Source organism: Delphinus delphis, chromosome 11, assembly GCF_949987515.2.
Source record: "Delphinus delphis chromosome 11, mDelDel1.2, whole genome shotgun sequence".
Classification (NCBI taxonomy): domain Eukaryota; kingdom Metazoa; phylum Chordata; class Mammalia; order Artiodactyla; family Delphinidae; genus Delphinus; species Delphinus delphis.
The window spans coordinates 18,003,646-18,253,276 of record NC_082693.1 but is presented as its reverse complement, the minus strand read 5'-3'; the positions used below and the strand labels follow the sequence as shown (position 1 = coordinate 18,253,276).

The 249,631-nt window shown below is 39.2% G+C and overlaps 2 protein-coding genes across 6 annotated transcripts; one reads left to right on the top strand and one right to left on the bottom strand.

Annotated features, from left to right (window-relative positions):
- Nucleotides 1-70,597: 70,597 nt before the first annotated feature.
- Nucleotides 70,598-71,284, bottom strand: LOC138414214 (WAS/WASL-interacting protein family member 2-like). The gene has a single exon (XM_069541226.1). The coding sequence runs from the start codon at nt 71,282-71,284 to the stop codon at nt 70,598-70,600; it is 687 nt and encodes a 228-aa protein (XP_069397327.1).
- ST8SIA1 (ST8 alpha-N-acetyl-neuraminide alpha-2,8-sialyltransferase 1) lies at nt 71,092-222,064 on the top strand. Of its 5 annotated transcripts, none has more exons than XM_060024422.1 (6): nt 71,092-71,709; nt 129,374-129,518; nt 161,045-161,154; nt 167,597-167,689; nt 195,551-195,627; nt 198,961-199,063. In XM_060024422.1, exons 1-5 carry the CDS (start codon nt 71,474-71,476, stop codon nt 195,609-195,611), a joined length of 645 nt encoding a protein of 214 aa, XP_059880405.1. In that variant the 5' UTR covers nt 71,092-71,473; the 3' UTR covers nt 195,612-195,627; nt 198,961-199,063. The 5 variants fall into 5 exon arrangements, with proteins under 5 accessions (XP_059880405.1, XP_059880404.1, XP_059880408.1 ...); XM_060024421.1 differs by lacking the exons at nt 195,551-195,627; nt 198,961-199,063 and adding exons at nt 171,441-171,533; nt 193,839-193,890; XM_060024425.1 differs by lacking the exons at nt 195,551-195,627; nt 198,961-199,063 and adding an exon at nt 218,414-222,064.
- The last annotated feature ends 27,567 nt before the right edge of the window (nt 222,065-249,631 follow it).

The window sequence follows — 249,631 nt, the reverse complement described above, 5'->3', positions numbered from 1 at the left end:
TCCAGCAGCTATTTTGGGATTCCTGAGTATGTTTCTGAGTCCTTTCTTGGCAGGGGATTCATAATGTAATTATCACTAATTGAGTACCTGTTTTGTGCCACATCCTGTGCATATGCGTTGTTACTAATTCTTAAAACATAAAACTAGCTGGGTGACGTTATCTCCATTTTGGTCTGAGTATTTGGATACTAAACAGAGGCACAGGCTGATTTCTAGAAAAGCCAGAGTTACAGAACTCAGGCTTGCTGTCTGCAGACCCAGGCCGTTTGCTCAGTGTGGGTTACCTGTGAAGTACAGTCAGCCCATGCCAAGATTGGCTCCTTCCAGAAAAGCTGATGTTACCTGATGCCCCAAGAGTTGCTGCTGTTCCCTGTATGTGGATTCCCTCAGAAACATCATTTTAGACGTGCTGGGACTTAATCTTTTGGAAATATTGAGGCCAGTTATGGGATCTAACAGCACACCTCATAGTTTCTCTCATTCTTTATTACTGCTCCAAAGCTGAACTACACAATTTAACCAATACTTTGTTAGTTTGCTAGACTCACTGTCCCACTTCCTCCACCTCCTACTCTGCTGTAATCCATCACCATCTGGCTTCCATCACCTGATCTACCCCTAAATTTGAACATGCCAAGGATGCAAGTGTTGGATTTCAATATTGCAGCGTCAGATAGCTGACAGGCTTCTTCATGCACACACATATAATTTTTCATAAATGCATAAATTGGATCATGTACATAATTTTTAAAAAGTTTTATTTTTTACCTTTACACCTAGCTTTCTCTTCCCCCATATCATCCCTCCCAATCCATGTTAATAACCTAGTATGTATCCTTCTTACATATTAAAGTATGCTAATGAGGTATAATTTACATTCAATAAAATGTAAGTGTACAAGTTTTGACAAATAGGTTCAGTTGCGTAACCAAGATAACATTTCGTCCCCCGAAGAGCACACCCTGTTCCCTTTTGCAGTCAGTTCACTTCCCCTTCCATGTAAATAGGATCTTGTGCTTGGTAAATTTCACTTAGTATAATACTTTCTAGATGCATCCCCATTTGGACATTTTTGCCTATTATGAATAAAACCTTTTTATTTAAGTTCACACTTTCCTGTGAAAATAGGATTTCTGTTCTATGGGGTTGACTTCTTATTGATAGATCATCTGCCATATGTGTGACAAAACTTCCCCTGATTTTGCTGTCCATCCATGTAGCTTATGGCAACTTTGATCATATCCAAACTTGTAATTTGATTATAGATAGTATGACTTTCCTTCCTTAGATTCCCTGAGTTAAGATGACCTCCCCTCGAGTTTTTGGCTGTCTTGCAGGTTCATCCAACTTGTCCTGAATTGCTTTCGTCTTGGTGGCTCCCCATCAGACTTGCTACCTTCATTATTTGTTATTAGATAAGTGCCATCACCACTTGACCAGCTTTAGCTTGAGTCAGACGCCTGAGAGATTCACAGTCTTCCCACGATAGCCCCCAGCCGCACTGAACGAGATGCAGAAAAACGTGGAAGCATGAAAATGTACGTTATGCGAAAGCAACATATTTACCTGTGAGATTTAATTACCTCAATTAGCAAAAAGTATACTGCCACAGCAAAAAATATTATATAGTTGAAGATTCTCCTCCAATATATCAGTGTAGCGCTTTCATTGTGATGTTTTTTGAAGTAACTTTACGTATACAAGGTTAATTGGAAACCTTGATACTCCTAGCAGCAATGTTTTCTTGACAGGAGATTATCTGAGATTAAGGGAATTGATTAGATCTGTAAAGAAGATGACAGATGAAGCTTAGAATGAATGATGACCCAGACAGTGATTAGAACACTTTTTCTCCATTTACATTGCAGTCAGTCACACATAGCATTTTATTCTCACAGGTAAGATTTTCAAGGAAACTGCTAGGCTTCAGATTGAGGGAACAAGAAGGATTCTTTTTGGCATAAGGATGAAGGTAACTATTTCATACCTTGTAAGACAAAGGCACACATATATGTTTTAACAACAGAGTCATCTAGTTGAATTATTCTTGTCTGCCTTGGGTGGTATTTGCTAGGTGTATTTAGAGAAACGGATCTATTTACAGACACTCCCATCTCTTTCTCACTCTCTGAAATCGAGGAAATTGAGGAAAAATCCTTTCTGTGTTTGCTTGGACACAGTTATGTTTGATGGGCCTTCATCAGAATATAAATTGATCAGTCTCCTAATCCTCCACTTTGAAATAAAGTACTCAGCCATTATTGACTCCCAGAAATATTTATTGGCCTGTAAGGTTGTCCTCCACACATTGGCACAAATATCTCGTTCACCAAAGTGGTTATAATGATGGAAATAAAAGCTGAAGCATCAATTTGTAATGGGTGGAAGGAGGTGGGGAGCAGCTGTGTTCAGTGGATTGATTGCTGTTTGTACCCTTGGGCATTTTCCAGAAAGCCCTTTCATATTTATTCTTATCATGTTTCAGAGGCATGAACCTAAGGGACTGCCACTTAATGTCTGTAGTTGGGAAACTCGAGACCAATTTTCTTGGATGCTCAATGGGAAGGACATAGGTACCACTTTATCCCTCAGATTTTAGGTCTTAAATTATTAATAACCTGTTTGTAATTGCTTTTATTTTGTGTCAGCTGAACTTGGCATATTACAAAGAGTTCTACAACCAACCAAGAGTTCTTGGCATATTACAAAGAGTTCTTAGTACATAATAAAGGCAGAGTAAATATTTATTACAGGTAAAATGAATGAAACTTTTGTTTTTACTTTAAAAAAATTGAAATGCCATTGTTTAGAGTTCAAGATAAACTTTTAAGCATAAAGCTGTTTAAGATAAAAACCAGTTAATTCTCTTAGTGCTTACGTATCTCTAATAGCTTTTGCCATTTTAGTGTCATGCTGTCTGAATTTTAATCTATCCGAGGAGTTACCTTGTTTGTCTTTTTTATTAACATTTTATTATTTTGTAATCCCAATGTTTCAGGAGCTTTTATTTTATCACTTCTTTTTTGTAGGCTTGTTTTTGGGATTTCAGATTTTGGAATCTCTGATATTTTAAAACTAAATTACTGGCCAAGAACCTTTCAGTCATTCTTTTATAAACATTCTGGTTTTAAATACCTACCATCTAAACAGCAATCAATCAAGAAAAGAATAAAAAGCCAATGAGGTCAATTATTCTTCTGTCCAAACTCCAAATTGATAGTCTTCAATTCTGATATCGGTTTTGTCTAATTATTTAAAGCTTTGGCAAACGTTTTGACAGGACATTTGATGTTAAGTGTGTTATTCTCCCTTCCTCCCTCCCTCCCTCTTTTTCTTTCCTTCTCTTTCTCTCTCCATCTCCCACCATTCTTCCTTCCTTCTTTCCTTCCCTCCTTTCTTCCTGCATTTCACAGGGATTTTCAAGATTCATCCTCCTAAGGTCACTTATTACATTAAAAGTTCAATGTGTTTATTTTATTATTATTTTAAAAAGATTTATTTATTTATTTGGCTGTGCCAGGTCTTAGTTGCGGCATGCGGCTCCTTTAGTTGTGGCATGCATGTGGGATCTAGTTCCCCGACCAGGGATCGAACCTGGGCCCCCTGCATTGGGAGTATGGAGTCTTAACCCCTGGACCACCAGGGAAGTTCCCAATGTATTTTAATGCATAAAACACCAGCCATCTAGGACAGTTCCATTTAAAATGACGAGAAGAAGGAGTAGTTTGCTCTAAAGTCCACATTCACTTTGAAATAAGAATTGTGCCTCCAGAGTGAAAAAGAACTGTGAATAGGCTTTGTCACAGTAATTATACTATCGGCCTGCAGAGCTATGTTGGCAAAGGTGCTGGTGTTCAGGAGACTCTTCTAGTCCTGGATCTTCCACCCACCTAGTATCATTACTTCTTCTGCTTAAAGTCACCTCCATGGGGTGAGAAACTTGATCACTTAAAGAAGCCACCCAGTCTCTCTCTTGAACATCACCTAATGCTAATTCTCCACATAGCCCTTACTACTCACTACTTGATATTTTCCTTGTTTGTTTCTTTTGATTATCCTCCTGGAATTTAAGCTTCAGAAGCTTTATGTCTTTTTTTCTTTGCTGAATATCTGGCATGTAGAAGAGAGCCGGGAATATACCATATCTCATTGACTAGCATGACATCAACTGTAAGATACACCATCATTTTACATACGTATGAAAAAAAATGCCACCATTTATGCTGTGGGACAATGCCTTCTTGTCACTTTAGGCTTTTAATTTTAATATATTGAAGAGCTCTTTTAGATTTGTTTAGAAAGAACATAAATTTATCATACAGCAAAAATAAATGGGTTGAGCTATTCCTGAAACAACTTCTCACTCAGAATCCAAACCTCCAGTATAAATTTTCAGTGAAAGTTGCCAGTACATACATTTTTCCACACAATATCATGGTCTGTGTCATCAAGTGCATCAGTGAAGCCGTATTTCTTAAAAGATTGCTCCATTATTGTCTTCGTGATTTTTTTCCCAGATGGTGACACTCGCTCTGCAAGTTTTGATGCTTGTGGAAAGTCAACGCCTGGCAGACAGCAACTCTAAGACTCACCCAGATTTCAGAGAGGTCAAAATGTGAGAAACTGTACATCCATGCATTGCAAGAATAGGGTTGTAGATACTCAGTAAATAAATGATTTTTGAATACTTAAAGAAATGACTCTTGTCAACTCTCTCTGTCCTTGGGCAAGCCAGTTTATTCCTTGAGCCTTATTTTTCTCATTTAGAAAATTAAGGTGTTAGACTAGAAGCCCCCTAAGATCCTTTTTGCTAAAAGAAAAATTGTTAAGTGCTTTGTAAGGGGCTGTAGTTGTATAAGACAGTATAGTGTTGGTGAACCATTAAAAAATACTCTGTCCAACATGGTCTTCAAAGGTTCAAGGTTTCAGTTCAAACAGTAAGAATTCCACCCATCTGTCCTTTCAGATAATTGATGGGAGATGCAAGAGCTCAGCTCAGAAGGTATAAGGTATGTGGAGTGTGGGCATTCTCACCACACTTAGCTGGCCCCTTTCTTTTTTTTTTTCTTTCTTCCTTCCCTGTGGTACGTGGGCCTCTCACTGCTGCCTCCTCTCCCGTTGCGGAGCACAGGCTCTGGACGTGCAGGCCCAGCGGCTGTGGCTCACAGGCCCAGCCGCTCCGCGGCATGTGGGATCCTCCCGGACCAGGGCACGAACCCGTGTCCCCTGCATCGGCAGGCGGACCCCCAACCACTGCGCCACCAGGGAAGCCCTGGCCCCTTTCTTTATGTGCCTGGTTGTGGCTGGTGAGTGAGTATACAGCACACAGAGTACTGCCATTAGAGAGAAAAACTAATCATTGAGAGGATTTACAGACAGGAAGAAATGTATGCTTAACCTCTATATGGCTCAGGATGTAAGGAAGGGATGACCTCTGGACCCTTTGCCAAGGTTAGAAAGTACTTGGAGGGGCCAAGCAGAGAGCAGGACTCAGGTTGCAGCTGTGGTAAGAGGACAATCTGGCCCGACTGCAGGTGACCCAATTGGGCAGAATTTAAAGAATCTTGGTTGTCAAGTTTTGTCTTGGTTCTCTCTATACACAGCCCTCAGAGTCTTGTATCTCCAGATGTGGCTGAATGGACACTTTGTGAATACAGAATTGTTCCTTTATAAGCCTGAAGTCAATGCCTACAAATTTGGGGAGCAACTCCATGAACCACCAGATAACCCATGTAGGTATGCACAACATCCAGCTTAAAAATGTCTATAGGCGCTGCCTGACATGACTACCTACATCAATTAATCTCTATGGCCTTGAACTTGCTGTATACCTCGCTATGTTTCAAGAGGCCCTATGTTAGACACAGTGACCTCCTGCACATCAGTGAGAGGATTGAAACTAGAATAAGGAAAGCTGGGATTGGTTTCTCCTTTGTTTCTTCTATTACTGAAAGTATCCGACTATTGTAATTAATTGCTTCCTGCCTGTTTCTTTCCTTAGGTTATGAGATACTCCCCAGAGAACTGAGGAACAACAAAGAAGTACATTATTAACTAAAATCAGCACATTCCTTTTTTTTTATTTTTTTACCGTCCTGGAATAGATAATTTATCGTAGTTTTATGCCTCAGGAAACATTCCATTTTGGTTACAAGACACAGAAAGAGGCTGTCTTAAACTTGCCTCACAGACACCTTCATATACTTGGCATGGTGCTAACGCCTCCTACTGCCGTGGGATTTGTTCTTTCTCAGCGTAATTGGAAATTCTCCTTCCAGGTCAGAATCAAAGAAGGATTAGAAAGAAGTCCATTTCAACATTTAAAGACCACTTCAAGAATACTTATAATATCCTGCCAGTTATGAATATATTACATTTACTAAAATTTTCTAAGTACCCTGCCAAATTTTTTCTTAATATTATAATCAAAAGTATTTAGTTATTGGTATTTTTGTAGCCACTGAAAATGCCAAGTAATTATATACAGAATATATTTTCTCCTTTGAAACTTCAAAGCCCCAGAGGTTCAGACTATAATGGCCACACTCTTCCAGATATATTATTCATTATAGACTAGCTCTCAAGAATCCTACATTATAGAAAACTAATTACCTGCTACATTTTAAACCACACGTATGCTAATTTACATTATGAGCATTTTGAACAATCTTTCACTCCAGGTCAACTATTTATTTATTTATTTTTTTAATAATAAAGGCACTGAACATTTTTTGGTAAAGCTTAAAAAAAATTAGGGAAATTTGACTAGTGAAGAATTTGACAGAATTCATTATTAGATGCATGATAAACAAGTATAATGGAAGATGGGTAAGAAATTTATGTTCTGGGCCAACTGTTTAAATATAAGTCTTTATTGCTTTATGATTCTGTACAGATGCTAAGGCCTGAAATGGAGGTGATAAGAGATGTGTCTACCTATTGAGGATGTGAAAGACACCACTTGTCCGTTTGCAGGCAACACCTTGGAGAGGATGAGGTAGGATGCTTTTTCTAGGTGCCCTTCTGCCCGTACAAGGAAGCTTCCCAAAGGATAGTATATGGAATTATATGCATGGTAAATTTGGGTTTACAGTAAGTCCCCTACATACGCACCTTCAAGTTTCGAACTTTCAAAGATGCGAACGTGCGTTCAACATGTCCAATCACGTTAAGTTAGCTCACGTGTCTGGCGTGCATTTTCACATGCGTGTATCCTCTACAAATGGTTGTGCTTTTGTGTACTTTACAGTACTGTATAGAGCACAGTAGTACAGTATCTTTATTTCAAGGCCAGGATGTCTGGAAGCAAGCGTAAAAGCAGCCGTGATGTAGCTGGTGCTGCTAAGAAGCGCCAAGTGATAACAATGGAAACAAAAGTGGAAATAATCGAGAGAGTGGGGCGAGGCTAAAAGAGGTGGACGTTGCTTATAGCAAGAATTGTTCAACCATCAGCACGATTCTAAAGACAAAATCATGGAACATGTGAAGTCTCCTGTGCCAATGATGTCGACAGTAATATTGAAGAAGCACGGAAAAGTGATGGAAGAGATGGAGAAACTTCTCAGTATGTGGATGCAGGGTCAGCATCAGCATCGAGTCCCGCTCAGCTTAGTGCTGATTCAAGAGAAAGCTAAAGGCCTTTATGAAGACTTGAAGAAGGAACATGGCAAAGAATCAGAGGGCTCATCTTTTAATGCCAGCCATGGCTGGTTTCATTGGTTCAAGGCTAGAGCCAACCTTCACAATGTAAAAGTGAGTGGTGAGGCAGAGAGTGCAGATATGGTAGCTGCCTGGGAATTTCTTGAAATGCTTTGAGAAATTATTGGTGAAGGCACGTATTTACCTGAGCAGGTTTTTTTTTTTTTTCCGGTACGCAGGCCTCTCACTGCTGTGGCCTGTCCCGTTGCGGAGCACAGGCTCTGGACGCACAGGCTCAGCGGCCATGGCTCACGGGCCCAGCCGCTCCGCGGCATGTGGGATCTTCCTGGACCGGGGCACGAACCTGTGTCCCCTGAATCGGCAGGCGGACTCTCAACCACTGCGCCACCAGGGAAGCCCCTAAGCAGGTTTTTAATGTGGTTGAGACAGGACTATACTGGAAGAGGATGCCAAACCGAAGTTACATCAGTAAGGAGGAAAAGTTGATGCCAGGCTATAAAGCAACAAAGGATAGGCTAACTCTTGCTTGGTGGCAATGCTTCCGGGGATATGAAGCTGAGGCCTCTCTTAGTTTTTCAGAGAACACAAGAACCCTTAAAATCATAGCCAAGGGCTCTCTTCCTGCCGAGTGGAAGAGTAACCCCAAAACCTGAGTTACACAGACCAGTTTCCAGTACTGGTTTTTCCACCACTTTATCCCAGAGGTAGAGAAATATTGCTTGGAGAAGGACATCCCATTCAACATTCTTTTGCTGCTCGACAGTGCTCTGGACCACTCCCCGCTCAAGGACGACTTTCATCCCAATATCAAAGTAGTGCATCTGCCACCGAATACTATGTCCCTCATCCAACCTATGGACCAGGGAATTATAGCAACTTTCAAGAAATATCTATGTCACACTTTTCATCAGGCAGTAAACGTGTGTGATGAATCAGGAACAACCTTTTGACAGTTTTGGAAGGACTATAACATCTACAGTGCATAAAAAACATTGACTTTGCTTGGCATGAGGTTATGGCCATCACCGTGAATGGGGTTTGGAAGAACCTTTCCTTGCTGTTTGTTCACGATTTTTGTGGATTTGAGAAGGTGGATGAGGAGTCCAAAGAGGTCTTCAGCAACTCAGTGACCCTCAGCGAGTAGCTGGAGCTAGATCTGCAAGAGGACGACTTCACTGAATTCCTTGTGTGCAACACGAGGAGATAACTAATGAAGACCTGATGGAACTGGAGGCCCAGAGAAAGGATGAAGAGAGACAAGAGGAAGAAGTAACTGAAGAACTGAAGAGATTCACAGTGCAGGAAATGGCAAGGGGATTTTCTTTATTTGAGGAGGCACTGTTAGTATTTGAGGCGCAGGACCGGAACACAGAACTGTACATGAAGGTTGCAGCAGCCGTTCAGAATGCAATCCAGTGCTACCATGTCATCTATGACGAGAAAAAAAAGAGCTACTACCCAGACATCACTGGATCATTTTTTCAAGAGGGTAGATAGAATTGATTCCAGCGAGGAACCAGACCCTGTGCCATCAGCGTCAGGCGTGAGTGAAAGTGCAGCCTGCCCTCCGTCTCCTGTTGCTGACGATCCCTCAGCTCTACCATCTCCCCCCTCCTCTCCCTCCTCCAGTCAGTAACTCTTCCTGCCTGTTCACTCGATGCCAGCCCCTGTATGCCAGCTGTTGGACTGTACTGCTGTACTTTTCAAGGTACTGTACTGTAAGATTAAAAATGTTTTCTTTATTTTTTGTGTTTGTTTGTTTTTTATGTATTGTTTGTGTGAAAAGTATTATAAACCTACTACGGTACAGTACTATATAGCTGATTGTGTTAGTTGGGTACCTAGGCTAACTTTGTTGGACTTAAACAAATTGGACTTACGAACCTGCTCTCAGAATGGGACTTGTTCCTATGTAGGGGACTTACTGTACCCAGACCAGTCTGCTGTCCATAAAGTTTATTCTTTGCTACAGCTTTTAGGGAAGGATATTCAAAACTCGTCTCATGTGTAAGTGTTCAAAAACCCTGGGAAGGCCTGACATATTATCACATACAGAATGACCATAGAGAAAACTTCAACAATAATAGCAAACCAGGCACGACTGTATTAGTGACACCTAGAACACAGAGCATTTCAAGTCAAGCTCTCTCCATTAACCCCATCACTCTGCACTGAAGTCTCATTCATTTAGAATGCAATTAAATTCCTGCAAGAGTCTTTATGAATTGTCCCCTTCCACCCTCTCAGATGGCAGTTCTTACCGCTGTCTCCCAGACATCCCAGCTTCCTCTGCTTTAAGGTGGCTACAATGTCTCTTGTTCAGTGTTTCATAAGTATTTATACAGGTCTACAAAAAATATATATATAGGTGTACATATATATATGTAATTATTTAAATAGCAGTGCTTTATAGTTTTCAAAGTACCTTTACCTTTTTTTTTTGATTTCTATCTTGTTTCCAGAAACTTTCTATCAGTTTCTACCAGTTTTCTAAAAACTCTCCTATACTTGATATTAGATTATTAAGGTATTGATATATAAAGTATATCAATTACTTTCAGTAGAATTAATTGATAATGTAAATGAGTGAATCAGTGTGGCATGTTGGTGCCACTGAAAAAGTACAGCAAAAGATGGGAAAAGCATGTTTATTTGCTGTCAGGAAATACATGAAAAAGTCAGTGGCACTTCAGACCCAGGGACACACACAGAATGAAAGTGAGGGGATGGAAAATGATATTCCATGCAAATGGAAATCAAAGGAAAGCTGGAGTAGTAGCAATACTCATATCAGACAAAATAGACTTTAAAATAAAGACTGTCATAAGTGACAAGGAAGGACACTACATAGTGATCAAGGGATCAATCCAAGAAGAAGATATAACAATTGTAAATATATATGCACCCAACAGAGGAGCACCTCAATACATAAGGCAAATGCTAACAGTCATAAAAGGGGAGATTGACAGTAACACAATAATAGTGGGGGACCTTAGCACTCCACTTACACCAATGGACAGGTCATCTGGGCAGAAAATTAATTAGGAAACACAAGCCTTAAATGATACATTAGAGCAGATAGACTTAAATGATATTTATAGGACATTTGATCTGAAAGCAGCAGAATACATTTTCTTCTCAAGTGCACATGGAACATTCTCCAGGATAGATCACATCTTGGGTCACAAATCAAGCCTTGGTAAATTTAAGAAAATTGAAATAGTATCAAACATTTTTTCCAACCACAATGCTGTGGTTTACAGGAAAAAAACTGTAAAAAACACAAACACATGGAGGCTAAACAATATACTACTAAATAACCAAGAGATCACTGAAGAAATCAAAGAGGCAAAAAGGCACATGAACCCCAATGCTCATTGCAGCACTGTTTACAATAACCAGGACATGGAAGCAACCTAAATGTTCATCAAGAGGAATGGATAAAGAAGATGTGGTACATATACACAATGGAATATTACTCAGCCATAAAAAGAAATGAAATTTGGTCATTTGTAGAGATATGGATGGACCTAGAGACTGTCATACAGAGTGAAGTAAATCAGAAAGAGAAAAGCAAATATCATATATTAATGAACATATGTGGAATTTGAAAAAAATTGGTCTAGGCAATCTTATTTACAAAGCAGAAATAGAGACACAGACGTAGAGAACAGACGTATGGATACCAAGGGGGAAAGGGGTGGGTGAGATGAATTGGGAGGTTGAGATTGACATATATACACTATTGATACTATGTATAAAATAGATAACTGGGACTTCCCTGGTGGTCTAGTGGTTAAGAATCCGTCTTCCAATGAAAGGGATGGGGGTTTGATCCCTGGTGGGGAAACTAAGATCCCACATGCCACGGGGCAGCTAAGCCCGAGCACTGCAACTATTGAGCCTGCACACCACAAATAGAGAGCCCATACACCACAACTACTGAGCCCACGCACTCTGGAGCCCATGTGCCACAACCAGAGAGAAGCCCATGTGCTGCAACAAAGAGCCCATGTGCTGCAATGAAAGATCCCACGTGCTGCAACTAAGACCCAATGCAACCAAATAAATAAATATTAAAAAATAAAATTAAATTAAAAATAAAATAGATAACTAATGAAAACCTACTGTATAGCACAGAGAATTCTACTCAGTGCTCTGTGGTGACCTAAATGAGAAGGGGATATATGTATACGTATAGCTGATTCACTTTGCTGTACAGTATAAAGTAACACAATATTGTAAAGCAACTATACTCCAATGAAAATTTTTTAAAGTCAGTGGCTGCAGTGAGAGAAGGCAGACTGGAAGAAAGAATTTTATCCCAGTCCTTCTGGAATCAAGGTAGCATAAGGTGTACAGATGCAGAACAGAGTGACTCAGTGAGCTAGGATTCAATTAGTGGAAGGTAAAGAAGCTGCTTTTAGGGGAAAACTTGTGAATCATTAGACAACAGCATCAAACCAGGGTGAAAAGTCACGCATCCTTAGATTGGAAAATCTGTCCTGTTTTTATGCCTCTCTTGTATGAAGGTGATAATAGCTCGCTCCATCATGGTGCCACTTAATGAGAGTAGAAAACCTGGGCTCACATGCTCTCAACAGCAAGAATAATTAATATGTGTGTTCAGATTCTATTTATGCTTCTGCTGTGAATGGAAGTCATCTTCTAGGTTGAATGAAAACAATATTTTTAAAAAATTGGAGTATAGTTGCTCTGCAATATTATCCAAGTTACAGGTGTACAATATAGTGATTCACTATTTTCAAAGGTTATACTCCATTTATAGTTATTATAAAATATTGGCTACATTCCCTGTGTTGTACAATATATCCTTGTAACTTATTTTTATACCTAATAGTTTGTACCTCTTCCTCCCCTAACCCTATATTGCCCTTCCCTCCCTTCCCTCTCCCCACTGGTAACTACTAGTTTTTTCTCTATATCTGTGAGTCTGCTTCTTTTTCCTTATAGTCATTAGTTTGTTGTATTTTTTAGATTCCATGTGCGGGTTATATCATATGGTATTTGTCTTTCTTGTCTGACTTACTTCACATAGCATAATGCCCTCCAAGTCCATCCATGTTGCTGCAAATAGCAAAATGTCATTCTTTTTTATGACTGAGTACTATTCCATTGTGTATATGTACCACATCTTTATCCATTCATCTGTTGATGAACACTTAGGTTGGTTCCATATCTTGGCAACTGTAAATGATGCTGCTAAGAACATTGGGGTGCATGTATCTTTTTGAATTAGTGTTTTTGTTTTTTCCATTTGAATGAAAACACTCTTACCTGCCTCATCCTAGCTCCAATTCCAGCCACTGAGAACTGGGTATTGACGGAATGGGCTGTGCTCACTTGCTCAGCTCTCAGCTTTCCGCTCCTTTATTCAGGATATGACAGAAGATCGACAGAAACTACTCATGTGTATTTGACACATCTCCGAGGTTTTGAGGTGTGAAGCTAAATGGTTTGGTTTAAAAGCCAGACCACTGAAGAATGTTGAATAAAGGTGCTGTAAGCAAAAGGGAGGATGAGGGCTTCCCTGGTGGTGCAGTGGTTGAGAGTCCGCCTGCCAGTGCAGGGGATACAGGTTCGTCCCTCGGTCCGGGAAGATCCCACATGCCGCGGAGTGGCTGTGCCCGTAAGCCATGGCCACTGAGCCTGTGCATCCAGAGCCTATGCTCCACAATGCGAAAGGCCGCAACAGTGAGAGGCCCGCGTACCGCAAAAAAAAAAAAAAAAAAAAAAGGGTGATACACCCTTCTCCCTCCCCCAGTAAACTTTTCAAAGAGACACTGGCCTGGCTCACAATGGGAGCGTCCTGCCATGAGCTATTTTATGGCAGACTGTATCTCCAGTTCCACATGCTTTTCAGAACTTTGCCTTTCCCCACCAAGAAATGGGGTAATTCTTTTCTGCTTGAAATTGGAAATAGAATCCAAGGAATAAAGTAGAAGAGATGTTGGCCAACTTCTGAAGCTACATTATAAAAAGGTGATACAGTCAGTCCCTCCCGCCCCCACCCCATCTCTCTCTCAATACTAGGCCTTGGAATCTAGCCACCATGTTTTTTTTTTAATTGAAGTGTAGTTGATTTACAATGTTGTGTTAATTTCTGCTGTACAGAAAAGTGACTCAGTTATAGATACATACACACAAGGTTTATCTCAGGATATTGAATATAGTTCCCTGTGCTATACAGTAGGACCTTATTTTTTATTCATTTTGTAAATATTAGTTTGCATCTACTAACCCCAAACTCACATCTATGCCTTTCCCCCCCACCCTTGGCAACCACAAGTCTGTTCTCTATGTCTGTGAGTCTGTTTCTATTTTGTAGATAGGTTCATTTTTGTCATATTTTAGATTCTACATATAAGTGATATCATGGTATTTGTCTTTCTCTTTCTGACTTATTTCACTTAGTATGGTAAACTCTAGTTGCATCCATGTTGCTGCAAATGGCATTATTTCGTTCTTTTTTATGGCTGAGTAGTATTCCATTGTATACATGTACCACATCTTCTTTTTTTTTTTTTTTTTTTTGGTACGTGGACCTCTCAGTGTTGTGGCCTCTCCCACTGTGGAGAACAGGCTCCAGATGTGCAGGCTCAGTGGCCATGGCTCACGGGACCAGCTGCTCCGTGGCATGTGGGATCTTCCCAGACCGGGGCACAAACCCGTGTCCCCTGCATCAGCAGGCGGACTCTCAACTACTGTGCCACCAGGGAAGCCCCCACATCTTCTTTATCCATTCATCTGTCAACCTAGCCACCATAGTTTGAAGATTAAATGTGGGGAGACCACATAAAGAAGCCATCAACCCCAACAGCCAGCATTACTGCCAGACATATGAGTGAGTTTTAAGCTGATTCCAGCCCTCACTTTGTTATGCAGCAGTTGATAAGGAATAACAGATTTCAAGTTCTTTGCTCACTGACTTTCATTTTGGAGGCTCACCATGTTCAAATTCTACGTGGTTTTCTTTGGCTTCTGCACGTGTCATACACTTCACTTGGAGTGCTCTTCTTCTGAGGAAATACGCATTCTTCATTTTTGTTCCCTAACGTAACTCAAAATCTCTTTTGAGACTATAGGGTCTATTGCTATTCTCTTTATTCCGCATATCCCTACACACAATGATCTCCTATAGACTGTATTTTCATTCATGTTTGTTTTGTTTTTCTTTCTCTTTGCTTTCTCCCACAGAGTCAAGTCCTGAATATTGTGAATATTCAATTAGACTGCTAATGACTGGAATTTACCGGAGGGGCTGTGTGGTGTTGTAGGTTAAGAGCATTGGTTCCAGACCCAAACCACCCAGGTCAGGATAGTGGCTCTACCACTTGCCAGCAGTGTGCCTAGAATAAGCTACCTACTATCTGTATCAGTCAGGGTTCTACTAGAGAAACAGAACCACTAGGAGATATACACCCACACCCCCACACACAGAGATTTCTTTCAAGGAATTACACAACTGTGTGGTTTTGGCTGGGCAAGCCCAAAGTCTGTTTTCTTGCCACACCAGCTGACCAGATCCCAATCCTAGGCCACTCTAGCCATTTACCCTTTTCTTGCAAATTGGTGCCGGAACAATCTCTGTTTGACAGTAAGCCATGTGTAGGAGGCCTCATCCAGTCTCGGGTCTGCTGTCTCTCCCCTTCCTCCCAGTAGCTATTTTCAACCTTGTCTCCTCCTCTCTACTTTGTCAGAGGAAGGGAAATCCTGTCTCTTTTTCTCAGGCTAGTTTCTGTAACACAGTTTTAAGTCACATCTGTGCAGTTTCCCCCTAAAACTTCTCCAAATTCTAGTCCATCTCTTATTTTCAAGCTCTTCACTCTGCTTGTGCTTAAAATATAAACGTGTTCCTACTCTTCCCTACATCGGACTTTAGCTACTGGGCCTTCCTTTGTCAAACAAAGTTCTTTTTTCTCCCAGCTTTATTGAGCTACAACTGACATATAACATTAACATGAGGTAAGTTTAAGGTATACACATGTTGACTTGATACATTGAAAAATGATTACCACCAGGGGTTAGCCTACACTTTCATCATGTTACCTAATTACTATTCTTTCTTCCAGTGAGAACATTTAAGATTTCCTCTCTTAGCAGCTTTCAAGTATTTAATACAGTATTGACTATAATCACTATGCTGTACTTCAATCCCCAGAAATTATTCATCTTATAATTCAAAGTTCTTGAGAAAGGCATATGATTTGCTCTTTTTGCATCCTCACTTGTCATTCACTCTTCCATGCACTAAAATCTGACTTCTACCTCAACCTTTCCATTGAAACTGCAGTCACAAGGTTGATGACCTAAAGCGTGGCTCCAAGAGATGACTAGAAAGCATCTTCAGCAATTTTGTTCAAATCTCTGTAGCTCTAGACAATGCTCACCACTCTACTCTGCTCGAACCCCTCTCTTCTCTTGGCGTCCATGACACTCTTCTTATAGCGCATATCCCGTTAATATTTATAATTTCTCAGTCATCCATTTGCTCATATCAATACGACTTTATGTATTTTGCTCATATTCTCCAATCAAATGTGGAAGAACCTGCACTTAGTCCAAAGGGGCCAGTCCCATGAAGTGTCAGGTGAAAAAGGAACTAAAGACTCTGATCAACCCATTGGGAAACCAGTTTTTCAGCTGCTATTATGTCTGTCACTTCCTCTCAGCGTTAGTGTGGAAAACCCATGAGATGTGAAGCCTTCAGTTCTCTTCTGTGAACAAAGAAAATGCTGACCTAGTTGAACAGGTGGGTTTACCTAGGCATAAAAGAGGTTGGGAACTTATATATGGCCAATTAAAAAAAAATCTTGCCTAACTAGGCATCATCACATTTCATGTAGAAGTTATTTTTCAATTACATGAAAATATAAATATTTCTCAGAATTTAGTCACTTCATGTAGGTTGGACATATAAAATCTATGTTATTTTGTATATTTTGGGGGGCAAACTAATTCTATTAGCATTAACTCCTTTGTTTATTATTTATTGACTGTGATTTCAACAGTTCCTGGCTTATACAGTGTTATTGGTGTTAAATTTGTGGGCTGTAAGCTTAGGGGATACATTTTGTAATCCACCATCTGCTATGAAAATGTGTGATAGTTTAGGGATGTCAAACTCTCAAGTATAGAGGAAGCTAAGGGGCTATATAACCACTGCCTCAACTGGCTAATGGGTAGCTGTAAAGAAAATGCGATCAACAAAAGGGGGTGTGAATGCCTCGAGGTAAATAGGATGAGCCAGTGGATTTCCTGAAGACCAAACAGGAAGAAATACACTGAAATCATAAGAGAAGGTAGGACACCAGCTCCATCTGTGTTGTTCTTCATTTCCACTTGAACAAACCACAATAAAAACAGCTGACATTTCTATCATGCTTCTTATATACAGATACTACTTCGAAAGCTTTACATCTATTAACTTTTTAATCTTCATGCAACAATCCTGTGAAGGACAAATTTTACTCTCCTCATTTTTTATTTTGTGGACTCCATGAAACACAGAATAATGAACTCTTTTCCCCAAAGTCACACAGCTAGCAGTGGCAAAACTGTCATTTCAATTTAAACTCTCTGAGCACAACATTGCAATAAACCTGGACAAAACTCTCTGAATCCATTTCACCAATATGAGCGACGACCGCTGTTTCTGTTTTTCTTTTAATATATTTTTTATATCACTTCTTCTTTTGCCACAAGGGAAGAACAAAAAGGGCAAGTGATACTCTAGAACAAGGAAGTGCTTCTCCCCTGGGTACTTCTTATAATCCCAAAGACAATAAAAACAAGAAATTACTGCTGCTACTCCAGGGGCATCAAGGAGGTGCTGGAGGGCAGTGGGGTGGTGGGGCTGGGAGCCAGGGGAGGGGCATGTGAGAGGGTCGGAGTGTTTTGAGGGCTTCTCCCAAGTCAGTGGTATTTTGGGTATTTATAATCCTTAGAAAAAGAAAGATGCACGTCTTCTTCTATTCCACTCTAGATTATTGGAAGCTGCTAAAATAGAAATAACTGCAAATGCTCAGCAAATGTTGAAAAAGAATCTTCTGATGGCCTTTTACTGGCTACATATAAAGTCATGTCTTGCTGATACTCCTTGTGGAGACTGAGGTGCTTTGATATTTATGTTGTTGAGGTTATAAAAATAAAGAAGTGGAAGAACTGTAGAAGTGAATCAACAAGACCACTTCCTAATATGGAACATATTCCCATTCTTACGGACAAAACTGTTTTTTCTTTTCGGTACGCGGCCCTCTCACTGTTGTGGCCTCTCCCCTTGCGGAGCACAGGCTCCGGACGCACAGGCTCAGCGGCCATGGCTCACGGGCCCAGCCGCCCCGCGGCATGTGGGATCTTCCCGGACCGGGGCAGGAACCCGTGTCCCCTGCATCGGCAGGCGGACTCTCAACCATTCCGCCACCAGGGAAGCCCCAAAACTGTTTTTTGAATGACGTGATTTTTCTTCCGCAGATCCAAAAGACTTATTTTTGTCTTTTTGCTCTTTGGACTGTAGATCTTGGAAAAGGGGAATCTATTTTCACATTTCAATCTATTTTCACATTTCAATAATAAGCCTCAACAGCCTCTTTTTAAATACTTCCTGTGACAAGAATGGTACTACTCACAAGACAGCTTATTCTATTTTAAGAAATACAACTCAAAGTATGAGAACATTGATATTGACAATCGGTAATTGTCAGAAAATGTTTTCATGATGTGTAAGTACAAAATATTCCTCATGGTCTGTGGCTGAGAAAAAGTCCATCTGACAGAGGTGTAGTCAGAACGTTGTTTGGGGTCTTTAGCAGTTTAAAAGACTCCTCAACTCTTCCTTATCTCCCCAATCCGTGTCTGGCCCCGTGGTTGCCCCCGAATGCTAGTGTTCATTCTCCATGCTCACCCCAAACTGGGACCTGAATCTAGGGACACGTTTTACTGCAGTCCCGTACTCGGCGACACCACCCGGCTGAGTTCTGGCACAGAGCAATCCTCCCAGTAGAATTTTTAGAATAGCAAACCTCTGTGATTCTATTTCCTAATTTTCAACTTGAGACAGCTTTTAATTTTTCTGACTTGAAGAGCCAGACCTCTAGCACAAAGAGCAACGTTGTTTCAAAATAGCATTGAAAAACTGTACTGGTAAACAAGAAAATTTCCCCTTTTAATTATATACTGACATGAACAAGTTAAAACTCGAATGAGAAAAGAGTTATCTTTTTAAAAATAAAATAGCCACATGGGAGTTCCCAGTGTGGCTCCATGACAATGGATACTACTCAACACTCGTCTGGGAAAAAGAGTCAGAGAAGTAATTACTAGAAGTTGATTGTGTAATATTGGATTTGAAAATCATCCAAGATGTGAGTGTTGTCCTGGAATAGAAAGTTATGATAGCCCCAAACACCACAAGGTAATATTTGTTACAAGTGGTCCTGAAAGAATATGTATTGGAAGGAAACATTATCAATATTTTTAGCTGTTTTCCTTCAAGAGTGAGAGTGTAACAGATACACACTTGAAACAGTAAAGTGATGTATTTTTCTTCCCTTTAAATTGTGGTGTCCTGGGACTTTCCACCCAATGAACCACTGGGTTTCAGTGCTTTGGAGAAAGGACAGAACACACTATTTATTGCTCAGATGCATTTAGGACTCAGGATCTTTAGAAGCAAGTTTTGAAGAGAGAGAGAGACAGAGAGCCTTTCTACATTTGCAAACTCCTTAAAGTTTGGTCGTCTGAACTTCAACTTTTACTAGGAATTGCAGAAAGAGGGAGCAAACAGACTGTGATATAGGAAGGATGTTGATCTCATAGGGAAGAATGGGGGATCTCCAGGGGTGAACAGAGAAGAGGAAACAAAGAGTACATGGTCAGATCTATAACTTCTTCCTCCCTGCTTCACATCAAGGCTTGAGAGTGAGGCGTTAAAAACAACCAGACAAGGTTTGGGCATATGGGAGGAGGGAGGCTTTCTCTCCATTTTCCTGGGCACAGGCTGGAATTTCAAGTCCCCTTACGGAAGGAGAGCAACTAGAAATGTACATCCAGGTGACAGGTTAGAACAGTTGAGGGGAGCTCTGTTGACTTCTCTTCTGTCCAACCAAGGCCAAGTTCAGTCATCGTGGAGACAGCAGCACAAGGATCTGGTCAGGAAAGAGAAAAGAGAAAATAAAGAGAAAAGAGAAAAGAGAAAATACTGCAAGTTTTCCTCCCTGTGACTTTTAACAGAAGATACCAGAAAAATGCCCAGTGTCCAGGCAGGATGAGAAACAGCCTCACAGAAGTCAAAGAGGGCCAGGGGCACAGTGCAGGACCCACTCCCAGACCCCAGGATCCTTTTCTCCTCACCTCCACACCCATGCATCCTCTGATAGGGGAGACACTCTGAATGCCTGAGCAATTACCTGAAATAAAAGAAGTTAAACCCAAGTAGACTTTTAAAAATTAGGGGATCCCAAGTTATCTTTAACTGGCAAGTTTAATTGTCCTTTGGTTTCAAGGCTTTGCAGATCAAGATGGGAAAGCCTTCTTCATTCTCTAGAAAAATAGTGAATGCTACACCTTTCTTGTTTCTTTCCCTCATTTGACAGTAATGTAGAAATGCTGATTCCTCCACACACAAAATACAAAGCTCTAGATGTAATTGTTAACCTTATATGGTCCAGGCACTAACTCCAATTGAGTAAATTCTAAAATTCCAAAAATGATTTCTATTTTTCATTATCACACCAGACTGGTGGACTCTGACAAGCAGATCCCTATATCCTTTCCAAGACCTGTTTCCTTTTTCTCCTGAGCACACAGTTAAATAATTCTCAGCTTCCTGTTAATAAGGTGGGGTCATACGACTACATCTGAGTCAATGGAATGTGGATGGAAGTGATTTATGCTGCTTCCAGGCCTGGGCCCTAGAACCTCCTATGCAGTCCCTCTTGGTCCTTCCCTCACCTGTCAGTTAGATGCTGAATAGGTGGGTGAGGACTCTGGCTGGAAGAGCTGATAGCTAGTATATGCCTGGATCCCTGAATGATTTTGTGGAACAGAGCCCCAACTTCCACCTGTCAAGAATTATGAAGGATCTGGGATTTTACTCTACTCATAAGATAACATGTGTACCTGTTACGGTTTCATGGACCTTGGAAGAAGACACAAAACTCCTGAGTCAGAAACAGAAGACTTTATTATTCCTGACAAAAGTGGTAGCCAGAGCTTCATGTTGGTTTGCATCTATTCGTCTTGTCTCCCAAGTTCCATTCCGTCAACTCAGGACACAGGAGAGATGTCTCCACAGGCAGTGGGCTATATTACAGGAGAGGACCACTGAGCTTGGGGAATTCACCACTTTTATTGTAAGCAGAAGCAAGCCTGTCCTTGCCCATGGGGAAGACGTTACTTCATCCTTCAAGGCTGATCACAGTAACTATAACCCTGGGAATGGCCCTGGTAAAGAATGTCAGGGTCTTGACATGACTAGCTGAAACTTGCAATGATTCTCACAGTCCAGGCAGGACTGGGTAGTAAACAAACTTCTGCAAGGTTAAGCCACTGAGATCTTGGGTTGCTGTTGCAGTTAGCCTATTCTACTTGATACATGGATTCACTTGGAAAGAACCTTCCTTGCTCATCCCAGAAATTTAGCAGTAATTCCTCTTTTTCTGCCTCTTTCCATATGCTTCATTTTCTCTATCTACATTTGATAAGCAGCCAGGGGCTATATTTTTTAGACTAAAGAAAGTACCCATTTTTTCTAAGGTAATTTTTTTTTCTCAAAAATTATGACTAGAATACAAGCATCAAGGTTTCAGTTTAATTAGATTCAGTGTTCATTTTTTAATTTAAACATCTACATTTGAAAAATTTGATTAGTAGCAATTTGGACAAATTGGCAAAGGTCTTCAAGGTATCCCAGTTAATGAGCCATCACTAAAGATAATAAATAAATACTATTACTTTTATTATACTGATATTTATATACTAGTGGTAATAGTATTTACACTATTACTATTATTATTAAATTTTTTGTTATTCACTTTTTAATAGTTATTTCTTTAACTCACAAAGGAAAAGTCAAATGCTAAAAGTATTGTAATGACAAGAGTTATGGAAAAGTACAGACAGAATGACATTTTGTAATATCAAGGGCAAAATCATTAGAATATATTTCTTCTCCATGAGCTACTATGGTGAGTTCCTTTAATGTTTAATGTTGAGCTAGGGAAATTCCAAAGAATACACAGTTTTCGGTGTGAGTTAAATTGTTACTAGTTTCCACATGACATATTGGGTTGGCCAAAGCCTTCAATCGTTTTTTTTTTTTTCCCATAACATGGCTCTAGTAGCACTTAGTTGTCTTTAACCTCATTTGAAACAATTTTGTTAGATTGTATTGTGACAGTTGTCATATCAGCATTAATTTTAAAAAACATCAAAATTGGTGAATTTTTGTGTAGCCATTTTAATATTGAAGATAGAAGAAAAAAGCAACATTTTCAGCATATTATGCTTTATTATTTCAAGAAAGGTAAAAACCCAAATGAAATGCAAAAGATTTGTTCAGTATATGGAGAAGGTGCTGTGACTGATCAAACGTGACAAAAGTGGATTGCGAAGTTTTGTGGTGGAGATTTCTTGCTGGACGATGCTCCACAATTGGGTAGACCAGTTCAAGTTGATAGTGATCAAATTGACACATTAACTGAGAACAGTCAATGTTATATCACACAAGAGATAGCCGACATACTCAAAATATCCAAATCAAGTGTTGAAATCATTTGCACCTGCTTGATTATGTTAATCGCTTTGATGTTTAGGTTCCACATAAGTTAAGCAAAAAAACCTTCTTGACCATGTTTCCACATGAGATTCTCTACTTAAACATAACAAAAACGTTCCCTTTTTAAAACAAATTGTGATGGGTGATGAAAAATGGATACTGTACAATAATGTGGAATGAAAGAGATCATGGGACAAGTGAAATGAACCACCACCAACTACACAAAAAGCCAGTCTTTATCCAAAGAACGTGATGTGTAAATGGTGGGATTGGAAGGGAGTCCTCTATTATGAGCTCTTTCCGGAAAACCAAATGATTCATTCCAACAAGTACTGCTCCCAATTAGACCAACTGAAACAGCACTAGACAAAAAGCATCTGGAATTAGTCAACTGAAAATGCATAATCTTCCATTGGGAAAATGCAAGACTGCATGCTTCTTTGATGACCAGGCAAAAAATGTGACAGCTTGGCTGGGAAGTACCTTTTGTACAGCTTGGCTGGGAAGTACCTTTTGTACAAACAAATGTTTGTTTCCCCAGAAGATTTATGTTGTCTATTAAGTCTTCCACCACCATCTGGTATAATTAACGATTTGTGAAACTTGCCTCTTTTAGCACAAAATCCATTGCTTGGCAGATAAGGCAGGTGGGCATTCCATGAGATGAGCCAAGGTTTTGAACATAAAGTCTTCCTCAGCCAGCTGAGAGCAGATATATGAAGAGCCCTTGCCACCTGGAATTTATTCTTCTCCATTCATTGTCCTGGAACACGGGGCAACAGCTAGAATTTGACTATAACTGAAACTGAAACTTAGCAGCAGTATAAGCCCAGCCCAACCTATGTCATCATCCAAATGTTGACGTCAGACTTTATTGTTATTTGGTAGAACCTTTGTTTTCTTGTTCTTTATTCATAGCTCTTTCCATTGCTCTGTGCTCTATTCCTTTTATCTCTTCCCTGACCTGACAAATCACCATTTTCTTCTTTCCATCTCATTTTTTTTCAGAAATAATACATGCTCATGATAAAAAACATTCAAACATTAGAAAAGTATTATAAAGCAAAAGCCTGATATTATGCAAAAGAAGTAAATATTGATAATAATTTCTTTTGTTTCCTTGGATAAATTTTCTATGCATATTACAGTGTAAATAATACATATGTGTTTTGTTTTCTACAAACAGAATCATACTCTATGTACTATTTTGTATTATTTCCCTACTTAAAATATGTTTCATGATCTCTTTGAATTAATATATATAATATTACCCCATTTTTATACAATGAGGGACGTTTATTATGTTAGGCAAACCAGAAATCCTGAGATAAGAAATCTCCAAGGCTTTACTCAGCTATCATTGGCAAGTTGGCTTTCCCCTCCAGGTTACACAATGGCAGTAGTAGTAGCTGGAAATGTATTCTGATATAGCAAAGCAGAGAATTAGAAGAGGGACTGTCTTTTCTTGTCTTTTTTAAGAGTGAAGAAATTATCTGTACTTCAGTTAAAAAAAAAAGAGTGAAGAAACTTTTCACCCAAAGCCTGTAGTAGGTTCCCCCTCATACATCTTTGTCCAGATCACACCAAATGCCCACATCTAAGCAAAGAGAGTGGGACCACAGTGATTGCCTAAGACCATTTACCATGTGCCCTAGGAATGACATGAGAATGGGGCATTCCTTCAGTCACATAGAAGGAGGTGAACACAATTGGAGCTCTGCTAATAAGAAAGAATGGGGAAATGGTTGCTGTGTAGGCAACTAAATATGTCAGTTATATTTTTACCCTCCTTTTTTCAAAATTGTGTCAGTTATCCTTAAACGTTTATTCTTTCACTTAAATTTGAGAATCTGTTTGTCATATTTTCTCAAAGTCCTCCTGAATTTTATTTGGGACCACGAGGAATTTATGGATTATTTTTCTTTATGTGTTTGTGTGTAAGGAAAAATATCTTTGCAATCTCATGTTTTTCAAGACGAACTTGGTTACCTCTTCATTTATTTAGTTCCTTTTCTAAGTCCTTAATAGAGTTTAAAGTTGTTCTTCATGTAATTCTATATATTCTTTGTTAGATTTATTCTTTGCTAGACATCTTATAGTTTTATTGTTATTGTTTAGGGTATCATATTTCCTCTTACATTTTCTAGTTGTTTATTGCTGCTGTAGAGGAATGTTGTTGATTCTTATTTGTTGACCTTGTATTGAGCAAACTGGCTTCCTTATTCTAATGAGATTCTCTGTATCAATATTGGTTATTTTGTCTCTTTCCTTCCAATTCTTATACCTACTATTTATTTTTCTTGTCTCATTATGTTGGCCAGGACTTCTAATACCATTTTAACGAATAGATGGGATAGTAGATGGTGTCTTAGTCACAATTTTAAACAGAATGTATCTAAAGTTTCTTCATGAAATCATATGATTGCTGTGGCATTGCAGTAGGCAGATTCTGTTAAATTAAGGAAGTTCCTTTTCTTAGTTTTCTAAGAGAAGCACACTTATTAATGGCTGCATACCATTCTTTTGCAAAAATACATCATAATCCATTTAAGCAATCTCTTACTGAGAAACGTTTGGATTATTTTCAGAATTTTATTTTTTCTATTACAAAAAAAAAGCCACATCAAAAATATTTGTACATATTTCTTTCCAGAATTGTATATGTGTAGAAAAAATTTCTAGAGGCATAATTGCTGAGTAGAAAGATATGTTCCTTAAACTTTTTGATAAATGTTATCAAAGAGAGAAAGAGTTAAGCATTTATTCATCTTGTTCTGTGCACCATTTCAAGCTAACTAAAGAGCCCTAGTTGATGAGAGTGTAACAGAGAAAAACAAACCTGACTCATATTGTATCTATTCCTTTATCTCTAACCTTTGAGCTCTGCTGCCTGTGCTTAGTCATGCTGGCTTTGCACCTTCTGCAAAAGAATGTTGTCTATAGCCTGAAATATACATGATAGCCCATTCTCAAGACTCTGACATTTAAATGTAAACACTTTTCCATTCATATAGTGATAAAAAGTTGCAGAACAGAAAATAACAATTATCTTGTTGGAGGTTTACAGGAACATTGTGACCAAACCTACGTGGACAGCTGCAAGAACAACACCAAAGAGTTTACAGCAACCAGCCACACCCACTCACTCTTCAGTACAAAAGACGCCTGAATTCTAACTTGGGTAAGATGGGTATTTGGGACGCTAGTCCATCATCTTCTCAGTCTGCTGGCTTTCCAAATAAAGTCACTATTCCTTGCCCCAACAACTTGTCTCTCAATTTATTGGCCTGTTGTGCAGTGAGCAGTACAAGTTTGGACTCGGTAACAAAAGTAGTTGGTTTTACAGAAGAATTCCAGATGAAAACATAGGAAGGATGATAGCATTATAAATGCACCATTATATGACTTCTAAAGTAATAACTGATTCAAACAGTAATCATTAATGGATGTCAAAACATCAAGAGGAATGTTGATGATTATAATAGAAGGATCAGACAGCCACTCTTGAATTTACTTGTTAGTCTTAACAGCAACACAGCTAAACAAGCAGACATTATGAAGTATTGTACACAGCCCAAAATATGAAGTATTCTTGCAAAAAAGCTTGAACCTGACTGTAACCGAGGTTATCAATCTAACTTCCAGTTTAATGGAAGGAGAAGAATAGGGGAAAAGTTAAATGGCACCAGGGGGAAGCAATTAGGCACATTCAGAAGGGGGGCATTCTACAGAAGAACCATCTTATTTCATCCATAAGTCAATGAGATGAATATAAAAGGGAAGGGTGACTGTTCTAAACTAACAGAGACCTAAGAGATGTAATGTAACCATCAAATGCCATGTGTGGACTTTGTTTTGTTCCTGTTTCAAATGAATCTGCAAAAGATATTTTTAAGAAAATTGAGGAAATATTATTACAAACAAGGTATTAGATAATACCAAAGAGTTATTATTAATTCTGTTACAAAAGAAAATAGGATTGTGGTTATGTAAGACAATGCTCCTATATTTTAGTGACACCTATGGACGTACTTGTGATTTTAAATAAAGTAATACCAGGGATTTTCTCAAAAATACTAAAGCACCAACTCCATCCCCCCCAGCCCCTGGCCAAACCAAAACAAAATGTTTGGTTTGGCCAAACCAAACCAAAACAAAAGAAAACAAAGAGGAAGGAAAGAAAGAAGAAAAGAAAGATCAGTTGAAAAGAATATCTTTTAAAATGTTGATAATTGTTTAGTCTGAGGAATATGCAGGTCAGTTATACTATTATCTGTACTTTTGTGTATGCTTGAGAACTTTCATCTTAACAGGTTTTTCTTTTAATTGTTGCAAGTTACTTAAGTCCAAGGGATTTAAAATCTGAAACCAAATTATTTTGCTTTTGTGAGTTATAAATTAAAAAAAATTAAGTCCTAATCAAATTTTCTTGATCTTTGAAAGTCCAAAGAAATTATAATCCAAATTTCTTAAATTAAACCCCCAAATTTCCCAGTCGTTTTTCTGCTTAGTCTCAGCCAGGTGAATCTCACTCCAATTGCTTAAGTAGATATAGCATTTTTTTTTTTTTTTTAATACAGTGGTCCTTAATCTGATGTTCAGGTTTCTCCTCCAGAATTTCTAATTTCATTTGCTTGAGATGAGCTAGGGCAGTGGTTCTCAAACCTTTGTGTGCCTTAGAATCCCCTGGAAGGCTTAGTAAAACAGAGATTGCTGCACCCTACCCCCTCGTTTTCTTTTCTAGCAAGTTCCCAGGTGATGTTGATGATTCTGGTAGTGGTCTGGGAACCACACTCTGATAATCACTGGGCTGCGGAACTAGCAGTTTTTAAAAGCTCTGAGTTGATTTTAATGCCAGCCAAGGCTGAGAACCACTGAAAAATCTTCAGCAGGTACTGTCTTTAGCGGATATGGGTGTGGTTCTTTCAGGATCTCAGAAAGTTACATATGCCTCATGTTTAAATAACAGGCTACACAAGATAATCACAGTTTCAGCCCCCCACACTTACCACGCCATAAAATTTTTTAAAAATCCCAAGTTCCTAGAGAAGAGCTATCCCAAGCAAAATGATGTTCCCCAAACCTAGTACTTGGTAAACTCCCAAAATGGGACCTCTGTGGTAACTGAATGAAAGACATCAGTGGAGAAGAGAAAACCTTGATTTCGGGCTCATCAGGATGCCGGTCCATCCAAGTAAGTTGTTTGTATTCCATGGTTTGTCAATGTCAAGTCACCAGAGGTTATCATTGCTAATGTGTGTTTGCACCTGAGGGGAAAAAAATCCACCTGTGTATATTATGTTCTCTCTCAAGAATGCAGGCATTTCAATGGTTGCAAACCCAGTTACCAGGTCTTTTGTGGATCTCTATTTTTGCCTCAACAAGAATATCAAAAACCTCTTCATTTCCACTGACCCTTTGAATGTGGGCATTTTGCACTGCCTGGGCTTTTTAGGGCTACCCTTAAGGATGTGATTTCCAGGAGCTTAACTATCCTAAATTATTTGTTTGGAGCTCGTAATTATTAGTTTCTTGTTTTGCACGTAAATAGCACATGTCTGCAGATAGAGTAACATTACATAAGGTTTAAGTGATCTCATCTCTAAGCCTCATCCTATCAATTTCAGGAGGGCCACTTTGTCTTTCTAGGTGAATGAGGAAGACCCCTGGTCTTACTGTCCATCTACCTGCAGGAGAGATGATCTGTTTTTCCATGAGGCTAATCACAATTACTCGTTCTAGCCTGCATCTGCCTCTCTCACTCTTGGGCACTGCTTTGTTTCTTCAGTTTTTCTCTGACGCTCTCTTTTTAAATTGGTTCTCCCAGCTTGGCTGTGTACAGGCTCTGTATGTGCAGGGATGTGGGAACCTCACAGTTTTGCTGGAGTTTGGGTATCACGCATCAACTTTCAGTTTGAAGATCACTCTCTCACCCCTCACTTCTTCCAGACTCCTGGTATCTGAGCTTCTGATGCATGTTGACTAACTCTGAAAATATATATTTTTCTTTGATTAGTATCACTCATTTAATATCCCTCTCTCCTTTTATGAATGAATGTAGGAGAGGAGAATTCAAACTTCAGTGTTTTGCTAAACAATTCAGAAGCTACAGAAGGTGTGGCCTCAAGCCAAACTACCTAAGCCATATTATTTTTCCTCATTGCTTGAAATGTCAGTGAGGTCTGGGTATGATGCCAGATTATTTCTGTTTTTTAATTTTTAATTTAATTTTTATTTTATATTGGAGTATAGATGATTTACAATGTTGTGTTAGTTTCAGGTATACAGCAAATGGATTCAATTACACATATACATATATCCATTCTTTTTCAGATTCTTTTCCTGTATAGATTATTACAGAATATTGAGTAGAGTTCCCTGTGCTATATGGTACATCCTTGTTGATTACCTATTTTATATATAGTAGTGTGTATGTGTTAATCTCAAACTCCTAATTAATCCCCCCCCCTCACCTTTCCCCTTTGGTAACCATAAATTTGTTTTCAAAGTCTGAGTCTGTTTTTGTTTTGTAAATAAGTTCATTCAGATGGTTTCTGTTATAGTTTATGAAGACCATCCTTACATAACCAGATTTATACCTGAAATAGAAAAGCAATAAAATAGAAATATTTGAAATAATAAAAGAGTAAAATAATAGAAAAATTTAACACTTTAGTGTCTCAGTATCATTTTTTAATTTAGTAAGATGGATCTCCCTGCAAATGATGAAGCTTATAAATGTCTCAAAGACATTTAATCAGATAATATACTATTTTGCTTGGCCCAGATAATGTAAAAGCAAAGTATTAAAAGGAAATGATGTTCTGTACACGATGGCAATGAAAGTTTCAGGGATCTATTTAATATCTAGTTCAAAGAGAGAAATATTTCTAAGGCTCTGTGTTTAAGCAACAGATTTTTCTTTGAATCTAATTTGGTTGTTTAAATCTTAGTGACTCAAGCCAAGATTGCCAGTAAGGAGAACAATTTTAGTACACATTTGAAAGAAGTTAGTTGAAAATATGAATTTATGAACCAGCATTTGAACTAAACTATTTTCCCCATAACTAGCCTTTTTTCATTATTTTCAGATATATAATATGTATTTATCATTTAACATTTTAAAGTAGAAAGACTACTTTTTTCATAGTAAGAGGCAGTATTCCTCTTGGAGGCAGATTTCTGGTGTGACCTGACCCTTTTCTTCTCCCTGACATGTATACACCTTGGGAAGTCACTTAGCTTTCTTTGTGCCTGGGTTTCCTCATCTACAAATTGGGTTAAATAACAGTAATCCATTTCCTAGTGTTGTGAATGCTAAGAGAGCTAACATACGTAAAGCATTTGGAACAACTCTTGGTATAGTAAGCATTGTGTTACCTGCTACAATTATTAACATAAAAAAGCATTTTATTAACCTTATTGTTTCATATAAGCAAGTTATTATTACTGTAATAAAAGTAATTTTAAAAATGTTATATTCTATGGCTACCACAGGGGATAGTGAGGTGAGGTGAGGAGATAAATTAGGAGTTTGGGATTAACATATACACACTACTATACATAAAACAGATAACCAACAGGGACCTGCTGTATAGCACAGGGAACTATATTCAATAACTTGTAATAAACTGTAATGGAAATGAATCTGAAAAAAGAATATATATATGTATAACTGAATCACTTTGCTGTATACTTGAAACTAACACAACATTGTAAATTAACTGTACTTTAATAAAAAATATATGTTATACACTCAGAGCCACAGGTCTCAGCCTTTTTGGTGACGTCTCTGTCACTGTCCTGGGAAAGCTTCTCAACTTCCCAGTGTGTAGCTTCTTCATTCACAAAAATGGAAATCACACTAGTGCCCACTTACAAGGATGTTCTGAGGACCAGTTGAGTGAACATGAGTGAACAAATACCCAAAAGAGGGTGTGGTGTACAGTAAGCACCCAACAAATGAGAACCATCCCCACATCTTTGCCACCATCACTGTGAATGTCCGTATGTCTCCTTTCATTCTAAATTTTATCTCATTCTGATCCAGTCAGTTATTAAACAGAACTCATTGATATATCTTATGTTCTATTTTCAACCCTGTACATTTTGTATTTGTGAAATGCACTATTAGAACATTTTACTAAAAGTAACAGTATGTTTCTTTCACAGTTCGGTGAAGTTAAATAAATATTTCGAAAATTTTTTGGCCAGTTTCCCTCCTGATTTTTGGGATTGGGTCTCAAATGTAAAAATAATCAAACAGCAACAGCAACAACAAACCCCTGCCAATTCTAGGAGACAGGGAGAAAGTTTACAGTGTTTCGAGTAATATAATAATGCTATCCATCTTTCATGTATTATGCCCAGTCCTTAAAAATGTTATCTCATTCTATCCTCATAGCAACCCTATAGGGTAGCTTCTATTGTTATTCCCATTTACAAATGAATAAACTGAGTCAGAGAATGGTTGAATAAGTTAAATAATTTGTCCAAGGTGACACCGCTGTTAAATGGCTGAGCCACAGGAGTTGAATCCATGAAGTCTGGTTCTCAAACATGGACTCTTAAACGTACTGTTATGATTTGGAGGAGGGATTTTATAATGGGGTAATTTAATCTTTCCTGACTGGTGCTTTCTCTCAGTGGGTTTTCTCTTCTTATGACATTATAATCAGAGAGACCTAAAGTAAGGGCAGACAGATACCAAGTGATAATTTGGGAAGTGAGCAGTTTTCGGGAGGGCTTTTCATGTATGTAGAGGAAACTTCACTTTTATTTGTATGTCATTTAATGTTTGTTTAATCCTTAACACAAAATTTTCCAAATATTCACAAACTTTTTTTACAACCAAAAATAGAAACTTATTTATGTAGTCAATTAAAATTTCCAAATACTTAAACATAGATTGTAATTGTAATGTTTTCATAAGTCTAACACAGCAAATTTTCTTAAATCTTTTAAAGTCTTTTAAAAATGCACTTAAAACAACAAAATGATTACAAATTTTTTTCTTTGTTTTCATACCCAAATCAGTTTTTAAATATCAATATCGTGGCTCAAAATGTAGCTTTATCTTTTGACTCTTACAGAGAGGATTTGCTACATGCAAACTAGAGAATTTTTCAGCTTTAACTCCCTCCCCCATACTATAGCTCTTTTGTTAGAGTAAAAGTTTTATTTATTTAGACTTTCTCAGTTTAAAAAAATGAAGATTTTTCTCTGATTTATTTCATATATAAATCATCTGTCCACTTGTCAGGGTGAACCTAAGTTTTATACTTTCAGTGCCTCTCAGAGATGAACAGTATTACCTGAGTCTGGAGATCCATTTAAGAGTAAATTGAATTTGCTAACTTACTATCATTCCTGGTAAAGAAGTACCCATTTTCCAAGCATTTGAAAATATGCTGGTATTTCACACCTAAAGCTAGTGTCTATTTTTTCTCCCTTTTGCTATTATTTTTAAGAAGCGCCACAGGAATATTATTCCTTCCCGAGTGGAGGCCAGCTGCGCAGTCTTCAGAACTGTGGGAGTTTCCATTCCCAGCCACAGGATCTGTTCCTCTTCAGAATTTATGTGGCTACATAAATCAGGGCTCTGCCGCTCGAGTCAGAAACTGACTGCCAATGGTCAATAGTACTGAAAACATCTTTTCTTAAGGTCTCTGAAAAGTCTGCTAATGGATCCTGTGGTCTCTTATCCAGAACAAGCGATGCTTATCAGAAAACCCCAAACATCCAAAGCTACAAAAGCCACCAGAAACCCAAACAAGTACTCGGTCTAAAAATAAATAAGGATGTAGATGTTGATAGATATAGATGAGAGTTTTCCAGCCTTGGAACTCTTGATATTTTGGACTGGATAATTTTTTATTGTGGAAGGTGGTCCTGTGCATTGTAGAATATTTAGCAGCATCCCTGTTCCTGGCCTCCACCACTAGATGTTAGTAGCCCCCTTCTCTCAATTATCATAGCCAAAAATGTCTCCATCCGGACATCGCCCAGTGTCACCTGGAGAATAAAATCTCCTTGGTTGAAGACTACTGATATACATATGTCATAATCCAATGTAGGCTGCTGAAGGGAGAATCAGATCCAAGTAGAAGCTTTTTAAAAATCTTCTCTCAGCTTGATATTGCTGATTGGAGGTGAGGAACAGAGGCTCTCCGTACTCTTCTTGTCTCTTTCCCTACTCACTTTTGCAATTAGCTGCCCTATCTACTGGCCCTTCACTCTTCCTGCTGGTTTTACTTCCTGTTGGTTTTTCAGGAATTTGAATGATAAATGGAGAGAAAAACTAGTTTATAAACTTTATTAGCCTGGGTGCTTTCCATGAGACTTGGCAGATCATTAACTCAAACGGTCTAATAAACATAGTACATTTATTCTCTCAAAAACTGAAAGGTTCAAAGGTAGAGCTACAGAAATAGATCCAGAGCCATACGTGATACCGTCAGGGCCTCAGTTTCCACATATTATATATCTGGAATCTCTGCTTTCTCTGTGTTGGCTTCTCTCTCAACCCTCTCCATATGGTAGTCAGATGGATACCAGTATCTTAAGATGTATACTCTACTAGTTCCACTTTAGTAGAAAAAGAGCTTCACTTTCCCAACAATTTTTTTTAAAGTCCTAAAATACAGTCTTGTTTCCTCTGGTTGGCCCGGGTTGGGTCAGGTGCCCATTCTTGAACCAATCCCCATAGTAAGGGGAGCCTCAGAGTTCCTACTGTCCATACTTACTTCACAAGCCTAATCCTGAACCTGGGAGAGTCAGCTTCATTGCAGTTACATGGACAGATATTAAAGAATGTTTGGCTCTCACTGTGCTAGGACCAGAAGAAGGGGAATTAGAGGCTGGCAAGGCAAAAAACCTAAGATGTCCATTCTAATTGTGCTCATTGGAAATGCCAGGAAGAAGGTTCTGGTGTGTTTGGGTCCAAGGTTCAAGACTTTTAATAATTCATCCTGATAGACAATGTATTTAGTAGAACTTCTCAGAATTTGATATATGTCTTCTCTTAGCTTTAATTTATAGTGCTCTTGGCAGTCTCTCTGTATACATTTTCATTGGCATTTTAATGAATGAATACAATTTGATTGCTTTGTAAGGGCTTGATGTTTTATTTTAAGGAAAGGGGTTATTCCCTTATGCCATGAAGATATTCATGCCACATTGCACTACTGTAAATGTTAAAACACCACATAGTTTATTGATAACTTTGGCAGTCTTATAAGTTGATTTTAATGTTGTTTTCAACTTAACATCTATGGAGAAAGCAGTTTTCCTATGTTTAAAGAATATGAGAACGGCAACAGAGATACTCATAAGAGAACAGTAAGACAATTTCATTTTCTGAGAAACACAGTGATATTTTATACACCAACTCTAAGGCAGAATAATTGACAATATTTTTTATAAAAAAGAAGACTTTAGCAATTTCTTTTAGTGTGTGAGAAGCTTAATTCAAAGCCAAAAATCGGTAACACTTTGTACCCAATTGATGTTTTTGCTTTTGTATCTACATTATGGGAAATGTATTCTGCATAAGAAAGATATAAAGATCTCATACACTCCCTATTCCATTTTATTTTCCCCCCTTATCTTCTCTTCCCTTTCCAACTCTACCTCTTCTCCCTTTTTACACTGTATTCTTCTTTTACCCTGCCTTGTACTTTTCATTTCCTTTCTGCCTATTTCCTTTGGCTTAGTTTCTTCATCTCTTAATAGTTTATTGAACAGCCTGCAATGGCTTTACTGAGTTTCTATATGGATGAGAGAAAGGCAGCAATTGTTCAATTCTACTGTCTGCAAATTTTTAATCCTCTCATCATTTCTTTTTAGGGTCTGTACAAAAAGGTTTTTCACTAGCGAAGAATTCCATGCAGAATTAAACTTTCTATGGTGGACACTACTGATTGTGCACATAAGTCTGTTCTCCCCTTATAACAATTATTGCTAGAAACAAGCACCCAGGCATAATAAAAAATACTTGGAGATGGGATCTAACAAGGTTTTATTTTAAAATTTATTTTTATTGTAATTTTTTGATTTTACATACAGCAAAATTTACACTTCTTTGTGTACAGTTCTATGTGTTGTGAAACATGCATGAAGTTGTATAATCATCACAATCAAGAAACATAACAGTTTCATCACCTAAAAAAAGGTTTCTCATGCTACCCCTTTGTAATCAAGCACTCTCCAGTCCCCAAACCTGCAACCACTGATTTGTTCTCTACCCCTACGGCTCTGCCTTTCCTACAGTATCATATATTTGGCATTGTACAGTGTGCAGCCTCTTGAGTATGGTGTTTTAAACCTAGCATGATGCATTTGAGGTTCACTCCTGTTTTTGTGTATCAATAGCCCTTTTTAAAAAATTGCTGAGTAATATTCCTTTTTATAGATGTAACAGAGTTTATCACTCACCAGTTAAAGGACTTCTGGATTCTTTCCAGCTCTTGGCAGTTATAAATTAAACTGCTATAAACATACTGTACAGATTTTGAGTGAACATAAGTTTTTATATTTCTTGGATAAATATCTAGGAATGGGATTGCTGAATCATACAGTAACTATATATTTAGCATTATAAGAAACTGCAAGCTGTTTTCCCAAGGAACAGTATCATTCTGCATTCCCATCAGTCATGTATGAAACTTTTCATTGCTGTGCATCCTCAAAAGCATTTAGTATTGTTAATGGCTATTAATTAAATTTCATTAGTTAATTAATCAATTAACATATTTTAATAGATGTGTAGTGATATTTACAATAGTTTTAAATAGTTACTCATTATTCATAATACACGACAGACACCTATTCACGTGTTTATTGTCCATTTGTATATTTATTTTTCTTCTTAACATTTTACGGGAGTATACTTGCTTTACAATGTTGTGTTAACGTCTGCTGTATAACAAAGTGAACCAGCTATATGTATACATATATCACCATATCCCCTCCCTCTTGCGTCTCCCTCCCACCCTCCCTATCCCATCCCACTAGGTCATCGCAAAGCACCGAGCTCATCTCCCTGTGCTGTGCAGCTGCTTCTCACTAGCTATCTACTTTACATTTGGTAGGGTATATATTTCCATGCCACTCTCTCACTTCATCCCAGCTTACCCTTCCCCCTGCCCATGTCCTCAAGTCCATATTCTACATCTGCATCTTTATTCCTGTCCTGAACCTACTTTGTTAGAAGCTTTTTTTAAATTTTAGATTCCATATATATGTGCTAGCATATGGTATTTGTTTTTCTCTTTCTGACTTACTTCACTCTGTATGACAGACTCTAGGTCCATCAGCCTCACTATAAATAACTCAATTTCATTTCTTTTCATGGCTGAGTAGTATTCCATTGTATATATGGGCCACATCTTCTTTATCCATTCATCTGTCCATGGACACTTAGGTTGCTTCCATGTCCTGGTTATTGTAAACAGTACTGCAATGAACATTGTGGTGGTACATGTCTCTTTTAGAATTATGGTTTTCTCAGGGTATATGCCCAGTAGTGGGATTGCTGGGTCGTTTGGTAGTTCTATTTTTAGTTTTTTAAGGAACATCCATAATGTCCTCCATAGTGGCTGTAGTAATTTACATTCCCACCAACAGTGCAGGGGGGTTCTTTTTTCTCCACACCCTCTCCAGCATTTATTGTTTCTAGATTTTTTGATGATGGCCATTCTGACTGGTGTGAGGTGATACCTCATTGTGGTTTTGATTTGCACTTCTCTAATGATTAGTGATGTTGAGCATCCTTTCATGTGTTTGTTGGCAATCTGTATATCTTCTTTGGAGAAATGTCTATTTAGGTCTTCTGCCCATTTTGGGATTGGATTGTTTGTTTTTTTGATATTGAGCTGTATGAGCTGCGTGTGTATTTTGGAGATTAATCCTTTCTCTGTTGCTTCGCTTCCAAATATTTTCTCCCATCCTGAGGATTGTCTTTTCATCTTGTTTATGGTTTCCTTTGCTGTGCAAAAGCTTTTAAGTTTCATTAGGTCCCATTTGTTTATTTTTGTTTTTATTTCCATTTCTGTAGGAGGTGGGTCAAAAAGGATCTTGCTGTGACTTATGTCAGAACATAGCCTATGTTCTGGAGCTGTCCAGTTTTCCCAGCACAACTTATTGAAGAGGCTGTCTTTTCTCCATTGTATATTCTTGCCTCCTTTATCAAAGGTAAGGTGACCATAGATGCATGGGTTTATCTCTGGGCTTTCTATCCTGTTCCATTGATCTATATTTCTGTTTTTGTGCAAGTACTATACTGCCTTGATTACTGTAGCTTTGTAGTATAGTCTGAAATACGGGAGCCTGATTCCTCCAGCTCCGTTTTTCTTTCTCAAGATAGCTTTGGCCATTTGGGGTCTTTTGTGTTTCCATACAAATTCTGAAATCTTTTGTTCTAGTTCTGTGAAAAATGCCAGTGGTAGTTTGATGAGGATTGAATTGAATCTGTAGATTGCTTTGTGTAGTAGAGTCATTTTCACAATGTTGATCCTCCCAATCCAAGAACATGGTATATCTCTCCATCTGTTTGTATCATCTTTAATTTCTTTCATCAGTGTCTTCTGCATACAGGTTTTTTGTCTCCTTAAGTAGGTTTATTCCTAGGTGTATTATTCTTTTTGCAGCAATGGTAAATGGGACAGTTTCCTTAATTTCTCTTTCAGATTTTTCATCATTAGTGTATAGCAAGGCAAGAGATTTCTGTGCATTAATTTTGTATCCTGCTACTTTACCAGATTCATTGATTAGCTCTAGTAGTTTTCTGGTAGCATCTTTAGGATTCTCTGTGTATAGTATCATGTCATCTGCAAACAGTGACAGCTTTAGTTCTTCTTTTCTGATTTAGATTCCTTTCATTTCTTTTTCTTCTCTGATTGCCATGGCTAAAACTTCCAAAACTATGTTGAATAATAGTGGTGAGAGTGGGCAACCTTGTCTTGTTCCTGATCTTAGAGGAAATGGTTTCAGTTTTTCACCATTGAGAATGAAGTTGGCTGTGGGTTTGTCATATATGGCCTTTATTATGTTGAGGAAAGTTCCCTCTATGCCTACTCTCTGGAGACTTTTTATTTTTATCATAAATAGGTGTTGAATTTTGTCAAAAGCTTTTTCTGCATCTATTGAGATGATCATATGGTTTTTCTCCTTCAATTTGTTAATATGGTTTATCACATTGATTGATTTGTGTATATTGATGAATCCTTGCATTCCTGGGATGAAACCCACTTGGTCATGGTGTATGATCCTTTTAATGTGCTGTTGGATTCTGTTTGCTGGTATTTTGTTGAGGATTTTTGCATCTCTGTTTATCAGAGATATTGGCCTGTAGTTTTCTTTCTTTGTGACATCTTTGTCTGGTTTTGGTATCAGGGTGATGGTGGCCTTGTAGAATGCATTTGGGAGTGTTCCTCCCTCTGCTATATTTTGGAAGAGTTTGTGAAGGATAGGCGTTGGCTCTTCTCTAAATGTTTGATAGAATTCACCTGTGAAGCCATCTGGTCCTGGGCTTTTGTTTGTTGGAAGATTTTAAATCACAGTTTCAATTTCAGTGCTTGTGATTGGTCTGTTCATATTTTATATTTCTTCCTGGTTCAGTCTAGGAAGGTTGTGTTTTTCTAAGAATTCGTCCATTTCTTCCAGGTTGTCCATTTTATTGGCATATAATTGCTTGCAGTACTCTCTCATGATCCCTGTGTTTCTGCAGTGTCAGTTGTTACTACTCCTTTTTCATTTCTAATTCTCTTGATTTGAGTTTTCTCCCTTGTTTTCTTGATGAGTCTGGCTAATGGTTTATCAATTTTGTTCATCTTCTCAAAGAACTAGCTTTTAGTTGTATTGATGTTTGCTATCATTTCCTTCATTTCTCTTTCATTTATTCCCGATCTGATCTTTATGATTTCTTTCCTTCTGCTAGCTTTGGAGTTTTTGTTCTTCTTTCTCTAATTGCTTTTGGCGTAAGGTTAGGTCGTTTATTTGAGATTTTTCTTGTTTCCTGACATAGGATAGTATTGTTATAAACTTCCCTCTTAGAACTGCTTTTGTTGCATCCCATAGATTTTGGGTCATCGTGTTTTCACTGTCATTTGTTTCTAGGTTTTTTTAATTTCCCCTTTGATTTATTCAGTGATGTCTTGGTTTTTAAGTAGTGTATTGTTTAGCCTCCATGTGATTGTATTTTTTACAGTTTTTTTTTTCCTGCAATTGATATCTAGTCTCATAGCATTGTGGTTGGAGAAGATACTTGATATGATTTCAATTTTCTTAAATTTACCAAGGCTTGATTTTTGACTCAAGCTTTGATCTATCCTGGAAATGTTCCATGGGCACTTGAGAAGAAAGTGTATACTGTTGTTTATGGTTGGAATGTCCTATAAATATCAATTAAGTCCATCTTGTTTAATATGTCATTTAAAGCTTGTGTTTCCGTATTTATTTTCATTTTGGATGATCTGTCCATTGGTGAAAGCAGGGTGTTAAAGTCCCCTACTATTATTGTGTTACTGTAGATTTTCCCTTTTATGGCTCTTAGCATTCGCCTTATGTATTGAGGTGTTCATATGCTGGGTGTGTAATTATTTACAATTATTATATCTTCTTCTTGGATTGATCCCTTGATCATTATGTAGTGTCCTTCTTTGTCTCTTGTTATAGTCTTTATTTTAAAGTCTATTTTGTCTGATATGAGAATTGCTATTCCAGCTTTCTTTTGATTTCCATTTGCATGGAATACCTTTTTTCATCTCCTCACTTTCAGTCTGTATGTGTCCCTAGGTCTGAAGTGGGTCTCTTGGACACAGCATATATACAGGTCTTGTTTTTGTATCCATTCAGCCAGTCTGTGTCTTTTGGTTGGAGCATTTAATCCATTTACATTTAAGGTAGTTATCGATATGTATGTTCCTATTGCCTTTTTCTTGATTGTTTAGGGTTTGTTATTGTAGGTCTTTTCCTTCTTTTATGTTTCCTGTCTAGAGAAGTTCCTTTAGCATTTGTTGTAAAGCTGGTTTGGTGGTGCTGAATTCTGTTAGTTTTTGCTTGTCTGTAAAATTTTTAATTTCTCCATCAAATATGAATGAGATCCTTGCTGGGTAGAGTAATGTTGGTTGTAGTTTTTTCCCTTTCATCACTTTAAATATGTCTTGCCACTCCCTTCTGGCTTGCAGAGTTTCTGCTGAAGGATCAGCTGTTAACCTTAAGGGGATTCCCTTGTATGTTATTTGTTGTTTTTCCCTTGCTGCTTTTAATATTTTTTCTTTGTATTTAATTTTTGATAGTTTGATTAACATGTGTCTTGGCGTGTTTCTCCTTGGAGTTATCCTGTATGGTACTCTCTTCACTTCCTGGACTTGATTGACTATTTCCTTTCCCATGTTAGGGAAGTTTTCAAGTATAATCTCTTCAAATATTTTCTCAGTTCCTTTCTTTTTCTCTACTTCTTCTGGGACCCCTATAATTCGAATGTTGGTGCATTTAATGTTGTCCCAGAGGCCTCTGAGACTGTCCTCAATTCTTTCATTCTTTTTTCTTTATTCTGCTCTGTGGCAGTTAATTCCACTATTTTATCTTCCAGGTCACTTATCCGTTCTTCTGCCTCAGTTGTTCTGCTATTGATTTCTCCTAGATAATTTTTAATTTCATTTATGGTGTTCATCACGGTTTGTTTGCTCTTTAGTTTTTCTAGGTCCTTATTAAACGTTTCTTGTATTTTCTCCATTCTGTTTCCAAGATTTTGGATCATACTTACTATCATTACTCTGAATTCTTTTTCAGGCAGACTGCCTATTTCCTCTTCATTTGTTTGGTCTGGTGGGTTTTTGCCTTTCTCCTTCATCTGCTGTGTGTTTCTCTGTCTTCTCATTTTGCTTAACTTACTGTGTTTAGGGTCTCCTTTTTGCAGGCTGCAGGTTCGTAGTTCCTGTTGTTTTTGGTGTCTGCGCCCAGTGGCTAAGTTTGGTCCAGTGGGTTGTGTAGGCCTCCTGGTGCAGGGGACTGGTACCTGAGTTCTGGTGGTTGAGGCTGTATCTTGTCTTTCTGGTGAGCAGGACCACGTACAGTGGTGTGTTTTGGGGTGTCTGTGACCTCATTATGATTTTAGGCAGCCTCTCTGCTAATGGCTGGGGCTATGTTCCTGTCTTGCTATTTGCTTGACATAGGGTGTCTAGGACTGTAGCTTGCTGGTCATTGAGTGGAGCTGGGTCTTAGCGTTGAGATGGAGATCTCCTGGAGAGCTTTCCCTTTTGATAGTATGTGGAGTCGGGAGGTCTCTTGTGGACCAATGTCCTGAACTTGGCTCTCCCACCTCAGAGGCACAGGGCTGATACCCGGCTGGAGCACCAAGACCCTGTCAGCCACACGGCTCAGAAGAAAAGGGAGAGAGAAAGAAAGAAAGAAAGAATAAAATAAAATTATTAAAATAAAAAATTGCAAAAATTATTAAAAATAAAAAAATTTAAAAGTAATAAAAAAAGAAAGAAAGAAGAGAGCAACCAAACCAAAAAACAAATCTACCAATGATAACAAGTGCTAAATCTCTACTAAAAAAAAAGAGACAGAACCCTGGGACAAATGGTAAAAGCAAAACTATACAGACAAAATCACACGAAGAAGCATACACATACATGCTCACAAAAAGAGAAAAAGAAAAAGATATATATCTATCTATATATAAATAAAAAAGGAAGAGAGCAACCAAATCACTGAACAAATCTACCAATGATAAGAAACTCTAAATACTAGACTAAGATAAACATAAAACCATAAACAAATTAGATGTAGAGAGCAGACCCAGAGTCTACAGTTGCTCCCAACGTCCACCACCTCAATTTTGGGATGATTCATTGTCTATTCAGGTATTCCAGAGATGCAGGGTACATCAAGTTGATTGTGGAGATTTAATCTGCTGCTCCTGAGGCTGCTAGGAGAAATTTCCCTTTCTCTTCTTTGTTCACAAATCTCCTGGGGTTCATCTTTGGATATGGCCCTGCCTCTGTGTGTAGGTCGCCTGAAGGCATCTGTTCCCCATCCAGACAGGACGGGGTTAAAGTAGCAGCTGATTGGGGGCTCTGGCTCACTCAGGCTGGGGGGAGGGAGGGGTATGGAATGCAGGGCGAGTCTGTGGTGGCAGAGGCTGGTGTGACTCTGCAACAGCCTGAGGCACACCGTGTGTTGTCCCAGGGAACTTGTCCCTGGATCATGGGACCCCGGAAGTGGAGTGGCGGGCTGCACAGGCTCCCGGGAGGGGAGGTGTGGATAGTGACCTGTGCTTACACACAGGCTTCTTGGTGGCGGCAGCAGCAGCCTTAGCATCTCATGCCCATCTCTGGTGTCTGCGCTGATAGCCATGGCTCGCATCCATTGCTTCAGCTTGTTTAGACAGTGCTCTGAATCCCCTCTCCTGTGCACCCCGAAACAGTGGTACCTTACCTCTTAGGCAGTTCCAGACTTTTTCCTGGACTCCTTCTCAGCTAGCTGTGGCGCAGAAGACCCCTTCGGTCTGTGTTCATGCAGCCAGCCCCAGTCCTCTCCCTGGAATCTGACCTCCGAAGCCCGAGCCTCAGCACCCAGTCCCCACCCACCCCAGCATGTGAGCAGACAAGCCTCTCAGGCTGGTGAGTGCTGGTCTGCACTGATCCTCTGTGCGGGAATCTCTCCACTTTGCCCTCTGCACCCCTGTTGCTGCACTCTCCTCCATGGCTCCAAAGCTTCCCCCCCTGCCCAACCCCCGCCCCCCCCACCCCCGTCTCCACCAGTGAAGGGGCTTCCTAGTGTGTGGAAACTTTTCCTCCTTCACAGCTCCCTCCCAGATGTGCAGGCCCTGCCCCTGTTCTTTTGTCTCTGTTTTTTCCTTTTTCTTTTGCCCTACCCATGTACGTGGAGAGTTTCTTGCCTTTTGGGAAATCTGAGGTCTTCTGCCAGCGTTCAGTAGGTGTTCTGTAAGAGTTGTTCCACATGTAGATGTATTTCTGATGTATTTGTGAGGAGGAAGGTGATCTCCACGTTTTCCTCCTCCGCCATCTTGAAGGTCTCCTTGGTAGTGTTTTCTTATTACCTTTTTAGTGTCTACATGGTCTGTAGTGATATCCCTTTTTCTTTCCTTATGTTAGCAATGTGTATCTTCTCTCTTTTTTTTCCTGACCAGACTCGTGAGAAGTCTATCAATTTTATTATTCTGTTGAAGTAACTGGCTTTGGTTTCATTTATTTTCTCTTAGAAAAACCCGAAACAACTATGTCATCGATTTCTGCTTTTTGTTGTTGTTGCTGTTATTTTCTTTGTTTTGAATTCAGTTTGCTCTTCTTTTTTTAGTTTCTTAAAGTGGAATCTTAAATGACTGATTTGAGTCCTTTCTTCTTTTCTAATACAAATTTTAAATTAATTAATTAATTATATATACATCAAATGTTAATAATATAAGCAAATTGTGTATGTATATATTTTCCCCTAATCCCTGATTTAGCAGCCCGCTACAGATTTACATATGTTGCATTTTCATTTTTATTCAGTTTAAATGACTTTTAAACTTTCCCACAACTTCTTATTTGACCCATTTGGCATTTAGAAGCAAGTTGTTTAATTTCCAAATATATGAGGAAATTTTCCATATATCTTTCTATTATTGACTTACAATTTAATTCTGTTATGTCAGAGAACATATTTTGTATAATGTAACTTCTTTCAAGTATGTTAATGTTTGTTTTATGACCAAATATATGGTCTTTCTTGGTGAATGCACAGGTAAACTTGAAATGAATGTGTTGTGTAGAATATTCTATATTCTTTTGTTGGGCAGAATATTCTATAGTCTGTAAATGTCTATAAATGTAAATTAGGTCAAGTGGTTGGTAGTTTGTTTAAGTCTTTTATATTCTTGCTGTTTGTCTGTCTTCTTGTTATATCAGTTACTAAAAGAGGACTTTTAAAGTCTCCAAGTATAATTGTGGATTTGTTTACTTCTCCTTTAAGTTTTATAAGTGTTCATATATTTTGAAGCTCTATTAATAGGTGCAAAACAATTTAGGATTGCTATATATTTTTGAAGAACTGACCTTTTATCTTTATGTAATGGCCCTCTTTATCCACACTTTCCTTCTTTATATGAAATATACTTTGTCTCATATTAATATAATAATTCCAGTTTTCTGTTGATTAATATTTGCATGGTATATAATTTTTCATCCTTTCACTTTTAAAATATCTATATCATTATGGTTAAAGTGAATTTCTTGTAAACAACCTTATAGTTGGGCCTCATTTTCTTAATCCAATATGAAATTTTTTATATTTTAACTGATATGCTTATATTATTTATGTTTGATGTACATATTAATATGCTTGGGGTTTTATTTTTTTTCCTCTGTTTCCCATTTTCTGCCTTCTTTTGGATTGTTTCATTTTTTTAACATTCCATTAATTTTATTTTATTATTTGATATGTATCTTGAATGCCATATTGTTATTGGATATATATCGTGTGTGTGTGTGTGTGTGTGTGTGTGTGTGTGTGTGTGCGTGCACTCTAGGGATTACAGTATACCTACCTACCCTGTCACAGTCTACTTAGAGTTAATATTTTAGCACTTCAAGCAAAGAAACTCTCTCTTCCTTTTATGTTATAGTTGTCATACGTTTTACATTTAATTAAGTGAAAGCCCACCACTAGAAAATGTAACAATTTTTTTTTTTGCTTTCAATGGCTATATATATTTTAAAAACTTAGGATGAGAAAATATTTTTAAAATATTTATCTAGATATATACCTATTTATGTTTCTCTTCCTTTATTCCAGTAGTCCCAAATATTTCTCTGGTGTTATTTTCCTTCATCCAGAAGAACATCTTTTACTATTTATTTTAAGCAAGTCTGCTAACAACAGATTCTCTTAGCTTTCCTTCATTTGAGAATAGATTTATTTTGCCATCATTTCTGGAGGATATTTTCACTGGACATTGAATTGTGGATTGACAGTTCTTTTCTTTCAGGACTTTAAAGATATTGTTCCACTGCCTTCTGGCCTCTGTAGTTTCTGATGAGAAATCCATAGTCATTCAAATTGTTGTTTCCTTATATGCAATGTGTCCTTTTTTTAATGGCTCCTTTTAAAGCTTTTCTTAATTTTTGGTTTTCAGCAGTTTTATTACGATGCATTTGGGCTTGGTTTTTCTTTGAGTTTACTTGTGTGTTGTTTGCTGAGGTACTTAAATATATAGATTCAGGCCTTCAAATTTGGGAAGTTTTCAGTGTAATTTATTTAGATATTTTTTCCTTTAATAATTGTTTCTTGTCTTCCTCTGTGACACCAATGATATGAATACTAGACCATTTAATACTGTTTCACAAGTCCCTAAGATTCTGTTAATGTACTTTCCATCCCTTTTTCCTTCTGTTTTCTTCAAATTAGATAATTTCCCTAAATTTATCTTCTAATTCACTCTTCCTTCTGTCATCTCCATTCTGCTATTGAGCACATCCACTGATATTTTTATTCCCAATATTGTGGTTTTTGGTTACAAAATTTTTATTTGGTTTGTTCTTATAGTTTCTATTTCTCTGCTGAAAACTTCTGTCTTTCCATTTATTTCAAGAATTTTTACCTTAACCTCATAGAGCATAGTTATAATGGTTACATTAATGTATTTTTCTGATAATTCCAATATCTAAGTTATCTCAGGGTTGTCATATGTTGATTGTCTTTCCCCTCAGTAATTAGGCACATTTTCCTGGATTTTGGTACTTTGAGTAATTATAGATTGTACCCTGGACATTTTGAAAATTATGTTATGGAATCCTGAGTCCTGTTAAAATTCTCCAGAGAAACTTGATTGTTCTGTTTTAAAAGACAACTAGGCTTCCTCTGGTTGTAAGATAATATGGAGTGGACAAACTTCACCCTAGTCTTTCTAATAAGTACAGCTAAAAATCCTAGACAGTATATCTAAATCAAACATAGAAGACTTTGAAAGATAGACAGAAAAAAGAAAAACTAGGGAGTTGGCAGAGTCCCTGGCAGAGTTCCCTTTTGTTATTGTTATTGTCATTGTTGATTTATACACCCTGGACTGGGCGCTGAAAGAGGCAACCTGGAAACATCAATTGGCATAGCCAAAAACATCCCAAGAAAAACTGACTCTCTCTAGCTACAGGACCAGGAAAGTGGAAGACTAGCAAGAAGGAAGTCTTTTAGACACTAACCACCCTAATGCAACCACTGGAACTCATAATAAATAGTGGCCATATCCCCTTTCTCAAAGGCTGAGGAGGCTAGTCTTCACCCTTATCCAGATGTAATGACACTCCCTCTTCCCTCCACTCCCAGTGGTATCAGTAGAGAACATGGGGAATGTGGACTTCAATGCCCACCTGGGAGTAATGGGAAAGTTCCCCCTCTCTCCAACTGGCATGGTGTAAGATAATGTCTGCTAAATAAGATTTAAATAAGAGTCTCATGACAACACTCAAAAGGTCCAGGATACTATCAGAATCACCCATCATCCTAAGAATCAGGAAAATCTTAACTTGAATGAAAAAAGACAATTAACCAATGCCAACACCGAGCTGATACAGATATTGGGATTATCTGACAAGGAACTTGAAGCAGCCATCATACAAAGTCTTCAACAAACAATTACAAACATGTTTGAAATAAATGAAAAAATAGAAAGTCTGAGAAAGAAATAGGTGGTATAAGTAAAGGTCTATTTTTCTGGTCCTCTGGCAAGAAAAAGAGGATTTCTCTTTGAGTTTCTGTTATCTTCCCTGATGTGCTGTGGGCCAGCCTTGGGTCAAAGTATGGTGATAAAGGAGAGGAAAAAATCAGAAAATTCACTACCACACTGATTATTTGATTTCTCTTCCCAATCTCCCCGCTACTTTTTAATTTTCAAAGCTCTCAGGTGCTTTTGTATCTTGTCCAGAGTTGTAATTAGGCTAAAGTAGACTTACACCCTCCTGGCCAGAATGGAAATCTAACAACATTTTGAAGCTAGGGTGTTAGTCAACCCACCCTAGGTTTGAAGTTGTGAAAGATCTGTGACAAATTACCAGGGACAAATGTTATCAATGGAATTTGGATGCTAAAACTTTGACTTTTGAGGAATTGGCAAAATGCATTGAGAAGGAGAGGTAAAGTGAGGAAGACGTGGACAGAAATACAATCCTCTGGTTACAGCAAACTGCTTTCATAAAAATTAAATCACTGATGGGGCTAAGGAAAAATAATATCAGACCACATAAAGTTAAAGTAGGTATCTGAAAACAAAAGAAAAATGTGTCGACTTTGCACGTTACCAGATTGCACATTATTGCTAGTTGGGAGGAAGAAAAACTCCTTCAGTACAGGTGACCACCTTGCCTAAACGGTCTTGTCAAATTTTACTTTATTTATTCCAGCTTGGATGAATTTAAATCCAGTAGTACTGATGGGGAGTAGAAGAAGGATGTGTGAGGAGGGTGCTGAGTTTACTCCATCTGTTAAGGTGGTGAAAGAAAAGATGATTGACTTGAATCCCACGGGTGGGGGGATTGAAGGCTATATGCTATGTCTAAACTGAATAGCCTTGGGGTGATGGAGTTATAGCATACTGGTGATCAATGTACTGCAACACCTGCCATAGAGTGGTAGGAAAACTCAGGCGACCTAAAGCAAATCTTTAGGGGTATGGTGATGTTATGATGTGAAGTACTAGCGTTATGGCAAAACCATTATTTGGAAAGCGAGAAGGTAAAGAACAATATCAAAAAAAACCCCAATAAAGCCTCCCAAATGCAAAAAACTTGTAGTGGCATTACCTATAATACCTGAGTGCATAGTTGGAATACATGTGATTGTGAATGGAGTGCTTTGCCATTGTGGGCAATATCTTTTGCTTGATTTTAATTGGTCATATCAGTTAGGAATTTTTAGAATTGCCTGCCCCCTCCTCCCTACCGAATACTAAACAGTACCAAGTCCCAAGAAAATAACAAGAAATTTTAGTTTTAATTTTTTTTAATGTAATTTAAATATTTAAAAGGATACTAATTCCCAGCAGCTTGCTCTGCAACTCTCCTCTCTGGCCTGTGGGGAAAAGTAGGTGATTCATGGAAATGAAATGCTATTTATTGTGCTTAAATCAAGTAGTTCCACTGATCACTGCTACCACGTCACACATGGGGACAGCTGTTCAGAAGATCCAGTAAGCTAAGATGACTGAGATGCTGTGATAGTCTTGGCTAATACTTTCTATACTGTCCCAATCTTAGAAGGAAGTCAGGCAAAATTTTCCTTTTTCGTGGGAATGACTGGTAAACATTCACCATCCTCTCCTAAGGGTAGTTGAGTTTTCCAGTGTCTTTTGACAACCTGGTGAGGTTTAGACCGGATCACAGTCAAATGCAAAGTTAACATATGCGTTAATGATAGTATGAAAGTTTCCCTCTCAGAGGAGGAAGCCCCCAAGATTTGAAAGCAACACTGGTCCATATGACTAGTTGATGATGGTTTATATGTATGGCTAAGATAAAGAGCTGAGTTCAGTCAGCTAAATGCTTGGGAATTACTTGGGTTGGGGACCATGAGAGACAGGCCACCCAAAGCAGGGAATAAACTGATGTATTTGCCACGCCCTTTTAATAAGAGAGATACAACTTGTGGGGCATTTTGGGTTTAGGAGACACCATACACTATTCCTGGGCATCTTGCAAGCACTAATATATTGAGTGACAAGAAAAAAATCTGAACTTGAATGAGATCCAAAACAAAAACGGGCTTTGAGAGACTTGTTGTAGCTTCAAATAGTACCATTTAGGTTGGCCTAATGCATAAATTATTGTGAAGGCTTTTGCTAACTGGACACACAGACTGGAGTCTCTTGCAGAAGTGTTTAACACTATCCTTCCCTCCCCAAGGAGCAGCTGTTGGAATATTGGATTCAAAGTTCCCTGATGTTGAGAAGAGATATGACCCCTTTGAAAAACAATTACTGGCCTTTTACTGGGCTTCAGTAGATACTGCTCCCACTGCTCAGGGATTTAAAATAATTCTGAGATCCATAATACCTTTATGTCTTGGGCAATGTCAGATTCATTCATTCCCATAAGGAAGGAGCAGCTCAGAAGACCTCAGTGTAAAAGTGGAAATTATACATATATATGAATATACCACAGGCTGTGGCCCTGGAGATGTATATTGTATCCATAGTTATAGCTCCACCCTGCCCTTAGGGCCAACCACAGGAACCCCCCAGACTGGCAGCTCTTAGTGCTAAATGGTTTGAATCATAGATTCCTCTCCTTATTAAAGCAAAGTGAGTTTCCTGGTTTACTGATAGAAGTTCCCAAACTGAGAATGCTTTGCAGTCTAGAAGTTTACCCCATTTGATCCGTGGGTCATAAAACCTTGGCTGAAGAAGCAAGGGTGAGTTTGAACAATGGTCAATATTGAGGGCAGTGTATCTATAGTACAACAAGAACTTGACCTTACTAAGTTCTTAATGCAAGGTCAGGCAACGCTTCACAGAGAATGCAATTATAGAAAAACCTGTAGGAATTCCAAGGATGAATTGAAGTGAGCTATGTAATGCCAACCAGAAAAGCCCAGTGGGTGGCTCAGAAGGGGACTGGGAATGTAGAGACTGTCCTTGTCCAGCCACTGGAAATAGTTACCCAGGTACTTGAACTGAGCTGCATGAAGATGCTCAAATTATGAAATGCTGGTGAAAAAATGACAGATTCCTTTGCCTCCTGCTGAAGCTGCTAATGAGGTAAAAGACTGTAGACAATGTCAAGAAGAAAAGAATCACTAAAGATGGCTTTGCATAAGGGTCTTCAAGTTTAAGAGCCAGCATTTAGCCGGCAAGTGGATAATATGAGTAGCCCTAGCTGGCTTCCAATGAGTCCTGCCTGGAGTAGACATGTAATTTACTTTGGTCTGTGCTTCCCCAGTGACCTCAACAATGGCTGAGAAGATCATTTAAGGTATGAGGCACGAGTTGTCCATTAATTGGTCCCCCAGATTTCACTGGACCAAGGTATGCATTTAGCTGCTGGTTAGGTACAAAACTGGACTAAAGAGAGTAATAACATATGGACAAATATCCCTGACCACATGCAGAGGAGAAGTTTGGTTACTAGCTACAATGAGCAATTAAAGTACCTATCAGTAAGCCTGGGGGATGATAAGGCAGGAGATGATGGCTGACTCACTTGGGTGAATGCAAGTTTCATCTGATTATATGGGTAGTAGAGGGGACACATCTTTGGACAGGTTTCTGGAATGGGGATTGCGAAGAAAGGAGTGGGGTTTGATGCAATCACAGCAATTCTGTATTCTTCCTATCTCCCATAATTTTTCTTTTGTTTTCCCACGTTCAGATGTGCTGGTTCTGGGGCTGCCCTTGTGTGTCTGGAAGAGGAAAACAGTGTTCAGAACACTATTTTAATTCTTCTGAATTTGACTCAGTGTATTCTTAAGGGAACAGTGAGTTGGATGGCATGTCATGTGCCTAAACTAGGTTTGACGGTCAGTGCTGTCTCACTGCCTAGTGGTGGAAACAGTCTCATCGTCCTTAATCTTTCAAAATGCTAGTCTTGTCTCCTGGGCAGGGACAGAAGAGGAAACTCTGGCAAGGCTGGGCCTGAAGCTTGCTCTGTGGTTAGGCAGAGACTCTCAGCCTGGAAGTCTGAAACAAGGTAATAAATGGAAGCAAGTGGAAACTGTGGGAGATGGGAAGGGAGTATGTAACTGGGTGATGGTGCTAGGAAAGGGCACCATCCCATTTTCCCGAGAGAACATCTCAGAACAAGAGAATCAATACTTTAGGCTGTTTCAGACGTGATGTTGAGTTATAGCCAATGCTAGGCAAAGCCCCCAGATTTGTTTTCCCCTGAGAAGGAGAACTGGATTGAAGCCCTACTATAAGATTCATCTGAAAAATGTACTTGGGAAACTTAGAGAAAAGATATTAATCAACAGCATTTCATGATGACTCACTTGAATAAGAGCAGGTTGCAATTGCCATTTGGGTAATGTTTTGTTGGTTGTGCTTATCGTATTGATTCTTCTGCAGTTTCTAGAAGAATCCTAGCTTTGAACTGGAGGGGAGATTGCAGATTTGGCATCTGTAGCTGATACTGTGCCTTGCTGTGAACCAAGATGACAGCCTGCTAAGGCAACTGGGTGTGATGGGAGATGATTTGCTGCAATGCTGCCTGCCTTGGATGTCAGGATCTACTTTGCTCTTTTGACAATGCCAGATGTGAATGAGATCAAGTGCCTTACAAGCCCATCTTGATGGAATCAGGATGGTGCTCCAGAGGTTGAATACTGGCTTGATATGATTATCATATATGATTGGTAATTCATGTCTGGAACTTCAAAAAGAAAAATTATGGGAAGTTTTACAGCTTATTCAAAATGAACTGCATCTAGGAGTTTCATAGGCTCAACTAGCACAACTTCTGAATTTCACTCAAGCCACAAATACACAGTGAGAACATCTGTTGTGCCTTGATCAACATTGGCCACAATATACTAAGAGGGACTTGGCGCGTCTGGGGAGTTGGACTTGGTATATGAAGACAAGCGGAGATAGATAGCTTTTTTGGAGTCTCACCATCATGGTGGAAAAGACCTGTTAAACCAGAAAAGGACAACTAGTGAGATAGCTGCAGACTTGTTGGTGTGTCTGGAAAGATGATGAAGCAATAGGAGAATGAACTTAACCTATTACTAAACTGATAGAGGATTGGGCTTGCTAACATCTCTGGGGAAAGGCATGAGCCCTGACATATTGCTTGCAACAGAATCTGATATACTTAAAAGGGCAGTGCCCAGGTACAATGGAGGCTCAGGCTTGGAGGGTGCATTTGTGGAAAAACTGAAACCAGCCTAAAATATGGCTGAAGCCAGACTATGGCAAAATGTCGCTGGTAAGTGGGTTCTTTGTTTTGGTTCCATAACACCCACAGTGCCATAAATTAAAAAGGTATTTATAGGGCTTCCCTGGTGGTGCAGTGGTTGAGAGTCCGCCTGCTGATGCAGGAGACACGGGTTCGTGCCCCGGTATGGGAGGATCCCACATGCCGTGGAGCAGCTGGGCCCATGAGCCATGGCTGCTGAGCCTGCGCATCCGGAGCCTGTGCTCCACAACAGGAGAGGCCACAACAGTGAGAGGCCCGCATACCACAAAAAAAAAAAAAAAAAAGAAAAAAAAAAGGTATTTATATTCCCTATGGCACAAATTGGTTAGGTTTTGACACGTCAAGGATCATTGCTTGCCATACAGAACAGCAGGCCCCGACTTCAAATCTTCTGAATCAGAATCTGCATTTTAATGAGATTGCCAAGTGAGTCGTATGTACAATAAAGTTTGGGAAACACTGGAATAGGCTTTCTTTATCCTTCTCATGGTGCAGGATTGCCTCTATTTCTGTCAGTAGATCTGAAAGAATAACTAGGGACTTTGCCTGGTTTTGATATTTACAAATATATTATCTTGCATAAAAGACATTTGTCAAATGCCAAATGTTTACCCACAACCCCCAGGTTAAGTTTTTGTTGCTTCATTTGCACCCAAACATTTCTATCAGTAGGTGGCTGGGGGCAGCTCCAGTAAGGATAATAGGAGCTACATCTAAATCCCCCTCTTGGCCCCCTTGACCTCATCTTCCCGCGTTTCATTTTCATTTTACAACCTGTATTAGTTAGAGCTCTCCAGAGACATGGAACCAGTAGGAAATACATGCATACATATATAAATATATATAAAATGAGGAATTGGCTCACGTGATTATGGAGGCTGAGACGTCCCGCGATCTGCCATCTGCAAGCTGGGGATACAGGAAAGTTGGTGGTGTAATTCCAGTTCAAATCTGAAGGCTTGAGAACCAGGGGAGCTGATGGTATAAATACCACTGCAAGGGCAGGAGAAGACGAATGTTTCAGTTCGAGCAAGTAGGCAGGAAGAAAAAGGGACAAATTCCTCTTTTTCCTGCTTCCTGTTCTATTCAGTCCCTCAGTGGATTGCACGATGCTTACCCATACGGGGGAGGGCAATATATACACTTCTGCTGATTCAAATGCTAATCTCATGGAGAAAAACCCTGACAGACACACTCAGAAATAAAGTTTAACCTGGGCACCCTGTTGGCAACAGTCAGGTTGACAAGGAAAATGAACCGTCACACAACTAAAGAAATTTTTTTGTTTCCCATCCTTTTTTACATTCATCACTCTGATTCTAACTCTAGGTGGTGTGTATGTAAGAATAATTGTAGAATTTTATAATTGGAGGGAACTTCAAGATTATCAAGCATAATTCTCTAATTTTAGGAGAGAGAAGTACGTGGCCTAGAAAAATTAAGTGACTTTGTAGTCTACTGTGGGTGGAATTTCGTACAGTATACATATTGACATTTGGGAAAAATAAATATATTATGCCAGATGGAGTGGGCTTTTAGTCTCCCCTGGGTCTCATAAAATAGATTATTTTACAAAGTACACAAAGAATTTATTTGAACATGGCTCTATGATAAAAATCACCCTGGGCCACTGAAACCGGATTCAATACAGGTTTGCTTCTGGATATTTTTACTGACAGGAGCAAAGGTGTTTGACTGTGGAAGGCAGCTATGCTCACTACTATACCACCAACGCTGTAAGGTATTTGACTGTGAAAGACAGGAAATTTCTTTGCTTTAGGCTGTGAATTTGGGAATACAGGCTTGTTTTGATAAGCTTTTTATTTCATGTTCCATGGGCACTTTGTACGACATAAAAGTCTGTTTTGTGATATGCTAGAGGAATTATGGGTAGGCATAGTCATTAAATACAGTTTTATCTCCATTAATACACAAAAGACGATTAGTGCAAAAAAGGATGGGCTTTAAGCAATGTGTGAACTGGGACTGCGTCTGTCTCGCCCATAGTTGTATTTTTATACCTACATAGTGGTTTGGCTTTAAAAGATGGCCTTTTAGTTGTATTTGATGGTGCCTACTCTAAGTAGTTTAAAATCTAACTTAGAAGGCAAATCATGTAAATTCAATATACAGAGAGGAAAACAAAGTAAAAGTTCAAACCCTGTTGCAATCATTCTATAAGCTCTGCTAAAAGAGGTCTATAGATACTGGCATAAAATCAACGAGGGGAGATATGACCATGGCTTGGAATGTTGTGGGGAAAAATAAGCATTCACAAAAAGGACGGGATTTGAAGATGGGTGAGATCAGTACAGGCAGAGTGTCAAACGAAGGCTTATATAAATGAAGCAAGCACGAGAAAGGTAGGGTCATGAACTAGAATGACTTGGTTGGAGGCATGGCTTGTATGGGGATATAAGCTTGAGAAGAAGGATTGGTGAGACTGTGGTACATCCTGCCTGACAGACTACGGATTTAGTCACACATATGTGGGAAACTGGGAGTCCTTGTTTAACTGCAAGATGATGCAATTAAAAGAGTTTCTTAGAAAGGTAAATATGTCAGTGGTACACAAAATGGATGAGCAAAAGGATTTCAGGCAAGGAGTATGTTCGGAGATAAAAGAAAATCAGAAGCAGACTTGAGATGGTAGCAACACAGGAAGATTGCATTCTAAAGACACAAAAAGAATTGGCTGAACTTAGCACTCATTAGATGGGATACATTCACTAATGCTTCATGCTTTCTTCCCATAACCTATGGACTTAGGATTTTCTTCATTTAAAGTAAAGATGGATATTTACCGTACGTAAAGTTAAACAATAATATAGTCTTTTCAGTGTGAACAGATTAACACGTTTTATTAAGCAATCTCTGAATATATGTAGGAAGAATAATACCCCAAGACACTTCAGTTCTGCTGCTTAGGGTTACTCCACGAGGGAACGACCCATTCTTTTTTTTTTTTTTTTGCGGTACGCGGGCCTCTCACTGTTGTGGCCTCTCCGGCTGCGGAGCACAGGCTCCGGACGCGCAGGCCCAGCGGCCATGGCTCACGGGCCCAGCCGCTCCGCGGCATGTGGGATCTTCCCGGACCGGGGCACGAACCCGTGTCCCCTGCATTGGCAGGCGGACTCTCAACCACTGCACCACCAGGGAAGCCCACGACCCATTCTTTAAAAGTTTTTCTCAAGATATTTCTAGGCAGACCTTGAAAAAGAATAAAATGTTGTAAATCGTTGACCCTCTACACGCGTCAGATTGCTCCTTTGAAAAATGGGGATAACAACACACAGGGGCTGTCGAGTATTAAATGAGTTAAAACATGTGAAGTGTCACACAAAGTGTCTCAGGAAGTCTTAGCTCCCCTCCCATGCTCTTCCTCCTTATTATGTTTAATGCATCTGAAATAGCCATTTTTGAAACCACGCAACTGTTGCTGTACACCAAAGTGGACATTTCCTCCCAAATATAATTTGCTAAAATTGTATAGTTTCAAAAGGATTAACTATCAATACACAAAATATTGATATTCCATGACCAGATTTCTTGGACCACCTCAAAAGGACTTACCACGTGAAGGAAAATGTATTCTTTTTTTGTACACTACTGATCAGGTCTTCCTCTATTCGCATACTTTATTCTCCTATACCAGACTCTCTGGGGTTTCATTGCACCTCTCTGGCGGCTCCTTTTCTAACTCTTACACACTCACTCTCTTCTATCGGCCGCCTGAATGCAGAGTATTCATCACTCAATCCTGGACACAGTTCTCTCCTTCCTGTGTTTTCCTTCACTAAACAGTTTCATCTATGTCAGCGTCTACAGGTCCATGATTCCCAAGTATATATCATGCCCAAACCTGTCTTCTGAATTCCAGATACAAATGGGTCCCTGCCTAGATGATATTTCTCCTTGGATTTCTCAAAGGCACCACAAATCCACATGTCCAAAACAAAACATATCCTCAGACTCAACTTGCTCCTCTTCTAGTATCTGCTGTCTTTAAAAATAGCACCTTTTATTATTTAGCCAGAAACCTAGGAGCTGCCCTCAACACTTACATCGCTTTCATGTCTGTTTTCAAATTCATTGCCAACTGCCATCGATTTTATCTCCTAAATGTTTCTCTAATCAGCTCTCTTAATCTCTGCTGCACGCATCCCAGACTCAATGATCTCCCTGAACATCCTTTGGCTCCTCTACTATTTATCTTCTTTCTTTCAAAAATTTATTTTCCACTTTACAAAATGAATAAAAACATACTTTAAAACATCAGGTAGTAGCTTAAAACAGTAAATAAATTTAAAAAACAAACAAACAACCAAATAAATAAATAGTGCTCCGTGCTCAATCTGTTATTCCTTACTCCACAGAGTAAGTCACTTTCAACTTTTTTTGGTTGTGTCTTTAGATAGTTACTCCATAATTCTAAATAACGTACTTATGTTGCCTTTTCTTGATCTTAAAAAAAATGGTATATGTTGTATTCTCTCTAAGAAAGATGAGGATTTTGTTATCTTACATCCCCCATTTTACCTCAACCTTAATATCATTGTACCACTTTTTGGGTTAAATTAGTATTTAGTATTTATTTTATTAAGATTATGGATTGAATGTATCAAAATGTTTCTTTTCCTGTGTAACTTTTTGTTTTCATCAGGAGTTAGTTATTGCCTTATTTTCACATTGATTTAGTTTTTTACATACCTGTTAGTATTTCAGTCCCAAACTAGTTAACACAAGTGTCTAATCTCAACACATTCAAACATAACAGAAGGTCTCTCAGTTTCTTTTTCTCTTTCTTTCTTTCTTTTTTTTTTTTTTGAGAACTCCTTTCTCAGGCCCTCTGTCTTCCTACTCCAGTATAGATTGACTGCTCTCTTTCCTTCTCTTTCCCAGCCCTCTGTGGTTATAATTGAGCATTTTCTCTCCTCTCTTGGCATGTCAGTTATATTTCCTTCTAAAAATTCTTTAGTTGTTACCCCAGAGACACAATATACATTTTTGGTTAGTCTCAGTCCACCTTTAAATAATGCTATGATGCTTCATGTGTAGTGCAGGTACCCTATACCAATTCCTCCCTCCTGATCCTTCTTATGACATTGCTGTCATTCATTTTGCATATCTATTGGCTATAATTACCTTATGTATTGTTACTGCTCTTACTTTTACAATTATCTTTTAGATAAATTAAGAATAAGAAAATAAAAGATTTTTACTGTACCTTCATTTATTCCTTCTCTGATGCTCTTCCTTTCTTTATGTAGCTCTGAGTTTCTGACTTATACCATTTCCTTCTCTCAAAGAACTCTTTTTAATATTTTTTGCAGGGTAGATCGGCAAAAAATATTATGAATTTTCTCAGTTTTTGTCTGGGAAAGTCTCTCCTTTTTTTACTTTTCAAGAATACTTTCACTGGATATGCAATCCTAGGTGAGTGATTTTTTTTTCTCTCAACACTTTAAATATTTCACTACATTATCTTCTTGCTTTCATAGTCTCTGATGAGGAATTGGTTGTAATTCTTATCCTTTTACCTCTTTGGATAAGGTGATTTTCCCCCTCACTGGCTTCTTTCAAGATTTTATAAGAAAATGTCTTTGATTTCTGTAGTTTGATTATGATAAGCTTATGTGCAGTTTTTTTTTTTGTATTTATCTTGCTTGGTGTTCGCTGAGCTTTCTGGATCTGTGGTTTGGTGTCTATTATTACTTTGGAAAATTCTAAGCTATTATTATTGCAAATATTTCTCCTGTTCCTTTCTCTCTTAATTTTCTTTTTGATATTCCAATTAAACATACTTAACATCTTTTTAAAAGTTGTTTTTGGTTGTTTGTTTTTTCTTCTGTTTTTATTGAGATACAATTGACATACAGCACTGTATAAGTTTAAGGTGTACAGCCTAATGATTTGACTTACATGCATCATGAAATGATTATCACGGTAAGCTTAGTGAACATCCATCATCTTGTACAGAAACAAAATTAAAGATATAGAAAAAAAACTTTTCCTTGTGATAAGAACTCAGGATTTATTCTTTAAACAACTTTCATATATAACTTACAGAAGTGTTAATTATATTTATCATGTTGTACATTATATCCCTAGTATACTTACTCATCTTACAACTAGAAGTTTGTACATTTTTGACCACCTTCATCTAATTATTCTCCCCCCTACCCCCTCATCTGGTAACCACAAATCTGATCTCTTTTTCTATGAGTTTGTTTGTTTTTGAGGTATAGTTGACCCACAACAATGTTAGTTCCTGTTATACAACATAGTGGTTTGATATTTCTATACATTTCTATACAAAATGATCATCTTGATAAATCTAGTTACAATATGTCTCCATACAAAGATAACATAATTATTGACTATAATTGCCACACTGTACATTTCATACTGGTGACTCATATACTTTGCAACTGGAAGTTTATACCTCTTAATCTCCCTCACCTATTTCTTTCCTCCCCCACCCACCTCCCCTCTGGCAATGACCTGTTTGTTCTCCTTATCTATAAGTCTGTTTCTGTTTTGTTACATTTGTTCATTTATTTCGTTTTATAGATTCCACATGCAAGTGAAATAATACAGTATTTGTATTTCTTTTCTGATTGTTTTCACTTAGCATAATACTCTCTAGGTTCATCCATGTTGTTGTAAATGGCAAGATTTCCTTCTTTTTTATGTCTATATGGTATTCCATTGTGTATATGCATATTTTATATATATATATATATATATATATATATATATATATATATATATATATATATATATATATATATATGACATCTTCTTTATCCTTTCATCTATCAGTAGACACTTAGGTTGCTTCCATATCTTGGCTCTTGTAAATAACGTTGCAATGAACATAGGTAAGCATGTATCTTATCTAATTACTGTTTTGGTTTTCTTCGGATATATACCCAGATGTGGATTTGCTGGATCAGATGGTAGTTATATTTTTAATATTTTGAGGAATCTCCATAGTGTTTTCCATTGTGACTGCATCAATTTACAGTTCCACCAATGGTACACGAGGGTTTTCTTTTCTCCACATCCTTGCCAACACTTGTTATTTGTAGACTTTTTGATAATAGCCATTTTGACAGGTGTGAGTTGATATCTCATTGTGGTTTTGGTTTGCATTTCCCTGATGATTAGTGATACTGAGCATCTTTTCATATACTTGTGGGTCATCTCTATGTCGTCTTTGGAAGAAAGTCTATTCAGATCCTCTGCCCATTTTTTTAACTGAGTTTTTTATTTTTTTGTTGTTGGGTTGTATGGGTCCTTTGTATATTTTGGATATTAACCCATTGTCAGATACATTGTTTGCAAATATCTTCTCCTATTCAGTAGACTGCCTTTTCATTTTGTTGATAGTTTCCTTTGCTGTGTAAAGCTTTCTAGTTCGATGTAGTCCATTTGCTTATTTTTGCTTTTGTTTCCCTTGCATGAGGAAACATATCCAAAATATATTGCTTAAGACTGATGTCAAAGACTGTACTGCTTATGTTTTATTCTAGAAGTTTTATGTTTGTGTCTTACATTTTAGGTCTTTAATACATTTTGAGTTTACTTTTGTATATGGTGTGAGAAGGTAGTGCAGTCTGATTCTTTTGCATGTAGTGGTCCAGTTTTCCTAGTCTCACTTATTGAAGATACTGTCTTTTCCTCATTTTGTAGTCTTTGCCTCCTTTGCCGTAGATTAATTGCCCATATTAGTGTAGGCTCATTTCTGGGCTTTCTATTCTGTTCCATTGGTCTATGTGTGTGTTTTTGTGCCAGTACTATACTGTTTTGATTACTGTAGCTTTGTAGGACTGTTTGAAATCAGGGAGCACGATACTTCCAGCTTTCTCAAGATTGTTTTGACTGTTTGGGGTCTTTGTGCTTCCATACAAATTTTAGAATTATTTCTTCTAGTTTTGTGAAAAATGTCATTGGTATTTTGATAAGGATTGCATTGAATCTGTATATTGCCTTAGGGAGTATGGCCATTTTAACAGAATTAATTCTTCCAATCCAAAAACACAGTATATCTTTCCATCTGTTTGTCCATTTCTTCTAGGTTGTCAATTTTATTGGCATATAATTGTTTGTAGTAATCTCTTATGATCCTTTGTATTTCTGTGGTGTTGGCTGTAACTTCTTTCATTTCTGATTTTATTGATTCAGGCCTTCTCTCTCTTTTTCTTGATGAGTCTGGCTAAAAGTTTATCAATTTTGTTTACCTTTTCAAAGAAGAAGCTCTTAGTTTCATTGATTTTTTTCTAATTTTTTTGTCTCTGTTTCACTTATTTCTTCTCTGATCTTTATGCTTTCTTTCCCTTTACTAACTTTGGGTTTTGTTTGTTCCTCCTTTTCTAGTTCCTCTAGGTATATGGTTAGGCTTTTATTTGAGATTTTTCTTGTTTCCTGAGGTAAGCTTGTATTGCTATAAACTTCCCTGTTAGAACTGCTTTTGCTGCATCCTTTAGATTTTGCATCATTATGTTTTTGTTTTCATTTGCTTCCAGGAATTTTTAAATTTTTCTTTGATTTCTTCAGTGATCCATTTGTTGTTTAGTTGTGTACTGTTTAGCCTCCACTTTCTTGTGTTTTTTACAGTGTTTTTCTTGTAGGTGATTTCTTGTGCCATAAGGTTGTCAGAAAAGATTCTTCTTTTTTTTTTTGGCCGTGTGGCATGTGGGATCTTAGTTCCCTGACCAGGGATTGAACCTGTGCCCCCTGCATTGGAAGCATGGAGTCTTAACCACTGGACCACTAGGGAAGTCCCAAGATTCTTGATATGATTTCAATTTCCTTAAATTTACTGAGACTTGTTCAGTGTCCTAGCATATGATCTATCCTGGAGAATGTTCCGTGTGCCCATGAAAATGTTGTGTATTCTGCTGCTTTGGGATGGAATAATATATATATGTGATATATATATAAAATTATATATATATCATATATATCATATAAATTATATATATAAAGTTCTTCTGGTCTAATGTGTCATTTAAGACCAGTGTTTCCTTGTTGATTTTCTGTTTGATGATCTGTCCATTAATGGGATGTTAAAGTCCTGTATTATTGTTGTGTTACTCTTAATTTCTCCTTTTATGCTTGTTAATATTTGCTTTATATATTTAGGTACTCCTATGTTGGGTGCCTATATATTTATAATTCTTATATCTTCTTGGATTGATCCTTTGATCATTACACAATGTCCTTCTTTGTCTCTTATAACAGTCTTTGTTTTATAGTCTATTTTGTCTTATGTAAGTACTGCTATGCTACCCTACGTTTCTTTTGATTTCCATTTGCATGGAATAACTTTTCCCAACCCCTCACTTTCAGTCTGTGCTGTGTCTTTAGATCTGAAGGGAGTCTCTTTTATGGGTCTTGTCTTGGTATCCATTCAGCCAGTCTATGTCTTTTTATTGGAACATCTAATCTATTTAAACTTAGAGTTATTATTGAAAGGTATGTACTTATTGCCATTTTTGTTAATTGTTTTTGGCTTGTTTTTGTAGCTCTTTTTTATTCCTTTCTTGTTCTTTTGCTCTCTTCCTTTGTGACTTGATGACTATCTTTAGAGTTATGTTCAATTTCTGTTCTTTTTTTTGTGTGTTATCTAATATGGATTTTTGGTTTGTGGTTACCATGAGGTTTATGTATAGCAATCTCTACATATGCGTGATTATTTTAAGTTCTTGATCTTTTTTGTTTGTTTGTTTGTTTTTTGCGGTACGTGGGCCTCTCACTGTTGTGGCCTCTCCTGTTGCGGAGCAACAGGCTCCGGACGCCGAGGCTCGGAGGCCATGGCCCACGGGCCCAGCTGCTCCACGGCATGTGGGATCTTCCCAGACCGGGGCACAAACCCGTGTCCCCTGCATCGGCAGGCGGACTCTCAACCACTGCGCCACCAGGGAAGCCCTAAGTTCTTGATCTTTTAAGTTCAAATGCATTTTAAAAATTCTGTATTTTTACTTCCTCACCCATGTTTACTGTTTTTGACGACATATTTTACATCCTGTTGTTTTGTGTATTCCTTAACTACTTGTTGTGGGTATAGATGCTTTTACTACTTTTGTCTTTTGACCTTCCTACCAGCTATATAGGTGTTTGACTTACTACCTTTTCTGTATATTTGCCTTTACCAGTGAGTTTTTCTTCATGTAATTTTCATATTTCTAATTTTGGCCTTTTCTTTTTTTTTTGCTTAGGGAAGTCCCTTTTAACATTTCTTGTAAAGCTGGTTTGGTGGTGCTGAACTCTTTTAACTTTTGCCTGTCTGTAAAACTTGTGATTTCTCCATCAAATCTGAATGGAAGCCTTGCCAAGTATTCTTAGCTGTAGGCTTTTCCCTTTCATCATTTTCAATATATCCTACCACTCCCTTCTTGCCTGCAGGGTTCTGCTGAGAAGTCCGCTGATAGCCTTATGGGAGTTCCTTTGTATATAACTTATTGTCTTTACCTGGTTGCTTTTAATACTCTCTCTTATCTTTAATTTTTGCCATTTTAATTACAATGTGTCTTGGTGCAGTCCTCTTTGGGTTGATCCTGTTTGGGACTCTCTGTGCTTATTGGACCTGGATATTGCTTTCCCAAGTTAAGGAAATTTTCAGTTACTACTTCTTCAAATATATTCTCAGCCCCTTTCTCCCATCTTTTCCTTCTGGTACTACTATAATATGAATGTTAGCCTGCTTGATGTTGTCTTTGAGATCTACTAAACCATCCTCATTTCTTTTTTCTGTTCAGCTTCAGTGATTTCCACTACTCTCTCTTCCAGTTTGTTGATCCATTCCTCTGTATCATCTAATCTACTGTTGATTCCTTCTAGTGTACTTTATATTTCAGTGATTATATTCTTTATCTCTTGTGTTTCCTCTTTATATTTTCTAACTCTTTGTTAAAAACTTTTAACTTCTCACTCTGTTCATCTAATCTTCTTCTGAGTTCTTTGAATATCTTTATGATAATTACCTTGAACGCTTTATTGGGTAGATTGCTTATCTCCACTTCACTGTAGTTCTTCTGGGATTTTATCTTGTTCCTTGTTTTGGAATATATTCCTCTGTTGCCTCATTTTGCCTAATTTGCTGTTTTTATTTTTATGTATCTGATAGGTTGGCTATGTTTCCCAACCTTGGAGAAGTGGTTTTTTTGTGGGAGACATCCTATGCACCCCAGCAGTGTACTCCCCTCTGGTCATCAAAAGTATATGCTCTAGAGGTGCTCTCTGTGTGGTCTGTGTGTGTGTGTCCCTCTTTTTTGGTGGGCTGACTACCATGGGCTGTCTGATACATGTGGCTGGCTCTGGTTCAGTTGATTGCCAGGTCCCATCTTGTGCAGAGACTGCTGGACCCTGGTGGGTGGTGCTGGGGCACAAGGTGGCTTGCTGCAGAGCCCTATAGCATCTCAGGGCTAGTGCTGGCTCACTGGTGGTTGGAGCCAGGTTCTGCAGTAAGTAGCTGTGGGGTCAGGAGTTCTGGATTTAATTTTGTCCTGCTGGTGGATGGGTCAAGCTCATGATATATATAAATATATATATGTGGCATCTGGGGTATCCCAAAGCTTGTGTTCCTCTCCTGGTGGTTGGGGTCAGATCCCAAGGTGGGTGGTTGAGGGACCCAAGGTATCCCAGAGCTGGTGTTGACCTATTAGTAGGTGGACTGGATCCTAACATGGCAGGCTGCAGGGCTGCCGTAGTCCTGGGGCTGATGTCTGCCTGGTGGTGGTGATGTCTGCCTGTTGGTGGTGGGGCTATGTCCCCACCTACCTAGTTGCTTGGCCATAGGAGGTTCAGTGCTGGTGCCAATAGGGCAGTGGGTGGGACCATGTCTTAGCAGAAAAAAGCTAGAGGGAAGATTCCAAAATGGTGGTTCACGGCAACATTTTTCTCATGGTAGAACAAGCTGCCCAAAATTGCTGTCACCAGTGTCCTTGTCCCCAGGGTGAGCTTCAGTATCTTCTTGCCTCTCTGGGAGACTCTCCAAAATCATCATGTGGGTCTGACCCAGGCTCCTTTCAAATGACTACTTCTGACTTGGGTCCTGGACCATGTGAGACTTTGTGTGTGCTTTTTAAAAGTGGAGTCTGTATTTCCCACAGCCCTCTGGGTCTCCCCTCCCAGGAGTAAGAACTATTAACTTTCAAAGCAAAATGTGCTGGTGGCTCATCTTCCCAGTGCAGGAGCCACAGGCTAGGGAGCCTGATGTGGGGCTTGGGCCCCTCTTTCCTTGGGAGGAACCTCTGCAATTGTAATCATCCTCCTGTTTTTGGGTCACCCATCTGGGGTATGTGTCTTGGCTATATTGTGTCTCCACTCCTTCTACCCATCTTGTCGTGGTTCCCTCATTATACCTTTAGTTATAGAAGATCTTTTCTGCTAGTCTTCTAGTCTTTATTATCAATAGAATATTGTGTATACTTTTAATATATGTATATATATGTATATAATATTGTATATAGTTGTAAATTTGGTATGAGTATGGGAGGAGCTGAGCTCAGTCTTCCTACTCCTCAGTCTTGGCCATCCTCTAGGAAGCTCTGTTAACACCTTTTGAATTAACTATTTACTGCCCCACATTTTAGCTTGGGAATTTTCTATTGACCTGTTTTCCAGCTTGCTGATTCTCTCCTCAGCCATATGCAGTACTGATGAGTTCATCAAATACATTATTTATTTTCATTATGGTTTCTGTTTTCCAGCATTTCCATTTGATTCTTTATTAGAGTTTCTATTGCTCTTCTTACATTAGCAATCTGTTCTTGCATGTTGTCTACCTTTTTCATTAAAGCCTTTAACATATTAATCACAGTGATTTTAAATTCTGTCTGATAATTCCTACACTTGGGTCATATGTTCTTTGCTGTGTCTGGTTCTGATCCTTGCTTCGTCAATTCACACAGTTTTTTTTTCTTGTCTTACAATTTTTTGTTGAAAGCCAGACATGATGTATTGAGTAATAGAAATAAAGATAATTAGGCCTTTAGTGTAAAGTTTTATGTTAATTTGGCTGGGTGTTTGCCTGTGTTTAATGCTCATAGTAGCTCCAAATTTCCATAAGCTTCAAATTTCTCTAATATCACTTGTTTTGACTCATCTATTGACTTTGGGCTTCCTAAGTGCTTTCCTCAGAGAGAATATGCATCTTGTAACTTTTCAGCTGTAATCCTCTGTTATTACATTGGAAACTTATTAGCCTGGAGGTAATGTATGTAAGAAGAGAAGTGTTCCATGATACTATGGTTAAATTTCAGACTTTTAGAAGGCCTGTGTCCCTGGGCTGTGAACTTCATAGGTGTTTCATAGTTTTATTTTCTCAAATTAATTGAGGCAGGAAGACACCTGTGGGTTAAAATAGGAGAAATGCCCTTCCTCCAGATGGGATAAGGTTATTATAAGGTCTTTTTCCTTAGAAAGTAGGACTTTGCTATGCAGGATCTTCTGAGCATATCTTACAATGATTACTCTTCTTTACCCTAACCAGAGCCCTAAGAGGATCTTTCTCAGTTTGTCACCCTGAGAACCTGGTGGGACTCCAGGTTACTCTGAACTGTTCCTACCAGTTTATGGCTCCACATCTTCTGCTCCAAATAAACAGATCTCAGCTCTGGCTCTGGATCGGACTATGTTTCAAGATTGGTGGTTTACCTTGTGACCTCAGTTCTCTGATGGTGCAAGAAAAGTTGTTGATTTACAGCTTGCTCAGTTTTCCTGGAAGGATGGGAGTTACAATTTTCAGTTAATATTGACCTAAAATCAGCAGTTATTGATTATTCTTTTGATCTGAGTCTAAGCTGTTTCCTTAGGAATTTCCTTTGTCCCTCTCCTGCAATGAGAGCCTTGAATTCCTGGATCCTTCATTCATTTTTTCTTGGTAAACTTCTTATTTTAGTGAAGTCTTTCCAGTATTTTCCCAGGAAAAAGTGCATGGGAGTAAAGTTTTTAAGACTTTGCTTTTGAAAAGTCTATTCTACCTTCAGGTTTGAGTCATATTTTGACTGGACATAGAATTTTTTTTTAACATCTTTATTGGAGTATAATTGCTTTACAATGGTATGTTAGTTTCTGCTTTATAATAAAGTGAATCAGCTATATGTATACATATATCCCCATATCTCCTCCCTCTTGTGTCTCCTCCCACCGTCCCTAGCCCACCCCTCTAGGTGGTCACAAAGCACTGAGCTGATCTCCCTGTGCTATGCAGCTCCTTCCCACTAGCTATCTATTTTACATTTGGTAGTATATATAAGTCCATGCCGCTCTCTCACTTTGTCCCAGCTTACCCTTGCCCCTCCCTGTGTCCTCAAGTCCATTCTCTGCATCTGCGTCTTTATTCCTGTCCTGCCCCTAGGTTCTTCATAACTTTTTTTTTTTTTAGATTCCATATATATGTGTTAGCATATGGTATATGTTTTTCTCTTTCTGACTTACTTCACTCTGTATGACAGACTCTAGGTCCATCCACCTCACTACAAATAACTCAATTTCATTTCTTTTTCTGGCTGAGTAATATTCCATTGTATATATGTGCCACATCTTCTTTTCCATTCATCTGTCGTTGGACACTTAGGTTGCTTCCATGTCCTGGTTATTGTAAACAGTGCTGCAATGAACATTGTGGTACATGGCTCTTTTTGAATTATGGTTTTCTCAGGGTATATTCCCAGTAGTGGGATTGCTGGGTCGTTTGGTAGTTCTATTTTTGGTTTTTTTAAGGAAGCTCCGTACTCTTCTCCATAGTGGCTGTATCAATTTACATTGCCATCAACAGTGCAAGAGGGTTCCCTTTTCTCCACACCTCGCCAACATTTATTGTTTGTAGATTTTTTTTGTTGATGGCCATTCTGACTGGTGTGAGGTGATGCCTCACTGTAGTTTTGATTTGCACTTTTCTAATGATTAGTGATGTTGAGCATCCTTTCATGTGTTTGTTGCCAATCTGTATTTCTTCTTTGGAGAAATGTCTATTTAGGTCTTCTGCCCATTTTGGGATTGGGTTGTTTGTTTTTTTAATATTGAGCTGCATGAACTGTTTATATATTTTGTAAATTAATCCTTTGTCCGTTGATTTGTTTGCAAATATTTTCTCCCATTCTGAGGGTTGTCTTTTCATCTTGTTTATGGTTTCCTTTGCTGTGAAAAAGCTTTGAAGTTTCATTAGGTCCCATTTGTTCATTTTTGTTTTTATTTCCATTACTCTAGGGGGTGGATCAAAAAAGGTCTTGCTGTAATTTATGTCAAAGACTGTTCTTCCTATGTTTTCCTCTAAGAGTTTTATAGTGTCTGGCCTTACATTTAGGCCTTTAATCCATTTTGAGTTTATTTTTGTGTATGGTGTCAGGGAGTGTTCTAATTTCATTCTTCTACATGTAGCTGTCCAGTTTTCCCAGCATCACTTACTGAAGAGACTGTCTTTTCTCCATTGTATATCCTTGCCTCCTTTGTCATAGATTAGCTGACCATAAGTGCATAGGTTTATCTCACTGTGGCTTCTGCTTTGTCTTTGGATGTGGGGTACCTTCTGTGGTGAGCTCCAGTTTCTTTCTGTCCATGATTGTTCAGCAGTTAGTTGTGACTGCGGTGCTCTCGCAAGAGGGAGTGAGAGCCCATCCTTGTACTCTGCCATGTTGAACCAATCTCCTCATTATAATTTTTATTCAAGATACCTTATGTTTTCTGCATTATTCTTCCCCCGTCTGGGTTTATTTTTTTTTGCAATTTTTTGTTTGCTTGTTTTTTCTTTGCTTTCATGTTGAAGACTCTTCAACTGTCTGGGATCCTTGACTCCCCACTCTTATTTAAGACTGAGGCCTAACAAACAGGCCAGTGGGCCTGTGTGAGTAGAACTTATCACTGATGGGCTTCACCATAGGGTGTGACGCAGGGATTTGGCTGTTTGGATGGAGACCTCCTGCATATATCACAATCTGCAGGTTTTCTCCTTTGTGCTGGTCAGTCTCTCTAGAGAGGTAATCTCATATGTTAAGCCAGGCTAGAGGATAACACTGTTCTTAGAGATATCACTGTTCCTTCTAAAGACTTTCAGACAAACCTCTTATTTTCTTTCATCCATCACCTCCATCTTCAGAGGAACCAGATACTTCTAAATTCTGAGCCTTTCGAGAGCTCCATAGTGCAAATTAGCTTGATTCTTGTTGGCTTCAATTTATACTCCCCCATCCTGTGCGAGTGCGCGCACACACACACGCACAAACACACAATATCACCTGAAGGCCCAGGGGTTTCTCCATTCTGATCAATCAGTTATCACTCTTCAGTTACTTACCTGCTTGTGCACTTTTTGACATAACTTGCCTGCTTATGCGTGCTTTCCTTTTCTCTTGTTCTTTTGAGTTTTTGCCTCTTTTTTCCTTTACTGTCCTTTAAGTGGGGTCATAAGAGGGAGTGGAGATAAGCAAATGCATTTATTCAGATAATCTATATTCAGAGTGTTTCTCATTTTACAACCCTATTGCTTTAGTATTGTAACTGGTTGTGAAAAGGGCATGGTTTTTTCCTTCACCTCTCAATTCCAAGTCATTCTGACAACAAGAACTTGAGAGGAGACTGAAGAAAGGGTGATATTTTTGAATTTTGTAATCTCAGCTCATTGACAATTCTCTTTAGTCTTCTAAGGAGAAACTTCTACGTGACTATTAATATTTGTCTACACTGTCAGCATCCTAGCTAGCTTATAAATTGCGTGTGATCCATTCACTCTGATCATCTCCCTGCATCTTGGTTTCTCTCAACTTTTCAGTGTGAGGGGCTCCTTTTCCTTTCTTTTCCAAAGCTTCAGTTCTGTGGTGGCTTCATCTCTTAGATGAGCTTTCCCCACAACTCTGATGTCACAAAAGTGCTGCCCATCGAATTTACTTATGGTATCAAGTAGTTTTGCACATCATGTTGACTGGTCCGGCAAAAGACATTTATAGAGCAAACCCTGCTTGTGTACTCAGATGCAGAACTATAAAACAATACCTAAACTACCTACTAAAAGTCGTATAAACCAGAGAGCTAAATATCAGGTAACATATTTTATTTAAAACATTAAACATGGGGGTTTATACATGTCCTTAGCAGTGCTGCCTGAGCAACAGCCCAAATAAATTTGAGACGCTCAAATTCTCAAGCAAACAACCAAGCAACAATTGTTTGTTGAGTACGTATGTACTCTAGCCTGAGACGGTACCTGGAGGAATATGAAAAAAACATAAAATATTGTTCCTGCTCTTCCCCCAGGCATGGAGGCATGTCATGTGGAGTCCTCCATTGGATCAAAAGCACAGGCTTGTCATTTGACATATGGGACCAAATATCTTACTGCCCCATTGCTGAGGCAAAGCTACATGTAAAAAATGCTAGCAACACAGCACTGCACATCTAAATGTTTAATCATCTGTCAGAGCCAGCAAATACTATAGATAGACATTCAGATCAGGAGGTCAAAGGGAATAGAAGCAGAAACCAGAAACATTTACTGAGTTCCTACCTATGAAGCCTATGTTTTAGGTGGTCTGGGAACACATGGAGGGAGAAATTCCTAGCCACTTGGTTTGGCCTTGAATCATGTGCTGGATTTGAATGGAGGGAGAAAAAAGGTATCTCATGAAAGAAGAACGTGGACCACAAAACACAGTGACAAAAGTGATGCCTGTGTGACTTGGAAGGGGAAGGGCAATGGTCTGACTGGAGAAGCAGGGAATGAAGTTGGATTGTAGGGTAGGGCAGGAGTCAACAAGGGTAAGAGAATCTTAGTTTTCAGAAGAAGGAAAAACAGCACATTGCATCACAGAAAACCCTTGGTTTAAGGCCCAACTTTGCTGCATTTTTTTATGACATTAAATGGGGAAACATTTATGTAACCCTTCCTAACTGCAATATGTTTGGTTGTTGTCTTATTTATTTGTATCTCTTGGACTGGGACAGGAGTACCCCTTGGACTAGGGGAATAAAAGAGAAATTAGATAGTTTGTGTTCTATTTAAATGACTGGAACAAAGGAGACAGATGATTTATCCACAGCCTGGCAACTATGGGAAAGATTTCCCTGGCCTCTTGCACCCCTCCCCCCCCACTCCCCCACCCCCCGTCCCTAACAATCCTCTTCCCAGAACAGAAGAAGTTGGTTTGGGTACTTTGCAGGACTACTTTGCAGGTAATCATTATTTCAAAGAATCTCAATTAAGCTCCACTGTATAGGATGTAACTTTGGGATTTTATGCTTTCTCATCTCCCCTGATTCACCCAAGTAGGAGGGATTCCAGGGGCATGCTTGCAGGCCGGAGGGCAGTGGGCCGTTCTCCTAAGAGGGAGGAATGAGACTTTGGTGGTCTTTTTCGGTAAATAACTTTCCATCAACTTCTCAAGTCCCATCTCTCAGTGGAGAAAGATGCACCAGGCCACATAAAACTCAGTGTAGGTCCGAGGGAGCTGCAGCTTGGTCGGCTGAGCAATTGAAGTTATGGCCCTAAATTTTGGTTTCGTGATGATGAAGGCGACCTGGTTAGTAGGCTGCTGGATTTCTTTGTCCCTGCACACATCATGCTTGACGAGACGCTTAAGCAAATAGACTAGGCAACCGCTAGGAGGTAGCCGAGCTATTCGCCGGCCGCCGGGGTAGCAGAAATGGCTAACTGTGTGTCCCTGGGCTCGGCCGGTCCAGGCGGGTGGCGCTTTTCCAAGGTCGGGGTTGCGATAAGCTGGTCGGTGGAGAGAGAAGGACGTCGAAGAACAAGCGGCCCTTGCATCTAAAAGGCAGAGGAGGCGACAGCGCCTCCAAGGCATTGTCACGTCCCGAGGTCTGTTTGCTGGGCCACCAGCTGCCTGCACATCTGGATGCAGCAGCGCCTTTCCCTGCAGGGCGGAGGCGAGGCGGAGGACCCCGGTGTGCACGCACCTCCTCGTGCGCGCGCGTGCGGGCCCGCGAGCGTGTGTACCCGTGTGTGTCTGCGTGTGTGCCCGCGAGCGCGCGCGCGCACGGGTGTCGCTGGAGCCGCGGCTCCGGGACCGGGGAATGGGGGTGGGGGCCCAGGAAGGAATCAATCTCCGCCGGCCTCCTCGCGCCTCACTGCGGGTTAATAACCAACCAGTTAGAGAGAGCCGAGGGTGACGGCGGCAGGGTGACAGCCCCGGCGCGCCGGCTGCGTGTCGGAGGGTCAGGCTTTCAGCCAGTCTCGGCCACACTCAGGGATTTGTGTATACACATTTTAGGGGAGGGTTATTATCATTATTGTATTGTTTGCCTCTGTCTCCGGGGGACCAGGGCGGGAGAGAGGGGCGCGCTCTCCAGCCGAGCGTCGCGCATCTGAACGGGTCGAAGGAGGCAATTTCGCGGGTGGGGGAGGGAGGGGAGACCTTGATTTCCACCAATCCCCGGGCGTTTGTCTGCGAAGTCCCGGGCGCCGCGGAAGGCTGCGGCGCATCGCTGAATTAACTGATGAAAGCGAGTTCTTTTCTTCTCCGGGAGGGGTGGGAAGCAGGGGTCCTGGCGGGGGAGGCGGAGAAGCCCGGGGCGGGCTAGCGGTCCCGGGCCGCCGTGGAAATTTCCAAGGACTTGGCGCGGCGCGGGGAGCGCGTCTGGCGGGGGGGGGGGGGGGGGGGGGTGCCTGGCAGCGCAGTAGCGCGGGAGGCGGGGAGAGGCGGCGAAGGGCGCAGGAGCATCGCTCAGAAGGGGGCGCCGCGGACCAGATGTCTGCGAGGGAGCTGAGACTCTCCCCGGCCCCACGCCGAGGGCGACGGTAACGCTGCAGAACCGGCGGGAGCGACTCGCCGCCGCCGCTCCCCGCGCTCTCGGAGACCCCGGCGCCCGCCTTCAGGGGGAGCGACCATGGCTGTAGCTTGTGACTTGCTCCCGGGGCACTTCCCCTAGAAAGAAATCCTCGAAAAAGTTGCATTGGAAAAAATCCTTGCGCCGACCTTTGAAGCTGTGGGCGCCGAAGGAGCGTGCGTGCGAGTGCGAGCACGAAAGCGAAAGGTGTGTGTGCATGGGGGGCCGGCGGTGGGGGGATCCTCCGCTGCCCCTGCGCCTAGCCTAGTGCTGAGGCTCCGGCCCTCGACCGCCACCCTGGGCCCCGGGGGCTGCGATGAGCCCCTGCGGGCGGGCCCGGCGACACACGTCTAGAGGGGCCATGGCCGTCTTGGCGTGGAAGTTCCCGCGGACCCGGCTGCCCGTGGGAGCCAGTGCCCTCTGCGTCGTGGTCCTCTGTTGGCTCTACATCTTTCCCGTCTACCGACTGCCCAACGAGAAGGAGATTGTGCAGGGGGTGCTGCAACAAGGCACGGCGTGGAGGAGGAACCAGACGGCGGCCAGAGTCTTCAGGTACTCCTGCTCTCGCGGCTCCACCCAGCTCTCGTGTCCTTTCTTCCCGGGACGCCGAGGACAGGGTCACCGGCGAGGACCGCCTTGCAGAGGCCCTTTCATCCCGTCCTTCTTGTCCTATTCCCTTTCTTTGTCGTTCCCAACCTGGAGACATTAGTCAGGGGCCTTTCCCCAGCCCTTACCCCGGGAGATGTGCAGACACCTGCTTTGGCCGTGGAAAGTCTGTACGCATTTCTTCCCAAGCCTGAGTTGTATTCAACGATTTGCCGATAACCGGTGGGAAGAAGAATCTAGGCTAACTTTGTCCCTTGAACTTAATGAGAATTTATCTCGGGCTCTGCAGACAGTCGAAGCTGTAGAGAACTAGAAGCAGGTACCAGGCGTCTTCCTGGGGTTTGGTGCATGGTTGGTAACATAAGTCACTAATGAGGGAGTCATGGGCAGTGAAAACATGGACATCCAGCCTGGCTGCCGCTGCTCTGTGCAGTATGCCCATAACAAACGCAAGGCACTTACTGATGCCCTCCTAAAGAGCCGGGGACTGAGTGATTTTTACTGGAGTTTCACCGACTTTCTAATAACAGACATTAATATCCCCATCTTACCAACCACAAACTGAATCTTCAGAGAAGTTACTTCCCCAAGGTCATGTACCTTTGCAGGGTCGGAGCTGGGATTTTGGTCACATAAAGCTCTAAAGCTCCCAGCTCTTTTGCTGGGCTTACAGTGGATGCCTTCTGGAGGCTGGGAGATGTACTTTAGGTGGGGACTTGAAATCAGAAAACAAACAATAAAACCAAAACCAGGTTGGAAATCAACCTCTGAGCATCACTCAGAGGTTGTAGTTTCCCTTCTTTTCTGGGAATTTCAGTTTAAGGGTCTAAAGATGAGTTCTTGGCAGGGGTTGTGCGGTGAGATTGGAGGTGAGGCAAAGCTGCTTCCGCTTCTTCTCTGCCTTCCTGATCGTGCGGAAGGGGCGCCCTGGTGCTTCTCCCGCTGTCAGGAGCCCCTTTCACCTTCAGTCCCTTCAGCTGAAGATGCTGCGGTTGGCGCTTCCTGTGATGGTTGTGGTCTGGAGGTGCAGAGGGGGTACGGAGTGCTTTCCTTTGCTCTGCATAGGATCTTTCCAAGCCGTATATGGCCAAGTGAGAGCCAACTTCACTACTGTTAGTTACAAATGTTCAGAAATATCTGTAAATTAAAAAAACAAACTTTTAAAACATATGGTTTCCTTCCCTTTCTCAGGCCTGCTCTTGGAAAGGTCAAAGAGATAATAGCCAAACCTTGCAGGGAAAGGCAGCTGAATTCGCCTTTAAACTGCGAGGGAAGACGTTCCTTCTGTCTCTCTGTTTAGAATTCTGCTATCATTAAGTTTAAAAATAACCCCACTCCACTTAAAAGTATATAAGAGCTAATTTTCTCTTACCTTCATGGTATTGATTGTTCTACTCAAAAGGCATAGCGTGCAGCCATTCTTTTCTCTAGAGACAGAAGGTACTTTCATTTCAAGTAGTGTAAGGAAATGAGTTAAGAGCTTCCCATTGGTTTGCAATGAAAGAGTACATTTTTTTTTTTATAGGAGGAGCAATAATGAAGCTCTTTTAGAGAATAGATTTCTTTTGGAGGACATAATTGAGTGGAAAATGCTTCACATTCTGAGAAGCCCAGGCTGGTTGTTTCTGAGACACACTTGCCTCTTGTTGTCTATAGCCTGGGGGTAATCTTCAGTGTGCTTGGCTGGCATTTGGTCTAGTCTCTCCGTGCAGAGAAATACTTATGAAAATCCCCAAACTGCCTAAACACATACCCCTCAAAGTCAGTGTCCGTAAGACTGTGTGAGTGGCACCATTGAGCATGGAAAAGAGTTTGGGCTTTGGAGGAGAATCCTGAATTTTTAGACTGACCGTGCCATGACTACGGAACAGCAGAGGATCTTTGGCAAGTTACTCTATCTCTTTGAGTCTGAGTTTCCTTACGTATAGATAGAGATAATAGCATCTACCTTGTAGGGTTGGTGCAAAGTTTAAATAAAAAAACTGATGCCAAGTGTCTGGCACATACAACTAGTCAGTGGTGTCATTCTAATTGTTAGACAGTGTAAATGATAAGTTAATATATGTTACAACTTTAATAAGGACATTTGACCAGGCCATAGGAATTTGGAATGTTTCACTTGCCAGGTTTGCAGCGAATCATTAGTGGTTCAAATTTGCCCGTCCGCACGCCTCCCCACTGAAGCTAATGAACAGGGACGAGGATTTTAAAAGATAGTCAAAGTATCATGGTTTGTTGAGGATTTTAAAAGATAGTCAAAGTATCATGGTTTGTTAAGTCAAAAATTTTTTTTTACTCTGCATGCTTAATTGTTTTTTAACATCTAGATTGTTAGTATGTGGGTAACAGAGTATGATTGTTAGCTATTAGGTCAGCCAGAGGCCTTTATTGTGTTAAGGAGACACAACTTTGGCAAACAGGTATTTGTGTTTGCCAGTCTGAAATATCTTCTTCACAAATACAAACACACATACATAAATGTACAATGTGCACTTACGTGTGGGGATGTATACACACTTATCCATAAACCACGGAATGATGTATGTATATGTATACATATATGTATATTCATACATACATACATACAAATAATTGCAGCCAGTCAGTCAACCCATATTTAATGAGTGACTACAATGTACCAGGTATGAGTTAGGCCCTGGGGGATAGCAGTAAACAGGATGCATGGATTGCTTCCCCTGAGACAGCTTACCTTCTCCTAGGGCGCGACTGATAAAAACCTATGAGTAAGGAAATGTGATGGTTTAAAGTCTTGTAAAATCCTGTGAGGACAAAAGAAAGTGTTTCACTAGGTTTATAAGCATCAGAATTTCAGATTCCGTTTTGCCGTCAGTGCTTCCTTTTACTTTTGTGATTTTCTTCTTCTCCAACCTTAGAACTGAAGTGCTGACTTCTCAGAGGGGAATTTTGACAGATTGCTTGGGGTGGGGGGGGCAGCAAGAAAGTAACAAAGTTGCAAGGGTTTTGCTAAATAGGAAGTTTCCCTATCACCCACATAGTCTAAGAAAGATAAAGAAGTCAATTCACCCTATCATAGAAACTTAAAATTATTATAAAACTCTTGCTGCTTCTGATTGAGTAATCAAGTAGTACAAGGAAATGCCAAACCAAAGTGGCATTTGTCTCTTCCGTCAGGTCCTTCCCCATTTTGGTTGTTCCTCAGAAATAAACTCCTGTTCACAGTTTATGTGCAAGGCACCTGACATGGTAGCAACAACAAAACCAACAAATTATTAGGCTCTTGTTATGTGCATGGCACTATGCTAAGTGTTTTAAATGTACTGTCTGATTTAATTCTTCTAAGAACGTTGTATGGGTACCTTGTTATCCGCGTTTACAAAGATGACTATGCCCTGGTCCCTGTGACAAGTGTATACGTATGTAATCAACTAACCACCTGGCAATAGGGTCGTTAAATAGAGGCAGCACAACAGAGTGAAAAACTTAGGAATTGGAGACCTGTCAGTACATGGTTGGAGTTCCCTTTCTAGTTGTGTGACCATTGGCAAGTTCGACTCTCAGAGCTTCACCTTCCCCATTTGTAAAATGGGGTTTGTTATCATTTTTTACAGGTTTATAGTGAAAATCATATGGTAGCGTACAGATAGCATTTAAAAGGGTGCTTGCTTCGTACCTCTGTTTCATATGTGGCCCTTACACAATTGAACCACAAACAGAGGGCTGGGGAGATTCATAGAACGTGGCACTTGATTCTGGGGAAGGAGGGAAGTTGGAGAGGAGGTGGCATTTGTACTCAGCCTTGAAGGATGGTAAGATGGGGGAGTAGTGAGAGGGGAGTGCAAAGGATGTTCTAGGCAGACAGGACAGCAACAGCCAAGACAGGGAGGTGGGCAAGGGTCTGGTGTGCTTCCTGTGGGAAGGTTCTTAAGTCGCCCACAGCGAGCACAGCAGTAAGCAGACTGGGAGGCAGGGGGGAGCCAGGTCACAAGCTCTGAATGGGCTTAAGGTGCAGCTCATGAGAAATGAACAGACGTCAAGTATCCAAGGGCACTGGCCATGTGTCGACATCAGCAGAGGTGGTACATCACTGTTCCTGGTGGATCTGGAGAAAGGGGATAACACCGGAGTGCTGTGAGCATCCTGTCTGTTCACTGGCTGGGGCCCATCAGTCTAAGTAGTCCTGTTTCTCTTTCCCTTTCTAAATTCTGAACGAAAAACACTCCTCTAAGCAGTTCTAGTTTTATGTAGCTTCCTTTCTGTCCCTATTTTAAATCTGTGGTTACCAGAAGCTTCGGGTGTTTCCACAGCTGCCCTGGTGGCTGCAGAAGGGCGCTGGGTGCGGGGGGGAGGGGGAGCGGTGCAGCCATCTGTGTATATGGGATGTAAGTTTTATGTTTGTTAAGTGGGGAATTTGTGGAATTCACTGTAAAAGTAGTTTAGGAAAAAGCTGGTTTAATGTGGTGCTTACGAAAATAAGCTACCATTATGCTGCAGATTTACACATGTGAAAAAACTCCACCAGCAATAATGCAGTAAAAAAAGTAAGTCATTAACATTGCTTGGACTCATGACATGTACCAGGTCCAGTTCTTAGTGCTTGTATTAGTTACGTTTGTTCCCATAGCTATTTTATAAAGTAGATATTTGTATGTTCTTTGTCTTACAGTTGAGGAAATGGAGGTTCAGAGAGAACCACTAACAAAGTGATTGGGTTGAGTTTCCACCCACAGCTGTTAGACTCGAAGCCTTACGCTCATTCCCTGACCATCTCGGGGAAATGAGGCATTGCTGATGTCTCTTATGATCTGGCCATGATTACTTTTCCACCATCATCTTTCATCAGTGTTCCTCCTTATGCTTTAGTCGTATTGGTAAAAGTTACCTGAAATAAGTTACCTGAAAATAGTCCCTGAAATAAGCCACGCTGTGTTGGCTCTGCTTGCGCCATTCCCTCTGCCCGAATGCTTTTCCTTCAAGGCCACAGGGCCCGCCCTTCACGGGGTCAATCCTTGCTCATCTCTCCACAGTGCAGTTGCAGTGGTTAAGAACAAAGGTTCCAAAGTTAGCTGTCCTCAAACCCTACTACCACTATTTGTTGTGTTCTGGAGAAAATCAGACTTCATATCCTCGTATGTAAAATGTGGCTTCTTCTAGGAGTGTTGTGAGCATTAGAATAGGTAATACGTTGAAAATGCTGAGAACCGTTTCTGGCACATAGAGTCGGCCCTCCGAATCTGTGGTTTCCGCATCCGCGGATTCAACTAGCCTAGGATGGAAATTCGAGATCCGCAGCTGGTTGACTCCTCGGAGGCAGAACCCACGGATATGGAGGGCATCCTATACTAGCCATTTTATATAAGGGACTTGAGCATCCGGGAATTTTGGTGTCTGTGCGGGGTGGGAGGGTGGGGAGATGGGGTGGAGTCCTGCAACCATTCCCTCACGGACACCGAGGGCCAAGTGTAATTAGTGCTTAATCCGCATTAGCTTTCCTCAAGGCAGCTTTCCTTCCTTCCTCCCCAGGATGTGTTAGAATCTCCTCCTTCAGGGAAAAAAAAAAAAAAAAAAGCCTTGTGCATATTATTTCATTTTTTCATTGATCCAAAATATCTACTACTGTATCTACCACTATTATCGTAAAAGGGGCTGGAACCATAACAGTGAACTTAACAAAACCCTTACTTTCTTGAAATTTATAGGCTAACGAGGGGAGACATAATAAACAGGTAAATATAGAAATAGCTGGTAATGACAGGTGTGTTAAAAGTACCGGTTTACTTGTCTGCCTTTCATGCCGACTCATTCATATTTGCATCCCCGGAGCTGAGCTGTGGTTCCTGGCACACTCATTTTTGTTGAGTTACTGCGTGACTGCACGTTTTAGAATGGAGTGGGACCAGTTAGCTAGTCAGCCAGCAAGGATTTATCGAGGTCCAGCACTCTGCTTGGCTGTTTGGGGACCGAAGGAGTAAATGGCATCCTCTCCAAGAGTTCCTACTCTAGGACAGAGTTTCCTCACCTCAGCACCACTGACATCCTGGGCTGGATAATTCTTTGTTGTGGAGGGTTGTCCTGTTCATTGTAGAATATTCAGCAACACCCATGGCCTTTGTCCAGTGACCATCCACAGAATGAAACAACCATATATGTCCCCAGATATAGCTCCCAGGGGGCAAAGTAGCTGCTGGTTGAGAATCACTGCTTTAGAGAAACAAAATCAGTCCAATTGACAGGATTTAAAACACCCAGAAAATATCATGCCATTAACAGCTACATTTGGAAACGACAAACTGTAAATGCTTTGATGACTGGAAGAGGAGTGAATGAATTGACTTTGATAGATGGCCAGGTCTTGGTTCTAGGGAAGGGTAGGGAGAGGGGATGCATTTGGAGAGATTTATGATAAGTTTCTATTGAAAGCTTGTGTGTGAGCTGATCAGTGCCCCCCCTTAGACCTTGGCAAGAGAAGCCCATGCTTTGTGTCCTGTGTTTTAGGGGGGAGCTCACTTTGCTCCTCCTCTGGTCTCACCCCTTGTCAATCAGGCAAGGCTCAATGGGGCCTTTGTAGACCCTGGACTTCCCAGCCCAGATGACTCAAGCCCACTCCGTAGCCTGCCTGCCTTTATGTAGTGTTCCCCCAATTCCTCCTCCTGGGGGTGGCTTGTCCCACGCTGTGTGCACTCCTAGGCCCAAGGGTTGGCCAAGGAACAGCTCTTTGCGAGAATGGGAGGCAGTGAGAGGAGATTGGGTGTGGGATTGGGTGGATTTCACGTGTACACATGGGGAGGGGTGGCTCTTTCTGCGTTGCCATGTTCTAGTACCAAACTTGCTGGAGTTGGAGAAGCCTCAGTTTGAATCAGGCATTCCAGATTGTTATACAGGTCTGTTTGTCCAGGGAGAAGGATAGGAGGAGAGAACATATATTTTATCTGTTTGTTAATTTGCACTTTTGTCTTCTGCCTTGCCAGTAGGGATTTTTTTTTTTTTTTTTTACCATGTGGGAGCCTATTTGTCTTTGTTTTGTAAAGGAGTGTTAAGGCAGCTGGTTGGATCAACTGAATAATTATATATGTTAGTGTAGAGTATGGCCACTTTGTCTTTTGACAAAGTTCTGTTAGGAAGCCAGAGCTGTTATATCAAACTAAAAACATGCTGAATCAGGAGACCCAAGCTCCCCACTGTGGGGATAGGTACCTCCCTCAGCGTCCAGCGTCCACTTTGGGGAGGTGAAACCCATGGTCGTATTGATTGAAGACTCGGTTTTAATACGCTCATACAAAAGAAGTGGAGTCTAGGATTTGTTACTTACAGATCCCAGAAGCAAGGGGGAACAGTGAGTTTGGGGAGGGGCAGCCCTCCGTCCCAGGCCAGGAGCTCAAGAGTGGGAGACAGAAAGTAAGGTAACAAACACCTATTACTTATAAGGTGGTTGGGGCAGAGGTCTGGAACTTTTTGTTGGCTTAACTCTAAGTTGTTATTTTAAAAGGTGCCTGGGGAAAAGCAAAGAGGGAACTTAGGGCGGGCGTCCTGAATGCGAGTCCTCAGCAAAATGTCCGGACTCTGGGTGTGAGCAGGGTTATCATACTGTAAAATGCCTAGGCAGCAACTCAGGAAAGCAAGCTTTTTTCTCAAAGCTTGTTTTTTCTCATCGTAGTTGTGAATCATTTCGGAAGTGATGCTGACTGTGTATCTTAATGCAGTCCCTTATGATGAAGTTGATAGATTTCTAGTCAAATACTTTCTAGCTTTTCATTCTATTTTGGCTCTTTTGGGAGCTCTGTGACCTTGGGCAAGCTGCTTAACCTCTCTGTTCCTTTGTTTTGTCATCTGAAACATGGTATAATATGCCAACTCACTTCCTAGGTTTATGATGATGATTAAGGGAGATGATTAGTGTGCAAGCCATCGTCATTCTCAGGCTGGATTGGTGAGATGACAAGATGATTGTTCCCACCTAGGAAGAGCCTGGACTTCAGGGCCCCATAGAATCAGGTGTTAATACGGGTTCTGTCATTTATTAAGTTCGTGACCTTGAAAAATTTACCTGGCTTTTCTGAGCCTTAGCTATGGGTGGCATTTCTTACCTTGGGAGGATTAGGTGCTGAATAATTGCTAATTATTAAGCCATAATGATGAGAAAAGCTGCTTCCTGGGACACATCCTATGCCTATTATTGTACTTTTAGTAATGGAATGTATGACAATGAAATGTGACCTTATGACACACTTCTTCCTCCACAGTGTTAGTACTAAGGATGCTGTAAAATGGCCAGCAGAATTTTAAGGAAGAGAGCAGACCCCAGTCATAAATCACCCATTCATTCATTCATTCATTCAATCATTCATTTACCTACATTTAGTAAATGCCTCTTGTGTGCCAGTTAGGTGCTGGGATACAGTGATGAAAGTTAGACATGGTTCATGATTTTATAGAATTTATTGTCGAGTCTAGTGTGATTAGTTGAGTCAATAAGAAACTGAGTTCTGTGTTCCAAGGGTGAGAGTTTGTTTTAGATAATCATGCTGAGTTTCGAAGCAACCGATTTTCCCCCTTTCTGTTGGACCGTCTCCTAGCAATGGCACTGCATGAGAGGGAAGCTGCCAAAGCCATAAGAGTTGTGCCACTCCTTTAATTAGGTGCCAGAAGGAAGCTGAAATGAATTCAGAGTTCCACGGTCTCCATTATTCAGGGCTTGAGTAACAGACCAAAAACCAGAGATTTATTTCCAAGTGAGTGTGATGAGAAAGGGCTTGTTTTGAACAAAGTGCTTGTTTCGATTATTGATAAAACAAATATGTACATGATTTTATGTCCCTCACGCTTATTTAAAAAATATATAGTGTTTATTATTTGTCTGATTTTGGAAGTAATAGATACCTATTATAGGAAAATTTTAAATGTAGGAAAAAGGAGAAAAAAAATATCACTCATAATTCCGCTCCTCAGAAGTGCTCATTGTAACTGTTTCTTTTTGTGTATTTGTTTGCATGTGTATTATTACTAAATTTTATGTATTTTGTGTATTTAGTTTTATATCCTTTTTAATCATTCAACATTATAGCTTTAACATTTTCTCATATAATTCATTTTTAACTTACAAGCTTGTGATAAAATAGATTTATGATTTTCATTTTGGAAAAAAAATTATTTACCATGAGTTTCTTTTTTAAAAAAAAATGTTACCCCATTGGAACAAATTACTTTCTTCAAAAGGATCCTTAAAAAGGATATTGAAAAGATATGTTGGCCAAAAGGTTCATTCGTTTTTTCCCATAAGATGGCTCTAGTAGCACTTAGTTGCCTTTAACCTCATTCAAAGCAATTTTATTAGACTGTATATGACAGCTGTCATATCAGCATGCATTTTAAAAAAGACTTATAAAAACCGGTGAATTTTTGTGTAGCCATTTTAATATTGAAAATGGAAGAAAAAAAGCAACACTTTCGGCATATTATGCTTCATTATTTCAAGAAAGGTAAAAATCCAACCGAAACGCAAAAAAAGATTTGTGCCATGCATGGAGAAGGTGCTGTGACTGATTGAACGTGTCTTAAGTGGTTTGCGGGGTTTCGTGCTGGAGATTTCTCACGGGACGATGCTCCACGATCGGGTGCACCAGTTGAAGTTGATAGTGATCAAATCGAGACATTAATTGAGAACCGTCAACGTTATACCACATTGGGAGATAGCTGGCATACTCAGAATACCCAGATCAAGAGCTGAAAATCATTTGCACCAGCTTGGTTATGTTCATTGCTTTGATGTTTGGGTTCCACATAAGTTAAGCAGAAGAAACCTTTTTGACCATATTTCTGCCTGCGATCCTCTACTTAAATGCAATGAAATTATTCCGTTTTTAAAACATATTGTGACGGGCGATGAAAAATGGATACTGTACAATAATCTGAAAGGGAAGAGATCGTGGGGCAAGCGATATGAACCACCACCAACCACACCTAAGGCCGGTCTTCATCCAAAGAAGGTGGTGATGTGTATATGGTAGGATTGGAATGGAGTCCTCTATCATGAGCTGCTTCCGGAAAACCAAATGATTCATTCCAACAAGTACTGCTTCCAATTAGACCAACTGAAAGCAGCACTCCATGAAAAGCGTCCAGAATTAGTCAACAGAAAACGCATAATCTTCCATCAGGATAATGCAAGACTGCATGTTTCTTTGATGACCAGGCAAAAACTGTTACAGCTTGGCTGGAAAGTTCTGATTCACCCACTGTATTCACCAGACATTGCACCTTCGGATTTCCATTTATTTCAGTCTTTACAAAATTCCCTTAATGGAACAAAGTTCAATTCCCTGGAAGATTGTAAAAGGCACCTGGAACAGTTCTTTGCTCAAAAAGATAAAAAGTTTTGGGAAGATGGAATTATGAAGTTGCCTAAAAAATGGCAGAAGGTAGTGGAACAAAAGGGTGAATACGTTGTTCAAAGAAGTTCTTGGTGAAAATGAAAAAATGTGTCTTTTATTTTTACTTAAAAACCGAAGGCACTTTTTGGCCAACCCAATATTTGGCAAATACTGAATAAGAGAAATCAAAGAGCTTCTTTAAAGAGTTCTTTTCTCAAAGTTGGCATTTAATATAAGACCAATACTGTTTTCATTTGTAAAAGTGACTGACATTTATTCACCCAGAGAGAAACATTGCTAATATTTTGGTATATATTCTTCCAGACCATTCAACGCCTCCGTGTTTGTATATAATGAATTTGACAGTATGTCGTGAATATTTTTGTAGTAACAATATATGTAGATCTACATCATCGCTTTTTTTTTTAACATCTTTATTGGAGTATAATTGCTTTACAATGGTGTGTTAGTTTCTGCTTTATAACAAAGTGAATCAGTTATACATATACATATATCCCCGTATCTCTTCCCTCTTGCGGCTCCCTCCCTCCCACCCTCCCTATCCCAGCCCTCTAGGTGGTCACCAAGCACGGAGCTGATCTCCCTGTGCTATGCGGCTGCTTCCCACTAGCTATCTACCTTACGTTTGGTAGTGTATATATGTCCATGCCTCTCTCTCGCTTTGACACAGCTTATCCTTCCCCCTCCCCATATCCTCAAGTCCATTCTCTAGTAGGTCTGTGTCTTTATTCCTGTTTTACTCCTAGGTTCTTCATGACATTTTTTTTTTCTTAAATTCCATATATATGTGTTAGCACACGGTATTTGTCTTTCTCTTTCTGACTTACTTCACTCTGTATGACAGACTTTAGGTCTATCCACCTCACTACAAATAGCTCAATTTTGTTTCTTTTTATGGCTGAGTAATATTCCATTGTATATATGTGCCACATCTTCTTTATCTATTCATCTGTTGATGGACACTTAGGTTGCTTCCATGTCCTGGCTATTGTAAATAGAGCTGCAATGAACATTGTGGTACATGACTCTTTTTGAATTATGGTTTTCTCAGGGTATATTCCCAGTAGTGGGATTGCTGGGTTGTTTGGTAGTTCTATTTTTAGTTTTTTAAGGAACCTCCATGCTGTTCTCCATAGTGGCTGTATCAAGTTACATTCCCACCAACAGTGCAAGAGGGTTCCCTTTTCTCCACACCCTCTCCAGCATTTATTGTTTGTAGTTTTTTTGATGATGGCCATTCTGACTGGTATGAGGTGATATCTCATTGTAGTTTTGACCTGCATTTCTCTAATGATTAGTGATGTTGAGCATCCTTTCATGTGTTGTTGGCAATCTGTATATCTTCTTTGGAGAAATGTCTATTTAGGTCATCTGCCCATTTTGGGATTGGGTTGTTTGTTTTTTTGATATTGAGCTGCATGAGCTGTTTGTAAATTTTGGAGATTAATCCTTTATCAGTTGCTTCATTTGCAAATATTTTCTCCCATTCTGAGGGTTGTCTTTTTGCCTTGTTTATGGTCTCCTTTGCTGTGCAAAAGCTTTTAAGTTTCATTAGGTCCCATTTGTTTATTTTTGTTTTTATTTCCACTTCTCTAGGAGGTGGGTCAAAAATGATCTTGCTGTACATCATCGCTTTTTAATGGCTATAAGATTTTCCTTTTTCAGGATAGTTAATAATTTATTTAAGTAAAATCCACTGTTATTGGATATTCACGTTGCAGTTTCTTACCTTTAGAAATAATGCTTTTATGAACATACTTGTGTATACATCTTAAGCATTTGTCCATTTATTTTCTTAGTATAAATTTCCAAAAGTAGTTTCTTGATGGTTTTTTTTTCCCCCCACCATCAGTTCTTTATAACTGGTTTCTTTGGTTGTTCATAGAAAATCTTTGACTTTGGCTGAGGGCAGATTTGAGGTTTCCTCCATTTCAGTGCGGATAGCGGTTGCGTAAATAGTCAGACATGCAGTGATTGTTAGCATTAAATGATGAAATTGTTCAAGAAGCCAGAACAACTAAGAAAGATTCCCATAAAACTGGATATGTACAGTGGCAGTCTCCCCTCAATTGCAGAGACCTAGCTATGAGGAATTTACTTAGTGCTATGTAACATGTACCTTTATCTGTCACGGTTATCCTCCCCATTAGCATGGTCTGTCATCTACATTTAAAAGGCAGTGCCGGGCTTCCCTGGTGGCGCAGTGGTTGGGAGTCCGCCTGCCGATGCAGGGGACACGGGTTCGTGCCCTGGTCTGGGAAGATCCCACATGCCGCGGAGCGGCTGGGCCCGTGAGCCATGGCTGCTGAGCCTGCGCGTCCGGAGCCTGTGCTCCGCAGCGGAAGAGGCCACAGCAGTGAGAGGCCTGCGTACCGCAAAAAAAAAAAAAAAAAAAAAAAAAAGGCAGTGTCTTATTTTGTAAATAAGTTCATTTGGGTTATTTTTTTCAGATTCCCTAGATAAGTGATATAATATAATATTTGTCTTTCTCTGTGTGACTTCACTTAGTATGATAATCTCTGGGTCCATCCATGTTGCTGAAAATGGCAGTATTTCATCCTTTTTATGGCTAAGTAATATTCCTGTATATATGTGCCACATCTTCTTTATCCGTTCATCTGTCGATGGGCACTTAGGTTGTTTCCACATCTTGGGTAGTGTAGATAGTGCTACTGTGAACATTGGGGTTCATGTATCTTTTTCAGTTAGAGTTTTCGTATTTTCAACTAAATGGACTCACAGACATAGAAAACAAACTTATGGTTACCAAAGGGGGAAGGTGGGAGGAGGGATAAATTAGGAGTATGGGATTAACAGATGCATGCTACTGTGTGTAAAATAGATAACCAACAAGAACTTATTGTACAGCATAGGGAACTATATTCAATATCTTGTAATAACCTATAATGGAAAAGAATCTGAAAAAGAATATATCTATATATTTATATATATCTGAATCACTTTGCTGTACACCTGAAACTAACACAAGATCATAAATCAACTATACTTCAGTTTTTTAAAAAAAAGCAGTGCCTTTATGGAACCATTTGCATCATTTTCCCAGGACTTAAGCAATTAAATAAAACTGTAATTTAAAAGGGAAAATGAACTATGCTTCACTATAAGGTAGGGATTTCAAGGAAAACTACAACTGTCCTAAATTTAAAAATTGTGTTTTCTGACTCCGTTAAGAGTCTTTTTCGGGCTTCCCTGGTGGCGCAGTGGTTGGGAGTCCGCCTGCCGATGCAGGGGACATGGGTTCATGCCCCGGTCCGGGAAGATTCCACATGCCGCGGAGCAGCTGGGCCTGTGAGCCATGGCCACTGAGCCTGCGCGTCCGGAACCTGTGCTCTGCAGCGGAAGAGGCCACAACAGTGAGAGGCCCACGTACCACAAAAAAAAAAAAAAGAGTCTTTTTCCTGTTTACTGAAATTAAAACTCTTGAGCTTGACTCTGGAACAGATTGTACCCACTGAGTGGGGGGTGAAGGTGCAGTAAAAAGGCACAAAAATCCCATGATGATATTTTGTTGGGTTGGGTTTTTGGAGGTTGAGTGTTGGTGATTGTGTTGACATTGGCCTATGTCATTTCTTCCTATGTTCTTCTCCCCTTGTAGCTGTTTGAAGCAGCTTATACATACTGTTGCTTTGGTGCTTTAGGGTCAAAGATTCAGTCTTGTTTTTGTCTGTTTTAGATCTCTCATCACAGTCTTATTACTAAGTGTCTAAGGAGTATTTGTTGTCTGAATAAAGACACTGGATTATCTGAAAGGCCTGTCCACAGCTGTTGGAATACCTTTCAGGGGTAGTTTCTTTTGTTGCCTAATATTAAGACTCCGTGCCATAAATATTCACTCCCAATTCATTCATTCCCTCTTCCACTCATTCCTTCATTCAGCAAATATCTCTTCAGTGCCTTCTATGTGCCAGACACTGTTGCTAGGCCCTGGGAATAAAGCGGGTAGCCAGGAGGACACGGGCCTTCCTGCAGAGAACATAGAAGCACACAGTATTTATAGGAACAGTTATGTGCTCCAAAAAGCCTCTCAGCTCCTTTTTATGGAGGAAAACCAAGCACAGGTTGACCTTCACTTTCAGAACTGAGCTGTGTGTGTCTGTATTTGGTGGAGTCCGGAGAGGGCCCAGGTCCCTCCTTTGGTCCATTGAGGTTTTGGCCTGCACGGGGACTCCACGCAGCTCAGTGGTATAATATCTTTCGACTCTGGGTAACCTGTGCAATATGTGAGATATTAGAGAGAAAAAGCCCTTTAAAGCATTGCTAAAAGATACATGAGTCCTTGGGGGAAAGCAAAACTCAATTACCAGTGGAATAAAAGAGACGGAGAAGCCAGCCCGGTTTGGAGGGGGATCTCTCACTTGGTGAGCTACTGCTCTGCACTCCCCCAGCCAGGCTGCCATAGTGAGAGGGAGCTCAACAGGAAGCACAGAGGCGGGAAATAGGATGCATCCACCGGGAATTGGGGAGCCTCAATTTTGGGGTAAAAATGCAGTCATTTTATTTCTTCCTGGTAACTACTCCAACTATGCCTTGTCAAACCTACCTCCTGACCCTCACCCCTTACTCCCCTTTATTGATACTCATGGGTCTGTGACCAACTTGGCCAGATTTTATCGCTTTACCTCCACCTTGATTATTGGGATAGTCTTATCTTGGTACTTAGCTCAGTTGTGTTGATTTTAAAGCACAGTGAAAACTCTCGTGTGTGACCCCGCATGCGTCTCCAGCACCTGGGCTGGAAGTGTGAAGGGCGCCTGCTCCTTCCCCACTGGGCAGGGAGGACGGAGACCACTCACAGTCTTTCCCTTGGTGACTACTGCTTCTCAGGTGAACCCTGACAGCCTGCCCACATTTTTTAAGAGCAAATTGTCCTGGTTCCTTGGCCTGCTGGGCAGCCTTCTCAGGTGGAGGAAAGATGCTGTCCTTGCCTCACCAAAGGGAATTTCACTGCCCATCGCCTCAGCCTCACCATCTCTTTCCACGTCTGTTTCTTCTTCCCAGACAGTGCAGGGCCAGCACAGCAAAGCACCGGAGGATTCAATAACTGTTTCTCTTTAACGCAGACCCTCAGCGCTTTTATAAGTGGGTTCTTTTGGAACTTCCCCCATCCCCCTTCTTCCCTAGTTGGCAGGGAGGGAGAGCACTGTCTCCTCTCTCCGCAGGATGGAGAAGCAATAGTATCTCCCAGGGATGCTCATTCCTCCCAGGCCTTCTTAGTATGGATCAGCTGTATGGTGGCGGGGGACTGTTCCTCAGGTCGTGTACCACCACTTAGAAGACTTGCAGAGAGGTGGCTGGCTCCAACTTCTGGCAGCTTTCTGAACTTAAAAGATGGGGTACTTAGCACATATTGGTCTCAGTTTGGGGCTATGACCACAGTTCCCAGATGTAAGAAAAAAACCCCTCATATTTTGTTATACTTATCCCCTGGAAGAGTTTTTGTATCCTTCTAAGACTGTCATTGTGCACTGTTTCTTAAAGGATCCCTATGGGCCCTAGGATCAGTGAAATGCTCAACTGAGTCAGTTCACTTTCATCTTGAGCAGGTGATCAAGGTCTTACATCCCCAAAAGTCATCCATGCTCCCCACAACCCCATTTTGGGGGTTTACCATGAGTGTCTGCAACTGTTGCCTCATCATTTAGGGTCACTTTCCTACCGCTGATTCATTCTCATTTCCTTTTCTTTCCACTTAGGAAGCTTGGGGGACAGACCGACAAGGGTGGTGCCTTAAGCCAACCCTATGGAAGGATACCCTGCTGGCCAGGTACCCCCCGTCTTAATTCTGTTGGGTTCTCCCTCTTCTTTGGGGAAGGGGAGAATCCCCACTCCTCAACAGACTTCTCCAGCTCCCAGTTTTCTCTCTCTCTCGTTTTTTTCTTTTTTTTTTTTTGTTTTTTGGTTTTTTTTTTGGCAGTACGCGGGCCTCTCACTGTTGTGGCTTCTCCCGTTGCGGAGCACAGGCTTTGGACGCGCAGGCTCAGTGGCCATGGCTCATGGGCCCAGCCGCTCCGCGGCATGTGGGATCTTCCCGAACCGGGGCATGAACCCATGTCCCCTGCATCGGCAGGCGGACTCTCAACCACTGCGCCACCAGGGAAGCCCTCTTTTTTTTCTTGAAGTACAGTTGATTTACAATGTTGTGTTAGTTTCAGGTGCACAGCAAAATGATTCAGTTATATATACATATATACATATATATATATATATATATATATATTCTTTTTTCAGATTCTTTTCCCTTATAGGTCATTATAAAATATCAAATAGAGTTCCCTGTGCTATACAGTACACAGTATACAACAAGTACAGGTCCTTGTTGGTTATCTATTTTATATATAGTAGTGTGTATATGTTAATCCCAAACTCCTAATTTATTCCCCCCCCACCAGTTTTCTCTTTTTATGACCATGATTGGGGGATAATAGTGGTGGTGGGGTCTCGATCGCTAATGAACCCCCCTCAAGCCCTCCTGGGGGACTGACCGCATATCCAGTGCCTCTCTCAACTCAGAATATGATGTACTTAGCATCTTTGTCTCCAACTTTGGACTTCAACCGTAATTCCAGCATATAATCCCACTGAAAATCCTGTTACGAAAGGAAAGGACCTGTAGAGAAGCCAGAAGATTGCTCCTGGCATATCAGATTTCAGGATTTATAACTTTTAAGCATTCTGAAAAATGTTCTTTACATTTTGAAAATAGAGATGCAATACGGAAAATTAAGTTTATATTTAATTAGCATTTATTGAGCACCAGTTACATGCAGGCACTGTGCTAGATGGTCTCCATGTGCAATATATCCATCTAACCCTGGATTTTAACATCAGCTCCATTTTTCAAACAATAATGATGATATTTTTAGTAGTATAGTTATTTATTTTGTGTCTGCCATATGCCAAGCCCTGTTTTAAGCACTTTACGCAGTGTTATGATTTAACATTCACAAGTGCTCTGTGAGGGAGATATTATTATCCTTATTTTATAAAGAAACGGGCTGTGAGTAATTATTTGCCTAAGGCCGCTTAGGTTGTAGGTGGTTCTGAGAGCTAGCGTTTAATGAATGCTTACTATGTGTCAGATCCTCTTTTAAATACTTTGATGTATGTTACCATCATCACAGGAGTTTTGTAAGATAGTCCTTCCCCACCCCCAAACAACACCAATGTATTATTTTACATTTCTGCAGAATAGAAGTCTAACGTGGCTTCATCTCAGTGGGCTGAAATCAAAGTGTCTGCGGGCTGCATGCCTTTCTGGAGGTTCTAGAGGAGGGTCCGTTTCTTTCCTCATCCGTGTTGTTGGCAGCATTCACTCCCGTGTGGCTGAAGGATGGAGGTCACCGTTTCTTTGCTGGCTGCCAACTGAAGGCTGTCCTCAGCTTCCGGAGGCCACCCTCATTCCTTCGCTCATGTTTCCTGTCTTCCTTCTTAAAAGCTCCCAAGGGCCGGTTAGGCCCCTCACTGGACCTCTGCCTCCCTGTGCCTTTTTTAAGACTTTATTTTTAAGAGCAGTTTTAGGTTCACAGCAAAACGGAGCGGAAGGTTACAGAGATTTCCTATATACCCTCTGCCCCACACATATGCAGAGCCTCCCTCATTGTCAACATCGCCCCCTAGAGTGGTACATTTGTTGCAATTGATGAACCTACCTTGACATAATTACCCAAAGTCCATAGTTTATCTTATTAGGGTTCACTCTTGGTGTTGTACATCCTATGGGTTTGAATAAATGTATAATCGCACATACCCGTCATTATAGTGTTATACAACGTGTTTTCAGTACCCTTAAAATCCTCTGCCTGTTCATCCCTGCCCTTTTCCCTAACCCTGGCAAGCGCTGATCCTTTACTGAATCCATAGTTCTGCCTTTCCCAGAATGTCCTATAGGTGGAATCCTACAGTATATAGCCTTTTCGGATTGGCTTGTTTCCCTTAGTAATATGCATTTAAGGTTCCTCCGTGTCTTTTCACAGCTTGATAGCTCATTTCTTTTTAGCACTGAGTAATAGTCCGTTGTGAGCATCTACCACAGTTTATCCATTCACCTATTGAAGGACATCGTGGTTGCTTTAAGTTTTGGCAGTTATGAGTAAAACTGCTGTAAACATGTGCATGCAGGTTTTTTATGTGGACATAGGTTTTAAACTTTCAGGGATTAAATACTAAGGAGTGTGATTGCTGGATTGTATGGTAAGAGCATGTTTAGTTTCGTAAGAAACTATCAAATTATCTTACAAGGTGGCTGCACCGTTCTGCTTTCCCATCAGCCATGAATGAGAGTTCCTGTTGCTCCACATCCTCACCAGCATTTGGTGTTGTCCGTGTTCCAGATTTTGGCCATTCTAATAGGTGTGTAATGATATCTCATTGTCGTTTTGATTTGCATTTCCCCTATGACATGATGTAGAGCATCTTTTCATATGCTTATTTGCCATCTGCTGAGGTGTCTGTTAAGGTCTTTGGCCCATTTTTTTTAACGTGCAATCTAATTGACATATACCATTATATTAGTTTTAAGTATATAAAATAATGATTCAATATTTATGTATATTGTGAAATGATCACCACAGTAAGTCTAGTTAACACCCAACACCATACATAGTGACAAAGATTTTTTTCTTGTGGTGAGAACTTTTAAGCTCTACTCTCTTAGCAACTTTCAGATGTACAATACAGTATTACTGACTGTAGTCACCATGCTGTCCCTTACATCCCCAGGCCTTATTTATTTTAAAACTGGGCATTTGTACCTTTTGACCACGTTCACCCATTTGACCCACCTCCACCCCCCAGCCTTTGGCAAACACCAATCAGTTCTCTGTATCTATGAGTTGATTTTTATTTTTATTTTTTTTAGTTAAAAGTTGGGTTATTATTTTCTTATTGTTGAGTTTTAAGAGTTCTTGGTATATTTTGGACAATAGTCCTTTATCAACTGTGTCTTTGCAGATATTTCCTCCCAGTCTGTGGCTTATCTTCTCATTCTCTTGACATTGTCTTTCACAGAGCAGAAATTTTTAATTTTAATGGAGTCCAGTCAATTAGTTGATAATGTCTATCAGTTATTTCTTTCATGGATTGTGCCTTTGGTGTTGTATGTAAAACATCATTGCCATATCCAGGGTCATCTGTGTTTTCTCCTGTGCTATCTTCTAGGAGTTTTATAGTTTTGCATTTTACATTTAGGTTTGTGATCCATTTTGAGTTATTTTTTGTGAAAGGTATAAGGTTTGTGCCTAGATTAATTTTTTTGCAGGTGTATTGTCCAGTTGTTTCAGCACCATTTGTTGAATAGACTAAGATAGTCCAGTTTTCTGATGGAGAAACTGAAACAAAGAGAGCTTACGGACCTCGCTCAGGCTTATGAAGTTAGTAAAAAATCTGTCCGGCTCTAGGGTTCATGGGATCTAGGGCTCTAAGCCTCCTTATTATGGTGGACTGCTCCCTTTGCTGTAGGACCAACATTGACTTTCAGGGCTTCAAGTTAAAGCCTGCTACCTTTTTTAACACAAAGGAAAGAATCTCAAATGGTAAAATTTCAGTCTGTGAAGGTGAATTAACACTTGCTGTATTTTTAGTTATCCAAGTATCCAAGGCTGTTTTTACCACCCACCCCTCAAAGATCCTGCAAATCAAGCAAAGATCTTGGGTTCAAGTCAGTGGGAAGGTGTCTCCATCCTTTCTGTCTCTGCCTTACATCTCTTATTCACCCCAGGGGCTTAGCTTTAGGGTTGTTTGTTTTTTTTTCCTCTCCTATCTAGCTGTCGTAACACACTTTCTTAATTCTCATTTATACCTGCGAGATGGATGCTAAGAAATGATACCAACTGTGGGGTATCAGGAGACTGAAGTCTGTAAAACTGCAAGAAACCAGAGTGGAACAGCTAGCTGCATGGTGACCTTTCCTGTGTCACCTGAAAAAGGAAGTTATTCTCTCTCTTCTCTCCATAGCTGAAATCCCCAGAGGCTTTTCTTTCGGCGTCAGTCTCTGTGCCTGAAATGGAAGCCATGTGATAATATTTTGTGTTATTCCAAAAGATCATATAGAGATCTAATGTGTAATTTCTGTTTCTTGAAAAGTCTTCATCAAGGTAATGCATTTTTAGTGTAAAAGTTAAAACTTACAAGTGTGTATTAAGCAAACATAGACGTCTTCTCAATTTCATTCCCTCTAAGAGGTAAACAGTGTTAATGTTTTGATGTGTATCCTTTCAGATGTTTCTTCTATTCAGAGTATAATTTAGTGTTCAAACTGGGATACTTGAAGTAAAATACTATCATTACTCCAAGGCAGCAGCAATAAAATAGGACTATTTCAAACGAACTGGATGTATTGATACAATCCCCCTACTTTATAAGTGTTTTTATCCATATCTATATAAACATCTAGATATACTTCATATATATATATATATATATATATATATATATATATATATATATATATATATATATATAGTGTAGTGATGGCTTCTAAGATGGCCCCCAATGGTCCCCACCTCCTGGTATTCATGTGCCATCCCCTCCGTTTGAGTGTAGGCTGGGTTTAGTGACTCACTTCTAGAATAGAATCAATTACTGCAGGAGTGATGGTATATCATTTCAGAGATTGAGTTATAAAGACCATGGCTTTCATTTTGGGTGTTCTTTTTCTCTCTCCACTGGGTCACTTGCTCTGGGAGAAACCAGATGCCATGTTATAAGGAACTTGGGCAGTTCATGGAACTGAGGTAAGAAAGTGGTAAAGGACACATGGCAAGGAACCAAGGTGCTTTGTCAACAGCGAGTGAGGAACCAAGGCCCCTGACAACCACAGAAGTGAGCTAGGAAGTGGATCCTCCAGCTTTAGGTGACAGTAGCTGACAGCTTGACTGCAAGTTCATCCGAGACCCTGAGCCAGACCAATCCAGTTCAGACACTCCTGACCCTCAGAAACTGTGTGAGAAGCATGTCTTTGTTGTTTGAAGCTGCTGAGTTTTGGAGTAATTTGTTAATATAGTAATAAATAGCTAACATTTATCAAGTAATTATCAAATCACATAAAAAATATTCTTAACAACATCCGTCTTTTCCTACTCACAACGTATCTGTCAGTAGATACCTCATTTAGTGTGTGTAGCACAAAGCAGTATTATCTCATTAAACAAAAAAGATGGAGAGAATATAAAATTGCATTTTAGAATTGACCATGGTGAGTTTTTTCCTTTGCTTTTTAAACCAAAACTGCCTTAACAAACATCCTGGAAATAGAGGTTTCTGCTTCAGCAATTATCTCCACAGGATAGCTTCTTACACTGAAAATTTCAGGGTCATGAAGCAACACATTTGATTTTAGACAGATTGATATTTACAAATTATCTTCCAATGGAAGTCATCTGTTTTGTGACTAAAAGGAGACTGTTGGTCTGTCCAAAACTGAATAGTATTAACTTTAAAACATTTTGCGATATGTGGGTGAAAAATTATAATTTTAATGACTAGTGAGACTGAGCTTCATTTTACTGTTTTTTTTAAATTTTAAAGTTTATTCCTGAGGATTTCCTTTCCAGGGAAGGGTACTTCATGTATTTTGCCTACTTTCTTCTTGAGGTGGTCATTTTTTCTTTTTTGACTTTGTCATATCTACGGCAAATATTTTTCCCAATTTGTCTTTTGACTTTGCTTATGTTAATGTTTTAAAAAGGTTTTAAAGTCTGCTGTAATAAATGTCTACCTTTTGCAAAAAAAGAAATAGGTAAAAGTTTTTTTTTCTGTAAAGACTTAAAGAATAATCAGGCAATCAGCTTCATCAGTTTTTTCTTTTATGGCTTTTGAACCTTTGTGTCATGAATCCTGCAGCCCAAGATATTTTCATTTGGTATTTTCTTTTAATTATTCCTGAGATATATATTTTAAAGTAATAACTAGAATTAAGACTTATAACATATACCAGAACATATAAGATTTTTAGAAATTTCATGTAATGTCTGAAACATTTTTATTAACATATTTCCATACAAATAACCCAAAGAAAGTTTACTATTAGTTGTTTTTTTTGTTTGTTTGTTTATACAGCAGGTTCTTATTAGTCATCAATTTTATACACATCAGTGTATACATGTCAATCCCAATTGCCTAATTCAGCACACCACCATCCCCACCCCACCGCGGTTTTCCCCCCTTGGTGTCCATACGTTTGTTCTCTACATCTGTGTCTCAACTTTGGCCTTACAAACCAGTTCATCTGTACCATTTTTCTAGGTTCCACATACATGGGATAATATACGATATTTGTTTTTCTCTTTCTGACTTACTTCACTCTGTATGACAGTCTCTAGATCCATCCACATCTCAACAAATGACTCAATTTCATTCCTTTTTATGGCTGAGTAATATTCCATTGTATATATGTACCACAAGTTCTTTATCCATTTGTCTGTCAATGGGCATTTAGGTTGCTTCCATGACCTGGCTATTGTAAACAGTGCTGCAGTGAACATTGTGGTACATGTATCTTTTTGAATTATTGTTTGCTCGGGGTATATGCCCAGTAGTGGGATTGCTGGATCATATGGTAATTCTATTTTTAGTTTTTTAAGGAACCTCCATACTGTTCTCCATAGTGGCTGTATCAATTTACATTCCCACCAACAATGCAAGAGGGTTCCCTTTTTTCCACACCCTCTCCAGCATTTGTTGTTTGTAGATTTTCTGATGATGCCCATTCTAACTGGTGTGAGGTGATACCTCATTGTAGTTTTGATTTGCATTTCTCTAATGATTAGTGATGTTGAGCACCTTTTCATGGCTTCTTGGCCATCTGTATGTCTTCTCTGGAGAAATGTCTATTTAGGTCTTCTGCCCATTTTGGGATTGGGTTGTTTGTTTCTTTAATATTGAGCTGCATGAGCTGTTTATATATTTTGGAGATTAATCGTTTGTCCGTTGATTCATTTGCAAATATTTTCTCCCATTCTGAGGGTTGTCTTTTCGTCTTGTTTATGGTCTCCTCTGCTGTGCAAAAGTTCTGAAGTTTCATTAGGTCCCATTTGTTTATTTTTGTTTTTATTTCCATTACTCTAGGAGGTGTATCAAAAAAGATCTTGCTGTGATTTATGTCAAACAGTATTCTTCCTATGTTTTCCTCTAAGAGTTTTATAGTGTCCTGTCTTACATTTAGGTCTTGGATCCATTTTCAGTTTATTTTTGTGTATGGTGTTAGGGAGTGTTCTAATTTCATTCTTTTACATGTAGCTGTCCAGTTTTCCCAGCACCACTTATTGAAGAGACTGTCTTTTCTCCATTGTATATCTGTGCCTCCTTTGTCATAGATTAGTTGACAGTAGGTGCGTGGGTTTATCTCTGGGCTTTCTATCTTGTTCCTTTGATCTAAGTGTCTGTTTTTGTGCGAGTACCATATTGTCTTGATCACTGTAGCTTTGTAGTATAGTCTGAAGTCAGGGAGCCTGATTCCTCCAGCTCCGATTTTTTCCCTCAAGACTGCTTTGGCTATTTGGGGTCCTTTGTGTCTCCATACAAATTTTAAGATGATTTGTTCTAGTTCTGTAAAAAATGCCATTGGTAATTTGATAGGGATTGCATTGAATCTGTAGATTGCTTTGGGTAGTATAGTCATTTTCACAATATTGATTCTTCCAATCCAAGAACATGGTATATCTCTCCATCTGTTGGTATCATCTTTAATTTCTTTCATCAGTGTCATATAGTTTTCTGCATACAGGTCTTTTGTCTCCCTAGGTAGGTTTATTCCTAGGTATTTTATTCTTTTTGTTGCAGTGGTACATGGGAGTGTTTCCATAATTTCTCTTTCAGATTTTTCATCATTAGTGTATAGGAATGCAAGAGATTTCTGTGCATTAATTTTGTATCCTGCAACATTACCAAATTCATTCATTAGCTCTAGTAGTTTTCTGGTGGCATTTTTAGGATTCTCTATGTATAGTATCATGTCATCTGCAAACAGTGACAGTTTTACCTCTTTTCCAATTTGTATTCCTTTTACTTTTTTTCTTTTCTGATTGCCACGGCAAGGACTTCCAAACCTACTTCCAAACCTATGTTGAATAATAGTGGTGAGAGTGGACATCCTTGTCTTCTTCGTGATCTTGGAGGAAATGCTTTCAGTTTTTCACTATTTGAGAATGATGTTTGCTGTGGGTTTGTCGTATATGGCCTTTATTATGTTGAGGTAGTTTCCCTCTATGCACACTTTCTGGAGAGTTTTTATCATAAATGGGTGTTGAATTTTTCAAAAGCTTTTTCTGCATCTATTGAGATGATCATATGGTTTTTATTCTTCAATTTGTCAATATGGTGTATCACATTGATTGATTTGCGTATATTGAAGAATCCTTCCATCCCTGGGATAAATCCCACTTGATTGTGGTGTATGATCCTTTTAATGTGTTGTTGGATTCTGTTTACTAGTATTTTGTTGAGGATTTCTGCATCTATATTCATCAGTGATATTGGTCTATAATTTTTTTTTTGTAGTATCTTTGTCTGGTTTTGGTATCAGGGTGATGGTGGCCTCATAGAATGAGTTTAGGAGTGTTCCTTCCTCTGCAATTTTTTGGAGGAGTTTGAGAAGGATGGGTGTTAGCTCTTCTCTAAATGTTTGATAGAATTCAGCTGTGAAGCCATCTGGTCCTGGACTTTTGTTTGTTGGAAGATTTTTAATCACAGTTTCAATTTCAGTGCTTGTGATTTGTCTGTTTATATTTTCTTTTCTTCCTAGTTCAGTCTTGGAAGATTATACCTTTTTAAGAATTTGTCCATTTCTTCCAGGTTGTCCATTTTATCGGCATAAAGTTGCTTGTAGTAGTCTCTTAGGATGCTTTGTATTTCTGCATGTCTGTTGTAACTTCTCCTTTTTCATTTCTAATTTTATTTATTTGAGTCCTCTCCCTCTTTTTCTTGATGAGTCTGGCTAATGGTTTATCAATTTTGTTTATCTTCTCAAAGAACCAGCTTTTAGTTTTATTGATCTTTGCTGTTTTTTTCTTTGTTTCTATTTCATTTATTTCTGCTCTGATCTTTATGTTTTCTTTCCTTCTGCTAACTTTCGGTTTTGTTTGTTCTTCTTTCGCTAGTTCCTTTAGGTGTAAGGTTAGATTGTTTACTTGAGGTTTTTCTTGTTTCTTGAGGTAGGCTTGTATAGCTATAAACTTCCCTCTTAGAACTGCTTTTGCTTCATCCCATAGGTTTTAGATTGTCGTGTTTTCATTGTCATTTGTCTCTAGGTAGTTTTTGATTTCCTCTTTGATTTCTTCAGTGATCTCTCGGTTATTTAGTACCGTACTGTTTAGCCTCCATGTGTTTGTGTTTTTTACATTTTTTTCCCGTAATTCATTTCTAATCTCATAGCGTTGTGATCAGAAAAGATGCTTGAGATGATTTCAGTTTTCTTAAATTTACTGAGACTTGATTTGTGACCAAAGCTGTCATCTATCCTGGAGAATGTTCCATGTGCACTTGAGAAGAAAGTGTCATCTGCTGTTTTTGGATGGAATGTCCTATAAATATCAATTAAATCTATCTGGTCTCTTGTGTCATTTAAAGCTTCTGTTTCCTTATTTATTTTCATTTTGGATGATCTGTCCATTGGTGTAAGTGAGGTGTTAAAGTCCCCCACTATTATTGTGTTACTGTCGATTTCCTCTTTTAGAGCTGTTAGCAGTTGCATTATGTATTGAGGTGCTCCTATGTTGGGTGCATATATATTTATAATTGTTATATCTTCTTCTTGGATCAATCCCTTGATCATTATGTAGTGTCCTTCCTTGTCTCTTGTACTGTTCTTTATTTTAAAGTCTATTTTATCTGCTATGAGTATAGCTACTCCAGCCTTCTTTTGGTTTTCATTTGCATGGAATATCTTTTTCCATCCCCTCACTCTTAGTCTGTATGTGTCCCTAGGTCTGAAGTGGGTCTCTTGTAGACAGTGTATATATGGGTCTTGTTTTTGTATCCATTCAGCAAGCCTCTGTCTTTTGGTTGGAGCATTTAATCCATTTACATTTAAGGTAATTATCAATATGTATGTTCCTATGACCATTTTCTTAATTGTTTTGGGTTTGTTTTTGTAGGTCCTTTTCTTCTCTTGTGTTTCCCACTTAGAGAAGTTCCTTTAGCATTTGTTGTAGAGCTGGTTTGGTGGTGCTGAATTCTCTTAGCTTTTGCTTGTCTGTAAAGCTTTTGATTTCTCCATCGAATCTGAATGAGATCCTTACCGGGTAGAGTAATCTTGGTTGTAGGTTCTTCCCTTTCATCACTTTAAGTATATCATGCCACTCCCTTCTGGCTTGTAGAGTTTCTGCTGAGAAATCAGCTGTTAACCTTATGGGAGTTCCCTTGTATGTTATTTGTTTTCTTTCCCTTGCTGCTTTCAATAATTTGTCTTTGTGTTTAATTTTTGCCAGTTTGATTACTTGTGTCTTGTTGTGTTTCTCCTCGGGTTTATCCTGTATGGGACTTGCTGTGCTTCCTGGACTTGGGTGGCTATTTCATTTCCCATGTTAGGGAAGTTTTCGACTGTAACCTCTCCAAATATTTCTCTGGTCCTTTCTCTCTCTCTTCTCCTTCTGGCACCCCTATAATATGAATGTTGTTGCATTCAATGTTGTCCCAGAGGTATCTTAGGCTGTCTTCATTTCTTTTCATTCTTTTTTCTTTAGTCTGTTCCTCACCAGTGAATTCCACCATTCTGTCTTCCAGGTCACTTATCCATTCTTCTGCCTCAGTTATTCTGTTGTTGATTCCTTGTAGTGTAGTTTTCATTTCAATTATTGGATTGTTCATCTCTGTTTGTTTGTTCTTTAATTCTTCTAGGTCTTTGTTAAACATTTCTTGCATCTTCTTGAGATTTGCCTCCATTCTTTTTCCGAGGTCCTAGAACATCTTCACTATCATTATTCTGAAATCTTTTTCTGGAAGGTTGCCTATCTCCACTTCATTTAGTTGTTTTTCTGGGGTTTTATCTTGTTCCTTCATCGGTATATATCCCTCTGCCTTTTCATCTTGTCTATCTTTCTGTGAATGTGGTTTTTGTTCCACAGGCTGCAGGATTGTAGTTCTTCTTGCTTCTGCTGTCTGCCCTCTGGTGGATGAAGCTATCTAAGAGGCTTGATGGGAGGGACTGGTGGTGGGTAGAGCTGACTGTTGCTCTGGTGGGCAGAGCTCAGTAAAACTTTAATCCACTTGACTGTTGATGGGTGGGCCTGGGTTCCCTCCCTGTTGCTTGTTTGGCCTGAGGCAACCCAACACTGGAGCCTACCTGGGCTCTTTGGTGGGGCTAATGACAGACTCTGGGAGGGCTCACGCCAAGGAGTACTTCCCAGAACTTCTGCTGCCACTGTCCTTGTCCCCAGGATGAAACAGAACCACCCCCCGCCTCTGTAGGAGACCCTCCAACACTAGCAGGTAGGTCTGGTTCAGTCACCCCCCGGGGTCACTGATCCTTCCCCTGGGTCCCGATACGCACACTACTTTGTGTGTGCCCTCCAAGAATGGAGTCTCTGTTTCCCCCAGTCCTGTCGAAGTCCTGCAGTCAATTCCCACTAGGCTTCAAAGTCCGATTCTCTAAGAATTCCTCCTCCCGTTGCTGGACCCCCAGGTTGGGAAACGTGATGTGGGACTCAGAACCTTCACTCTAGTGGGTGGACTTCTGTGGTATAAGTGTTCCCCAGTCTGTGAGTCACCCATCCACCAGTGATGGGATTTGATTTTATTGTGATTGCGCCCCTCCTACCGTCTCATTGTGGCTTCTCCTTTGTCTTTGGATGTGGGGTATTTTTTCAGTGAGTTCCAGTGTCTTCCTGTCAATAATTGTCCAACAGCCAGTTGTGATTCTGTTGTTCTTGCAAGAGGGAGTGAGAGCACGTCCTTCTACTCCGCCATCTTGGTTCCTCCTCCTAATCTGGTTTTTTCTGATTTAACTTTTTGTTTTAAATTTTAGATCTGTCTTTGACTTATTTTAGTATAATGAGGTAGAGAGCCTGTATTTTCCCCATATGTTCTAGCATCATTACTTAAAAACAAAACAAAAAACTTACCTCACTGCATGGATTTGAAATGTCAAGTTTATCCATGCTAGATAATTCTGTATATTCAGGTCTATTTTGGAAGTTCCACTTTCTTTGCATAGCTTTGTCTCAGTAGTTCTGTTCTATAAACATACTGTCCCAAATACTGTAGCTTTTTAGTAAATTTTAGTATCTCGAAAGGCTAGTCACCATTTCTGTGTCAGAATTTTCTTTGCAGTTCTTTCATATTTTTCTCTTAGGTGCAATTGAGATTGCTTTTCAAGTTCAAGTGATTCCTGTTGATATTTTCATTTGAATTTCATTTATTGATATATTGTTACAAAACTGACATTTTCTATCCAAGAATAAGATATATTTACTTATAAATTCAATCCTCATTTTATTTCCCAAAACAGAGTATTTAGTTGTTTTCTCTTAGATTCTATACATTTCGTATTGAGATTGCTCCTAGTTATTTTATGTTTTTGATGCCTAGTAGTATTTTCTTTTCATAATTATTTCTGTGATTATTGTTCATATATAGGAAAGTTATTAATTTTTATTTATAATAATCCACCTTATTTAAATTTCTTAGTGTGTGTTATTTATTTATTTTTTTGGTTTATCCTCTTGGGTTTTCCATATATGCACTTGCATTTTTATATATCTTATAAATAATGATAGTTTTGCTCTCATTTTTTATATTTACTTCTTGTGATTGGTGTTCTTTAATGGGCCTGCTTTCGGTGTTTATTTAATGAGTTCAGGGCTGGACTTCTTTATCGTTCCTCTCCTCTTTCTCTCTCTCTCTCTTCATTTCAATCTTACCCCCCATCAGTTTCAAGCTCTGTGACCTTGGGCAAGTTTCTGATGTGTGAAGACAGTGGGGCTCAGAGGGGTAGTGAGTGGCTGAGCCAGGATGCAGACTCAGGAATCTGACTTCAGGACTACTCTCTAAGACTATCCCTATACATGGCCTCAGAAATGATTTTGGAAGCTTGTTTGCTGCCTGTCTGTCTCTTCTCTTCCCCTTCCCTCTCCCCTCCCCCACCGCCCCTCCCCCCACCGCCCCTCCCCCCTCCCCTTCCCTTCCCTCCCCTCCCCTCTCCCTCCTCCTTGTCATCCTCCTTCTTCCTTTTTTTTTTTTTTTTTTGTGGTACGCGGGCCTCTCACTGTTGTGGCCTCTCCCGTTGTGGAGCACAGGCTCCAGACACGCAGGCTCAGCGGCCATGGCTCACGGGCCCAGCAACTCCACGGCATGTGGGATCTTCCTGGACAGGGGCACGAACCTATGTCCCCTGCATCGGCAGGCGGACTCTCAACCACTGCGCCACCAGGGAAACCTCTTCTTCCTTCTTTTTTTCCTCTCCTCCTCCTTCTTCTTCCCCCTCCTCCTCCTTCTCCTCCTCTCATTCCTCCCTCTCCCTCTCTCTCTCTCCCTTTCTCCCTCTCACTCTTCCACTGTCCCTCCCTCCCCCCTGCTTATTTGCTTATAGATCCTCTAAATATAGTCACCAAACCTCATCCCAGATTGCATTCTGTTGGAATAATTGTGGTGGAAATCTGCATTTGATATAATAAATCTGCATTTGCTATAATAAATCTGCATTTGATAAACCATTATGGTGACTGGAAACAAGGTAAGATGGACCTCCGGCTTGAAGAAACAGCAGATTTCATCATATACCATTGCCTCTCTGTGAAGGTCTCTTTGGAGGGGGGTTCTGAGTTGGTTTGTTTGTTTGCCATAACCAGTTTCATCTTTTCCAGATTATTCAAAGTCCTTATTTCTTCACTCCTTCAAGGACTCTTGCTGCATATTCTCCTCTTAGCCTTCACTACAGTAAGGTCCTCAGTCTGAGAGGGAAACACAGCTCACTGTGAGAGGCTTAAATGAATCTGGTTTCTGGAAATGTCATTATTTTAGGAGGGCACATAGGAGGGCGGGCAGGAAAATAGTTTAGATTTTTGTGGGGAAATGGAAAGCAAGAGCCAAAACAGAAGTTCTGTTCAGAAGAGAGGAAATTGATGATAGGTTTTAAAAACTGGTGTGTGTTAATTTTGCTATATTTTCTCTGCCTGTATCTTACTTCAGAGACAGATTGTCTGCTCTAAACCAAGTTTTTTGTTAGTGGAGCTCAGGTCTATCATGGGTGGTTAGGATGGGGCTGGGGTAGGAAAAATGGCAAAAATAGAAACTTCTTGCTTTCAAGTGAGAGAATTTCAACTCTGCTTAGTCCCTCTTCTTTTATCCATTTAAATCATTGTGGAGCTCTTACTATAATGACGGCTTTGAGGCGGGATACAGAGAAAGGGAATGGCATAGTCCCAGACCTCCAGGTGCTTGTAGGCAGTGGGTCAGACAACTAAGTAATGATGTTTAGGAGAAGAGAAGAGTGCTGAACTTATGCCTGAAGGATGAGTGGGATTTGAAGTGCCAGAGAAATAGTAATGGCACATTCTGAGGCTGAGAAATGGTTTCTGGTTGTGAGCTAGTGCTGAATGGTTGGTTTCAGCAGAATTATGTGAGCGTGAGAATGGAAGAAAATCTCAAGCAGTTCGGACGAGGTTCAGTAGGAGTTTGAGAGCCACTGTAAGCTCCTGGGTGTGGAAGTAACTCGGTAACTGTGAGTAGGAGCCGGCGTCTGGTAGAGGGGTGGGGGCGGATTGTCAGAGGCAGGGATGTGAGTTAAGAGACCGCCGTGCCAAGAGCCCAACGTCGAGTGCAGAGGATGGGGCTGGAGTAGAAGAGGCAGATCTAAGAGACCTAGCAGAAAACCCCCCAGTGAAAAAATGATGTAGTAGAGCTAATGGAAGAGGGGGAAGATACACGATAAATCAGGTCGGAGCCTCAGGTGCTGCTGTTTGAAACTGGACCGACAGGCCAATTTGACATTAGCTACACACTCTCATCCTGAGTCATGGAGTCTGTGCTGAAATCGAGTTTTCTTCTGCCCATTGAGCCAGTTATCATTTCATTTTTCTTCTTTAACTCTTTGCCCCATTCATTGTTCGATGGGATTCTCAATGTATTCCCTTAGCTCTTTCATGGGTTATGTGTTGACTTGTCCTCAAGTGATCCTCCAGAAGATGCCCCAGGGAGTGAAAAGTCAGAGCTCTCACTCTGATGGAATAACAGAGGGGGAGTTAGGAACTTCTGTTAGGAGACACACGGGCTGGTTTCCTTTTCTTCTTTGATACTATGGGGTAACTGCGTTTGAGAGCTCTTTGATGACTGAAAATCTACAATGAATGCTGATACCTCAGTGATCACGGAGGAGGGAAGGGAAGAGTGTAAGGCTAGACCAGTTCCACATTAGTCACTTGGTCAGTTGCTTGCTTCTGGTCCGTGTGCAGTGGGTGTTTGTGCACCAGGTGGGACCGAGCTAGCAGGGGTCTGGATGGATGGCAGAGGCAGACATCCTGACATATTTATTCCCTTCTTTTATCTCTCTTCAGATAAACCAACTCAGTGCTTGAAGGATCACAAAGCACTTATTCCAAATGCACCCCTCGCCTTGCAGCGTACCCAGACATAGGCGGGTGCGCGCACACACACACACACACACACACACACGAAGCAAATACAGCAAAAATATCTTTTCACTAGACAAACATTTAATAAAAATGAAAATCTTTAGATTTGCATTGTGAGCAAATACCAAGGCATAAATAGAGCATGTCTGCTGGTGCCAGGTATCTGACCATTAATTGGTCAGCCCATATGGCCTAGGACCTTCCTGCTGGCAACACATGCCCTTGGCTTCATGGACATCCCTAGCATATTCTGGATATAAAAGCACCTGTGTGAGAAGTTTAAAGTATTTTCCATAAAAATTGAGAATTTGCGCTTAGATATACATTCATCAATTTTGGTACAATTTAGTGTACATTTCAGTAATTCTATTTTGTTGTTGATCATCAGGGGTATCTGGCTTAGTTGTCTATATTCACTGGAATAGGGTGACATTTGTGGACAAGTGTTTACCCAAGCCCTTTGGCACAGGCTGGAATTCTCTTGCTTCTCATTTTCTCCTCCCTTGGATATTATCCCATTTTCTATTCCTGATGGTTTCTGTGTGGAAATAACTCCTCCATCATTTGTTCTGCATTTTTCCTGTTTTCTTTGTTGGCAAAACTCAAGTGTGTTTATTTGGTCGCTTTAATGCATGAAATCTTCTTGTCCTTCTTTATAACCTAGTTTTACTTTATGTAGAAAAGTGAATTAAAATAGTAATAATAATAATGGCTAACTTTGAGCAATGTGACAGGTTCCATGCAAAGGAATTTCTATGATTGATCTTATTTCATTTTCTCTACTAAGCTATCAGGTAGATACTGTTTTACTCCTATTTCCAGTTGAGAAAAATGAAACTGAGAGAGTTTACGAATATAGCCAAGGTCTCATATGTATTAAGAGGTAGGACCAGAATTCAAATTCAGGTTAGCTTGCTCCCAAAGCTTACTAACCACGAGCTATGCCTATACCAGGACATTGATGGATGGTTCATATTTGAACTGTAAATAATACAGATATGTCTCAAATTAAAGTTACTCGAAAATTATGCAACATTCTCAATGTAAATACTCATCACTTACCTGCCAAAGAGTTAGTCTAATAATGCATAAGAAACTAAAATTGTTTGTGAAATTAATCAAAAGTTCTGCTTAAAACTTTTAGAGGCTGTAACCATTGAAAAGAATATGGGATACTTGGTTTAGCAAAGTTTTTTGAATTTGCCCATGATGATTATTTCAATGCTTTATAGGAATTCAAGTATCAAGTTATTAAAAAAAATTTTTTTCCATTTCTGTGATGCCCTTACTTGGTTGTCACACCATATACAAATATATCTGCCTTTTGGTGAATCCAGCAATGACTAAAGTAATTTATATGTACAAACAAGAGCAGTAGCGGTTGAAAATCACAACCAGTTCCCCACAACACTGACGATGCGCTGATACAACACGTCTTTTCTAACAATTGTGGGAATTTCAAAACTGCATGTGTCAGGCACAAAGGAAGCATTGTCCTGTAGCCAAGTGTGACACAGCAGCCAGGCTTCTTTGTAGAATGTTGAGTGGGAATTCTTGGTAAACTCTAAAAATGTTGTAATTCTAGTATTTGAATACTAAATTTTTCATAACTCTAAAAAATTAACTTGGTAGATTGTTAAGAGGTGGTCCTTTGTCACACATAAAAATCAGAGTCCGTGCAGAGACGTGTCATCCGTCAGTTAGAACTCAAGAAGTGTCTTACTGCTTTTGACACTTCATGTCCTATCAGTAAGACCTGTTGGTTCAAAACCTCGGCCAAAAGTGATGGGGGTAGGGGTGGGAGTTTAAAACTGGTTAGTTTAAATATTTATTTAGAGAAGAGGGTGGATCTTATTAATATTAACCCTTTACCTTTGGAATATACCCTAGAATTTATGGAGTATTTCATCAACTTGTCTTATTTTGATTTAAGCACCCATGAATCTGGTAGGTGTGGTGTGGTTACCAGCATCAGCATTTTCCAAATAAGCAACAGAGAAGGAGAGTAAGTGACTTGTCCAGCATCACACTTGCTAATTCCTTTCTCTTTTGAATGTCACTCCCCTCCTTTTTGCCTATGGGATAACGTCTAAACTTATTAACCAGCTGTATAAAGCCCTTCATAATCTGGTCCTCGCCTACGTTTTGAATTCAAATCTCCTCTGGAAACAAATTCATGCTTATTTGCCATGTATGTTTTGCCTCCTCATCATGCCAAGTACTTGTGGCTCTGTTCATCGTGTTCCTGCTTTCCCAAATTTAGGATCTAACGGGCTAGAAAATTACCAAAGAAATTAAGAAATGGACATTAATAAATGGATAATTTTGTATTGTGGCAAGAAAGGAAATTATAAGATACCACCATTTCATTAAAGACTTTACACGTTACCATCAAAATGTAGGAAGGACATAATCTCAGGAAAAAAGGCTACTAATGAAAATAAAATATGAAAGCCTCACTCATTGCCTGCATTCTCCTCATTTTACCAGAGATGGTTGAAAAAAATTGTTCTGGACTGGCCCTGGCCTGTGGGATTTGGGAACTTGGTGCCTTTGTACTCGCTGTTTTCTTGGTCAGGAATTCTTTATTTTTCTCATGCCTCTAGCTTTTGGCCTGTCTGGCTAAATCCTCTTAGTCCTTCCATTCTCAGTTTACATGTTGACTTTAGAAAATCTTTTCCCATCTCCCTCCACCTGTTCTCTCCCACCCGAGCCAGCCCTCCAATTATCTCCCCTCGGTGGCGTTCTGTGCCTCTTCCTCCAGACACTGATAAATGGTGACAAGGTTGTTTATTTGCTGCTCTCTCTTACCACAAGACCATGAGATTTTAGAAGACAGAGACCCTTCTTATTCACCCGCATTCCTAAGGTTTAGCATAGAGTCTTTTGCACAGTGTGTAATACGCATTTAATCGATGAATGAATGTATGAATGAATAAATATCTGGGTCCCCTTCATGACCTTGGCTTGTGTCTTGTTCGTCTTCTGTGGCCTGCAGTTTCAAGCACAGAGGATTTATTCAAACAAACACAAGCGCTCATTGAATTGAATTAATTTATGGATTTTTGACCTCATTGGTTCTTCTATTTTTCTTTGTCAAGGAAAACTAATTATGTTCTCCATTATCAGAGTGTCTGGGAACAGTCTGCAGCTGCTGTCTGAAATACTTCCATGGGCTATAATGCTTCTCTCAGCTTTTGTGGTCAGTTTGTCTTTTTCTTGTAGTCTGTTCACTTTTGGTTTACCAGGTTGATCATCACATTTTTATGTATTTTTATGGCAAAGGAATGTTAAGGCATGCTATAAAGGAGGTATGGAGAATATTCAGCATTTATTGTAGTCTGATATTTCTAACTCCACAGGGGCTTATGATGCTTTTCCTTTTTGTTATTGTTCCTTTAAAAAATACATACCTTTTTTTTTTTAAATTTTGTCAAAACGATTTATCCAGAAAGGATAGCCACAGCTTGTCGTAAGATTTATTAGTGATGCGAGCACTCTCTTGGGGGCATATGATCTCTAGTCAGTAGGAGATCCTAGGTCGAGCATTTTTCCAGCTCACAAAATGACTTTGACTCGTGTTATTTCACTGATTCTTGCTCAGTCACAGTGGGACCCACTTCTTGGCGCTGCTCACAGAGACGCTCTCTGTTGATGGCGAATTGCTGAGATCTCTTCTCTAAAACTGTGCAGCCATGAGAAACCTAGAGTTCCGTCTGGGCTTGGGTCTATGCTTTAGAAAAAACATTACCTCTTCTTCTTGAAACTCTCTTCCTTTGCTTCCCATTGCATTCTCTTTTGTTATAAAAATATCCCGTCTTTATAATAGAGTCAGAATAATAATAACCACAACTACTTACGAGCACTTCCTATGTACTAAGTACCTTATACATCTTATTTACAATCCTTTCATTAGTCATCAACTAAGTTTGTCCCCATTTTGTAAATGAGAAACCTGAAAGCCAGAGTGTTAAGTGGTTTGGGTAAAACCACATGGCAGTAAGCGGTGGAGTTAAAGCCATGTGACCCCAGAGTCTCTGTTCTTTACATTACACTGTGCTTCTTTCCTCATCAGACGACCTGGATCATAGCTATGTGGTTTTTGTGCCCCTGCTTAATTCTTGTAAAGGGAAATAAAGTACGTGACTCACGGGATTGTGTCAAGAACTAAATGGGGCAGCATATATTTGAAAGGACCTGGCATAATGTCTTGTGCATTGCAAGAACTGAGTGTTTTTCTTAATTCCTTCTTTTTTCTCCGTATCCTCCTTTTTCCATTAGCCCAACCCTGGCCACTCAGTTTTAGATATCTCCTGATGGTCTGTTCTAGGTTTTCTCTCTTTTGTATCTCTATACGAGATATTATTAGTTTTTTTTGGTTGAGCGTAAGGAATGTGACTGTGACTCAATGTTTCATTACTATTAGCATGAGAAAAAAATACTGCAAACCAAAGTTGAGCCTCGGGACATAACCACATTTAGGTGACGGGAGGAAGAACTGCTGTTTTGTCAGGAAAGAGAGAAAAAGCAAATAGGAGGTGGTTAGGTGGGTTGATACACTGCCATGGATATCCAGGGCAGAGAAGCTTATAAGAAGGAAACAGTTGGTCAACAATGCCGAAGGCCAGAGTGGTCATTTGGATGAGTAAGAAATGAGGAAAGACCATCTGATTTGATTTGGTCATTTGGATGTATTTGAAGCCCTTGGAGAGGGCTGTTTCAGTGAAGGTGATGAATTGGAAGCAAGTAGAAAAGTTAATGAGGAAATAGAAGCAATAAGTGCTTTGAGATGTTTTGTTTGTAAAAGTCCTCAGAGAGATTTTAGCATATCTTAAAGAAGGTGGCATTTTTGAGGAAATTTTTCTTTGGCTTAGGATAAATATAAGTATTTTTATGGTCAGAAATTAAGGATTTAGATAAAAAGGAGACTTTCAGGATGCTGGAGAGAAGGGGTGTTTAGTAAGTGTAAATTAATTTTAAAGAAAGCCCGAGATGATGGCATTAAGATCACTGGGAGAAAAAAAGATTAATTGTACTTTTCTCAGTGTGGTTGTATTGCTTTTTAACTTTTAATTTCTCCTCTGTCCTTTTAAATATTTACCAGATTTTCTATAACAAGCATTTATTACATTAAGTTTTTAATAGTTCTAAAAAATTTATCAAATTTAATATGATAAAGTAATAAAATGGTAAATATAAATACATAATATGAATGAATGAATAAAAATAAATATGACAAGTGATAAATTGATAAAATAATAAAAATGATAACTTTCACAGCACTAAAAAGATATAGAAACATATAAGATGAATATTAAAATCCCTACATATCCTAATACCCTCCATTTCCATTTCTTTAAAGCAGCCATCATCAGAATCGTTTTTCCTGGCAGCCTTTTAGTTTTACACACATATGTTTTCAAATCAGAAAACATTATTGAAAATCACCAGTAAAGAAGTTAAACTGGAAAAGGATAATACCACCTGGCTTCTGGTTTTCTGACTCCTCTTGAAAGACTAATAAATAATAATAGAGGAATATAAATAAGAATGAACTTGTAACAACGAAGAAAATGGAAGAGGCTACAATAGCAGACAAAAGGCATCAACAGAATTTTAGGAGATGAAAAGCAGATGGCTCAGTCACGTCTGACAACATGTAGAGTACAGAAGTTGGAAACTTGAGTGTTTGCAACAGGGTAAGCCAGCAAGAAGGAAGCCAGTTTATGTTGCAGAATTCCCAAAAGACGCAGCAATTAGAGGTGAGTGCTGATGACACTAAAAGCAGGAAGATTGGTTGGAAGTGTTCCCGATCTCCCCTTACCCACAGACACAAGGAGTTGTCTTTGTCCACGTGTTAGAAGACTGGAGATGACACAGAGTGACTCTGGACTTGGGACATCAACTGAAAACAGGGAAATTAAGAGAAAGGTTATATTCTGAAGAGTGAGACCTCAGCCTTCTCTTTTCACTTAGCTCCCAGAATGTTATCAACCAGGCTTATACCTTATCAAGAAATTGGAAGATTCCTCAATGGGAAAACTGACTAGTACAAGAGAAAAAGATGTGGATACTGACATTTGGGGATCCTGTCATGAAATGGCTGTTGGATTACACTCTGATGAGGCCCAGCAGTTGGTAATTACTACCCAAGCACAGAGCTTTTATTCATCTGTTTAGTACCGCATTCTTAAACATAAACAGAGAGCTATAGAACTTTATTTAGAAATAAAAATATTTCTAAAATATTTTTAGAAAGCCTCTAACGTGAAAGACAGAGACCAAAGTAAACCAATAGAAAAAACACACATGAAATGGACAATAAGAAAGCAGAAAAATATATAACAAATTATATGGCTACGATTCTCACAAAAAATTATATTGCATTCACAAAGGTTAGGAAGCTATGAATATAAAACTTTTTGAAAATAAGATAATCAGAAATAGAGACACAGACGTAGAGAACAAACGTATGGACACCAAGAGGGGAAGGGGGGAGTGGGATGAATTGAGAGATTGGGATCGACATATATACACTATTGATACTATGTATAAAATAGATAACTAATGAGAACCTACTGTATAGCTCAGGGAACTCTACTCAGTGCTCTGTGGTGACCTAAATGGGAAGGAAATCCAAAAAAAGAGAGGATATATATATATGTATAGCTGATTCACTCTGCTGTGCAGTAGAAACCAACACAAAATTGTAAACCAACTATACTCCAATAAAAATTAATAAAAAGATTTTTTTGAAGATCAGAAAGAACTTTTTGATGTTAAAAATATGGTAGTGGAAATTAAAAGTTCAATAGGTGGATTTGTAAAATAATGTTTAGGAAATCATTCCTCCCAAAATAGAAAAGAAAAATAAAACAGTGAAAAAATGGAAAAAAAAGGTGAGAAGTTTGGATAATAAGAATTTCAGAAAGAGAAATATAGAAGAAAAGGAAGTTATTAAAGAAATAATAGAAGGTTGTTTCCAGAACTGAAGGACCTGTTTCCTGGTTACAAGGGACCACCAAGTGTCTAGCACAGTGAATGCAAAAGACCTATTCAAGCCATATGATTGTGAAATTTCAGAATCCTTAATTTAAGATCTTAAAAACCTTTTATGATGAAAAATGATTAAAATCAAATGATTAGAAATAAGAATGATGCCAGATTTCTCAACAAAACACTGGCAGCTAGAAAGCAATGGATAATGCCTTCAAAATCTGAGAAAATTTATCTTTTTTTTGAGAAAAATCATTTTTAAATTAGAATTTTATACCCAGCCAAACTGAGAGTATTTTCAACATTCAAAGACTCAAAAAATGTACTTTGCTTGCACCCTTTCTCGAGAAGAAAATAGAGTATATGCTGTACCCAAATGAGAATACTAAGAAAGAGACAATATGGATAAAGGAAACTGAGTAATACAATACAGAAAAGAGGTGAAGGCAGTTCCCAAGATGACAGGTGTTCATCAAGGCTAGAGAGAAGGCAGCCCAGATTACAGCCAGAGGACAAAGGCTCCAGAAGAGATGTTTCCAAGAAAAAAAATCAAACTGATTAATCTCTTGATGTGTTTGACCACACTGAGAAAATTTTACAGTTCTTTGAAGAATTAGAAGGGGAATTATTGGAAGGCACATGATAAATGAAGCAAATGAAAATAGGCAATAGTTAACTCCAGGAAGAGCAAATTTTAGAAAGCCTACAAGAAAGGAAATACAGTGATAGTACTCAGCTATGAAATCATACTTAGGACTCATAATACTAAAATAATGTTGGTTCAACTAAAATTTTTTATGTAATTCTTTGGGGAATGTGGAATGAAGAAAAGTCTGTGCGTGTCTGTTTGGGGTAGGATTGGATAGTGATATCTTCATCTTCCTTAGTAGTAAGTCAATTGATAGTACAAATAGTTGGAAAATAAAAATAGCGCTATTTGAATGAATGAAACCATTGCCTTTTGGTCTAGACGTGGGTGTGGGGAATATGAAAGGAAACACTTAGTAGTTTAAACTCTGTTTGTATTTTGTATAACATACTTTTTTGAAGCAAGAGGAACCTCATTAGTATATACCCTTTAATTCAGGAAATACTTCTAAAACTTTATCCCAGGAAAACAATCATGAATATGTTCACAAATCTAAGCATGAGAATGTTTACCACAGTGTTGTTTGTAGCATCAACAAATTGTAAACAGACTAAATTCCCATTTCAAGAGGGCAAGCACTGAGCTCATTTTGTTTACTGCTGTGTCTTCAGTCTCTGACACATACTAGGTACTCAATAAATATTTACTGAATATTTACTGACTAAGGGAATAATTGAATTAATGCATAGGAAAAATACACACCAAACAATCTATTAACAATGGTTATCTCTGTGTGGAGGGATTATCTGTGATATTTATTTTTGCCTATTTTTCTAGTTTGTATTTTTGAAAATTTCTAAGATTAACATTTTTAAATTATAAATTTCTATAATTTAAAAATATAGTACATTTTAAAAAACAACCATTAATATTTTAAAAACAACCACCAATCAAGAGAGCAGTTCATAGGCTTGAGGCTGAAATGGTCTTATAACTGCACTGTATTTGCTTCTGAACTTCCTGATGACTCAGTCCAAAGGACCACTTGATGGGTCAAAGTAATTCTTACTGTTTGATAAGTAGAAACATAACATTTTTATGTAATTAGAAAAAAAATTTCCTGACACTAAATTCAAGGAGAAAGTTATCACATAAATAAATGAGACCATGAATATGTAACAGGCATTACCTTCAACTTCAGTTTTAAAGAAAGTTGGATGCTATTCTTTTTTTTTTAATTAATTAATTTATTTTTGGCTACTTTGGTTCTTTGTTGCTGTACATGGCTTTCTCTAGTTGCAGAGAGCAGGGGCTACTCTTTGTTGTGGTACGTGGGCTTCTCATTGCGGTGGCTTCTCTTGTTGTGGAGCACGGGCTTCAGGTGCACGGGCTCAGTAGTTGTGGCTCGAGGGCTCTAGAGCACAGGCTCAGTAGTTGTGGCGCACAGGCTTAGTTGCCCTGTGGCATGTGGGATCTTCCCGGACCAGGGCTCGAACCCGTGTCCCCTGCACTGGCAGGCGGATTCTTAACCACTGCGCCACCAGGGAAGTCCTGGATGCTATTCTTGATGTAACTGTTTCTTATACTGACCCTCAATAAAGGCATAGCTTTGTAATGTAACTTGGTTGAAGGCGTTTCTACAGGATGGTTAGTTTATTCAGAGACCTCTCTACTTTTCACAGGTTACTGTTCCAAAAGTTGTTTTCAAGTCCAAAATGACCAAGAGAATTTTTGACCTTGCATTCCTCAATACATTTCTACCAAGTAGAGTGTGAGTCTGTCCTTTGAAAGTATGTTATTCTGCTTTTTGGTTTTATAGCCAATTAAGTTACAGTTTCCCCAAATGGTTAGGTTTTGTCTGCACTGAAGGGTTTTGAGGTAACTAAGCATTTTCCTTGATCTCTTCTGATGTTGTGAGGGATTCCTTAGCAGGTAACCCATAAACACTTGCCTTTGTCCCCTTTAATGGGCAGATTCAGAGTGGCCTTGAACATCAGGAAACATACATTTTTGTATTTCCCCCAGTTGAATGCAGTCTTGTTTATCTCTAAGCACTGAAGACATCATAGTAGGCTTATCAGGTCTCTAGTTTTCAGCTTCTGTTTATCCTTTATTGACAAACTAAAAACAAAAAAAAATTCCCTTTCATCTGTTATTTTCTTCTCTTTTTTCAATTGTTGTTTCTTTATTCACTCTTTGTCAAATGACTCATTCCATCTACACTTGTAATATCCTTTATTTTCTCAATGCTTTCAGTTTTTAAAATTCATCTCCACTTTTGTTTCCTTTTTAAGCCTACTCTTCTCCTTAATTGTTGCTGTCAACTGTCTCAATACTTTTCTATCTGGATGGGATCAGTGATATTCACAAAACAATTCAAAATTAAGTACAAATGTAGCGAACATAACAAACAGGGTGAGGGATGATAGATGGATGAACTGAGAATACCTGCCTGATTGTTTTCACAACATGTTGGGGGTAAACTGAATTGACACATTTGACCTGGAGAATAAGCTGTGTTCTCATCTATGGAAGTTTATAGGATGGGCATTTTAAAATAGCTACTAGTTATGCGAATAGCTGAGTTGTTCCTGGATTTGATACAGAGAAAGAAAATAAAGAGTCGAACTCCTAGGAGAAAATCCACTAAGACATCCCTTTGTCTCTCCCAAATACCCGTTCCTTTAACCACACATTTAATGGGAACTAGATGACAGTAAATTAAAGGTTATTGACAACCTGAATGGCTGATACTCTGCTGAGTAAAGAGAGACCCATATGTTTTAGACAAGCAGGTGGCACAGTTAATATTCTGGTAAGAAAATTGAGAATCCCTGGTTTGTTTTGTTGCACAGAATTCTATCCTGTGAAAATGGGTCATAACGAAAAGCCAAAATTTTTCCCAGAAAATAATTTTGAGTATGTTGAAATACTGGAATGGTTACTCACATAAATACCAGAAGTGTGTGCCATACATCATGGAAGAGACAAAAAAATTTCAGGACTAATGCTCCAGTCCTGCATTGAGTAGGCAGTAGAGCTGAGTTGAATCCAACAAACTTGACTCCTGGGTTTGAACCTCTAAAATTTACCACTTAGGTCATCTTATGTTTGTTGGTTCAGTTTCCTAGTTTAGAGAAATCTGTATAGTTTGGAAAACCCATGTGGTTTCTATCACATTTGTCTCCTTTTTGTTTGTTTTGCTTTCCACTAACTTTTCATCTTCCACAGAAATAATCTCACACCTAGGTGTTATTAGAACAAGAAAAGAAAAAATCGTTCTAAAGAGAGTTCTTTTTTTCTTAATTTTTTTCAGCATAGTGACTTACATACATCATGAAATGATTATCACAAGAAGTTTAGTGAGCGGGCTTCCCTGGTGGCGCAGTGGTTGAGAGTCTGCCTGCCGATGCAGGGGACACGGGTTCGTGCCCCGGTCCGGGAAGATCCCACATGCCATGGAGCGGCTGGGCCCGTGAGCCATGGCCGCTGAGCCTGCGCGTCCGGAGCCTGTGCTCTGCAATGGGAGAGGCCACAACAGTGAGAGGCCCACGTACCAAAAAAAAAAAAAAAAAAAAAAAAAGAAGTTTAGTGAGCATCTGTCCTCTCATAGAGACACAACATTAAAGAAACAGAAAAAATATTTTTCCTTGTGATGAGAACTCAGGATTTACTCTCTTAAAAGCTTTTATATGTAACATACATCAGTGTTAATTATCATGTTGTACATTACATCCCTAGTACTTATTTATCTTATAACTGGAGCTTTGTACATTTTGACAACTTTCATCCAGTTCCCCCCGCCCCCTACTCCATCACCTATGGAAACTACAAATCTTATCTCTTCTTATATGACTTTGTTTGTTTGCTTGTTTTTGAAGTATAATTGACCTACAATGCTATGTTAGTTCCTGTTACACAGCATAGTGATGTGATATTTCTATACATTTAAAAATGATCACCGTGGTAAGTCTTGTTACCATCTGTCACTATACAAAGATATTACATAATTATTGACTATATTCTCCACACTGTACATTATTTTAAAATTTTTTTTAATTGAAGTATAGTTGATTTACAATGTTGTTTTAGTTTCAGGTGTACAGCAAACTGATTCAGATATATATATATATTCTTTTTCAAATTCTTTTCCCTCATACGTTATTACAAAATATTGAGTATAGTTCCCTGTGCTGTACAGTAGGTCCTTGTTGGTTATCTATTTTATGTATAGTAGCCCCACACTGTACATTTCATACCTGTGACATTTATTTTGTAACTGAAAGTGTGTACACCTTAATCTCCCTCACCTATTTCTCTCTTCTGCTGACCCCCTTTCCCCTCTGGCAACCACCTGTTTGTTCTCCATATCTATGAGTCTGTTTCTATTTAGTTATGTTTGTTCATTTGTTTTGTTTTTTATATTCCATATATAATTGAAATAATACAGTATGTCTTTCTCTGTCTGGCTGGTTTCACTTAGCATAATACCCTCTAGGTTCATCCATGTTCTCACTAATGGCAAGATTTCATTCTCTTTTATGGCTGAGTAATATTCCATTGTATAAATACAGCATATCTTCTTCATCCATTTATCCATCAATGGGAACTTAGTTGCTTCCATATCTTGGCAACTGTAAATAAGACTGCAGTGAACATAAGGGTGCATATATCTTTTAGAATTAGTGTTTTCATTTTCTTCGAATAAATGCCCAGGAGTGGAATTGCTGGATCATATGGTAGTTCTATTTTTAATTTTTTGAGGAATCTCCATACTGTTTTCCATAGTGGCTGCACCAATTTATTTCCCCATCAACAGTGCACGAGGGTTCCATTTTCTTCATATCCTTGCCAGCACTTGCTATTTGTTGTATCTTTGATGATAGCCATCCTGACGGGTTTGAGGTGATATCACATTGTGGTTTTGATTTGCATTTCCCTGACAATTAGTGATGTTGAGCATCTTTTCATGTGCCTGTTGGCCATCTGTATGTCTTCTTTGTCAAAATGTCTATTTGGGTCCTTTGCCCATTTTTTTTTTTTTAAAATATATTTATTTATTTATTTGGCTGTGCCAGGTCTTTTTTTTTTATAACAACACCTTTTATTAATTAATTAATTAATTTTTGCTGTGTTGGGTCTTGGTTTCTGTGCGAGGGCTTTCTCTAGTTGTGGCGAGTGGGGGCCCCTCTTCATCGCGGTGCGCGGGCCTCTCACTGTCGCGGCCTCTCTTGTTACAGAGCACAAGCTCCAGACGCGCAGGCTCAGTAGTTGTGGCTCACGGGCCTAGTTGCTCCGCGGCATGTGGGATCCTCCCAGACCAGGGCCCGAACCCGTGTCCCCTGCATTAGCAGGCGGATTCTCAACCACCGCGCCACCAGGGAAGCCCCTTTGCCCATTTTTTAATTGGGTTTTTTTTTTTTTTGATGTTGAGTTGTATGTGTTCTTTGTGTACTTTGGATATCAACCCCTTATTAAATATATTGTTTGAAAATATCTTCTACCATTCAATAGGCTGACTTTTTGTTTCACTGATAGTTTCCTTTGCTATGCAAAGCTTTTTTTTTTTTTTTTTTTTTAGTGTGCTGTGGTTCCATTTGCTTATTTTGGCTTTTGTTTCCCTTGTGTGAGGAAATACTGCTCAAGACTGGTATCAAAGTGTTTACTGCCTGTTTTCTTCTAGTTGTTTTTGGTTTTGAGTCTTACATTTAAGTCTTTAATCCATTTGTACTTTATTTTTATATATGGTGTGAGAAAATAGTCCAGTTTGATTCTTTTACGTGTAACTGTCCAGTTTTCCCAACACCATTTAATGAAGAGGCTGTCTTTTCCCCATTGTATATTCTTGCCTCCTTTGTCATGACTAATTGATGATATAACTGTGGGTTAATGTTTGAGCTCTCTATTCTGTTCCATAGATCTATGTGCCTGTTTTTGTGTCAGTGCAAAACAGTTTTGATTACTGCAGCTTTGTAGTATAGTTTGAAGTGAGGGAGTGTGATACCTCCAGCTTTGTTCTCTTTTCTCAAGATTGCATTGGCTGTTCAGGATCTTTTGTATTTCCATACAAATTTTAGAGGTATTTGTTCTAGTTCTGTGAAAAATGCCATTGGTGTTTTGATAGGGGTTACATTGAGTCTGTAGATTGCCTTGGGGTGTATGGTCATTTTAACATTATGAAGTCTTCCAATCCATGAACATGGTATATCTCTTAATTTGTGTCATCTTCAACTTCTTTCATCACAGTCTTATAATTTTCCAAGTACAGGTCGTTTATCTCCGTAGCTAGATTTATTCTCAGGTATTTTATTCTTTTTGATATGATTGTAAATGGGACTTTTTTCTTAATTTCTCTTTCTGATAATTTATTGTTAGTTTTTAGAAACCCAACAGATTTTCGTATATTACTTTTGTATCCTGCAACTTTGCCGAATTCTTTGATGAGTTCTATTAGTTTTTTGGTGATGTCTTTAGGATTTTTTATGTATAGTATCATGTCCTCTGCAAACAGTGACAGTTTTACTTCTTCCTTTTCAACTTGGATTCCTTTGATTTTCTTTTTTTCTTGTCTGATTGCTGTGGCTAGGACTTCCAATACTGTGTTGACTAAAGGTGGCAAGAGTGGACATTCTTGTCTTGTTCCTGATCTTAGGGGAAATGCTTTCAGCTGTTCACCATTGAGTGTGATGTTAACAGTGGTTTTGTCATATATGGCCTTTATTATTTTGAGATATGTTCCTTCCATACCCACTTTGTGGAGAGTTTTTATCATAAATAAATGTTGAATTTTGTCAAAAGCATCTATTGAGATGATCATATGATTTTTATTCTTCAGTTTGTTAGTGCGGTGTATCACATTGATTGATTTGTAGATATTGAACCATCCTTGCATCCCTGGGATAAATCCCAACTGATACATTAAAAGGAGTATGATCCTTTTAATGTATTGTTGGATTCAGTTTGCTAATATTTTGTTGAAGATTTTTGTACCTACATTCATCAGTGATATTAAAAATCTGCAATTTCTTTATTTGTGATATCTTTGGTTTCAGTATCAGGGTGATGCTGGCCTCATAGGATGAGTTTGAAAGTGTTCTTCTGTAATTTTTTTGGAACAATTTGAGAAGAATAGGTGTTAACTCTTCTATAAATGTTTGGTAGAATTCAACAAACAATCTGGTCCTGGACTTTTGTTTGTTGGGGTTTTAAAATTACTGATTCAGTTTCAGTACTGTTAATTGGTCTGTTCATATTGTTTATTTCTTCCAGGTTTAGTCTTGGGAGATTGTACATTTCTAGGCATTTTTCTATTTCTTCTAGGTTGTCCATTTTACTGGCCTATAATTGTTCATAGTAATCTCTTATGATCCTTTGTATTTCTGTGGTGTCAGTTGTAACTTCTTTTTCATTTCTAATTTTAATTGTTTGGTCCTTCTTTTTTTCTTGATGAGTCTGGCTAAATATTTATTAATTTTGTTTATCTTTCCAAGAGTCAGCTCTTAGTTTCATTGATCTTTTCTGTTGTTTTTATTTTTTAGTCCCCAGTTCATTTATTTCTGCTGTGATCTTTATGACTTATTTCCTTCCACTAACTTTGCATTTTGTTTATTCTTCTTTTTCTTGTTCCCTTAGGTGTAAGATTAAGTTGTTTACTTGAGATTTTTCTCATTTCCTCACGTAGGCTTTATTGCTATAAACTTCCTCTTAAAACTGCTTTTTCTGTGTCCCATAGATTTTGAAAATCGTTGTTTTTTTGTTTTCATTTGTCTCCAGGCACTTTTTTATTTCCTCTTTGATTTTTTCAGTGACCAATTGCTTGTTTAATAGTATATTGTTTAGCCTCCAACTGTTTGTGTTTTTTGCAGTGTTTTTCTTGTAGTTGATTTCTAGTTTCATAGTTGTTGGGAAAGATACATGATGTAATCCCAATCTTCTTAAATTTACTAAGACTTGTTATGTGGCATAGCATGTGATCTATCCTGGAGAATGTTCCATTTTCACTTGAAAGCAATGTTTATTCTGCTGCTTTTGGATGGAATGTTCTATGTATATCTGTTAAGTTCATCTGGTCTAATGTGTGGTTCAGCTGAATAGAGTTCCCATATTTAAAACATAATTTCTCTTAGTGCTATTCAGGAACATCATTAACCATGATTACATAAAGAAATCCCTGCTGCATCCCCCTTTACCGTGTAAACTTGTGCATTGGAGAAACAGCTCAATTGTAAATCAGTGTAACTCGTGATTTGAGTGGCAGATTTGGCATCTGCCACTTGGGCAGAAGTTTAAAACTCAGTATACTGAGTGTGGTGGTTTACGTGGGTACTGGTGCTTCTGATCTAGACCTCATTTTCAAAACCTCATGTTCTCATGGATGACTGCCCACTTATTTCTCTGAGGGGATGCACTTGCCCCTTCCCTATGCTCCTACCCAAGCCTCCAAAAGTGAATTTGTTGCATTCCTCCAAACCCATGTTTTTAAGTTTCATACCACTAAAAATATATTATCCAAATTTGGTATATATCCATTTAGCTGTTTTGTCATGATCCTGGTAAGAGACCAAGAGAGAAATATCTTTATTCATAAAATTAAACATATACAACAGGAAAATTTTCTTTGTCTTTCAAATCCTTCCATTCTTCAAAAGAGGGGAAAAAAATCCAAAAGGAGTATGTATAATTGGTCTTTTCATACCTAAGTTTGATGTTAAATGATTAGAAAGGGAGTCAAAATTAGAGGGCTTCATCAAGTGAAATTTCTCAGGATAAGAGAGAGAGGTGATGGAGAAAAGGCTGGCTTTGGGGATGGTTAGAGGAAATGATAGAATTGTATCCAGGGAAAAGGCAGATACTCACTGGGAGACTTTAAGAAGTTTTTGTGGTGTGGTGACCCAACCCCCTCCATTACAATTTCAGGAAAATCCAAATGTCTTTGTGTGATTTTGGAGTTGGATTTATCCTTGAGGGTCTATGGATGATGCCACAAGAAGTTTGATGGTGAGGGCAGATTCTACTCTTTTCACTGGAGTAAAAACCACATGTGCGCAGTCCTGCATGATCCTCTCCCTGCGACCCGCCTTCCCCGCACCATGCCACACTCTCCTTACTCTAGCTTCGCTGGTTTTCTCCATGTTCTTTGAACATACCAGGGTCACTCCTGCCTTAAGGCTTTTGTACTTGTTTGTTCTCCCTGAATGCTTTTCTCTGGGATAGCCTGGATATCTATATTGCTTACTTCCTTACCTCCTTCTGAGTAAACTCAAACGTCACCTACCCCGTGAGGACTTACCCAGCCTCCTGTTGAAAATTACACCCCCACCCCTTACTCACATACTTCATCTTTTGTCTGTCTTCTCCATTAGAATTTAAGAGGGCAAAGTATTCCAGGCTCTCCTTCTCCTGGCCCCCATTCTGTCCCTAGTGCCTGGAACAACACTGGGCACATAGAAAGTTCTCAATAAATATTTATTGAGTGAATCAAATAATGAGCACTGTTCAAAGGAGCCCAGTCAGTTTCAGTTACCAAAAAAGCAAACCGGTGATTCTCAAAGGATAACACTAGAGCTTTTCTAGTTGTATAGACAGATAAGCATAAGTAGGAAGACTGCAGGTAAGTGCTTATTGAAATCCTTCCTGGAAAAATTTATGCTCTTCAATTCAAACAATCAAGTGTACTTGTTAAGTACACTACAAAAGAAATATGTGTTAGGGAAAACCAGATCATCTTTGAAATACTTGTTTTCCAAAAGTTTCTCCTGTAAGTCTGCTCTGCCTGTGGTAGAGAAATGCAAATTACACGGGGCACAGATCGACCTCTCTTTGGAATACTTTTTCCTTATAATACAGTCATTTCAAATGTGAAGAATAAAATGCCACTAAATAAAAGATTACTTGCTGTCTTAAGTAGTATGCAAGAGTTGTTTTTCTCTGTTTCTGTAGTCCTGGCAAATGATCCAGAGCTTAATCTTTGAAAAGCCTTTTTTATTATATCTGTAGAAAACATTATTTTAAGTGATAATCTCATGAAACTAATTCGCCTCCATACCATTCAAGGGAGTTTTACAGAGAAATAAGGTGAATACAAATCTCTACCCTGTATCGAGTGTGTATTTTGAATCTCTTAGGTCAGGGATGTAAGCCATTGAGGGGACAATACTGTGGACAGAAGGTGTGGCCTTTGCCACAGAGATGGTATTGTCACCACCTGCTCCCAAGTCTCCTACAGGCAGGGCCCTGCTGTTCATTCACTTCAGAGCAGCTTCTGCTAGTGCTTGTTCTAGATCCTGGGCCCTCAGTCAACTGTGACTCCTGACTTTTATACTTGCTTCAAAATGGGTGATTTAAGACAAAGATTCCTTTAAGTTAGGGTGAAAACCAACTTCAGGATGGTACAAACCCTACCTGCCATAATCTCTGTGAAATCTGCCGTTTCCATGTTTAGAATAAGGAATTTCTCACCAGATTCTTCACTTAAAGAAGAGCCCTCTGTTTATCTTCTACTCTTAATGGAGTGAACGTATAATTTATCATCCAAATAGGGACATGTTTGGGAATGGAAGGGGCGAGGTAACTATTAATAGTTGTATCTGGGCAACAGTCATAACCTAGGATGGTGGGAGGCAAGCAGAATCGAATGGTGCCTGAATATGAAGGAGAATGAAATGAATACTTATTGAAACCATACAATGTGCTAAGGACTTTATATATATTATCCTCTGATGTGGTATGTGGGCATGTTTTCAACAGTGAATCTGGAGTTACATTAACCAAGGAGTTGACATATACTAGTCTAACAGGAATTTTAGGAACTTAACTCAGGACGGTTTACGACAAGAGCTATCGATTGAACTGTCTGGAGGAAACGCGTTACTCATTTTGGCCAAAAGTCAAATGTGAAAATCGGTACTTGACTGAAGTCAGGCATCGCTAGACTAGAAAGAATTTTTTGGAGGCAAGATTTAATCTGAAAACTTGTCTAAAATTTTATAAGTTAAACTTTGAAAGTTTGGCACTGGTGAAGGAAACAGAATTTATCAGTGCCATCCGCTGATGGACCGCTCCTGTGGTGCCTGTGCTGCAGGCCTGCGATCCAAAAGGGAGGCTCGCTTTAATCACACTAATGTTTAGTGCACAGTGTAAGGAACTTGGGATTCACCACTCAGCAGATCTTCAAAATCCTGGATCTGCTACTACTGAAAATGTTTACCCACCTATAGCAGTTATTTTGACAAGAGTCTTTTGTCTGTTGGTGTCCATAGACTGCAAGTGTAAGGAATTTACTTCTTCAATTTGAATTTTGATGAGTGAGGACAAAATGTGCGTTGAGGTTCTGTAACATGTTCTTCTTTTCTTCCAACTTGTAATTTGTTCATCCTGTTGATCAACATTTATTAAGCACCAATTCAGTGTCTTAGCCACCATTTAAGGGGGTGGGGACAGAGCAGTGAACAGAAGACAAAAGTCTTTGCCCTCATGGAGTTTAAATTCTGGGACTTGGGGAGACAGACAATAAAAGTATAGATAAAACATATAGCATATAAATAGCATAAGTGCTATTAAGAAGAATAAAGCAGTTAAGGATATGAGGAACTTTCTATTATGACTGGGTCATGATGATTTTTCATGGTGTTGTTTATAGGGTTTTCTATTCTCATGAAATTTTTAGGGGCAGATTTGGTGTTTAACTATTAATCCCACATATGAAGAGTTCCCAACTAGGACTTTTTTTTTCCCCTGAGCAACTCATTGTCTAAATGGAATTAAATAACTGAAAATTAAATAAAGTTCTTAGGGTTATGTGTTTAATTTTTTTTTTTTTTTTTTTTTTTTTTTTGCGTTATGCGGGCCTCTCACTGTTGTGGCCTCTCCCATTGCGGAGCACAGGCTCCGGACGCGCAGGCTCCGGACGCGCAGGCTCAGCGGCCCAGCCGCTCCACATGTGGGATTCTCCCGGACCGGGGCACGAACCCGTGTCCCCTGCATCGGCAGGCGGACTCTCAACCACTGCGCCACCAGGGAAGCCCCGTGTTTAATATTTTTAATGCTAGTATATCAACTAATTCTACAAAGATTAGAATTTTCATGTAATCTCAACTCTGTTATTCTTCCTTATATTATTGCTTAAAATTTTATATATATTTGTTGGTAAAAAAATGACGCAGTATTTTTCCTAAGGTTTTATGCTAAGCACACTTAATATTTCCTTTAACTGACAATTTATTCTCCTCTGTAGTTGAAGATCCTTCATAATTTTTATACATAAAATTAATAGCTTTCACAATAAGTTTATTATTGCAACATTTTCCTTTTGAAGTATTAAAGATACATTTATATTTCACCTGATGGATAGAAATTCAACATAGAAAGCATATAAGGAGATTTTTCACTCCATCTACTTCTAGGCTGCTTATCCGAATTTTAAATTACACATTCAGTTGTAAACAGCAAACTCTAGTGACATTCCCTGTTTATGTTACTAACATCAACACCCTATTTAGATACGATGGTGAAGGAAATGATCACACAAGTGTTTGTCACATACGTGTACAAGGAGGCCAGAAATGGCATTGAGTTGGATGTTTAGCTGAGTCTAAAGCTGGAGTGTGACAGCAGAGTTTGGCCAAATACTGAGACCAAAGTGAAACTCTCCTTCACCTCTGCTTTCTCAAATTCAGTTCTTCCTCAGAAGGGGCACGATAGTGTCAGTCATTGGAGTGACAGCCTCCCAACCTCCCTCATGTCTGGTGACCAAAGTGATGAACATGGCATCCAAGAGAGTTTCAGCAAGGTTCATGCTGATACTGGGCATTATTAACTGAGTGGTTGGGTTTCCACCCTTATTTGTCTGTTTCGTTTCACCGGAACCTCAGTCTTCCTGGCACAATAAGCCAGTGAGGTCTTCTTGGCTTAGTTGATATGCATGGCTTTCACTGGGAGGGGATGAGAACCTGAGTGAGTTTTTAGCAAGTGGCTCCCAGGCTTCCCTAATACTTACCTTCATGATGCAATTATAGCATCATTTAGCAGGAGCTCTGCTGAAGCTTGAATTCACATAATAAAAAGCATTTACATTTTAACTCCAATACTCAACTCACATTTAACGGAAACATAATAATCTGCAGATTTAAACTTGAATTTAAAAATGGGTTTACTTTTTTAACTCTGTGATTTTATTGCCTGCCACAAATAATGGGCAGCATTAATGCAAAGCATGAGAAAGGGGGTGGGAACCAAATTTTCTAAACATTCTAAAAGCTGGTATGTGTCTTCTCTCCAGGGTCACCTGCAGGTTGGATGGAGGTGAAATTCAATTTTGTATCTCCCAAACCTAGCACAGTGTTAGGCAAGCACTCTGTAAAAACCATTGCTACTGCTACTACCATGATTACCACTTCTACTGCTGGGAGTGCTATTTCCACTACTGCTTTTGCTTCTGTGGTTGTAGCCCATACAGCTGGTGAGCTCGTGTGGGCCCTTCTCAGGCATGGGGGGTGAACATACTTCTATGTTGTGGTCCCTTTTCAGCCACCCTCCAGACATGCGCATGGCAGAAAGGAGATGGGAAGGCACTCTGGATGGAGGGAAAAGTCCAAAAGTTTCTAAGAAAAGCACTCCCATATTGCAAATGGTGCTATGATTATTTTGAATTTGCTGTAACTCTTAGATTTTTAAAAGTCTTTGTACACATGTGACACTTTCTATTTTCTGTCGAGTATTTGGTTTTCCCACTCAGGGTATGATTGCCCTGAGCATGATGAAGCTGAGGGAAAACATGTGAATTTGAGTCCATCTAACACACATTTAATCAATAATTAAGCAAACATTTATTAACCTCATGAACTTTTTTCCCCACATCTTTATTGCAGTATAATTGCTTTACAATGTTGTATTCGTTTCTGCTGTACAACAAAGTGAATCAGCTCTATGTATACGTATATCCCCATATCCCCTTCCTCTTGAGCCTCCCTCCCCGCCCCCCATCCCATCCCTCTAGGTCATCACAAAGCATCGAGTTGATCTCCTTGTGCTATGCGGCTGCTTCCCACTAGCTATCTATTTTACATTTGGTAGTGTATATATGTCAATGCTACTCTCTCACTTCGTCCCAGCTTCCCCTTCCCGCCCTGTCCTCAAGTCTGTTCTCTACGTCTGCATCTTTATTCCTGCCCTGCCACTAGGTTCATCAGTACTGTTTTTTTATAGATTCCATATATATGCGTTAGCATATGGTATTTGTTTTTCTCTTTCTGACTTACTTCACTCTGTATGACAGACTCTAGGTCCACCCACCTCACTACAAATAACTCAATTTCGTTCCTTTTTATGGCTGAGTAATATTCCATTGTATATATGTGCCACATCTTCTTTATCCATTCATATGTCAATGGACACTTAGGTTGCTTCCATGTCCTGGCTACTGTAAACAGTGCTGCAATGAACATTGTGGTACATGTATCTTTTTGAATTATGGTTTTCTCAGGGTATATGCCCAGTAGTGGGATTGCTGGATCATATGGTAATTCTATTTTTAGTTTTTTAAGGAACCTCCGTATTGTTCTACATAGAGGCTGTAATCAGTTTACATTACACCAACAGTGCAGGAACCTCATGAACTTGACTTGAACAGGTCTCTTGCTCTGAGCTTCAGTTCCATTGTCTGTAAGTTTAAGGTAATGTAATCAGCTCTATCTTAGTTTTTTTGGGGATGAATAGAGGAAGCCAGTGCAAAGTGATATGTAAGCTGCTAGCTTAATAAAGATTAAATGGGGTGTCATTATATGGCTGGGACAAATTTTTCTTCTGAATTTCCTGTAGCACTTTGTGCTCAATAGCAAGTTTAGTTTGGTTTGGAAGTGAGAGCTGTGGTCCGGCTGGAAGTAAGTACCAGATATGAAGTAAAAAGACCTGGGAGCAAAATCATGCCCTACCACCTCACTAGTGACGTGCCCCAAGTTAAATTACTGAAAAAAAGAATCCTAAAGCTGTGTAGCTCCAAGGTCACTCACTGTGAGAATTAAGTGGGAAAAGATCTAGGAAGGCACCTGGTGTGTTGCAGGTGTTTGGCTGGTGTTTGGAAAGCATTCCTTCAGGAAAGAGAAAGGTAAGGGTGAGTCAAAATGGTCCTGAACAGGCAGCATGCAGAGAGGAAAAAGCATGTCCCGTGATGGCCCTAATACATTTCCTCAGATGTGAATTAGGAATAATAATGATAATAATTCCCTTAATTATCTCTTAGGGTTACTGTAAGGACTAAAAGTGGTAAGATATCACCAGAAATGGAATAGGGGCTCAAAAATTTACTCACCCCCAAAAGTTGAGAGTCATGCTTAAGATAATTCTCCTCGTTTTTAAAGACAGTCTTAAGCCATGTCTAGTTCTATGTTGACTGACTATAGTACCTAGGATGGTTTTTTGAGAAGATTTAGGCAATTCACTATAAAACTTCCCTGCCTCTGTTCAGGCTGCCTTTTGGGTAATGAAACACAATAAAAATTACCAAAGATGGAGGAGGCAAGGAAAGAGCAGCTGATGGAATGATGACGTAGAAGCAAGAGGGACGCACATTCTAGCAACTTTGAAAGATGAAGGCCATTTTCCCGAGCCCCTCTCCCCTGTCCTTTCTGCTGAAACTTTTGTGAAGGGGAAGCCAGCCAGAAAGTACCAGAGAAAGCACCAGGTGTTGGGAAGAGTTCCAGGCACTGACCCGATTTATTCATCTCTGCAATGAGGTCAGACTTGTACTACATGCGTCGCCTGTGCATTCTCAGGGAATTCTCAAGAACAGTCTCTGAGGCCGTTTCTGAAGCCCAGTAACATTCCTGGGTTATGGAGTCAGTAAGTGACAGAGCCAATAGTTGAACCCAAGTACAGTTGCCCCCAAATCCTCATCCTCAGATTCTGCCTCTGAGGATTCAACCAATGGGTAGATGGAAAGTATTTGGAAAAATGAAAACTTCCAGAAAGTTCTAAAAAGCAAAACTTGAATTTGCCTCACACTGGCCACTATTGACATGGCATTTGCATTGTAGTTATAGCTATTTACATAACACACTGCATTAGGTAGTGCACTAAAAAGTAATCTAGAGATGATTTAAGGTACACGGGAGAAATTGTGTAGGTTGTCTGCAAACACTGTGCCATTTTATATAAGGGACTGAGCATCCATGGGGTTTGGTATGGGGGGTGTCCTGGAACCAACCTCGAGGAGGCCAGGGATGACTGTACTCTATCTAGTTCCTCATCCCGTCAGATCTAAGCTTGGGTACCACTCGTGGCCAAAGATATCTGAGCAAGCAGGTCTATTTAGGGGCGCCATTCAGAAGTGGTGTATGTCAGCGATTTGTCTTATTGGTCCTTCTAGAAGTGGGACTGGGCAATGAGTTCTTTTACTCCTGAAGGCTCAGTGAGGAAATGGAATTGGTTTCTGACAGGCTTTGAATTCGAGGAGAATGTGAAGCTTAGCCTATGGAATAGTAACATGGCCACCACGTGAGGGGCAAGCAGAGGAGCGCCAGCGAGGCAGCCCAGGACAAGGGGAGGAGACCCAGGAGACCCTGGTGTTTCAGACACAAAGAGAGTGAGGAGACCTTCGCCAAGTCCCGGTGCTCAGCTGTGTCCCACACTTCTGAGAGAGCGGACAAAACGAGAACCGGAAAGGCCCGCAATTTACCAGTTGAAAGGCAGGTTGCTTCACCGGTGCCTGAAATCACATCCTTCATCTCATTCTGTTTCTATTTAAAAGGATTTCCCAGGGGTGGTTCTTTGATCATGCCCTCAGTTTGGGGGGACGTGCACCCTCTTTGGGGCTCCTCTGCGTATTCCCTACTCCGTACAGGTCACGTAAAGTCCGTGGTCCCCAAATGTAACCATCTGATTGTTAAATCACCATGAAGATGCATTAGCCATCCAAGCCTTTTCTGCTCCTGGACGTTTAAATCCATCAATCTGTAATTATAATGATTATTTTTGCCTTTGGACATATTTCAACTGCATGTGAGAGCTGATGTTTTTCTTTCTTTTTGTTTAGTTATATCAGTTTCAGGAGTACAGCATTATAATTTAACATCTGCATACACTACAAATTGATCACCACCATGTGTCTAGTTACCATCCATCAGCAGACAGTTGACCCCTTCACCCAATTTCTCCCACCCTCCAACCTCCTTCCCTTCTGGTAACCACTCATCTGGTCTCTGCAACTATGAGTTTGTTTCTGTTTTGTTTTGTTTTGTTTTGTTTTCTTAGATTCTGCATATGAGTGAAATCAGACAGTCTTTCTCATCTGATTTATGTCACTTAGCATAATACCTTCAAGGGTCATACACGTTGTCAAAAATGGCAGGATTTCATTCTTTTTCATGCCTGAGTAGTATTCCGTGGTGTATATATACCACATCTTCTTTACCATTCATTCATAAATGGACACTTAGGTTGATTTTATATCTTGGCTAGTGTAAATACAGTTGACCTTTGAACAACATGGGCTTGAACTGCACAGGTTCACTTATACATGGACTTTTTCAATAAATACATACAGTACTGCACAATCTGAGGTTGGTTGAATCCATGGAGGCAGAACTTCAGATACAGGGGGTCGATTATGGGGCTTGCGCATCTGTGGATTTTGGTATCTGAGGCAGGTCCTGGAACCAATTCCCTGCAGATACCCAGGGACAACTGTAATGCTGCCGTGAACATGGGGGTGCATATACCTTTTCCAATGAGTGTTTTTGTGTTCTTGTGATAAATACCCAGAAGTGGAATAGCTGGGTCACATGGTGGTTCTCGTCTTAATTTTTTGAGGGGTCTCCATACTGATTTCCATAGTGCCTGAACCAATTTACAGTCCTACCAGCTGATGTATTTTTTTTTAACTTTTTAAAAATTATGAAATATTCCAGTCATGCATTCTGATGGCTGAAAGAATGAATTAATAGTAGTCTAATCACCCTGGAGACACAGATGCTTTTGTGAGCTGGCACTGAAGTAAGGCTGCACATCTCTGTGGGAATGACAAGTGAATGAGTCTGCTGCTCACTTAACCTGCTGTTCTTTTCTCTCTCTGTTTTCTCTCCTAGGAAACAGATGGAAGACTGCTGTGACCCCGCCCATCTCTTTGCTATGACTAAAATGAATTCCCCCATGGGGAAGAGCATGTGGTACGATGGGGAGTTTTTATACTCATTCACCATTGACAATTCAACTTATTCTCTCTTCCCCCAGGTTAGTACAGAGTTTGTTGCCTTTCAATATAGTCTCTTCTATGTCTTGATATCATAGGAAAGGGATAATTGATTTTGCCTAACTAATCAGATCTACTTCTTTTCATCTTCTTACTTTTCTGAATTAGAAATGCTTCCCTTTATACTGTCATTTTTTCGTGAAGAAATCAAATAATGTTGTGATGCAGGGGCAGCAGTAGGATATTACAGAGTAACAGATTTCCTAGCCCTTCTGATTTGAGTCATATGAGACTGAAGAAAGCAAGCAGAGAAGGAAGCAAGATCAGGGAATTGTGGAATTCCAGTGCTTTGAGGTTGGCTCTGGTATGATCTTGAAGATTTGCAACACTGGAATGTTTTCTTAGGGCTGATACTCAGGGAGTGGGGACCATATGGTCAGAAGTTGCTTCTTAGAGCTTGTGAGTCTTAACCCTGTGGTTAGATTACTGCTATAAAGTGTAGGAGTGGTGGAGATGGAGAGAAAGTATTTGACCACTTTTGAAGTGGTCTGAATCAAGCTCTGCTTCCTTAGTGTTTTTCTTTGTGGTTTCCTAAGCATTGAAATCAAATGTTTTACTAAAATATATCTATGTAGCTAGTGGGGGGGAAAAGGAAGTCTTTATTTCTAGGGAGCCGTAGTTGGAGATGGGAAGTGGATCTTAGGTGAAATTGCCATTAGGGAGAAATTGAGAAATGAATGTCGGCTTCCCCAAGTCTTCACGCTACTCTTGGTTTGGCCAGATGATTGTGCAGAAAGAGAATTCATGGTCAGAGGTGGAAAACATATATCTGTATTAATAGCAAAGATTCTACAGAGGAGGCATCTTATAAAGTTTGAAGCACAGGCAGTACCAGATCCAAAGTCACGTGCTCTATGAAATAGCTCCCATTTGCTAGTTCATTCTTAGGTGTTTTCATCCAATTTAACGGTTTTAGAGTATGTATAATGATACAGTTGAAAAACTTTATTTTAAAATAGGAAATAGAAGGTTTAATTCATGGCCAGCATCCTTGTGCTATTTCTCTCTTCTTCATTTGCCCTTGGGAGCCTTCCTTATGTCAAAGCAAATGATTTACAGTCATAAAATGTAGAATTGAATTTTGTCTCCATCTCTTCCTAACTAAATGCCTTGCTAAGTCACCTAACTCTTCTGAGGTTCAGCTTTCTCATTTGTGCAGTGGCGAGAGCAGTACCTGTCCACTCACAGAGTTGAGGTCAAGGACATGTCATATAATGCATGTCCAGGTATGCTGCAAACTACAAAGCCTTATGTAAATGTTTTAGGTTGATTAATGTTGTCCTGGTTCATATACTGCATCTTTAGACTGAGGAATGAAGAGTATAATTGCATTAGTCAGAAATCTTCCTAGGCCTTTTTTTTTTTTTTTTTTTTTTTCGATACGCGGGCTTCTCACTGTTGTGGCCTCTCCCGTTACAGAGCACAGGCTCCGGATGTGCAGGCTCAGCGGTCATGGCTCACGGGCTCAGACGCTCCATGGCATGTGGGATCCTCCCGGACCGGGGCACGAACCCGTGTCCCCTGCATCGGCAGGCGGACTCTCAACCATTGTGCCACCAGGGAAGCCCTTCCTAGGTGTTTTTAGCAGAAGGATATTTCATGTTGGGCATTAGGCACTTAAAAAATTGTTAGGCGAATAGAGGAGTTGGAGTCAAGAGGTGGCTCCTGGAATTACTTAGCCCAAGAACTTTACTGCCATAACTGTGGTTTAGGGATTAGAAAACCACCGTGGCCACTGCCATTGGCAGAAACAGGGCCAGGAAGATGGGTTTCAACTCACCTCCTCCCTCCAAACCTCCCTCAAGTGCATCTAGTGGGTAAGATTAATTTACATCCAGAACACTAGTTGCAAAGAAGTCCAGGAGGAGCAGTTTTTAAAGCAATCAAGCTTTAGCAGGAAGCTACAAAAAGGGTGGAATTGAGGTTGAGTAAGCCAATTCACAGCATCTTCTTTGTACAAATACTGATATCAACTTGCTATGAAATGAAGAAGAGATAAGGAAGCAATCTCCTTTAACAGCTCATCAAATAGAAAAGATTTTAAAGAAACCCAAAATAGGATTTTATAGATGAGGACTTTCAATCATACTAACTGACTTTGTGCTAGAAAATAGGTTTGAAGAGAAGAAATGATTAAAGAAATACAAACTAACTTCCCATCTTATCCGGTAAGTTGCAGCAGTAAGATAGCAGGAAACATTTTCTTTTTCAAGTGTGTGCACATGAATTTTGTGTCTCTGTGTACCAGCTGCAAGACCAAGGAACCATCCCTGAATAATAAAGGAAAAATGCTTTTTTCTTAGAAAGTGAAAGTCATCACATCACTCTGTGTGTGCACAGTCATTACAAAGGGCTGAACCAGTTCAATGGGTAGACTTGAAAAAAGGTTACCTGTGTCTTCTTCTGAAGAGATTCTGAAATGACTAACTAATTTATAGAAATCCTGGAGAATCTGTTTGCATCAAAGGGTGTCTATACCCGGGCCCTCTTATTTCTCAGTGAAAGATTTCTAGCTTGTTATCAGGAAGCTAAGTTGTCAGTTAATTGTTAGGCTTCATTCATGCTCCCTGTGGGAAGAAAGTGGTGTGTGTTGATTGGGCAGAAATGCAGGTGAGTGAGCTGGGCTGTGTTGTCAGTTGAACAAAGCATCCCTCCACTCCCTGTTTCAGCAAGATATGCTAAATCACTCCTTTGCTAATTCAGATGTATAACTTTATATCACACTTTTAATTATATATTTTAATGTATTTAGTTTAATTATATATTACACTTCTCCCCTAAATGCCCCATATATGTCAGCTGTCATTATTATTGGTATTACTCCTTTGCCTATTTTAATCACTGCTTTTGTTGTTGTTGCCAAGATGCAATCCAAGATTCTCTGTGTGATGTGGAAAGTTAACAGGTTCTGAATCAAGGCTGGAGGGTCCACAAGGGCCCTAGTGAGATGCTGTATACTTTGTAATTACAGTCAGTTGCTTCTTATTTGGACCTCCTATGACTTCCCATGCTTTATTATCAAATTTATTCAGTTCTGCCTCCTATGCAGTTATTTGCCTAACCACCTATCACAGTTTTCTAAAAGTCTGTATCTGCTGATCTCAATACCATCTTGTGAGCTTTTGAGGAAACTCATTTTTGTGCCTCGTGCAGTGCTTCACACTTAATATAGATGCTCATTTCCAGCTGCTCTCCCTGCCTATGTATGTCCCACCTGGGCTGGACCACTGCTGTGCCCTGGCTTGAACTATAGGAGACCAAGCAGGACAGTTTGATGCAGCTGTTTTCAAATGGCTCTATAAATGTATTTTGGTGAAATATTTGTTGAATATTACTAGGCATGAAGGGCCGAATTTGAATCCTCATGGAGGTTTTCTAGAATATGCAGTGCATGTGTGTGTGTGTTTGGAGGGGGCAGTGTGATGGTAGGTGTTCCCACTTTGAGAATACTTGAGGATACCTCCATCCCCTAGGCTGGGATCAGCTCTTTCCTGCTCTGCCTCTCCCTTGGAAGCCTACATGGTCCCACATTTGTATATAATACCGAATAAATGCTATTTTGGCCTAAGACATATTTTTACCCAGAAAGAGCATAAATTTCCTTGGCAATGAGTGAGGGAGTAGCAGGAATGTTAGAAACCACAACTGTGTTGATATAATTTAATAAATATTTTCTTTGGTGTAATAAATACATGGTCGGCCCACCATTCTCTTACATTGTGCTGGATAGTCACGTGAAATACATCACAAACTAGACGAGTCATTTTTCCTCAAAATATCTACCCAAGGCCATATGTAAAGAATCACAAAATATCATTACTGCACCACAGACAGACATTTCCAGCTGCTCTGGTCGCCATAAACTCCCTGACATCTTCCACCTGGCGTGGGCCCACAATGCCCTTGGCCCAGGGGAAACCCAGCAGGATATTTTGAAGTAGTTTTGTCAAAATGACTTTGTTAGAATGAAAATACACATTTTTTTTTTCACAGTAATGTGCTTAATAGAATCCTCTGAGCTCCTGGGTATTCCCGAGTCTCAGAGCAGTTTTTTTCTCCTAACGAAATTTAGATTCTACTATATAATCTACATCATTTGGTAGCTTGCTTTTTTACTTAACAATATGATTGTAATCATTTTCCAAACATATACCTTTTCATCTAGAAGGAAACTGAGGGGACTGTTTGGTGGGCATAGATCTTTGCCAAGCCTGTGTTGGTTCATGTTGTCAGACTTGTGTTTGGCTGAGACCTGACACAGGAGCTTAACCAAACAGGTATTTATTTATCTCAAGCAATAGTTAGGAATTAGGAGGTGAGTAGCTTAGAGCTAGATGGTGGCTACACAGCGCCATCAAGTTCCCAGGCTCCTGCTTGAACGTCTTTAGCTGGTGGCCAAGGAACCTTCTAGTTTTGATCCAGGATCCCAGTAGGACAGAGAGGAAACAGAAGAGGAAATCTGGACAGACTCCTGCTGATGTGTCAGTGGCCAGGACTGAATCTCATGGCTGTGTCTAGCTTCAAGAGAGGCTGGGAAATTTCAGTATTTCACCTGTAAGGCAAATGCACTCCATGTGCTGACCTGGACAACTGCCTGCCTTAGTTTCTTCACAGGTTATCTCACTCTGTCCTTATAACAACTCTGTGTGGTTGTTACTCTGGTCTTCATTTCATGGGTGAAACTGAGACTGAAGAGGGTGAAATATCTTATTCAAGGCTCTAGAGCTCGCAAGTGGAGGGCTGGCATGTAAAACGTGGCCTGTCTGATTTCCAAAGTATTATTATTATTATTTTAAATTAATTAATTTTTGACTGCGTTGGGTCTTTGTTGCTGCGTGCGGGCTTTCTCTAGTTGTGGCGACTGAGAGCTACTCTTCTTTGCAGTATGTGGGCTTCTCATTGTGGTAGCTTCTCTTGTGGAACACGGGCTCTAAGTGTGTGGGCTTCAGTAGTTGTGGCACTTGGGCTCAATAGTTGTGGCGCACGGGCTTAGTTGCTCTGTGGCATGTGGGATCTTCCCGGACCAGAGCTTGAACCTGTGTCCCCTGTAATGGCAGGAGGATTCTTAACCACTGCGCCACAAGGGAAGTCCCCCAAAGTGTTATTGTTTATTATCTTGTTTCTATTTTTTTCTTAAAAAGTCATGGGTTCTGGGGCTTCCCTGGTGGCGCAGTGGTTGAGAGTCCGTCTGCCGATGCAGGGGACACGGGTTCGTACCCTGGTCCGGGAAGATCCCACATGCCACGGAGCAGCTGGGCCCGTGAGCCATGGCCACTGAGCCTGCGCGTCCGGAGCCTGTGCTCCGCAACGGGAGAGGCCACAACAGTGAGAGGCCCGCGTACCACAAAAACAAAAAACAAAACAAAACAAAAAAGTCATGGGTTCTGGTGGATTCATTGTTAATTTTTATCACACAATCACCTTGAAACCATTTTAAGGTTTTTGCTTCCCTTATATAAATACTCTTAGAGGAAATGGAGAAATTCTTTCATAGCTATCTGAGAGGGAAAAAAATAGAGTACAGATATGCAGGCCCTAGGATCCTATACAGCACTGTAGTTGCCCTTTGACTTTGAGTGCCCTAGTGGCCCACTTTGGAAGGAGAAATAAGACCAGTTCCAACTGGTTTCTATTTTGGTTTCTGTTAAATGGGTTCTGGACCCAAATCCAATGTGTGTGTGTGTGGAGACTATGTGGAGACTTTCCCATACCACCAAACACTTCTCACACACCAGCTGGGAGTCTTACAATTCAACTCAATTCTGACACTACCTACCCGGAGTTAGCATCGGATTCCACAGGTAAAGGACTCAGTCCCATAAGACCACGCTCCACTTCAGACATCACTCATGAGCCCAGGTTATTACTTGTACTTTTGACCAACCGGCTACAAATGGGAAGTTCCGGTGACTCCCCCCAACTCAGGATGCCAATCGCAAATCCGAGTTGTCACCTGTACTTCTGACCGAATCAGAGGTTTCCACGACCTCCTTCTTGGGTTCTATTAGTTTGCTAGAATGGCTTACAGAACTCAGGAAACCCGTTTACTCACTAGATTACTGATTTATTACAAAGGATATTAAAGGATACAGATCAACAGCCTGATGAAGAGGCACATAGGGCGAGGTCCCCAACAAAGGAGCTTCTGTTCTCCTGGACCTTGAGGCCCTGCTTCGTGGCAAGTGGAAGCGCCCTGTTTCCCCAACCTGGAAGCTCTCTGAACCCCATCCTTTGGGTGTTTTATGGAGGCGTCATTATGTCAGCATGATGGATTAACTCCTTGACCATTGGTGCTTGATTCAACCTGTAACCCCTCTCCCCTCCCTGGAGATCAGGGGGGTGGGACTGAAAGTTCCAACCCTCTGTTCATGATTGGTTCCCCTGACAACGAGCCCCCATCCTTAGATGGTTTCCAAAAGTCACTTACATTAACATCAACCCAGATGTGGTGTGAAGGGGCTTGTTATCCATAACAAGACACCATTTTCACCTTTATGGCTCTGAAGGATTTTCAGGAACTGAGGACAAGAGACCAAATGTTATAAAAGATGTTCCCTTTGCTCTTATTGTTCAGGAAATTCCAAGCGTTTTGGGAGCTGTAAGTCAGGAACTGGGCGTGAAGACCAAATATATTTGGGAAACATATTTTTGTCATCTGAATGTTCCTTATAAATCACAGCATCACATCCGTGATAGAGAAATCCAGGTTCTCAAAGGAAAGCAAATTATTCTTTGCACACTGGTTCTATATTATAGAAATCCAGAACATGATCCCACTACCATTAAATAATTCAGAGCATTTACTCCTATCATCCTTGGTTAAATGGCAACGTTAGAGAAATATGTAGGGAATGGAGTCTACAGCTCTGGGTTTTAGACCTGGCTTTCTATGATGACATTTGTGATCCCAGGCAAATCATGTAACTATTCTCAGCCTGAATTTATAATTTTCAGTTCGGGACTAATAATACCTGGTGTTTGTATTTCAGTGTTATTATGAGACACCAAGTTAAAATGAGATTAGGGGTGTAAAAGTGCTTTGTAATGAATGCACTGTGCACATATACAATAATGTTACTTTTTTTTATCTGCTTAAGCATTTATGGCATGTAAGCATTTCTTAGGCATTTTGGGAACCAGTGGGGGGGAAAACTCTAGAAAAGTGGTCAAATCAATTTTCCATGCTGGTGAGTGGTGAGAAGAGATAAATCTGTTGAGTCTGGGATTTAGGGAAGTATAAATTAGTTATGGAGAATGCCTCAGGCTGTGCCAATTGGACATTTGTATCATTATAGTTGGATAATAATTATGATACGCTGAAAGTGCAATGTAAGATACATTATTAATTTCTAGTGAATTAAGATTGTGTATCTTGACAATGGATGAGTAGCGTCTGTTGCTCTCATTGTCCCGTAACTGAGCAGATGAGGAGAGTGGGTCATCACAGGACTTGCAAATACCTGTTATCCTCGGAGGAAAGGAAGGCACACGATTAGAAGTTAGTTGCCCCACGGAGTAGTTGAGAGTAAGCTGTAAGACGCCTTTGTCTTTCAAACTTAGAAATAATTACAAATTAAGACTTTTCTCTAAAGAAAATTGTCACAGGTTGTCTATGGTTGAGAACAAAATGAAAATGAGTTGTAAGGAATGGTGTGTCTCGCCACGGTGTGGACCTTTCTAACATATGTGACAGTGTGTAAAATTTAGTACAAAGGCTGATTATGGCTCAGGCTTAAAGCTTGCTGGGAACAACTGAAAAGGTTGCATGACACCAATTACCACTGAGTCAAATCTCATCCCGTAGGTCTGATGGGAGTGATAACTCTTTTCAGGAGGTGTTAATGTTCCACAGAACATTTTCTTCTTAGATTTGGTTCACATGACAGGATGTTTTCCTGGAGAAAAAGCTGGTATATCTTTATTTTTCTTCAGTTGGTTTCTTCATCTTGGTCCTTCTTACTGGCAAATGTCCAAGTGTAGAAAGGCATTTCTATCTGATTTTGACTTCGTTTTGAGCTTTTGTTTTCATACCAGGAGGCCTCTGCTCTTGATATGCTCATTTGTACTCCTTAAGTCTATTAGAGATCTCTTAACTGCATAAAGATACATTTGATTAACTTAGATCATATCAACACTGAATTTTCTCTGGCTTAATTAGTTTGGTCAGGGAATAAAAAGATACAAAATGAGTACAGAGAACATTTTCTTAATGTTTGTATTTGTTCAAATCAGTTTACTCTCCTTCTTCTGCTAATTAGCCTGTAACCTTTAGACCCCATGGGAGCTGGCACAATATTCTTGACATCCCTCATGGCCTGACATATCCTCTTATCTGTAGGGTCAGAACTTCTGGGTGAAGAAGGGTTGGGGTGGGGATAGAATAGGGAAGCTAATTTGGCTGTGGAGGGTAAAAGGCGGTCCAGCTAGTAGCCAGAAAGGGTTATTAAGATTCTCACCCTAGGTAACTGTTTCCAGTAACCAGAAGATAATAAGGAGTAAAAGAAAGATAACTACCATATGGGATCACTTATATGTGGAATCTGAAATATGACACAAATGAACTTATCTACGAAACAGGAACAGACTCACAGGCATAGAGAACAGACTTGTGGCTGTCACAGGCGGGGGGAGTGGGGGAGGGATGGAGTGGGAGTTTGGGATTAGAAGATGCAAACTATTATTATATATAGGGTAGATAAACAACAAGATCCTACTGGATAGCACAGGGAGCTATACACAATAACCTGTGATAAACCATAATGGAAAAGAATATGAAAAAGAATGTATAACAGAATCACTTTGCTCTACAGTAGAGATTAACACAACATTGTAAATCAACTATACTTCAATAAAATAAATTAAAAAGAAAAGAAAACAAACTTGTGGTTACCAAAGGGGAAAGGGGGGAGGGAGGGATAAGTTAGGAGTTTCAGATTAACGTATACACACTACTATATATAAAATAGGTAAACAACAAGGACCTATTGTATAACATAGGGAACTATATTTAATATCTTATGATAACCTATAATGAAAAGAATCTGAGAAAGAATAGATATAGATGTATGTGTATAACTGCATCCATTTGCTGTACACCTGAAAGTAACAAAACACTGTAAATCAACTCCTTCAATTAAAAAAAAGAAAAAGAAAACCGATGTGCCTGTAGTGTGCAAAGCTCAGGCATGAAGATTGGGGGCGGGTGGAGCTATACCCAGAGAGCCAGGTTAAACGGTCATTGATTTCAGGTTCCCAGCCACTAGGCGGGGGGTTTTGGCGACTGGCAGCTTTGGGGAGGTACTGGCCAGAGGAAGGCAGGGTTCCATCCTTCTAGAGGCTTGGAAAGCTGATCATTTAATCCAGGCAGGGACTCAAGGGAACAAGGTGGAAGTTTCCAGCCTGGGGGTCAAAATCAGGCACCATTTTTGAGAACAAGGCGGAAGCACCTTTCTGGAACTGAGTCTGAGCTGGGCACCAGGAATCTGGAAGGGCAACCTGGGGCTGTGTTTTGAAAATAAGACAGAAGCCGAGTTCCCAGAGCCATCCCCGAAGGCCAGGGTCAGAAGACTGCAGGTGTAACTTGACGGTGATACCCACAGCTTTGGGTGGCCACTCCCCCAAATCATCCCCCTGAAGCCAGAGCTGCTCCACATTTCCCAGGGCTCAGGCCGAATCTGCAGTGGCCCCGATGTGGGTTCAGGCTGAGAATTAGGGCTGATAAAGAAGAATTTTTAAGACAAAAATGCTAGGTTCTTATCCTTTCCTGTGTCACCTCTATGGAGGCTGACAGGACAGAGGACGCAGAAGCTAAGTGAAGGAGAGAATCTGGGCAAATTGTCAATTAAGGCAATATGTTAGCAGCTTGACAGAAAGATAGGTGAGGGGATAAGTGTGGTGGAGAAATTCAGGATAGCGTGTGGGTGTGCTGTCTATAATGGAAACAGAAGTGCTTTTTGAGGATAACCAACGTTTTATACTCTGAAAACTATTTTTCATAAAATGTTTCTTGCCGAATTTTATTTTTCCTGTTTACCAAGACTCAGACCTTCTAACTCTTTACTAAGAAAAAAAAGGGTGCTGAGAAAAAGACAATAGCAAATGAAATTCATTCAGTAGTGTCTTTACTTGAGGTGGTCTGCTGTTAGTAAAGCGTGGGCTAGCAGCTCCTTATAAATATATGATTATTTTGCTTAAATTTTTCTCTCCCTAGGGTTTGGTCTACTCTGCTTTTATATACATTTTGGGTCTTATCTACTATTCAGATGATAGCACATTCACAAAGTATTGTTAATTTTGGAGCCATAAAACGTATACATTTCCTAATTGCTTTTTCTTGTTAAAGCCTGACATAGACTTTGACTGTAACGCACAAGGTCATTAAGAACTGAGGTACTACAGTTGGCAGGCGCTTCCAGATGAGATGGGGATTATTGGAGGACTTTTTCAAACCCAAAGGCCAGTGATATGTATGGACTCAAGAAAAAATATAGTACTTCTTCTTGTTTTTATAAAATAAGCTTTAATCCTAATTTTATTTGTATTTACTTGTTTATTTACAAGTATCTATTGGTCCTGTTCAAATGTGATTTTTTAAATTGAGGTATAGTTGATTTACAGTATCGTGTTAGTTACAGGTATATAGCACAGAGATTCAGTCATACATGCATATATATACATACACATATTCTTTTTCAGATTCTTTTCCCTTATTACAAAACATTGAGTATAGTTCCTTTTGCTATACAGTAGGTCCTTGTTGGTTATTTAAAAAATATAGTACTTCTATATGATCCGTAAAATTTAGTACAAATCAAGAATCAATAAAATATAGTCAGAGTTGAGTGAGTTAAAATTTAAAATAAGGCTCTGATGCACCAGAAATTCCCTTTCACATGTGTTGGACTTGCCGCCAAAATAAATATGCCCTGCAGCCAGCGAAACTATGCTTTCCTAAAATTTTGGTGATTCTGTATAAAATGAGTTCACCCATTCATTCATCAAGCATTTATTAAGCACTTTGTGCTGTGTACTAGGGACAGTGCTAATTCTGGGGAGGTAGTGGTGAGTAAAGACAGACCCATTCTCTCCCCCCACCGGCTACTGTCTTCAGTGTCCCAGAGGTTCCTTACCTTCCACATGTTCAAAATTAAATGCCCTCTCTCCCCAGCTGGCTTCTCTTCTCTGTTTCCTGCCTCAGGTAATGATACTATAGCCCACGAATCACTAGAGCTGACACCTGGGTCTTATGTTTGAATCTGTCCTCTGTACTAACCACTTACCCAATGCAGTTTTATTTTGTAAATATCTCTTGACTCCATCCCCTCTTCCCTGACCTCTCTGCCACTGTGGTAGTTCAGGGTTTATCCTCTGTTATATGGGCTCATTCATGAACTTTCTGACAGATTTCACTCTTATGAGCTTGCCTCCCTGCAACGCCCTCCACCCTGCTGCCAACGGCTGTCATTATAAAACGTACATCTGGGCTTCCCTGGTGGCACAGTGGTTGAGAGTCCGCCTGCCGATGCAGGGGACACGGGTTCGTGCCCCGGTCCGGGAAGATCCCACATGCCGCGGAGCGGCTGGGCCCGTGAGCCATGGCCGCTGAGCGTGTCCGGAGCCTGTGCTCCGCAACGGGAGAGGCCACAACAGTGAGAGGCCCGCGTACAGCAAAAAAAAAAAAAAAACCTTAAATCTGTTTGTGTAACTTCCCTTAGGTCGCTCCTCTCTGCCCGCCGTGCACACAAGAGCAAGTGGCCTAACGGCGCACTCGCCACGTCTGCTGGAGCAGTGTCAGTGGAGGAAGCTCACAGAGAAGGCCAAGTAGCGGCTGGCAGATACTCTGCTGCCTTTCCATAATTACAAATTATGAGATCCTAGACTTTCTGGACTCCAGGAGAGGGACCCTTAAACTAGGCTGACATATTAGTCGTCTAACTAGGTGTGTGTGATTCAAAGACTGTGATATTAAAGTGTTAAGATACGGCAGAGCCTTGGCTTTGGTCTGTTTTATCAGCTCAGTGCTTGTGGGTGATGGAAAGCCCTCTGCAGTCATGATTGGCAGCTAGAGGACAAGCCTTGCAGACACAGGTGAGTGACATAGCTTGCCAGAAAAGGATTTATCAATCAGCTCATGGTTCGGCAAGAGCTAGCCTCTTCCCTGGCATGATGGGAGGGCCAGGGATCCCGGTCTTGCTATTGGCCAGGATTGAGGGAGAGGCCACTTTTCTTTTCTGCAGCACGGGGAATCAGTCTTGGTCAAGTTAACCCTGCCTGATTACCACCTACAGGATAAAGTTCAAACTTCATACGGGGGCATACAGGCCTTCAATATCTGAACTCTCGGAGAATATAAAATAATATAAGCTTAGTAATAGCCATCCACCTTCTTTCTCCTGCTTCTCATTGCTTTATACAGTTGATCCTTAAACAACATGGGTTTAAGGATGGGTCCACTTATACGCAGATTTTTTCCAGAGGTAGGTACTAAAGCACTGTCCCATCTGCTGTGGGTTGAATCATGGGTTCAGAACCATGAATACAGAGGAACGAGTATAAGAAGGGCTGATTATAAGTTAACAGGAGAATTTTTGACTGTGCGGAGAGTCGGGGTCCCTCATCCCCCCACTGTTCAAAGGTCAGCTGTACTCTGTAATTACCACATGACTTGCATTTCCCCCCAAAAGTTGTGCTTTTTTTATTCCCTCTGCCCAGAATATTCTTCCTTTCCTTGTCTGATGAATTCTTATTTTTCAAGATCCAGTTGAAGCATCTTCATGTCTCTATAACTGTCCCAGTTCCCTCTCCCAAATCTCCATTGCCTGCCATATCAACTAAAAATCTGTCCCCTGCCCCCCACCCCACCCAAATTTGTGTATATATCTGTCACCATACTATCGAATAGCAGTGATTTGTTCACGTGCTTTCTGCGCGCCAGACTGTGAGCTCCTTGAAGGCAGCACCTAGACAGGGCCTGGCGCATAGCATAGCAGGTGGTAAATGAAAACGAGCTGAATGAACAATAGAATGGATAGCTATTCTTCCAAAGCCTTTGCAACCACATGACAGCAGCCTCCTTCCTTTGGAAGGAGATGCTGCCTGTGCTAGAAGGACCCAAGATCATTCCCATGAAGGCTACAGCACTGGGAGAAGGAAAGGGTGTGGGATGGTGTGTCTGAGACCACCTTCTTAGCGTTCAGAACTTCATCCTAGTCTCGAGATGAAATGATCATACAGTTTTAAAGTGAGCCACAGTATTGGTGCCGGACATGTATGTAGTTGTTATTTTGGTTTTGTTTGTTTTGCTATTATTATTAATCACTTTTCAAACACATTATTCTTGAGAAATTGTTACCGGGTATTGCTGAAGGACATTTTGATGTTTGTGAAGATCGTTTCTCTCTCTTTATCTCTATTCCTTATTTTCCACCATTGCCTCTGCCATCCTCTTCCAGATGACAGTGGCCTCTTGCCTAGAATTTTACGGTAGTCTCTTGTTGGCCTTCTTGTATCTAATCTGGCCTCCTCACCGGTCTGTTTCCACATTGCAGCCTGAGTTATTGTTTTAGAATGCAGATCAGATTATGCCATCACATTGCTTAAAATCCTTGATTAGCTTCCCATTGATTTCAGGATAAAACAGCCTTCTTAGGCCCACAAGAAGACCCTGGTCTGGTCCCTGCCTGGGGCTCCACCATCAGTTTCCATAGTGTTCCCTTTCACCCTTTACACTGCTTTCAGTTCCTCATAAACACTAAGCTCTGTCTTTCTATAGAGCTTCTTGACTCTCTCTCCCTTTCCCCGGGAGACTCTTGTCTCCTCTTTTCTAGTTCACTTATGTTAATACCTTGGATCCTGTTTGAGTATCATTTCCTCTCAGATTAAGTAATCAACCACAGAATGATTATAGCACAATAAAGTCTCTCCCTTGGTATGTCTGAAATAGCTGTGAGAGTATATAAGGAGATTTCCACCCTGTTTTTCTTATGGAAATGGATGAATACTTACTCAGTTGCTAACTTTTATTGATATGACCCAAGTTGTTAGGGCACACTGGGGTCAGTGAACCTGGTACAGTTTTTCTGGTGAGAAATTTTGCAGTGCATATCAAAAGCCTTAAATATGTGCTTCTTATCTGACCCAGCGATTCCACATCTAAGGATTTACCTTAAAATAACTGATCAGGTTCTCAAGGTTGTATGTATCAGGTCAGTAACAGCATGAGGAATTCTGCGTGGAATGGGTTAGGGATGGCAGTCTTGCTGAAAAGTGGTCTTGAAGAGGCTCTTGCACGGAACTTTACATAAAACTAAGCCAACCTGATTGTTTATACCAAAGGAGAAAATAGAGTGGGCTCATCCCTCCCTCCCTCCCCATCCACCTTCCTGGATTTGCCACAATCCAAAGATGTTTATAGCAGTGTTGTTTATCATAGTGAAAAATTGGGAACCACCTAAAATATTCACAGTAAGGAATCAATTAAATTATGAGCCACCTATCCAGTCAAATAGAATGAGGGTATTAAAACAACGGTGGAAAGATGCGCATCATATCTTGTTAAATAAACATGCATGTTGCAACAGCAAGGATAAGATGATCCCATTTTGGTTAGAAAACAACTGTTTAGGATGAGACTATCTGAATATGACTTAATATTATTTTAAACTGATATTAGGGAGACTTTTCAAGAAACCTTTGATCTGTTCTTTGTCTCTTTGAATCCTGAATTTTTCACAAACTGCCTTCTAAAAGGACCTCTTTCTTTAGGTCCTGGAAAGGGAAAGAGAGTCTTCCCCAGTCTTTGGCTAAAACTTCCCTAAAACATGCATTTTCCTATATCTTTCTGGATAATTGAAGATTCACACTCATCTCTTAACCTCCTACTCTTTGGGGTTTTTTTTAAGATTATATAAATATATTTTTAAAATTTATGTATTTGTTAATTTTGGTTGCGATGGGTCTTCATTACTGCGCACGGGCTTTCTCTAGTTGTGGCGAACGGGGTCTACTGCTTCATTGCAGTGCGTGGGCTTCTCATTATAGTGGCTTCTCTTGTTGCAGAGCACGGGCTCTAGGTGTGTGGGCTTCAGTAGTTGCAGCACACGGGTTCAGAAGTTGTGGCACACGGACTTAGTTGCTCCGCGGCATGTGGGATCCTCCCAGACCAGGGCTCGAACCTGTGTCCCCTGCATTGGCAGGTGGATTCCCAACCACTGCACCACCAGGGAAGTCCCTAACCTCCTACCCTTTGAATAAATATAAGTCTGCTAGGGCCCTGCCTGGGTTCTAGAGGAGAAAATGCTATCAGCAAGCCAAACCTGGCCCTCAAATGTCTTTTGTTTGGCTTTTACTGTTTAAAGAAAAAAGTCATCTGAACTATATTGCCAACATTAAAAACTAGATCTCATATAAAAATCTGGATTTTTAGTATTGCTTAGAAAAAACAAATCAGTATATCTGGCAGCACTGGGTCCCAGTGTCATAACAGGGTATGGATCAGTTCCTGCTCTTTTTGGTTTGGTCAGGTGGCCTCTGTTTACTATAGTTCTTAGCACTCCCTGTTGTCTTCCCTCCACTCTGCTTGTGCTTCCTGCCTGGATTCTGTAGGCATTTGATTTTGTAACTCTTGTGTGCTAGACTCCTTTAGCTCATCTGTGTATCCTTAACCTCTATACCAGTAGTCTGGAAAAGTTAACAGATTTGCTTTATTGGCTTATATTCCTAGCATCTCTGGGTAAGTCAGTCAATGAATGAATGAAAACTTTTATGTACTTATCGCGTTCAGTATATAATGTCTGAGGACATTAGGAGTTACAAGGCATGCTTTATACTCTGGGGCAGCTTATTCTCTGTTTGTGGAGGATGAGTATATACACAAAATGGAGGCTAGCAATTGGTGCGAAATGCTAAGTGTCTAGAGTGTTTGGTTAGAGGGAGTGACAGTCGGCACTGTAGCTCTTTGGTGGCAGTGGGCAGGATGGTGGATGACGATCCCAGAAGATGAGATTGGTCAGGGAAAGTTCTAAGGAAGGAAGACCTTAGGTTGTATCTGAGGGTTGGTAGGATCTGGGGGGTCACAGACTTTATTGTGCACATGAATTGTGTAGGAGAACTTTAGCTTTTCGTGCTCTACTCAGAGATTGTGATTCAAGAGGGCAGAAGTGGGACCAAGAATACTCATCTTTAATATGCGTATCAGGGTGATTCTGATATACGTGGGTCACACTGAAAAAAGGGGAGAAGATGGTAGGGTGAAATAGGTAGAAGTAGGGGTGTGAGTGGGGACTGTAGAGGCTATAAAATTTAACTGATTGGAGGTTTGTATGCCGGTGCCCTGGGGGATGATGAAGGGAGCAATGCTGGGAAGAAAGGGATGCTCTGGAAACAACTTCTTTTCCTTTTTTTCTCACAAGAAAGGATGACAGATAATTTATTATAAAGTTGGGGGGAGGTGGGAAGCCTCAGGAACCAGTTAATCTCAAAAAGAATATTCTCTGATTTCTGCATTAAAAAAAATTTGTTTTTTAAATTGGAGTATAGTTGATTTACAATGTTGTGTTAGTTTCTGAGTACAGCAGAGTGAATCAGTTATATATATACATACATCCACTCTTTTTTAGATTCTATTCCCATATAGGTCATTACACAGTACTGAGTAGAGTTCCCTGTGCTATACAGTAGGTTCTTACTAGTTATCTGTTTTATATATAGTAGTGTGTGTATGTCAATCCCAATCTCCCAATGTATCCCTCCCCCGTGATTTCTTCACTTTTTAATGGAATAGTTATATGTGGGACAGTACTGGGTTTGCTTTCTTTAAACTTAATAATTAATTTAATAGTTAATTAGCAGGCACTTGATCCGGTTCTGCTAGTTCAGGTACTTAATCAGTTAAATTGGATTAACAGTTTAACAATCTGCTCCATTACTGAGTAATTGCACACTATTTATAATTGAAAACAAAACAGATGTCTTAATTCCCACCACATTTTAGTGGGATAAACATAGAGCCAGGGGGTTAGGCTTTTTGCCCCAATATGTTGTATAGTGACTGGTGTATGATTGGTTGTCACTCAGTAAATACTTGCCAAATGTCCTTAGCTGAAATGTGTTTGATGTTTGTGGTTCTTCATTTCTGGGAAAAAAGAAGGGAATTTGATTAGGTTAGTAGTTTTCTACACCATCAAATTCCTTGGGGTGTCTCAGTGTCACTTTCAGGAATGAGAGAGACCAAGAGGTCGGGGAGGGGAGGGCGCCCACTTTGACCTCAAACAACATCTTCTCTTTTGTTTTCCTATTTTTGTTTCTTTTTATGGTTTTTTTTTCTGCATACAGCCTTGTTCAAAAAACAAGAGACTTCCATTTCCAAGCACGCAGAATAACGACGTCAACAGTAATAAGTTTAAAAGTCTCTGACGTATTGAAGAAATGATTTGATTCAATTCCACATATACTTACAAGCCACCGTGCACAGCTTTAATACCTAATTCTCATGACTCATTGAGCATAAATGAATCCTAACGTTCCTCTGATCTGCTTCAGTTTTTGAGCATTTCCTTGAATTTGAATGGGATCTTATTGGACACAATACCTGCAGACACTTCATAAATCTTAAGAGCGAAAAACAATTTGGTTGGTGGATAATTGAGTAGGGAAGGGGGGAGGGGAAGAGGCACTGTAGCAGCCTCAACAAAAATATAGGAAGACAAGAAATTTAGGTTGTATTGGAGGCCAACCGTTGTAAACAAAATGGTGTGGAGAAAATATTGGGTGTGAGCATAGATGATGTGGTTTGAGAAAAGGATGAGCAGAGAGTTTGGGGTGTTGGTGGGTCCTGAGTGCCTCTGTGAAGATCTCAAACGTTTTTGTCGGCAGACAACATAGTACATTTCTGGAAGGGGAGTGACTTGCATTAGCCTTTGTTTGTTTATTTAATGATTTATTGAGGGATAATTGATACATGTATTTAATGAGCATTATTCGATGCACTCGGACATACTGCAAACACCTGTGATACCATCACCTTTGTCTTAGAAGAATAACTAGTATATGAGAGTGAAGGAGGGATGGGGGATAAGAACTAGAAGCCGACTAATAGTAACCAGCCATTGTAAAAGTATTTACAATGAAAGTGGAAAGAGAAAAAGCATAGAAGAGCTTTTGAAGAGGTAGATGTTAGGGTGATATTGAGAGATGAGCAAACATGACTCCAAGGTTTCTAGGCTTGTTGCTGAGAAAATCTGGGTCCATTAAAAATAAAAATAACAGTTACTGATCACTTAGCTTGTGCCAGACAGAACTCATTTAATCCTCACAACAGCTGTACAAGGTGGATACCATTATGACGAGTGAGAAGAGTAAGGCACCGAGGTTAAGTAACTTGCCGGCGGTTATGGAAGAAACGTTAAGCCAGGACTCAGGTGCAGGCAGGCAGGCTCTAGGGTAAGGCTCATCAGCAGGAAGAGGAACTGTGCATATTTGCAGAAAAAGAATCCTTCGGTGGTTTTTCCACCTTGGGAGCTGAGAAGACAAAGTCTCGCCATGACATGAGGTATAGTTTCTGCTGCTGCGGCTGCCACTTTCTGCTTCACTACTAAGAATCACTGGCCATTACCTTTGCAATATGCATGCCCTTCATATTTCCTTTCCTTTCCACCATAAAAAGCCCCCCAGTTTTGAGAATTTTTGAAATGTGTTCAACCTCTGGCTTAAAGCACAGGCTCAGCCTTCCTACGGCTTTATTTATTTTAAAAAAATATTTTATTTATTATTTATTAATTTAGGCTGCGCCAGGTCTTAGTTGCAGCATGTGGGATCTAGCTCCCCGAGCAGGGATCAAACCCAGGCGCCCTGCATTGGGAGCTCGGAGTCTTACCCACTGGACCACCAGGGAAGTCCCCCTTATGGCTTTAGCATCCGTGGGTCAGAAACAAAATCAGTAACTAACTTCAGTTAACCAGGAATTGAATATGAAATATTCAATAAATCTGATGAATGGTCATCTTGTTACTGACAGCAAGTTTGTGTGCCTGACACACAGTGAGGCCAAACAAACTGAAACGTTGGTGCTTGGAACAGAAAAAGGTTTATTGCAGGGCCATGCAAGGGGACGGGTGGCTCGTGCCCAAAAAACGTGAACTCCTCAAAGGGTTTCAGCAAAGCACTTTTTTTTTAACATCTGTATTGGAGTATAATTGCTTTACAATGATGTGTTAGTTTCTGCTGTATAACAAAGTGAATCAGCTATACATATACATATATCCCCATATCTCCTCCCTCTTGCATCTCCCTCCCTCCCACCCTCTAGGTGGTCACAAAGCACCGAGCTGATCTCCCTGTGCTATGCGGCTACTTCCCACTAGCTAGCTATTTTACATTTGGTAGTGTATATATGACCATGCCACTCTCTCACTTTGTCTCAGCTTCCCTTTCCCCGTCCCCGTGTCCTCAACTCCATTCTCTAGTAGGTCTGCGTCTTTATTCCCATCCTAGGTTCTTCATGACCATTTTTTTTTTTTTTTTTTTAGATTCCATATATATGCGTTAGCATATGGTGTTTGTTTTTCTCTTTCTGACTTACTTCACTCTGTATGACAGACTCTAGGTCCATCCACCTCACTACAAATAACTCAATTTCGTTTCTTTTTATGGCTGAGGTGAGTGAGAGGCTTGGTTAGTTGTTGCAGACTTCTTGGGGTCGGAATCCTTTGTTCTTGCAGCTGTCCACGTAGGTCATGATGTTCTTGCCAACTTCCAACAAGATAAAAATTATTCTCTGTTCTGCATCTTTTTATCTCTGTATGAATGGACTCTTAAAGATTAGAGCCCTGAGAATAGGCCATCCTGTATATTTCAGGCTATAGGCAACATTCTTTTACAAAAGGTGCAGAGTCAGCATGACTAAGCACAGGAAAAGGAACAGATCTAATAAGGAGTCAGATTTGTTCTTACAGTCTGAACTGATGTTTTATTTTTGGCTTCCAAAAGTTATGTCCAGAATAATAGATATGTGAAAAATATATAATATTCCTTGGAATGCTTAAGTGTTATTTTTTTTATAATGGATTGAGTCAGAAAGTTTAATAGGGAAACAGTACCCAATATATAAATATTCACATCATTCAATTTCCAGAGATGCGTCCTATGTAGAAAGACTATTAATACTGAACTAATCTTTTTTAAAATCATAATTTTATTAGTGGAATGGGGAATACGGATTTAACAACAACTTTCTGGAAATTCATTTTGTATAATTGAAGAACAGTTAACCTTTTTTGAGTGGTAAGGATGTGCAAATATTCTGTAATTAGTATTTATAAATATATATCCCCAGGTAAAGTTTTGGGTAATATCTTTTTAAAGGGTTCAATAATTAAATATCTGTAATGAGAAACATTTGTCTCTGAAATAAATTAATTGCTAGTATTTTCATCATAAAAATGCTTAAACATGCAAAATAAGAAAACATCTGAAATTTTAATTTGGACTTCCAATGGGGCTGGTTAAATAACCAAAAAAGCAACTATTGGAAAAAGCTTATTTGCTGGAAAGGACCAAAGCTGCTTTTGATCCAGCTGCATCTTGTCATTATTTTTCCTGTTTTGTTGGGCACCATACTTACTAGGAACTTGCTTGTGGGAACTTGCCAGTCTTTAGTTGAAATAATAAAGTGGGATACAGAGATAAAGAGATGTGCATCTGAAGAATATGGTTGAAGGGCTGGGGGCTTCACTGATTCACTGGTTAGAATGTAATTAGGTCCTTGAGCAGGGCAGTGCAACTAAATAGTCCAGGACGGCATAATTAGATGGGTGGCTGAATGGTGTAATTACATTCAGAAGAGGGGTGCTGTAATTAGATGTGAGGCGGAGGGGGGGTGTATTTAGATGCCTAGGTTGAGGATACAATTAACATATGGGCGAGAAATTAAATTATGTGTGTGGGTGAAGCATAATTATGTGTGGGAGTCCATGCGGATACATGGGTGAGGGTACATAGAAATGAATGGGTTAGATGCAATTAGATGTGTAAGCTCATGTTCTTATGGACAAAAACTTGGTATTTTCATCAATAAGGGCGAGCATATGTTTTGACTTCATCACTAATGGCAACTGGCATAGAGTGACAGCCTTTCAGGCCTATCTAAAGGGTTGCAAATCAAAATCCCTGCTTTTCTGTTAGGACTTGAGACCCACATCTAACATTGACATTGATTCCTCTTCTTAATCATGGCACTTGGTGGTGTTCTAAGTACTGAAAGGTTTGGTAATTTTTCTAGCTTGAAAACTGCATGACAAGGAAGACTTACTCCTCCTTCCTATAAAAGAGAAGTCTGGAGGGAGTAGCAGAGCAAGACAAAGATTTTTCCTTTGAATTGTGAAGCGTGAAAATAGAATTGCCAACTCTTCCAGCTTAAAGTATCAGCATAAAGTTACATGTGTAACAAAACCAGTAAAACTTAGCTTGACAGACTCACTTTTTTTTTAGTTTATGAAACCATGTTTATTCAGCAATATTTATGGCATTTCTCCCCTTCCTCCCAAGTATAAAATTAGGAAGGCGAGGAATGTAGTTTATGGGTACAGTGGAAACAGAATGATAGAAAGGAGCTAGAGGAAGAAGAATCTAGAACAAGTTAGCTCCAAAAATCACCCAGTGCATCTGAGAAATATATTGAATTAGTGAAGTATGGTGAGAGTTGTAATAATCTGATATGTCCTGTATTAAATTTAAAACAATGGAGTCTTTTGTTACCATCTTCAAAAGCAGGAGAGCATTTTAAAATACAAATTCACTGCTTACAGAAATTCTTGATCTTAAAGTTATTTAATTGGCCACTAGTCTGCATCTGATTCAGTCTGTTAGTTCTCCTAATTCTGGACACCTTAGAGCCTCCTCTTATCTGTTTGGGGCTTAGGTTGTATCTGGTGGAGCTTCACCGTGGATAGAATCCAAGTGGGTCGCTTCCAGGATTTCAAACTTTTTGGCTTCCTGGTGCTCCCAGGAAGCCTAGATTTAAGGTGAGTTATTTTTATTACCTGGATGTAGGGACATTACCGCCTTCTCCCTCATCTCCAGTTTTGTCCTACAGTGATTCTGCAGAACATTTTTTATTCTTTGGTTCTGATGCTAAGTTTTTACATTGTTAGACATGCCTAAAAGATACCCTCTCTCTCCAAGAATATTGGAACTTTGTTTTTTCAGGCAAGGCTTTATTGGGGCCCCTGCTGCAGCAGGGTGGGGAGTGAGAACAAACAACAGGTTCCCTTGCTTGCTTGCTTCCCCAGGGTGGGGCGAGCTTGTTCCTTACATGGGGTGAGGGTAGGGGTGTGTCCAGGCGTTGGGCCGGAGTGGTGGCTTCGGTGGTCTGCCCACCCCCTTGTGGTGTTTTGTTCAGGGCGCATGCGCACTACTCTGCTTTTGCTCCAGGCTCTTCAGGAGTGGCAGTTGCGTTTTTTGGTCTCTTTTTTGTCCATAATTTTGCCCCAACTGGGCGTGTACACAGTTATTTTTAGTCCCATACAGTTTCTTTGTATTTTGTTGCTGGAGGAGAGGTGTGTCCAGGTACAAGCTCTGCAGCACTGCAGCAAAGGGTCCCAGGTCCCAGCCTGTTTCATTCCCCCCTGAGAGACTCTACACCCTCATTCTTTTTTTTTTGTTTTTTTTGCGGTACGCGGGCCCCCCACTGCTGTGGCCTCTCCCGTTGTGGAGCACAGGCTCCAGACGCGCAGGTTTAGCGGCCATGGCTCACCGGCCCAGCCGCTCCGCGGCATGTGGGATCCTCCCGGACCGGGGCACGAACCCGTGTCCCCTGCATCGGCAGGCGGACTCTCAACCACTGCGCCACCAGGGAAACCCTGCACCCTTATTCTTAAGGGGTAAAGGGCCGAAAGTCTCTTCTTCTGAAACGTCCTCCTGCTGGACAGGGGCCGCAGACCCTAGCCAGAGGTGTAGCACTCCCTTGCTGACTTATGCACTTCTAATTTGTGATCAGAGGTGCTGTTACTAAAATGTTGTGTATTCCTGTGAAAATAGTTACCACAACTTTGTTTAATCCAGTTCTTTATTTACTAAATGGTTCGCACGTTTCTTTTTTCCCCACGCCTGTCCTTCCTCCCTCCCTGCAAGGCCAGCCCAAACTCTAAGAATTAGAGATTGACGGTGGTTAACTCAGTTGCTCATAGAGGTAGTGTAACTATCATTGAGGACATCTAGTTATGTCTATGTGATGGAAGATGAGTAGGTGATCAAGGTCACTGGGTCTTACTACTTTGTTGTCTTGTGTGGATTGCCCATGAAAAGGAAAAGGAAGTGAGGTGTTTGGCTTTGGAAATGACTTGGTAAATAGGTCTTTATTCACTTAATTATGAGAGCCATTCTGGGACGCTTTGGAGCTATTTACATAAGACAGAAAGAACAGGGTTTAAGTTCTTCAGTTTTTAATAGCCTTCTTCAAGGCATATTCTCAGCCAGGAATATTTTCACAGTTGGCATTTGTAGTTTGTTTCTGAAAAAGTCTTCCAACCTGTAACAAGTCTTTTCACTTTCATTCGTTCCATAAAACATCAAAGACTCTAATTTTTGTCTTTTTTTCCTCAATCTTCCTAAGATGATCTATTAGGCCGAAATCTCAACTACCTTTCTTATGCCTAAAAACTTCAGATCTCAGGTCCCAGTGTCAGTTCCTCAGAGAGATTTTTCCTAACCTTATAGCATTCTGTACTTTCCTATTTGTTAAACTCTGTTTTTCCTGCTTCCGGGAGCAGAGTATCTGTCTATTTTGTTCCCCAGTACATTTCCAGCATCCACAGCAGCTCCTGGCGCATATCAGGGCTCAACAAATAATTGTTGAATGAAAAGGGAAGTCAGGCATCAGGGCTATTTAAGAAGAGGCACAGGCAGTGCAGGCTGTGGACCATAATAAGGGTAAGGGTGTCTCAGAAGCAAGATTCTGAATGGCTTCGTTAATCGGCTCATGTTTAGAGAGTGGTGGGTCTCATGTTTGTTCTTGAAGTTTGGAGATTATATGTCCATTATGGCAGAAGACCTAAATAGACATTTCTCCAGAGAAGACATACAGATGGCCAAGAGGCACATGAAAAGATGTTCAACGTCGCTAATTACAGTAAGTCCCCTATGAACGAGTTCCATTCTGAGAGCTCATTCGTAAGTCCAATTTGTTCGTAAGTCCAATAAAGTTAGCCTAGGTACCCAACTAACACAATCGGCTAAGTAGTACTCTACTATAATAGGTTCATAATACTTTTCACACAAGTAATACATAAAAAACAAACACGAAAAATAAAACATTTTTAATCTTACAGTACCGTACCTTGAAAAGTACAGTAGTACAGAACAGTAGCTGGTATACGAGTGAACAGGCAAGAAGCGTTACTGACTGGAGGAGCGAGAGGACGTGGGAGATGGTAGAGCTGAAGGATCGTCAGCAACAGGAGATGGAGGGCAGGCTGCAATTTCACTCACGCCTGACGTTCATGACACAGGGTCTGGTTCCTTGCTGGATTCAATTCTATCTACTCTCTTGAAAAAACGATCTAGTGATGTCTGGGTAGTAGCTGTTTTTTTCTCGTCATAGATGACACGGTAGCACTGGATTGCATTCTGAACGGCTGCTGCAACCTTCGTGTACCATTCTATGTTCCAGTCCTGTGCTTCAAATACTAACAGTGCCTCCTCAAATAAAGAAAATCCCCTTGCCATTTCCTGCATCGTGAATCTCTTCGGTTCTTCAGTTACTTCTTCTTTCTCTTGTCACTCTACCCTCTCAATTATTGTCACTTCTGTTTCCATCGTTATCTCTTGGTGCTTCTTAGCAGCACTAGCTACATCACCGCTGCTTTTACGCCTGCTGCCAGACATCCTGGGCTTGAAATAAAGGTACTGTACTACTGTGCTCTATACAGTACAATACAGTAAAGTACACAAAAGCACAACCACTCGTAAAGGATGCACGTACGTGACAATGTACACCAGACACGTGAACTGACTTATGTGATTGGACGTGCGAACGCATGTTTGCATCTTTGAAAGTTCACAATTTGAAGGTTCGTATGTAGGGGACTTACTGTATTAGAGAAAGGCAAATCAAAACTACAGTGAAGTATCACCTCTCACCAGTCAGAATGGCCATCATAAAAAAGTCTACAAATAACAAATGCTGGAGAGGGTGTGGAGAAAAGGGAACCCTCCTACACTGTTGGTGGGAATGTAAATTGGTGCAGCCACTATGGAAAACAGTATGGACGTTCCTCAAAAAACTAAAAATAGAGTTGCCATATGATCCAGCAATCCCACTCTTGGGCATATATCTGGACAAAACTTAAAAAAGATACATGCAGCCCTATATTCACAGCAGCACTATTCACAATAGCCAAGATATGGAAACAACCTAAATGTCCATTAACAGTTGAATAGGTAAAGAAGATGTGGTGTATATATAGAATGGAATACCGCTCAGCCATAAAAAAGAATGAAATAATGCCATTTGCAGCAACATGGATGGACCTAGAGAATTATCATACTGAGAGAAGTAAGTCAGACAAAGACACATACATGATATCACTTTATATGGAATCTAAAATATGACACAAATGAACTTATCTACAAAACAGAAACAGACTCATGGGCATCATCAGAAAATCTACAAACAACAAGTGCTGGAGAGGGTGTGGAGAAAAGGGAACCCTCTGACACTACTGGTGGGAATATAAATTGATACAGCCACTATGGAGAACAGTATGGAGGTTCCTTAAAAAACTAAAAATAGAATTACCATATGACCCAGCTGTCCCACTACTGGGCATATACCCCGAGAAAACCATAATTCAAAAAGACACATGCTCCCCAATGTTCATTGCAGCACTGTTTATAATAGCCAGGTGATGGAAGCAGCCTAAATGCCCATCGACAGATGAATGGATAAAGAAGTTGTGGTACATATATACAATAGAATATTACTCAGCCATAAGAAGGAACGAAATTGGGTCATTTGTAGAGACGTGGATGGTCCTAGACTCTGTCATACAGAGTGAAGTAAGTCAGAAAGAGAAAAACAAATATCGTATATTAACACATATATGTGGAATCTAGAAAAATGGTAGAGATGAACGGTTTGCAGGGCAGAAATAGAGACACAGATGTAGAGAACAAACGTATGGACACCAAGGGGGGAAAGCCGGGTGGGGGGGTGGTGGTGTGATGAATTGGGAGATTGGGATTGTCCTACATACACTAATATGTATGAAATGGATAACTAATAAGAGCCTCCTTACAAAAAAAATAAAATAAAATTCAAAACAAAAGCAGAAACAGACTCACAGACATAGAGAACAGACTTGCGGTTGCCAAGGGGGAAGGGGGTGGGGAAAGGGTGGATTGGGAGTTTGGGATTAGCAGATGCAAACTATTATATACAGAATGAATAAAGAACAAAGCCCTACTGTATAGCATAGGGAACTATATTCAGTATCCCATGGTAAACCACAATGGAAAAGAATATAAAAAAAGAATGTATATATGTGTATAACTGAATCACTTTGCTGTACAGCAGAAATTAACACAATATTGTAAATCAACTCTATGTCAATAAATTTTAAAAATAAATAAACGAATAATATATCCATTATAACATTAAGAAAATACCTTTAGGTCAGACACTGCTTAAGATAGATTGGATGCTCAATAGAAATCTGCAAATTAAATAATTATTGAACAAATTGTTGATTATCTGATCTGTTCTTAGTTTGCATATAGAACAGTGAGCAAAAAAGATATGATACTTGGATTGATTCATATAAAAATGTGCATTTAAAAATGCATTGATTGATCAGAGTAGTAGATATACCCTCTAAGGGCCAATGATTAGAAAATATTCTGTTCAAAATCTATGTAAACCTTTGAAATTGCAAGTATCTCACACAAAGGTAAACTGTATGTAATAGTAGTGCTTTAGCAATGTAATGATAATTTATCCCCAGATAATTTAATTCTTTTAGTATTTAATAATGTACTAGTCTCATATATTTATACGGGACTTCAGAGTTTTCTGATAATGTTCAACACAGCTGATTTTAATTCTCATAATCATACTGGGAGACAGATGGGATAGTTATTATCATGCCTGACTTCCAGTGAGGCACTGAGAGTTTGCAGGGCCTGGTAAACCATAATCTGAATCCAGATGGTTAATATAATAGAGTCATTAAGAAGATGGCCATTAATAGATGGAACAATGATAGGTGAAAAAACCTGGACGATGATTTATAAGGTGAATTGGTGGTCAAGCAATATTTTGAGACCATGGCTGTAGTCAATCTGCCTAATCCATCCTTTCATTTAGACTAGTATTTTTTAAGGTTAACAGGAAGAGTGTTATAGTATAGTACTATATTCTAAGACCCAGCAGATATTTTCTTACATGGGTGCAAGGAGATACCTTTGAAAAGAAAGGATGCAGTTAGTGCCTTAATAAAAATACTCCTTGACAGAGTCATAATATTTCTGTGGAAATGAATGACCAAAATTCTTTCTATGTAATATACACCAAAAGGAGGACGCCTTGTTCACAGATCATTCTGGTAAGCATCGACCATTGCCAAATTAAAATATTTTGTGCCTAGAATAGAATAATGATAGTATTATCTCAATTAGTTAAAAAAATTCCGCAGTATTTTCTCAATTAAGTTTCTTCTCTGTAAAACTTTGGTGAGCTCCTTTGTTCACTGGCATATTACCAATGCCCAGAAGAATGCACCCAGATACCAGAGAAACAGTTATTGAAATGAAGTTGCTTGTGTGAGGGCTAGCATTGACCAAATGAAGAGGAAATAAGCAAATATTACCAGCACAAAGTCAGAAATGGCTTCCTCCTCAACTGGGCTTTTGTTCAAAGGCTTAAAAAAGTGTAATGGTGTGTGTGTGTGTGTGTGTTTGTGTGTGTGTATAAAACATATATATACGCATATGTTGTATATGATATATATGTATATATAATGTAAGAACAGGTAAATACCATATAAAGTAGGTAAATTTTCTGCTAATAAAATTATTCCAGTTGTTAAGATAGAGTGTGATAAATCACTATCTTACCATGTTTCTCCCAGACGCATGGAATCTAAGGATTTTGTGGCTTGAACAAATCAGTGGACTCTGCTAGAAGGAGGAAAGAGATGAAAGAAGAGGGGAAGGATAATGGGAGGACCACCATGCTAGTGGCTCAGTGAGATGCTCTATGTACATCATCTCATATAATCTCATATAGTCCTGGGCAGCATTATCCCTCTTTAGAGACAGGAAGCGGAACGCCCACGGGTCCCACAATCTGGAAGTTAGGAGGTAGTATTTGTACCCAGGTTTATGCTGGTACTGCTGCTGCCACTTCCCAGCTCTGCTTCTTCTGTGCCCAGATTCTTGCTTGGAAAACTGGTATTGTCAGTCGATGTGGTCCAGGGACTTTCCTTTAACAACAATGAGCGGGGGTTAAGCTGGCTTTTACAAATCGAACTAAATATTAGTAGAGCATGAGTGAGCCCACACTTCTGACATAAACTGTATACAGATAGTCGTATAACTCACTGAACTCAGATCAGGCTTCCATCCTCACTCCTGAAACAGGTCTGTCCTGAGGAAGGTTACCAGTGACCTCCATGTTGCAAAATCCCGTGGCAATTTTCCGCACTTATCTTACACAATCTATCAATAGCGTTTGCTGCAATTTTTCACCATCCTTCTTGAGTATCTTGAGATATTTCTTTTTTAAACTTTGCTTGCAAGATACTGTACTTTCCTGTTTTTCTCTCCCATTCCATTGGCCACTCCTTCTCTCTCCTTTACCGATTTCTCATCAGTCTCCTGACTTCTTGTTGAAGCCTCCCAGAATTCAGTTCTTAGACCTCCTCTCTTTCCTGTCCGCACTCATTCACCAGCTAGTCCCCTGGTTTTAAATACCTCCTATATGCTGATCACCTCCATCATTCTGTCTCCAGGAGAGACCAGTTCCCCGACTGTATTCTCATATATTCAGCTGCCTGCTTGACATTGCCACTTAAATGTCTAATGGGGATCTCACACTTGACATATTTAAAATTGATTATCCCCCCCAAATTATCCCCCCCCCCCACCAAAACCTGCTTCTCTGTCATCTTCCATGTCTCAGTAAATGGCAAGTCCGTCTTCACAGTTGTCCAAGCCCCAGACTTTGGCATCGTTCTTGATTCCTCTCTTTTTCTCTTATCCTATTTCCATTGCATCAGCAAATCCGGTCAGCTCTTCCTCCAAAACATCTCCAGAATCTGATTACTTCTGACCACCCCCACTGCTCTCACTCTAGCCCAGGCCACCAAAATCTCTAGTCTGCTGTTTCAGGAGACTGGTCTCTTTCTTTCTGTGCATGACATCTTACAGCCTATTCACACAGCAGCAGAGTGATTGTTCCAAAACATGTTATAGCATCACTCCTTTGCTCACCCTACTCCTACCTAATCTCCCCTCCTCCTCTGTCCCTTGCTTACTCATCTCCAGACACACTGGGCTCTTTCCTCTTCATTTCACACCCCAGGAGTGTCCCCTCCCGGTGGTTCCCACAGGTACCTGTAAGGTTCACTACCCCCTGTCCTTCAGGGATTTGCTTCCATGTCTCCTGACCACCCTATTTCAATGGCAAGTCCTCTTCAAAAGTATTTCCTCATCTTCTCATGCCAATGATTTTCTTTCTCTCCACAGCCCATGTCACCATCTGATACTCTGTTTATTTACTCATTTGTCTTATTTATCATCCATTTCCCCGCTAGGATGTAAGCTCCTTGTGAACAGGGATTATTATGTCCCTGTCACCCAGGACAGTGCCTGGGACATAGTAGGTGTTTAATAAATACTCGTGGAATAAAAGAACAGTTAATTTGAGCATAAAGACTTAAATCTACATCTAAAAAATTACAGATCTAGCCCATGTGTTTGTTGATTTCAAAACTGCCTCCCAGGAGTGACTGAGAAAAATGCCACGTGTCATCCTGGGTTATCCTGGGCGTGTTGGAATGCTGGCCTTTGCCTGACACTCCTCTCTGTATCCTGATCTAGAGGTCACTGGACAGTCTCTGCTGTAGTGTTACGAAGGGAAGTCTTTCCCATCTGCAAATGCTTAGACGCTACAGTTTCAGTACTGTATCTTCATCAGCTATATTGTCATAGCTCTGGCTAGTCCTTTTACAAAATAGAAATCAAGGAAGTGCGATTCCCTTCTTGTGCTACAGTGAGTGCCCCTCACCTACCAGTGATCACTCACACCCCTGGAATTTCATTTTTCTGCTTTAATTAATTAATGTGCATATATTCGGGTATTCATTTATTCTTTTGGTGTAATCCATATTATGCCCTTCAGATTCATCAAGGATGGCTGACTTAATATCGGCGTGGTTATTGTATGTCCCAGTTATGCAGATGTAAGGTGTTCCCCCAGAGAACACCAACCGCTGTGCTCGGTTTCAGCAAGCAGGAAATGCCGTGTCTGGTGGTTCCTGCTGACCCAGCTAAAAGAGACCGAATGTCGCATTTCACTTCCAGGGGCTAGTGCTGGGTTTTGATATTCCCTGGAACTATAAATAGCACCCCAGGGAACGTTCAGGTACACGGAACATTTTCTTTGCAGTCCAGTTCAATGTCTGCAGAAAGTCATATGCTGTCTGGATGGACACACGTCACTTGTCCCTTAGTGCCTCCTAAGTTCTAGACAGACCCGCCCAGAGTGTTCACGTGCTCATAAACACAGCGTTTGCTCTCAGCGTACTTCTGTGCCTCTGTTTATGCTGCTCCCTCTGCCTGGCAAGATCTTACTCATCCTTAAAGATTCATCTCGAGTAAGAAAGCGTTCCCTGAATCAGCTTGACAGACGTGTCTTCTTGCCCCTCTCTGGATTCTCCACAGCATGTGAAACATACCTCTTCTACAACAAGTTCAGCATTACAGTAGGGTCTGTTACATAAGTTTCTGTGTTCACACTCTCCTCACATCCCAAACTGTGAATTCTGAGACCTGTGGTTTCTCTGTCTTCTGTTTATCCCCAAAAATTAGCATAGGAAGCACCAGCAACGTTGAGTGAATGACTGATTGTATGAATGAATGAAATTGCATCCAAACAGGGGAATAGAATTCATTTGAGTTTGTTCCCAGCTTAATGCCTTTAAAAAGAATCCTAAGAATGTTTAGTGGGGATTTTTCCATTTTCTTTAGCAGTCACTCCCCACTGTGTGCACGGCCAGTTTGATACCAAAAAATGTTATATTGAAATACACTTCAGGGAGCTAAAAAAATCCCGTTTATTTCAAAGGAATAGGCTTGTTTGTTCCTTGCAAACTTTCTGGCATCTTTCTTTCTACATGCGCTTTTCCCTCTGCCCCGTCTTCAGCCAAATTCTCTGGCCGGGTCTGCTGTAAACAATGATTTTGTGAGTGGTTGTGTGTTCTCTGCAGTGAAAACCCGCCTTGTTTTCTGTTGCTAGGCAACCCCATTCCAGCTGCCCTTGAAGAAATGCGCGGTGGTGGGAAATGGTGGGATTCTGAAGAAGAGTGACTGTGGCCGTCAAATAGATGAAGCAAATTTTGTCATGCGGTAAGAGAGCTCCCACAGCGCGGCTTCTGCCTCCCCTCTTCTCCCCCACCCCTCCTGCCAGCCCCGGGGCCTTTGGAAACCAGTCACTGGTGATTAATCAGAGGTAGCTGCTCTTCAGCCGTCCCTTCAAGTTCACATAGAAGTGAGTTGAGGAGATAGGCCAGGGGAGCCAGGGAACGGGCCCCAAGAAAGTGCAAAGCTGGGAGAGCTTCAGAGGTCGTGGGGAGACCCCCAGAGTGGAAACACTCATTCAATTTTATTTTACTTTATTTTATTTTATTTTTTATTTATTTTTTTGCGGTACGCGGGCTTCTCACTGTTGTGGCCTCTCCCGTTGCAGAGCACAGGCTCCGGACGCGCAGGCTCAGCGGCCATGGCTCACGGGCCCAGCCGCTCCGCGGCATGAACCCGTGTCCCCTGCATCGGCAGGCGGACTCCCAACCACTGCGCCACCAGGAAAGCCCCACTCATTCAATTTTAGACGATACAGTTGGATGACTCCAACTTTAAGACTTGTTCTTAAGACAAACTCTCTATGAATAAACATTTTCATTGATTCATTTCATTCTACACACTCTGCTGCTTTGTTTTTCACAAAAGCATTTGGAAGTAGTGAGTAGGATTTGAAGAGGGGTTGGATCTGGGCAGCACTAAGAAAACTGGGAGGAAGGAGGGGGATTACATTTCGAGCGAAGAGGAAGCTTGGTAAGGAGACTGAGCAGAGTGGTGACGTGATCCTGCAGGGGTGTGTAAAGGAGCTGCTAGGACACATCCAGCCAAGAGTAGAGACCACACTGAAATGGCACCAACATGCACCCTTGGGTAATTTTGACCAGCAGGGAAGATAGTGAGTGATTGGATAGTCACAGGCTTGGGATTGTCTGGTGGAGAGGAGAGAAGGGTGGGAAGGGACAGCATGGAGGGTCCTGGCTAGAGAGAGTGTGAAGTGACACACTTTGAAGTCTCGGCTGGATGGGAAGTGGGCCCTGAGAGGTGTGAAGGAGAAAGGAAGGGGGCCAGTGGGACCAAATGATGGGGTTCTTCAGAGCTGGAGGGGGCGGTGGCGGGAAAGATGAGAGAAGGTGGGAAAAAGAGAGCTAATGTCAAAGAATGTCCCACTGGAGAATGTGACTTCACCTTCTCTGGGGGATGAGCAGACGTGTTGTAGAAAAAAAGGACATTTGTTACTGAAGAGGTGTAGGAACCTGGAGGCTGTTCTGGGGAGGGTCTTTCAGGTGCGCCCCGAAGTCTCAGTGAAGTGGAAATGACTATGAACCAGGGGCCAAAACGCTCTGGGGCCAGGAAGGCTGAGGTCTCCAGCAACAAAGAGGGCAGAAAGCCGAAGGGGGGTGGCGGTTGTGTTTTGTGTTCATTTTTAAGGATAAATAGATAATGGTCTAGAAGTAGCAAAAGTTAGCTGAGAGAACACTGAACCACCTCTGGGCTCTGAGCTAAGTGGAGTAGGGGAGAGTAAAGCCTGTCTGAGAGTGTTTCAAGGAAGCTGTGTACTCAGGGGAGGGTCAAGTTCCCTCTCAGAGAGCAAGGGTTGGGCTCCTTGAAAGACTTTATCTCACTGGTGAAGCCTGCTGCAGAGTGGGAGTGGGGTCCTTTTCTATCTCTCTTTCCTTTATGGAGTTGCCCTGCCCTAGTTTTTCCAGTGTAAGACTCTGTTTTCCTCTCCATTGCCATTCTTATTTTTTGTGATACAAACCATAGAAACATGGAGACAATAAAAATGTAGTTCTCTTAATTCAAGTCGACGTCAGTTTGGTGAGCACCTACTTTGTATCGGGTCTTCACTGGGGTTGGGAATGGTATGTTGAACAATTCCCCTCATGGACTTAAAACCTGGAGATGTGCCAGTGCTGTGACTGGGGTGATTCAGAAGCAGATGATGAGTGAGTGGGGACCTTCTGAGGGCAAGTGGCATCTGGGCAGAGCCCTTTCTCCATTCCATTCTGGACACAGGCCACCCTGTCCAAGCTCTAATGTAGGAAGGACACCAAGTGCTGCCACAGGGTTGTGAGCCATGGGGAGAGTGCGCTGAGATGGGATTTAAGCTGTAGAAGTGGGGACAGTTACCTGAAGAGCAGAGGTACCCCCGCTAATACATTGGTGTTAGGTGGAGGCTGAAGGGCCAGCAAAGAAAACAGGGAGGTTGGAGGACCAGCCCTTGCTGCAGACTCACTGTGTGACCCGCAGTGCACCATTGTACCTTTGCTGCAGCTCAGCTTTCTAATCTATGTGAGGAGGTGGCTGCAGACAATACCACAAGCCTTTCCATGGTAGAAACTCTGATTTTGTGATGATGTGACTATCACACCACTGTCACACATTCACGTAGTCTAGTTTAAATTTTCATATTGCTCTCGAGTATAAGCTGATTTGCTTTTTCCAGAAACTATGTAAGGAAGAAAGAGTGGAAATATTATACTCACAGACTCAGGAAAGTTAAGTGATTCCAAGAGGTCTGAGTGCAATGTGGAAGGAGGCATTAGTACAATAAATGTATTTTTTTAGTATTCCTGAGTGGGCGTGTGTTTGTCACTACATTTAGGAAGATGGATATTTTAAACTTAATGTGCACGAGATCAGGCCTAAGCATCTTTGGGGGTTACCTATATTATTTATTACAAATAAGCAAGACTACATTTGTGTTGTATACGATCAATACTGATATATTCAAGTTCAGAATTAATGAGTGCTTGTGATCAGGGTGCACAGCACAGGATTAAACAGATGTTCATGGAATGATGAGGGAGGTGAGGACTGAAAAAAATTCAAAGAAGGTCGCATCAAAACTAGATGTGCATGTGCCTTTGATTCAGTTTCAAGAATGGCACCATTATCATAACACCTTTGAATTTTTAAAAAGCCTTATTAAGGGTTTACAATGTGGGAGTAATTAAATGTTGATAAATTGTTTATAAAGTATTCTTATTTGACCATTTATATATCTATTTATGCACGGTTGCTTAATACACATTTTGGGGGCACCCTGAGGAAATGGAGGTAATATCATATGTTCAAAATTAAACATTTAGTGAGTAAATGTGATTGGAAAGCACATAGTATGTTCCTGGACTATAGGGTCCATGGACAGTTACATTGAAAGATGAGATCCCAAAACAGCCTTACCTGTACACAGTGGTATACCCAGTTACAGTTCAAGATGTTTTCCAGAATTAGGATATAACAATGGCATAATTTCCTTTGCTTGGACATTTTCAACTACGTCTTCTAATGCTAGAAGTCAACTCCCCGTTTTTCAAAGTAAACATTTGCTCTGTAACCAAAAGCAATACTTTAAAAAATAAAATTGTTGAATAAAATGTATCTGGGAGTTGTGCAAGACAGAGATAACTGTGTTCTGGAGAGGAACTGGGTGGGTCAGGAATATGAGCGAGGACAACATAATTTTGGTGCCTTTGAATTATTCTCAATTATATGTGTTTTACATATTTAAGTGGACATACAACTTAAAAAGGAAGTTTAGAATTTATTCTATTTAAAGATTCCTCTCCAGACCCACATCACCCACCCACCTCCACTCCCCACTTCAAAGAATATTCATTCCTCATCAGTTCTGTGATCGTATCTTCTAGGATCACGAGTATAGTTATTAAGGCACTTCAGCCATTAATATCCGTTCATTGAGCCAACAAGCGTTAATGCAGAGTTTGAAACACTTTTACACAATATGCCTAATTGGAAACAATTTGACTGTATTAAACGTGCCTTTTATGTAAATCTATGTAATTATCAATTTAGGAGTTGCGGAGCTAGAATTATAGTGTGCTTTTTTTCGAAGAGAAGAGCTACAGGGAAGTATCATAGAAATTTGGACTTGAAGAAAGTTTACCCAGAAGAACAGACATTTATACCAGCACACAATGTCATTATTTTCCAGAAATGAATGTATAAAATATTATCTTTATTGTTTTAAGCATTTCCCTCTATTGCAGGATTTGGCAGTTAGTGTCCGGAAGTGTTTCTCTGAGCTTTTGTTTTGTGATAGGAGGTGTGAAGTGGACCCAGACATATGAGCCATGGATCAATCTACGAGGAATGCACAGAAAAAGTATTTTTTCAGGAATACCAACTAGTTTCATTTAACGATGACAAAACAGGTTAACCTCACTTTCCGGCAATATTCAGAGTTTACAGGTTTAATATAATGTGGTTGATTCTCAAATGTTATGAAGGGCCATCAGGATCAAAGGGGAAGTGATAAATTAGGAGATTGGGATTAACATATACACACTGCAATATATAAAATAGATAACTAGGGCTTCCCTGGTGGCGCAGTGGTTGAGAGTCCGCCTGCCGATGCAGGGGACACGGGTTCGTGCCCCGGTCTGGGAAGATCCCACATGCCGCGGAGCGGCTAGACCCGTGAGCCATGGCCGCTGAGCCTGCGCGTCCGGAGCCTGTGCTCCGCAACGGGAGAGGCCACAACAGTGAGAGGCCCGTGTACCAAAAAAAAAAAAAAAAAAAAAAGGTAGCTAACAAGGACCTACTGTATAGCACAGGGAACTCTACTCAATGTTCTGTAATAACCTATATGGGAAAAGAATCTGAAAAAGAATGGAGATGTATATATATATATGGATATTTATATATGTGTGTGTGTATGTGTGTATAACTGATTCACTTTGCTGTATACCTGAAACTAACACAACATTGTAAATCAACTAGACTCCAATAAAAACTAAAAAAAAAAAAAAAAAAAATTACATTCATCAAAAAAAAGAGACAGATGCCCAAATTCTAGTCTGTGTTTTATCCTGGGAGTCCTTTCCATCTTTGCGAAGGTCGGTTAAATCACAAGAGCACAGTCAGCACCATGGCCGGATGAGCCTGGCGGTTAATAAGCTTGCTCCCCGACATGGTCTTCGGAAACCTTTTGGGATATGGTGCGACCACTAGACTAGAGATGCCTTAAGTAGGCTCTGTGACTTGGCTTCCCCCAGGCTCCCCACCATGCCTGTTGTGTTTGTTCCCAATGGGCACTCAACTGGCTGACATTAATCTGTGGGGAGCTGCCAGAAGAACCAGAATCTTGTTACCAAAGAACAGGTGGAAGGAAGATTCCAAATCAACTGAGACAAGTTTCTGCCTGGGATGCCCTGATGTGGTAGGAGTCAAATACAGGGTAAATACGAGACGACATCAAGGAACTTGTGCTGATCAGCTGAGTCGGTGCTCAGACAAGTCCACGTCCTGGGGGAAATTTGTAGGGAAATTTTAATAGTTGGGGAATGGCCGAGACCTTAATATTTGTAAGATGTCTACCGGCAAAAAAACGATGCTTTGGTTTGCTGAAGTAAGAAAAACTTAGAGGTGCCCTGCTGTGGAGTCAAGACATGGGTGGACAGGAGCACTTAGGACTCAGTAATAAAAGAAAATCTAATGGAAGCTATAGACTCATTTGGGATGGTCAGAAGTAATAGATATATATTTAGTTATATGATATTTCTGATATGTGACATATTTGAGCTTTTACTATGTATGAGGCATCAAGATAGGGATTTTTTATAATTTCTTACTTTAATCCTTGCAACCACCTTATTGGAGAGGAAAAGCCATTATCCTCATTTTGTGTAATGGGGAAACTGAGGCAGTTGACAACTTGGCTAATGTCTCACTGGCAGAAAGCCATGGGATTTGGATTTGCAGTTGCAATATTTTCCGTTGTAAGCATTCATAAGATGTTGCGGTAGAGGAGAGCACCCAGGGCTGTGTTGTGTGTGTGTGTGTGTGTGTGTGTGTGTGTGTGTGTGTGTGTGTGTGTGTGTGTACAAGGGAGGAGGAGCTATTTCTGTCACCTGTACTCTTTCCTTGCCTAGACTGGAATGGTGGAGAATCATTGCATTTCTTTAAATGACAGATTATTTTGTCTTCACCAGTAGGCAACCATACGTTGGTCATGTACCCAGAAGTCGCACATGCATCGATTTAGGTGGCAGAGTTTGCCTTGAATGTACTATTATAATTTAGAATTTGGGAAAAGAATGAAAAACACAAGCAAATACAATTCTTCCTTTTCTCTTGAAGTTTGTTGGTATCCACAGAGAACACTGTAGGTCCTGTGTCTTCTAAGGGACTACACCCTCCTGAGCACTAATTTCATATATACCCTGACTTATCACCTCAAAAATATTTTGAATGGAATAAATTCATTTTAGTTATATCTCTTTCCTTTAGTAAATCCCTTACCTCTCTAGCTGACATTTTCTTTCTTCTAAAACAGAAATAGTTTTTATGACAGCATTTTGAAGATGCTAAGAGTTAGTCATCTAATGTCTATTAAAAGGGAGAGGTGATAAAAACAGTTATTTGTGAATTGAGCTAGACTTAGTAAAATTCCTATTTGCCATGATAACTGACCTGATTTAAAAGTATGTAAATCATTCTGAACTGCTTGTTCTTGTTTCTCTAGATGCAATCTTCCTCCTTTGTCAAGTGAATACACTAAGGATGTTGGATCCAAAAGTCATTTAGTGACGGCTAACCCCAGCATAATTCGGCAAAGGTAAGAGTTTATGACTTCTCTTTGTGAGGAATTAAAAGGAAGGCTTTCGAAATATTTAACATCGTAAAGGCAGTGAACATAATTCAGTTTGGGAAACAAAGAAGAAAACCATCTGGACAGGCAGGAAGGATGAAGGAGGGAATTGTAAATAAACTAGACAGGATTATGGGAATCCAAACACTATTTCATGCTTCCTCTGGGATTCTGTTTCTTGCCTTTAGAGATGGTAAAAATAACATGTGAATCCATCATTTTGCTCAAAGAAGTAATATTATATCGTGCTTACTCATTACTACTACTTTCCAATTTGTTGGCTTCAGTCCCAACTCATTGATTGGCACTGATTGGTGAACAGAAGTCATATCAACTTTATTAAAGAGTAAAAACAGAGAAGTGACCACTTTACTGCATATGCACGCATGAAAGTAGCAATATTGTGGGAATGTACAAGAATGTGTGATTATATGATGTTACAATATAGTACATCACATGATATTCAGTCAGATTTGGGAAAGCAGATGGAAAATTCTTACTCTAGTATCGATTCCAGAAATCTTGGCAGTTGCTGTGGGAGCTTCTGGGGGTCGTCAGTTTCTAGTTGATGAAGCCCAGCGGTAAGCTGTGAGCTGTTTATCCAAGGACTGTTCATCGTAGAGAATGACTCAATCTCTGTCAAAAGAAGAGTCGAACATCGCCCTTATGCTCTCCCATGTACACTAGCAGTTAATAGTGAAATACCCAGATATTCTAAGCTCAGGCATTTGCCACCTAAGGAAGTCTTATCCAAGTGAACAGCGCTTGTGTGTCACTTGATAAACAATGCTACACTACTTGTTTTGGTTCATAAGTATTCCCATAAAATAGATGTTGGGAAACACAACCAATTTTTAATTTGACAGATACTGTGAAATTACACTTCCAAAATGTACCATTTACTTCCTCTTCGGTCATGGCTCAGACTGCCTGTTTTCCAATACTGAAAACATTATGTGCTGTTCATCTTTTAAATTTTTGTCAGTTTGCTGAGTTAAAAATGATACATTATTTTTTACTTAATATGGTTTTTTTTTAATATAAGAAGGGCTGAGTGGGTATTGACTATTAGTATTTTTTCTTCTGTGAATTGCCTGTTTGCATTCTTTGCTCATTTCATACTTTTTTTCTTTTTACAAACTATTTTCCTGTTGATTTATAAGAACTGTATAGATATTAAGTCTTTGTTTGCTATATATGGAGCAAATATTTTCTTCTAGTCTGTTTAGCTTCTGTCCTATCAGAACTCAACATTTTTGTACAATGAAACTTGTTAGTCTTTTCCTTTTTAAAAAAAAAACAACTATCTTTAGACAATCTTCCTTACCCACATCTCCTCCAATGAGAAAATATTATCCTGTATATTTTTAGTGCATTTATAGTTTCATCTTTCATACTTAAGGAATTTAATCCATGCGACTATCTTTATTTTTATAACACTGATCTTAATGTTTTTCCACAAAAATATATGTTCGTTATAAGAAAGTAAGAGAGAAAAATACAAAGAAGATGGTAACAAAAAGAATCACCCCAAACCTCACCATTTGTGAATAACTATAACTAACACGAGGTACACTTTTTTCAGATATTCCATATATTCTTCAGAACTTTGAAGATATTGTTTCATTATCTTCTGGCACCCAGAGTTGCCAACCAAAAATCTAATGGAAATTTATTCATTTCTTTGTTTGAGGGAAATCTTTCTTTCCTTCCTCCACTAAAACTTATACATTTCTTTTTACCATTTGAATTCAGAAAGTTTACCAAGATATATCTCAGAGTGGGTCTCTTTTTTCATTAATGTTGCTTGGCACATTAATGAGAGGCCTTTTGAGTTGGAAGACGTGGAGGTGTAGTGGTTATGAGTCTGTCCTCTAAAGCAAGATGACTTGGTTTTCGCTTCCTGCTCGCCCACTCACAGCTGTGTGAGCTTGACTGAGTTACTTAACACTTCCTCCTTCAGTTTCCTCATCTGTAAAGCAGGGATAATAATACTTAGTTTAATTCATACTTACAATGAATTAAACTACATATATATGTAGATGTATATATGTGTAAATATGTGTGTGTGTATATATGTATATTATATATATGCTTAGAACAGTGCCTGGTATATTGTAAGCACTATATAAACGTTAGCTATCATTAGTATTGCTTTTCATCTTTGTGAACATTCTCTCTCTTATATGCCTGATTATTTCCTCTTCTTCATTATATTTGCTCTCTCTTTCTAGTCCTCCTATTAAGTGGATATTAGAACTTCTAGATATTTCTAACCCTTTCCTTGTACCATGTAGCTTTGTGTGTGTATATGTGTGTTGTGTCCCAAGGATAACCCCTTTCAGCTCAGTAAATCGTATTTTAGTTGTGTTCATTCTGCTATGTAGTCTACCATTTCCACTTCTTAATTGTATTTTTATTTTTTGTGAGCTAAATTATTTTTCTCATAGCAGCATATTTTTTATGGATATAATATCCTCTTAGGTTTCATCAAGACTGTATAAATGGACTTAAAAGTTTTGTATTTTTGTTCTTTCTATATTCAGATTATTCTTCCTATTTTTTGGACTTAATGCTACATGTATGATTTGACATTTTCCAAAATGTGTACTTTAGTTTTCTGTCCATTTTTGTATGGTAAGCCTTTTTGCTGTCAGTGAATATAGTTTTATAGGTATATTACTTTCATAATAAACAGTTCGTTTAAAAAATGTCACTGAAAACCAAAAATGTCAGTCAAATTTGTGAGTTAGTATTGAATAACTTAAATGAATGACCAAAAATCAGTGCTCTATATTTAATTTTTAGTGTGATTTGTTTGCTGACATAAACTAATGTAGCATAGCAAGGAGTTGGGAAGAATAAGAAAACAAAACAGTTCTCTTTTACAGTTTAGTTATTGACTCTCACTCAGTCTTGGGACTTTTGTGGGGTTTTGTGAGAGGGCTTGGGGGTCTGATCAGGAAGATGTCAGAAAATCAACAATGATGATGATGTCTCTTTAATTCAATTAAGTGGATTGGGGTTCTGGAAGTCATAAAAATGTGCAATTTTTAAAATTGGGAAGGGTTCATATCAGATTCAAGAGAATGAGCAAAAGGTCAAGAGAACACTTACAGAAATATTTTTCTTTGATTATTTAAATTTTTTTAGATAATTTCAGATTCACAAGAAGTTGCAAAACAAAAAAAAGTACAGGAAGGTCCTTTGTACTCTTCATCCAGTTTACCCCATTGGTAATGTCTTGCATAACCATAGTATAATACTTCTCCGTTCCTGGAGGGGGATGAGACATTCAGTACATTACACTGAAGGACGAAAGAGTCTATTTTTCTACCTGAATATGTGGAGTTGGTGGTAAGATTTTAAAAAGCTCGGGAAAACGAGTATTTATGTAGAACAAGACAGAGCAAGAGGAAAGAGAAAGTGAGATTGTGATTTTGAGAAAAAATATAACTACAGAAGGAGAAAGGAAAGGATCAATAATTGTTTGAAGGGAAAAAAGTTCAATATAAAGAATTAATGCAAGGCAAGCAAGAGTCATTATGATTAATGCTGGGTCAACATTTAGTCAGTGTTTCTATGTGCTAGGTTCTATGTTCTTTATATGCATTACCTCATTTAATCTCAAAATAATCCTAATAAGGAAGTATTTTAACGTGTATTTTTACAGAAAAACAAACGTGACATAAGTTTTGTCATCTGCTTATATTCACAGCTGCTGGTCATCAGTCTGGGACTTCACCCAGACTTGTCTCAATCCAAAACCCATACTCTTAACCAGTGACCATCGCACACCCCATCTTTCCAGGTGATCCATATGTTGCACAAGGAGACAATTGAGTTTCCACAAGTGATAAGTCATTTTGGAAAAGGGAGTGAAGGTTTTTTCACTTAACAAAGTATATTCAATGTTGCAAGGTTTTTGAATACAAAATCAAAATGCATATAACAGTTCCATTTTGTGAAATATGGAAAAATATATCCCAGTAACATCAGATACTTTTATATACTTAACAGTTAGACAATGGGAATTCCCTGGTGGTCCAGTGGTTAGGACTCGGCGCTTTCACTGTTCTGGCCAGGGTTCAATCCCTGGTCAGGGAACTAAGATCCTGCAAGCCACATGGCTCGGCCAAAAAAGCAAACAAATTAGACAAAAAAGCAAACCCTCTATAGAAAAATTACGGAATTTTATTGAGGGACATTTTGGACAACCTAAATGTCAAATAATATTAATTCTAATGATTCTTGCTTGACCTTGCGCTAATTCTTCATATTGAACTTAATGTTAACGAACAGGTTTACTTTGCCTCTTAAACATTTAATTTTTGACTCTTTCCTTTCTCCTTCTGTAGTTATCAGATTCACGTATATATAGACCCTTAATATATGACAGAGGTAATATTGTAGATCAGAGAGAAAAGGACGAATTTTCCAAAATGATGTGGAAACAGTGGTGTCTATGACACCATAGACAGAGGTGTCTATGAAATTATACCTCTACCTCATACCTTATACCAAATATCATTTCCAGATGCTTAAGACCTAACTTTGAAAAGCAAAACAAGCAAGCTTGTAGAAAATAACACAGGTCTTGTGATTTCTTATATAAGAATCACATAGCACTAAATAGAAGGGAAAAGACTGATAAGTTTGATTTATTAAAATTGGGAACTTTTATTCATAAAAAGACGTGGTAGAAGTAGGGCAAATACAACCACATTTTAGAGGAAGACAACTAACAAAGGACTTGGATCCAGAATATACAAATAATTCTTTTACGTGTAATTTAGAAATAAATTAATTGAATATGAAAAACAGAAAACTGGTAGGAAAATGAGTCAAAGAGTTGAACCAGACTTCATAGAACTCTCCAAATAGCCAATAAATGAATGAATAGATGCTCTACTGCATTAGTAATCAGAAAGAATGCAAATAAAAATCCTTAGGAGATATCATTACACATCCATCAGGTTGGCAGAACTTATTCCAACTGTTAGTGAGGATGTGGACCCGAAAGTACCATATATGCTATTTGGAGGGAATATGGTTCCAACCACTCTGGAATGTGTTTTGACGTTATGTAGTAGGGTTGAAGATACACATGCTCCATGCCCTATCAGTTCCACTCCTAGGTATATACCCTAGAGAAAAACAGTATTTATAAGAGAGAAATGTATAATAACGTTTATAGTAGCTAAAAATTAAAATAGTTGATTGTGAATTCATGGTGGAATGAATCAATGAATTCAGGTATGTTCACATAGTGGAATGCTTTACCGCCACCAACTATGACTACCCACAATAAAGTGGGTGAACTTCAAAAACCTGATATTGACAAAAAGAAGGGAGTCATAAAAAATACAGTAGGGGGCTTCCCTGGTGGCGCAGTGGTTGAGAGTCCGCCTGCCGATGCAGGGGACACGGGTTTGTGCCCTGGTCCGGGAAGATCCCACATGCCGCAGAGCAGCCGGGCCCGTGAGCCATGGCTGCTGAGCCTGCGCGTCCGGAGCCTGTGCTCTGCAACGGGAGATGCTGCCACAGTGAGAGGCCCACGTACAGCTAAAAAAAAAAAAAAAAATACAGTAGGATGTTCATATAAAGATAAAAATAAAACTAATTAACAGGATGGTTTAGAGACACGTCCATAACAATTCGGAGGACCAACAAGTGGTTCCTTCTCAGGGGAGGAGAGTGTTGGATTCAGGAAGTTTTTTATTCAGATCTTGTAGTCTCCTCCCAAAGCTTTGCACACCCAAGATGCTGGCAGTGTCTTGAACTTTCATGTGACTAAAAATCAAATTCGTTGGGCAAAGATGTGCAGTGGAAATGCCTAAGTACCACTGATTTTCATGGCTGTCCTCCAGATCCTTGATTCTTATCAAAATATTCCACTGAGAGTTATAAGCACTATGAGTTTTCACTACAAAATTCTCGTAGAAAAGATATCGGTATCAAGATAAAACAGGCGTGAGGAAGTTCAGTATATACGAGAGGCACCCATAATGATGATTCACACATTATATATGTATAATTAATGTGTATATATATATATTTATAATGTATACATTATTCTGCCTGTAGGAAAAATAAGGTTAGAGAAGGTAATATTCGTTGATGTAGTTAGTAGAAATTCTCAGTAAGAAGGGGCTCTGCTATAGCCTTTGTTAGGATATCTTGTCTAGAGTACATTTTCAGTTTTTAAAAACAGCTTTATTGAGGTATAATTGATATACAAAAAAACTGCACATGTTTAATGTGTATAATTTGATGAGTCTGGGCATACACATACACCGATGATACTATCACCATCATCAAGGTAATAAACATAACCATCACCTCCAAAAGTTTCCTTGTGCCCCTGTTTTTTTGAGTGTGTGGTAATAAGAACACTTAAGATGAGTTCTTTTCTCTTAACAGATTGTTGTTCAATGGGTATATAGTGAACTATTTTTGACAGCACCTAGAACAAAAGGATTAGTTAGGGTGCCCGGGACACAGATTAGAAAGGGCTTTGCAGTCTCATCCAACTTCTGATTGCATTTTTATGGGTTAGAGAAGTTATTCTAATGTGACAGCAGAGTCTGTTGGATCTTCACACCCACTGCTGTTGTCCTCTTCCTTCCTTTGCTGGGTTTTGTAGGTGGATGGCAACAAGGATCCCTTCACAGGGTTGCCCTTCATTAACCTGCACCAGCTCTAACCCATTGGTCCGCAAACATTTTTGTTCAAATACCCTTTAAAAGAATTTTTAAAATCCGTCATTATTTCCTTGATCTTTTAAAAGTTACCTAATTTTTTTTGGCATGAAGTTAAATTGTTGCCAAGCATGAACTTTCAGAGCTTTCTACATTGTGCATATTTAAATACATATTGTCAAAGTCTCAGAAGTGCAGATTTAGCTTTTTGGATGTTCCATGTCCTCATAGCAAAGCCAGTGCGCTTTGTCAAATTAGTTCATTAAGTTGAGTTGACTTTCTGTCAGAAAAAGGCAGACTACATTTTATTCAATTAAGTGCTAAAATGTAACCCCATATAATCATCTCACTTCTGAGTTCTAATTATTCAACATATAAGTAAGGTATAGGAGTTGCCAAGAGTTTGTCCCCTGGATAAAATAAGGCACAGCCTCCATCTATTTCTTATAAAGATATTTTTGCTTTTTCTCAGGGGACACTTCTTCAGAAACTATGTACCTTACAAATGTTTCTTTGTTTGGTTGCCTGGTGGCTTTTACACTCTGGGGCACTGCATCATTATAATATTTGGGATAATAGGAGGTATGTCTTTTGTGAAGTGGAAAAGGGAAAATTATGAAAGTAGAGTTTGGAAAATAGTTGTTTAGGCTATCAGATTAGTCTTGAGTAAATGTTTTAGAAAAGTGCATATGTGGAATTTGAGGATTTGGAAATTCATGGGGGAAGAGGGAGATTAAAATGGGAGCTTCACAAGAACAAAGTTACAGAGGTGCTCATTCAACAAATATATTTTGAAATCTACTCTGAGACAGAGAGTACAAAGTTGAAGACAATACAACTCATACCCTGAAGTTGCTTCCAGTCAACAGACATTCTGTAGTCTTGGAATCCATAAAGGGGGTCCAGGGGACCCTGAATCCCTTCTGAAATTTATTTTTAAAGTTTTATGTATGTGTATTATATATTTTTTAAATCCGATTTTCCAAGGCTTCCATTACTCACAATAGGTTTAAAATTCACTGGCCCAAACTGAGTCATTCTAGCAAGTAAAATTAGAGATTACAGTTCTCAAAGCTTGTTTCCTAATTTTTCAATAGAATTGAAAACTCAATTAGCCATTTTGCCCATATCAGGTGTTCAGTACATATTTGGGCAAATGATGGTTAAAAAATAAAAACTGGAACTTAATTGATTGTCCTGTTGTTATATTACTTTTGAGCTTTGAGGCTCCAGCTTGGGCAGTGATTATTCTATGCAGCCACAAAAAAGAGCATCAGTGTTCTGAGTGTGTGCTTCCACGTGGGCATATTAGAGGCAGTAGTATCAGTGTGAACAGCTTGGGGTCAAGAATCTTTTATCTGTGCTCTTGAGACCCCAGCATGTTTTTTTGGCATACAGGACATGCACAGTAAATGTTTAGGGAATGAATGAAGAAGTGAATATATATATTTTAAATATCCTTCAAACTGAATTTCTGGTTTAAATTGTCTTTAAAAAGGAAATTTAATGAATTTTTTGGTGTCAGTTAAAATGTTTCTATGGTCTTAAACTAAGGAGATAAATTTTTTAGTAACAGATATTTCAAAGCAGTATTAATGAAATGCTTAGCAGGGAAAACTTGGTTCCTCTTTTTTAAAAAAGTTGACATAAATTAAGGAACAAAAAAGTTATCAGAACAAATGGAGTACAAATCATGGTGGAGTTAACCTTTTAAAATTTGTAAGTGTGTAGCTTTTAGTTGACTGGAAGGACTTGATATAAGATGCAAATATTTATTTTGAACTTTCTAATATCAGGTAGAAACTGGGTAATCTCTTTTCATACAAGTGAAAGAGACTGTCCAATGGTTATCACCTCTAATTTTACTGAAGGCACTTGGGAGTGTAGAGGTATTATCTGGGAGAACAATTGCTTATTTTATTGATGTACTTTTCCAAAAATAATTTGAGCTTTGAGGAGAATGACTTGGATCCCAAGAGGGTTTATAGCAACTTCTTTTTAACATTCTACATGACTCATACCTCAGACTGTGTTCCTAAACATCTCCATCTCTTCTGCCCGCTGACTTCTTTTTTCTTTTCTCTCCAAACTTAGAGCAGTTTATCAGTGTTTGCACCAAGGTTTGGCAGTCACTGATAGCCATTCTGCCTAACATCTGCTGTGATAGAAGGGAATTAAAAGGCAGATGCTAAAACTGGAACTAGAGAGAGCAAGGAGAAGACAGAGAAGAGATGCCTCTAAAAGGGTGTAGATCTGTATGGAGTTTGTGTCTGGATGAAGTAGTTATCCAAGTTTTGGCTTTAAACAGACTTTGTGTTCAAATTCTAGTGCCACTGCTAGTAAGTGCTTCATACTTGCTAGCTATATAAAGTTAGTTACTTAACCTCCCCCTTATGAGTTGAGAATAAAATTATTTACCTTGAGGATTGTTGAGAGATGTAAATGAAATAATGTAGTTGTGGCCAGTAGAAGCTATTTTGATTAATACCCAGAATAGCTACTCAGGAGGACTCTCCTGTTGGAATACATCTTGTTCTTGGTTAAAGCATATTTTTAATGCATTCTTGGGCTCATCGAATTTAGGGAATCCCCAAGAGTATCTGCATACTTCTCCCCCAAACAAACAAAAAACCCCAAAACACAAAACAGAAAATCATGAACCTAAAACCAGACCAAGCATTGTGAACTATAAAATTCTGATACTAAAGCTGAGAACAGGAGACCAAGCCCTGGATTCACCATGTTAATGTGTGCCCCATATTAAGCCTTGATAAGGGACAATGTAGTCCCAAGTCATATTAGCAGTCTATGGCTTCTAATACAAGCAAACACAAATTTCTTCTAGAGGAAAGCTCTCAGAATACCACCTTCAAACAGATATAAGCTCATAAGGAAACACTGAAACTCACAATATTGAAAGTCCTCAGAGATAAAAAGTAAACAAAAATTGTGGATAGACACGCCTGAGAATTTACTGAAATTGTCAGATGAAATATATTACTAAGTATGAAATTCTTATAGAAAAAATAAATATGAATCAAAATTCAGCAAGAAAATATCAAAATTTCCTAGATAGCTTTAAAAAAGAACCAAGTAGGAATTTTATTTTATTGTTTTAAAAATATTTATTTATTTATTTGGCTGCATTGTGTCTTAGTTGCTGCATGTGGGATCTTTCATTGCGGCATGGGACTCTCTAGTTGTGGCCTGTGGGCTCTAGAGTGTGTGGGCTTAGTTGCCCCATGGCATGTGGGATCTTAGTTCCCCAACCAGGGATTGAACCCTCCTCCCCTGCATTGGAAAACAGATTCTTAACCACTGGACCACCAGGGAAGTCCCCCAAATAAGAAATTTAGAAATGAAAATATAATTGTTGAAATGGACAGACATCAGATTAGACATAACTGAAGAGAGAATCAGTGAACTGGAAAATAGAGCAAATAATTTTTTAGATACAAAGATATAGAAAATATGAAGACAAGACAAAGAAACTTGGAGACTGGAATAAGAATGACTACCAGTTCAGTCTTTCTTTAAATGGAATTGTGGAATTATAAAATAGAGGTAAAAGTTGAGACTTCTTCAGAGTTAAAGAGTAATGTAATCTATGAATACAAGAAACAAAGTATCAAACATGAATTAAATTTTAAAAAAATGCAAACCTAGACCATTTTAGTAAAATTGAACTAAAGATAGTAAGAAGCTTTTAAAAGCAGCTGGAGAAAAAAGACATTACCTGCAAAAGAATGATCATTACACTAAAAGCAGACTTCTTCCAACAGTAAAAATGGAAGTCAGGAATCAATGGGAAAAAACAAATGGAATCTAATTAAACTTAAAAGCTTTTGCACAGCAAAAGAAACCATAAGCAAAATGAAAAGACAGCCCTCAGAATGGGAGAAAATATTTGCAAATGAAGCAACTGACAAGGGATTAATCTCCAAAATATACAAACAGCTCATTCAGCTCAATATCAAAAAAACAAACAACCCAATCCAAAAATGGGCAGAAAACCTAAACAGACATTTCTCCAAAGAAGATATACAGATTGCCAAACAGCACATGAAAAGATGCTCAACTTCACTAATTATTAGAGAAATGCAAATCAAAACTACAACTAGGTATTGCCTCATACCAGTCAAAATGGCCATCAACAAAAAATCTACAAACAATAAATGCTGGAGAGGGTGTGGAGAAAAGAGTACCCTCCTACACTTTTGGTGGGAATGTCAATTGGTGTAGCCACCATAGAGAACAGTATGGAGGTTCCTTAAAAAACTAAAAATAGAACCACCATATGACCCAGCAGTCCCACGCCTGGGCATATACCTGGAGAAAACCATAATTCAAAAAGGTACATGCACCCCAGTGTTCATTGCAGCACTATTTACAATAACCAGGACATGGAAGCAACCTAAACATCCATCAACAGAGGAATGGATAAAGAAGATGTGGTACATATATACAATGGAATATTACTCAGCCATAAAAAAGAACAAAATAATGCCATTTGCAGTAACATGGAGGGACCTAGAGATTGTCAGACATAGAAAGATAAATATATGATATCACTTATATGTATAATCTAAAAAAAAAGGGTACAAATTAATTTATTTACAAAACAGAAGTAGAGTCACAGATGTTAAAACTTATGGTTAGCAGGGGATTGGGGGTGGAGGATAAATTGGGAGATTGGGATTGACATATACATACTACTATATATAAAACAGATAACTAGTAAGAACCTGCTGTATAGCACAGGGAACTCTACTCAATACTCTGTAATGGCCTGTATGGGAAAAGAATCTAAAAAAAAAAAAAGAGTGGATATATGTATATGTATAACTGATTCATTTTGTTGTACGCCTGAAACTAACACAACATTGTAAATTAACTATACTCCAATACAAATTAAAAAAAAAAAGAAATCAGTGGGAAAATATCTTCAAAATGCTGAGAGAAGAAACTATCAACACAGGAGTGTGTACAAATTGTCTTTCAAGTAAGAAAAACATTTTCTGTAAAAACAGATTATTTACTAGCAGCAGACCTTCACAGAAAGAAATTCTAAAGAATGTATTTCAGGAAAAAAGAATGTTACTTTAGAAAGAAAATCTGGGATGGCAAAGAAGTTGGTAAACATATAAACAAATCTAAATGAACCTCACCCATATGAAACCTCAAATCTACCCTCAGCCAAAGTCAAAGATTTTCTATGAACAACCAAAGAAACCAGTTATAAAGAACTGATGGTGGGGGAAAAAAAAACCCATCAAGAAACTACTTTTGGAAATTTATACTAAGAAAATAAACGGACAAATGCTTAAGATGTATACACAAGTATGTTCATAAAAGCACTATTTCTAAAGGTAAGAAACTGCAACGTGAATATCCAATAACAGTGGATTACTTAAATAAATTATTAACTATCCTGAAAAAGGAAAATCTTATAGCCATTAAAAAGCGATGATGTACAGCAAGATCATTTTTGACCCACCTCCTAGAGAAGTGGAAATAAAAACAAAAATAAACAAATGGGACCTAATGAAACTTAAAAGCTTTTGCACAGCAAAGGAGACCATAAACAAGGCAAAAAGACCACCCTCAGAATGGGAGAAAATATTTGCAAATGAAGCAACTGACAAAGGATTAATCTCCAAAATTTACAAACAGCTCATGCAGCTCAATATCAAAAAAACAAACAACCCAATCCCATAATGGGCAGAAGACCTAAATAGACATTTCTCCAAAGAAGATATAAAGATTGCCAACAAACACATGAAAGAATGCTCAACGTCATTAATCATTAGAGAAACGCAGGTCAAAACTACAATGAGATATCACCTCACACCAGTCAGAATGGCCATCATCAAAAAATCTGCAAACAATAAATTCTGGAGAGGGTGTGGAGAAAAGGGAACCCTCTTGCACTGTTGGTGGGAATGTAAATTGATACAGCCGCTATGGAGAACAGTATGGAGGTTCCTTAAAAAGCTAAAAATAGAACTGCCATACGACCCAGCAATCCCAGTACTGGGCATATACCCTGAGAAAACCATAATTCAAAAAGAGTCATGTACCAAAATGTTCATTGCAGTTCTATTTACAATAGCCAGGACATGGAAGCAACCTAAGTGTCCATCGACAGATGAGTGGATAAAGAAGATGTGGCACATATATACAGTGGAATATTACTCAGCCATAAAAAGAAACGAAATTGAGTTATTTGTAGTGAGGTGGATGGACCTAGAGTCTGTCATACAGAGTGAGGTAAGTCAGAAAGAGAAAAACAAATACTGTATACTAACGCATATATGTGGACCTAAGGGAAAAAAAAAAAAGGTCATGAAGAACCTAGGGGCAAGATGGGAATAAAGACGCAGACCTACTAGAGAATGGACTTGAGGATAGGGGGAGTGGGAAGGGTAAGCTGTGACAAAGTGAGAGAGTGGCATGGACATATATACACTACCAAATGTAAAATAGCTAGTGGGAAGCAGCCTCATAGCACAGGGAGATCAGCTTGGGGCTTTGTGACCACCTAGAGCGGTGGGATAGGGAGGGTGGGAGAGAGAGAGACGCAAGAGGGAAGAGATATGGGAACATATGTATATGTATAACTGATTCACTTTGTTATAAAGCAGAAACTAATGCACCATTGTAAAGCAATTATACTCCAATAAAGATGTTAAAAAAAAAAGAACATGTCTCTATTAAGTTTCTATTACTAAATTGCTTTAATTTGTTTACTAGAACTTTTTAAAAAAATAAGAGCTCTGCTGTTTGATTGGATCTATAAATCGTGATATGCATTTTAACTTAAATGCATATCTGGATATGCTCTCATATCTGTATTTCTATATGACACACACCTGCCCACAAAACAACAACCCAGGAGGACAGGCATCTTAATGATCAGGGTCAGGATGTAAATTGTTGAGGGAAGAATATAAATCGGTGGGTCAGATAACATATTTGATAAAGACTATTGCAAGTACTAATGAAGGGAAAGGCAGAAGGAAGAGATGCTTACAAGATAAAAGTAACATATTCTTTTGATCAGGGGAGTAGTTTCATATTATAGCATTTATGAGACTGAGCTGCCTTTTACAGCCTCTGGTGACCAGTTAGAAGCTGAGGCATAGTTGACACTGCCTGAGCAGGGTTTGTGCATTGTGGGTACTGCACATGTTAAATTTGATTGACATTTAAAATATAACCATAATGATGGAATATCTATTGTGTATAAAGAAAGGCACGGAAACAGCAGTGGGGTGCCAATTTGACTTATAAACAAATTATTTCAGAGAAATGATGGAAGCAACTCTATATTTTCTTGTAAGGCAGCAAAATAAATATGAAGGAAGAAAATACCCACTAGTAGATGAAGCAGTATTATAAATAGTTTCTAAGATGTGTGCAGAATGATCGTCTCCATTTCAAAAGTCAAACAGTGCATGTGAAAGTAGGAAAAATTGATCAGTTCCTTGGAATGGATGAAAGAAATGTCAAAGCAAGAAGAGGCTAGTGCAGGACTGTCCATAGCACTATTGTAAAATCATTGAGTCATAGTTTCATTGGCAGTATTCTTTTTTTCCGTATTACTGATAAATTGTATGATAGCATCTTAGATCTGATGGCATATAATTTCTTTTAAATAAGTAATACCTGCCAATTACCCAGAAATAAAAATAATTAGGTAGAAAAAAAGAGTGAATGTTTGGAGGCAGAGTGACACATAAAAGAAAGAAACACTAAGCGTTGTGTAACCATTATGTACACGGGAGCGACATATGGAGAGGCTAGTAATGCAGGTATTAGCATCATCCTGATTTTTCTGTGACAGTCTTTGTGACAAGTTAAGTGATTTGCTTCAATCAGATATTGTGTCAGAATTGGCTTGAACCTAGGACTTTAGACTCTCTTTTCTTTTCCTGGGGAGTAGTTGGAGAACTATCACCTAGGGGTTTACAGTTGCTATCACAGCTTATATTTAGTTGTTATCTCTGGGAGAGAAGAGAAGAGAAAACTCCAAGAGGCCAATAATGAGTCTACCATTTAAAAGGGAAAGGGAGAATTTTTTGATGAAGAGACAATTGGGTGAAACTCCTGAGGAGACAAAAAAAGTGATTTATGACTTTGTAATACTATATTGCCAAGATTCTGACAGCAGGAGGAAATGGAAGAGAGAAACAAAAACAAAACAAAACCGAAAAACAGAGGAAGCCACAGATTACTACTGAAACACGAAGAGTCAGTAGGAAAAAGACCCAGGCCACTGCAAGTTAATACAGAAAACCTTTTTATTAAAGTTGAATTTACCATCACTCCTATTTCCAGTTGTTTTTTTTGGAGCTGTTTAAAAGAGAAGCATCCCATCACTAAATACTTGCTTGTTGTAGTAGCTTTAAACTCACCCCTTAGTATAATATTTCCCTTCTGGGTAAAAGGTAATTGATTACTCATTTTCAGGATAAATTGTGATTACCCCTTACCGGGTTCTCTGCTTCTATTATCTTCCACCTTTTTACGATCAATTCTCACAGCCAAATTGCCATGTGATATTTTAACTGTGACACCTTCTTTCAGTTCTTCAAATTGCTTTCCTTCAAATGAGGCGGCATCATCACCTTCTATTTCAAACCACTTCTGCAGTGTGCGTTTTGGGAATACTCTTAACACTGGGCACCGCCTGCTCTAGACCACTCCTGCCAATTCTCCGTTGGAGTTGACCTCTGCTGTTCTTAATGACCACTCAGGCTTGTGAGCCACGCTCTCTGCTTGGTGTCTTTTTTTCTCATATTGGAGTCGTTTCTGTTCTTTCTGGCTGCTCTCACCTTTCATTAGCTAGGTTTATCAGGCCAAAGAAACCAGCTCTCTCATATGCCACTAAGAACTGGTAGACAGTTCCACGGCATTTTTCAAGTCCATTCATTCTCCCACTTCTAGATGATTATATGCTGTCTTCTCTCTCAAACTTCCAACATCGCCTGCTCATCCCTATTCTCTGAGGTGATAACCTTGCTTTCCACTTTCCAGAGAAAATAGAAGTGAGAAAAAAGAAACATCCCTGCTCTCACTCCACAATCCCAATCCCTCCTGCCTGGAGTTAATTCATGTCTTATTCCTTCTTCTTTTTTTTTTTTTTTCTAAATGTACCTGTTTGTAGTACAACTTCCCAAATCTTAACCAGTTGTTGAAATGACACTCAGCTGTATAAACAGTCAATTTCAGCTTTTTAAAGAATGAGTCTCGGAATCTTCTCACGTGTTCTAATACCTACCAGGCGCAAGACTGGTATCCTGGAATCTTCCCTCACCATCATCCTAGAGATTCCCTTCCCCTTTCACCTGTATTGATCTCTGAATTCACATAACCTGTATCATCTTCTTTCTTGGATTTTTTTTTTTTTTCCATTTTACTGGTGCACATCCTCCAATGGCTTCCCAAGAAAAGGTACAAGGGAATTAAAAGTTTTGAGATCTTGTGTGTCTGAAATTATCTTTATTCTACCCTCAAACTTGATTGATATCTTTGGTAGGATTTTACTTCTTGTTTGGAAATCCTTTTCTTTTTGAAGACATTTCTCCAGTGTTTTCTAGATTCCAAAGTTGCTTTTGAGAAAAGTGATGTCATTCTGATTCCTGATCTTTGTATGTGACCTGGATTTCTGTTTCCCTCTGCGTTCCAAACTGGTCTTATCTTTACCTCCTTCTCTTCCTGCACCCCCAGTATTTTGAAATTTCACAATGATGTTCCTTATTATTGGCCTGTTTTCATTTATCATGTTAGAACTCAGTGGACCTTTTTAATCTGCAAGCACATGTCCTCCCACTTTGGGAAATTTTCTTGGGTTATTTCTTTAACTCCTCATTGTTAATTGTCAGTTCTTATCTTACTTGACCTATTAGTACCATGTGACACACTTGATCCTTCTCCCTCTTAATGCATTTTCTCCACTTAGCTTCCAAATCCACACTCTTTTGATTCTCTTGCTGTTTCAGAAGCCACTGCTTCTTAGTAGCTTTTCCTGGCATCTCAACTCCTAAACCTGTGAGCATTGGAGTGCTCCAGGAATCTACCCTCTAACTTTTCTTTTTCTCTATTTGTTTATTCCCTACAGGATTTCTTCCAGTCTCATGGCTTTAAATACTATATATACTCTGATGACTCCTAAATTTATACTGCAGCCAGGACATAATTCTTTATCTCCATGCTCATATACCCAACTCTCAGCTTGGCTAATCTATTAGGATATCAAATATGAATTTCAAACTTAAAATAATCTGTACAGAACTCCTATTTTTTTCCCCTTTAAAACTCATGGGTTCTGCCATCTTCTCCATCTGAAAAAATGGAAACTCTGTTTTTCCAGTTGTTCGGTTCAAAAACCTTGGAGTCCACCTTGGCTTATCTTTTTCTTTCATACCTTATATTTGATTAAATCCAGTGCCAATTCTGATGAACCTTCTCTCAAATATTATAGCCATTTCTCACCTTCTCCACGGCCACTACCCTGGTCCAAGCCGTCATCATCTCTCTCCTGAATTACTGCAATAGTCTTCCAACAAATTTTTATGCTTCCGCTCTTACCGCTTGTGCCATTTAGTAGGTTGTTGTCACTCAGCTACAAACCCACTTTCCTTTACGGTGTTTTGTGATGTTGGAACCAGGACAAATCACATTTTTCCTTTGCCACCTGGTTCCCTGTGAGGCTTTCCAATAGGGGGCATTAGACGGAGTCTGGCGGAAGAGGAAGGGGGCCTTTCTGCTTCCTATTGGCATCCTGTGGATTTCCTGTCTACATCCTGTGGGTTTCCTGTCTCTTTATGGGTCTTACGGCATCACCCTAGCAACAGTCCCTTTCCATAGCAGTAGCTCAATCCAACTGGCAGTTTTTTCCAACACATTTAAAACAGTCAACACACAGATGAGAAATTCTTATTCTTCTAGTAATTTGGCATTTGTAAAACCACAGCAACCCAATCTAAGCAATAAAGCCTGTTGTAAATATTAACATAAAATAGAAGAATTAGTCTGTATTTGGCCATCCCAAATTCTTGTTTCCTTATTCTCTTTTCAGGCATTTTCTTAACACATGGGCTGGCTTTTCTGGTTTAAAGTTTTGCTTCAGCCTATAACAATTCTTTTCTATGATGCTCTCCAGCTCATGGAGGAAAAATGGCCAATATTAGTTAATTTGACCAATTGCTTGCCTCTTGCCTGTCTTGGAGTGCACATGTTAGTGACAGGGGTAGTGGTGGCAACGCAGACGGTACGTTAAGTCAGGATCTCCGGCAGGACATGGGTCTTTGGAAAAACATTTGCAGTATTATAATATAATTATATACTGAAATATTTATATTTGGAAATTTTAAGAAACTTCCTTATAGTTTTCACAAATTATAGGAAATCATGTTCAGCAACATTTTCTTTTGGTTGTTTGGGATTTACAGATTTGTGATTCTTAGGGGAGGTCACAGCCACCTTGGGAAGTACATCAGAATCTGGAGGAAGAGCGACAAGATAAGAGATCTTAACATTTATTAAAGAGAAATTTGGGTTCTGGAGGGACAGCGACATAAGAGATCTTAATATTTATTAAAGAGAAATTTGGGTTAAAAAAAGTCTGAGAAACTCTGCTTTACATTGTCCCTTTCCCTTATTTAAGCATCCTATCTCCCATTCCCAGTGACATGGTATTCCTTCTTTACAAGAGCCCTGTCCTAGAGGCAGGGCCCTATGACTCAAGTCTTCTCAATGCCCTATAGCAACTCTTTTTTTCCTAAGACAGTAACAAGTCATTTGATGAACAGGTTTCTCTGTTGACATATTAATGGCTGATAATGAGTTAATGTTTTACTCCTCTCAGTGTTTTTATGGAACCACCTGGAGGAATCGAAGTGCTTTAGCAAATTAGAATAATTCTCTAACTAGAGAAATTGCAGACACCTTGGCTGTCTTAGGGGTAGGGGCTGGGGAGGTATTTTCAGTAATTGATTGGAAAGGAATCTTTAGTATTGTTTATGTCACACTATGTATGTGGCTAGTTATTCTTAGAGCTGACCCTGCTGCCCACAAGATTAATGATGGCGTTCGGAGAGCTAATGGGAAACAGACTCCACTTTTCTGTATCACAAAGCCCCGTAGAGGGCAGGATTCAAACTCTACTGCTGTCTTCTAAGACCAGAGGCTCTTGGAAAGTTGTATCCTTCTTGGGTTACCTCTCAGCTCATCACTGCAACAAATTCTGTGAAACAAAAAGGCTACATTTCTCAAATCTTTGCTAGATAATAACCTGTGCCTGATATAGCTAAAAAGCCCAGAAGGCAGAGGCTTCCTAATACAAGTTCTCATTAGATGGAAAAGTTTTCTGATTAGAAACACTTGTGTTATTATAAAGCGCTTTCAGTTATTATTTGTTTTTCTGCTTCTTTGAAATTTTTTTCTTTTTTTTAAAATTGAAGTATAATTGATCTACAGTGCTGCGATGTGTTACTTTCAGGTGTACAGCACAGTGACTCAGTTATACATAAATATATAAATATATGTATATATATATTTTTCAGATTCTTTTCCCTTATAGGTTATTACAAAATATTGGATATAGTTCCTTGTGCTACACAGTAGGTCCTTGTTGGTTATCTATTTTATATATAGTAGTGTGTATATGTTAATCCCAAACTCCTAGTTTATCCCTCTCCCCACCCTTGAAATTCTTTGCTCCCTTGGGTCCCAACACATCTCTTTTTCCTGTTTCTTGTTAGCTTCCTTTGCTGGTTTTTCTTTCATCTACCCTCCCTCCTTGATGTTGGTGCTTCCCAGTGTTACCTCTTAGCTCTCTCTCTTTTTTTTTTTCTCACTGGATTTGCCTTCTCTTGGGGAAAACATCCACAGCCTCCTCCATCAGCCATAACCGCCACTAGCGTAGATCCGTCCCAGACCGCGATTCTCTTCTTGGCTTCAGACAGCTATGTGTCCACTGGCTGCCTCCATGGAGAAGTCCCATAGGTATCTCACATTTAATATATCCCCAGGGTGAATTAATGATCTTTCCCATCACATCTTTCTTGTCCCTGTATCCCTATTACAGTTATTAGCCCCATCCAGCCAGTCACTGAGGTGACTAACCTTTAAGTCTTCCTTGCACCTCCTGGCTTCATCCTCTACCTGTAAAGCCCTGACAGTGTTACTTTCACATTATTCATTAACTTTGTACTGTCTCATTATTTCTTATGCCATTGCCCTTGTTCAAAGGATGAGCCTTTGTCAGAGCTCAGACAGTATCCTAAGACCTTCCTTCAATCTGTTTTCCCCTACAGTACAGATACATCTTCTGAAATCCAAAATGAAAATTCTTGACTGGATCCCCATCACTTTCTCAATGAAGTTGCAGCTCATCATCCATCCCTCACCACCTCTCCCATTTGCCTCAGACTCCAGCGTCATTCATCACTCCCCAGAGACTGCGCTCACCAGCACTGCTGCACTCATGGAGTGCCCTCTGCCTGGATGGTCCTCCTCATTTTCCCTTACAAGGCTTAGCTCTCCAAAGGCTGGGCACGATCTCTTTCATCTTTTTATAACCAGAGTGTTTGACACACAGAGAGTGAATCTTCAGCAAGTTAATATGTGCCATTCTGCATATTAACATATTAACATATATTAACATATAACATATAAGTTAATATGTGCCATTCTGGTGAAATACTTTATTCCAAATTTTAAATTAAATCACCATAAATAAATAAATGAACCAAAAAAATCTACATGGTAACTGAAAAATAAGGATAAGAGGAAATCAAATGCTAACATCTTTATGGAATTTCCACTAACTGTAGGGAGGAGAACGTTGAGTTGAGAGTCATAATCCTAAACTAATCCTACTGAACCAGAGGAGCACAGAAATCTGGGAAGAAGATGGGAAAAGACTATGACTCAACCCCATTCTATCCACTAGCCAAGAAACAGAAAAATTCCAAAGCCATGTGAACTCTTTTTAGACTGATATTGTCATGCCCTTCCTTCTCCCTGTCAGTTCTCTTTTTCGTCCACTTGGAAACCATACTTCACAATACATTTGCTGACATGGGTAGAGACAGTAGCACTTTGCAGGCTGAGATGTGTAAAAGCTTCAGGAAAATGTTTACAGAGGGAAGATGAAGAAGGGAGGAAGAGCCCTAAGAATAGTGCAGCTTGAAGTACAATTTTTACTTCTGTCATTGACTGAAGAAGAACTAGAGCTTGCCTATGACTTCCTAGCAGTCAGTCAACTGGCCAGTTGGAGTGGAACATCCCCCCTCAGTCCAGTAGAAACAAGAGATGAATGTTTACAAGACAGTGGAAACAAGGTCAGGGTTCAGCACTCCAGCGTTCTCTCTAGGAATAGATCCAAAAAAGACAATGTACAAACACCTAAATGACCAGTAAGAGGGTAAGAGGACATCCTGCACCCATTCTGCAGCCAGATATTGTTCTGGATCAGGTTAGTGGTTGTGTGCATGCATACGTGCATGTGTGTTTACTGTTTATGGAAAATAATTTTAAAATATTTGGTGTAGATCTCCCCAAATATTCTGCAGCACAGAGAAAAGTGACTTAAAGGCTCAGAAGAAAAAAAACAGAAAAAAATTTTTCCGGAGGAAATAAGAAAAAAACTTTCAAAACCTTAGCTTGATGTACTTAACAGGAATTGACTCACTGGGTACAAGGGGTATTTAGGAGAACAGAGAATGAGCTGAAAGTACAGATGAAAACAGAGATGGCTGAGAGCAGGCAGAATTGCAAAGAAAGCAATATGTTTCACATTGGATGCAGCAAAGAGTGCAGACAGTAAAGTCTGTAATATTTAAACTTGAATGTAGAGGGGAAAAACAGAGATGTACATGACAAGAAATAAGGTTGAGGACAACCCAATGTTTATAGCAGCACTATTTACAATAGCCAAGACATGGACGCAACCTAAATGTCCATTGACAGGTGAATGGATAAAGAAGATGTGGTACATATATATAGTGGAATACTACTCAGCCATAAAAAAGAGTGAAATAATGTCATTTGCAGCAACATGGTTGGACCTAGAGATTATCATACTAAGTGAAGTAAGTCAAAGATAAATATCATATGATAACACATATGTGGAATCTAAAAAATGATACAAATGAACTTACTTATAAAACAGAAACAGACTCACAGACATAGAAAACAAACTTATGGTTACCAAAGGGGAAATGGAGGGGAGGAAGGGAAAAATCAGGAGTTTGGGATTTGCAGATACAAACTACTATGTATAAAATAGATAATCAACAAGGTCCTGCTGTATAGTACAGGGAACTATATTCAATATCCTGTAATAAACTTAATGGAAAGGGATCTGAAAATAATATATATATATACTTCAATAAAAAATATATACTTCAATAAATATATACTTCAATATAAAAATTTAAAAATTAAAAGAAATTTTAAAAAAGAAATAAGATGGAGGAAAAAGAAAGGAGAGCCATGTAAGTTTCAGGTTTTCTGAAGAAGAATCAAGAGAGAACAAAAATAAGCAATCATTAGACCCAATCAAAAAAAAATGTTAAAAAATCTTTTCTGAAACAGGACCTGGTCCACAGATTAAAGGCCCTTGTCACATTCCAAGGTCAACTTAATGGGAAAAGACCCCCATTGACATATTCTGACAACATTTTTACATTTCAAGGATAAAGAGAAAAATTCTACAAGCACCGAGTCAGAGAAACATGGTTCACTTACAAAGGAGTAAGAATAAGTGTGGTTTAAGACTTCTCCATATCATTGAACTTCAGGAGTAGTGTCACAGTAGGTACAGAGATTTGAACAGCAGAATTCCTTCTCCAGCCAAGTTGTCTATTCATATAAAATACAAGGGCTCAGAAAATATATTTCTCAAATACCTTTCTTGAATTACGTGATTATATAATATGTTTGTGTGCGTGCGTGCGTGCGTGCGTGTATATATATATATATATATATATATATATATACACGCACGCACGCACGCACGCACGCACACACACATACCAGAGCTGAGTGCTAAATACTCAAGGAAATTTGCAGTATAAGGTACTAATAGTAAAATCCAAAAGCTGTTAAAAATGTAGGGACTGACCAGTGGTATGCTGGTCAGTGTTTTAAAACCACCTGTAGGGCTGTGGGGGAGCAACATGATTTGTAGAGTTTGCCAACGTTCATGGTGTAAGAACAGCTACTGTGTCCAATTTCAAGCTACCAGTGTGATGCCAGTGTGGAATTGAGAAGTGCAATTGACTCTCACATGCCTTTAGGAGCTGGCTTCAGCTGGACCAGTTATCTGCAATTTGAGAAAAAAAATAAAACATTTTATCTGAGACCATATACCCAAACCAATTGTATACTCCTCGTATTAGTTTCTTTGGGCTGCAGTAACAAATGACCATAAACTGAGGGGCTTAAACCAACAGAGGTTTACCGTCTCACGGCTCTGGAGGCTGGCAATGTGAAGTCCAGGTATTGGCAATGTCATGCTCTCTTTATGTCTCTAGGGGAGGATCCTTCCATGCCTCTTCCTAGCCTCTGGAGGCACCAGCAATCTTTGGCTGGTAGACTCATCATTACAATCTCTGCCTTCGTCATCACATGGCATTCTCCCTGTGTGTTTCCGTGTGGCCGTGTCTGTTTTCTCTTCTTACAAGGATATCAGTCATTGGATTAGGGCCCATCCTAATCTGCTATGACCTAATTTCAGAGTAACTAATTACATTACAAAGACCCTATTTCCAAATAAGGCTGCATTCTGAGTTTCTGGGTGGACAAGGATTTGGGGATGAACACTATTCAACCCAGTATAAGAATGAACACAAAACGTAGGAAACAAACCACACAAAAAATAACATTGATGTGAATACCTATTTGTTCCGAGGATGGAATACTCTGTGCTGACAGAAACCACAGGAGGGTGATTATTTGACTCCAAAAATTTTTAATTTCTTCTTGCCCAAAACATGAATAAAGTTGAAAATCCAACGATAATTTAGGGGAAAATTACATCAGCTATGAAAAGAAAAATGGTAAATGTTTTTCATATATAAAGATAGTATGTAAATAGATATGAAAAATATTACAGCCCAGGAGATAATTGGATATAAAGGTGGAAAAGTCACAAAGAAGTACATGCAGATGGCTCATGAAATGAGTAAGTATTCAACAATATTAATAATTAAATACAATTTCATTAAAATAGCAAGTTATCTATTTTTAACCATCGAAGTAGCAAAAATAAAGAGAAAAGATAACAATGACTGTACATTCTTATGGGAGAATAATGGGGGACTAAATTAGTGCAATCTTTTCTTCTAGAAAAACAGAAGAATTGACATGTATCAAGAACCTTAAAAATGTTCCTACCTTTTGAATTATGAATAACACTCTGAAAGTCAATCTTACAATGGTAATCTTGAGATCTGTATAGCATAAAGTAGAAAGCAAGAAAAAAAAGAGGGGTATCAAAGAATTAAGTATTATCTTGAACAATTACAAATACTCTATTGTTGGAGATTTATGGTAGAGAATGTAATCCATACTAGGTAGTTTAAGCATAAAGGGATTGATTTAACTGGATTTTAAAATCGTTGGGAGGTTGATGAAACGTTGAAGAAACAGAGAACGACTCCAAAGGCCGCACTGCAGAACTTACTGTGATCAGTAGAGGGCAGAGCAGGGAGCCATCTGCCACAATGAGAAACTACACGTCAGCTGCTAGCTCCAGACGCATGCTACTTGAGTCAGAATCTGACTTTAAAACAAAAACACTTGTTTCCAGTTTCATTCTGCACTCTCAAGACTGAAGTTATAGATTTGGCTGCATTTCCACAGGAAATGATCAAGCAAAGACACCCAATTGGAGTCAGTTGAGTTTCTGCAGCCTCAGTGGGGGCCCTTCCAGTCTTTTCTTCCACTTCTGCAGAATTTCCTGCAACAAATACTTCTTTCTCCTTGCTTGCCTTCACTATGATGTTTGGATAAGAGATGGCCAGTGGAGAATATTTGTCTCTTAAAAACAAAAACAAAAACTAAACAAGCTAAGAAGAACCTAGAATCTTCAACTGAACAGTCCTTATGAAAATTGCTAATGGTGCCAAGGCCAAGGAAAAAGTCACAGAAAATGAGTGTGGGAAGGAGTGATCACCCCCAGAATGCAAAATCACAGGAGTGTTATCTGGTGCTCGAACAAGGAGCTCCACTTAACAACCATTTTTCTTTTAGGACTTGTGAGGGATGCAGCCACAGGAAATCCATCCACAAAGGATGCAGTGCCCCAACTTGTACCGCACCTGGATAGTTATGTGATCATTTACTGAAGAAATCTAGTGTACTTTAAATTTTTTTCATAAAAGTTTACATTGTACTATAGGTTAATATTAAATGTTTTACAACAAAAATTTCAAAAACAATTCATTCAACTCAGTTCAGAATTCAAGACACACAGGTGCATTTCATTGGCTGAACCTACATCACAGCTGGAACCCTAGCTGTAAAGAAGTCTGGGAAATGCAGTTTTTAGTATCCCAGCTTCTGAGCAGAAGGCACAGAAAGAGGTCGGAATGGATACTATGTGAGGACGTTGATATAATTGCCACACCCTAAACATGCAAAATGTAAGAAATGCATTCAGTAGCTTTTTAAAAATAAATTTATTTATTTTATTTATTTATTTTTGGCTGTGTTGGGTCTTCATTGCTGTGTGCAGGCTTTCTCTAGTTGTGGCAAGCGGGGACTACTCTTCGTTGCGGTGCACGGGCTTCTCATTGCGGTGACTTCTGTTGCGGAGCACGGGTTCTAGGCGCACGGGCTTCAGTAGTTGTGGCACTCAGGCTCAGTAGTTGTGGCTCGCGGGCTCTAGAGCGCAGGCTCAGTAACTGTGCATACGGGCTTAGTTGCTCCGCGGCATGTGGGATCTTCCCGGACCAGGGATTGAACCCGTGTCCCCTGCACTGGCAGGTGGATTCTTAACCACTGCTCCACCAGGGACGTCCCCATTCAGTGGCTTTAAATGATTTTGGAAATACTTTTGCTTTAACATTTTTTTAAAAAGCATGGAATACAAGATATATGTAAGATCTCAACTTGTGAAAAATATATAGGGGACAAAACACTCTGGAGAAATATGCCAGTGCATTCAGCACTTGCATGAGTCTATGAGGGATTTCTTTTTCTTAAGTATACCTTTTACCTTTTCTACAGTGACCATAATTAATTTTATAATCCTCATTCCCCATCACAAGTCAACAAACATTTGTTAAATAAATGCTGGAATTAGTGACATGAATGAACAGACTATTTGTTTTGCTCTTCTAGGCTTTAAAGAAATAAGAAAGAGCTTGTTAATGTCCCTCTAAACTTGGCTTTTTCAGAGCAGCCGTGAGTTCTGCCTGCTGATACAATAGTGTGGGTAACATCGTCTAGCCGTTTAGATATAAATTTAGGTACGTGCGCATGTCTTTGTCTTATGTTATTTATGTTAAAGTATATGACTATTGTATTAGTTAGGATTCTACAGAGAAACAGAACCAATAGGATAGATAGATAGATAGATAGATAGATAGATAGATAGATAGATGAAGAGGCTTATTACAGAGGATCAATTCATGCAACTGTGGAGGCTGAGAAGTCCCATCCTCTGCTGTCTGCAAGCTTGGAGACTAGAAAACTGGTGGTTTATTTCCAGTCCAAGTTTGAAGGACTGAGAACCAAGAATACATAGTTAGGTTCTACTCCCCGTCCAAAGGCCTCAAAACCAATGGTGTTAAGTCCCAATCCAAAAGCAGAAGACCAATGTCCAGCTACAGTAATCAGGCAGAGAGAATGAGTTCTCCCATCCTCTGACTTTTTGTTCTATTCGTGCCCTCAGTGGCTTGGATGATGGGGAGAGCTACCTGCTTTACTCAGATGGATTCAAATCCTAATCTCCTCTGGAAGCACCCTCTCGGACACACCCAGAAATAACATTTAACCAGACACCTGGGCACCCCGTGACCCAATCAAGTTGACACATGGAATGAGCCATCACTACTATGTAGACTTATTTACTATTAATATATAAATAAGCTAATTTTAGTTCTCAGTCATAAATAAATCAATGAGCTGTAATAATTGCTTGCAAAGAAAAATAAAACCCAGAAAGACAGTATGTATATGGTCTTTTCCTCGTTAACTAGCAATAATATTACTTACTTTTCTTTCACACAGAGTGCTCTACTTTTAATTAAAATTCCTTTGGTATTTTGAATAATTTTTACCAACTGTGACAAAAACATAAACTCTTCGGTATCATTTCTCTCCTCCTTAAGTATTAGAGATATTCTTTCTGGAAAATTAAGGATTTTCTCATGTAAATCGATTCCTGAAATAAAATTACTCAAGAAGAGCAAAAAGTTGTTGTTTTTTTTTTTTCTACAGTTCCTTCTTGTGAGGCACCTTCTTCTGCTGAACATCTGTCTGGACCATGCTTTTCCAACTTAGCATATGACCTAGCAGAAGGCTTTTCTCAGAGATTCTAAGGAGGAACTTAACTGCCCCACCTAGTTCCAGGAAACCCCTGCAGGATGATGCTGAAAGATAGAAACTCTCACGTTAAAAATAAATTAATCCAATAACAGATATAATAAGTCAATGAACTTTTTTCCCCAAATTCGTCCTTCCTATAAATATATTTTGTCTGTTATCCTAACACACTGTGATTATAGAGCATGGTACTAAGAAGATTCCAATATATGTGCTGTTCTGTTTTTTTTTTCAACTTTCTTTTCCATTTTTGAGCAGTGGGAGAAGAAGGTTGGTATTAACCATGTTTAGAGAGATAGGAGAATGGCTTCTGGGTATATATAACATATAAAATTTGTTATCAAAATACTTTCTAGTGTAGACAGGCAGTGACTGAGGACAGATAGAAATTGAAGGAGTCGCTATTTGCCCGCACATCTAATAGAAGTGTAAGTGGGGAAGACGGTTTACTTTAAAAGCTGATGTAATCCACTAACACTTGAATCACAACATGAAATAAAAATAGATGTTCTGTTTTCAACAACTGTAATATAATTAACTCTTAGCCTTTGTTTTTACCTAGCCACAGAATCAACTGTTTTGCAGCCTACCGAGGTTTGTCTGGGGCTGTTTGCAGTTCATGATTTGAAAGAATTGGAGGTGAGAGGAAATGGGTGTATAATTAGTCCTTGGAGTTGAACAGAGCAACTGAGACACACCTCATCTCCTCTTCTTAGTTACTTTCTTCACTTTGCTATTTCCCTCTGCAACTTGGTTCACTGTGGCAGATGGAGAATGGAGTCGGTGACAGGGAAAGAAGTGAAATGATTTTTGTTCCTTTTCTCTATTTGTTTCTCAAACTCTGTACCACACAAGTTTTTGATTTTGTCTTTCCATTTGTTTTTGACAGTACTTTTAATTTACCTCCTCTTCCTGGTGTCCCTTTGTTTCCTATTCTTCTGTTTTCTCTCTCTTTTTCCTTTCTTCCCCATCTGTCCTCATGCCTCCTCTTCTTTTTTCCAGGTGATGATATAAATTAGAGAGTTAGGGTATTAATAGTGTGAATGAGCAGGGTGTGTGTCTGAAAGGACTATGTGTCTCTCCAAGGAGACTGGGAGCCCGAGTGGAGTCCATCTCGGTGCTGGGAGGTAAATAAAAAATGGCTAAAAGAGAGGGCCCAGGGGTGGGCTTGAGATGATGTCTCCAGTTCTCTGTAGCCTGCATGTGATATTTTGAGAATCACAACATTTCCATATTTCCAGTAGGAAGATACAAAAACATTAAAAGCACCGATGGAGGGGGAATTCTCTGGCGGTCCAGTGGTTAGGACTCCACTCTTCCACTGCAGGGGGGCATGCGTTCGATCCCTGGTTGGGGAGCTAAGATCCCGCATGCCGTGCGACCCAGCCAAAAAAAAAAAGAGTACCGATAGAGAAGAAGAGGCCCAAGGTTGGGGAAGGGCAACCATGGATTACCGGGACAGCAGAGGGGACCACAGACTTGAGTACTAGTGGCCAGCTTGGTGTCCAAAAAAACCAGAGATACTGACCATATCTCAGAGACACCAGAGCTAGACCCCAAGGACCAGACAAGATAAACTACAGTGCATTAGAGGTGGCCAAAGGATCCACCAATTTTATGAGGATCCAGAGGGAAGAGTAGGAGGAGAGACCTCCTGAAAAGAGGAAAAACAGCTCTGGATGAGTTGTTTTTTGGTTTTTTTCTATTTGGTTTTTTTTTTTTTTTTTTGTGGTACGCGGGCCTCTCACTGTTGTGGCCTCTCCCGTTGCGGAGCACAGGCTCCAAACGTGCAGACTCAGCGGCCATGGCTCACGGGCCCAGCCGCTCTGCGGCATGTGGGATCTTCCCGGACCAGGGCACAAACCCGTGTCCTCTGCATCGGCAGGGGGACTCTCAACCACTGCGCCACCAGGGAAGCCCCAACTCTGAAGGAGTTTTGCATTTTAAATGGATGAAACATTTAGTCCAAAGACTGTTTTACTTCAAAAGACACTGAATGACTTTAAACTGACAAATGGAAGGTTTTCTCCATTAGTAAGAATGGGAACACCAGAACAAGATGAAGGCAACTGTAGAGGGAAAAAAGAAGGGAGAGTTCTGAGTTGTGTGTAAATTTCAATCCTGCTTTTAGGGATGTGTGTGTGTGTGTGTGTGTTGAAAGATGGAAATCAGTATGTTAATAGAGGTCAACTCTGGTGGAATTGTGTGATTATTATTTTATTTTTCCTTCTTTCTATCATTCAGCATATATTTACTGAACATTTACTATATGCCAAACACACTTCTTTGTGCTTATCTTCATTTCTTAATTTCTCTACAATTATAGAATTACTATGTATTGGTTTTGTAAAGAGGAAACCATAATTCAATGCTATTTAAAAATAAGTCTGTCCAGTTTACTCATTGTGGTGTTTGAATGATCCATGTCCCACCATGTGAGTTGTAAGTAAGGCCTTGGAGTTCATTCTTCTGTTCCTTAAGTATATGCTTTTGAGGTTGGTTAGTTGTAAATTCCAAGCATCTCAGGAATCATTTTGTTGAGTTTATATAGAGCTTAATTCTCAAGCAGACCTTTTTATTTACAATTTAAGACCTACCGTGTTGCAATTATATACAAACTAGCGTTCTGTCTTGATCTTCAGAAGCAGAGCAAGTTTGCCAAGTAGCATGCTCAAATGATCGTACCCAAAAATGGATTAGAAAGGTTCAGTGAAAGTCAAATCTGATAGTTGATTACGTTTTTGAGATAATGACCTGTCTATATAATGACCACACCAAATGCAATGGGTGTTCTTTGCAGATGAGTCATGGACACCCTGATGTGTCTTGTGGCAGCCTGCAAAAGTAGACTTTGCAAGTTACAGGTGGCACATCTAGTGAGATATTTCCATATGCTTTCCCATGATTATCAAATACACTCTCTAGTGGCTTTTGGGATTTGTAAATGATTAGTTAATAATGATTTCATTTTTAAAAATTCTCATCAAGAGGTCTCCCCAGATTAGTCATATTTTTGAGGCAATATCAAGCATTCAACCTGCCTAGTCATCCAGCTAAAGGCAGGTGGAACATTTATTCTTCCATTTCTTCAGATCAGTCAGTGGGCTGCACAGTGATAGCAAGTGCCCTTTGTCCTCAGCTCTTTCCTGGCTCTCATCCCTCTCACCACCCCCTTTCCAGAACCTAGTGGAAAAGGATCCCTTCATTCACACCCTCCCCACATTTTCAGTTTGAGTTGAGTTTATGCCACAGAAGAGAAATGCAAGTTATTTTCTTGCATATTTTCTTGCATTACTTCACAACCTTTCAATTGTGAAGTAATCAAAGAAATAGAGACTCTAATAACATTAAAACATATAATTTAGATGTATGATAATGATTTTATTGGCAAAATTCTAAACTGAATAATAATTGAATAATGGAATATATCATTAAATAAATGTGATACCTAGAATAAATGTCCAGTACATTAAAAATGTTCATGCAAATGCAAATGCTTCCATTAATTGTTTTATATTACATTATGGAGGGCACAGATAAATTCTTTGTGATAAAATAATTTTATAATATTTTGGAGAGTTATCATTCTCTTATAAAACTTTGATTATATTTAGCTTTTTTCTTTTTTATTATAGAAACGATTCTTTGATAGTCCCTTTCTGCTCTCCATAAATCTCTGGCAAACTACATGAAATTGACCATTTTCACTGACCCTTATTCTGTTATTTCTAAGTGTTCACTGATAGTTTGGAATATCAGTCACATATTTAATTTTTTTCACAAAATAAAGAAAAATGACAAATGTACAGTTATACTCATTTCAGTATTCTAGCAATGCCTGGATAAACACGTGCTAGCCATATCCTGCCTAGGAAGTGGCTTTTCTGTTCATTTATAACTTGTTTCCTTGACAGTAATGTCTACTTCTCTAGAGTTCATTAAGAATTGGTTTCTCATTACTTGTTCTTGCAGAGAGGAGAGGAAGAATGATGATGATGGTGATGGTGAAGATGCTGATGATGGTGATGATGATGATGGTGTTGATAGTGATGATGATGATAATGGTGATTATGATGATGATGGTGATGGCGATCATGGCGATGATGGTGGTGATGATGATGTTAAAGCAAAAATTATAAGAATTCTTATGTGCCGGGCACTATTCAAGGTGCATCACACGTATGAACTCACCTAGATCTCACAGCAACCGTATAACTAGGTGCTCTTGTTATCTCCATTTTTTCCAGAGGAGAAAAATTGAGGCATAAAGAGATGAAGTAACTTGCTTAAGGTTGCGTAGTTTGCCTGTGGAAGAGGCTGAATGTTCAGTCTTCTCCAAGTACCCTCTCTACCATTGGAAGCCACATTTGAGACCACCATCTATATTAAAATTTTTTGTGAGATACGAATATGGTAATATCTATTGGCTTCTAAAATGGGATCTGTTTTTTAAAATATAAGATTATTGCTTTGTGCCAACATTGCCCTATTTTTTTACCTAAAAGGTGACATTCCACAGATTAGAATATACCTCACCTAATTTTATATGTCTTAAAATAAATCTATACCTGTTTTTAAAGTTTACTGTGGCTTTAATTTCATATGGAATTTTAAAGAAATAAATATAATTGCTATTCTGAGAACTACAAAAGGGAGAAACCACAAAAGAAGAACACCTATGGTCAGAAAAACAAGCACAGTTTTATTTGTCTCGAAAAACAATGAAATTTTTCTAAATGCTTCGTGAGATTGAAAAATGATTATATGATTCTTAGAGGGTTTGATGTTTGTTGAAAATGATCATATTCTGTTTACAAGAAAATGACCTAGCTTCTAATGAGAGATTTGTATTTAAGAGTGCTATTCATTTTCTAATTACCCATTTTCTGGTTTAAGACTGGGGTGAGGCGGGGATGGTTTGCATAAAAACCAGTGAAAGAAGATGTTGCTTGACAAATGTGAAGGCAATCAAAAGTATCTCTTGTAGTTTCTTAGTATTCCTGGGAAAAAAAAATTTCCTGGGAAAAATTTTGTGTTTTGTCCTGTAGCATATTTTGGAATGCATTCTGTGACAAAGATGCAAAAATGCTTAAAAATTCACTCATTCCTGTATGCATTTATACAGAATGAATGCCTACACTGTGTCAGGCACAGTATTTGGCTTAGAGAATACAAAGATAAAGGAATTAGCCTTTTTTGAAGGAATCAGTAAAGGAGCCGTAAGGAGAAAATTACATGACAAGGTAGTAAGTACCTTGATAAAACTAAAGTGCTAAAAGGCACAAAGTTAGCTACCTAATCCCGGCTTGGGGTCATGGAAAACTCTCTAGCAGATGCCATGAGTTGATTCCTGAAAGATCACTAGGAATTAACAGGGCAATGGGGGTGTTCACTTTAGACAGAAGGTATAACATGTACAATGGCTTGGAGGCGTGAGTGGGCATGGCCCATCTGAGGAACAGCAGGCAGTTGGGCTGGGCCGGGCAAAGGCAGAGGGTGCTGATGAGCAATAGCAAAAAAGAGAGGCTGCAGAGGTAGGCAGGGGTTATCCAGAATTGCCTGGACAAGTTGAGGGCAAGCCATGGAAGAGCTCCTCCTTGACGGGGGATTGACATGGTCAGGTTGGGGCTTGGGACAATGACTTGGGGAGCCTTGAGAAGGATGTGTTGGAGACTGAGAGATCAATTTGGATGTTGTTGCTATGATACAGAGGAAGATTGATGATGATCTGAAATAAAACTGTGGCATTGAGGATATGCATTAGTGAGGGTGGGCTAATTGCTATAAAAAACTACTGCAAATCTTCATGGCTTGATACAATAAAGTATCCTTTCTCACTCACATGTAATTTGAGGGCACCTGAGGAAGAGGAAGGGTTCTGCTCCGTGCTGTCATTTATGAACCTAAACTTCTTCTATCCAGTGGTTCCACCATTCCCCTGGGGCCATAGGGTCCTTGACTGTGTCTGCTTTATTTTGTGTTACTGACAGAGGAAGGACTAGGGCAGGTGGATATTGAATATTGGGGAGAGAGATTTTAGGGTCCAGGCTGAAGTGTCATACAGCAGTTCTGTCCAGAACACATCACATGGCTCTGCCCAGCCACAAGGAATTCTGATAAGTAGTCCTCTTGCATGCTCTGGAGGAAAACAAGATGGTTTTGGTGAGCACATGCCCATGTTCAACTGTTTTTGATCTGTAAAATGTCCGTTTCATGTGGCTCAACCTGTAAGTAATAGAGACAAGAAAGTACACTCAAAAGATGTTATAAAAAGGAAACTTAGTGACCAGTTGGGTACAGAAGCTGTGAGAAGGGGAAGAATACATGTTTTAAGGCTGGGTTCAGTCACTGCTGAATGGTTGTACCATTTGTTCAGTTAAGGAATATGGTTGTTGCAAAAGATAACAGAGGGAAGATGCTGAGTTTGAGATGCTTCCTGCAGATCTCCACAGGACTTGCTGCCTCATTTTCTCTAGACCTCTGCTAAAATGTCACTCTAAATAAAATAGCAACACCTCACCCTCTCTTTCCTATCCTCCTACTTTATTTTCTTCATGGAACTCCCCAAATCATGTTCATTTTTGTTTATTGGGTATCTCTTCTCACTCAAATGAAGGATCCTAGGGAGCAGAGACTTTGTTGATGTTGTTCACTGCTCTATCCTATATTGCATAGAACAACGCCTGGCACATAACAGGTACTCAATAAATAATTGTTGAGTGTGTAAATGAATCCAAGTGGAAATGACCAGCAGTCTATTGGTTGTAATAATAAATGCTAATATTTATTGAGTGTTGACAATGGGACAGATACGGTTCTAAATACTTTGCAAGTATTAATTCATGTGATAAAGCATCCCTATAAGCTAGATACAACTAATATCTCTGTTTTACAGATGAAGAAACTGAAATATATACAGCTGAAGAAACTAAACCATGCTCACAGTGTTAGAGAGGAGATTCCAATGTAGGTGTTAGGGCTTCAGAGTTTACGCTCTTAACCATTATGCTATTCTGCCACATAATTTTGGAATGTTTGAGTACCGGGCTGGAGCCAGAGATCAGGAAATCATCAACATGAATTTAGATGTGAGTAGAGGTCAACCTATCCCTTGAGATTTTTTTTCAGACTGACCTGCAACTCCTATCCTGTATCAGCCAGAGAGTTCAATGCTGTCCCCAATATTTGGGGAATTTCCATAAGCTTAAATTTACATGATCATTGTTTATTGCAATTACCTGTTTCCTTCAGTTTACTTGTCACCTCATCTCATCTCCTGTGACTGGTCTCTTGCTGCTCCACATCAGTGTAGACATGGATTAAAGCTTTCTTTCCTTAACTTTTCCAAAATACTGTTCCCAAAGGCATTATGCATCTGTAGCAAAATGTATAGAAGGTTTGAGGTACGAGAGCGGAGACACTGAAAAACTATCAAGCAAAGAATATAAAGATGGAACATCTGACATTTCTGTGCTTAAATGTATTTGACCAGGGGCTTCCCTGGTGGCGCAGTGGTTGAGAGTCCGCCTGCCCATGCAGGGGACACGGATTCGTGCCCCGGTCTGGGAAGATCCCACATGCCGCGGAGCGGCTGGGCCCGTGAGCCATGGCCGCTGAGCCTGCGTGTCTGGAGCCTGTGCTCCACAACGGGAGAGGCCACAACAGTGAGAGGCCCGCGTACCGCAAAAAAAAAAAAAAAAGTGTTTGACCACCATGTCACTGGGAAGGTCTCACTTGGTGTGTTACCGCTACTCTCTAGTATCCTGGGATGTTGTTACTCCTCATTTCTTTTCTTTCTCCCTTCATCTCACCCTTTGGCTCTCCCCGCCCCCAAATTCCCATTAATTACGTATGCAGGAGTGGTTAGTTATCACTTATTTCCCTTTCTACTCCCAGGACATACTCTTAGAATTTCAGCTTCAACACCCAAAGCACCCTCTACACTTAAACAAAGGGAATTCTGTTTCCAAAAAGGACTCTGGCATCAGTTGTTAAAATAGTGTTTTCCACCCATTACCAGTTTGGGTCCTAGTTTGGGAAATGAAAGTGAATGAAATCTCCCAGAGAGTATGGGTGACTTGAGATAAGAAGAAATCAGCTATGCATGGAAAGAAAGAGATCAGGAAGCAGCTAGAGAAAGATGTACTTTTGAGAAAATGTTTGTTTGTTGTTAGTTTGTTTTAAGTGAGGGAGACTTGGCCAAGAGCTCACATGGGGGAAATGGGCCAGTGGAAGTGAATGGATGAAGATAAAGGCGATAAAGAGGGTAACATGGACCAGATCTCTGAGAAGGTGAGAAGGAGTGTATCCCAGATCACAGGTGAGTGAATTCATACGGGGCGGGAGGCATACATCTTCCCCTTAAGGAAAAGCTACACAGTCAGACTGAGCTGAGTTGGAATCTGGAGTCTACTATATGCATTCCAGCTATGAAGCTTCTCTAAAAGACTTAACTGCTCTGTTCCTCAATTTCCTCCTCAGCAGAAAAGAGATAATGCCCTCTTCATAGAGTTACTACAAGGCTTAAATAAGATAACACGTGTTAAGCAAGAACATTATAATAGAATTTGTTGATTATTTCTGTAATTTGATTATAGGTCTTCCAATTTCTTATCTGAGACTATCACTAATTTCATAAACAAGAGACCAAATCTACTACATTTGTTTTTTCATCTGCTTCAAAGGGATTTTGTGGTTTCATGGTCTCATTGTCATTTGGAATTTTGATTAAGTTTTGAGGGTTGACTTGTTGTCAGCGGGCCAGACCTGGTCTGCATGACTGTTTAACTTAGCCATTCTTTTTCTTTTTAATTTGAAATCCTTTAGATGGGACACGTACATTCTATTTCTAGATCCGTTCTCTCTTGTCCTGTCCTTGGCCCCTGCGTATATTTTCCTAATCAGCTTAGCCCCTGGACACACTTGAGTTTTCAACCCATGATCTAAATTGATTTCTACTAAAATAGCCGATGCCACTGAAAACACGTGTGTTACTGAATCTCCAGGTAGCATTTTCTATCTTCGTTTCACTAGATCTCTTCTCAGCATCTAGCACTGTTGACAAACTTCTGAAACTCTTTTCTCTTCTGTTATTGAACACTCTCCTGGTGTCCCCTCACCTCGCTGCCCATCTACCTTTTGCTAGAATTCTACCCGCTTTGCCCACCATTTAAATGCTATAGTTTGTCAGTGTTTTATATGTTGGCCATTGCTCTTCTGGGTGATCTTATGTCCAGGGCTCAGAAGGTCCAAAATTGGGTAATAATCTCTCCCCTCAAACCACCTTCTCTTGTGTTTTATATCATGATGAGAGGAGCCACCAGAATTGAAAACACCCTCGCACCTACGAGGGACACAGATCTAACAACTGGTGCAGCATTCATACTAAATCATCATGGACACTGCCCCTAGACCTCACCACTGCTTTCTAGTGACGTTAAGCCCTGGTCCTCCCAGTCACCAAAGTCAGTTTCTCTTTCCTCTCCTATAGCCCCTGGGGGAACACCCTTATCATCTCCCTCACAGAGGAAAAATGCTCTCCATTTTTCCTTATGAGTAAAATCTCAACCTTGATTGGCAGTAGGTCAATCTTTTTTTTTTTTTTTTTTTTTTTTGCGGTACATGGGCCTCTCACTGTTGTGGCCTCTCCCGTTGTGGATCACGGGCTCCGGACGTGCAGGCTCAGCGGCCATGGCTCACGGGCCCAACCGTTCCGCGGCATGTGGGATCTTCCCGGACCGGGGCACGAACCCGTGTCCCCTGCATCGGCAGGTGGACTGTCAACCACTGTGCCACCAGGGAAGCCCAGTAAGTCAATCTTTTATACTGCCCTGTGCACCAAGCTAGCCTCATCGCTAGCTACTCCCAAGGTGCTAAAGCTCTACCATATTAAATTATTTGCATTTTCCAGAAGTCCTCCTCTCTCCCCTCTGTGCCTTTGCCCACGCTGCTCTCTCAGGCAGGAATGCTTTCTATGTACATGTTCCATGTACATAGCCAACTTCTGCTCAGTCTTCAAAATTCAGTTCAGATATATCCGTCTCTGAAAGGCCTGTCCTAAATTTCTCTCCTCTTAGCCACATCCCCAGTTTAGGTTTGGAAGCTTCATCTTGCAAATATTTTTTTAAAGTTTGCATTCTTAGGGCACGTTTTAATATGTACTATGTATGAAGGGAATAGCTTGGTATGAAGTGTTGTTTGCAATCTGGTAAAATATTTTCTTGTGGAAGAGGCACCCCTGTAGGATGAGAAGGTCCAGAGGAGGAAAGTATAGTAAATCAACACAAAAATCAATGTTCTTTGACAGAGGAAAAGGAAGCAACAGCTGGGTAAACAAACAGCTGGGCAAAGAGACAGAAAAATGACAGCAACCATGAACATGGCAGATAGTCCAAAATATTAAAAAAGCAAGTAAATAACAGGAGGAAATGAGTTAACATACTGGAAAATTGCTGAAACATTTGAACAGGAAGTAACTAATAAGAAAAGTGTTCAAATAAAAGTTACAGAGAAGAAAATTAGAACAAATATTCTGTGTAAAAGAAGTGAACTTTTAAAATGAAATATACTTAAAAGATAAATTAACTTGAAAACTTGTGACTCTTTTTGTAAATGTGGTTTATATGGTACAGACAACATTATAATCATATTAAAAACTTAAAAAGAATAAAATTACACCCTAGGCCTAATTTACTGGTGTGTTGAAAAAAGTAAACTAAAAACTCACAATTGTCTTACTTTACATTTATATGAATATTAAGCTGCCTGACCTTTCAAAAGGAAATATCTAATAACACAAGTAACACATAAATATATTCAGCTTCTAAAGAACAGAAGCATTCCAGATAAGGCTGGACCCTCTTTTACTGCCCTATACCCACTGCTCTCCCCAGAGGTAACCATTGTTTTGAGTTTATTGTGTATCCTTCCAACATTTTCCCATACATTTATATACATATGTGAAAATATATATCTTTATCCTGTATGATAATCCACTATACAAATTGCTGTAGTAATTCTGCATCTTCATCATTTTCATGTAACATTTTGTCCTGGAAATATTTCTGCTTCCTTACAAATAGAGTCATGTTATTAAAGAATTGCCTTGTATTCATAGAATGGACATACCACTGTTTTGCCATTCCCTGAGTGATGGACACTTAGGTTGTTTCTGATTTTCTGCATACTTCAGCAAACATTCATGAATATTACCTTGGTTCCATGTGCCAGACACCCTGTGCTCTAGATTTAGGGGTAGACAAAATAAAGTCCCCTTTATATACATTCAAGAGGATACAAACAATAAACAAAGATATATATATATCTTTGTTTACTATATATATATGTAGTAAAATGTCATGTAGTGATAGGTATAATGGACAAATGCAACAAATGTGAGAGAGATGGGGGTGGTCAGGAAAGATTGATTTGATGTGCTTTCATTTGAGCCAAGACTTAAAAGAGAAGTGAGGGAGGTTCTATAAATATCAGAAGCACCCTCAGAGAAACGGAAGTGCTGGATCAGTAGGTGTGCATGTTGAAGATGCCAAATCACCTTCCAAACTGTAACAATTCATGCTTCCATTTGAAGCATAAAGCACCCCTTTTTCATACTCGTTCTAATACTTGTTATTATCATGTTCCTTAACTTTTACCGATTGGATATGTAGAAAACTGTTATTTCACTGTAGTTTTAATTGTTACAGTTTTTAAAAATTGATATAAATGTATGATTTGAATGCTAGTGAGGTTGTGCATATGTTAATATGTATGTTGGCCCTTTGAATTTCCTCGTCTCAGACTCGACAGCTCATTGTGCATTTGTCTATTGTGTTATTTGTATATTATTGATTTTTATTGTTTGTATTCGGATATTAATCCTTTGGGGGGTTTTTTGCTTTTTTTAAACATCTTTATTGGAGTATAATTGCTTTACAATGGTGTGTTAGTTTCTGCTGTATAACAAAATGAATCAGCTATACATATACATATATCCGCATATCTCCTCCCTCTTGCGTCTCCCTCCCACCCTCCCTATCCCACCCCTCTAGGTGGTCACAAAGCACCCAGCTGATCTCCCTGTGCTATGCAGCTGCTTCCCACTAGCTATCTATTTTACACTTGGTAGTGTATATATGTCAGTGCCACTCTCTCACTTCGTCCCAGGTTACCCTTCCCCCTCCCCGTGTTCTCAAGTCCATTCTCCACGTCTGTGTCTTTATTCTTGTCCTGCCTCTACATTCTTCAGAACAACTTTTTATTTTTTCTTAGATTCCATAAATATGTGTTAGCATGCAGTTAATCCTTTGTTATGCATGTTGTAAACATTTTCTCTCAATCTGTTGCTTGTCTTATTAATTACATAACCCTTATCTTATAGAAATATTTAATTTTGAAGCAGTCATGTTTATCCATCTTTTCCTTTATGGATTTTGCTTTTAGTGCCTTATTTAACAAGGCCGTTTGTATCCCAAGGTCTTAAAAGTATTTTCTTATATTTTCTTCTAATTTTAGAATATATTTTTATTCCATCTGGAACTTAATTTTCTGAACACTATGAGGGAGGCATTTATCTTAGTTTCTATTATTTGGCTTGCCAGTTGTCCCAGTACAATTTATGGAAGTCAGTTTTTCTGAATTGGTTTGAAATGTCACTTTCATCATATAGGAAATCCCTAAATATGCCTAGTTCCATTTTTAGACTCTTTATAGATTGTCTGCTCTTTCATGGATTCTGTTATGTTTTTATTACTATAGTTTTATAATCAGTTTTGATATTTGGTAAGTTAAGTCCCTCCTGTATTCTTCTTTTATCTAAAATTGCCTTGAGTATGTATACTTGATTTACCTTTCATGTGAATTTTAGATTCATCATATAAAATTTTATTTTAAAATAATATTGGAATTTTGGTTGAGATTGCATTGAACCTATAAATTTATTTGGGGAGACATCTTTCAGTATTCATTATTGTCTCCATAAAAATGTTATATATTTATTTTTAGGTTTCTTTCAAGGTGTTTGGGGACATGTTGCTATTACAAATAAAACCTTTGATACTATGGGTTTTTTTAATATGTGCTTGCTCTTGTGTAGGGAAACTATGGATTTTTTAAAGACTTTATTTTTTCAGAGCGGTTTTAGGTTTGCGGCAAAATTGAGAGGAAAGTACAAAGATTTCCCATATGTCCCCAACCCCACACATGCCTAGCCTCCCCCATTATCAACATCTCCCACTAGAGGTACTTTTGTTACCATTGATGAACCTACATTAACACATTATAATCACCCAAAGTCCATAGTTTGCATTGCAGTTCAGTCTTGATATTGTACATTCTATGGGTTTGGACAAATGTATAGTGACATGTATCCATCATTACAGTATCATACAGAATATTTTCACTGCCCTAAAAATCCTCTATGCTCTACCTATTCATCCCTCTCTCCTCCTCCAACCCCTGGCAACCACTGATCTTTATGTTATACTATATCTGTAGCTTTGCCTTTTCCAGAATGTCATATAGTTGCAATCATACAGTGTGTAGCCTTTTCAGATAGGCTTCTTTCACTTAATAATCTGCCTCTAAGGTTTCTCCCTGTCTTTTAATGGCTTCGTAGTTCATTTCATTTTAGTGTTGATCATATTCTGTTGGATTGAAATAATACAGTTTCTTTATTCATTCACCTAGTGAAGGACATCTTGGTTGCTCCCAAGTTTTGACAATTACGAATAAAGCTGCTATAAGTACATGTGTACAAGTTTTTATGTGGACATAAGTTTTCAACATCTTTGAGTTGAAGGAGCATGATTGCTGGATGGTGTGGTAAGAGTACGCTTAATTTTGTAAGAAACCACCAAACTGTCTTCCAAAGTGGCTGTACCATTTTGTATTCCCAACAGCAGTGAATGAGAATCCCTGTTACTTCACGTCCTCACAAGTATTTGGTGGTGTCAGTGTTCTGGATTTTGGCCGTCCTCATAGATGGGTAGTGGTATCTCATTGTTGCTTTCATTTGACTATCCCTGATAATGTATGATGTGGAACATCTTTTCATATGCTTATTTGCCATCTGGTGAGATGTCAGAGTCTTTGGCCCAATTTTTTAATTGAGTTGTTTGTTTTCTTACTGTTGAGTTTTAACAGTGCTTTGTATATTTTAGATAACAGCTCTTTATCAGCTGCGTATTTCGCATATATTTTCTCCCAGGCTGTGGCTTGTCTTCTTATTCTCCTGACATTGTCTTTCACAGAGCAGAAGTTCTTAATTTTAATGAAGTCCAGCGTATCAATTATTTCTTTCATGGATTGTGCCTTTGGTGTTTTATCTAAAAAGTTATCGCCATACTCAAGGTCATCTAGATTTTCTCTTGAATTGTCTTCTAGGAGTTTTATAGTTTTGCATTTTACATTTAAGTTTATGTTCCATTTTGAGTTAATTTTTGTGAAGAGTGTAAAGTCTGTGTCTAGATTCATTTTTTGGCGTGTGGATGTCCACTTGCTCCAGCACCATTTGTTAAAACGACTGTCTTTGTTCCACTGTATTGCCTTTGCTCCTTTGTCAAAGATCACTTTGCTCCTTTGTCAAAGACCCACTGTATTTATGTGGGTCTATTTCTGGGCTCCCCATTCTGTTACATTGATCTATTTATTCTTTTACCAGTTCCATACTGTCTTGATTTCTGTGCCTTTATAGTAAGTGTTGAAGTTGGGTAGTGTCAGTCCCCCAACTTCATTCTTCTCCTTCAATATTTTATTGGCTACTCTCAGTCTTTTGCCTCTCCATATAAATTTTAGAATCAGTTTGTTGATATCCACAAAAGAACTTGCTGGGATTTTGATTGGGGTTGCACGGAATCTATAAATCAAGTTGGGAAGAACTGACATCTTGAGAATATTGAGTCTTCTTATTTGTAAACATGTGATGTCTCTCCATTTATTTAGTTCCTCGATTTTTATTTAGTTCATTAGAGTCTTGTAGTTTTCCTCACACAGATCTTGTACATATTTTCTTAGATTTATGCCTAAGTATTTCATTTGGGGGGTTGCTAGTATAAATTGTATTGTGTTTTTTATTTCAAATTCCACTTGTTATTACTGATGTATACGAAAGCAATTGACTTTTGTATATTAACCCTGTATCCTGCAGCCTTATTAGTTCCAGGAGCATTTTCAATTCTTTCAGATTTTCTACATGTCATCTGAAAAGACAGTTTTATTTATTCCTTCTCAATCTGTATACCTTTCACTTCCTTTTCATATCTAAATTGTATTAACAATGACTTCCAGTATAATGTTGAAAGTAGTGGTGAGCTCCTTGACTTGGAGACATCCTTGGCTTGTTCCCAACGTTAGTGGGAGGGCTTCAAGTTTCTCACCATAAAGTATTATGTTAGGTGTAGGTTTTTTATAGATATTTTTTAATCAAGCTGAGGAAGTTCTCTCCTAGTTTAACTATGGATTTTTAGAAGTTGATCTAGACTTTATTGGTTTTAATAAATACTTTTTCAGTTGGTTCTCTTATATATTCTAGACAGGTAATTATATCATCTGTAAATATTGACTTCCCCTTGTAAACATACTTGAAATATGTTTTCCAGTGCAGTATGTATATTTTTATGTGGTTGATGATCTGGACTTTATGATAATAATTGTTTTAATATATTTATGTATATATATATATTTTCTTGTGTGACATAACGTGGTCATTTTAGAAACTTTCTATTCATGTTTAAAAATAATAGACATTTTAAAATTAAAGACTTAATTATGATTGTGGGTTTGTGAACACCTATCTATCTGAATTTTAAGCAGTTTTGCTAAAAATATATATATATATATATATATATTTTTTTTTTTTTTTTTTTTTTTTTTTTTTTTTTGCCGTACGCGGGCCTCTCACTGTTGTGGCCTCTCCTGTTGCGGAGCACAGGCTCCGGACGCGCAGGCTCTGCGGCCATGGCTCACGGGCCCAGCCGCTCCGCGGCATGTGGGATCTTCCCGGACCGGGGCACGAATCCGTGTCCCCTGCATCGGCAGGCAGACTCTCAACCACTGCGCCACTAGGGAAGCCCGCTAAATATATTTTGAAACTATCTTGTTAGGTGCATAAAGTTTCTGGACTGTTACACTTTTGGGTGGTGTTGTTCATTGGCTCAGTAGACATTAGTTTATATTTTTAATTTATTTTATTGAAGTATAGTTGATTGACAATGTTTTGTTAATTTTTGCTGTACAGCAAAGTGATTCAGTTATACACATATATATATTCTTTATTTTCTATTTTTATGATTTAAAAAATTTAATATCTGTTTTACCAAAATATTATGTGTATAATACATAGTTTTCAAGATCAAATAATATGACTGCTTTCAAATAGAAAGCAGGAATCTCCTGTCATACACTCCTGCAAGAAATGTTTCAAGGCGTTCAACTTCTCTAGCTGATGTTTCTCTTGTTACGTTTTAAAGCAGCATGCTTAATTGCAATTAAATTTTTTTTCCATTTATCTATAGATATTTTATGAAAAAATTAAGATTTTTCTCTCTTAAAGTGCTCCTCACAGCACCACTCCCCCATACACACTTACACTTTCTTGTTCTCTCAGTACAGATATATCACAATCAAATCAATAGTCAGTGCTTACCTTAGTGTCTATCTAAGTACTGTTCACATCTGAGACAAAAAGTCTATTACAAGTATTTAATATCCACTTCAACTTTTAATTTTTCCCCAGAGTAAATAAAGGCTTTCCATGCAACAGTCACTAATTCATCTCCAGACTCCCATTAGAGCTGCAAATCTTCTTTCATTACTGCCTACATGCTAGTCTGTCAGAGTCACTATTTTGTTGTTGAGACATCCTTTTATTTATTTATTCATTTATTTTTTTGTTAGCATGCGGTATTTGTTTTTCTCTTTCTGACTTACTTCACTCTGTATGACAGACTCTAGGTTCATCCACCTCACTACAAATAACTCAATTTTGTTCCTTTTTTTCTTTTTTTGCCCTCTTTATTTTTGATTTTTTTTAACATCTTTACTGGAGGATAACTGCTTTATAATGGTGTGTTAGTTTCTGCTTTATAGCAAAGTGAATCAGCTATACGTATACACACATCCCTATATCCCCTCCCTCTTGCATCTCTCTCCCACCCTCCCTCTCCCACCCCTCTAGGTGGTCGCAAAGCACCAATCTCCCTGTGCTGTGTGGCTGCTTCCCACTAGCTAGCTATTTTACACTTGGTAGTGTATATATGTTCATGCCACTCTCTCACTTCATCCCAGCTTACCCTTCCCACTCCCCATATCCTCAAGTACATTCTCTACATCTGCGTCTTTACTCCTGTCCTGCCCCTAGGTTCTTCAGAACCTTTTTTTTTTTTTTTTTTTAGATTTCTTATATATGTGTTAACATACAGTATATGTTTTTCTCTTTCTGACTTACTTCACTCTGTATGACAGACTCTAGGTCCATCCACCTAACTACAAATAACTCAGTTTCTTTTTATGGCTGAGTAATATTCCACTGTATACATGTGCCACATCTTCTTTATCCATTCATCTGTCGATGGACACTTAGGTTGCTTCCATGTCCTGGCTATTGTAAATAGAGCTGCAGTGAACATTGTGGTACATGACTCTTTTTGAATTATGGTTTTCTCAGGGTATATGACCAGTAGTGGGATTGCTGGGTCATTTGGTAGTTCTATTTTTAGTTTTTTAAGGAACCTCCATACTGTTCTCCATAGTGGCTGTATCAATTTACATTCCCACCAACAGTGCAAGAGGGTTCTCTTTTCTCCACACCCTCTCCAGCATTTATTGTTTGTAGATTTTTTGATGATGGCCATTCTGACTGGTGTGAGGTGATACCTCATTGTAGTTTTGACTTGCATTTCTCTAATGATTAGTGATGTTGAGCATCCTTTCATGTGTTTGTTGGCTATCTGTATATCTTCTTTGGAGAAATGTCTATTTAGGTCTTCTGCCCATTTTGGGATTGGGTGGTTTGTTTTTTTGATATTGAGCTGCACGAGCTGCTTGTAAATTTTGGAGATTAATCCCTTGTCAGTTGCTTCATTTGCAAATATTTTCTCCCTTTCTGAGGGTTGTCTTTTCGTCTTGTTTATGGTTTCCTTTGCTGTGCAAAAGGTTTTAAGTTTCATTAGGTCCCATTTGTTTATTTTTGTTTTTATTTCCATTTCTCTAGGAGCTGGGTCAAAAAGGATCTTGCTGTGATTTATGTCAAAGGGTGTTCTTCCTCGGTTTTTCTCTAAGAGTTTGATAGTGTCTGGCCTTACATTTAGGTCTTTAATCCATTTTCAGTTCATTTTTGTGTATGGTGTTAGGGAGTGTTCTAACTTCATTCTTTTACATGTGGCTGTCCCAGTTTTCCCAGCACCACTTATTGAAGAGGCTGTCTTTTCTCCATTGTATGTTCTTGCCTCCTTTATCAAAGTAAGGCGACCATATGTGTGTGGGTTTATCTCTGAGCTTTCTATCCTGTTCCATTGATCTATATTTCTCTTTTTGTGCCAGTACCATACTGTCTTGATGACTGTAGCTTTGTAGTATAGTCTGAAGTCCAGGAGCCTGATTCCTCCAGCTCTGTTTTTCTTTCTCAAAATTGCTTTGGCTATTTGGAGTCTTTTGTGTTTCCATACAAATTGTGAAATTTTTTGTTCTAGTTCTGTGAAAAATATCATTGGTAGTTTGATAGGGATTGCATTGAATCTGTAGATTGCTTTGGGTAGTAGAGTCATTTTCACAATATTGATTCTTCCAATCCAAGAACATGATATATCTCTCCATCTATTTGTATCATCATTAATTTTTTTCATCAGTGTCTTATAGTTTTCTGCATACAGGTCTTTTGTCTCCTTAGGTAGGTTTATTCCTAGGTATTTTATTCTTTTTGTTGCAATGGTAAATGGGAGTGTTTCCTTAATTTCTGATTCAGATTTTTCATCATTAGTGTGTAGGAATGCAAGAGATTTCTGTGCAATTTTGTATCCTACTACTTTACCAAATTCATTGATTAGCTCTAGTAGTTTTCTGGTAGCATCTTTAGGATTCTCTATGTATAAACATCCTTTTAGAAACTATCTTTTTCTCTCATAGAATCTGATTGATGGCTTTCTCAGCCTGCTGTGTAAACTGTCTTCCTGGAGATTTCCTTTACCAGAATCCATCTGTTGTTATATGTTCTAATTACTAACAGCTCTTTCTTATTACCTAAATTTTTTTTTCATTTTATAGCATCTAAGTCTTAGTTCATGGGTGCAAATATTAATTAATAATTAATATTTCTAAACAAACTAATTATAGACTTTTAAGAGTTTTCTTCTGCCTCTTTAATGATCTTGTTTTTTTCTGAGTTCTTTCATTCTTCCATTCTGTTCTCTGACTTTCGTGTTGGAGGCTTTCCTTCAATGTCTTCTAATCTTGACTATCTGTTCTTGTTTGGAGACTGGAAGCTCTGTGCAGGGACTGGACCTGTTGACAGGTGGGCTTCACTCTCAGTTGAACAGAAGGTGGCAAGGTGGCTTTCTCTTGGGTGACTCCCAAGTGTCATAATCTACAGGTCTCTCTCTTGGCCCTCCATTGGCCTGGCTGCCAACACTGTATGAATTGAAAAGAATCCCCAGTTTCCTGTTGGCTGGGCCAGGTATCATCTGGGCACACAGCCACTGTTCCTCCCTAGAGGCTGACACTACCTCTCCACCACACACAGTGATAATTGGCCAGTGCAGGATTTTAGGGTTCGACCCACCTGCATGTTCCTGCTGCCCTATAATCTGAACAATAACCTTGTTGATTGTTCCAAGACACCCACCTTCTCCAGTATCTCCTGCCTTAAGGAATAGGGCACAGCTACCTTTTAGAGTAATGCTTGGCAACTTAGTTTATATTCTGCCTTCCTTCTATAAGCTTTCTGTTTTCAGAAGTATTCCAGATGTGGGGATTGACTGAAGGTTTGCCTTCTTTTCTTTTTTTTAGGATAAAGGTAGATTTTTTTAAAAAAACATCTTTTCTCTTATTTCTAGAGATCTGCTGGGGGGAGAGCTGGGCCCTTACCTTCCCTGATTCTATTCAGTTTGCACCTTGACTGGCAACCTGAAGCTGAACATTTTAACCTTTTATTAATCACAATTCCCTTTTATTGTCTGTATTTTTGTCCATTTTCATGTCAATATATCAATATATTTAGACTATAATGTTGTCAGTATTAACATTCTGTTTGTCATGTTGGCTGAAAATATTTTTTGGAGTCATTTCCTTTTTTTATTTCAGTTATGTTCTTTTTTGTCGTAATGAAATTTCACATCTTAACATAATCAATTTTCTCAATATTTTCCTTTGTAGAAGATATTTTGTAAATGATAAGTTCACAATTGTTTTCGTTAGTTTTTCTTGTTTTCTTTATGTAGACTTTAAATATTTATCTTACGTATCTTGAAATTTAAAAAAAATTTCTTGTCAAGTATGAATCTGTCCCCCCTCAAATTTTCAAATTGTTAACTAGTTATCTTGATGTTGTTTATTAACTAATTTAAAAAATTTCATCATTGTTTCTATTATCACATATTAAATTCATTTGTAAAATGTACTATATTTCTGTACTTTGTGTTATATTTTTCTATTGTGTGCCCATATTCTTTATATATTAATCACTTCTATTTTTAATACTTTATTGACTGGTCAGTTTCATTTTTCTTCTTTTTCAATTATTATTTAATAGTTTTCCATTCATACAGTATACAACAATTCTGAGCTATTCTGAAGAACGAGGTAGGTAAAATAATAAAACATAATATATAAGCTGGTTTTTTAACCATGCCAATAAAATTAGGAGTACAGTAAATCCAAGATGTGTGTTCCTTTTCAAAGTTAAAACTCAAGGAAGGAAAACTACCTTCTTCAAGAATAATCAGTCAGCTTTAAGACAGGGAACATAAAATCAATTGCCTTGATTTTATTGGAGCTGTCTGTAATTCTCATTAGTATGTAGTCCACTACAAAAATAAGGAGAAGTTCCTTCAGCCAGAAGAGCCCTGTGGAATAGAAACCATTCTGCACAGCAGTAAGGAGGGAATGGAAGCAAGAAAGGGAATAAGCAGAAGTGTAGTAACTGTTCTAGGATGTTGATGGTGAAATGAGAGAACTAGAGGGTAGCTCTGGGAACACTCTAGGCATATGTTGAATTTTCTTTTATTAAGTTAGAGCCATGTTTAGAAGATAGAAGGGAATAATTCAGTAGAGATGGAGAGGTTGATTGTTTTAAAGAGGGGAGACCCACTAGGGAGTGTGAAACAGCCTGTTTCACAGAGGAGAAGACTCAGAGAGGAAGAAGGAGCAAGGACAAAATTAGAAGATGTAAAGAAAGAGATGCTGAGGGAAAGGTGCAGAGAGTTAGATAGCTTACATTGATGGTGTCGATCTTCTAAATAAGTATAGCCTCCGGACACGTGCATCAGAATCAGCAGGGAATGCTGGGTAAAAATTCAACTGCCTGTATCACTCTCATCAGAATCTAGGAATCGGTGATACAGGTTATTCTAACTAAAGTTTGAGAACCATAGTTCAGATGAAGTAGGAAGTTATCTGCAGGGTGTATCTACACGATTGGGAAAGTGTTAGCGAGCAGCAAATGTGGGTGGGCAGTGGAGAGAATAAAAGAATTATTAAGCAGAGCCTATTGAAGTTGGGAAGCAGGAGCCTGTGTTGGAGAGGCTCGCCCAGCTCCACAGTAGGGATCAGTGTCTTCCATGCCTTCTTTTAGGGTAAAGTTATTGCACCTAAAAACCCTGTTGTCGCTTCTCTGTCAGAGCCCAGGGAAAATTGCTAAGGCAGGCTGCTGAATCGAGGACATGAAGAAAACTTGAGGAATTTCCCTTCCTTTGGGCTTAAGAAGAACATCTTTCTTGGCAGGCAGAGTTCATAACACTGAATGCGACATAAAATCCTGTGGATTTGTGTATTCAGAGTTTCAGTTTCACATATTTCTGATGAGCCCTGCCAACCTGTCAGGCCAGACTTCCCTCCGCTGGTAGTGGCTCAATTCCATTCTCAAATGCTGCTTCTTCACCTGCACGTAACCCAAGACAGGTGACTTCCGTTTGTGAAAGAACAAGAAGTTACAAGGCACTCACGGTCTTTTTGTCTTTTTTCACTTGAGCTACATCAGCAGCCTCTTAACTGGTCTCCAGGCCACCAGCCTCTTCCTTCCCCAGATCACCAGAGTCACTTTTTTTGACACAGATTGACAACTAAACAAATGATGAAATATTTATAATCCAGATAGTAAGTGCTCTAAGTACTCACTTCTGTGAAGGTTCTCAGTCATCACAGAGTGCAGCCCAAACAAATTAGAGACACAAGGGTTTTTGCAACATACCTCATCTCCCATCACTGTCTCCACAATCCCTGTCTCGCTCGTTCCAGGGACACAGAATACTCATCATTGTTTCAGGACACTGCACCCTTGCCTATGACCAAAGTGTCCTTTATAGTTTAGTGGTTGTTCTTCCTGTTGTTCCCCTAAGGAGATGTATTTAAATGTCATTCCCTGTCTGTAGCTTTCTAGGAACCCACTCTGTCTCCCAAGGCAGAATTATTTTTTCATCTGTATTCCATAGTAATTTATACAAATATCAGCGGTTGTACTTAGAACATTATATTGTGCTCACTTATATTTTTGTTTCACAACTGGACTGGAATTTCCTGAGATCAAAAAATTGGGTCATTAAAATTTTACTTCCCCAATGCCTGATGCATAGGATGTGTATCATTAATTTTAGCTGAATACATTTGAATCAGAGATCCTCTTTCTATGTAATCCAAACTGAAAGAACATAGGAAAGCATTGGAGCAAGCAATATGGGCAACGCTTAGTAGCATTTTATAATAGAGACAAGTCTTTCTTTTTCCATGTATTATTATCATATAGCATTCACTGATTAAGCTGCATACTTATAGAATTTCAATGGTAAGAAGTATCTTAGAAGTGATTCCTTTGATTTGCAGATGAGAAAACCAGTCCTGTGCTTACGTCTACCACACAAGTAGCTTTTATCAAAAGCCTATCCAACAACCAACAATCTTTGTGAATTCATGAATATTAAATCATTTTTACATTCCAGGCAAGTAAATTCTAAAAGAGAACAAAAATGTACAATGCGTTTTAGTTCAGAGGGCATCTCATTAAAGAATCTTAACTGGAGTTTAAGATGTTGCGGTGGGGAAAAGTCAGGCTACTTGATGAGAGAGAACTGGTAAGTTCAAGGTGGATTTTAAATACAAGAGAAGTGTTTTTCTTGTTTTTTGCTGAGATGATATGAGCTATCAGGGCCATCAGAAGAACAATAGAGTGGGTATTGATGAGTTTCTTTTCTCCAGGTTTAATTGAGCTTCTTCTTTTTGATAGGTTTCAGAACCTGCTATGGTCCAGAAAGACGTTTGTGGACCACATGAAAGTGTATAACCACAGTTACATCTACATGCCTGCCTTTTCTATGAAGACGGGAACAGAGCCATCCCTCCGGGTTTATTACACACTGTCAGATGTTGGTGCCAATCAAACAGTGCTCTTTGCCAACCCCAACTTTCTGCGTAGCATTGGGAAGTTCTGGAAAAGTAGGGGAATTCATGCCAAGCGCCTGTCCACAGGACTCTTTCTGGTGAGCGCGGCCCTGGGCCTCTGTGAAGAGGTGGCCATCTATGGCTTCTGGCCCTTCTCTGTGAATATGCATGAACAACCCATCAGCCACCACTACTATGATAATGTCCTGCCCTTTTCTGGCTTCCATGCCATGCCGGAGGAATTTCTCCAACTCTGGTATCTTCATAAAATTGGTGCACTGAGAATGCAGTTAGACCCATGTGAGGACACCTCACTGCCACCCACTTCCTAGGGACTGTGGAAAAAGAAAGGACTGAGCCAGGGTATTTTTGTTAGGTTTTCTACGTGACTCCAATAGGGAATGGTCAGGTCGTTTCATGGATTTACGTGGGCCACTTGGAAAAAACGACAACAAAAACTCAAGGGGAACTCTACTTTTACTGTTGGCTGGAAGGAAAAAAAAGAAGTGAAATGTCCTATGAAATCTTTTATAGCACATGGTGGATATGCAACTAGTAACCTGCTGATGAAATGATGTTGGTAAAGCACATTTTCATGCTTCAAATAGAGATGACCCAGTTCACAAACAAGACAAAACTCTAATGGTTGAAGCTGAGGAATTAATCAAGGTATAGTAAATGAAATGCCAGGATCAAAGTGTTAGTGATTATCAACATGAACTGGCTTAATTAAAAAAAAGCTATCTTATTAAGACTAACATTAGAGCTATAGGTTTTTAAAAAATTATTATTTATTTTTGCCTTGTTTAAGGGCAGTGAGTAGGTGATGGGGTAGATTTTAAAAATCCCTTACTGAATAATATGGACCCAAAATGCTACAGCTGATTATTGTGATTTGTTGAACCAAGTCTATGTTAACTAGAGTTCCCTTCCCTTCCATTTAAAAAACGTTAAGTAAGAATGACCTCCTCCCCTTTTGTCAGGTCTACTTAGACAATGTGAAGCATTGTTGAATTTAGTCTGGGTTGATTCATTGTCAGGATGAAGAGCCACTTTCCCTCCTCAGAATTTAGGGCATAAACTCAATTTTAGGTGTGCATTATGTAACCTGTTTGCATTATTATTATTTTAGTGCCCAAAACTGCAAATGTGAGTGCATTATTTATTTGCAAATTGGCAGAATTGTCTTCATAATTTAATGTTTGGAGATGAAGTAAAGCACAATGACATAAAGCTTAGTCTCTGGAAGATAGATCGGAAGGCATATCCTTTTCTATCTGCCATGGTATGTTCCCTCCAAGATAAAGAATATGCATGCACACATAAAAGAATGCATATATTTGTGTACCCTCATACATAGTCTCTCACACACACACTGTTAAACAAAGCTCATTCCTGTGTGACTATGAAAGCCGAACCCACATGACCTGGGACGGCAAAAATCTGTAACTGGTGTTGGAGAGCTACAAATGCATTAGGTACTACCTACTACACCTTGATAGGAGAGAAGCCAGCTTACTGCATGCTGCTGTAATGCTCAAACCAGTATGAGATGCAAGCCTTACCCCCAAATCACTCCAAATGAGCAGAATTGGTTTAGTCAATGTGACTCTTCCCAGCATCTCATGAGTAAGTGCTGTGTTAAGCATGATCACCAAGGCATGGTTCACACCAGTAAAGGGATGTGAATTAGTAGCTGTTTATTCCCTTAGTAACAGGTAGGACTGCTTAGAAGGCTTGTTACCTCAACTTCGACACAACTGCACACAAACTCTGTTGACAGATTACAAGCAGTCAGATGTGTTTACATATAAGAGAAAGGGAAAAGAAACCTCACATGGTCTTTGGGCTTTGGGATGCCTTAATCTAAAAGGAGACAGTAGAAATCACTAACTTTACTTTTAAGTGTCACCAAAATGTAGGTAAACTGTACCCAAAAGTTCTGCTTCATTTTTAATGGTAGAGACTTGGTATACAATATAGACTAAAACAGTTAAACAGGTGGCAGTTTTGGGTGGGTTAATTTAAAAGATACCGAGATAACAAAGCCCTTGGAAAAATTCTACATCATTGGAATAGCCAATTTCTAAAGATAATTGAATATTGAGATTATTATAGAGATCAGCAGTTAAAATACAGCTGGTTGACGTAACACAGAGTCTGTTGATACTTAGAAAGTTAAGAATTTGAGAGTATTGGTTCTCTGCAGATCTCATTTGCTCTTTTGATCCTATTTGGCAGCAAAAATGTAATGAGAATGTACTATGAGGGAGTTGCATTAAATATTCACTGTGTGTACAACCCTGAATATATTTCCTCTTTTGAGCTATTGTTATTACTTAATAACTACCTTAAAAAGAAATATATTTTTAGGTATATGTTTCATCAAAATATAAAAGGCCTAACAAAAAGCGTACATAAAAGTTAATAAAATATGTATCACTTAGATTAGTGCTTTAAGTATTAAAACTGTTCAGGTGTAACTAATGAGCTCCATAGAACGCACGTGTCACAGTTCCATTGGAGACGCCTTCTGGAAATTTTACATCTTATGATTCCTGGGCTATGTTTATGCAATAGGTTTGTACAGTGGTTAGTCTATACATTGGGGGTTTCTGAAAGGCAACACAGAAATGGCCCAAATCGATAAAGTGTCATTAGATCAGGGCTTCTTAATGGGGTGATTCCCCTCCACCGTCTGCTGACACTTGGCAATGTCTGGAGACATTTTTTTTTTTAATTTTTATTTATTTATGGCTGTATTGGGTCTTCGTTTCTGTGCGAGGGCTTTCTCTAGTTGCAGCAAGTGGGGGCCACTCTTCATCACGGTGTGCGGGCCTCTCACTATCGCGGCCTCTCTTGTTGCGGAGCACAGGCTCCAGATGCGCAGGCTCAGTAATTGTGGCTCACGGGCCTAGCTGCTCCGCGGCATGTGGGATCTTCCCAGACCAGGGCTCGAACCCGTGTCCCCTGCATTGGCAGGCAGATGCTCAACCACTGCGCCACCAGGGAAGCCCTGGAGACATTTTTGATTTCATGATTTGGAGGGTGCTGCCAGCGTCTAGTGGCTAGAGACCCGGGATCCTGCTAAACATCCTACGATGCACGGAGCAGCGCACCCTGCCCCCCCCCAGCAAAGAATTCCCCACTTGAAAATGCCAATAGTGCCAAGGCTGAGAAACCCTGGATTAGACCAAAGTGATATTTTGATTGTTCCGTATTGTCTTCAGTTAAGGATACACATACATGCTCACATCACTCAAAGCAGGACTACAATTTAATGAGAATATTTTCTTAGAGTAGGTTACAGTTTGGCATTATTTTATAGTGATAATCCTTAGGTATGGCGTACATATTCCCTTTTCTGTGGTTAGATAGATGTATCTAAACCTAGGAGTTTTGAGTGTCTGTGTGTGTGTACGTGTGTGTAGCATAAAGTTATATATACCCATCCTTATTGAAATATGTGTTTTCCTAAGTGAGGATCTTTCTAGAATTATCTTTCAGAGTACTCTGGCATACTCTATTACTCTTAAGAAGTTGAATTCTTTTTTATTTTTTTCATCTTTATTGGAGTATAATTGCTTTACAATGTTGTGTTAGTTTCTGCTGTATAACAAAATGAATCAGCTATACGTATACATATATCTCCATATCTCCTCGCTCTTGCGTCTCCCTCCCACCCTCTCTATCCCACCCCTCTAGGTCATCACAAAGCACCGAGCTGATCTCCCTGTGCTATGCAGCTGCTTCCCACTAGCTATCTATTTTACAGTTGGTAGTGTATATATGTCAGTGCTACTCTCTCACTTTGTCCCATCTTCCCCTCCCAACCCCCTCCATGTCCTCAGGTCTGTTCTCTATGTCTGTGTCTTTATTCCTGCCCTGCCGCTAGGTTCATCAGTACCATATTTTTAGATTCCATATATATGCATTAGCATACTGTATTTGTTTTTCTCTTTCTGACTTACTTCACTCTGTATGACAGACTCTAGGTCCATCCACCTCACCACAAATAACTCAATTTCGTTCCTTTTCATGGCTGAGTAATATTCCATTGTATATATGTGCCACATCAAGAAGTTGAATTTAAACTCCCATTCTTTTATTTTGTTTATTTGAAATTGAGACCTTTAGCATTGGACCTCTTTCTTTGTCAAATTTGGTTGATTACATTTTAATATTACTGACCTTTAAGATGCAGCTCAGAAGAGATTCAAGTTATGGCAGACACATTTAATATGAAAGTATTTCATCATTTTTGATACATCTGCCAAGAGAAGGTGTCACCCTCTGACATCAGTGTAATTTTTAAATTGCTTTTTAGTGACAAAAATTAGGTTGCTCCATAGGGATAAAAGAGGGGTTGAAGAGACTGAAAATGAGGACCTGTTGTGAATTTTTGTTTTTATTAGCTCCAACTGGAGAATTGCACTGATGTTAAGGATCATGAGTAAGGATGACCTCTGTTTGATTTTAATTAGACTTTGGTCAAATAAAGATGGCTAAAGGATTAAGTCATTCCATAACAAAAGTAATTTTTTATGAAATTTTGAAAGTATGAAAGATTTTTTATGAAATTTTGAAAGTATGAAAGATTTTTATATGGAAGAGGACACTGGACACATGTGCTTTATATAGAGTATTTGACCAAGTTTATACAACATTGTGCATCTAAACTGTAAGTAACACAGGAAGTTAAGGAGTGCTTCCTGGATTTTGTTTCTATAGAATTCACTTTTAGCTATTTTAACAAGGGCAGATGATCCAAAATGATCCAATGATCCAAAGTGACAGATGTTCAAACAGTACTCTGTGTTTGGCTTTGTGATGATTTATGCCCTTTTCTGGGTTAAAAACCTTGTTTCGGTTAAATATAACTTGTACCTGAAGCAATGGGCAACATGGCTTAAATATCTACATGGAAAATAACTGGGAAAATCCTAGGACTCTGAATTTGCCAAAAGTATTCTGAGGTTAGTCAAAAGATTTACAGGAATGTTACAGATAATTTCAAATAGAAATGATATCAGTAACATTTCTTCTTGGCAACTATGGTAGGTTGTAATTTTATTCTATACCACCTCCTATTTCTCTGTTTTGAAAATCAGCCACCTAGAGTTTTCATTTCTATGTTTAAAAATACCGACTTTGTGAAATTTTTAACTGATAAATCCTTGTTAGGAGGGACCTAAGAGGAAAAAATATCACAGTCCACTGAAAGCTTCAGGAAATTCTTACTGTGTTGTATAAAAACTTTCCCACCAGAACCAGGTAATAACTGCTCTCTGTCTGTAGAGTTTCAAAGATCAAGAGCTATAAGGACGTTTGTGGGAACTTGAGGATGAGCATGTAGAGGAATAAGTGTTGAGAACAATACTGTGCTTTTTTTTTTTTTTTTTTTTTTTTTTTTGCGGTACGCGGGCCTCTCACTGTTGTGGCCTCTCCCGTTGCGGAGCACAGGCTCCGGACGCGCAGGCTCAGCGGCCATGGCTCACGGGCCCAGCCGAACCGCGGCATGTGGGATCTTCCCGGACCGGGGCACGAACCCGTGTCCCCTGCATCGGCAGGCAGACTCTCAACCACTGCGCCACCAGGGAAGCCCCAATACTGTGCTTTTTATTTCTTCATCTTCCCAGTGTAGAGGTCTCCTCTGCGATGATCTGATTTTAGTGGGCACACAGCAGGGATGGAAGTGTGCAGACAACTCCGAGGCACCTGCAACATAGGTCAAGCCTCTTACAAAGTGAGCAGTAACAACAACTAAACACAAGGAGCAATTTTGACAGCTTCAGTGAATTGAGTGCTGGGACAAGGAAGAGGCAAGTCGGAAGGAAGAACAACGCCACAGTCCCCACGCTTTCCGGATACAAAGGGTCAGAGAAGTCTCTGCCCTTGGCCTTGGCTTTCCAGCACTCTCTATCTCTGTCCACTACCAAGGAAGCTGGCCTGGCTCCGGGGTCGAGCTAGTAGCCTTGAGACTAGAGAGTTGGTGTGGAAATTTGCTGAGATGCTTAAACCTGTGCTTTCTAAATTTGGGTGTCTTGTGACAGAATTCTGGTCATCCCTGACCTGATTATGGCTTTGCCAGTGTTTATTAAAAATAGAGCTTTTTTTCTCTACTCTGATGCATTTTCTGAGTTCTTGAAGCTGGGAAGATAGCACATATCCTACTAGTTCTCTAGTAGCCTAGAGAAAGTTCTGTAGCCTCTTTGAAAACCCTGGAGACTCCTCCAAAGGCATCCTGAAGCCTAGACGGTCTGTTTATAAAATCCTAAATGTGAAGCCACAGTGTTTAGGTTGAGCATCATAAAATTCCTATTCTGTAAGTGAAAGGAGATTTGTGTGAATCTGCAATTGCTATACCTTTTTCCTTCCTAGCATAAGAAAATGGATACTACTGCCTTTACCCCCAGCCTAGGCTTCTCTGAAGTTTTTACCTACATCCTAGGGGTGAGAGATTGAAATGAATACATGAATGGAAAGTTCATTCAAACATAACACAAAAATTCTGCTTGTCATTGCAATAAAGAAAAAATATGTGCTTCTGTCTCCTTCTTCTGATTTTCTGGTGCCAGCATTTCTGATTTCTTCCATCTCTAACAAATAAGGAGTAAATAACTTACTATAAATTGACTTACAATACCTGTGAGCATTTGTATGATAGCCAAAGCCCATAATTATAACTTTTTAAAGCACAAAAGAGGAATTATATTTTGGTTATGGTCACTAATTTACCTACCTCCTGTGTTTGTATTGATCTCTACATTGTGCTAAAATTCTTTCTGATTTGTTTTCCTATTGAAGCTGTGGGATAGAATCAATGATACGAAGCTATCTGGGAGTTTTATAGAATAGTGTCTAAATATATTGATCATGTCTCTTTCTGCTTCTGTGTAATTAGATTTTCTCCAGTTATTTGTCATTTTAAAAGCTTATGTTTCACATGATACCAATAAACATCTAAGAGATGTGATTTTTATCCAGGGCAGAGAAAGTCAGGAGATAGATATGTCTGTTTTTCTCTACATAGTAAGAGAAATGGAAAATTATAATCTTAAAAAAGTGGTTTAACCAGAATGAAAAAGATACAGATAAAAATCAGGGCTTTAATGGAGAGGGGCCACTGGGAAGGATCTTAGTGTGCAGCAAAGGGAGAGCACAGAGGCTGCTGTCCTTGCGTCAGCCTCAAGAACCTTTTCAAAACATTTTAAAAGAAATACATTGTCATGTGGTTGTTACGGCTAATGACGGAGAGACACTAGAGAAAGCAACGTGAGACTGTGAGACGCTTAGGGAAGAAAGCAGAAGTGGCGCTTATTTACCTACTTGGACCCTCACGGTCTAAATGCTACCCCCCTTTCTGCCTTCTCCAAGTTGGGCTTTCCTTGGTGTTTGAGCCTGAATATGCAAACACTCCCATTCTCACACCCCTCTTCCATCTCCACTAAGATTATTTAGATCTTTGGTCATGATGCAGCAGCGATAGTAGGAAGTGTTACCTTGAACTTGACCCTTTGAAACACGATCACCCTATGCTATGCACAGAGTTAGCTTTAGTCCACTGCTTCCAAAATTATACCTCAGTAAAAGGCTTTTATATTCATGATTACTTAGGCAGACATAGATGTATTTTCTCCCCTGTGTTCTAGTGTAAACACACACACACCCCTTGCATTAGTTATGCCCATTGAAAAGAAAAAGATGGCTGACCTGGTGGGGGGTGGCAGAGGGTGCCTTAACTTTTTCTGGCTTGGCTCCCACTTCCTTGTGTATTTCCTTCATGTACCCCATCACTCTAGAGGTGTAACCATGTTTGTTCCAAGTTGTATCTTTATCATCAGCAAGAACTCTTGTAAGTGTAGTGAATGTGACTATTTTATATAAATGCACAATAGTATATAGGCCTTGGAGACGTCTGATAACAGTATGTAAATATCCTTTGTTGAAGTAGTAGAACCTTCTCATAGGGAACGCCTTAGGTGATAGCCACAGGGGGACACATAGACTAAAAATATTTGTTTTTCCAGCAAATTCTAGCATTCGTGGAATCAAGGAAACAATTTTTTTCTGTTTCTCATTCATTCTTTAGCACCAATCCTTTGGACTTTCTTGTTGGTAGGTTACTAGAGACAACTCTTTCATAATATATAGAATTCACAATTTGTGACGGTTGATGGCCACTGGGGTACGTCAAAGACAGAGACACTAGAAGGAAGGGGGCGAGAACAGACAAGGAGAGCTCCACTGAAAACTTGCCTAAATTTTTAAAAGTCTGGAACATGATTAGAACTCCAGTTAACCATACAGCATAGTTCGTCTGACAAACTTTGAAAAAGAAAGTTTCTCCTTAACTCAATGATTGCACATTATATAGTATTCCACATGTATACAGGCTGTCTTTCAAGAGCAAACTTGCAGAGACTGGGGCTAAGAAAATATAGAAAAATTCAAATATTCTTCCTCATACAGTAGTCTAAAAGTCCATAGATGCAGTAATTCTAGAAAAGATGTTAGATTAGACCATAAAATTGAAATCACTTTTGAAGTGTACCTGGAATTACTTCTTCCTAATAAAACCAAACTCCACTGGCAGTAGGTGTGGGGAAAATCTGTGCTCTTCATTTCTTCTTTTTTTAGTTTCATAGAATATGTAGCAGGTAAGAAAGAACTTTAATTGGTACTTTTTATAATATGACTTGAGAAAAACAGTATCTCTGTTGGTTCTGCTGAGTTGTTCTTTCCACAGAATTTAAATGCAATGTCATAGGAGGAGGTTTGCTGTAAAAACATGTCTTTTTCTTTGCTGTGTTCATTGTAATTATGGCTGGTACTGGGAAGGTTCAGTAAGTCTCAATTTCTCTACCTCCCTTACTTGGAGAAATTTTGGAAATGTACCCTGTGAATAAAATGATTTTTTTTATAGCTTGTGAAGTCTTTTTATTTCCCAGAAGCGTGTGGGTAATTCTATTTCCTTTTCTTTTCTTCCTTTATTTTGTATTCATATCAGCTACACTGATTTTTTTTCTTCTGGGTGAACACTCATACTACTTATAAAATTATTTTAGAAATACGGAAGTATAAATGCTATGAATAGGATATAAGGACATTATTCGTACTTCTTATGCAGGTGAAAGGCACTATCTACTGGGCAAAGTAAAGCAGAAAGAAAACTGAGCGTTTATTTAACACGGTATATGTACATGAGCCTACTTTTTCCAGGGATAACATTTTTCCTTCACGCAATGAGTCAATATCGGTATGTGTGCCCTAGAGATACTTTAACAAATTTCTAACAGGATTCAAAATATTTAGGTTCAGTGACTTTGACAAGCCCAAGTGTGCCTTCTTGTCTGAATTATTTAGATAATTGCTTCAAACTCCCATTTACCTTGAACTCTCGTGGCCCCATTCTGCCACTTTCTCAAGAGGGAGAGATTTCAGGAAAAGTCACCTTTGTCCATCCTTTACCACACATTTCTCCTCAGAAATTGGTCATGGTGCTTTGTGCAGATCTCCTTATTAATTCTCTGAACTTCATTCTCACATAACAGCTTTTTTGGACTAAAGCTATTTTAGGAAAGGACATTCTATTACCTAATGTTAAATCTTCATGAGGTTTAGCTGAATCATTTGGGGGAAAAGGGCACAGCTCCAGCATAAATGTGGGTTGCTCTAATCTATTCTCAGATCACATGAGGAAAACAGATCTCACTTGTTTTCACCAACTATCATTAAGTAAAAAAATCCAGATATTACTGAGTCCTGCTGTTCTACTTTATTTTGGTTTAAGCGTTCAAAACAGATATTAAGAATCCAAAGGCATTAATTACTCAAGAATTCCTAAACCTAAAAGAAGTGTAATTACAAGTCACAGTCTATATTTTTGTTTGAAAACTTATTATTTGAATATACAGTTAGATTCTTGATGGTATGAAGGACTAAAGATGTAGGATGATTGAATTGAATCTTGTGAAGTTTATTGTGAGTGATAAACTCAAGAACATAACAGTGTAAGTTTACTTGGCAGTCTCTCATACAAAATATATTTCAGAGTAACCCCAGTCTTTTTTTTTTTTTTACATCTTTATTGGAGTATAATTGTTTAAAATTGTGTGTTAGTTTCTGCTTTATAGCGAAGTGAATCAGTATACGTATACACACATCCCCCTATCCCCTCCCTTTTGAGTCTCCCTCCCACCCTCCCTATCCCACCCCTCTAGGTGGTCACAAAGCACCTAGCTGATCTCCCTGTGCTATGCGGCTGCTTCCCACTAGCTATCTATTTTACACTTGGTAGTGTATATGTCAGTGCCACTCTCTCACTTCATCCCAGCTTAACCCTTCCCCCTCCCTGTGTCCTCAAGTCCATGCTCTATGTCTGCGTCTTTATTCCTGTCCTGCCCCTAGGTTTTTCAGGATCATTTTTTTTTTTTTTTTTTTTAGATTCCATATACATGTGTTAGCATACAGTATTTGTTTTTCTCTTTCTGACTTACTTCACTCTGTATGACAGACTCTAGGTCCATCCATCTCACTACAAATAGCTCAATTTCGTTTCCTTTTATGGCTAAGTAATATTCCGTTGTATATATGTGCCACATCTTCTTTATCCATTCATCTGTTGGTGGACACTTAGATTGCTTCCATGTCCTGGCTATTGTAAATAGAGCTGCAGTGAACATTGTGGTACATGACTCTTTTTGAATTGTGGTTTTCTCAGGGTAGATGCTCAGTAGTGGGATTGCTGGGTCGTATGGTAGTTCTATTTATATATATATATATATATATATATATATATATATATATATATATATGTTTTTCGGTACACGGGCCTCTCACTGTGTGGCCTCTCCCATTGCGGAGCACAGGCTCCAGATGCGCAGGCTCAACGGCCAGGGCTCACGGGCCTAGCCGCTCCACAGCATGTGGGATCTTCCCGGATCGGGGCACGAACCTGTGTCCCCTGCATTGGCAGGCGGACTCTCAACCACTGAGCCACCAGGGAAGCCCGGTAATTCTATTTTTAGTTTTTTGAGGAACCTCCATGCTGTTCTCCATAGTGGCTGTATCAATTTACATTCCCACCAACAGTGCAAGAGGGTTCCCTTTTCTCCACACCCTCTCCAGCATTTATTATTTGTAGATTTTTTGATGATGGCCGTTCTGACTGGTGTGAGATGATACCTGATTGTAGTTTTGGTTTGCATTTCTCTAATGATTAGTGATGTTGAGCATCCTTTCATGTGTTTGTTGGCAATCTGTATATCTTTATATTGGTGCATGCTATTACTGCTTGGGCACTCAGCAGTGGTGGAAGCCAGGTTATTGATTCCATGCATAACGTCCATACCTGCTAGCAAAACAACTCTGTGTAGAAGCCTATAGAGAAAGTAGTGGGGTAACTGAGAAAAGAGATTAACTGGTATCTATTCAACATACTGTTTTGCCTCGATCTCTTATAAAGGTTAAGACTGAGATAGGACAGTTAATGCCTTGAAAGGTCAAGAGTGGTTATCAGTGCTTTCCATCATGGAGATGCAGCAATTTGTTCTCACTGAAATAGACACTTATTCTGGATTTGTCTTTCCTGTCCTCAATGCTTCTGCCATCACCACCATGACTTATGTACACCACCATCTACAGAAGGACTTATGTACCATATTGGCATATACAACACACAACATCCTTTTGACCACGGACACATTTTACAGCAAAAGAAGTATAGAAATGAGCTTTTGCCCATGGACTTAACAAGTATTGCTCTTTACCATATCATGGGGAACACTCATTCTCAATGGGAGTGACACTGCCTCCACAAAAGGCAAAAGATTGTTTTAAGGGGCAAAAAAATCGTAGATATTATAATGATTAGGGGCAAAATTTTTTTAAATTTCCTTGGAATAAGGGTCGGGGGGATAATGAAAAAAGTTTGAGAAACACTGACCTAAAAGCAGTTGCCTTACAGAAAGCTGGCAGGGCCTAATAGAGATTCACTTTAAGGACCATCTGAGAGACAGTATCTTAGGAAGTTGTGGTACCATCTTACAAGACGTGGTGTATGTTTTGGACAGTAACCAGTTTCTTTTATATTTAGATATTTGGATTGTATTTAGAATATTTGGATCTGGGGAACCAAGGAATGGAAGTAGAAGTGGCCGCCGCAGTTGTGATATGTAGTGCTTGTATTACTGTTTAATTCAAAATATTTTCTAATTCCCTTGTGATTCTTCTTTAACCCATGGGTTTTTAGAAGTGTATATTTTAACTTCCAAATATGTGTAGTGTTTACTAGTATCTTTTTGGTATCTCTTTCTGACTTAATTCTGTCATGATCAGAAAATATACTACGTATGATTTAAATTTTTTGAAATTTATTGAGCCTTGTCTTATGGCCCAGCTTCCATGAGCACAGTTGTTGGCAGGAGTGTGCTAAAAATGTTTACTAGGTCAAGTGAATCCTTACTGACAGTTTTTTCGGTTTGCTCCTTCAATTACAGAAAAAAGAAACGTTAAATTCTCCAAGTGTATGCCCATTCTCTTGTAAACTACATACCCTGAGGAGTCTGACTCCAGGTCAAACGACTGTCTGATCCTTCATGCCCTGACCACAGGTCATTCCAAGGCTTTGCCCGGCAGGCCTCGTGGGGACAAAGCTGTCCCGGCCACACCAGGTTTGTACAGAGCTGATGCATTGATTTTCTGGAGTGAATTGCAGTCAGGGGCTCAGGACCTCCTGGGACAACCATTCTCAGGTGCATGTCTGCATTCCTAGCCCAATACATATCCTCCTAATCAGGGGTCTGGGTTAAGGCACTTTTCTCCACTTTAACTCAGTGCCTTTCTGCTCCTAGCCCTTCTCTCTCTCCCTCCTCCGGGCCCATAGGGACATAAAGAGGCAGAAGCCTTTTGCTTAGGGCTCCTTGGTAGTGAGATGACTCCCCCATCTGCACTGCATCCATCCGACTCTCGTCCAGTGCCGTCCCATGAGGAAAAGTGAAACCCTTAGGAACTGGTACTTGTTTTTGCCTCTTGTTTGCGATGACACAATAAGTGAATAAAGGCTTGCTTGCTACTTACAAGTTGGTTCATTGTCCTAATTGATCACCTCGGCAGCTGACTGCTTGAGAAAGTTTTTAAGACTGTTATGTTTTCTTCATGAATTGACCCTTTATTACAGGCTTCCCCTGCTCTCCAAAAGCAGAGCATTCTTACGAAACCTTTTGTAATCAGAAATGGCATGAAGTGAAGACGCAATTCCCTTAGGACACATCTTGAAAACAGATGCACAAAATAAATTGAGATAAAGCTCAGATGCTCACAGACATAGTTCAAAGCTATGGCAGCTTGATGCTGAGATGTTGAGTGTAGTTCCTGGAGAAGGATCTTGGAGGTGCCACTGTCAGTGCCCGGGGTGTGGGCAGCCTCTATAACAGTTCACTGCAAAACAAAAGGAAGCAGCTGCATGGCACAGGGAGATCAGCTGGGTACTTTGCGACCACCTAGACGGGTGGGATAAGGAGGGTGAGAGGGAGACACAAGAGGCAGGGGATATGGGGATATACGTATGCATGTAGCTAACTCGCTTTGTTATACAGCAGAAACTAACACAACACTGTAAAGCAATTATACTCCAATAAAGATGTTTAAAAAAAAAAGACAAAAACTGAATGTTATTTTTAGTTTTTGCCTTTTTTTTTTGTAAAAGCAAAAATTCTCTTCAGAATTCCCTCCATTAGCGAAAACAGGTACTAATATATGTCTTTCATAGAAGCAAAATGGTGTAAAGCAAATTTTTGAAAAGTGGGGGATACCTGTATTAACATTTACAACAATATAAATATTATGCTCTAAATAAATATCAAGATAAATATATCAATAAAATGTTGTCCTTTACTTCTGGTCATAAACCTTGTTTTGAAGTCTACTCTGTCTGACATTAATATAGACTCACAAGATTCCTTATGATTGCTATTTTCATGGTATATCTTTATCCATTTTTTTACTTTCCTTATTGTTATATTTATTTTTAAAATGCATCACTTGTAAACAACTTATAGTTGGGTCTTGTTTAGCTTTGTATCTATTTTGACAATTCTATCCTTTAATTGGAATGTTTAACCCCTTTATACTTAACGTAATTGTTGATATGGGTGGGTTTAAGTCTGCCATCTTGCTATTTGTTTTCTGTTGGCTTGCTCTGTTCCTTTTTTCCTTCCATGTTGCTTTCTTGTTTTCTTTTAGATTAATCATGTGTTTTCTTAGTGTCTTATTTATCTCCCTTATCGGATTTCAATCTATGCTTTTATTTTAGTTGTTGCTCTAGGAATTATAATATGTACCTTTAATCACAGCATAACTTGAATTAATATACCACCTTATATATAATATGAGAAGTTTGCAATAGTATAAGTCACTTTACTCTGTCTCTCCTGTCTTTTTTTTCCTATTGTTGTGTGTTGTGAAGTAAATGTTTACATTCACCCAAAATTCATACATTGAAACTCTACCTACGATGTGATGGTATTAGGACGTGGGGCTTTTGATAGTAATTAGGATTCAATGAGGTCATGAGGGTAGAGCCCTCATGAATGGGATTAGTGCACTTATAAGAGCCACCAGAGAGTTTGCTTCCTCTCTCTGCTATCATATGAAGACACAACAAGAAATCAGAAATCTGAAACCTGGAAGAGAGGCCTCACCAGAACTTGACCATGGTGGCACACTGATCTCAGACTTCCAGCCTACAGAAATGTGAGATTTTTTGTGTGTAATTTTTTTGTTGTTTATAAGCCACCCAGTGGTGGCTTAAAAAAGCCACCCAGTCTATGGTACTTTGTTATAGCAGCTCAAACTGACATGAAGACAACATGTGTATTATTACCATGTATTTTATAAACCCTGTAATACAGTATGGTTGTTTTGCTTAGTCTTTCAAAGAAATTGGGATATTAAAATATACTTTGCTTGTTTACCCCCATGTACTAATTTCATGCTTTATCATCCTTTCTGTAGAACTGGTATCATTTCTCAACAGCTTGATGAAATTCCTTTAGCTTTTCTGGTAGTGCTGGCAGTAAAATCTCTCACAGCTTTTGTTTATCTGAAAATGTCTATAGTTCATTTTCATTTTTGAAAGGTGTTTTACTGGGTATAGAAATATAGCTTGACAGTTTTTACTTTAACATTTAAACTATGTCATTCCATTGTCTTCTGGTTTGCCTTGTGCTTGATGAGGATTTTGCTAAAATTATTGTCATATATGTGATTTCAGCTTCTTTTTCACCCTCTAGTTCTTTTAGAATTTTTTTATCTTTGAGTTTCAGCACCTTGACAGAGGTTTTACCTTTGGATTTAGCAGCAGCAGTCTCCAGTTCTAGGCATCACCAGAATGTGCAAAACTATGTAAGTTGTTGTGTTTTTCAGGCCCAGCTTAACTAACCTTTTCACATCAAAATGGTTCTTATGGTGGTTTAGTAAGCAGGGAGATGTCAGGCCAAGTAAATTACTGTTGCACCTGAGGATTTTTCCAGTCCCCTCTGCTCCGCTTGCTAATAGCTTGACAAGTTTATTATTATTGTTGTTATCATTATTATTATTTAATAGACAAGCTACCCAAGATCTGTGTGGGACATGAACATTACACTTCAGTTAAAACAAAATTAGGTTGCTAATAAATTAGGTTGCTAATAAAAACAATTTTATTTTGGGGTATTTTTTGTACCACACAATTAACCCGTTGTAAATGTACAGTTTGATGATTTTTAGCAAAATTTATAGTTGTGAAACCATTATCAGAGTCCAATTTTATAACCCTTCTATCATCCCCCAAAGTTTCCTAATTCCACTAGTCAACCCTGGCTCTCAGCCCTAACCCCAGACAACTGTGGATCTGCTTCCAGCCTCTACAGTTTTGCCTTTTCTGGAAACTTTATATAAATGGGATAATATAGTATTCAGTCATTTATGTCTGGCTTCTTTCATTTATTAGAATGTTTTTGAGATTCATCCCTGTCATTGCATGTATCAATAGTTTGTTCCTTTTTATTGCTGAATAGCATTCCATTGCATTCATTTAACACATTTTGCTTATTAATTCAACAGTTGATGTACATTTGGGCCAGTTTAGGCCCTTGGCTATTTTGAATAATGCTGCTATAAACACTTGTGTGTATATTGCTGATCCACATGGTAAGATTTTCCTTTTAAGAAACTACTAAAACTGTTTTTCAAAGTAGTTATACACATTTTACACACCCAACATAAATGTATGATTGTTTCTTCACATACTCAATAAGAGTTGGTATTGTTAGTCTTTTTAAAAATATCCCTCTTCTCAATGGGTATAGAGTGAAAAAGTTCTAGAGAACTTCTGTACAACATTGTGCCTATAGTTCATAATATTATACTGCATACTTAAACCTCTGTGAAGAGGGTATATATCATTTTATATGGTTCTTACCATAGTAAAAAATTATAATGATAAAAAATAAAATAAATAAAAATATCCTTCTTAGTGTGTAATGGTATCTCTATGGAGTTTTAATTTTCTTTTCCCTAATGACTAATTGAGTATGTTTTCAGTGCTTATTAGTCACTTATATATCTTCTTTGGTGAACTGTCTATTAAAATCCTTTGCATTGCACATTTGGAGGGGGGAGTGTTTCCTCTTATTATTGAGTTCTTAGATTTAAAAAATATATTTTGTATGCACATCCTTTTTCAGGTATAATATTTGCAAATATTTTTCCTTGTTTGAATTATTTCTTCATTTTATTAATGTCTCTTGAAAATAAAAAATGTTCATTTTTACGAAGTTGATTTTATGTCTTTCCTTAAAGATAGTGCTTTTGATGTCAGCTGCAAGTGAAGACACATGTATTTCTTTTTTTCAATAAGTATGTCTTTAATTTTATTCTTGCCTTACTGAACTGGCTAGAACCACAAGCACAATGTTGAATAGAAATGCTGAGAATATACATCTTTGCCTTATTCCTGATCTTAAATAAAAACATTTCATCTTTCAGCATTAATACAATACTAGCTCTAGTTTTTTTCTGTATATGCTACTTATCAGAATGAAAAATTTGAATTCTATTCCTAGTTTTTTGAGAGTTGTTACCATGGATGACTATTGCTACTTACAAATGCATTACTGTGTACCTATTGAGATGAACAACTTTATTTTCTTTATTTTATTAATGTGGTGTATTAAATGAATCAAGTTTTAAGATATTAAACCAACCTTGCATAACTGTGATAAACTCCACTTTCTCATGTCGTTTAAAGTTTTTATGTGTTTCAGGATTTGGTTTGCTAATATTTTAGTAAGAATTTTGTTTCCATGTTCATGAAGAATGCGTTCATTTGGATGTTTGCTTCCTTGTGATATCTTTGTCTGGCTTTGATATTAGGGTAAAACTGACTTCATAAAATAAGTTAGGATGTGTTTCTACCTCTGCTTTCTGAAAGCAGAGTGGTACAGCAACTATGGAAAACAGTACAGAGGTTCTTTAAAAAACGAAAAATAGAGCTACCATATGATCCAGCAATCCCACTCCTGGGCATATATCTGGAGAAAACCATAATTCGAAAAGATACATGCACCCCAGTGTTCATTGCGGCACGATTTACAATACCCAGGACATGGAAGCAACCTATGTGTCCATTGACAGATGAATGGATATAGAAGATGTGGTACATATATACAGTGGAAAGTTACTCAGCTATAAAACAAACCAAAATGAAATAATGCCATTTTCAGTGACATGGATGGACCTAGAGACTGTCATACTGAGTGATGTATAAATCAGACAGAGAATGACAAATATATGATATCACTTATATGTCGAATCTAAAAAAATGATACAAATGAACTTATTTACCAAAGAGATATAGAGTCACAAATGTAGAAAACAAACTTATGGTTACCAAGGAGGAAAGGGGTGGGGAGGGATAAATTGGGAGACTGGGATTGACATATACACACTGCTATATATAAAATAGATAACTAATAAGAACTTAATAACTAAGAAGGAACACTACTCAATACTCTATAATGACCTATATGGAAAAAGAATCTAAAAAAGAGTGGATATATGTATAACTGATTCACTTTGCTGTACAGCAGAAACTAACACAACATGTAAGTCAACTATACTCCAATAAAAATTAGTTTAAAATAAATAAATAGATAAATAAATACAAATAAAATAATTTGAAAGGAAAAACAAAACTCTTCTTTTAAAAAATGACAGGAAACCCAAAATTACCAAATTCACCTACCAATATTTGACAAGTTTAAAAATTAATGCAGAAATCTAGCAAGGTTACCAGATATAAGATCAACATATGAAAGTCAATTTTATTTTTTATCACTACTACTTTCTAACAGCTAGAAAATACAATTTGAAAAATAAAATTACTTTATTTCATAGCAACAAAAATAATGAAATGTCAATCCATGACAAATACAACAAAAATTTCTGAGGTCTTTTACAAAGTAATTATAAAATTTATTGACAGTAAAGAAGATCTACATTAATTGAGAGATGCACTATATTCATGAACAAAAAGATTCAATATCTTAAAGATGTCATTGCTCCTAAAATTGATCTAGACCTAGAGAGTTTGTTGTGTAACTTAACTTGTAATTTATATGGAAAAAGAAAGAATCAAGAATAGCCAAAGCAACTGAAGTTAGTTTTCAATGAGCTTCTCCTTTAACCATTAAGATACATGGGCATGAAATGCATCAGAAATCAAACTACTGTGTGAGTTATGGGTAGCTGTTGACACCAATTCCAAGTAACTTTTAGCTAGCCCACCATTAACTCAACCATTATCCATCCAATTATTTTGCCATTTATACATAATGCGCTTTTGGAGAAGATCTCATTGTTAGATTTCATGTTGTGGCTTAAATATATGGAGATAATTGTTCGGTCATCAGTAATTATGCATATTATCATAGTGACATGCTGATTTTTTCAGTTTATTGAGAAATAATTGATATACATCACTGTATAAGTGTATAGCATACAGCATGATGGTTTGATTTGCATATATTGTGAAATAATTAAAATAAGTTCAGCTAACATCCATCTCCTTATATAGACACAATAAAAAGAAAAGAAGAAAAGAATATAATTTTTCTTCTTGTGATGAGAACTCTTAGGATTTACTCTCTTAATTTTCCTATATATCATACAATGGTGTTAGCTATAGTCATATGTTACATACTTAGTACTTACTTATCTTATAACTGGAAGTTTGTAGCTTTTGACCACCTTCCTCCAATTCCCCCTCCCCCTCCCCTCCACCTTTGGTAACCACAAATCTGATCTCTTTTTCTAAGAGTTTAGTTTTCTAGGTTTTTATGGGGTTTTTTTAGATTCCACATGTAAGTGAGATCATATAGTATTTGTTTTTCTCTATCTGACTTATTTCACTTAGCATAATGCCTTCAAGGTCCATCCATGTTCTTGCAAATGGTAGAGTTTCCTCGTTTTTGTTGTTGTTGCTTTTATGGCTGAATAACATTCCATCATATATATATATATATATATATATATGTATATATATAACATTATATATATAACATTCCATCATACATATATATATATACATGTGTATATATATATATATATATATATATATATAATATATCACAACTTCTTTATACATTCATCCATTGATGGACAGTTAGGTTGTTTCTATGTCTTGGCTATTGTAAATAATGCTGCTATAAACACAGGGGTGCAAATATCTTTTCCAGTTAGTGCTTTTGTCACCTCTGGGTATATTCCCAGAAGCAGAATTGCTGGATCATATGGTAGTTCTATTTTTAATTCTTTGAGGATCCTCCACACTGTTTTCCATAGTGGCTGTAGATACGCTGATTTTTATTACTTGTGCTCACTATCTTGATCTCTTTAATACTTCTAACATTGTCAATATGATTTTGAGAAGTGTTTCTACCTTGAGATTCACCAGGATTTTCAATTTACCATTATTACTGTTTCCATTTTTACCTCAAATGAATCATGTATCATTACAAGTAAACCACTTCTGTTCCAAAAAATCAGGAAGGTGCTGACAAGTTAACATCTTACTGATAGTCTGCGCAATGCGCAAATAGGTCACATCAGTCACTCATTACTTTGGAGTTTCTTTTATCTATTCAGAGGGAGAATTGCACATTTTCCCACTTCTGGCTGCATTGCTTGGCACATAATAAGCAATCTTTTTGCATGTATCTCAGTAATAGAATGCAACACAGCTCTATCGATTTCTGGGTCTCTTCCCTTCTTAGGCCTTGTAGGAAACTTGTTGTTTTGCAGCACAATCTGGAATTCTTTCAAAAAATAATCAATTTACACGAACTGATTTACATCCCACTACATAATTTTCTTGCCTTTTTTGCATACACAATAGCTTTGTGTTTTAAAGCCAAGTATGGCTCTGTCTTTCTATGTGTATGTGTATGTGTGTGCATGTATAAATATAGATATAGATATGCAGTTAGTGTATCTTAGTATATATCTTTTAAAATATATTCAAGCGACAGTTAAATTTAACAAACTTGCTAGAAACAATGCTCATAACTGATGTGAGGAGTGCCATAACCGAATGTGCACACATGTAGGCAGTGGCAACAATGCCATGATGACTGCTTAGCAAAGAGTGACCTTGAAAGGCATCGATAAGACGTTGTTTGTCAGAAATGTTAAAATGTGAAAAGACATCTTAGAATCAATGCCACACTTTATCTTCCATTAATGGGTTGAATGAAAAGGCCTTTGGGAAGGAGTCAGAAGCATAGTCAGTGCTGCTGTCCTGGAGAATTAATGAATTTTAATATTCGAAACTGATCTTTCCCCTCAGAAGAATAAATCAGAGAGATAAGAAAAGAAAAGCATCTTGAATTAAAGAAGTGAGTCCAAGATCATTCCCTTGAAAACTTGCTTAAATTCCTGTTGATCTGGGCTCCTTCACACAGCTCTTTTTGCCCACTAGGGGGCTCTCACACACAACAACACGTCAAGTGAAATATTGATGGCCTAGATTTTTTTTGTTTTTGTTTTTTTTAATGTCATGTTCCCTCAATAAATATTTATTGAGCATGAGTTGTTAGGCATTTTACTGAACTTTTTGAGGAGCATAAAAATTACTATGTTCTGTACTCAGCCTGTAGGAGATCTATTGATAAGGGAGATAAAACATGTATAAAAATTAAAATAGGGCTTCCCTGGTGGCGCAGTGGTTGAGAGTCCGCCTGCCGATGAGGGGACGCGGGTTCGTGCCGCGGTCTGGGAAGATGCCACATGCCACGGAGCGGCTGGGCCCGTGAGCCATGGCCGCTGAGCCTGCGCGTCCGGAGCCTGTGCTCCGCAACGGGAGAGGCCACAACAGTGAGAGGCCCGCGTACCGCAAAAAAAAAAAAAAAAAATTAAAATAAAGGGAGGCATGAGACAAGTGTTGACAAACTAGAACAAAGAAGTATAAAAATTCAAAGGAGTAGTGAGCCCTTGCCCAGTTTAAATTTCTTTGACTTGAAAAAAGTGTCATCTCCCTAATGCAGTAGCCAGCCCCTGTGTTTCAGGCAATCGTCCTCTCTGAGGTTTGTGGGAGGGGTAAGAGCAGAAGCAACCACCTCTTGCTAGTGCCTTCGAGGGGCAGCTGAGGTAGTGCTGGCAGCAGGTGCTTATTCTTGTCTTTCTCTCCCTTCTTCCCTTTTTTTTTCCACAGAATTCCCTTCTATCTTTGTCTTCTTTCTTGGGATATTCCAACCCATAATGATCTGTCAGCAACTCTAATATACAGTCTTAATCTTAAGGGTTGCATTGTGGACTAAAGAAGTTGTCCACCCCAGTTTCAAGGTAAATTCTGTAACATGTTTTTCTTCCCAGGGAATTATTGTGGCCATCAACACCTCTTACTAATATTACTGTATGTACATTTTCCAGTGTTGCCAAAATTGCAATGAAATGTTCATAGCCCCCTGAATTAGAGAAGCAAACTGGCAAAGCAGGAGCAGAAATAATCCTGCAGAAATACTGTCCTCCTTCCATTACCATCATGCATATGCATTTTTGCCCACTTTCTACCCAGGCTATTTTCTGGCCTTACTTTCTGAGCTCCTAGACACACCCCAAAGCTATAATCTTTGGGACATTTTGAAGTTTTTCCCGAGAATCCAAGAGGTCTACTCAATTCTAAGAGCCCAAGGAAAAAAAATTCTCTCCTTTCTCTTTTGGCTTTCCTTCTCAATTGAGAAACTGCTATTTGAAGATTCATTTTAATTATTTATTTAAAAATCCAAATTTAAAAGAACCATCGAACTTAAAAAGTTGTAAAAATCCTACTCCCATATAACCTTTACTCAGAGACAACAGTCATTAATGTTTTGCCCATATCTGCTTTATTTATCTCTCTAATCATTGCCACTATTATTATTGATGAAATATTTGAGAGTAAATTGCAGACACAATAATCCTTTAATCCCAAATTCTTCAGTGTATATCTCCTAACAACAAAGACATTTTCCTGCATAACCATAGTGTAAAGATAATTTCAGAAATTTAATGTTGATATAACAGCATTATCTTACATAAGTTTCTCTTCATATTTTATCAATTGTCCCATTTGTGTCCTTTATAACTGTTTTTTTTTTTTTTCTGTTCTAAGATCCAATCTAGGAGCACATATTGCATTTAGTTGTCATAACTCTTTAGTCTCCTTCAATCTGGAACTATTCCTCTGTCTTTAACATTGAAAAATTTTAAGAGTTCAGATCAATTGAATGTCTCTGAATTTGGGTTTGTCTGATAGTCTTACATGATTAGATTCTGTTAATGCATTTCTTGGCAGGAAGGCTACATATTCTGCAACTATTGTATCAAGAGGCATATGATTCCCCTTCTTAGGGCTTCAAAAGTTTTTTTCTTCCCTAAGCAATGTGAGAGTGTTCATTACCTCACAACCTCACCAAAAAAGTGTGTTGTCAAGCTTTTGAATTTATTGCCAATGTGATAGGTAAAAAATGGTATCTTAATATAGTTTTAAAAATCTTTTTTGAAGTAGAATTTAAAAGTAATAACATGAATACATTTTAAGTGCACAGTGTGATGAGTTTTTGACACATGATGTAAGGTATAGACTATGTCCATCACTCTAAAAAGTTTCTTGTTCTCCTTCTCAGTAAATTCCCCCAATCCTGGCCTCAGAAAAACAGTTTGCTTTCTGAAACTATAGGTTAGGTTTTTGTACTCTAGAATTTCACACAAATGGAATCATATGGTATGTACACATTTGTGTTTGGAAGGAAGAAAATACTGGTAGTATCCCTGTGGTAGATTAGAGATTTCTCATTTTTAATATAATCCAATTCAGGATAAATGGCCTGAATATATATAGATTATAAGTAAAACTGAATTCCTCTAATTTTAAATAAAATGCAATTTCTAGTTTGACTTTTAAAATTGGTCTTCTTACTATGCCAATGTACTAATTCCCAAAGAATGGCAGAATTATAGCATCTGTAGGAATCGCAAGACATCATTTTTATAAGTTCTATCCTTACTGTCAAATAACTTTTTGTAAACCTTCTGTGACAAGGATTCTGTACCTTCCAAAGAAATTACTCTCCATTTTAGAGTAAGCTTCTTTCTCCCTTGGAAAGCTATATTGGGATCAGTGGTTAGTTCTTAAAAAGAAAAGAACTCTGAGTACAAAGTTTAACTCTACCTTTCCAAATAAATGTATTCTGAACAAGTGTTGTAAGTGTTATATAGGGGAGGGGTATAAATGCCGTCATTTATTAAATTGTCTTTTCTCTCTGGGTTCTTGATTTGTCAGGGGGCACATCGCGCCAATGATTTTATTAAAGAGTTGATCCCATACCGTCTTAACTTTTCACTGTGTCATAGGTGTCTCTTCCAAGGTTTAGGAGAAAAAAAAGTAACTGCATCTTTGATACTTAATTTAGCACTGATTTCACTCTGTGTTATGGCTACTTTTAGCAACCTTTGAGACTCTGTGTATGAGCCCGGTGTACAAACCGAGCTGATGAAATAAAGGAAGATCCACGTGATTGAAACATCTAATAACCCTGGCACAAATCAATCCCTACCATACTTGTATTCAAAGCTAAGCTTCTGGGCTTCCCTGGTGGCACAGTGGTTGAGAGTCCGCCTGCCGATGCAGGGGACACGGGTTTGTGACCCGGTCCGGGAAGATCCCACATGCCGCGGAGCGGCTGGGCCCGTGAGCCATGGCCGCTGAGCCTGCGCGTCCGGAGCCTGTGCTCCGCAACGGGAGAGGCCACAACAGTGAGAGGCCTGCGTACCGCAAAAAAAAGAAAAAAAAAAAAAGCTAAGCTTCTTGGTTGCTATGAATCAATACATGTGAGAGATTCAAAAGAATCAATACATGTGAGAGAACAGCAATTAATCGTCAGTACTAGAGAGATATTCACTGTTCCGGTATAAAACACTTTCCAAAACTGAACCTCATCTGCATGAAGTGTTATCTCTGATTCAATGGCTAAATGAGGAAATAAAGCCCTGATATTTAAAGTCAGTGATGCTTTGGTTCAGTTTGCTTTTCAGATGGTACTTTTTTTTTTTTGGTTGATAGAAAATAACACACGGAAAGGACACGGGGAGGAGAGGAGCGTGGCAGACCCGGAAGGTGGAGAAAATAAGGGCATATTTAGCCCCTGAAAAGACAAACATTAAAAAAATCGATAACTTTAGGGTCCAAGATGGCGGCGCCCATATGCACTCTAGAACTGGAAGCTGCCGGGCGTCTCGCGAGACTTGAACACCAGCGAGGTCGGCGCCGAGAACCGGGCGGCTCGAGTCCGACTGGGCAAGGGGAAGAAGCTAGTGAGCTGCGAGGAGGCGCACGCGCCTCACCACGTCACCCACCGCAAGGACTGGCTATCACTGCACACAGGTAACGTGGATGGGGAGGGCCAGGCTACGGAGCGAACGGTGGAAGATGTTTTCCTTCGCCAGTTTCTGCTGGGGGTCTTCCCCGGCTGCCTCCCTGACCAGCTTATTCTAAAGCGCCAGGCTAACCAGGTGGAGATTTGTGCTCTGGTCCTGAGGTAACTGCCTGTGCACAGGTTCTACTTCCTTGTGGGCTACGGTGAGACTCTGCTGTCCCACTTTTACAAGGGTCCTGTGCATCTCCAAACTGTGCCCTCAAAGATTGTGTATATCTAGGACAACTGTCTTTTTTTGCGTCAGGATCTAGCCTGCAAAGGACAGAAATTTGTGGAAAAGGACTGAAGTAGAAATAGGGGAAATATATCCCCTCAGACTACTGAGGGGATGTATTTGTCTTCAAAGCGGCTGTTGAATAAATAGACTCTCCATGTTGTCTTGCCTCTGGGTCTGTGTAGAGAACTAGAATAGGGTTTCTTTGAAGATGCTCCAGCGTTCCCAGGAAGGCTGCCAGTTACCTGAGGTTTAGGTAATAGCTACAGTTCAGTGAGTGTCTTGTGCCAGTCACTGTGTCAGGAACTTTACCTGAAGTTCTTTGTTTTCTCTTAAAATGGAAAGATCCGTTTTTGGAGATTATAAAGCATGTTAATTTTTAAAAATAAAAACAGTAGGGCCATGTATTAAATCAGCCATGGAGCTTGTAATTCTACCCCAGAGAGAACCACTGTGAATAATTTGTTGTATTTTATTTCCAGATGAACTTTCATCCCCCATACTGTACTGCATATTCATCATTTACTTAAAAAGCTTTTAACTGTGCAAATAATAATAACTTTAGCAAGAAAGACACCAACATAATTACATGATATTCCAATAGTATGGCCTTATTAATTTTAAAACTGCTAATTAAATTTCTAAATAAAAAAACTTTTAAACAACTTATAAAGATAAGTGATTTATCAAATAATTTCAGTAGCATTGGGTCAAGACCCACTTCATATTGAAAACACACTCACATTAAATAGGAAAGAGTTTGCAGTAATCTTTGATTTCAGATTCTGGATATAGAACTATTTTCCTCGATAATTTTAACAGCTTCATTGAGGTACAATTGGTATACAGTAAATTGCACATATTTAAAGTATACAGTTGGCATATGTACACACCTGTGAAAAACATCACCATAACAAGCATATTAATCACACCCAAAAGTTTCCTTGTACCCCTTTCTATGGCTGCTTCCTGCCTCTCCCCACCTCCTTCCCAGCCCCAGGCAAACACTGATCTATATTCTGTTATTATAGACAAATTTACATTTTTTAGAATTCTCTAGAAATAAAATCACACAGTATATACCCTTTGTTTTCTGACTTTTTATCTAGCAAAACTATTTTGAGATTCATCCATGTAGTTGCATGTATCAGTTCTTTGTTCCTTTTTATTGGTGAATAGTAGTCTGTCATATGGCTATACCATAGTTTGTTTATGCATTTGCCTCCTGATGGACATATGTTGTTTTGTTTTTCAGTTTTTGGCTATTACAAATCAAATCGCTATGAGCTTTATGTATATGTCTGTGTGGATGTTTGTTTTCATTTCTCATACCTACATGTGGAATGTCTGGGTCATGCAGCAGGAATATGTTTAACTTTTTAAGAAACTACCAAACTGTTTTACATCCCCATTGCTTCTTAGATCTACTATTTTGTTCTTTATTTTTTTTCATAATGGAAAAGAATATTTATTTGTTTATTTATTTATTTATGGCTGTGTTGGGTCTTCACTCTGCTTGCGTGCTTTCTCTAGTTGTGGCGAGCGGGGGCTACTCTTCATTGCAGTGCACGGCCTTCTCATTGTGGTGGCTTCTCTTGTTGCAGAACACTGGCCCTAGGGCACACGGGCTTCAGTAGTTGCAGCGCGTGGGCTCGGTAGTTGAAGCACATGGGCTCAGTAGTTGCGGCGTGCAAGCTCTAGTGCAAACGGGCTTCAGTAGTTGTGGCTCACAGGCTCTAGAGTGCAGGCTCAGTAGTTGTGGTGCACGGGCTAAGTTGCTCTGCAGCATGTGGGATCTTCCAGGACCAGGGATTGAACCTGTGACCCCTGCATTGGCAGGCAGATTCTTAACCCCTGCCAGGAAAGTCATATTTTGTTCTTTTGTTTCAAGTTGAAAGTAAGCCAGCTCCCATTAACTCCATCTTTGCCAGAAGCCTCCTTCAACTTATATTAAAGGCAAGAAAATGCTCCATGAGAGAAAAATAAAACAATGAAGTAAACAAATAAAAACAAATATTCATGTGCTAATACTGCACTGTAATAATCTGAGATCAGCTGAGAATTTGTCCTACCAGTGAGGACAGTTTAACAGTGTCAGAACTCTCTCAGCAAATTCCTCAGTATCTGTACTCCTTGGCCCAAGATAATTTTCTTTTCACTTAGACAACAGTATGGGTTTAGACTCTAGATGAGGACCTCCTCTTGAATGTGGAAAATGGAAACTGGCCCCTCACAGAGAAACCTTTCCTGACCACCCAAATTAAAGTAACCCCCTAGTTATTCTATATTGCATCACTGTGGTTTTGTTATTTGTATTTTACTTATCATAACTTGATATTTTCTCATTGTCTTTTTTTTTTTTTTTTTGCGGTACGCGGGCCTCTCACTGTTGTGGCCTCTCCCGTTGAGGAGCACAGGCTCCGGACGCTCAGGCTCAGTGGCCATGGCTCACGGCCCCAGCCGCTCCGCGGCATGTGGGATCTTCCCAGACTGGGGCACGAACCTGTGTCCCTTGCATCGGCAGGCAGACTCTCAACCACTGCGCCACCAGGGAAGCCCTCATTGTCTATTTTTAAAAAAAATTATCGGTCTTCTGAACTAGAATTCTCTCCATGAAAGTATATACTTTACAATCATATTCAGATTCTATTTCCTGTAGCCAGAATAATGTCTGGTGCATTAGAAGTACTTGATAAAATATGTCAGAGGAGTATTTTCTGACTCTGACCTTGGAACAACTGTTGCTTTAAAAGAAAGTGTTCTAAAAGAAAAGGCAACATAAAAAAAATTAATATCACAAGGCAGCTCCATATTCACTGACGTCCACATTCCTTGTGACTTCATTGTTTGTATTACCTGTGAACCTTTCCTGAAATCTTATTCTTATCTGATATCTTTCTGTCTGTTACTGTTCCTGTTGCTTCACATTTCCTGTTCTGGGGTTTGTTTTATCCTGGCACTTGAAGTCACTGTCATACCCTCCCTTGGTGTCAACATCGTGGGAGAAAGAAAAAGAAATCTTTTTCCTTGAGATTTTTATTACTGTAAACAGCCACTGCACTTCATGTTGTGTTTTGTTTTTTGTTTTTTTTACTCCCCATATCCTGCTACCAAATTGCAGACCTTCTCTCTTTCACAGTCCTATACCTGAAAACACATTTCCATTTCCTCAGCTTCCTGCTCAGTTCAAGCCAAGCTTTTTGAAAGATGCCTTAATTGGTCTATCTGCTTCGAGTTCTCCTTTTTCTTTAGTTAATTTCATATATGACCCCCAGATAATATTCCTAAAGTAAATTCTAAATGTATTATCCTTCTATTCAAAAAACATTAATTATTTCCTAAGCAAGGTGGCAAATTAGGAGCCCACGGTTCTAATTTAGATGGGATATATGTTTTGTTTGTTTGGCTTACTCAGTTTTTAAAACACATTTTTTAGCCATTGTTAAATAATCAAAGGATTTTATATCAAAATCAGAATTTCTAATTTTCACAAAAACCTAAAAGATCTGCAAGTACTGGGCCCAGTCTCTCATGAGGCAGTAAGGAGCTGAGTGTTGAGTACCTCCAGAGACAAAGCAAATCCACTCCAGTTTGTCTGAGTCCTCGCTCTCCCTATCTATTCCTGATGCTGGGACCAAGTGTAGTTTGTTATTTATGGTTGTGTTTGTGCTGTTGTTTTTCTTAGAGCGGAGAAATATTTCTCTTTCCTCATATCGATTTCAAACATAAGAAGATGAAAGATAACCTGAGAAGCTACATATTTAAATTATAATTGAAAGGCAACATATTTGCTTAGGGAAGTGAAGATAATTTCTAAGTGTTTAATATAAATTAAGTATATGTCTGTGTCTTATACTTGGCCCTCTTTGCCCACATACTTTACTTACCTGGCCTCTGTGAGGGTGAGAATTTGAGACCCTTTCCTGTTATATTTCAGATTGAGAACAGACTCCTCACTTGGGCATCCAGGACTGTCTGGGGCAGAGACCTGGACAGTCTGACTTTTAACCTCATCTTCTACTGCTCCTATCCTATCTCCAGCCCAAGTTGTTGTAGCTGCACTTCTCAGCCACTGTCCTCTAGGCCTAAATCTCCCTCTTATCCCCAGTACCCCCCACCCCACCTCCTTTCCGAAATCCTGGTCCACCTACCCTTTGTCTGTGAAAATCTTCGAGTCCCTGGTCAAAGGCCACCCTCTCCAGGAGCCGTTACTGACTGTTCATCAGATGTGCTCTCCCTTAACTCAGCTGACAGAGCACCGTGTTTCTCCCTCACTTATGGAGCCTGGATCTGCTCTTGGTTTTAGTTCCCCACTGGAGGTCATGTCTAGGCTTCTGGAAGGCCCCAAAGATGCAAATCTTGCTTTCAGAAATGGAGAGAATGAAGAGAAGTTACTTATTAGTATATTAAATAGCAGACCAAAATTCTGATATTTACAGACTACTGAGGACATTTTACTCATACATGAGCACAGACGTGCACACACACACACATATACACACACACTCTCTCTTCCATGGATACGACTAGGAGGGCTATTACACAATGATTCAGAGCATGTGCTTTCAAGTTAATCATATTTACCACTGACTGTGCTATTCTGACTAAGTGTATCCTTACTTAATCCCATTGAGTCTGTTTCTTTTCACTAAAATAAATGAGTTTAATAATATTTCTTTTATAGTGTTGTTGTAACGGTGTGCACATAGAACACAGTACTGTGCCTGGCGTGTAATAAGTACACTGTAAATGGTACTTGTGACAGGGGTAACATTTTAAAAAATAATTTCTATACTTTCCTCTTTTGACTTTCTATGCACATGAACTTTACCTCAGTGCTCTCAGAGGTAGGAAAAGAGAATTATGCTATGTTACAAAAGAAAGCAAATAAAAGATCATTTTCCACATTCGACATTGAAAATAGAATTATGCATTAAGACATAACCTAGTGAACCAGATTATCATTTTGAAAGAAGGCTTAAACGTTTCCTTAATATTCTTCCCTCCCCACTTTTTTTCAGCTGGGCCATGCAGCTTGCAGTGTCTCAGCTCCCCAACCAGGGATCGAACCCCGTGCCCTCAGCAGTGAAAGCGCAGAGTCCTAACCACTGGACCGCCAGGGAATTCCCAAGGCTAGCTTCTTTATCTTCCTAACCAAGCCTTACAGGTTAGGGTCTTCCTTAAGGGGATCTAGACAAGAAGACTAAGGAAGAGGGTCTGCCCCTTTCTGGCCCCAAGGGATTATGGGAGGAAGGAGAGGGAGTGAGAGAGGAGTTCAGGGTTTGACATGTGTTGCTGTTGGCAGTTGTCATTTCTCAGTCATCACTGTCACACACACTGATACTCTCCCTCCCCTCATTCCAATACTGCTATTGGCTCAGCCATCACACCCACAAGGGTTCCCAACCCTCTCTCAGGCAAGAGGAAAGCATTCCTCAGTATGATGCTGGAAGGGGTTTACCTTCCCAAACAATTAAGAGCTATTTTGGCCAACTTTCAGTTCTTGAGCTATCAAGGCTCTCTTGCAGGACCACTCAGTACTGCATCCAAGCACATTTCTTCCTGATGGTCAACCGGGCAACCTTTCAGACCTTTTCTATCTCAAGATGTGTTCATTCAAAATTTAGCCTTCATCTCCTCAATTTTGAGGATATGAGGATGTTGTCTGTAAAAAAAAAAAAAAAAATTCAAGCCATCATTAACATGTATGTAAGTAAGAAACTGATACTTGAAATTCCTCCAGACTGAGATAACTACAATTGAAATTTAATGCTTCTCCTTTCATATATCTCTTTCTGCATATAGACACACATATATGTCTATATAATTTTACATA

Excerpts from the sequence above, each read along its gene's own strand:
- LOC138414214 (XM_069541226.1), bottom strand. The coding sequence starts at position 71,284 with ATGCAACTTTTTCGAGGATTTCTTTCTAGGGGAAGTGCCCCGGGAGCA.
- ST8SIA1 (XM_060024425.1), top strand. The coding sequence starts at position 71,474 with ATGAGCCCCTGCGGGCGGGCCCGGCGACACACGTCTAGAGGGGCCATG. Across the intron at positions 129,519-161,044 it reads CTTATTCTCTCTTCCCCCAG|GCAACCCCATTCCAGCTGCC; the intron begins GTTAGTACAGAG and ends TTCTGTTGCTAG. Across the intron at positions 161,155-167,596 it reads GAAGCAAATTTTGTCATGCG|ATGCAATCTTCCTCCTTTGT; the intron begins GTAAGAGAGCTC and ends TTGTTTCTCTAG.